This window comes from Schistocerca americana, chromosome 3 (assembly GCF_021461395.2).
Source record: "Schistocerca americana isolate TAMUIC-IGC-003095 chromosome 3, iqSchAmer2.1, whole genome shotgun sequence".
Taxonomy (NCBI): Eukaryota; Metazoa; Arthropoda; class Insecta; order Orthoptera; family Acrididae; genus Schistocerca; species Schistocerca americana.
In genome coordinates, this window is record NC_060121.1 from 535,799,479 (window position 1) to 536,087,836 (window position 288,358).

The 288,358-nt window shown below is 40.2% G+C and overlaps 3 protein-coding genes across 6 annotated transcripts; 2 read left to right on the top strand and 1 right to left on the bottom strand.

The window, feature by feature from the left end:
* The first annotated feature begins 73,478 nt into the window (after positions 1-73,478).
* On the top strand, positions 73,479-188,951 carry LOC124607265 (sodium channel protein Nach-like). Of its 2 annotated transcripts, none has more exons than XM_047139541.1 (9): positions 73,479-73,726; positions 80,557-80,716; positions 80,849-80,997; positions 99,112-99,256; positions 123,756-124,032; positions 139,526-139,579; positions 177,882-178,053; positions 178,177-178,283; positions 188,731-188,951. In XM_047139541.1, the coding sequence occupies exons 1-9, from the start codon at positions 73,560-73,562 to the stop codon at positions 188,937-188,939; spliced, it is 1,440 nt and encodes a 479-aa protein (XP_046995497.1). In that variant the 5' UTR covers positions 73,479-73,559; the 3' UTR covers positions 188,940-188,951. The 2 variants fall into 2 exon arrangements, with proteins under 2 accessions (XP_046995497.1, XP_046995498.1); XM_047139542.1 differs by lacking the exon at positions 73,479-73,726 and adding an exon at positions 76,779-76,945.
* Positions 188,952-218,799: 29,848 nt separating this feature from the next.
* Positions 218,800-227,323, top strand: LOC124606204 (piggyBac transposable element-derived protein 4-like). The gene is made up of 2 exons (XM_047138174.1): positions 218,800-219,755; positions 227,308-227,323. The coding sequence occupies exons 1-2, from the start codon at positions 218,800-218,802 to the stop codon at positions 227,321-227,323; spliced, it is 972 nt and encodes a 323-aa protein (XP_046994130.1).
* A 12,503-nt stretch (positions 227,324-239,826) lies between these two features.
* Positions 239,827-283,009, bottom strand: LOC124606896 (RNA exonuclease 5). 3 transcript variants are annotated; one of them, XM_047138993.1, is made up of 12 exons: positions 282,842-283,009; positions 267,044-267,175; positions 255,456-255,587; positions 253,988-254,176; positions 252,653-252,801; positions 251,683-251,909; positions 251,375-251,585; positions 249,380-249,521; positions 247,097-247,291; positions 245,716-245,905; positions 243,734-243,910; positions 239,827-240,349 (listed from the first exon to the last, which is right to left on the bottom strand). In XM_047138993.1, exons 2-12 carry the CDS (start codon positions 267,173-267,175, stop codon positions 239,967-239,969), a joined length of 2,127 nt encoding a protein of 708 aa, XP_046994949.1. In that variant the 5' UTR covers positions 282,842-283,009; the 3' UTR covers positions 239,827-239,966. The 3 variants fall into 3 exon arrangements, with proteins under 3 accessions (XP_046994949.1, XP_046994952.1, XP_046994951.1); XM_047138996.1 differs by having other exon boundaries at positions 255,452-255,587; XM_047138995.1 differs by lacking the exons at positions 267,044-267,175; positions 282,842-283,009 and adding an exon at positions 265,812-265,866.
* Between the last annotated feature and the right edge of the window lie 5,349 nt (positions 283,010-288,358).

Here is a 288,358-nt window from a genome sequence, read left to right on the forward strand (position 1 = left end):
TCCCACGCTCTATACGTGAATGGAGCAGGAAGAAACCCTAAAAACTTGTACAACGCGACATACCCTCTGCCATGCATCTCACGATGGTTTGCAAAGTATAGATGTAGATGTAAATGTTCAATTGGAGTTCACAATTGTGTTCCTCGAACCACGCCATTACACTCCTGGCAGTGTGACATGGCGCATGATCTTGTTGAAAACTGCCACTGCCACTGGGAAGCATGATTGTCATGAACGGGTGGGCAAGGTCTGCAAGCAGTGTACGGTGCTCCTTGACCATATGGTGCCTTGCACGAGCTCCACTGGATCCACATATGCCCATGTGAATGTTCCCCACAGTCATGGACCTACAGTCCAAGTGTCAAGGAGCTGTTCCCTTGAAGATGACGTATTTGCGCCCTCCCATCAGCATGATGCAGCAGGTATCGGTATTCATTAGACCGTGCAGTGCTCTGCCACTGCACCAATGTCCAGTGCTGATGGTCACATGCCCATTTCGTTCGGAGTTGCAGATGTCGTGGTGTGAATTTTGGCACGTGCATGTGTCATTGGCTGTGGAGGTCTTTTTTTAGGAGAACGCAGTGCACTGTGTGTTCAGGCAACCTGTGTACTTTACCAAGCATTAAATTCTGAACTTAGTTCTGCCACAGTTCACTGTCCATCTCGTTTTACCAGTCTGCCCAACCTCCGACATTCAAAATCTGTGGTGAGGGGTGGCTGCCATCCCCACGGCATCTGGATGTGGTTTCACCTTGGTTTTTCCCTGTTCTGAGGACACTCATCACGACACTCCTCAGACACTCGACAAGTTGTGGAGTTTTCGAAATGCTCGTGCTGAGCCTCTGGGCCATCAAAATCTGTCCTAGGTAAATTGCTGATATATTGTACATCCATTCTACACACATTGATATTACATGAACTCTGTGTATGTCTGACTAGTGTCATTTCTCGTCAGGTGATGCTGTTATCGATTGAACGTATTTCTATCGATAATAGGTCGGTGGTCATAATGTTGTGGCTGATAGTGTATGTTGTGACCTCTATGTGAAAAAATTTAAAAACTGTGGAATACATAGTGGAGTGAATAATGACCTTTATCTTATGTACCGAATTACATGTAATTTTTATTTTAGGTTCACTGTACTTCCATACTAATCAAAATAAAAGGTCAAAACAAATTTCATTCCTTTAATGATTACATTGTTGAAACAGTAAACCAGGAATATTTACCAATTTGTTTCATTTTGTATATTTTTCTTATAATAATTTAAGAATATATGACTGCTCCAGCTTAAAATATTTAATACATTGTTGAATAATGCAATTCGCTGTGTAGACAAATACTACATTATTATTCATGCAAAATTTCTTTTTTGTAACTTTAATATTGAAGGAGATAATTCTACCTAAAATGTAAAAGCAGTGATTACGGGAAACTGAAACTTAAGTTTTGCATATCATTTTCTTCTCAATGACAACATATCAAAACATTCCAGCTCCATAATCTTGTTGATTCTGAGTGTCCTTTCATCTTCTTTGCTTTCCTTTCTTTCCTTTGTCATTCTGGCCTCCTTTGTCATGTTTCTACAGCTTTTTCACCTTCAGCAACACGTTGCGTTTCCGCTCATAGTAACCCAATTTTCGTGTTGTCCCCAGTTTTTATGGCTAAGTCGCTCATTAAAACATATTACAGCATCCATCACACCAATCTGAAAAGCCGACATGCCACCAAATCAATCTTTGGCAAGTGTTCTCAAAAGCAGCTATTGAAGCTTTCATTCAGGTTCTCTGTTTTGGCACATACACATTTTTCCAAGAGTATAGAATCTGAAAGATCTTTATACGGGGTGAGTCACTAACTATTGCCACTTAGAATAACTCCGAAAGTATGATCCTAGCTGAAAAGTTTGTGGGACAAATGTTGCATAGGACAACGGGGACCATAATATGACGTTGGTTTTTTTGTTATAAGGAGGGGCACGTCAGAGATATGAGGGTCAACTTTTTATTTTTTTGATGGAATGCTATAGTTTGGTACTTATTTTCTGATAGCAGCTATCGAGACGAATCCATTGATGTGTAACAGTTAGGTCTTTGAAGGTCAACGAAGATAACAAAGGTGCCATCAACGACCATTTACAGAAGGTGTTCGAAGTGATGACCAATGGTATCAATGCAGTGCTGCAATCTTCTTATCATGGACTGAGTGGTATTCCTTATCACATCGGCAGTTATAGAAGCACATGCTCTGACAATTCTCTCTCGTATATCTTGCAAATAGTAAATATTCGCCGAATACAGCGCATCCATCTAACGTGACATTGACATGTAAACACCATTCGACGGTTTTGCAATACAGCACCAATAGGAGCGGTAAGACTAGTATCGTCAAATCAGGCGAATGTGAACGATGTATTCCTCTGAAGAACAAGTCGATATGCTTATGGAGAATGCCAACGAAATTCAGTGAGAGCTAGAGACTTATACCCTGAAATATATCGTCAGTGTACTCACCCTACACATCCTACATTTAAATATGTGTATGATAAATTGAGAACAACTGAATCTTTAACACATCGGAAACATATCCAGCAAAGGAAAATTACTAACGAGGAAACGGAAATGGGTACTCCTGCCACTGTGGTTCGAGATCCTTGTGCTAGTTCGCGTCAAACTGCAAGGGAATCTGGCATCAGCCAGAGTAGTGTTGTTCATGTTCTGCCTCGCCATAAATATCATCCTTACCATATCTGTCTTTGCCAAAAATTAACTGGTACAGATTGTATGCATCGCATTGAATTCTGCTGACGGGCTCAACTTCAGATTCAGAGGGATGACACATTTATTAATTTGATTTTATTTACTGAAGAGACTGCATTCACGAACCATAGAAATGTTAATTTGCGTAACATGCATTACTGGGCAACTGAAAATCCATCTTGGCTGCGGCAAGTAGCACACCAAAAACCGTGGTCGGCGAATGAATGGTGTGGGATTCTGGAGGACAGAATTATAGGCCCCTATTTCATCGAAGGAAATCTTAATGGTAGGAAGTACATCACATTCCTGCAAGAAATATTAGGTCTGTTATTGGAAGAAATACCTTTAGGAACAAGGAACAGAATGCGGTATGAACATGATGGATATCTCGTACATTTTTCGCTGATGGCTAGAAATGAGTTTCAGAGACAATTCCCAAATCTTTGGACTCGACGCGAAGGAGATGTGTCGTGGCCAGTTCGTTCAGCAGACTTGACGCCTCTGGATTTTTTCTTGTGGAGATTCGTAAAAGACATTGTTTATAAAGATGTTCCAACTACTCCTGAAGAAATGCGAGAGAGAGTTGTCAGAGCATGTGCTTCGATAAGTGCCCAAGCGATAAGGAATACCACTCAATCCATGATAAAAAGATTGCAGCACTGTGTTGATACCAATGGTCATCACTTCGAACAGCGTCTGTAAATGGACGTTCAAGCCACCTTTGTGACCTTCATTGACCTTCAAAGACTTTACTGTTACACATCATTGAATCTGTCTCGATAGCCACTAACAGAAAATGAGTACCAAACGATAGCATTCCATTTAAAAAAATGACCTTCATATCTCTGAAGCTATTCCACTTAGCAACGAAAAACCAACGTTATATTATGGTCCTCGTTGCCCCATGCAACTTTTGTCCAACAAACTTTTCAGCTTCTATCATACTTTCGGAGTTATTCTTGGTGGCAACAGTTAGTGACTCACCCTGTATATTGGCTTTAGTTCTGCCATAACAATTTGTGGCATGGGATGAACATTTGCATGTTTCTGTTCATTTGCTTCACGCCTGTTATACTTGCGCCAAGTGTTTCGTTTTGGACAGAGGCCATACTGCAGATGCTCATCACTGGATATTCTGTCAGAACGAGTTGCCAAAATTGCTTTTCTTATCTCACTGACATTTTCGCTGTTTCTCTTGATAGCTAGACCATAATATTCTGTGCAGTTTTCTGCTTCTAATTTGGTGAGTCTGCCTTATCTTGCCCACTAGATGCTTTGTCATCAGAAAGCTTTTTCCTGTCTTGTTCTTGCAGAGTTTTCCAGGTCGCGCCCCCATTTTCTGTTGGACATGTCCATTTTTTTAAATCTCAGTTTCACTGTATGATTTAGCAGCCACAACACTACTGAAGCTTTTAGATCATCATCACCAAGGTAGTGAGTGTATGGCACACAACGTTGTGGGATGGAGGTAAATATCCCAATGGTTGGTGTTTTTCGTTGTGTCGTACTGAAAAGTCACTCAAATTGTCTGTGTGTGCTTTACATCTACCTTCGCCATTTGCAAGAGACCTAAAGCTATTTTAGCTGTCAGCCAGAAAGCAATGAAGAACATGCTCACCGCAATTTCCAGTCTTCACATTACCCTTTGAGATCACTAAAAGAAAATGATAATATTTCGATTGGAAACAGCACTATTAGCAGTTCAGATGCGACCTCTATGGGAATTTTCAAGTAATATGGTATCTCCCTGCCTTCGAATCACCAAAAGTTAATTGTTTGTCTTAAAAGTGGAAAATAATCGCACCACTTGCCGCACGGTTTTGTCAACATCACGGACGGCACACAAACATCTACTCCCGTGATATCTAAACAATCAAGGATGGTGTACAGTGCTCGCGAGTTCACTTCCTACTTTTACCGAAAATGCCTTCAAGCCCGTTCAGCTCTGATGTCATCTGAGGCATTACACACATCGGCATTCGACTGACTCAGACAGATTGATGCTTGGTGCAAAGTGCCTCTGTGGCCGTATTTAGGTATGGGCACAGCACATCGCCAAACGAAACATCTGCTATTAGCCGCCTTAGGCACAGGTATTAGTATCTAAATGATCCCTTTCTTGGACATGTATTAATTAATAGCTCCATCGTTTAATAGTTTACAATGTTGTTAATCTTTATATAAATAGAGTTAAGTTTGCTTTAGTTACGGAAAAAGTTTTATCTCGAGTTAATTTAAACTTTCCCAGCTAGAATTTTTAGAATCAAACTGAGAGTAGAACTTGAACTCTGAACTGCCTCTTTAAGATTCCATATAATTATTATTATTTACTGTTCAGGCTTAAATTTGGTGCAGCTGTAACGTTATCTGAATGTAATCGAGTGCTATAATTAGAAATTTCTATTAAAATACGAATGATACCTAATTTATCATGACTAAGAACTTTTTCGTTCCAAATCCAGTTTTTAGTAAATAAATTGAAAACTAAGCGTGGCAGCTTATATATGACACATATATAAGGTTTTTTTATACCGAACTGAGTTTATGTACTAATTTTCATCTTTCTGAGTCTAATATTTAGCGCCTTCAATTTTTCGTAAAAACGCCGATTTTGGCAAAAATTTTGCTCTGATCGAGTTGAGATTTGCAAATTTTAATTGTGACGTACTTTTGCATATTCTGACCAGTTTTTAACTTTCTAGTTTTATTATTTAGCACCACTTGCTTTTTTCTGAAGTTCGATATTTGTGTGACATATTCATTTGATTGTTCTAAGATCTTACAGTGTTAACATTAATATACTGAAGCATACACTGACGGACTTTGGAAAAGTTATTTTAATTTTTAATTCCCCTCTTACATTATGGTGCACTCTGTTGTGTCTAGACAAGACAGCCTAGACACAATGAGAGGGAGCCGAAAGGCACGCGCTAAGTTAAAGCAGGGTGCATGAGGTCTGAAACAGGATACGTTATGAATGCTATAAAGAAAAGTACGTAGCTTCTGGAATGCTTAACTTCAATCCATCCTTTTGGTACATCTGGAGATTGTGGCGATACAAGTGAGACTCTTTAGATACATGCAATGTTACTAATGGCGCCTTGCTAGGTCGTAGCCATTGACTTAGCTGAAGGCTATTCTAACTATCTGCTCTGCAAATGAGCGAGGCTTCGTCAGTGTGAATCGCTAGCTACGTCGTCCGTACAACTGGGGCGAGTGCTAGTCCGTATCTCTAGACCTGCCTTGTGGTGGCGCTCGGTCTGCGATCACACAGTGGCGACACGCGGGTCAGACATGTACTAATGGACCGCGGCCGATTTAAAGCTACCACCTAGCAAGTGTGGTGTCTGACGGTGGCACCACACACTCCTTTGTATGTTAAGCACAGGCGCGTTACGATAACATGACACTGGCAGTAGTGAACTGGAGTAAGTCCTGGCACATTCGCCCGCCTCTGAACCACTTACAATGATACAGCACATGTTCCGCCTCAACGTCTAGCAGTCGACCTGCTAAAAATAGAGACTGCCTCCTTGCTTACCATACCATCACTGAAACTTTCAAAGTTTTTGTCACATTTGTTTTCATTTACCTTATTGCCACAAACTTGGCAGTGTTTTGTCAGACATTCATAGTCCAGCATCTTGCCTGTTGCTGCAGAGATAACCGTGAGAACTTCATTCAGCGATTTATGTCCTCTCTTCTGTCAGGAACCGTACAGTGCAGCAGCAATATCAGTAAGTTAACAAATATCTATAGTTTCTTTCGCAGCCCTCGGCATAGATGCTTCACTTACTTATGTTAGGGCATTATGTAAACGTTCACACCAGGGGGAGATACACCAAGCATAGAATATATAGGCTGTTTTTCTTCCCTTCCCAACACACCTCTTAACATAAGCAGGGCGAATAATCACTTCACTATATTTTGTACATATTAAAGAAGATGTAATTGTATATTTTGTTACTTTACACACTTGACATTCCACTACTACTTTACTGGATAGAGCTCCATTACTTATGTCCTCACTAAACTTTTCTTCACTATTACAGTATTTACATTTACCCACAGACAAAAGAAATTCTGACAGCTTGCACTAACTAATTAAAATGTAACCCTCATTGTCACTAACTTCAACACCATCATTTTGTCCATTTTCAGTAAGACGTTCCAAACTGTGTGCTGAAGCACTTCCTGACTAAGTTTTCGGCCTAACCTCACTTCACTACGGCATAACAATTTCTTCATTTATGCAATTTTCAACATCAGGCTAGTGTTGATTACCGTAAGATTCACTTCGATTAAGCTTCTTCGTTTTTGGCGTGTTGGAATGTAAAATGGTTGAAATAGGCAGTCACAACAAACAGGTTACAATAGGAACTAATGTGAAAAACGTAAGTAAACTCACGTAATCTACTTGTGTCGACAGAAATATCGACTGCGAAAAATCCCTATCACAGTACAGTTGATATTTTATTTAAAAGGGCTCTCACATGTTCAATAATATTGTCAAATTGTTAATTTATTGATCTCTGTGGACGTGTTGCCAATACCAAAAATATGGATGAGCAGCTTTGATGGACCTCAAAATATTCTCAGTATTGTCAATACACACTGAACATGTGAGGTCAAATATTGACAGTTTGACAACACTGTCCCATCAGATGTTGACAGATCTTCAGCAACCAGCCACATGGGGTTAGTGCACATTATTTGCTTTTTCTATTCACCATTGTGTGCAATGTAACTCAGATCCAGTTTTAAGGAGTCTTTTATCACAAAAGAATTTTAATTGGCATATGCAAGAGTAATCATTATAAAGGGTGGATAAAAACTGTGTCATGAGATTTTAACCCTGGATAGCTGATGCCAGTAGGAACCAAAATTACTAATGTTGTGTAGGCCGACAATGCACCATTTTTAAAATATGGAAACTTGGCACCACGCTCTCCGATTGGCCATGGGGTTGCCCTGTTGCCATTTGTCAGTTGATGGGCAGCACTATGGTTGTCGTTTCACACATACAAGCGTCCCTCGCCCCAATCTCTGGCAGGCAAAGCATTAGTTCCTACTGGCATTAGCTATCCAGGGTTAAAATTTCGTGTCACAATTTTTCCCCACCCTGTATATGCCATTTTAGGATGGTTAATGGAGGATTCTCTATGACATTTCTTACTTCATCAGTTTGAAAATGTAATACAGATCGTGTTACAAAGCAGTTTTGAAAAACGCTCCCGTTTCGAAAAGTACGTCAAACATCTGCAGTGACAAGTAAGAGTTCTGCTAAATGCATGTCAGTTTCACCAAATTATCACAAAGCGTAAAAAAATGTTTTACAGTAATTGCCTGAACAGGTCCTTGCAGGCAGATACTATTGTTTCATAGGTTTCCATAGAATTTTACTAACTGTGCTAGCTGATATCACAGAACTAAACCTCGGCAGACATCTTGAAGTTACCCCTAATCTCTTGTTGAATGTGACTGACTCTCTCATTAACGTACTTTGCTTGTCTATTTTATCTTCTGTCAACGCTAATAGGCAAATAATTTATGAAATTTTTGGGTTTGTGGTCCTGATTTCAGTTAGTAAATTAACATGTGACCAGTCGTTCCTTTTTCAACCAATCCTCTTTTTCGTTATTTTCTGTTGCTTGAAAACTGTAGCTAGTATTATTGCAGCACACACTTTCCCTCGGGTTGTTTGACATCCTAACCTTTTACAATTGCGTTGTCAACTGACAATTTTTGTAAATGTTATTGATAGTGTGAGGTCGCTTCAGTATATTATAGGTTTGACGAACTAGTATTATCATCAAATATTGAATATGTGCAGGTCCCTTAATGGTATTACACAAATGAGTTTCTTTGGAAACAGTGGCGCAAAAATTAAAAGCAAGACAGTGTAGGCAAGGTTTTGTGTTTGATAGCAGCATTACAGCTATGCATTCAGGTGCCGCATCTGCATTAGAAAGGCATTTAAACACCAAAATGATGAAGTACTATACGTAAAGTGTATATTTTTAGACTCAAGAAGAATCAGAGAATTTTATTAAATAAAAAATTTCCATTTATTGGGCACTCCACGCCCCCTTAACTATAGTCATGACATGGTTCTCTGTGCGGTGTATTTGGTGCAGTATGATATTGTCATGATCATTGTTTGTCCTGCATGTCAGTAGTTATACTGTGTCATATAGAAGGCTGGTGTCTTAAGTTTCATTTGCAGAGAAAACAATTCCTGGATTTTTCCAGATTTTACTATTAAAAATAGACATTTTCCCAAGTGAAAACGCGCTTTTTTGGTGAAAATACAATTTTTCCTGGGTGAAAATGCGTATTTTCCATGTTAAGTGACAGCAAATTTTTCTTCTGAGCTGTGAAACTTACAAGTCCTTTGAATCATAAAGGGTTCACATATAGGCACAGTGCTTCATGGCACCTCTAGGCGGAAAAAAAGGTTGATCCTTTCCCAGAGACTCCTCTCCAAGGGATCCATGGATAACGATAAATGTAATGTAATGTAATGACAATGTGTCTTGGGAAGACCTTAGATACATTTCACCATGTACACTGCATATTTTCCTGTTACAATATAATAAATGCGAATTTCACCAAATACAGCACAGTAGCTCCTGAAGCACTTAAATCGAGTTTACACTGTGTCATCTCACTTTTGTCATCTTACCAGCCACTGACAGTAGATATTCAGCCCATAGGACATGTAGGGTAGTCACCAAATAACAACCTCACTGTTAAGTAGTGTGAATACACAAATAGACAAAAATGAATGGTTCATATATATATATATATATATATATATATATATATATATATATATATATATATATATATATATATATAGTATAGCTACAAGAAAAGCTAAGATTTCATATGTAATACTGATTCTTTTTAGCAGTGTGTTAACCTTTAAGGTATATCAAACACAAGTATTCCAGTAAAATTTTAAATAATTCCATAAATGGCTGGTCTTTGGGGCTGGTCGTAAAAATTCAATTTTGAATGAGTGTTAAATACTCCATGATTTAAGAAATTCTCACATGTAATATAATTCACCTTGCATAAAAGGAAATTTACTTAAAAAAATTTCCTATGACCTGTTAGAAATAGAAATTTGATCAGTTGCCAGAGTAAGTGTTACTGGCCACGTGCAGCTATGATGACATAGAACGTCCATGCTTGGTGTTTGCTCTCCTCTTACATCTTTCTAATTGGAATTTCGTGAATTGAGGCATCATGTTACCAAGTGTAACACTGTGGAGAGGGCACACATAGTTATTGTACTTAGGGCAAGTGTTTTATCATATCCTATCCAGATAAGGGAAGTAAAATAAGGAAGCAGTCCTTGGTATAATATTCATTTCAAAACTTTACTCTACAGCTAAAATTACCCTAATGTTTTGCTATGTGGTGACTTTAACATAGACTTTTTTATTCATACTATGCATGACTGTTATCTAGCATTTCCAGTCAGAATTACATCCACACAGCATTGCAAGAACCTAGTAAGAGGTAATACAAATTTCTTACAGAAATAAAAAAAACAATTGTATATATATGACAGAACTAAGGACATTAAATTTTTCAAGACTTTTTCGAATGTATGAAAAATTAACAAGATTATCTGTGTAGCCAAGAAACTGTACAACTGACAGTTTATATTCTACTCTGGGAGCAAACGTAAAGCCTTTGGGGGAGTGACAATGATAAAACAAATGTGGTGCCCAGTCTATAATTTAGCAAAGACTGGCGTTCTGTAAAATTAAGACATAAACAACACAAATTAAGGAATAATGTCAATTCTAGTGGAGGTACCAGACTAGTGACAGAACATGTCTTGTGATAAAAAAAACCTTTGTGTTTCAAGGAAGGCAGATTTGTAAAATTTTGCTAAAGCTGTCAGTATATTTGAAACAAAACATTTTATTCTATACTACTGACTTTATTTGCCTGCTTAGTCATCTTCAGGTGAACTCTTATGTATGTTCATATGTATATAGCGTTAACAGGTCTTACATAATGTAAAAATAGGACATCAGAATACTCCAAGAGCTTCAGAATTTCGTAAACCATACTAAAATAGAAAAATCGCCTTAAAGTGCACATTTGTATGTCCAGAGTCACACTTAAGTAGTCCCCTACTCGGTATTAAATTTTTCAGTGTGGTTTTCACGATGCCAATTTTCGTGGAGTACCAGTTTTATTACCTCATTTTTGGCATTATGCCATACATGCCAAAGATAAAAATGTGTGCTTGAAATTCACCAAACAATTGAAACTAGCCACTGTGTGGAATGAAACATTTTGTTTCAAACAAATTGGCTGGTTCTGCGGAAAAGATTAATAAAAGACAAATTTCTTTAGCCAACCAACAAAAATAACTTCTTTGTTCAGCAAGATGATTAATGCTTGATTGCCAATAATGTGGAAATAAAATAAAATCAGAAAACTGAAACTAATAATATATTTTAGTCTTCCATAAATATGTGAATGCGAATCTGGCAGAATCTGCCAGAAAAAACTTATGTGTAGGATCTGGTTCATAGCTCCTATTGCTCGTACAGCTAACAGCCACACTTCAAGTAGCCAGAAGTGAGAGAAGGCACTGCTCATATGCGACTTTAGCTTTGCACATGCACGTGAGCCCCTTGGGAAGTGCTCGAACGAATCGCAGTGTAAACAACTGCGATGCCACACTCATCGAAACGATGCCCACAAGAAAGATAGGCCATGGAGTGTACGTCACAGCATGTGACATTGTAGATCTTACAAGTGGCAGGAGCCGTCTCCAGTGGGGAGCAAGTTATGGTCTTATTTCTCGTGGGCCCCGCATCGGAACGATGCCGATGACAGTTGTGGGCTCCACATCGAAAGCAATTTGTTTTTATAACGTATTGTATGGTCTTCATCCTAAAGCCTTTGACATATTTTGCTGTCAGCAGACATTTGTGTGTGTACATTGTAATTTGTTGTAAATCGTGCATTTTCTTTACATCTCAAGATTTTTTTGGTGTTATTCTCTCATTTATGTTATGTTGCTACAGTACTGCCCTGCAGGAGCCGGCTGAAGTAAATTTCTTTATTAGAGTATCAGTCCTTAAGAGTCAAAATTACAAAAATTTAACTCAAAACTAAAACAATGAAAAATGGTCTGAATTCCTAAAAATTTCCAGTTTCTCTTTTTTGGATGAAAAAACTTTCGTGTTTTTCCTGGATCTCTGAGGAGTCCCAGGGTGTATACACCCTGATGTGTGATTGGGTGCAGACAGCACATCCTGTGGGCAGAGCGTGAATGTCCGCCAATATTTCCGTCTGGAAGGGTGGAAACGCAGGTGGAACGAACATAGACATGGAGTATAATTGTCCACCATACGATGCCCTTCTGTGTCGGCGAACTGTCACTGTGGAGAAGTGGTGGCCCCTAGTCGGCGACGTTTAGGTAGTGGTTGGACGGAGGCCCGACGTCACGGACGACTGGCACAGTAGAGAGGGGTTACCGGTTTCTTCACGAACTGTCCAAAGGAAGTGTGATACTTCGACCTCAGTAACGCCTCTCCATGACGTCACTATGACATGTACATTCACAGTTTCAGCCATCGGGGGACGTCTATCGACTTTCGTTATCGCATCGAGTCTGAACGCGGCGAGTCTCCCAAGGAACAGTCGTTCATTTTGTGTTTACAGAGAGATATCAACATGGTGAGCTTACTGCATGCCACAGCCTAGGGAACGTTTTTGTAATAGCAGTTTTCCGATCAGAAACAACGTTCGTGGTTGCTGTTTTCAAAACCTAACTGTTTCGAAGCATGAAAGTAATGTGTTACGTTCATTTTAGAAATGGTCTGCAAATAACCACTCATTGTGTCTGCCTCATTTGTATTGAAAACTTCAAACGAATTTATTGGTTGCATACCGGAGCATCAGTCACATTTCACTCATCTTATTCGATTTCACCTATTCATTGACTTAGTTTTAAATGATTTGTTTCCTCAATTGAGTACCATATATGTAAAGTCATTTTCTCTAGTTACATACACAAATTATAAGTGCTTTGAACACCTGAATAATAAACGTAGTATTACCGTAACACTTAAAAAAACAGCAAAATGATTGAAAATATGGAATATCTTTGTGACTGTGGTGGACATTCTTTCTTGCGAATTAAAGCAAGAACTCATATCTTCAATGGGTGCATTCACTGAAATTATGGAAACAGTTTCTGTCGTTTTTTCTTTGAAAGTGAGAAACTGATAACTTCATTCTTGTTATTTACAGACCATAATTATGTACTGTGAAAAGTACTTAACAATACGGTTACTTAGGGGTAAAAGTGTAGTGATTGTGTGAAATATGCTCTAACTTTGTTAAGAATTAAAATTCACTGTGAGAAAAATGAACTTCTTCCTTGTGCTCTTGAAGGTAACTGAATCAACGAGAAAAAACAGCTGCAGGTACATTTCTGTACCAGTACCAGAATAAATGACATCTGCATGCAAAATGAATTTGTTTGGAAAAGAACTCCCTTAAAATAACCAGCTTGTAAATTTTCCTTTAAATTTTATAGATGGGTGAGACTAAGCTTGGTTTTGATTCTGCTTCAAATGTATCAGTCTTTTCTATGCTTTTGTATTTTGAGTGAACTTTGTTTTACCAGATCATTAACATATTTCAAACATTTACTTGCGTTTGCGTGTTTCATGCTCACTCTGGGGAGAGAGTGCTTTTACAAGTACATAACATCAAATCCTCCCATGAACCATGGACCTTGCCATTGGTGGCGAGGCTTGAGTCCCTCTGCGATACAGATAGCCATGTCGTAGGTGCAACCACAACGTAGGGGTATCTGTTGAGAGGCCAGACAAACATGTGGTTCCTGAAGAGGGGCAGCAGCCTTTTCAGTAGTTGCAAGGGCAACAGCCTGGATGATTGACTGATCTGGCCTTGTAACATCAACCAAAACGGCCTTCCTGTGCTGGTACTGCGAACGGCTGAAAGCAAGGGGAAACTACAGCCGTAATTTTTCCCAAGGGCATGCAGCTTTACTGTATGGTTAAATGATGATGCCGTCCTCTTGGGTAAAATATTCCACAGGTAAAACAGTCCCCCATTTGGATCTCCAAGTGGGGACTACTCAAGAGGACATCATTATCAGGAGAAATAAAAGTGAAGTTCTACGGATCGGAGCGTGGAATGTCAGATCCCTTAATCGGGCAGGTAGATTGTAAAATTTAAAAAGGGAAATGGATAGGTTAAAATTAGATATAATGGGAATTAGTGAAGTTCGGTGGCAGAGGAACAAGACCTTAGGTAAAGCGAATACAGGGTTATAAACACAAAATCAAATAGCGGTAATGCAGGAGTAGGTTTAATAATGAATAAAGAAATAGGAGTGAGGGTAAGACACTACAAACAGCTAGTGAACGCATTATTGTGGCCAAGATAGACACGAAGCCCACGCCTACTAAGTAGTACAAGTTTATATGCCAACTAGCACTGCAGATGACGAAGATATTGAAGAAATGTATGATGAAATAAAAGAAATTATTCAGATAGTGAAGGTGGGCGAAAATTTTATAGTCATGGGTGCCTGGAATTCGGTAGTAGGAAAAGGGAGAGAAGGAAACGTAGTAGGTGAATATGGAATGGGGTTAAGGAATGAAAGAGGAAGCTGCCTGGTAGAATTTTGCACAGAGCCCAACTTAATCATAGCTAACACTTGGTTCAAGAATAATAAAGGAAGGCTGTATACATGGAAGAACCCTGGAGATACGACAGGTTTCAGATATTTCCAGAATGAGATTTTCACTCTGCAGCGGAGTGTGCGCTGATATGAAACTTCCTGGCAGATTAAAACTGTGAGCCCGACCGAGACTCGAACTCGGGACCTTTGCCTTTCGCGGGCAAGTGCTCTACCAACTGAGCTACCGAAGCATGACTCACACCCGGTACTCACAGCTTTACTTCTGCCAGTACCTCGTCTCCTACCTTCCAAACTTTACAGAAGCTCTCCTGCGAACCTTGCAGAACTAGCACTCCTGAAAGAAAGGATATTGCGGAGACATGGCTTAGTCACAGCCTGGGGGATGTTTCCAGAATGAGATTTTCACTCTGCAGCGGAGTGTGCGCTGATATGAAACTTCCTGGCAGATTAAAACTGTGTGCCCGACCGAGACTCGAACTCGGGACCTTTGCCTTTCGCAGGCAAGTACTCTACCAACTGAGCTACCGAAGCTGCCAGGAAGTTTCATATCAGCGCACACTCCGCTGCAGAGTGAAAATCTCATTCTGGAAACATCCCCCAGGCTGTGCCTAAGCCATGTCTCCGCAATATCCTTTCTTTCAGGAGTGCTAGTTCTGCAAGGTTCGCAGGAGAGCTTCTGTAAAGTTTGGAAGGTAGGAGACGAGGTACTGGCAGAAGTAAAGCTGTGAGTACCGGGCGTGAGTCGTGCTTCGGTAGCTCAGTTGGTAGAGCACTTGCCCGCGAAAGGCAAAGGTCCCGAGTTCGAGTCTCGGTCGGGCACACAGTTTTAATCTGCCAGGACGTTTCAGGTTTCAGATAGATTATGTAATGGTAAGACAGAGATTTAGGAACCAGGTTTTAAATTGTAAGACATTTCCAGGGACAGATGTGGACTCTGACCACAATCTATTGGTTATGAGCTGTGGATTAAAACTGAAGAAACTGCAAAAAGGTGGGAATTTAAGGAGATGGGACCTGGATAAACTGACTAAACCAGGGTTTGTACAGAGTTTCAGGACGGGCATAAGGGAACAATTGACAGGAATGGGGGAAAGAAATACAGTAGAAGAAGAAGGGGTAGCTTTGAGGGATGAAGTAGTGAAGGCAGCAGAGGATCAAGTAGGTAAAAAGACGAGGGCTAGTAGAAATCCTTGGGTAACAGAAGAAATATTGAATTTAACTGATGAAAGGAGAAAACATAAAAATGCAGTAAATTAAGCACGCAAAAAGGAATGCAAATGTCTCAAAAATGAGATCGATAGGAAGTGCAAAGTGGCTAAGCAGGGATGGCTAGAGGACAAATGTAAGGGTGTAGAGGCTTATCTCACTAGGGGTAAGATAGATACAGCCTACAGGACAATTAAGGAGACCTTTGGAGAAAAGAGGACCACTTGTATGAATGTCAAGAGCTCAGATGGAAATCCAGTTCTAAGCAAAGAAGGAAAAGCAGAAAGGTGGAAGGAGTATATAGAGGGTCTATAAAAGGGCGAGAACAATATTATGGAAATGGAAGAGGATGTAGATGAAGATGAAATGGGAGATATGATACTGCGTGAATAGTTTGACAGAGCACTGAAAGACCTGAGTCGAACCAAGGCCCCGGGAGTAGACAACATTCCATTAGAACTACTGACAGCCTTGGGAGAGCCAGTCCTGACAAATCTCTACCATCTGGTGAGCAAGATGTATGAGACAGGCGAAATGCCCTCAGGCTTCAAGAAGAATATAATAATTCCAATCCCAAAGAAATCAGAGGTTGACAGATGTGAAAATTACCGAACTATCAGTTTAATTAGTCACGGCTGCAAAATACTAACGTGAATCCTTTACAGACGAATGGAAAAACTAGTAGAAGCCGACCTCGAGGAACATCAGTATGGATTCCGTAGAAATATTGGAACACATGAGGCAATACTGACCCTACGACTTATCTTAGAAACTAGATTAAGGAAAAGCAAACCTACGTTTCTAGCATTTGTAGACTTAGAGAAAGCTTTTTACAATGTTGACTTGAATACGCTATTTGAAATTCTGATGGTGGCAGGGGTAAATTACAGGGAGCAAAAGGCTATTTACAATTTGTACATAAACCAGATGGCAGTTATAAGAGTCAAGAGACATGAAAGGGAAGCAGTGGTTGGGAAGGGAGTGAGACAGGGTTGTAGCCTTTCCCTTGTGTTATTTAATCTGTATATTGAGCAAGCAGTGAAGGAAACAAAAGAAAAATTCGGAGTAGGTATTAAAACCCATGGAGAAGAAGTAAAAACTTTGAGGTATGCCGATGATATTGTAATTCTGTCAGAGACAGCAAAGGACCTGGAAGAGCAGTTGAACGGAATGGATAATGTCTTGTAAGAAGGATATGAGATGAACATCAACAAACGCAAAACGAGGATATTGGAATGTAGTCGAATTAAGTCGGGTGATGCTGAGGGACTTAGATTAGGATATGAGACACTTAAAGTAGTAAAGTAGTTTTGATATTTGGGCAGCAAAATAACTGATGATGGTCAGAGTAGAGAGGATATAAAATGTAGACTGGCAATGGCAAGGAAAGCGTTTCTGAAGAAGAGAAATTTGTTAACATCGAGTATAGATTTAAGTGCAATGAAGTCGTTACTGAAAGTATTTGTATGGAGTGTAGCCATGTATGGAAGTGAAACATGGACGATAAATAGTCTGGGAATGAAGAGAGTAGAAGCTCTTGAAATGTGGTGCTACAGAAGAATGCTGAAGATTAGATGGGTATATCACATAACTAATTAGGAGTTATTTAATAGGATTGGGGAAAAGAGAAGTTTGTGGCACAACTTGACTAGAAGGTGGGATCGGTTGGTAGGACACATTCTTAGGCATCAAAGGATCACCAATTTAGTATTGGAGGGCAGCGTGGAGGGTAAAAATCGTAGAGGGAGACCAAGAGCTGAATACACTAAGCAGATTCATAAGAATGTAGGTTGCAGTAGGTACTGGGAGATGAAGAATCTTGCACAAGATAGAGTAGCATAGAGAGCTGCATCAAACCAGTCTCAGGACTGAAAACCACAACAACAACATCAAATGTTACAGAACATAGACTGAAGTCATGAAATAGCGATATGCACATATATAAATGACTGTAATATCATGTACGCCAGGTATAAAAGGGCAGCGATTCGTGGAGCTGTCATTTGCACTCAGGTGGTGCATGTGAAATGATTTCCGACGTGATTATGGCCGGATGTCGGGAATTAACAGACTATGAATGTGGAACTGTAGCTATAGTGAGGTACATCATTAGAGAATTCAATATTTCGAGATCCATAGTGTCAACAGTGTCCCAAGAATACCACATTTCTCACATTACCTCTCTCCACATCCAACTCAGTGGCTGACAGACTTCCCTCAATGACCGAAAGCAGCAGCCTTTACGGATAGTTGTCAGTGCTAACAGACAAGCAACACTGCATGAAATAACCACAGAAATCAGTTGGGATGTACGACTAACCTATCTATTAGGACAGTTCAGGGAAATTTGGCGTTAATGGGCTATGGTAGCAGGCAACCAACATAAACATCTTTGCTAACAGCATGACATTACCTGCAATGCCTCTCCCTGGCACATGACCATATCAGTTAGACCATAATAACTGGGAAACTATGGCATGATCGGATGAGTCCTGATTTCCCATGAAGCCATGGACCCATGTTGTCAATAAGGCACTTTGCAAGCTGGTGATGGTTCCACAATGGTGAGGGCTGTGTTTACATGGTATGGACTACGCTCTCTGCTCTGCCTGAATCAACCAGTTTCTGGAAATAGTTATGTTCGGCTACTTGGAGACCATTTGCAGCAATTCATGGACTTCACATTCTAAACAAAGATGGAACTGTTTTGATGAAAGTGCATCATGTCACGTGACCACAGTTGTTCACAGTCGGTCTGAAGAACATTCTAGAGAATTTGTGTGAATGATTTGCCCACCCAGATCACCTGATATGAATCCCACTGAACATTTACTGGACTTAATAGAGAGGTCAATTCATGCACATAATCCAGCACCAGCAACATTTTCACAATTATTGAACAGTTATAGAAACGTCATGACTCAATATTTCTGCTGGGGACTTCCAACGACTTGTTGAGTGCATGCCAGGTCGAGCTGCTGGACTATGCTCGGCAAAAGGAGGTGCGACACGATATTAGGAGGTATCCCATGACTTTTGGCATCTCAGTGTGCTTTCCTTAAATTAATAAGACCCCAGAATCTTTTAAAAAATGGAAGAAAGAAAATTTTGGATGTAGTAGGATGCAAAACAACACCCTAGCTAGGTTCCTTTGCATTACCCAACACTTTACCCCTGTGCCACTCTAGAGTCTTTCAGCTTGCAACTTTAAGGGGAACTGGAAAGGAAAAAATATTTTTTTCACATTTTCGGATTTTTATCTCATTTAAAATTTGCAATTTACCGAATAAAATGATATAGATATCACTTATAAACTCACATGGGAAGTATTTTACTTTAATTTTTGAATATAATCTACACTTGTTGAAAATGTTAAAATTTACACGTTCGCTACTTCAAGATCTAATAAAATCGGTAATGTTTTATATGGAAGAGTGTGGATTTTGGCAATCAATGTATTTGTCATCCAGAAGTAATACTTGCGTGTATTTGATGTTTTTTTATGAAAATTTATCTGATCCCGACGTAGCACGCACAATTAGATAAATAAGGATAAGTGAACTAGAAAAAAATGGACAGTTCACGAAAAGGAATGATCACCAATGAACTAGTTCCAAAACATGAATGAGTTTGCCCATCACTACTAAAGACTCACACTCTGAGTACGCTTTGTACATAATTTTAGTGGAGTTTAGAAATTTCTTTTCTTTTTCTTCGTCTTTCGTTGCTTCACCTTTTCAGTACGTTTTATTTAATTCTATGCGAAAAACTAAGCATAAAATTAGTTTTCAGATAAGGAGTGATGTGAGAATACTGTAGTCATTTCAGTGCATAAAACAATACAGCGAACTTTGTAAGTGCAGCTTGAATTTGTAGAGCCTCACAATTAACATACTACAGTTATGCTAAACAACGTAAACAGCTAGCACTGAGTATTGTCGGCGAGTGCAACCATTAATTAACTGTGTGATGGCAACAGAGGAGAACAGAAACACGTCGTTTGCATAGTGTATTTTGTTGGTAGAAAGACACTAAATTTTGCTGATGTGTGTTGTTTCATTTTCGTAATAATTAAACAGTAGAAGTGACCTATAATTCGAATTCTGTCAATTTTTCCGATGATGTGATAAAACCAAGTACTATGAAGGAAAAATAGTGGCTACACATGGTGATTCCGTATTTTGATGATTCACAATATTATCGTATCGCTAACGCCTGCGGGAGTTTCGCTGCTTTCGAGACGGCAATCACCTCACAGGCTGATTCACTCAGGACTGTAGCAAAACCATGGCGAGATTGGCCCCCGCCAAAGGCGCAAGCACAGAGAGGACGCAAAAACTGAGCCCCTCCCCCAAAAAAAGAAGCTTTAAGAATTTACTGGGAGCAGAACTTGAGTTCGCCTGCCGTGTCTGCGAGAAGAAGTCTTTCACTCGGCCAGAGATTGTAAACACATCTCTTGTCACAGCGGCTATTCGTCCAAGTAGCATCATAACGAAATTACTATCGAACTAGCGTGACATGGCTTACATTGCAACAGCGCACTTAGTTCATACCGCTGCTGACTATGCAGTTTATTCCTGTTCCACAATGGAGTTTTTGCAACATATTCGCTGTGGTACTGTAGTGCAACATCTCAAATGTAGGGTATTCTGTGCCGAAGCAAATGTCCTATAAAACTCCATTTTGCTGTTTTCCGCCGACTTGGGATTGGAGTGAAACTATTTAAGCTAGAGAGCTTAAAATTGTTTGATGGAATAATGAGATGGGGATGTTTTATTCCACCATTGAGCATATTTATATACAATGGTGTCGTCAGTGTTAACACAATAATAATAACAATATAAAGTCCGATATGACAAATGTTATTAACTACAGTATAATAATCCAAGATGGATACAAATGTCAATAACAACAAGAAGTTTCCTAATAGATCAATTACAAGGTAAATGAACCACATAGTTCAGTGAATGACAGATAAATATTCAAACAGATAATTAACAATAAGTACTTGAAACAGCAATAAAATAGTTGCACAGATCTGTCAGCAACGTCTTAAATGACAACTCTGTATCGTATTTCGAAAAACACACAGTATATTTTGGTGTCAAATAAAGCAGAAACATCAATGCATCTGGGCTAGTTAACGAAATAGCGGTTTTCAAATTCCACTGAAAGAGCTGACGAAGAGCGTTGATACAATTTCACATTTCGATATTTTGTATGGGTTAACAGATGCTAATCCAATTATCGAAATAACTTCGAGACTAATTAGGACAACTCCAGTGACTGAAGTATCTTTTCAATGCAGTTTCAGTAAATTAAAGATGATTAAACGAACCATGTAAGGTCGAGTATAGATGAAGTAGAGTGTCAGATTCAGCTGCCTTGTCGATAGAATACGACAAGCTGCTAAATTTGGCTTTAGTGGCACCAATGAGTTTATTTCGCTGAAAGCAAGGAAATGGAAACTATAATTATAATAAAAACGTAATTTCTGGAAAGGAATATGATCTCAGCACTTAACATATAATCTTTATTCGTTTTATTACAATTGATAATTTATGCCCTATTAATAATTTAAGAGGATCGAATAAAATATGCCATATAATACACATCACACTAAAATCATTGTGCAGTAGCTGATATAAAAAATACGACAGATTTTTTTCAGCTTCTTTTGGTAATTTATTTTCAACAACGATGCATTTAATTTATCATGTTTTTCATCTTTGCTGTGAGTCATGAGTCTGAAGACCGGTTTAATGCAGCTCCCCATGAAGCACTTGTCTCTGCATAACTACTGCAACCTAGATGCATCTGAACCTGCTTACTTTGTGAAGCCTTCATCTTCCTCTACAGTCTTACGCCCCTCCCCCCACTTGTTTCCATTAAAAAACGTTTCTTGGCGCCTCAGACTGTGTACTAACAACTGATCCCTTCGTTTAGTATATTTGCACTTAAATTTTTTCCCTTCATTTCGATTTATCTGTTATCCAACCTACCCATCTAATCTTCAGCATTCTTCTATTGCACAACATTTGGAGACATTATTCTTGTCTGAATTGCCTTTCGCCTACATGTCACTTCAACACAAGGCTACACTCCTGACAAATACTGCCGGGAAAGACTTCCTAATACTTAGGTTTGCATTGGATATTAGCGGTTCCACTTTCTGAAAAGCCTTTTGTGCCATTACTAGTCTGCATTTTATTTCTTCTGTAAGTTGGGTGTAATCAGTTATTTTGCTGCGCAAATGACGAACCTCATACACTACTTGTAGTGTCTCATCTAATTCTGTCAGCATTGGGAGATTTACTTAAACTACATTCCATTACCCTTGTTTTACTTTTACTGATGTTCATTTTTTTAATTTGCTAGCAACACGTAATTTTTGCATGCATGTGCCTTTTTTAACAAAGTATATAAAGAATAAAAGTGAAATTTTTACAATTAGAGTTTTCATTTTACATTATTTCTTATTACATTATAAATGTATATAAAGTATATAAAACAATAAAAATTAATTTCTTATTATGTCATAAGTGTGTATAAAGTATATAAAAAATAAAAATTAATTTTTCTCAATTAGAATTTGCTTTTTAAATTATTTCTTATTACATCTGCATTCTTATTACATCATAATTCATTTAGGCTCAGATTATAGGGATATTTTTAATAAGACAATGTTCGATGCACTTTTTGAAAGTATAGCCCATCATTGTTTTGATTTCATCTGGTAACGAATTGTGGAAGACATCTCTGTGGATATAAGGACTTTTAGCTGTTAGAGTTAATCTTCTGGTAACCATATGAAAGTCTTTTTTATGTCTCGTTTCATAGTCGTGGATGTCCATATTTCTTTTTGTGATCTTAGGTTTATAGTATATACATGGCATAAACTGTAAGAATATTGTGACTAGTGACCAATGTTTTACAAGAGGTTCTTTGTTTTACATTTGCTCCACCCTTAAGGATCGCTTTTGCAGTATGAAGACTCTTTTCATATTTTTTTGGCATGTGCTGCCCCACAGCACTATCATATATGACAAGAAAGGGTATACTAACCCATAATATACAGTCCTTAGAGTTTCTGAATTGAGATACGGTGATAATCTTCTTAGTACATATAGACTGGACATTATTTTTTTGCAGATATGGTCAGCTTGCTGCTTCCATGAGAGTCTGTCGTCTATGTATAGTCCCAAGCATTTACAATCTGAACAGCTACTTGACAGAGTTTCCTTAGTCTCAATGTTGTGCTTGTTCATACCTCTGGGTTTAAAATGAATGATATTTCCAGAATGAGATTTTCACTCTGCAGTGGAGTGTGCACTGATATGAAACTTCCTGCTGCAGAGTGAAAATCTCATTCTGGAAACATCCCCCAGGCTGTGCCTAAGCCATGTCTCCGCAATATCCTTTCTTTCAGGAGTGCTAGTTCTGCAAGGTTCGCAGGAGAGCTTCTGTAAAGTTTGGAAGGTAGGAGACGAGGTACTGGCAGAAGTAAAGCTGTGAGTACCGGGCGTGAGTCGTGCTTCGGTAGCTCAGTTGGTAGAGCACTGGCCCGCGAAAGGCATAGGTCCCGAGTTCGAGTCTCGGTCGGGCACACAGTTTTAATCTGGCAGGAAGTTTGAATGATATTTGCTTTTTTCCATGTTTATTTTCATATTGTCTTTTTCGAAGTGTGCTCTTGCCTTTTCAATAATGCCCCGAATTCCGTCAATTAGGCCAGTCTCACTGTCTGCACAACAGACACCAGATGTGTCATCGGCATACATAGTGACCAATTGCTTACTGTCTAGAGAACTTGTGAAATCATTTATGTAACATATGAATAGAACTGGACCTAAAATCGATCCCTGGGGAACCCCAAAATATATTTTTCTTATACTTGACCTTTTCCGCTCTAGTATTTCTCCATTGTAATATATGGTTTCTGTGCACTGTTGCCTGCCTTTTAAATATGTTTCAAGCAATTGCATGAGTTTTCCAGTGACACCACTCTTCACAATTTTTGACAAGAGTACATCATGGTGTACCCTGTCAAAAGCTTTTGAGTGGTCCAAGAATACTCCTGCCGTTTGAAACTTTTCATTTATGTTTTCAAGTACATGCTGAACAAATTGTAAAGCTGCTGACATGGTACTTCGACCCTTCCTGAAACCATCTTGGACATCCCCTAGTACATCAGCGTTATTGTACTGTTGCTGGATTCTTTTTAATATTATTTTTTCTATCAGTTTGCTGAATGTTGAGATAAGGGCTATGGGCCTGTAGTTCTGTACGTGCTTTCTTTCCCCTTTTTTCTGTAATGCTTTAATTACAGCCAGTTTCAACCTGTCAGGGAATGCACCTTCTTCGAGTGTACAGTTTATAAGATGAAGTAGTGGTTTCAACAGTTCATGTTTGCATTTCTTCATTAGATATGGAGAAATTTCATCCATTCCTGCTGATTTTTTGTTTTTGAGGCTATCAATGTGGTGCAAAATATCATAAGCACTTACTGTGGGTAGTGCACTACTGCAGTTCTGTTTGTCACTACTCGTGAATATGTGCCGTTTACCCTGTTTCATACATATGTCACTTTCGACATTGTCTATTAAATAATTATTGATAATATTGCTGACCAGAAAGGGATCAGAAATGACATTATTGTTTGCCATTAATTCTACATTATTAATTTTGGTGTGTGTGTCCTTATTTCTTATTTTATTTACAAGTGACCAGCAAGACTTTGAGACATTATCTGAGTTTCGTATCTCTTGGCTGATTCTTTCTGCTTTTAATTTTCTGACTTCTTTGCGGTACTTGTATTTGTACTGCTTGTAGGTTTCTTTGTGTACCTCTTAGTCAGTTAATCTGTGTAAGCGATACATGTTTTTCATTTTTTCTTTTATATCGTTTGTTTTACAGTCTAATGGTATAGGTTTTGATGTTAAAGGTTGGTTTTTCTGAATATTTACTTTTGTTATCGGCATGGCCCTATTTAGGTGCCCAGTCAGGATTTCTACAAATTCGTTCCATTAATTGTTTACCCCATTGGGTAACTGATTCCCATGATTCCTGAGTTAAACTAAGTCTTAGCTTGGCAATGTTGTTTGCAGATAGTATTCGCTTGTGCTCACACATTTTTCTTGGTTTGAACTTGGTATTACATTTTAGTACTAGTGTTTGGCCTAAATGATCTGAAAGGTGACCATTTATGATGTCTACTGAGATGATATGGTCATAATTTGTAATGATATGATCAGTTGATGTGGGTGTGTTAGACATTCTAGTGGGTACTAGTCCAAGAATGTCTTTAGCCCCATAGGAGAGGATGCAATCTGCTAAACACTTCCTTTATCCGGCTGTCAAGTAAGGTGTTAATGTTCAGATCTCCAAGTACGATAACATTTACATTTCTGCAACCTGACATTGATTTACTTAGAACTCGATCAAGTGATTCCATGAAAGCGTCGAAGTTTCCACTCAGGGATCTATATATACATATAACAGTGAACGAAACGGTACAAAATGTGAGTTTAAGAGCTGCAATTTCGGAATCTTTGTCAGCATTGAATTTTTTTGTCCATAACACTTTTTCTGTGGCTGTTATTAACTTAAATTTTCTCACGTAAATGGCGACACCACCGCCTGTATTTTGTGTTCTACAGTAGAATGTTGTTAGGTTATAGTCTTCCAATTTGAAATGATGAATATTGTCTACTATATTTTGGTGTTCTGTGACTATTACTACATGTGGAGCTAGCTCTGTAATGAATGCTTCAGATGCATCTATTTTGTTTCCTAAACCCTGTCCATTATAACGCAGAAACGATAAATTGCAGGGGGACTGATGACCTTCGCTGTTTAGTCCCCCTTAAACATCCCAACAACCACCACCACCACCGATAAATTGCACTCGTTTGAACTGAGGTCTGCTTGAGGCATATGTGGATCGCATACACTCGCATCTGCAGTTGCAGTGGTGGAAAGTTTTATTGTCCTAAAAAAACGACACTTCTGTCCTGCTGATGTATTGTATCACTGACCTGGTATTTTGTGGTTGGTTCATCCGTGAATTCGTGATTTTTGTCCTTGAGAGGGATGGGCACTGTAGCATAACAGTCCGCATTCAGTTTGTTGTTTACTATTTCTTCGATCCATGTTATAACCAAGTCTTTTCCTAGTTTGTTGAGGTGTAGACCATGGGTTGTGTGGAATCTTCTTCCTATGCTGCTTATGTCCATAAATGTTACGTTTTCGAATCTCGAGCATACATTTTGTATGTCCTTATTTGCTCGTCGCCTTTCTTCATTTACAGTTGACCAATTTGGTAAGTCGTGTCGATGCAGAACCGAGAAAATGATAACATTTGAGTTTCTAAGTTCATGTAGCTTCCTTTCGAGTGAGATCATTAGGCTTTTCGTTTCATTTCTTGCTACATCGTCCGTTCCCGCTAAGAACACAAAAAGTCTTTGTTTGTTGATGCTGTTTTCCCAACATGAATTGTAGAAGTCACTGCTTGAAATGTTGCGCCAGGTTTCACTGTACTAGTAATACTGTGAATGTTTCTACACTGAAATTCAGCTGCTATATTACTCCCCTGACTGTCCGCAAACAGGTTTATTTTCCCAGAATTTGAGGGTGGTGATTTGGGGTACCTGAATTTTTGTGTTGCCTTTTGACACAGTGTGTTTCTAGTCTTTTGTCCACAGTAGTCGAGAATCCATCTTGAGAAGTTCTTGATTTTTAAACTCTGTCGGCGACCACACTCACGGTGGAATTGTATTTTCCTTGAGGTTTAAAGCTTTTTTGTTGTGCTTTGTTTCCGCCGTCTTTTTTCCCATGCGGCTCGACACATTTCGTTGTATTATCACTGTCTGTAATTGAGAGCACTTCGAAGGCGTTTTCATGCACAGTGCTTGCGTTATCGTTACATTTACTATTCACACGAGTTTGCAGTTCTGGAGTACGTATCTTATATGTGATTTTAGTCCACTTTTCACTGGCAGCAGCCATTTTTTCGGAACTTTTAGAGATTTCGGCTCACCTTTTCTGAGCTGAAATTTCGAAATATCTTCTTTCAAAGCAGTGATTATAAACTCTAGGCTCGATACACGTTCCTTTAACTTTGTTCCTTGCAATTTGTACACGCTTTATTTTTATCGATAGAATTAGCTTTTTTCCCCGGAGAAACATGAACTTCCAAGTTGGCGGCCATCTTACAATGTAATAATCTCTTTTAAAGACACTATCCAATCTGTTCAACTGCTCCTCTAAATCCTTAGCCATCTCTGACAGAATTATATTTTCATCGGCAAACCACAAAATTCTTGTTTTCTTCCTGAACTTTAATTCCTTTTCAAAATTTCTCTTTGGTTTCACTCACAGTATGTATGCTACACCCTTGTTTCACTTCCTGCTCGATTGCTATTTACCTTTCATTTCCTTCGTATCTTATGCTTGTAGTTTGGTTTCTGTATAAATTGTAAATAACCTCTAGGTCCCTGTATTTTTTCTGTGCTACATTTAAAACTTCAAAGAAGTATACATAACTAGATGTGTGGTAGATCTGCACTGTCAACAGCTTTTTCTAAATCCACAAATGCTGTAACAGTAGATTACACTTCCTTTGACCAATCTTCTAGGATTATTCACTGCTTCTACTCAGTGGCAGAATTATTTAACCATATGAAGTACAACAGACCTGAAGCAAGAATATGCCAAAACTGCTACCGCTGCCAAAGCAAGATCAAATAGAAAGAAAACATTCCACTATCGGTAGAGATATAGTGGATGTATAAATAAATAAGTATATCTTTTGGGAAGCCAAACTGTTCTTCCCCAAGGTCAATGTCTACTAGGTCTTCCGTTCTCCTGTGAATAATTTGTGTCAATATTTGGCAACCATTACTTATTGTTTGGTAGTATTTACACCTGGCAAACCTGCCTCCTTTGGAATTGGAATTGTTATGATCTTTCTGAAGTCTGAGTGTATGTAACCTGTGTCATGTGTCCTGCACATCAGGTAGAACAGGGTCATGGCTGGCTCTTCCAAGTGTCTCAACAATTCTAAGGGAATGTCATCTGCTCTGGGGTCCTTGTTTCCATGTTTCCACTCATGTTTTTCAGTGCTCTGCTAAATTCTTCTTGCATTATCATACCTCCCAACTCATCTTCACTTACTTCCTCATCCATCTTTAAAACATTATCTTAAGTTCATTTCTCTTATATATATATATATATATATATATATATATATATATATATATATATATATATATATATATATATATATATAAGAGAAATGAGCTTAAGATTATATATATATATATATATATATATATATATATATATATATATATATATATAAAACACACGCAGTCGTCTCACTTTTCAGCTTTCATTTCTTTGCATAGCATTGGCTTGTGGTCTGAGCTCATGGTATTCATACATTTGCTTTCCTTCTATCCAGAGGTCTCTTTAATTTTACTAAAGGCAGCATCTACCACTCGTCTAGTTATGTATGCGTCTACAGCCTTGCATTTGTCTTCTGCCCCTTACTACTTAATGTTTTTGCATTTGTCAGTCTCACTTTTTAGAGGTCTGTATTTCCTTTCCCCTTCTTCATTTGCTCCATTTTTATATTTGATGAAAAATATTATTTTAAAGGCAAGAAAACATTTTATTAGCTTTGTAATTACACCCTGGATACGAAAAAAAACACATTTACTGTAAGAAAATACACAGAAGTTACACACAAGCCAAGAATAAAGATATTGACAGCAGAGTCATGGAGCAGCACATAAATATAGACGTCAAGGAATTTTTTCTTTTCTTTTAACACTTCCTCCAAAAGAAAAAATCATGAAATTATTGCTTTGTCTCTTGCATGCCAATTTCTGAACATAGAAAATTAAATGGAACTCGTTCAAGAGGTTTCGTCAAAATATCTGCCAACTGGTTGTGTCCATCAATGTGTTCCAAGAAAATCTCACCGTTCAGATATCTTTCACGAACATAGAAATGTCGGACCTCTATATGTTTAGAACGTCGATGATATTCTGGATTTTTTGCCAACTTCAATGCACTAGCATTGTCAATGTAAAGAACTGGAGGCTGCCCCGAAATTTCCACTAATTCTGATAGCAGACGACGTAACCAAACTAACTCTTTTGCTCCTTCACTAGCTGCAATTATATCCGCCTCGGTTGTGGATGTGGCCACTACTTTCTGCAACTGACTTGTCCATGACACTGTACCACCTGAGTACTTTGCAAGAATTCCAGTTGTTGAGCGCCTTGTCCGGTTATCACCTGCGAAATCTGCATCAGCGTAAATCTTTAACTCTTCTTTTTTATTATATACAATTCCAAAATTTAAGGTCCCTTTCAAATACCGGAAAATGAGCTTTACTCTGTTCCAGTCTTCAGTGGTTGGTTTCTCCATAGCTCGAGCAGCTTTATTGACTGGAAAAGTGATGTCTGGACGAGTTACTGTTGAAAGGTACATGAGACAACCAATTGCTTCACGGTAGGGTACAGATGACGAAACTTCTTCGTTTTTATTATTGTCCTCACGTCCAATAGGAGTTGAGATTGTATTGCATTCTGCCATTCGAAATCTTTGCAGAATTTCTTCTGTATATTTCTCTTGACTTATCATTATTGCTCCATCTTCATATTGCTTTATTTTTAAGCCAAGAAAATTGTCATGATTGCCAGTTGTTATTTCGAATTCATGTTGTACAACATCCATAAAAACAGCAATTTCTTTCTTGTTACTGCCGACAATCAGGCCATCATCAACGTAGATTGCCACATAAAGGCTATTTCCATTTTGTCTACGATAAAATAGGCATGGATCTGCATCACTGTTTGAAAAACCAGCTTTCTTCATGAACTCAACAAAACGTTTGTTCCAGCAACGTGGCGCTTGCTTCAACCCATAAAGACCTTTTTTTAAGAAACAGACTCGGCCTGTACCATCTTCGAAACCTTCTGGTTGTTCCATATATACTTCATCTTCAAGTATTCCATTCAAAAAAGCTGTCTTTACATCGAATTGTTCTAGCAGCATTTTCTTTGAAGCAGCTACAGCCAACAGAGTTCGTATGGTGTCATAACGTGCCACAGGGCTAAAGGCGTCGTCATAATCAATTCCTGCTTTCTGAATACAGCCTTTTGCAACCAATCTGGCTTTAAAGCGAGTACCTCCATTGACTGCGACCTTTCGCCGTAGAACCCAGCGGTTTTGCAATACTTTGGCATTCTTCGGACGGTCAACCAGCACCCAGGTATTGTTTTCCTTAAGTGATTGAAGTTCTTCACTAATAGCTTGCATCCATTCTTCCTTCTCGTTTGACTGCAATATTTCTGAAAAACAGTTTGGATCTTTGTATCCAAGTGCATCAACTTTTGTTGCCATACAAAATTCACCACTTTCCATCCAGGTTGGTTTTCTTCGTTGTCTTTTATTCTTCTGTTTCTCTTCATTAGAAGATTCAGCAGCTTCTGCTTTTAGAAATTCTGTTAATTCTTTATTTTCTTCAGATTCACTCGACTCTTGACTTTCTCTAGAATCGAGAGTGCCAATTTTTTTCTTGAGTTTGGCTTCCTCCAGAAGTGTACAGCCTAGGAGATTTACATTGGTCATCTTTAGATGAATTCGGATCATTAAATTCTTCCCGAGGGACTTCAAATTCAACATGATCACTATGTAAATCACAAACAATTTCTGGCTTAAGTTTTACATCGTGACTCAACACCACTTTTCATTTAGATGAAATCCAAACTCTGAACCCATCTTTGTCATTAACATATCCAACAAGTCGTCCAAACACTGCCTTATCATCAAACTTGGAACGGAATTGTTTGTTAATGTGAACATAGCAGCCTGTACCAAAAATTATGAGATGATCAAGTCGTCCTACTGGTCGATTAAACCATAATTCATAAGGGGTTTTATTTTCAACTGAAGATTTTCCAGTACGATTTATTAGGTAGACTGCTGTGTTACATGCCTCTGCCCACAACCCTTTAGGTAATTTACTCGGATTTAGCATTGACCGGGCAGCTTCAACAATGGTCCTATTTTCCCGTTCAGCCACACCATTTTGTTCAGGAGTGTAAGGAGGAGGAATCAGTAGCTCTATTCCCCTGTCTGCCAGCAGTTCACTGACATTCTTATTGTTAAATTCTTTGCCACCATCACATCTAAATTGTTTGACAACATGTCCATTAGTTCGTGCTTCATTTAAAAACTTCTTAAGCACAGTACACACTTCACTTTTGTGTCTTAAAAAGAAAATTCGACGAAATTTACTAAAATCGTCTTTGAAACATACATAATAATGCTTGCCTCCAAAAGATTTCGTGCTCATTGGTCCATTTACATCCGCGTGGATTAATTCACCAGTACTGGTAGCGCGTATTGTTCGTGTTTTGAATGGCATCCTATGCATCTTTCCAACCACACAGCCGTCACAAAATTCACTCTTGGCATCTTCCACATTAATGTTCATTCCTTTTAAAATATTCTTCACATGTTGTTTATTCTGATGACCAAACCTTTCATGGTACACTTGCACTGTTTCGGATGAAGTCATCAAGCTCATACGATTCATTTTTGCATTTCTAACAACACGCATGTTCAACACATAAAGTCCATTTTTCACATAACCTGTCATAACAATATTGCCACTGACTTGTTTCCGAACACAGACATTATTATAACTAAAATTAGTACTGTAGCCTCTGCAGGCAACGGCTCTCACAGAGAACAGATTAGCACTTGCATCAGGGACGTATAAAACATTGTCCATTCTAGCATTGTACCATTTATTGTTTCGTCGGATTTGGATGTAAACTGTTCCTTGACCGTACGCACACATTTTCACATTTTGTTTTCCCAATGAAATTACTTGAGGAACATCAAATTCACTATACGAAACAAAATACTGTTTGTTGGGAGTGATATGATTTGTAGCGCCACTGTCGCAATACCATTTATTTGGGTCACTGTGATTACTGGTACACACACCCATAGCGTATGAAGTAAATGCAGCGTGTTCACTGTCTCGCTTCTTCTCTTCTTTTTGTTCACTTGTCGCATCTTGCGGCAACTCTACACGTTCCCGTGTACCGTTAATAATATCTTCTAGTCCATATGAACGTAGCACCATAGAAATATGCCATTTCCATTTGGCCCAGTCGTCAGGTCCTTCAAGCTTATCAATGCTGACCTTATAATCGCCGCTAGCAATCATGTTTCTTTACAGACATAGGCTCATTTCAAATATTGTTTTAATTAAACTGTGTTGTTTGCCTTTACACGTGTACTGGGCCCATAACCTGATGAAAAATATTATTTTAAAGGCAAGAAAACATTTTATTAGCTTTGTAATTACACCCTGGATACGAAAAAAAAAACACATTTACTGTAAGAAAATACACAGAAGTTACACACAAGCCAAGAATAAAGATATTGACAGCAGATTCATGGAGCAGCACATAAATATAGACGTCAAGGAATTTTTTCTTTTCTTTTAACAATATTTTCTCCTTTCATAAACTAAAGGGAATTCCACTGTTAAATGCAGAGGAGAGAGCAGATATGTGGAAAGAATACATTGAAAGCCTCTATGAGGGTGAAGATTTGTCTGATGTGATAGAAGAAGAAACAGTAGTCGATTTAGAAGAGATAGGGGATCCAGTATTAGAATCGGAATTTAAAAGAGCTTTGGAGGACTTACGGTCAAATAAGGCAGAAGGGATAGATAACATTCCATCAGAATTTCTAAAATCATTGGGGGAAGTGGCAACAAAACGACTATTCACGTTGGTGTGTGGAATATATGAGTCTGGCGACATACCATCTGACTTTCGGAAAGCATCATCCACACAATTCCGAAGACGGCAAGAGCTGACAAGTGCGAGAATTATCGCACAATCAGCTTAACAGCTCATGCATCGAAGCTGCTTACAAGAATAATATACAGAAGAATGGAAAAGAAAGTTGAGAATGCGCTAGGTGCCGATCAGTTTGGCTTTAGGAAAAGTAAAGGGACGAGAGAGGCAATTCTGACGTTACGGCTAATAATGGAAGCAAGGCTAAAGAAAAATCAAGACACTTTCATGGGATTTGTCGACCTGGAAAAAGCGTTCGACAATATAAAATGGTGCAAGCTGTTCGACATTCTGAACAAAGTAGGGGTAAGCTATAGGGAGAGACGGGTCATATACAACATGTACAACAACCAAGAGGGAAAAATAAGAGTGGACAATCAAGAACGAAGTGCTCGTATTAAGAAGGGTGTAAGACAAGGCTGTAGCCTTTCGCCCCTACTCTTCAATATGCACATCGAGGAAGCAATGATGGAAATAAAAGAAAGGTTCAGGAGTGGAATTAAAATACAAGGTGAAAGGATATCAATGATACGATTCGCTGATGACATTGCTATCCTGAGTGAAAGTGAAGAAGAATTAAATGATCTGCTGAACGGAATGAACAGTCTAATGAGTACACAGTATGGTTTGAGAGTAAATCGGAGAAATACGAAGGTAATGAGAAGCAGTAGAAACGAGAACAGCGAGAAACTTAACATCAGGATTGATGGTCACGAAGTCAATGAAGTTAAGGAATTCTGCTACCTAGGCAGTAAAATAACCAATGATGGACGGAGCAAGGAGGACATCAAAAGCAGACTCGCTATGGCAAAAAAGGTATTTCTGACCATGAGAAGTCTACTAATATCAAATACCGGCCTTAATTTGAGGAAGAAATTTCTGAGGATGTACGTTTGGAGCACAGCATTGTATGGTAGTGAAACATGGACTGTGGGAAAACCGGAACGGAAGAGAATCGAAGCATTTGAGATGTGGTGCTATAGACGAATGTTGAAAATTAGGTGGACTGATAAGGTAAGGAATGAGGAGGTTCTACGCAGAATCGGAGAGGAAAGGAATATGTGGAAAACACTGATAAGGAGAAGGGACAGGATGATAGGACATCTGCTAAGACATTAGGGAATGACTTCCGTGGTACTAGAGGGAGCTGTAGAGGGCAAAAACTGTAGAGGAAGATAGACATTGGAATACGTCAAGCAAATAATTGCGGACATAGGTTGCAAGTGCTACTCTGAGATGAAGAGGTTAGCACAGGAAAGGAATTCGTGGCGGGACACAGCAAACCAGTCAGTAGACTGATGACCAAAAAAAAACTAGAGTAGTCAGTAGGAGAAAGTGCTAATTCCCAACTTAATAAGGGTTAATCTGATGATGTTATCTGTTACATTTTCAAATGGACCACTTTCTGGGAGGAAGATTCTTATGTTCATTTAGGTACTAACAAAATGTCAATTTGGTTTTCAGAAAGGCTTTTCAACAGAAAATGCTTTATATGCTTTCACTCATCAAATATCAAATGCTCTGAATAACTGAACATCACCTGCTGGGATTTTTTTGTGATCTCTCAAAGGCTTTTGACTGTGTGAATCACTAAGTTCTTCTAGATAAGCACAAGTTTACAAGTTTGTGGTGTGAGTTGCGCAGTGTACAAATGTTTTGATTCATATTTAACTGGAAGAATGCAGAAGATTGAAAGTAACAGTGCAGATTGTCTGCAGAAATCAGCAGAGTCCTCCAACTGGGGAGGTATAAAAAACTTCCCACAGGGTTTAGCCTTGGGCCCGTTATTGTTCTTAATATATATTAATTACTTGCCAATCAATATTCATGAAGATGCAAAGTTAGTTCTTTTTGCTGATGATACAAATGTGGTTGTCACATCCAACAGACAAGAATTAACTGAGGAAATTGTAAATAATATCTCCCAGAAAATTATTAAGTAATTCTCTGCAAATGGGCTGTCACAAAATTTTGAGAAAACACAGCGTATACAGTTCTGTACAGTAAATGGCATATCACCATTGATAAATACAGACTTCGAATGAAAGTCTGTTGTTAAGGCAGACTATTCAAAATTTCTGGGTGTGTGCACTGATGAGAAATTGAATTGGAAGAAACACATTGATGTCTGCTGAAATGTTTGGGTTCAGGCAATTATGTTATTAGGATTATTGCAAATTTTGGTGATAAGCATATCAGTAAATTAGCCTACAATGCCTGTTTTCATTCATTGCTTTCATATGGTATCATATTTTAGGGTAATTCATCATCAAGAGAAAAAGTATTCATTGTACAAAAGCATGTAATCAGAATTATAGCTGGAGCCCACCCAAGATCATATTGCAAACATTTACTTATAGTCCAGTGAAACTGTCAAAAAAAATGTCTGTACCTTGCAAAAGGTGTGGTAGAAGATTATATTTTTTTAACTCGTTCACATTGTTGGAAAGGTTAGAAAACCAAGTTTTCCCAACAAAATTTCTCTTGGCAAAACTTTCTGCAGTCAAAAAACTTCGAAAATTTCGGACTTTTTTCCTGTTTTTCAAAATATCTCAGTTTCATTTGCTCCTATCGCTTTGACGTCCTTTTTTCTTTTTTAAAGAGCGCAAAATTCTCTACAAATTTGATTCTAACAATTTTTTTCTACTCCCAGTATCAAAGGCACTACAGCGTGTCAAAAAATACCAATTTTTCAAATTTCGAGCAAAGTGGCAAATTACCTAATTCTTGAACACTGTTATTTCAGTTTCTATTTGTGTAGTATAAACATATTACTCATCATGTTATTCATTGGAATTTGCCATCTCACTCTGCTGCATGGCCAGGACAAACAGCATCATATTCAGTAGCTACAAACACATTCACAATGGATTGCGTGAAGTTTATTTGTGTGACAATATGTAATACGATTGCATGCAGGTGCTGTACATTTTCTGCAGTTGATTGACATTAATGATCAGTTATAAAAAAAAAAGCATGTAGGACTTGTTGTTTAGCGGACAAAAACGTATCTTCTCTTTGGCGGCCGGAAGGCGATTATCTCTGGTGATTGTTCACAGCGCACTGACAGCTATTAGCACACAACAATAAGGGTCCTACAGTTTGGAGTCTCTTCCATTCAGTATATGTTGTGGTGCTGAAAATGCTTGCTCCTTACCCAACGTCCCTATTCTCAGAAAAAGGCATGCAAAAGGAACAAAATCTTCATTCTACAATGCCTTCGTTCCAGTAGAAGATGTGAAATCAGGTGGACCGAGTAAATTTTTTGTCATTGATGGAGGGTACCTTATCCACAAAGTGACTTGGACTCGAAATGTTTGGTTCAAGTCAATAGCCCAAAGCGATGTTTCTTACCTTAAACGTCAATTTGGATCTCAATTTGCTATTGTATTTTATGGGTATCCATGTGAGGGAGACAAATGTAGCACAAAGAGTGCTGAGAGGATTCGTAGGTCCAAAAAACATTCTTCGCTTGACGTTGTGGTTGAATCAGAGATGGTGAACCAAGTCCCTCAGGACAAGTTCTTGTCCAATGAACGAAACAAGATGCGTTTGATCACACTTCTTAAAAAGAAATTTCTGGAGTGTAGCATTGAAGTGCACCAGGCACAAGAAGATGCTGACGTTATGATTGTAACATCTGCCATTTCAAGGACCAAAGATTTTGGAAGTGTTGTCATTGTAGGAGATAGATATGGGCAAACTGAAACACCTAACTGTTTCGAAACAAATGAAACAGTACAATGTAATGTTTCGAAACAGTGAAACAGTTTGTGTCTTGTAATAGTGTAGGCCTTCACATTATATAATCTTGAGTGTCTACTGTATAAATATTGTCATAAAAAACAAATGAGGTGCGAGACCGCCAATCATATCGCAGAAAGTGTGAAACTTTCACTTAGGCGTCTTTGCAGTTCCATATTTCGTGTAGCAGCATATGCACTGCTTTCGTGTCATGTGACTTTCATACTTTCCAATTGGTCGAGGTCAGACTTAATATGTATGACATAACAGATTTTGCCAAATTCGTTTCCCTGTACTCTAGTGCGTAATTTTGATAGGTTTTATGAGTGATAATCTGTATGTGCTGTTGAAAAGGCATATCATGAGATACAATTTATTGAGATAACATCCTGGAAGCGAGGCACTGAATTAACATTTATGAGTGTGCCACTCACACTTTTACTACTCATAGTTAAATTTTCCATTGTTTGTCACACAGAGCAGGATGCAAAGTGACTGATGCACACAGATCAAAAAATTACCACAACAGACTGGAGGATATAGCACAATGGTCAAGTATGGCAGTTTCTCATCAAACATTCACAAGTTAGCTGGATACATCTCATAGTAAGTACACTTGATAGAATAGGAAAACATTTCAAGGTAACTGAAATGCAGAGATACGTATGTTTCTTTGAGGTATAAAATCCAGACGAAAATTTAAAACAATTCCTACAGTGTAGTGCCTTTGTGATACCTGTATCATGGGAGATCTGCCTCTACACCACTTATAGTTCTTGCTAAAGAAGTTTGTTTGAGGTACAGGTACATGGAGTTCCCTCAAGTACTCACAGCAAGCAGATGTATTACCATTTTATTATAAACTTCCCCAGAAAATCTGAGATGAAATTACGTTGTTGTAGAAATGCAATTTTTATCACAGTATCTGAACGCCAAAAACAAAAATATCGAAGTACCATTGTTGATTTGCCTGAGAATTTTTTATCATACACAAGTATCAAGATGCCTATAGTGTAATAACCAAACACAGCATATTTACAAAAATAAACACACAAACATATACATACACAAATCAGATAATTATTCTCAAACACATAAATGAATACTAAAAAAATTAAACTCACTGAATTGTGAGCAAAAACGTGTCTTCTGAGTGCAACAAATTTGAGAAAAATGTTCTTGTAAGGTAGCTACATGAACAGTTTAGTGGACTAAACAAAATACAATCAAATATAAATTCAGTGCACTCTGTCCAGAGAAGAACAAAATCAATTGAAATATTACTGTTCCATTTCTGACTAGATCTGCTATATCTATTCTAAGTTGTAGTTTAGCAATATCATTTTTGATACTTTTTTGCTTGAAAGACGGGATCGTCTGTCTGTTATTGTTTGCCCCTGCTTTGAAAATATGCACTAAAATGGAACAGAGGTGGCCATAATACAAAGACATCGTTTCATTACTTCAAACAGTGTAGGAAACAACATGATTTCCTTTCCACCACAGCAATGGATCTTGTGATCTGTGTATCAATGGCATCTTCATATATTTATCAAGCTCGACTATACCTGCAGCACGCGGATTGTCTACACTTTGGATCAAGCCACGAACAGCTTGGTCAAAATCTTGCCAGATGTTGCCACTGCTAGAGGTGAATGTGCTCACCTTAACTGGTTTGGCTGGTGGTGGATTTTCTGTTGAAGATCCGAGTGGGTTTCTGTCATACTGCACAGCACTTGTTAATTATGGCATCTTTTGTTTCTTTTAATCAATGCCCAGTTTTTGGAAAACCATGCTCCCTGAAGCGAGGATACAATAATCTTGCTTCACAAGCAATTGATTTATCTACAAACTTTTGAACGAGGCGGGTACAGATTCCGTCCTCAAGTTTAGCAATTACTGTATTAGTGGCTTCATTGCTGTGATCTGAGTTTTTCAGTTTCAGACAATGACTTTGTAGACCTTTGCTTAATAAGACAACTTTTGACAAGGTTACATTTCTTTCATTGCTAATTTCTGTTGTGACTTGTTCAAAAGGAGATAGTATTCCACAAGATTTTTCAATAACTAACCAGTCTTCAATGGACAGTTTTGTTTGTGAATCCACACTGAGGATGGCGAGGGTGCTTTGCAAAGGCTCTTTGATTTTCAAAAGCCTGTCAAACATTTCATATGTGGAATTCCATCTCGTAGGGCAATCTTGTTTCGGTGTTAAAATAGGCAAGCTCATTTGCTTCTGAATATTGTGTAATTTCTCAAGTGCTTGAGGACTTCATTTGAAAAATTCCACTATTGACTTCACTTTTGCCCTTGTGTCTGTAATTGGTTCAAGGCTTGCTTGCACAATTAAATTCAGTGTATGTGCAAAACAAGGTACATGCCACCATTTGCACATCATCATTGCCTTCACCATATTAGGCGCATTATCTGTAGTGCAAGCTACAATTTTATTGGTAATACCCCAAGTTGAAGTCACATTTTGTAATTCACTGGAAATATTTTCTGCTGTATGTTTGTCATGGAATTTAAAACTAGATAACAAATATGACTTCAGATTGCAGTTTTCATCAATGAAGTGAGCAGTCACTGCCATATAATTCTCATTTTTCACAGATGTCCATCTATCAGTTGTAATGCATATGTACGATGCAGCTTGCACTGCAGATCTTACTCGCACTAGTGTGCTGTCGAACACTTGAGAGAGTAAACTGTTGGGGAGTGTTTTTCTACTTGGTGGTACATAGTTTTCATTTAATAAATAAGTCATTTTTCTAAACTCTACACTCTCAACTACATTAAATGGAAGGTATTCTCTAACAACAAGTCTTAAAATCTGTTCGTCTATTTTGACTCGTTTGGATGATGCAAATCCAGTAATCTATGTTTGTTTACCACTCCTACCCAGAACTGAACTGGTGGAAGTGCTGGGTATTTCTTGCACAGATTGTTCATCTTGACGCACAGGCACTGAAATGGCAGATTCCTGAACAGTTGCTGTGGAAACTCAACTGGTTTCCTCACTGCCCAGATTCATAAAAACTGATTTCGAACGAGTTTCACTTAAATTAACTGTTGGACGCCTATGTCGCAAGTGTCTGTTTAAGCAAGAAGTTGAACTACTTTTAAACGACAACACTGCCGAGCACAAGTTACATTTAATTTTCTCACGATTTATCTTCATAAAATAATCCCACACCGGGCTTCGTAACGCCACAGCTGAAGACAGAAGAACCAACACTAACTGTACTGAAGGCGGGAACAAACTGCAGAAACAACGGATACGATACTGGGATTCCCACATTTCGTTAGAATGGATAATATATACCCGGCCTGCTAATATATCCATGCACATAAAAGAAATCATTGTGGAGAATAGGCACATTGACTATAGACTCACAAATAAAGCCACATAATTCGAATAAATAACAAAATATGAGAGAAAAAAATTTTTGCCCCTTAAGGTGTTTCGAATCATTACTATAAATCCACCATGCTTCCCAGTCTTTCCCGTTCACCATTACATAATCAGTGATCCGTCAATCACATTGCTTGAAAGTACATCCAATTTACGTATATGTCTAAAAACTGCCACTCCACGCCTTTTCTAATGCAAAATGTTGTAGGTTTACTTGTGTTTTTTAATATGATTACTGTACATCAACAGAGAAGCACATGTTATAGGAGATGTGTAATTTAACTGAATGTGTCTCACACTTTTATTATTTTGAATGCGAATAGTGTGCTTTATTTTATTTTTTGTTAGTGTTTATGAAGTATATATTACGCCATTTCGGAATAGAGCAGTCAATTAGAAACGAAGCATTATTTTCGGAAATCTTAAGCTTCATGCTGTTGTGTGTCAAAAGGATTTCGACACTTGAAAGAGTTCGATGAAGTAGTATATTAAACGTGTTTCTTTATCTGTGCCGTGCCCGAATCTCGTCCGAGACAAAGCGAAATGAAACATCACTGTTTCGATGCAGTTAGTCCGTTCCAAGCACAAGTGGACTGAAGCAGCGTTATTTTGAAACAACGATACAGTTTCTGTGGCTGGCTCGAGATCGAATCTGGTCCCGTTATCCGACACAGAGCGGAATGAAACACCACTGTTTCGAAACAGTGAAACATAGCCGTTTCGAAACACTGAAACAGTTCCATGTATCGATACACTGTACCGAAACATATAAACAGTGGTGTATTGGTTAATAAAAAAAATGGGAGAAGAGAGACCGTGAAAAAGGGAAAGAATGAAAGAAATGCAGATCGGACTTTGTATTACGGAAAAGCTATCGGACTTCGTTATTCGGAAAAGCTATTGTTGGGGTGGTCCTTGTGGCGTTTTTGAGCAAAAGTTAAACCAATTTTCACTACAAAAGTTATTGAAAAGAAACAGAGAATAACAGAATGTAACTGACAGGGGGAAATGGTGTAGCTTAGAGTTCATTCTTTACCAGGTTAACATGTCTTCTTTCGGGCGGCGTCCACGTCTTCAAAAATCTCCTTCATTTCAGCATGAAAAAATCTGCTCCGAAATCTTGTAATAGTCCAGGGATCACTAATTTATACCAATTAAAATCATCTTGATACTGTATGCAATTTAATTCACTTTGCTACTTCCATCCACCGAATTTCTTAATAACTTCCACAATGTCTACACATTACAATCAGATCAAGATTAGCCATTAAGTTTTTACGTCAGCATCCGATCACGCCTGCCTTAAGCTACCGCTAACAATAGACAATTGAAACGGAATAAAAAAACAAAAAAGAGTTAACAATTTTAGTATTTTCTCTCTGCCGTCGAGCGCTCATACCGCTGCGACGGGATATTTTTATCTGAGGGAGCGAGTGTAGCGCGGCGAAATTCAAAGTCCCGCTACAGTGGTCAAGTCTAGTAGGAGAAGACCTGCTTGTGCTCATGGCCAGTTTGGGGCAAGGCATTGAAAACTTATTTTTCTTAAAGCCAGGCAGAGGAAATGCAGAAGACAAGTGGTTTTCCACTGCATCTTACAAGTTTGACAGTGAATATATTCTGTTCACTCACGCCTTTAGCGGATGTGATAGAACATCCGCTTTTTTTTTTGGTCAAGGAAAAATTAAGTGCTGCAATATTGTTGCGAAAAATGAACACCTAACCTCAGCGCTTTGCACGTTCAATAAACCACATGCTACCCGTGAAGAAATAATAACAGCAGGAGAACAGGTTACTATCGCATTGTATAGTGAAGGTGTCAGCAGTTCCCCCCCCCCTCCCCCCCCCCCCCCCCCCCACACACACACACTAGACCATCTGCGGTACCAGCTATTCGCCAAGCCCGTCACAAATAGCAAACTGAATCCTGCACAGTTGCCACCTACACAAGATGCTGCACATCATTCGCTGCGGACTTACCAACAAGTCCAAAGTTGGATGGGAAACTGGAAACCTGAGAAATGGGGCTAGAATCACAGTGACCACGGTCCAATACCCGTTATAATGAGCCAAGATCCAGCACCTGAAGCTCTTCTTCACATTGTTTCATGCTCATGCCAGCTGAACTTTGGCGGAGCGTGCTCCTGCAGAAACGCGGTTTTGAAATGTTCTTCAATTTGCAAGAAATGTATTGGGGTCAACTGTGAAAGCGTGCCAAAATTTTTATATGAAGACAGTGAAGAAGATGTTATGGAGGATGTTGAGGAAACCGCTGACGAAATCAACGAACTTGCTGAGGCTGACTCGCTGTTTAAAGAAGAGGTCAATCTGGGATCAACTCTATGTACAGACCCTGAATCCATAACTCAAGGTATTTCTGGTGACACTGAGGAACCTGGCCCATCAAAACGTTGGAAGTGGTGCTCATATCCGCCTCAAGTGCGCTAAAGTGCGATATCACAAGTATTACACACCCAGAACTGTCAACATTTTTTAGTAACTGACAATGCATTTTAATTGTAATAAAGCTACTTATTTTTAATGTCAACTGTGTGGCTTTTATACACAAGAATAATTACCTACCTAATTAGGTTGCCTATTGCAGCTAATAATAGTTCAGTTTCCTGAGACAATTTATTTTGTGTGTGTGTCTCTTAATGATGTATTTTTATATTTATAGTTTTACAAATACCAGGGCTGAGGTGGCCCATAGTGAACTTTAGGTAGTGATGTAAGAATGACAATAGTTGGGTGCCCAGCAATCCTCATGTTGCATACAGAGAAATTTAATACCTGAAAGTGAGGTGGTAAATTCCAACATATAACATGATGTATAATGTATTTATACTACACAAACAGAAACTGAAAAAATAGTGTTAAAAATAAGGTACCTTGCCACTATGCTCAAAATTTGAAAAATTGGTATTCTTTGAGGCGCTGTAGTGCCTTAGATATTTGGAGTAGAAAAAAATGCAAGAATCAAACTTGTAGAGAATTTTGTGCTCTTTAAAAAAGAAACTAGACGTTAAAGCAGTAGGAGCAAAAAAACTGAGATATTTTGAAAAAACTGATAAAGGTCGAAATTTTCCAAGTTTTTTGACTGCAGAAAGTTTTCCCAATAGAAATTTTGTTGGCAAAACTCGGTTTTCTAATCTTTCCAACCATATGAACGAGTTGAAAAAATAAACTCCTCCGCCCCAACTTTTGCAAGGTATATCTGCTATTTGACTGGGCTATTAAGGAACTAGGAATATTTACAGTGCTTTCATAATGTGCGTATTCACTTATAAAACTTGTTATTAATAACCCACACAAATTCAAAAATAATAGCAAAGTGCATAGTTACAACCCCAAAAGAATGGATAATCTTCACTTCTCTGGCTTATATATGACCTGGACACGGAAAGGAGTGAATTATACTGCCACAAAAGCCTTTGGTCATTTACCAAATAGCGTTAAAAGTCTGACAGATAACCGATCAGCATTTAAAAACAAACTAAAGAATTTCTGAATGACAAGTCCTTCTACTCATAAGGTGAATTATTAGACATAAAGTAGTAATTGTAAAATAAATAAATAGACAAATAAATAAATAAATAAGTATATATATAGAAACTTATGTTAAATTGACATGTTCCACACCATTATGAAATGTCATATTCTTGATCTACTGAACAAGTATTAATGTAATGTAAGGAAATGTTGTCTGCTACACAAATTGCTCTGTGTTATTGTATTTATGACCTTCCCTTTAAATTCAAACAAACATACAGCAAGTACTACTGCAAAATACACACTTGTGGGTTAGCACTTTCTTCTGCTGATCTCCTCAATTGAATTCAATATCTCCTTAGTTATCCAAGGACTTCTACAAGATCTTACATTTTACCTTTGTGATCTTCAGCTGCCTTCACTATCTCTTGCCTCAAAGCTACCATTCGTTTTCTGTTGTATTCATTTCCCCTATATGAATAAAACATTGTCTAATGCTTCCTATGAAACCTGCAAAAACTTATGGCAGCTGCAATTTTTATCCAGGTCCCAATCTCCTACCTTTTTTAATTTATTCAGTTTTAGTCTGCAATTCAAAACTTAGCAATTCTGCACAGGATCACCTCGGTATGGCTCTGGAAGCACTATGTAGGTTTTCTTATAGTATCATCAGCCTGCAATTGCTGCCAAAGTTTCAGTTGTGGAAACCAGTATTTCTAACACATTTTGTGATTGCTGCCTTCTTCAATATAGGAACCATGATGAATTCCTGGATGTCTGTTGATATCTCTTCTCTGTTATAGATGGACCTGATCAGTTCCAGCAACATCATTTTCATGTGGTACTTGAGAAAATGAAAGTAGATGAAGAAATAAGTAATGTGATAAAATCTCTTAAGGGAGAAGAAACCTGATTGTCATGAGGGACTCGAATTCAAGTGTGGATGAAGAATCAGAAGAGGAAGAAAGAAACTATGCAGAGAATTAAAGTATGCAATAACAACCAAAAGGCAGACCATAGGTATGGGAAAAATAGTAGTAACCATCATTTCAGAAGTAGAAAAACTTCTGTAGAATAAAAAAACCAGTAACATGGAAATACAGGACCACCACAGACGAGTAATAAGACAGACCACACAGAATCAACAAAAGTAGAAGCAGATTCAACATTAACAGCAGTATTGGATCAAACACACTTTAAAAAACAGGAAGATCATGATGTGTCAACAGAAACAACTGATAAAGGACCATCACACACAGCACCACAAAAACTTCTAAAGTTGAACAAATAGATAGGAAACCAACAGGGACTTCATAGAGAGTATGAACAGTTTCCCACTATTTAGCAACAGATTTTTTATTCCACAGCAAATGAAAGAGAAGAGGGGCAAGATAAATAATAATGAATAAAACATAGTGACATATCAAGCTCCAACTACATCAGATATTCAACAACCCAGGACACATAAACAGAAAAAAAACATTAAAATCTTGTACCAAAGTATTCAGTATTTAGGCAACAAATAACTTAAAGCGAAAGTGGTTCTGAATGAAGCACTACTGGATATATTATGCATCAGTGAGCATGGGCTAAATGAAGCTGAACTTAGCAGCCTAGTAATAAGAGACTATGATCTGATTAATTATTTTTGTAGATCAAAACATAAAGGTGGAGGTGTTGCTTTATACAAGAAGAAAATTGGAAGTCTACAAGGTACTGAATACTCTAAATATGTAAACATTCCAGCTTGCATTGAAAAAGATTTTGAAATTACTGGCGTAATGAGTGATGAGCACAGAATTATCTGTGTATACATATCCCCAAGTGGTAATATTACAACATTTTTGGAAAAAAACCCTAGAAAAATTATTACTGAAGATTAAAATGAAAGATGTTGAAATATATGGCGACTATAACACAAATATGGGTAAAGAATCAAATCCAAAACAAAAATTGAAAGAGACATTATTACAATGTAACATGAAAACAATAATAGATGTACCTACAAGAGTGACTGGTCATGGTCAGACCATCATTAACAACATAATCACAAATACTGAGAATAGTAAATGGGAAGCAAAAGTTCTACAGACAGCAATCTCATGGATTAAAAATTCACATCCACAGAAATATTACTTTATTACTAGCTCAAAAACAGAAGAAATGCAAGATAAGAAAGAAGTCAGGATTATTAATATACAAAACATGAACATTTTCAAAACAACACTGAGGAAACAAGACTGAGCTGAAACCATGCAAGCACAAGGTATGAATGAGAAGTACGATGCATTTCTCAACACACTAATGCATCACTGTCATGTAGTCTTCCCCAAAGTAGCCTATCAGAAAAAGCAGGGTCACAGTAAGAAATGGATTATGAAAGAAATAAATGAAATCAGGACTAGAGTGAAGCAACTCAGATGAGCAGGGAATATGGAGGCATATAAACAGTATCAGGGATATAATCAACAGTGAAAGTTATAGCCAAAAAATGTAAAAAAACAGCACTTTTATTAAGTCAATGAGAATTGATAACAACATAGTTACAGATGGAACAAAAATTGCTAATATACTAAACAACAACTTTATAGATGCTGTACAAAAGTTAAAAAGGGAAACAAATCATCAGTAGTTGAAGCATGCTAAAACACTTGGCCAACCATCCCATTCGATGTTCCTCGAACCAATGACAAAAACAGAACTCGTAAAAATAATCCAGAAATTAAAACCCAAAAAGTCCACAGGATATGATGAAGTATCAAACTGTTTAATAAAATATGTGAATGAATAAAAATCAAACCTCTTTTGGATATTGAAAACTGTTCATTTAGTGAAGGAATATTCCCAGAAAAATTAAAACTAAGCAAAGTAGTACCAATATTTAAGAAAGGAGACAAAAATGATCCAGATAACTACAGACCAGTGTCTTTAATCCAGTGTCTTTAATCTCAAAAATACTAGAGATGCTCATGCGAAGTGGGTTGACCACATTCCTGGAGAAACATAATATTCTGATTCCTGCACAACATGGTTTCCAAAAAGGGCAATCTACAGAAACCTCCATCTCAAGTCTCACAGAATCATTATAGATGCATTAGACAAAAGAAACTCTGTGTCTGCTATGTTTCTGGATTTGTCTAAAGCATTTTGGAAACCATGTTGTGCAGGAATCAGAATATTATGTTTCTCCAGGAATGTGGTCAACCCACTTCGCATGAGCATCTCTAGTATTTTTGAGATTAAAGACACTGGATTAAAGACACTGGTCTGTAGTTATCTGGATCATTTTTGTCTCCTTTCTTAAATATTGGTACTACTTTGCTTAGTTTTAATTTTTCTGGGAATATTCCTTATTGAAAAACTTGAAAGATATGGTATTCATGGATTTGCAACCAAGTTGATAAAATCATACATCAGCAACAGAAAGCAGTATGTGGAAACAGAAACTGGATGCAGACCTGAAAACAGAAATAAGTACGGAGTGCCTCATGGATCTGTACTTGGCTCATTTCTGTTCAACCTATTTGTAAACTATATTGATGTCAGTGAGAAAGATAAAAAAAAATACTATATGCAGATGACATAACACTAATGAATGTAGAAAAAAGTCTGGAAACAGTGGAAAGAAGAGCATTTACGTCAAGAAATAATACAGTACAGTTTCTTATAAAAAATAACTTAATTTTAAATACAAAAAAAGACAATGGTCATGGTGTTTACAAATAGAGAAAAGAAGAACACATAGGTCTATTCATATATGAAACAAGACTGGAAGAAGTTACCAATATAAAATTTTGCGAGATTACAGTTGACAATAAGCTCCAATGGGGCCAACATACACATAATGTTTGCTGTAAAGTAAACACTGCAATATTTGTTATGAAACAGTTTGCACATAATGCCAACAAGGAGCTTCTATGTACAGTGTACCATGCTCTATTTGAACCATACCTACAATATGGAATTACTGTTTGGGGAAATTCCAGCAGCAAAAATACAAAAAGAATATTTACATTGGAAAAAAAGAGCTGTTGGAACCATCTTGAACAAGAAATAAAGAAACTCTTGCAGTCAGAAATACTTACATTTCCATCTGTATACATTTGCAAAACAATAATATCATTAATAAAAGGAATTGCAGTACTAGAAAGAAATGCAGATGTTCCTACATATGAAATGAGAAATAAAGGCCAACTGAGTAGTATACAACAGCTGCTGAAAAAGGTCCTCGTTACTAGGGTGTCAAACTCATAAAGTGCCTTCCAAAGAGTTTACAGAGCAATGTGAGCAAAAATACATTCTAAAAACTTTTAAAGGACTATTTAATGGAAAAAGAATTGTATAGTGTAGAAGAGTATATGTATCAATGAATGAAATGCTACTATTACTGTTGTACAGGTACTGTAACTAACTGAACATATTATGATATGTAAATAACTTGAGAAGATGAATACTGGAGAAAAATGTAAATATGAGTATAATGTAGTGTGTAAATAATTTTCAGGACCTAATAAAATGGATGAGAAATATATGCAACATTATTATAAGTATTATCACTTCAATGCATTAAATTGTAATAAATAAGTTAAATATTGCAAGAAAATAGGTTTAAGTTGACTTGCCCTCTATTACAAGTACACACTTTGTACAAAATGTAATCAAATGGGACCAAATAAAAATCAACCAATCAATCGGGATTGTCAGCAACTATGGGCTTGGGAGAAGGAATGAAAGAGGAACCTGACTGATTGAGTTTGGCTTGAGGCATCAATTAGTTGCCACAAACACAGTTTTCGAACATCACAAGCGAAGAAGATACATCTGGAGGGCCCCAGAAGACTTAAGGAGACAACAGGTTGATTACATTGCAGTGAAATTATGTGTTAGTTCTAAGTAAAACATCGCAGTAGCTATTCATCTTCAAAGAAACACAGTGATCACAACCAAACCCTGATGAAGTGTTCATTCAGAGGTTACTAGATATTTGAAAGAAAATAGAGACTTTTCAAAAATAAAGGACAGTTTGTGGACCTCAGTACTTCATTGATAACAAATTGCTGCTATTGAATAGCAGTAAATTATATTGTCTTGAATAACTGTGGAGGTTACAGTCAAAAGTGTGTGGGTATAAAGTTGTTCCTACTTAATCCTCCCAAATCAAAACAAAATAATGAGTATTATATTACTGCAGATGGTACAGAGACACAGATTTAGCAAAGCTTGATAAAAAATATTCCTGTTTGTTTAGATATTCATCTAAAGTATATACACAATTTTTTATAGTAACTGCTTAAGAATCTGTTTAAGTTTTGACAGATCATTGACAGCAGATTTAATTTGAGGAAGTACTTCATTGAACAGTTTTGTGGTCGTATTTTTGCATAATGCTATGGTGCTTCAGTGTTTTTACTATATTGCTGTGGCCATCATTTCTACTTTGCTAAATCTTTGCTGATGCTCAGATCTTAAAGAGAATTTTGCAACACAGCTCACCTGTCTATTTTGTAAAACAATTTTTGAAGTATTTTGAAAATTTCCTGAGTTGGCATACTGGCCTGTTTGTTATTATCCATGCAAGCCAAGTTGACACTCAAAACACTGGCTAAATGGGGAGCCATAAAGCCATTTCCCATTTACCCTCACTCCCTTCAGTCAATGTGATGAGTGTGAGTTTGGTTTGCATTGGCAATACATTTTCCAGCTTCTTTTTGTGGACTTGGGTACTGTTAATTCTAGCAACTTGTGAAAGGTTATAAAAAATTGCAAATGCAAAAGGATGTATTATCTACTTGAGTTAGGGGTCCTGGAAAGTTTTCCAGTTTTTCGAACCGTTAAGTCTACATTGTTGCCATTTCAACTAAAGTATGTATTCTATTTGTAGTTTTATTGCAGTGTTTAGGCTTTATGGTGAAACATTGACACATTTACAATTTCTAAATAGTTACTAGGGATGACACATACAAACACTATGTGAGTTATTTTTATTATGTTGTCTCCTATTTTACTGAAATATACAAAAAGAATGAAGTTGCATCTAAATGACCAATGTATTTTTGGGGCAAGAGCCTGTATATTAAGTCTGAAATTGATAAATCTGAGAACAAAATAAAAGCAGTTTGGAATGTTATAAAGAGAGAGTGTGGCAAGAGTAACAAGAATGTTAATACCACAGAGATAAGCTATAAGGATGAGGTTATTCATAATCCTGTAACAGTTTCCAACATATTCAACAATCACTTCATAACTGCAGCAGAACAAGTAGGTTGTAACGGTTCCTTAAATGCTGCTACGCATTTATTACACAGAGCTAACCCTAACACGTATGACCCAATTTGTACTGCCCCAGTTACTATTACTGAAGTTAAAAATACCATCAAGGCCTTAAAAAATAAAAATTCCACTGGTATTGACAACATTTCACCAAAAATACTGAAGCATTGTAGTGACCACATATGTCAAGTCCTGTGTCACATTTTTAATGAGTCTATCCAGCAAGGTGTTGTCCCAGAGAGATTAAAGCTTGCCGTTGTGAAACCACTTTTCAAGAAGGGTGACAAAACTAATTTATCTAACTACCGTCCAATATCACTACTAAGTAGTTTCTCAAAAGTATTAGAGAAACTAATGTATACAAGAATTGTAGAACATCTTAACAGCCACAACATACTCAACAGAAACCAGTTTGGTTTCCAAAAAGGTAGATCAACTGAGCAGGCTATTTTTTCTCTCACAAATGAAATTTTAGAGTCAATAAATAATAAAATGTCACCTATTGGAATTTTTTGTGACTTGTCTAAGGCTTTTGACTGTGTGGACCACAACATTCTCTTACATAAGGCTAATTTTTATGGCTTGCGAGGTAGCATTGGTAGATGGATAGAATCATATCTGCAAAACAGAAAACAGAAGGTGATAATTAATGGTGCCAATGATAGTCCCATTTCTTCTGATTGGGGCACATTAAAGTGTGGTGTGCCTCAGGGGTCCATCCTAGGACCTTTGCTTTTCCTTATCTTCATCAATGATCTCCCACTTTGCACAGACACCGAGTGTAAATTTACTCTTTTTGCCGATGACACCACTATTCTGCTTGAAAGTCGAACTAACAGTGACCTAGAAAATAAATGTAATGCTGTACTCGTTGACATCCTACACTGGTTTAAGTGCAACGGACTAACTCTAAACATTCAGAAAACTCAGTATATGCAATTTCACACATCTCAACAAGAAAATGAAGTATGCCACTTAAACTGTGGTAACCAAAATATACTACACTGTGAATCATCTAAGTTCTTGGGCATTCTAATTGATGGCAAGCTGAACTGGTCTGAGCATATCTTAGACCTACATAGAAGGCTCAGTGTGGCAACTTATGCTCTGTGTGTAATCACCCCCATTGGTGATGAGGACGCTACTAAAGCTGCCTACTTCGGTTATTTTCATTCTATCATGTCGTATGGCATAATATTTTGGGGCAACAAGCTTTAGCCAAAAAAATATTTACTGCACAGAAGAGAGCTGTTAGAATCATGAGTGGTGTTCATCCAAGATATTCTTGCAGAAGTCTGTTTCATAAGTTACAAATATTAACACTTACCTCTCAATTCATATTTTCTTTGATGATTTTTGTTTCTAACAACCTATCTCTTTTTAAAACTAATAGTGAATGTCATGATCATAATACTAGGTCTAAAAATGATCTACACAGGGATCTGAAACATTTAAGTCTTGTTCAGAAAGGTGTTCATTATTCAGCCACAAAAATTTTCAACTCCCTTCCATCAGGTATTAAAGATCACATTAATGTCTTACCTACTTTTAAATGTAAATTGAGAGAATACCTAATGGTAAATTCCTTCTATTCTCTTGATGAGTATCTACAGATAAAGCAATGATTTTTTATACTGATAAAAATTTGTTTGCTATAGATCACATTAACTGTTTAATTTGGAAAATGTACTATATTTCCTTTTTAGGTATTGTTTTATATTACTTGAGCTATACCTTTGATTTGATTTTAACCTACAAACTTATTCATAATCTTATGGTACATTTTTGTCATTTTATATATGTGTATTATTTGTTTAATTTGGAAAATGTACTATATTTCCTTTTTAGGTATTGTTTTATATTACTTGAGCTATACCTTTGATTTGATTTTAACCTACAAACTTATTCATAATCTTATGGTACATTTTTGTCATTTTATATATGTGTATTATATCTGTTGTATGTAATCATGACTCATTCCACATCCTTGTGATTTATCACAATACGGATTAATGGAATACGAAATAAATAAATAAATAAAAAAAAAAAAATATGAAACTATTTCATTCAACAGGTACTATCTCCTAAAAATTGATAAATTAATTCACAAGAATATACACATTTACCTTATTGTATTTTTGTTTATGAAATTAGGCCTATTTCATTCAACAAGGACTATCTCCTAAAAATTGATAAATTAATGCACAACAAGTATATACACATTTACACTACCTTGAAAAGTGTAATTTAATTTAATATTACATTATACAATATATACTTAGCAGAAATGCAAATTTCTTCAGGGCCAGAATTTGAGCCCAGCTAAAGATATTTTTAATAAAACACTTTTTCTCATCCATACAAAAATTTCTAAAGATGTAAAAGTGTGTTTGTATTGGATTTAATGGTCCTATGATTAATTTCACTCATTACCTTAAGGCATGTTCCTCTAGCTTCTCCAATATTGTTTGGACAGTTTGAAGTACATGGTAGAACTAGCCCAATAAATATACAATACAATAGGATAGTACTCCAGGGAGAAGGAATGTGGTGTATGAGTTATGTGTTAGTGGCCTAACAATTGTTTCCAAAATGTAGTGGAATGAATGCAGTTATGAACTGCCTGACAGATTAAAACTAAGATTATTGTTTAAGGTCTGCAGATACATACAAGTGTGCTTATGGAAGCAAACAGAACTCATCACAATTGGCTTGATGGAAATTAGGACATTACGTGGTGGCAGTCACATCGACTCTGTCACAACAATGTTGTGGAGCATACAAACTCAAGTTAACAGCTGTAGGTGTGGTGTAGCTGCAAGTGCTGGCCCCTATAACTTTGACACTCCTTAGTGGTGTTAGGTGAAATTTCAGGATATGAGATCCTATTCTCAATTTGTTTCCCAAGACATCTTCCACAATTCCCCCTTGATATTATTTTATTAGTTCTACACTTATGGCTCTTACAACACCTATGACAAGCACCAGAAAGTAAGGCAAGTAAATACGTTAAAAAAGAGAGCAAATTAATTGAAAACTAATTTACTACTGAAGCAGGCAAAGTCAGATTCATTATGAATTGCTGACATGAGGTCATTGAGGCTGCACTGAATGGAGCAATCAGCATAGGAATACACATGTTGGGTTGTCTGGAATTTAGAAGATTTTCTTTGGATTTTGTAGATCTTGTCTGCAGTCTGTTCAGCAGTTTTGTGACTCAGTTTTCATTATGGTCAAGATGCTAGTTCTCCTGATGGTCCCTCTCAGTGCTAGTCTTTCAAAGTTGACTACATCTCTACTTTTGCCAGGGTTTCACCCAGAATACTGAAGGGAGAATGTTCGTGGACACATTCACAGACAAGACAGTTGGTGTGGAGATGGCTGGAGCACGGGTTCAGTGGCATGGATGCACATGACTGACCATGTTGTGGCTGGCATGGGTGCAAGGCATGGTTGGACTTTCTTGGGGATAGTTGGCCGAAATGCGCATGACCGACTGTCATGAGTGGCACTAGTGCAAGGCATAGTTTGACCATTTCTTGATGGTAAGTGTTGTGGAGTTGGGTGCAATGCTTATGCTAAACCGATGGTATGGTTTCAGATGTGGAGGGAGTCATAGGGAGTGTCCATACCTAGATGCTGGAGGATGCAGGAGAGTCAAAGGAGGTGTTAGGGGGGTAATCATTCCTGCTGATGTATCTGGTGCATTTTGTGTAGTGGGTGAATGGATTGATTGTTGATGTGTGGTCCTATTGCATGTAACAGTAAGGATGCCCTCCCTGGAAACTTTGGATGATATGGTTGTGAAATCAATGTCATCTGGAAGGAAATAAGAGTCTTCCAGTCATTGAATACATGCAGCATTGTTCAGAGGTGAATCATTGTTAAGGTAGGCTATAGTTATGTAGTTGTGCAAGTGTTCAGTGGAAACATCATTTGGGTCAAAGGCAGCAACATTGAGCTGGATGGTGATAGATGTTATTGCATTGGGTGTGGCTATCTGCATGGTAGTTAGAGGTGGGTAACCCTTGAAGCTGTTCCAATTATCTGGAGCATTGCTTTCTTGAAGTAGGAATGCTAGTTTTAGTTGACTGATGGTTACAATAGTGACATTATAGTTGACAGCGATGTCAAAAGTGTGTATATTTCATTTGATGACTTTGTATGGGCCTGAATAAGGTGGTTGGAGCACAAGCCACTTGTACCACGATGCAGCGTAACATATTCATAATGTGGAAGGACATTGTGCGCAAATAATGTAGGTGTGGTGTGAGAAGCGGGTGGTGGTACAGGGAAGGATCAGATGTGTTTTTGATGTGTTTTGCCAATGCTAATAGGACTGAATACTCATTGTTTTGTGTTGGCAGTACTAAGTAGCCGGAAGGACCAGAGATTCCCCGTATAAGATTTTGGGCAACAATGCTTGCAGGACCTCTTTATAGGCTGTAGGCACTCCAAGAAGGACCCAAACAGAGGTCTCAAATCTACCGTGGCACATGATAGCAGCCTTATAAGTCCTGTACCACTTGTTGACCAAGCCATTGCTCTGCGGGTGGTAGTCGGTGATGCGGATACATTTAATACCACACATATTGGGAAGTACTGTGAAGAGCACTGATTCAAGTTGCTGGCCCTCATCTGTAGTGATGGTTTTGGTGTGCCAAAGCTTGACATAAAGGCACCGACAAAAGCACATGCTGTCATTTTGCATGTAATGTGTTTGACGGGTGATGCTTCGACCCAACGTGAAGCCCTGTCTATGATGGAGAGATGGAACTTGTAATCTTCTGACTCGGGAAGGGGTCCTACAAGATCAATGTGGAGGTGGCTGAAGTGAGCTTTAGGTGCCTCAAATGGACTGAGTGTGTCATCCTAGCTTGCTATGTTGAAAATATCCACATGTCTGTGCCCAGGTGCAGCAGTCTCTCTTAATGTTGTGCTACACAAAATGTTCAGTGATTAGGCAGACCATGGGCCAGATGCTGGGGTGTCATAGGTCATGCAGTTGGTTAAAGATTTTATGCACAGTGTTAGTGGTACAAGCCATTGAATGTTGTTGAGAGAGAGGTCACAAAGAATTGATGGAATAGTGTGCTTTCAATTTTGAGGTTGGTGTCATTGTAGTTTGGCGGTGCTGGTACCACTGTGTTGGGTGGCAGTAGCTGTTTCAAGCAGAGGTGGAGGGAGATGGTATTAACCCCTGATATGAAATCAGCAATTTGTATTTGAATTTTATGTGATCCTGTAGGATTACATGGTATATATACATTTAATATAGGACATGTCAAAAATAGGAAACACTATCATCACACACTTCCTAACCATTTTTCTTACATTCTAACACCACTAATTATAAGTAACAATATATACAACTTTTATGTGATGCTCAAGAATTATGATGTTCTTGGAGAAGGAAAATCTCCTCTCTAAAAATCAACATGGATTCCACAAACAGAGATCCACCTAAACTCAGCTTGCTCTGTTCATCCATGAGACCCGCAGTGCTGTAGACAATGGCGCTCTGTTGATGCCATGTTTCTTGACTTCAAGAAGGCATTTTACATTGTCCTGCACTGCCATTTAATGAAAAAAATATGAACTTATCGAGTATTGGAGAAGATTTGCGACTGGATTCAAGACTTCCTTGCAGCAGAACTCAACATGTCTCTCATAACAAAACAAAATTGACAGATGTAAAGATAATTTCCTATGTACCCCAAGGAAGTGTTGTAGAACCATTACTGTTTACAATGTATACACATGATCTGGGAGAAAGTGTCAGATGCTTTCTAAGACTGCTCACAGATGGTGCAGTTGTCTATAACAAAGTAGGAACGCCAGAAGATAGTAACAGTTTACAGAATGACCTCCAGAGAATTGATGAATGGTGCAGGCTCTGGCAGTTGACCCCAAACATCAATAAATGTAACATATTCTGCATACATAGGAAAACAACTCCACTACTGTATAGCTACACTATTGATGACAAGCCTCTGGTAATAGTATCTGCCATAAAATATCTAGGAGTAGCTATCTGGAGTGCCTTAAGTGGAATGACCATAGAAAACAAATAGTGCGAAAAGCAGATGCTAGACTCAAATTCATAGGAAGACTCTTAAGGAATTTGTGGAAAGTTCCTATGGGACCAAACTGCTGAAGTCATTGGTCCCTAGGCTCACACACTAGTTAATCTAACTGAAACTAACTTATGGTAAGGACAAGACACAGACCCCTGCCCAAGGGAGGACCTGAACCTCCAATGGGGGGAGCCACACAAACCGTAGCAAGGTGCCTCAACGCATGGCTACCCTACGCGGCCTTCCATGAAGGAAGTGGCTTATAAGATGCTTGTCTGACCCATTCTTGAGTATTGTTCATCTATCTGGGTTCCCTACCATATATGACTGATAGAAGAGATAGAGAAGATCTGTTAGGGCTGATAGATGAGATAGAGAAGACCCAACGAAGAGAGGCATGTTTCATCACAGGATTGTTTAGTCGGGACAAGAACATTACGGAGATGCTCAACACCCTCCATTGGCAGATGTTACAAGAGAGGCTTTGCGCATCATGGAGAGACTTACTATTGAAATTTCAAGAGAGCACTTTCCAGGAAGAGTCGGACAACATATTATTTCCCCCTAGATACATCTTGCACAATGGCCATGGGGAGAAAATTTGAGAAATTAGAGCCAATATAGAGGCTTAACAACAATCATTCTTCCCATGAACTAGTCATGATTGGAATAGAGATGGAGGGCTCCGTTTGTGACACAAAGAGTACTCTCTGGCATGCACCATTAGGTGGCTTGCCAAGTATGAGATAGATGCAGATGTAGGTGAAGTACTGTAAACTTCCTTTTCCACCAGATATTCTTTGAGGTGTTTTGAAAACTTCATGTCATGTACACTGCTACACAGTTTTTTTAGGCAAATTGATACCTGAGAACTGGGTCCTTTTTCAGGCATTATCAGTCAGTGGGGTATGCTTCATATGCCGTTATTCCTCTGTGTGTTGGGGGTATGGATACTAGCACCTGTAGTTCACTCTGCACTATCTTTTGTGACATGTATTATAGGTTTATATATTAAAAATGATGTAAAAGTTAAAATACCTAGTCTTATGAATCAGTCTCTGCATGTTTCAGAAGTCTTTCTTCTTAATATGATCATGATTGCTTTTTTTGTAATGTGAACACCCTTTTTATTTGTGGAATGTTTGAGTTTCCCCACACGGTCACTCCTTACTGCAGGTATGGTTTGAAGCCTCCATGCTATACTGTATACAGAAGCTGTCTGTCTGCATACTGTGATAGCTGCCTCATTATGAATAGGACAGAGGTGAGTTTTTTACAGGCAAAATTAGTATGTTGTTTCAATTTCAGCTCATTATCTGTAGAAATACCTAAGAATGTAATGGCTTATGCTTCTTCCAGTCTCATTTCATTCGCCTCTAAATGCATCTGCACAGCCTTTTCTTTATTTCTGAACATTCCATACATAGCCTTTTTAGGTTTATAGTAAGTCAGTTTTCCAGGAGTCACTGAGCTGTGGTATTTTTGCAGATGTGTATGCTCTTCTCTCAAGCTGTACCACAGATTGCTCATTGGTTAGTATTGTCATGTCATCTGTATACAAAATTTTCTTCTCGTCCTCTTCAGCACCTATATAATTAACAAACAGATTTAACAGCAATGGCCCCATTATGGATCCTTGCAGCACTCCATATTTGATGGATTTGGTTTCTAACTGATATGCATTCCCTATTCATGCACATTTTTTCCTGTTGCATAAGTGTGATTCTACCCACTCACCTGCTTTCCCTAAAATAGGCCTACCATAATTTTCCAATTTTTGTACCAATATTTCATGGCCAATAGTGTCAAATGCTTTGGAGAGATCCAGAAACATCGCATATACAACCTGTTTTTCATCTAAGGGCTGTATAATATATTTTTGCTGATTCCATAGATTTACTCTTTCTGGCCTGCAGTTGTTGGGGTCATCATTATCCTCTTTCTTGTGCACTGGTACCACCTGCTTATTTTCAATTTTCCTGGAAAAATTCTGTCTCTGAAAGAGCTGTTTTCCATGTCCAGCAATGTTGAGATTATTTGCTCAATTATTTGCTTTATAATATGATTTGACACTTTGTCATCTCCAGCAGATTTCTTGGACTTCAATTTGTGTATAGTTTTCCACAATTTATCTTCTGTGACTGGTTTCAAGAACATGATTCTGGTTGATTTTTTTGATAACTTAGTAATGTTCTTTTGTGGACTATTTCTTTCCAATTTTAAGTTTCTAACACATTTATACAGTTATCACTGAGTATGTTAGAGTTTCTGTACCATCTGCAATCTCTGTATTTTCTATTTTCATTGATCTGATGTCTGTTTCTGTGTTTGATCCAGCTTTTTCCTTTCTTTCACCATACATTGTATTCCAAGCTGCCTTTACTTCGTTTTTTGAGTTCATTATGGTGACATTCTCAGTTCAAGTCCATATTGTATACCAATCAATGTTACATTCTAGAGCTAGAAATTGTAATAATGGCATCAACATCATCAGTAACAATCACTGTCAGTCTCTGCATATTTCTTTATTCTTTATTTGCCCATGGATCGTTTCTTACAACAATATTGGACACTTCATGCTTATATAATTCTTGCATATACATAGTAGAAAAATATAGTGATGTATATCAATTTATGTATGATTGCATTTATAGTCTATCTGTTACATATATTTGCTAGTTACAAAAAGACAGTACATATACATATATTTTGTCATTAAAAGTACATTATAAAAAATGTATACTGACACACTATTTAATTTTTTATTTCAAGATATTCTTTAAAACTGTAAGGGTAAATATTGATAGGTTGTATTTTTAATTTTCTTTTAAAAAGAGACATACTTTCTATCATCTTTATACATTGTGGTAAACTGTTGTACAGTATGCAGCCAGCATTTACAGGTTCTTTGTCTGTTAATTTTAGCCTGCTTCCTTCTACATGATAGTCATTTTTTATTCTTGTATTATGTTCCTGATATTCTCCATTTAGCAATGCAGTGCAGTTAGTTTTTAAGTAGATAACTGTTTTATATATTTATAGTGATGCTGCTGTTAAAAATTTTAGCTCCCTGAATGTATTTCTGCAGTATTCTCTAGGTGATACTTTTGCGATGCATCATATGGCTCTCTTTTGTAATCTTAATACCCTTTGTGTGCACATTTTCAGCATTTCTCCAAACCAGGATGCGATGTGAGAGGTATGAATGGACAAGTCCATAGTGCATTGTTTGTAGAGTGTGTCTTTTTACTTACTTTGACATTTTTCTGCTCAGAAATATGCTTGAACCTATTTTGCTGCACATGTTATTTATGACTCTCCCATGTCATGTACCTATCCACTGTTATGCCTAGAAATTTATAGCTGTCTCCTTTAGTTCTAGGTCTCCAAGCCTGACTGTGATGTTGTCCAAAATGTGATTTTTGTTTGCACGTATTTGCATATATGTTGTTTTGTTTCCATTTATAAACAGATTGTTGTCCCTGAAATGATTGTTTCTACTTTTCATATTTAGCAAAGTCTTCTCTTGCCGGTCATCTGTCATAGAACTGGTAACAACAAATGAAGTGTCATCTGCATATATGACTACACTATCAGATGCTGTTTTGGTCATATCACTGACATACAGAATGAAAAGTAGTTCCTTGAGGAACCCCATATTTCACAATTTCACAATTTGAGAAGACACTTGTAGTATTATTTTTAACTTCTTGCTTTATTTCTACATACTGCTTTCTATTTTCCAAAAACAATTTAATTATATCTGCTGCTTTCCCCCCTTATACCATAACAGTGGAGCTTTTCTAATAGGATATCATGGCATACACAATCAAATGCTTTAGATAGGTCCAGGAACATGCCACAGAGTTTCTTCTGTTCATCAAGTGCTTTAGTTACAAGTGTTACAAATTCAGCTATTGCTGGTTTGGTAAATTTGCCCTTTCTGAATCCATGTTGTTCATTGTTGAGAAAATTGCATGTTTGTATAAAATTTAATATTCTGTCTTTTATTATGGTTTCTACTGTTTTAGAGAGTACAGATGTAATAGTTATAGGTCTGTAATTTCCTGGGTCTCTTTTGTAGCCTCCTTTATGTATAGGGATTACTTTACTCTGTTTCAGGCACATTGGAAATATTCCTTTTTCTATAGATAAGTTTATCAGAGAGGCTAATGGCTTTACCACCCATTGTAAACAGCATTTAATTCGTTTGGTGGATATACAATCTAGTCCCTGAGCGTTTTTTGTTTTTACATTATGTATTACTTTTACAATTTCTGATTCATTAGTTGGGGTCAGGAATAAGCATTTGTCTCATATGGGATGTTTATTGTGTTTATTTTGGAAATATTATTTTGAGTTATTAATTTGTCCACAACTTCAATATAATGTTTGTTTAAAGTATTGCTGACATTTTGTGCATCTCTGAGTTTCCTCCCATTTACCTCAAGTGTTATGTTATCAGTGTTTTCCACACCTACACCTTTCCTCTTTTCATTTATGAGAGACCACATTGTTTTAGTGATATTTGTTGAGGTTGCTATCTTGTTTTCATAATATGTCGATTTAGTCTCTTTTATTGGTTTGGTGTATGTTTTCTTCTTTTCCCTATATGCATCCCTATTTCCTTGGGTTGGCCTCAACCAACAATTTTCATACATACCTCTTCCCTCTTCCTTTTTACCTCTACTGTGACACACTTTTTCTTATTTATTTCTCTACATACTAATGGATGTGTAATGGCCTAATGTATTGCAGAATGATTATCATCCTTTATCCAGGTTTTCTGTTAAGTATACTTCATTAAAGTCTTCGGTTTCCAGTAACCTTTGTAGCCTATCTATGTTTGTTTGCTTAGTTTGTCTAAACTCTTCAAATATTTTTTCTGGCTTTCCTATGTTGCCTGCTAATTCAGCTACTACCCCATAGTGGTCTTCAGTGGTTGTGTGTATGACCTGTACTGTCTGTCTGCTCTGTTGTATGTTAGTGATCGCATGATCTATTAATGTTTCTGTATTTTTACAGTATCTCATGGGAATGTCTACTTCTAAATAAAGTCCATAAGTTTTAACCAGATCTTGGAACAGTTGTCTTTTAGTGTGTTAATATTTAGGCCATCAGCTACAATATTATATAAGGGAATTCCCTGCTAGTCTTATCTAATAGTACTTCTAACTCTTTTAGAAATCCATTTATCTGACTGTTTGGTGATCTGTAGATACCTGTTATCACACATTCCCCCCCCCCCCCCCCCCCCAAATATGTTGTCTGTACTGCTGCAGCTTCAAATAGCATTTCTGTACAGTTGTCTATTGACCACGGAATGATACACTCTATTTTACTGTGTACATAGACTGCCACCCCTCTGCCATTATGTTCAGAGCTGCAGAAATAAGCAACTTTTTTATATTCCTGTATTTTGTAAACATTAATTTCACTTCCTTTCAGTCCATGTTCTGACATAATAAATATATGTGTCCATGTTCTGACATAATAAATATATGTGGTAACTCTTCAGCTACTAGTACTTCTATCTGTTCTAATTTACTGGATGTGTACTGTACATTCTGCTGCAAGATTCTTATATTGGAAATATTTGTGTTGATGTTTTGGTTTTCTGTGGCACCTTTCTTTTTATCTGATGGTACAAAAAATCCTGCTCCTTGAGATCTTTTTGCTTCTTTGTTCTGTATTGTATTGTATTGTATTGTATTTTTATTGATCCAGGCAATCATAGTATTGTACAGCTGTACATATGATATTGGATAGGTCAAGAGAGCTATTTACAGTAATTTTTACAAATTGATGTTTACATTATTTTGTAGCAAGGAAATTATCTTTCTTCAACAAAACAGTTAATACAAATCAAAGAGATGTAAGGTTTTACATACGATATTGGATAGGGCAAGGGAACATATTTGCAGGTAATATTTAATAAATTGTTTTTACATTATTTTGCAATGAGGAAGTTAGCTATCTTTAACAAAACAGTAAATGCAAATGTTGTATGGTAAAATACAAACAGCCAATACAAATGTAATAGTAAAGTAGTCCAGTGTATTTCATAGACATGCACAGTATATAATTTTCAGACCTAATTGAACATTTATCATATTTTTTACATTTTTAACCCCTTTCAAAAAAATGATCAACTGCATAAAAGCAATGGTCCAAGAGATATTTTTTTAACTTATGTGTGAAGGCTCTTGGGTTCTTTGTTGCTTTGATTTCATTGGGTAAATTATTATACATTTTTATCCCAACATTTAAAACACTTTTTTGGTAGCAGGTAGTTCTGGACTGAATCATATGTAGGTCAGATTGCTGCCTTGTTGCATAGTTATGAATATCTCCATTGAATTTTAGGGTGCAGTCATTGTTTAACAGGTATGACTTGACAAATGAGACGATATTATAAATGTAAGCAGAGGGCAGTGTCATAATGCCATTTGTTTTGAAATGTTGTCTGCATGATTCATTATGTCTTAGATTACATATTATGCGTATTGCCATTTTTTGCATTTTGAAAATATATCTACCTCCAGGTGAGTTCCCCCAAAATATGATTCCATACTGTAATGTAGAATGGAAGTAAGCATAATATACATGTATGAGAACAGATTTTGTGACTGATTTTTTGAGTATCCTTAAAATGTAACACACAGTTGAGAGCTTTTTTGAGATATAATTTGTGTGTCTCTCCCACTTAAGATTTTCTGCAAGCCATATGCCAAGAAACTTGACAGAGTCCACACACATAAGCTCTTGGTTATTTAGAATCACATCAGGCATTTCTTGTTTTTGGGATGAGAGTCTGAAGTTGATGTAGGTTGTTTTCTGTATGTTTATAATCAATTTGTTCTCATTGAACCATTTGCTGAGTGACGACATAAGCGGTTTAATTTTTTGGTTGTGGTCCTCTGTATCAGTACCCATTATTAGAATACTTGTGTCATCGGCAAATAGTGTGGTATGTCCTGTAGCAAGCTTTGTGCTTATATCATCAATGTATAGCAGAAACAGTATGGGTCCCAGGATTGAGCCTTGTGGCACACCATATCTAATAGGCATTGTGTCAGAGGAGTGGACAGTAGATTGATGGGTAGTTGTATTCTTTTTTTCAAAATTAATTTCAACTTTTTGAAATCTGTTTGACAGGTAAGATTCTAACCATTTGTTTGCAATTCCTCTTATACCTTTATTTGCTAACTTCTTAAGGAGTATGGTATGGTCAATTACATCAAACGCTTTGGATAAATCTAAAAAGATACCAGTAGTGATTTCCTTATTATCCAGTGCTTTTAAGGTTTCGTTGAGATATTCATAAATAGCTGTGGTAGTTGTCTTTTGCTTTCTAAAACCATGCTGGTGTTTTGTCAATAAGGATAGTTTATTAGTAAAGTCTTCCAATCTGGTGTAAAATAATTTTTCAAATATTTTTGAGAATGAGCTGAGTTGTGCTATGGGCCGGTAATTGGCTACATCATTTTTAGAGCCCTTTTTGTGAAGTGGGGTAATTTTAGAAGTCTTTAGTAGGTCAGGGAAAACTCCGTTTGTAAAGGATGCATTTATTATGTGGGTTAGGGGTTCTACAATGGATTCTCCACATTTCTTAACAATTAAATCAGGAATATTGTCACTACCACTGGAGTACTTATTCTTTAGTCCTTTTATAACTGTAAGTACTTCAGGATTGGAGACTTTGTGAAGAAACATTGATGCCTGTACCGGTGCGGTTTCTATTAGTGTTTGGTGTTGAGCATTTGGTCTGTGGCAGTTGTTCTTTATCAGGTTTTCTGCTATTTTGCTAAAATAGTCATTAAAACCATTTACTATTTTTTGGGGATCTGATGTGACTTCATCATTTAGGTTTAGTTTTAATGTTTTGTTTATAACATGCTGCTTACTGTTTGTTTCATTTTTTACAACCGTCCACAAGCCTTTCATTTTATTGTTAGATTCCTTTATAAATTTATCATTGTATAATTTTTTTGCATGTTGGATAACTTTCCTATAGATTGCAAAATAGGTCTTACAATATGACCTAAACTGATCATCGACGTCATGGTGTTTCGTGTGATTTTTTAAGTCACGCTTTTTTTGGCTGGAAATCCTTATCCCTTTTGTTACCCATGAGTTTGTGTGTTTGTTTCCGATTTTCCTGGATTTCAGTGGAAATCCAGTATTGAAGTGTTGGAGAAATGTTTCATGGAAGGAATTAAATATGTAGTTTACATCATTTTCTTTATAGACCTCTGCCCAGTTTTCAGCCCTTAACAGATAGTTAAAAAGCCTTATATTATCATCATTAAATTGCCTTTGCATTTTAGTTATTGTGGGATATTGTCCTATGTAATTTAAATTCGCTGTTAGTATTTGGGCTTCATGGTCACTGTAACCTGTGCTGATGACTTCGATTGAGTGGTGCAGTTTGTCTGTGTTTATGAAAATCTGATCTAGAGCTGTTCTTGAATTTTTTGTGATCCTGGTTGGTGTGTTTACAGTTGGGGATAGGTTGAATGAATTTGTAATATTCAACAATTCGTCTTTGTTTTTTCCAGGTGTGAGGAAGTCAATATTAAAGTCTCCACTTATTAATAGATTTTTGTTTAGTGAGTGAATTTTTGTGAGTAGTGCTTCGAGGGAGTGTTTGAAGGTTTGGATGTTTCCATCAGGGGCTCTATATATATTCAGTATCAATAGGTTATAGTCTGTTAAGATAATTAAGGAGACTTCAAAGTCTGTTTCTATTTGCATATTATTGTACTTTGTGAGGCTTTTGTATCTTAAATATTTTTTGACATAGATTGGTGTACCACCTCCCTTACTTTTGTTCCGACAAGAATAACCAGCTAGAGTAAACTCGCCAAGTGGGGTTTTTTTAATTTTGTCTTCTGTTAACCAGTGTTCAGTAATACAGAGAACATCTAAGTGTGGCTTTGTTTTTAGGAAGAGATCTATTTCTAGTAACTTATTAAACATTGACTGCACATTATGGTGTAATATTTTAAAGGATAATAGTGACTGTTTTCCAATGGAATGATTTTTGACACCACTCACCGGGTTTTCTTGTAGTTTAGGTTCATGAAAATTTTGCTCTGCACCTGTTTTCCTTTGGTTTGCTGCTAGCAGGGAGCTACTGGTGTTCTTGCCCATAAAAAATCCTGGCTGTGGACTGGAGGTCTGCGTTTTCGTGTTGAAGATCTTGTCACAGTTTCCAGTGGTGCTGATTTGGAGTGTGGCTGCACATTTTTTGCTGTTTCCACTTGGATGTCGTGGGCTGACTGATTTGTGGCACTTGACGAGATATTTGCATAGGATGTTGTTGGTGACTTAGTGCTGACTGTGGATACCTTCTTCTTTTCTAAAACTGTTTCTGGTGTTTTTCTTGATGACCCTGACTGCATATTCACTTTTGTTGTTGTTACTGATGGCTCTTCAGCTCCTGGTGTTGCTGTTGGTTCAGCTGTAGTATTGCTCATTCTTCTGAGATTGTCCACCAAACTAGCTTCATTGGACCACGAATATGTTTGATGTCCTGGTGTAACACGTTTCATGGCACTTCTTGTTACCAGTGGACTTTTGATGGCATTCAGCAGATTAACACACAGTTTCTTTTTCCCATTTTTATGTAAGTGAAGCCCATGCCTGGTGAAGTCTTTTCGTTGGAGGAAGCTATTTACATCTAAAACTCTGATGTGTTCACTGTAAGATGCCTTCTGCATCAAGTAACTGTTCATTTGGTAGATTTTGCAGTTTTCATTTGGCATGTCATATCTGTACGGTATTGTGCATAGAATTAGTTGTGTGTGCCTAGTTTTTGCGATCGTTTCATCTAGTGATGTCATAAAACCACGTTTTGATCCATTAATATCGTTTGTACCAGCTAAGACGACAACATAATCATTTTGTCCTAGACTAGACGTTTTGTTTTGTATATTGCATGTTGTTTCTTTGAATATAGCATTTGGCTTTATCAAGGATGTAAATTTATAGCTGGTTGTTGAAATTTCGTTCAGTACTTCTGCACAGTTCCTACCGTGACTATCTGAAAGTAACAGTACCTGCTTTTTGTTATTTGTAAGCTGACTCATGTTCGTGTTTGTTTTCAACTTACTGCAGTCATTTTTCTTAACCATTTTTAAATTACACGAGAAGTGTTCAGAAGCACTTTGTAGGTTACCTTTATTTACTGTTTCACATTTTATATGTTCACTCTTACCTTTGTTTACTGTTTCACATTTTTCATGTTCACTCTTCTTCAATGGAGCGTCATTTCTTTCGTTAGTACAAGTATTTAAAACAACATCACTGTACAAATTTCGAACTTTTTCCTTATGTGGCGGTTCAGAAAGGTTTTTGATCATGCTTTCCAGTAGCTGAGCATGTTGTCTTGCGGTTTGAAGTTCTTTCTGCAGTGTTTCTAATACATTGGTTTCGCGATTTTCACGATACATTCCAGTCGCATCTAGATAACCGTTGCACTTTGTTCCACAAGCACACGATATGTTTTCGAGATTTACTTTCGCAAAGCAGTGTGGATGATACCACACATGCATCACTGGGCAAGTTCTAATACCGCTTTTTACTATTTTATCACACGATATGCACTTTGTAGACGCTAAATACTCATAGTTTACCGAGCGATTTATTACTACATCATTTCTCCTTCCCATATCTCACCTATGTGATCTCCGTCACAGCTTCTTCTTTTGCAGGTGATGACACAGCTTCTTCTGCTGGTGATGACACTACTTCCTCTTCTTGATCTAAAAGAATAATCCAACAAGGAATCCCTTGAGAGTGAGATCACATGTTCAATCTTTAATAAGAGTCATTTGAAAACATTGTGGTAACAATTATGACAGGAAAAATATTAGCTGCTAATGACTCACCATGTGCATCAGGAAAAAAAAAAAAAAAAAAAAAAAAAAAAAAAAAAAAAAAAAAAAAAAAAAAAAAAAAAAGAATGCCTAGGAGGTGCACAGATCAACTTTCTATGGGAAGTTCATATTACACTTCAAAAATGGATATTGTCAATACACAAGTAACATTCAAAGCAAACCATTAACTTGCACCATGACATCAAGTGAAAAATGGTGCTCCACAGTGATCACAAAGGTTTGCACCATCAAGATTGAAGGTGAACTCCTTGGGAGCTACAAACTATACAGGACATTCAGTTAGGTATCCACTCTTAAAGAATGCATATGGAGGAACTGATGGAGTGTGATGACATGCAACCAAATGTGAAACAGTCTGTCATGGAGCTTATAATGAAACTGACTATCCGTTAAGGCACAGCTGCACATAGTGTGATAATATATTTTATAGGCACAGAAAAATAAAAACTCCAGAGACCAAATTTGTCCAGTGGTTCCAGGTGGTGTAAACTGACAGACCAGAAATCACACAAGACCAAGTTATTTTGACAAGGTATCAGCTAAAAGCATTGCTCATATCATAGTTGTAGTTCTCTTGTGCCCATTTTCCCACTCTTGCTTGCTGTGATGTAAATATTCCCTACTTCCCTTGCAAGACAATGAACATAAGAAGGAATCATAGAAGCAGAGCACCTCCAACTTCTCACAGTACAATAAATAACTTTCCAGCCAACGTAAGATGCAGATTAACAGTCATCATAATTGTACATGAATGCATTAAGGTATTGATGTTAGTTGATCTTGATATGACACTCTTGGTACCTCTAATTTTCAGGGTTCCTTTCATATACGAGGGTCAGTCAAAAAGTAATGCCTCCTATTTTTTTTTCTACGTTTAATTGTCAGGAAATTTAAATGCAATTACATAGGTTGAAAACCACAACATTGAGGATCATTTTGTCATTTTTCAATGTAATCACCGCCCATCTCTACAGTTTTGGTCCATCTTTGAACAAGGGCATGTATCCCAGCACGGTAAAAATCACAGCTCTGCTTCCTAAGCCATTGACGCACGGATGTTTTGACGACCTCCTCATCTTCAAAATGAATCCCACGATGAGCTTCTTTTAGTGGCCCGAACAGATGGAAGTCTGATGGTGCCAGGTCAGGGCTGTATGGGGGATGAGGCAAAACTTCCCATCCAATTTTGACAATCTCGTCAGAGGTGTGACGACTGGTGTGTGGTCTTGCATTGTCATGCAAAAGAAGAACATCTGCCATTGATTTTGTTGGGCGAACTCGCTGAAGACGTGCTTTAAGTTTGTTGAGGGTTGTGACGTATTGAACAGAATTTATTGTGCATCCCTGCTCCAAAAAATCAACCAGAATCACACCCTCTGTATCCCAGAAAACTGTTGCCATAACTTTCCCTGCCGATCGCACAGTTTTGAATTTTTTCTTCCTCGGCGAGCTTGTGTGACGCTACTCCATTGACTGCCTCTTTGATTCGGGTTCAAAAAAATGCACCCGTGTTTCGTCCCTGGTCACAATTTTTTTCAGAAACTCATCTCACTCCAAACGGAAGCGCTGCAAGTGTTGGGAGGCTATTGTTTTCCTTGCCTCTTTATTCTGATCGGTTAACATTCTTGGAACCCACCGTGCACAAACTTTTGAGTACCCCAATTGTTTAATAATCGTGATCACACTGCCTTTACTAAGAGAAATAATGCGACACACTTCATCTGCAGTCACCCGACGGTCACCACGAATGATGTCACCAACTTGCTGAATGTTGTGTGGAGTCACTGCACTCACCGGCCTGCCGCTCCGCTTTTCGTCAGTCAACGGCGTTTGCCCTTCAGCTTCCTTACAACGACGAACCCATCGTCTAACAGTGCTGACATCCACTGTCACAACACCATACACCTTCTTCAGTCTTTCATGAATGCGTATGGGCGTTTCACCTTCTGCATTCAAGAATTCAATCACACAACGCTGTCTCAAACGAACATCGATGTCGGCCATCTTACAAACTTCTGCTGTGCTGCCACCTGTTGACACAGAAAGTTACTACTGCAGTGGATTGCAGAAGAAGGTTTGAGGAATGGCGCCAAATTCAAATTTTTCACTTAACTTAATTTCTTTAAGTAGAAAAAAAATGGGAGGCATTACTTTTTGACCGACCCTCGTACATTTCCTCTTCAAATCCCAAATGGTTGGAGTTGAAAATAAATTCCTTACTGAAGAATTGGGTAAGTTTGTTTATCTCATCTACAAAATTTTGAGCCACATCATCAAATTGATGCATTGTTCAAAATTTCATTATATTATGTCTTCCAGTTCTGTAGTACTGTCTCAAGTTAAGCAACCAACCACTGCTTCCCTCAGAATCACTGTAACCTATGTTGCATGTGGTTTGATGTGGATAACATTATATGCACATCTAGTTAATTGTTCTGAGCATAACTGAAATGTGCAAACACCAGTTCTTGTAACAAGTATGCCTTGTTCTCCTTCGAATATCTGTAGTTTCTCTTAAGCACTACACAGTCATGTTGCTGCAGACTTATTCAAATATGTTCATAATTGTTCCTTACTGTGCTATGGATGATCTTTGATGTATGTAATTATGTTTAGTATCCACTCCTTGGACTATGATTGTCCTTTACTATGTTTCACTGGGGATGGGATTTGTGGCTCCCTGTCTGACAAGGAAGATGAACTACATGGCTTGACACCTGTTTCAATTCATTTGTAAGCATGTATCATTACCATTGTATTTCTCATGTACATTGTCAGCACAGTCAGCCATATACAACATCACTCACTCCACTGACTAATCTTGCAGAAACATTAATATTTCATCTACTACTTCTTTCTCACTCTGTGGAATTCCTTGGATTCCTGTGTGACAAAACGTCAAGTTGCAACTCTTGCTGCAGGTATAATATGATGTTTGCTTTGTTTATCACTGCCATTGCTCTGCTTTGTATCAATACCAACACCACTAGCACTGTAGCACCATTGTGAGTTACCTGTTGACTACGCATTTCAACTACACGCCACTGCCTTATGCTGTGCTCGCCATTGGATACCTTCAGTTCTGCCCTTGTTGCAATTAGCAGCCAATGTTGTGGTTGCATGGTGGACAATATGTGGGGCATCAAATGCTGTAAAACATCATAACATCATTGATTCATTCACTCATTCATTTAGCATGTTCAATAGATCCTGCCATTTAGGATATACAACAATACAAGAAATACAGGGTGGGCCTAAAGTGTTTGTACAATTATCCGTATTAATTTTATAAAAACTGCAGAACTTTCAAATTGTGTTCTTTGTGACAAATGAAAACTAAATCATCAAGTTTGTTTGCATATCTTTGTTGCATATAGAAGCTTAGTAGAGAGCACTGTAATTGCTTTTGTTGTAAAATGGTGCCACATGGGAGTGTTCTATGGCATCACAATACAAAATTTCTAATCACTGTGCAGCAAAATTTTAAATACAATATGGTACCAAAGCACCGGATAGAAAGAGCGTTGTTGCATGCTACATGAAGCTTAAACAGACTTACAGTGTGTTGGGTCTTCCATGAATAGGGTGGCCTTCAGTCAGTGAACAAAGTGTTGGAGATGTGCAGCAAGTGTTATTATTGAGCCCTTCCAAATCTACTCAATGAATGACTGGTTACTTAGGGATTCCTAGGACCACAATTCAAAGAATTCTATGCAGTTCATTGCATCTGTATGCATGTAAGTTCCAGATGAGACACACTTACAACCATATGACGGGGCATGTTGATCAGCTTTTGTGACTGAGATATTGGCTTCAATTGATACCAGCAATGAGTACCTTCAATGAATTCTGTAGTACCACTTGAATGTGGCCCAAAGGCCAAAATTGCAATAGTGAAATAAATAATTTCTGCAGTCGACAGTGAATACGATATCCTTTAAAAAATTCTACAGGATTGTAAACTCTGATGATGGGAAAGTAATTCAATGAATTTGTTTTTCAGATGAGTCTACTTTCGACATATTAGTAAAGTTAACAAGCACAATGTGAGGATATGTGGTCTGGAATATCCATATGTTGCCTTAGATCACTTTAGGAATTTCCCTAAAATAAATGTCTGGTACAATTTAATGCACAACAAACTGGCTCTTTCTTTTTGTTGAAAAATCTTTGACAGGTAACATCTGTCTGAATATGCTAGAGCAGTTTGTAAAACTGCAACTGACTGATTTTCCAACAAGATTGTGCACCGTCACTTTGGGGTTAAAAATTTTGTTGATGAAACATTTCCTTACAGGTGGATTGGGTATGATAGTCCCACTGCCTGGCCTGTAAGATCGATTGATATAATGTCTTTAGATTTCTTTTTGTGGGGCTACGTAAATGACTCATTTTATGCTACATGAATACCTGATCTGGATACATTAAGAAGAAGAATAATGGATGCTGTTGATGGTGTTACATCAGGAATGTTGTTAGACATATGGCATGAAACTGAATATTGATTAGGCTTCTTTGAGCAACAAATGGTGCACATATTGAAGTTTAGTGACATCATAACAAAACCATGGTGATTTATTTTTTTATTTGTTACAAACCACAAATTTTCAAAACCCATAGTTTTTGTAAAATAAATGTTAATAATTGTACAGAGACTTCAGACCGATCCAGTACAACAATAAAATGGAGCAGCTGTTAGATACTACACTGATAATTACCTGCTCTCTAACAGTACTTACTCAAGGTAATTTTAACATAGTAAAATTTACTGTCAAAATATTACTTCAGAACACATTGCTGCTCCCTCAGTTACACTAAATACTGTCTGTGATTCATGCTGTTTAATTGTAGTGCTGTACTATTAGTTTAACAGCTACTTGAACACATTGGTATCTTCCATAAAATAATACAAATCAGTATGATTTAAGAGTGGAACACTTTGGAAATGAACATTCCTATAATCCTCCTTCCCAAACACCTGACAAGAATCTGAAGTTATAGACTTTAGATAATCATAATGCATAGGAGTGGCATGTTTGTAGTTATATTTTGAATGTAGATGGATTCTCAATTTCTTGCTCTATATCAGACATACTCTGTTGAAGCCCTTTGCACTAGAATACTAAATGTGAAAATCAAACAATGGAAAATCCAGGATGGAATGCAACAATATTATGAAAAGGGAAGTTCCCACTCACCATATAGTGGAGACACTGAGCCGTTATTTGTGACAGCCTTTTTGTTGTGCCTATTGTGAGCGCACAAGCTGTGGCAGGAGTTTAGAGCAGCAGTTTTCCGCCACGGAGCATGTGGCTGGCAGTTGCTATGGGTCCATGGTGAGCGGCTAGTGTTTATGCGGTCTTGGAAAAACCCTAGTGGACACTTGGCAGGGGCACATATGCCCGTGTTTGCACACTTGGAGAAATTTATATGCCAGAGAAAAATTAATAAAAACAGAACTAAGCATGACACAGAGATGCGAGTTGGCACTCTGCGGCAGGAAACTGCCACTCTAAACTCCTGCCACAGCTTGTACACTCACACTATCTGTGACTCAGCATCTCCGCTATATGGTGAGTGGCACCTTAGCTTTTCATAATATTGTTAATACTGAAAGTAAACCATAGTCAAGAAGAAAAAGTCCATATGAAAACATTTTGCCATCTTATGTTGTAGTTGTGTACCTAAATTACAGTTAGCTACAAAATCATTGAAGACTAAATTTACAGTTAAGTGAGTATAAGACTTCCAAGAGTTTTGAAGCAGTCTGTGCCAAATGTTTGGTTTATTCCTTTGCTTGGTAATCATATGGTAACTTTTGCTAAATCCATACTTTTTTTACTTTAGCTGCAGTTCCCCAGAAGATAAATCCATACTTAAAGGGGTGAAAGCATGTAAAATAAGCCAACTTCCTTACCTTCAAGTCAACAGAATGGAAGAGGTTCATGTAAGTTCAAAATATATGAAACGAGTCTGAGATTCATGTATAGTTTTTCTTTGTATTTCCTACATATTAGATTATTTTGCAAGAAACTCCAAAAAATTTTGTACATATTGTTTCATGTACTATATGACCCCTAATATTTCTTTCTTTCAGTAATGGATCATTTGTGTTTCGTTGAAAATGAGTAAATTATGTCTTTTTAGATTATCTTTCATAGAAAAGCTGTGATTTATGCAAGAGTTAATGACATGCTTAGTATGATGCAGAATTTTTTTCAGTTTTTTGTGGTTTACATAAACATAATTTTTGACAAAGTCACAAAATATTTCTATCATTTATTAATTTCCTCTACAGTAAAAAGTCATTGAACAATGTGGGCCACAACTAATGTTGCATTCCTCCCATGTGCCTATTTTGTATCTCCAGATCTGAGGTTTCACTTATTTGCTGCAGGGCCATGTATTTATTTATTTTTCTAACATTCAGAGAAGAGAGCCTATGATTGGGGACTTCAACAGTCAGCATTGATTTTTAAGTGCTCTTAAGGATCTGTTGCTCTTTTTTTTGTACTTTACATAATTTTGCATCATGACTGTAGTTCAGTTACTCGGCAATCTGAATAACGCCAATTGTGTTGAAATGCTATGCCAGACTTTTTCATGTGTTATGAAGTAATGGAAGATTACATTGCTACATGTTAACAACAGGTTTTAGCTTTTACCTTGAAGACTTCTTACAGTTAGTTACCTATGTATTGATCATAGAGCATATTTAATGACAGTTCAAGATCATCAGTGTTAAAACAGTGTTAATATTAAGAATATGACAGTATATTATTTACAGGATTCTCATTTCTGGTTTCATGTCTCTGTTAGGTAATCTATAAAGGCCATCAGCATTTGAGCATGTGTAATGAATTCATAATTAAACACTTGACTATTGATTACTGCAGCAGACTGTTGTGTGCTGTACTTAGCATTGGATTTTAACCAGTTTACCTTCCTCCATTTTGTGGCATATTCATAACAGATAATATCATAATGGGACTGTATTTCCCATTGTTATGGTAAATTAATAAACAGCACAAATTATGTGAATCATTGAAATAATTTTCATGTTTCACAGTGCTGGTGTATAACATGAAAAAAGATATAATTTTAAAAATGCAGAGAGATGGTGAACAGAATACTAATGTTGTAATGGATTTTAAAAAGTGGATTATACTATGGGTCAAGGATTTTTGCAATTGTACTGCACAGCATGGTTATAAATACCTCGTTTTGCAACATCAACACTGGCTGGAAAAGCAAGTATAAACCATTCACATCTATGTGTTTTATTTATTTGTTGGCATTGGCATTAGAAACAAGCAACTGTATCATGCTGATTACATAATACCTGTTAATGGAATTTTTCCATACCAGCACTATTTTTATACACTATGGCATTATGTATTACTTAGTATTCCAAGAAAATTTTTTGAGAATTAAATCAGTTTTAATGTTAGTGTCCATCAGTGGATTATTTTTAAAGTATTGATCTTATTAACTCTGTTACTTACTAACTTGTTTTCTTCAGATATGAATTCAAATGAACATAATGTAATAAAATATTGCACAGTAGCTTAAACTATGTGTGAGACAATTGGAGGCTTGAAGTGCAAATTGGTTTACATTAAAATGTATAAAAGTACACATTAAAATATTCACAGATATTCTATAGAATGTCATTCATGCTCATGAAAAGTTTTTTAGAAGCAAGTGGTTTATAAAACGGCGTGTTCATTTTAACTGAAGACATTGAAATACCGTATTTTGAAAACTACACATCGGATCAAAAAAGTCATAATTCCAATTTGTTTGTCTCAAAAGGGGACATCCGATGACACTGCAATTGACCCCCTCCCTCCCCCCACTACCCTGAGCATGGGTAAAGGGGGTGACTTTGAAATCTTCAATGAGAATCCCCATTTTTTATTGCAAATGATTCTATGGCAAAATCTACATACATTTTGTCTGATGGGTTTTCTTCATTTCACCACAGATGGCACTGTAATCAGAGGAATAGGAAAGGGTACACAATCGTAATTTAGACATGCTACTCATGGCCCTTGAATATTCAATGGGATGTGAAGTCCCACCTCCATGCTGTGAGGGTAGGACAGGCTGCAATGTCGTATTCCTCCAACATATTGAACAGGGGGCTACGTGACATGCCACTGTGGCTGTGGCTTGATGTGAACACTACTCTGTTTTTCCACTTAGAGTAAGTGTTGAAATGTAGTACCACCAACTTCAATACACTTAGTGATCCACTCTTCAAATGACCATATACAGGACAGAAGCATATCTGTGGGAATGTCATCACAGGTGTTTCTAATGTGGTCAATCATATCTTAATGGCCTACTGTCACTTGCTGGTACATCTTATCTTTTAAGTACTCCCACAGAAAGAGATCCAGTGGCATCAAATCCAGTGACTGTGTGGGCTAATTAATAGGGTCACCTTTGCTGATCCACCGACCAGTGTAAACACAGTCTAATACTTCCTGTGCTTCAATTGAATAATGCACTGGGCAACCATCATGCTGAAACCATATATGTTGTTGAACATCCAGGGCAACAGCCTGCAGTAGTACTGGTAGCCCCTGTTCCAAAAACGTTTGATATTTGTGTCCATTCAATGTGTCATTGATAAAATACAGACCAATGAGTTTGTTCCCCCTGATGCTACACCATATGTTAACCAACCAAGGACATTGTTGGTCAACTTGCTGTACCCTGTGAAAATTCTCTACATTCCAGTAATGCATGTTATGTCAGTTAATGCTACCATGGTTTGTGAATTTAGACTCATGGGAAAATAGTACCCTGGAAAAGAAAGTGAGGGTCATTTGAATTTGTTGATATACCCATTCACAAGACACTGCATGTATATGGAAATTGGTGCTGTGAAGTTCTTGATGCAGTGACATACGGTATGGATGATACTTGTGTCAGTATTACCTATGGAAATATCAGGACCACAGTGTAGCTGTCGTGTGCCTATCTATGGGTTGTGGCACACTGCTGCTTGTACAGCTATTTCATTATCTTCTCCTGTAACATGTTTGCTTCATTTCCTTTTGCCAATCTGGATGCTATCATTAGACATAAAGGTGTTCACAAGTGTGTAAGGAAAAAATGAGAGTGAGCATTCAATTGAAAATACAACAGCAGCCACAACATTTCTGCTACATTCTCCATAAATCAAGACCATTTCAGTTTCTTCCTCCATGTTTGTAACATTCATTGTCCACTTGCTCATCTGTTCTCCAAATGATAGGTTGTTTGCAGGCAATGAACACTGTTCAAGTATTGTTCTATCTGTTCTACCTCTGCATGATACGTGAGATCCAGTTGCGGTGTATTGCCTATTATGATATGTTGTAGTTTACTACACGGCCATGGTCATGTGTCAAATGTTCCCCTGTTCAATATATCAGAGGAAAAAAATACTGAAAATGGGGTTTCCAATTAGAAGTTATAAAATTCTAGCCTGACCTACTCTCGCAGAATGAAGGTGGAGTCCCACATGCCATTGAATATTCAATGGCCATTGAGTGGCATCTCATAAATTAGGGTTGTGTTCCCATTTCTACTCCTCTGATTGCAGCACCATCCATGGCAAAACAAAGAAAATGCATTGGGAAAAACTTATGTAGAGTTCGCTGTCAAATTGTGATCTGCATTTAACAAATGGGGGTTTCCACTGAAGATTTCGAAGTTGCCCACCTGCCACCCACATACAGGTTGGGGTGATGGATTGAGTGTGGCATTGTTGGATGTCAGCTTCCGAGACAAACAAATTGGAACTACAACTTTTTTCAATCTGATGTGTAATTTTTGAGATATTTCAATGTTTTCAGTTAAAATGAACACCCTGTATAATATGATGAACATGTTGGCATTCACATGGATTTTGGAAGTGATTACAAACAAAATTACCAACTAAAAAAAGCTATACTTTATGTTCAAGTTTGTAAAAATCCATTGTCATGTTAATGTATCTTTTGTGGACAATTTTCAATACCCAAAGTATCTAGATATAAGAAAAAATATTTGAAAGTATGTAAATACTTACTATTATTGAACAATTTTGATTTGTGAAAAAATTAGGCAAATGTTATTGTCATGTAATGCCAATTATAATATAGAATCTCACACATTGCTGATTTAATTAAGTTGGCAGTTAAACATTGGATGCTGAATCAGCCATTGATTTAATTAATAAGCAGTTAATTGAAAGAAATGTAATTATGCTTTCATTTATTTTTCAGATTTATGTGGCTAACTGTCATTGGCCTATCCATTATAACAGCTGCATATATGGTCAATGTAGCATGGTATTTAAGTGAACGGCATCCTACTTTAACAACACTAGAAACTGATCACTATCCAATATGGAATATACCTTTCCCTGCGATTACCATCTGCAACACCAATCAAGTGCTTCGTTCCAGGGCTCTGGAACTGTCAAAAAAAATGTAATCATAATATCAAATCTTCTGAAAACTTTTCCTGTCAGTTATAATTTCAGTAGCACTACTGACCAGGTGGTCACTTCTATGCTATTGAATTCACAAATGAAATGTGGAAGTGGAAGTAAGAGAGTTAATTTATATGACGTTTGTGTGATACTGTTTGAGAGATACATGCTTCAAGCAGGCAGCAGATGATATCCCTTCCCTATCAGTAGCAACACAAACATGATGCTGCACAGTACATGTACCCTTTGCAATCACTTGCATGACACAATTACGCTTAAGGTACCTGACATGAAAGTGGCATCAAGTAGGGGGAGAGAGAGAGGGAGAGGAAAAGCATGTTATGAAATGGAATGGGCGGACCATGAAAGTCTGAAAACTAGGAGACTTATGTAAACAGATTAGAGCTAGGCATAACTTAGATGAGGATTAAACATTAGTTAGAATTTGTTGCATAAAATTCATGAAAGCAGGATGAAATGAAATGAAGGGCAATGATGATGTGTAATCTATCCTACATGTTCCATGGATACCATTAGGAAGTGGAACCTTCAGGGATATGAATGAGTCAGTCACACTTATGTCACCTAAGTTTAGCTGAATAAATTAGCACATAAGCTGTGACTTTGAGAAAAGCTGCTGAATTCTAAGCTTTTTTTGTATAGCTTTTGTTTATCTGCTATTAGTAGCTTTTCTTCCTTTCGCTTCACCTTGTCCTCCTCAAACCAACAAGCCAGCTTCCTTGGTGTTAACCTCAACCTCAGAGAAGGCTACATCACTACCTCCATCCACATCAAACCTGCCAACCACCAGCAATACCTCCACTTCGACAGCTGCCACCCATTCCTTCCCAGAATGACCTTTACATACAGCCTAGCCACCTACGGCCATCGCATCTGCAGTGACTAGCAGTCCTTCTCAAAATATACCAAGGGTCTCACTGAGGCCTTCACAGATCATAATTAGCCTCTCGACCTTGTACAAAAACAGGTCTCCTGTGCCTTATCTCTCCAGTCACCCACCACCTCCCTAAGTCCCACTGTTCGGCCACAGCGGAGCATTCCCTTCATGACTCAGTAACACGGAGGACTGGAGCAATGGACTCACATTCTCTGCCAGGGTTTTGACTACCTCTTGTCGTTTCCTGAAATGAAAAACGTCCTACCAACTGTCCTTCTCACCCATCCCATGCTATTCTGACATCCACTGAACATACACAATATCCTCATTCATCCCTACACAGTCCCTGCTCCCAACCCCTAGCCTCATGGCTCATATCCCTATAATAGACCTAGATGTAATACCTGTCCCGTACATCCTCCACTACCTACTTCAGTCCAGTCATAAGCATCACATAAAGGGAGAAGAAGTCGAGAAAGAGTGAGAAACGGATGAGTATTGCAGCAGGAAAATGCCTAATGCTTTAAGCGTGGAAGATCAAGAATCTGTTAACACCATCATTTTGTTATTTTCAGTATCATAACTAATTAGCAAGACTTGAAATTGAATCATAGTGTGACAGTTACTGAATGAACTTACTCAGGAAACAAAATAATATGAAAGCTGTTGAAATATTATGTGAAAATGTGTATAACTTATATATCTTGGAACCATTAAAAACTGAACAGCTAATTGTAGGAGAAACAACATCTCAACTTTGAAAGCTGACATAACAACAATAATTCTTCTCTCCACTGACAAGCAGTTTCTTCCAACCTTACTAAGGATGGTAAACATGTATTTCATCCATTTACTGTTAGCTATAGTAATAAAAAACAGAAGATGGGACTGCCAAAATGAAAGAAAGAGTAATCAATACAGGTGATAGGGAGAAGGAAGAATTGCTCACACAGGGGATGGGGAGAAAAGAGGATTGCTCCAAGCCACATGAACATGAGAAATGTGCTTGAACATCCTAGCCATTCCTAGTTTCTCTTGTTCTGTGTCCTCCCCCTAACTCTCCATGAAGAAACTTATTAAAAATGTGAAAGATGGGGGTATAACTATTTCAACCATGTTTCAGTTTCAGTGACTTCTAAGTAAATATTCCTTTCCAATCTCAAAGTTCATTAATACATGAGTTTTTTATGTTAATTTTGAACTAAGAAACAAAAATGAAAATAGTCCACTATATTTCAAGCCTTAGCTATTTTTCTCTTAGACAACACTCACAAACATGCTGTGATGTTGTGTGCATGCGTGTGTGTGTGTGTGTGTGTGTGTGTGTGTGTGTGTGTGTATTTGTACTTAGGGTATGAAAACAGTGAAAGACCAATATGTGATTTGTTTCATGTATTTATGTTTTGCTCAGCAATCGTCTGCAAGTGAGTAATTGTCTTACCTCATTTTTATTAGGTTATTTACATCTTAGAATCTCTATTTTTATTAAAATTTCTGAATTTATGAACTTCCGGTAATGAGGAAATGACATTACTTCTCTACTGTTGCAGAATATTCTGGGGCTTAAGACTTCTAAGAAAGATAATGTAATGGCACTGGGATGTGAATTGTGGGCTTTTATAGGTACACTCATAGCCACTCTCCTCAGCCTTGTCTTGCATATATAATGAGTATGCAAGTAGCTAAATGGTGTTCAACTCATATTTTACTTTTAACAACATTAGGAAATGTTTATGTATGCTCCATATTCATTTATTGTGTGAAATTTAGTAAGTAAGTTAAGAATTGGTGAAAGAAGGTACAACAATCATACACAACTTGTGTTTATTGTAGCAATCTAGATTTTGGTCACTGAGTCAGCATCTTCAATGCAACCGATAAAGTTAACACATTTCAGCCGTTATTTGGCATAGACCCATTTGGACTATACAAGCCAAGAGTTCAAATTACTTTGAGTAAATGCAAAATAATGGTTCAAATGTATTAACTTTACCTGCTGCATTTAAGATGGTCACTCATTGACCAAAATCTAGATCTGCTACAATAAACATAAGTTATGACTGAGTGTGGTACCATCTTTCATAAAATGAAATATGTACTTAAGCTATATGTAATACTATAGTGTGAGTAAGTACATTTTTTACTGTGTCAGATTTCTGTATAAAATCCTCTTGTACATTACCCCAGTGGCAGATATATATGGGATGCATGCAGGGTGCGTGTTTCCCCCCCCCTTGCAGGGCCGCCCGCATTGCCACACGCACTGCCCCTGCCAGTCATCCTGCACGTTATTCATTTGTTTCTTTCAAGATATCTTTACCACACCTTCCTTGAGGTTTTTCTGTATCCACCACTGCATTACCCATGATGACATTGATCAATGCAAACACCAGAATTACAGAAATGTCATTTCTGTCTCCTTACATACTTGATTGAAAATTTATGTTCTCCCTTTTAATAAGAATGCTATTATTATGTAGATACGTGATGTTGTTTATGTTTATTATGTGATACTTGCAGTTTGCAGCATATGTGGTGTTTCACTCACCCTTTTTGCTGCTAAATATTGAAATAAATGTTAATTTTGATTGTTTTACATTTAACTCTTTCTAGTTTAAGTATATTTATGAGATTTAGTATGACCATTTGTTTCTTTTAGATCTGTTGTTATCAAATTGGCACCTGTTCTTAATTGTCCATTTTTCTTTCAGGGTATTACCGAAAAACGTGACACATCAACAGATTTTCAAAAACTTGCAGATAGTAACACAACTGTTAAACCCAAATATTTATGAGCAGAGAGATGATTTGATTAACTTACAGGAGACAATTGATGCAAATAATATTTCAGTCAGAATGTTAACCAAATACGTAAGTAATGATATATATCTCAATTAAAAAGCAAAAACTTTAATTATGCAGATGTTCTTTTATTTATACACTTTTGTTATAAAAACTTACATAATATTTATAATCTAAACTCATACACAATTAAAATTACAGCTAGCTCCACAGTGCAAGCAACTCATTGCTAACTGCACATGGAAGGGACGCTTTGTACATAATTGCTATAAGATGTTCCAAGATATAACAACTACTGAAGGGCGTTGCTGTGCATTCAACTACAATGGATATCTGGAAGAAGTTATGAAGTAAACTCACTCTTTTTTTCTTTAAGAGACTTGTTTCATTGTGCAGTATTCAGTCTTAAAAGAGTTTTTATGTAAATGACATTTACTGATATGCAGAACAGGACTGTGATAATTTGATATGAGAATCACTGTTACTGCTTTCTTATGGACTATTACGGCTACATCTACATCCATTCTCTGCAAACCACTGTGAAGTATATGGCAATATGGCAGAGGTTACTTTCCATTGTATCATTTATTGAGTGTAGGGCAAAGGATTGTATAAATGCCCCATGCACACAGCTTAATTAGACTAATCTTGTCCTCATTATACAAAAGTTTTTAAAAATTTGATGGCATGAATGCATTAATAACTTACATTATATGTCCAAAAATTATGGCATTTCATATTCTAAATAAATGCTACAATGGAAAATACTCTTATAACTATTCTCTGATTACTTATAATAATGGGGTTGATCATAGTTACTCTTTATCTGCTGCAGTCGTGGTCCTGAGTACATTTACAGTCACTGTAACATTTAACTTTGGAAAAGTTAAATTTAAAAATAATCTTGTCTTATGTTTTAAATACATTTATTATACTTTCAAAACAAAATTAAAATATTAATACAAAGGCAGACAATACTTACAATGAAAAAGGAGCAGCTACATGCTCACTGCTCAAAAACTAAAACCAGACTGACTCCCTATGCCAACATGGCAGTTAGTATTTATACTTTCTTTACAATCCCGAACAGTCCTCGGCATTGTTTAAAATTATTATTTCATTAATTAACAATTAAAACTCTCATCCTAAAACAAATTATACATTTCAATGATTACCCAGATTCTTATATATTAAACACATGAGTGAATTCTAGTCTATATACTAATTGTATAGTGTATAAATGCTTAGGTGTTAAATGTTAACAATACACTTGTTATATTTACTAGTTACAGAAGATTCGTATCACATAAAATGCTCCTACCAATTAATGGGCTACTATACATTAGTTTCATCAAGATTCCGTAATTATTTTCTTCGTAACTTTTTCACAAGTACTTATTTTCATACACCTCTACGTCAGAAATTACTGTTCTTGGCTAAATTTATGTGTTTAAGTTAATTTCAATTAGCCTGTTACGTTTCACACTCTGCCAAGTACTTCACAGTGGTTTACAGAGTATGGATGTAGATGTAGCTGTAATATGTCATAAGAAAGCAACAACAATGATTCACATATCAAACATTGCCTAAATTATCACAGACAATTTAGATGTTTTAAGTAGAATATTCGTGAATTTAGAAGAAGTTAATAATTTTATTTATTTATTTATTTTTACTCCATGGTGTCAACCTTCAGGAACATGAATGAATTTAATTAGCTTATCAGACAATGGAAAATTCAGGATGAAAGGTAACAATATTATGAAAAGGAAAGTTGCCACTCACCATATAGGGGAGATGCTAAGTCGCAGATACGCACAACAAAAAGACTGTCACAGAATAAGCTTTCGGCCAAGAAGGCCTTTATCAAAAATAGATGACACACACACACACACACACACACACACACACACACACACAGTGTCCAGGGATGAGGTGGAGAGAGGTTATGGCAGCTAGGTGCAGTTGGGAGGCCAGACAGAGGGAAGGGGAGAGGTGAGGGGGGAGGGGGGTAGTGAAAAAGGAGAGAAGTAAAAAGCCTGGGTTGGTAGAATGAGGATTGTGTAGTGCTGGAACAGGAGCAGCAAAGGGGGTGGTTGGGTGAGGACAAAGTCTAACAAAGGTTGAGGCCAGGAGGATTATGGGAACCATGGACCTTGCCGTTGGTGGGGAGGCTTGCGTACCTCAGCGATACAGATGGCCATACCGTAGGTGCAACCACAACGGAGGGGTATCTGTTGAGAGGCCAGACAAACATGTGGTTCCTGAAGAGGGGCAGCAGCCTTTTCAGTAGTTGCAGGGGCAACAGTCTGGATGATTGGCTGATCTGGCCTTGCAACACTAACCGAAATGGCCTTGCTGTGCTGGTACTGCGAACAGCTGAAAGCAAGGGGAAACTACAGCCATAATTTTTCCCAAAGGCATGCAGCTTTACTGTATAGTTAAATGATGATGGTGTCCTCTTGGGTAAAATATTCCGGAGGTAAAATAGTCCCCCATTCGGATCTCCAGGCGGGAACTGCTCAGGAGGACGTCGTTATCAGGAGAAAGAAAACTGGCGTTCTACGGATTGGAGTGTGGAATGTCAGATCCCTTAATCCGGCAGGTAGGTTAGAAAATTTAAAAAGGGAAATGGATAGGTTGAAGTTAGATATAGTGGGAATTAGCGAAGTTCGGTGGCAGGAGGAACAACTCTTTTGGTCAGGTGAATACAGGGTTATAAATACAAAATCAAATAGGGATAATGCAGGAGTAGGTTTAATAATGAATAAAAGAATAGGAGTGCAGGTAAGCTACTACAAACAGCATAGTGAATGCGTTATTGTGACCAAGATAGACACGAAGCCCACACCTACTACAGTAGTACAAGTTTATCTGCCAACTAGCTCTGCAGATGAATTTAATTTGATGAAATGTATGATGAGATAAAAGAAATGATTCAGGTAGTGAAGGGAGACGAAAATTTAATAGTCATGGGTGACTGGAATTCGAGAGTAGGAAAAGGGGGAGAAGGAAACATAGTGGGTGAATATGGATTGGGGGAGAGAAATGAAAAAGGAAGCCGTCTGGTGGAATTTTGCACAGAGCACAACTTAATCATAGCTAACACTTGGTTCAAGAATCATAAAAGAAGGTTGTATACATGGAAGAATCCTGGAGATACTAGAAGGTATCAGATAGATTATATAATGGTAAGACAGAGATTTAGGAACCAGGTTTTAAATTGTAAGACATTTCCAGGGACAGATGTGGACTCTGACCACAATCTATTGGTTATGAACTGTAGATTAAAACTGAAGAAACTGCAAAAAGGTGGGAATTTAAGGAGATGGGACCTGGATAAACTGAAAGAACCAGAGGTTGTACAGAGTTTCAGGGAGAGCATAAGGGAACAATTGACAGGAATGGGGGAAAGAAATACAGTAGAAGAACAATTGGTAGCTCTGAGGGATGAAGTAGTGAAGGCAGCAGAGGACCAAGTAGGTAAAAAGATGAGGGCTAGTAGAAATCCTTGGGTAACAGAAGAAATATTGAATTTAATTGATGGAAGCAGAAAATATAAAAATGCAGTAAATGAAGCAGGCAAAAAGGAATACAAACGTCTCAAAAATGAGATCGACAGGAAGTGCAAAATGGCTAAGCAAGTATGGCTAGAGGAGAAATGTAAGGATGTAGAGGCTTATCTCACTAAGGGTAAGATAGATACTGCCTACACGAAAATTAAAGAGACCTTTGGCGAAAAGAGAGCCACTTGTATGAATATCAAGAGCTCAGATGGAAACCCAGTTCTGAGCAAAGAAGGGAAAGCAGAAAGGTGAAAGGAGTATATAGAGGGTCTATACAAGGGCGATGTACTAGAGGACAATATTATAGAAATGGAAGAGGATGTAGATGAAGATGAAATGGGAGATACGATACTGCGTGAAAAGTTTGACAGAGCACTGAAAGACCTGAGTTGAAACAAGGCCCTGGGAGTAGACAACATTCCATTGGAACTACTGACGGCCTTGGGAGAGCCAGTCCTGACAAAACTCTACCATCTGGTGAGCAAGATGTATGAGACAGGTGAAATACCCTCAGACTTCAAGAAGAATATAATAATTCCAATCCCAAAGAAAGGAGGTGTTGACAGATGTGAAAATTACCAAACTATCAGTTTAATAAGTCACAGCTGCAAAATACTAACATGAATTCTTACAGATGAATGGAAAAACTGGTATAAGCCGACCTCGGGGAAGTTTAGTTTGGATTCCATAGAAATATTGGAACACGTGAGGCAATACTGACCTTACGACTTACCTTAGAAGAAAGATTAAGGAAAGGCAAACCTACGTTCCTACCATTTGTAGACTTAGAGAAAGCTTTTGACAATGTTGACTGGAATACTCTCTTTCAAATTCTGAAGGTGGCAGGGGTAAAATACAGGGAGCAAAAAGCTATTTACAATTTGTACAGAAACCAGATGGCAGTTATAAGAGTCGAGGGGCGTGAAAGGGAAGCAGTGGTTGGGAAGGGAGTGAGACAAGGTTGTAGCCTCTCCCCCATGTTGTTCAATCTGTATATTGAGCAAGCAGTAAAGGAAACAAAAGAAAAATTCAGAGTAGGTATTAAAATCCATGGAAAAGAAATAAAAACTTTAAGGTTCGCCGATGACATTGTAATTCTGTCAGAGACAGCAAAGGACTTGGAAGAGCAGTTGAACGGAATGGATAGTGTCTTGAAAGGAGGTAATAAGATGAACATCAACAAAAGCAAAAGGAGGATAATGGAATGTAGTCGAATTAAGTCGGGTGATGCTGAGGGAATTAGATTAGGAAATGAGACACTTAAAGTAGTAAAGGAGTTTTGCTATTTGGGGAACAAAATAACTGAAGATGGTCGAAGTAGAGAGGATATAAAATGTAGACTGGCAATCGCAAGGGAAGTGTTTCTGAAGAAGAGAAATTTGTCAACATCGCGTATAGATTTAAGTGTCAGGAAGTCATTTCTGAAAGTATTTGTATGGAGTGTAGCCATGTACGGAAGTGAAACATGGACGATAAATAGTTTGGACAAGAAGAGAATAGAAGCTTTTGAAATGTGGTGCTACAGATGAATGCTGATGATTAGATGGGTAGATCACATAACTAATGAGGGGGAATCGAATAGAATTGGGGAGAAGAGGAGTTTGTGGCACAACTTGACAAGAAGAAGGGACCGGTTGGTAGCACATGTTCTGAGGCATCAAGGAATCACAAATTTAGCGTTGGAAGGCAGCGTGGAGGGTAAAAATCGTAGAGGGAGACCAAGAGATGAATACACTAAGCAGATTCAGTAGGCCGTGGGTTGCAGTAAATACTGGAAGATGAAGAAGCTTGCACAGGTTAGAGTAGCATGGAGAGCTGCATCAAACCAGTCTCTGGACTGAAGACAACAAGAACAAATGGTTCAAATGGCTCTGAGCACTATAGGACTGAACTGCTGTGGTCATCAGTCCCCTAGAACTTAGAACTACTTAAACCTAACTAACCTAAGGACATCACACACATCCATGCCTGAGGCAGGATTCGAACCTGCGACCGTAGCGGTCGCGCGGTTCCAGACTGTAGCATCTAGAAACGCTCGGCCACTCCAGCCGGCAACAACAACAACAACAGGATATATTGCAGGGAGAGTTCCATATGACAAAAGCTGTGGAGAAGTCATTGAAATGAAGGATGTTGTGTTATGCAGCGTGCTCAGCAACAGGATGGTCCACTTGTTTCTTGGCCATAGTTTGTCAGTGGCCATTCATGTGGACAGACAGCTTGTTCATTGTCATGCCCTGATAGAGTGTACCACAGAGGTTGCAGCTTAGCTCATAGATCACATGACTAGTTTCACAGGTAGCCCTGCCTTTGACGTGATAGCTGATGTTTGTGACCAGAATGGAGTAGCTAGTGGTGGGAGGATGTATGGGACAGGTTTTACATCTAGGTCTATTACAGGAATATGAGGCTTGAAGTAAGGGGTTGGGCATGGGTGGTTCAGGGATGGGCGAGTATATTGTGTAGGTTTGGTGGACAATGGAGTACCACAGTGTGAGGAGGGGGGGGGGGGGGGAAGTATAGTGGGCAGGACACTTCTCATTTCATGGCACAATGAGATGTAGTGAAAACATTGTCGGAGAATGTAATTCAGTTGCTCCAGTCCTGGATAGCACTGAGTTATGATGTTAATGCTCCTCTGTGGCCAGTCAGTGAGACTTTGTGATGTGGTGGGAGATAGGAAAGACAAGGCCCAGGAGATTTGTTTGAGTACAAGGTTGGGATGATACTCACAGTCTGTGAAGGCCTCAGTGAGACCTTCAGTATATTTTGAGAGGGACCATTTGTCACTGCAGATGCAACAACCACAGGTGGCTAGGTTGTATGGAAGGAACTTCTTGGTATGGAATGGGTGACAGCTGTCACAGTGGAGGCATTGCCTTTGGTTAGTAGGTTTGATATGGACAGAGTTACTGATGTAGCCAACTTTGAGGTCAACATCTAAGAAGGTGACTTGTTGGGTTGAGTAGGACAGATGAAGCAAATGGGAGAGAAGCTGTTGAGGTACTGGAGGAATGTGGATAAAATATCCTCCCCTTTGATCCAGATCGCAAATATGTCATCAATGAATCTGAACTCGTTTAGAACTATGGGTGCTTAGGAAGGATTTCTCTAGATGGCCCACGAATAGGTTGGTGCCATGTGGGTGCCCTAGGTTGATGCCATGTGGGTGCCCACAGCTGTAGCACGAATTTGTTTGAAGATAATGCCTTCAAAGGGGAAGTAATTGTGGGATAGGCTGTACTTGATCATGGTGACTAGGAAGGAGGTTGTTGGTTTGGAATCCAACAGGCATTGGGAAAGGCAGTGTTCAACCGGTAAGGCCATGGGCTTTAGGAATGTTAGTGTAAAGGGAAGTGTCATCAATAGCAATGAGCAGGGCATCACGTGGTAAAGGGACAGGAAATGTCTAATAAAGTATGTGAGTGAAGAAATAACTGTGAGGAGGAAGTTTGGGTCGGTTACACCAAACAACACTCCCATTTTGCAGTAGTTCGTTTATTCACCTAAACACATCAAAGGTTTACAAAGAACTGGACATGACGGAAGAGAGCAAAGATAATCTTAGCTTAGCATCCAAAGATGATGCTCGGAGTCTAGAGACAAACGTATATCGATGCTGGTGTTGACCTCATCGGCGCCACATAGCCCCCCCCTCCCCCCCCCCTGCAGTACGGAGTACTCTTGAGAGGCCTGGGGGGGGGGGGGGAGGGGACAAAGTGTCGGTAGGGGTGTTCCGCGGGAGCCGGACCATGGTCAGCTCGACAGCATCATCGGGGAGCTGCGTGGGTAGATGGCGTGAAGGAAGGTTCAGCCACCGAACCTGGAAGTCATTGAAGCGCGCCAGGCATTGTACTTGGTGTGCTGGTCGTGTGGCAACAGGGAGGCCGGCAGTTTGCGGGTGGAATGGAGTGACAACGATGATGTCTCCGGTGGGCGTGGCGAACACACGAAGTATGCCCAGGTTGATGTTGGGTGAGAGGGGAACACATTTCACCAGGTGGCAGGGAATGGCGGAGGTTGTGTCATGAGCACCGGATGAAGGGAAACACACAATGAACAGTGTATCATCGCATAGTATTATAGAGATGTCGTGGATTATGTCCGGGGGGGACGGGCACAAACACCTCAAGCGAGGGCACGTTCAAGATGGGGAGGGGGGGGCATGGGAAAGCTCAGCAGGGCAAGGCAGGCGACGGGGGAGAGGTCACAGGGACCGGCGAATGGCCCATCGACAAGGGCGTGATCGTAGGTAAGCTCGACATGGGGAGCATGTGATCACTCGATGGAGTTCTTGAGACCGGAGTAGAGGGCAAGTTCGCAGAAGAGCCAGATGATTGGAGCTGGAATTCACTCAACCGAGTGTGTGAGCCCGATGTGGAGGGAGTGGTCAGAGCGTCGTGAGCCGTTACAGTGAAGGGGGGTGGAAGCGGGCTCAACATGAGCAGGCTTTCGTCTGTTGAGAGAGACTGTAACAGCTGAATCTTTTATCTGGATGTCATAGGTGTTGGCTGAGTGCTGGAGAACTCGGTACGGGCTGGTATATGGAGGTTGGAGGGAAGCACAGACAGTGTCATCTCAGAGCATGACGTATTCACAATTGTCCAGAGATTTTGGGACGTGAACCTTAGGGTGGGAGTGGCTGGCAGGCAGAGGGATATGGAGGTTGATGAAGTGGCATCTGACGCGGTCCACGAAGGAAGGTAAGTCAGACTGAGAGAGAGAAGCGGAAGGGATCACACATTCGCCAGGGAGAACAATGTTCTGGCCATATACGAATTTGGCGATTGTGCCTTTGAGGTCTTCCTTATAGATCGCACAAATGCTGAGTAGTGCAAGGGGAAGGGCCTCCATCCATAGAGAGTCGTGCCATCGAAGAGCCACCTTGAAAGTGCGGTGCCAGTGGTCAACTAGCGGGTGAGATGCTGTGGTATGGATGCGCCGGATGCCGCAGATGTTACAAATCTCGTTGAACAGGGCTGACTCAAATTGTCTGCCCTGGTCAGTCGTGATGATAGCTGGACATCTGAAATGCGATACCCACAACTCGCCGAAAGCTCGAGCAACAGTTTTTGTCGTAATATTGGGGAGGGGGACAACCTCGACCCAGCGAGTTGTTCAGTTGGTATACAAGAGAACATAACGAAAGCCGTTAGAAGGGGGGGGGAGGCCGACAATATGCTGGAAACGCCCAGGAGGGGTGAAGGGGGGTTAAGTGTGCTTGTGTACTTTGGAGCATTGGCACGCGAGGCAGGAGTATGCCCATTGCCGGCAGTCCTTGTTGACATTTCTCCACACAAAGCGCTCTGCAATGAGGCACGTGGACGCACAAACACCGGGGTGGGCTAAATTATGCAGTGTGTTGAAGACAGCTCGACGGAGCGTGGTTGGGATGAGGGGGCGTAACGTGCCCGTACCATCATCACACCAGATCTCACCAAAAATGCCAGGGAAGGTGGTACGGATGAAGTGTAGTGAAGAGGTAGAGTCTGAAATTAGGTTTTTTGTGTCCTCGTCGGTGGGTTGGAGGTTAGGCAGTTCAGAGAGGTCTAACAGCAAATGAACGGCGTTGACTCATGAAAGGAAATCAGCAACTATATTGTCAGTGCCCTTTATGTGTCTGACATTGGTGGTGAACTGAGATATGAATTCCATGTATATGAAGCAGCGAGGAGGCGGGTCAGCTGGCGGGTTTGTAATGGCTGCAGCCAGGGGTTTGTGGTCTATTAAAACATAGAAAGGGCATCCTTCAATGTCAGTCTTAAAATGCTTGATTGCTTCATAGACCGCGAGCAACTCCCTGTCAAACGTGGAATATTTCCGTTGTGCATTGGTGAGCTTGCACGAGAAGAACTGCAGAGGCAAAGTCTGGCCGTTGATTGTCTGGCTAAGGACAGCGCCGATGGCAGTATCGCTCACGTCTGTGGTGATGAAAAGCTGTGCATTGGGATAAGGATGTGCGATGGTGCAGGCCTCGGCAAGAAGATTTTTGAGGGCAGTGAAAGAGTGAGTCATAGCAGGGGTCCATGGAATGTGAGAGTGAGACAACATGTGAAGTTGAACCCAAGCATTGTAGTTTAGTTGAATTCACGGCTTGCAGTGAAGTATGATGAGGGCGGATGTTTGACGACGCTAAGGACTTGGGCAGCAGTGAAACATTGGTGACTGTGTCCTCTAGGAAAAGGTATCCTGACGAAATATCTTTAATTTAAAGTTGTCCACAATTATCTGGTCGTTCCCAGACAGAATGGAGCACTGGGGGGTGCCTGTCATGTTGTGCGCAGGAGGCGGCACCCAAAGTAGCAGTGTGGTCTGCAGTTCCATGCCGCCTCACCAAAATGCGTGTGAAAGTAACAGTACAGGTAGTGCGGTTGCATTTCCTGCGGAAAGTTTATTGCCAGTTGCAGTGACTGAGGTACGGTGGCTGCAGAAGGTTCAGTTGCAGGAGGGGGCGTGACCGCGGGAAGAGCCGGTGATGTCTCAGTTGCTTGTTTACTGCTTCCCGGAGTGAGTGGAACGGATGGCACAGTGCGGCCCCGACCACGTCTGGCTGCAGGGCGATGAGCCTGAACCTGAGACGTGTCAGGCAGGCAGTGGCTGGCGAAGTGGAGCAGTGATGCATTGTGTAGCTTGTCAGCAATTGTCATTCTTTGCTCAACAGGTTCAGGAGGCCTTTGAGCCAGAGCAAATCGGATGTGAGGAGATAGTTTATCTGACCAGATGGCGAGGAGAGCTGTGTCAGGGAATAGATCGGCGCTGACCGGGGCACGTAGCCGTCTCCAGAGCTGGGAAGGTTTGTCATTGCCTAGTTGCTCGACGTATAGCACTTGCCGTATTGCTGCCTCAGTGGAGCGTGCAAGCCAATGTAGAACTGTCTCTCTGGCTAGAGTGTACCGGGTAGATGAGTCCGAGGCATCGACCAGGTCAGCAATCAAGTCATCCTGGTTGTGCAGGTGGGTGATGAGGCACAGAAATTTGGTTGACTCATCAAGTTTGTAATGGTCGAACACTTTGTCCGCAATTTTGAACGAAGTTGTAGCTCTGTCGAGATTAAACGGCGGCAGTGTAGGTAAGCGTTGTAGAATGTTCGGAAGAACAGGTTGAGTTGAGATCGTTGGGGCACTTCCTGAGACAAGCTGCTGTTGTTGTAGTATTCCAGGAGAGTGTGCCTCCAAGGAATGTGGCAGCGACGACTGTTCGGGAGGCAGTGTGAAGGTGACACGTTGTGGTTGAGTGCGATCCGTCGCAACGCGGAAGGCCGACACGGGTGAGACACCATAATGTGTCGATTGCGGTTGCAGAAGCTCAACATGTTGTGGCTGTGTTTGAATTAACATGTCGCGGAAGGCTGACGCGAATGAGGTACTGAGATGTGCCGAGAACAGTAGCGGAAGCTCGACTGGAGCCGGCGCGTGGGCGACAGGTGAGAAAAAGTTCAAAGTTTGCGAACGCGTGTTAGTCCGCAGAAAGCTCGACGTATGATCAGAGCTGGGGCCACCTGTGTTGCAGGAAGGCTGTGGAGGTGCGGGCTGTCCAGAAGCACAGTGTGAGAAATGATGTCGAACGTGGGATGGAATGTGTGAAAGTTCACTGTTCATAGTCACTCCACTCAAAACAGTGTGCAGATAAGGTGAATGTCATGGCACAAAACACTGACGGAGGTGGAGGTCAGGCACAGATAACAAGTTATTGTTCCTGTTGCAGGCCGAGGTATCGAAGTAGGAAGGCAAGTGCTAATGTTGAACCGAGGCAGGTGCAGGCATGGTCGGATGCTGAGTCGGTTGACCTGTGAACGAAGCAGTTCCGGCCACATGGCAGGTATCCGTGTGGTACTGCATGGATTGCAGCATGGCAAATCATTGTCCTGGCGGTGGTACGTTGTCCAACGAAGCATCTGCAGAAATCGGCATTGGTCCCGCACTGCACGGAGATCCGTAAGAGGTAACTACACAGTCGATGAGGGAGGGCACATGTGGTGGGAACAAAGGCGTTTGATAGCCTGAGTCATGCACACTCCTAACTTCATTTAGTGTTGCAGGCTCGTAAACGTCCGTTGAAATCGGCAAGTGAGAGGCATCATGTTGCAGTCCTGGCGGGTGTACATCTCCTGCAACACGATGCATGTCGATCACAAAATCCGGCATTAGGAGTTTGGCCGAAGTTATTGTTCGAATGCTGTGTTGCTGTAATACACACAAAATTAACTGGCACGGAGGTCGTGGACACAGTAAAACGGCGAAAACGGAAGACATTACAACTCGAGGTCACGAGTGAGGAGGAAGTTCTGGTCAGTTACACCAAACAACACTCCGATTTTGCAGTAGTTCGTTTATTCACCTAAACACATCAAAGGCTTACAAAGAACTGGACATGGTGGAAGAGAGCAAAGATAATCTTAGCTTAGCGTCCAAAGACGATGCTCAGAGTCTAGAGACAAGCGTATATCGATGCTGGTGTCGACCTCATCGGCGGCACAACTGTATCACTTTTAAGTATAGAAAACTGCTCTTGACAGAAGGAGAATGTCCAGAAAAATTAAAAATAGGCAAAATAGTGTCAACACACAAGAAACCCAAATAATTGCAGACTAGTGTCTTTTAACATCTGGTTTCTCAAAAATACTTGAGATGCTTACACACGGTACATTGATAACATTTCTAGAGAAATATAGTATTCTGATTTCAGCACAACACAGCTTCCAAAAAGGGAAATATACAGAAATGTCTATCACAAGCCTAACAGAATCTCTAGCAAAAACGTTAGACTAGCAAAACTCAGTATCTGCTACAGTTTTGGATTTGTCTAAATCTTTTGACACAATCACCCATTCAGCACTAATTGAAAAACTTATGTGGATATTCAGAACATTGGATAAAATCATAGCCTGGCAACAGAAAGCAGCATGAGATTACAAAGTCTGGATGCATTAAGTGTGGCATATCTTAAGAATCCGTTCATTTTTGACTCTCCTTCAACCTCTTTATAAGTAATATTGAAGTCAATGAGAAGGATGACATGACATTAGAAAACAAGGGGAGGGGGAGCGGAGGGGGGGGGGGGGGGAGCCACTGGAAAGAAGTGCACTTATTTCAACAAATAACACCGTACTGTGGCCGATACAGAATGACTTTATAAATATATAAAAAAGACAATGTTCATGGTGTTCACAAATATAGAAAAGGATGATTATATATATATATATATATATAGAGGGTCATTCAGTAATTAAAGAGACAAATTGGTCTGGAGAAAAAAGTGTTTATTTTTACAAAACAATACTTTTTCTACATTTCAACATAATCCCCTTGAAAATTTGTGCACTTGTTCCAATGTGCTACAAGCTTTTTTATTCTGGCTGCAAAGAACGTTTTATCTTGAAGTTTGAACCAATTTCCCACAAACTTTTTCACATCCTCATTGTCCTGGAACCTCTTCCCACTTACTGCCTCATTCAGTGCACCAAACAAATGGAAGGCACTAGGTGCTAAATCAGGACTGCAAGGGGGATGAGGCAGTACTTCCCAGCCCATTCTGTCAATGGTTTCATGGGTTAGTTGAGCAATATGAGGATGTGCATTGTCTTGCTGGAGAATCACACCTCTCCTCTGAGATCCATGATCTCTCTCCCTCATAGCTGGCTTCACTTAGTTTAAAAGCAAGCCTAAGTAGTATTGGCTGTTCATTGTATGCTGCTCTTTGAGATAATCACAAAAAACTGGACCTTCAGCATCCTAAATCACCGTCAACATGACTTTCCCTGCTGATGCTTGTTGTTGTTGTTGTTGTGGTCTTCAGTCCTGAGACTGGTTTGATGCAGCTCTCCATGCTACTCTATCCTGTACAAGCTTCTTCATCTCCCAGTACCTACCACAACCTACATCCTTCTGAATCTGCTTAGTGTATTCATCTCTTGGTCTCCCTCCACAATTTTTACCCTCCACGCTGCCCTCTGATACTAAATTGGTGATCCCTTGATGCCTTAGAACATGTCCTACCAACCGATCCCTTCTTCTAGTCAAGTTGTGCCACAAACTTCTCTTCTCCCCAATCCTATTCAATACTTCCTCATTAGTTATGTGATCTACCCATCTAATCTTCAGGATTCTTCTGTAGCACCACATTTCAAAAGCTTCTATTCTCTTCTTGTCTAAACTATTTATCGTCCATGTTTCACTTCCATACATGGCTATACTCCATACAAGTACTTTCAGAAATGACTTCCTCACACTTAAATCTATACTTGATGTTAACAAATTTCTCTTCTTCAGAAACACTTTCCTTGCCATTGCAAGTCTACATTTTATATCCTCTCTACTTCGACCATCATCAGTTATTTTGTTCCCCAAATAGCAAAACTCCTTTATTACTTTAAGCGTCTCATTTCCTAATCTAATTCCCTCAGCATCACCCAACTTAATTCGACTATATTCCATTATCCTCCTTTTGCTTTTTTTGATGTTCATCTTATATCCTCCTTTCAAAACAATATCCATTCTGTTCAACTGCTCTTCCAAGTCCTTTGCTATCTCTGATACAATTACAATGTCATCGGCGAACCTCAAAGTTTTTATTTGTTCTCCATGGATTTTAATACCTACTCCGAATTTTTCTTTTGTTTCCTTCACTGCTTGCTCAATATACAGGTTGAATAACATCGGGGATAGGCTACAGCACTGTCTCACTCCCTTCCCAACCACTGCTTCCCTTTCATGCCCCTCGACTCTTATAACTGCCATCTGGTTTCTGTACAAATTGTAAATAGCCTTTTGCTCCCTGTATTTTACCCCTGCCACCTTCAGAATTTGAAAGAGAGTATTCCAGTCAACATTGTTAAAAGCTTTCTCTAAGTCTACAAATGCTAGAAACGTAGGTTTGCCCTTCCTTAATCTAGCTTCTAAGATGAGTTGTAGGGTCAGTATTGCCTCACATGTTCCAATATTTCTATGGAATCCAAACTGATCTTCCCCAAGGTCGGCTTCTACTAGTTTTTCCATTCTTCTGTAAAGAATTCGCCTTAGTATTTTGCAGCTGTGACTTATTAAACTGATAGTTTGGTAATTTTCACATCTGTCAACACCTGCTTTCTTTGGGATTAGAATTATTATATTCTTCTTGAAGTCTGAGGGTATTTCGCCTGTTTCATACATCTTGCTCACCAGATGGTAGAGTTTTGTCAGGACTGGCTATCCCAAGGCAATCAGTAGTTCCAATGGAATGTTGTCTACTCCAGGGGCCTTGTTTCGACTCAGGTCTTTCAGTGCTCTATCAGAATCTTCACGCAGTATCGTATCTCCCATTTCATCTTCATCTACATCCTCTTCCATTTCCATAATATTGTCCTCAAGTATATCACCCTTGTATAGACCCTATATATACTCCTTCCACCTTTCTGCTTTCCCTTCTTTGCTTAGAACTGGGTTTCCATCTGAGCTCTTGATGTTCATGCAAGTGGTTCTCGTATCTCCAAAGGTCTCTTTAATTTTCCTGTAGGCAGTATCTATCTTAACCCTAGTGAGATAAGCCTCTACATCCTTACATTTGTCCTCTAGCCATCCCTGCTTAGCCATTTTGCTCTTCCTGTCGATCTCATTTTTGAGACGTTTGTATTCCTTTTTGCCTGCTTCATTTACTGGATTTTTATATTTTCTCCTTTCATCAATTAAATTCAATATATCTTCTGTTACCCAAGGATTTCTACTAGCCCTCGTCTTTTTACCTACTTGATCCTCTGCTGCCTTCACTACTTCATCCCTCAAAGCTACCAATTCTTCTTCTACTGTATTTCTTTCCCCCATTCCTGTCAATTGTTCCCTTATGCTCTCCCTGAAACTCTGTACAACCTCTGGTACTTTCAGTTTATCCAGGTCCCATCTCCTTAAATTCCCACTTTTTTGCAGTTTCTTCAGTTTTAATCTACAGGTCATAACCAACAGATTGTGGTCAGAGTCCACATCTGCCCCTGGAAATGTCTTACAATTTAAAACCTGGTTCCTAAATCTCTGTCTTACCATTAGATAATCTATCTGAAACCTGTCAGTATCTCCAGGCTTCTTCTATGTATACAGCATTCTTTTATGATTCTTGAACCAAGTGTTAGCTATGATTAAGTTGTGCTCTGTGCAAAATTCTACCAGGCGGCTTCCTCTTTCATTTCTTAGCCCCAATCCATATTCACCTACTACGTTTCATTCTCTCCCTTTTCCTACTACTGAATATCCAGTCACCCATGACTATTAAATTTTCGTCACCCTTCACTATCTGAATAATTTCTCTCATTTCATCATACATTTCTTCAATTTCTTCGTCATCTGCAGAGCTAGTTGGCATATAAACTTGTACTACTGTAGTAGGCATGGGCTTCATATCTATCTTGGCCACAATAATGCGTTCACTATGCTGTTTGTAGTAGCTTACCTGCACTCCTATTCTTTTATTCATTATTAAACCTACTCCTGCATTATCCCTATTTGATTTTGTATTTATAACCCTGTATTCACCTGACCAAAAGAGTTGTTCCTCCTGCCACCGAACTTCGCTAATTCCCACTATATCTAACTTCAACCCATCCATTTCCCTTTTTAAATTTTCTAACCTACCTGCCCGATTAAGGGATCTGACTTTCCACGCTCCAATCCGTAGAACGCCAGTTTTCTTTGTCCTGATAACGACATCCTCTTGAGTAGTCCCCGCCCAGAGATCCGAATGGCGGACTATTTTACCTCCGGAATATTTTACCCAAGAGGACGCCATCATCATTTAACCATACAGTAAAGCTGCATGCCCTCGGGAAAAATTACGGCCGTAGTTTCCCCTTGCTTTCAGCCGTTCATAGTACCAGCACAGCAAGGCCGTTTTGGTTAGTGTTACAAGGCCAGATCAGTCAATCATCCAGACTGTTGCCCCTGCAACTACTGAAAAGGCTGCTGCCCCTCTTCAGGAGCCACATGTTTGTCTGGCCTCTCAACAGATACCCCTCCGTTGTGGTTGCACCTTTGGTACGGCCACCTGTATCACTGAGGCACGCAAGCCTCCCAACCAACGGCAAGGTCCATGGTTCATGGGGGGTGCTGATGCTTGGGTTTTGAATTTTTTCTTGACAGGTGAGTTTGTGTGCTTCCACTCCATACTTTGTCTTTTTGATTCTGGCTCATAATAGTAAACCCAAGTTTCATCAAAAGTTAAAATTTTGTTGAGGAAGCATTCGCCTTCCCTTTCATAACATTTCTTTAGTACTCTCAACCTTGTCTCCTTGTGTAGCCGCATCAACTCCTTTGGGACCCATCTTGCACATGTTTTATGGTTACGAACAGTGACAGTTCTAACTTGAACCTTAAAAACTATCATATCCATAGTCACATGGCAGTCAGCATGAATAATCTCATCAATTCGACTTTCAAGTGAGGGAGTTAAACTGCAACTGGTTGGCCAGAACAGTGTTTGTATCAGCTGATCAGGGCTCATCTCAGTCATGCCAACTTAAAGCCATAAAAGTGCCAAACTTGCCCTACTAAAAGTTTTTTTCCCAGACCAAATTGCCTCTTTAATTATTTGAATGACCCTCATACAATGTCTTCTATAACTTAGGTATGGTAAAATATTTATTATGAAACAGCTTCACATTTTGTAACAGACATCTTCTGTGCACAGTGTACCATGGTCTTTTTGAAGTATGCTTACAGTATGGACTTACTGTTTGGGGAAACTCCAGCAGCAATAAAACAAAAAGAATTTTTGTACTTAAAGAAGAGGCCATTAGGACCACCCTGAATAGAAACAGACTCATGCAAAAGTGCCTTCCATAATCTAAAAATATTGATATTTCCATCCATGTACAAATACATAACAAGAATTTCATTAGTCAAATGCAATAATTTACCAGAAAAAATGCAGATGTTCAATCAAATGACACAAGACATAAAGGCCATTTGAGAAGTATGCCACACAGACCGAGAGCTGTTGAAAAAGGTCCTCAATATTCAGGCATGTGACTAGTAAAGTATGTTTCTAAAAGTCTACAAGACAGTAAGAGTGAAATGCCATTCCAGGAACTTCTTAAGAACTATTTAATGGAAAGCAAATTTTATGACGTAGTGAGGTTTATGTGTAAATAATGAGGAATGTTTTTATTGCCTGTAAGTGTGTAATGTAATCACCTGAATTTATTTTGTATGTTGTACATTTTTGTACGTCTGTTTTGTTTTCATCAGAGTTAAAGAACATGTAAAAAACTTTAAGACATAAATATAAATCAAGAGAAAAATGTAATATTACTATTACATTTATCAATTTATTCTTTATATTCTAATATGCAGGCTAAATATTTCAAGACTTTAGATTAACTTGAATTGTCCTGTATTGTAAGTACACACTCTGTACATAATTTAATCAAATGGGACAAAATAAAGATCAATCAATCAGTGCTGCTTTCACGTTTTTGTCACACTAGTGTGTGTTATGGATGTGAAGTCAGTGTGGGATGCCACAGCAAACATGCTTGGTCACTCCTTGAAACATAGATTATTTTTGAGTTTTGTTGTCACAATCAATAATATTGGTAAGAGAATGTTATATCAGACTGATTTTTGGTTACTCTGTCAATCAGACACATAAAATTACAGTTAAGAACACACTTTTTCCATAATGAAATCAAGATATTTTCTGTTCACATTGGACATTAAATGTTGTTCCTGATGAGCAATCTTTATTTGAGCTGACTTCACTTAAACACTACAAGAACAAAACTGAAATTATTTTGAGAAATAGCAAAGAAAAAGTATGTGATGTCCCTTAAGAGAAGCAGATGATATATTTTGTGTGTGAATTAATAATCCTGATAAATTTTCACAGAAAATTTATTATATAACTACTGTAGATGTTAGAGAGTGTTCAATCTTGCAGCCAACAACAAAGTGTACCTGTAACTGGAAACATAGATGAAGTCCAAAGGACAAGTACTTGTGGCTTTCAAATGGGACTATCTCTTCTTCTGGACAACCAGCCACATGAATACCATTCAACAGTTCTTGCTTCAAAAGGAGTGAAGGTAACGGTACAAATATTTTGTGCGCTACAAAACTGTGTTATTAATGTTGCAGCAATTGACGGGGCAGAAGAAAATGTTAAGTCTCAATATAGTAATGATCAGCCCCCATCACTGTATCTTTTTTGTGTTTTTTTATACACCACATGCTGATAACAAGTAGTACCATAAGTACCACTGTCTGTTTGTGGGCTTCATATGGGGGCTGCCTATCTGTGAAGTCCTTTGTGAGACCTTCAGCATACTGGGCAAGGAACTTCTCATCTCTGTGGATATACCACCTTCAGGTGACCAGGCTTAACAGAAATATTTTTTGGTGCAGAAGGGTGTAATGAATCTTACCGCCTCTGAATTTTTGTACCTCAATTGAAATGATCAATTCCTTATAAATTTCTCCCTGACTTGAGTTAATTTTTATACTTAATCCATATCTAAAGATAATTTTGCATATATTTGACCACCAAAACACAATTTTTCTGGTAATATAATTTTATTTTTTATATAAATACATTTAGCAACATCGATCTTGAACCATGAAAATTAGTTATCACAGTTGTTAGCTTAAATGAGTTGAAAACCATTTTACAGTGAAACTAACAAAAGTTTCTATTTTCATTTTCAATATTACTAATTTTATTACCAATAATTCAGTCAATAATTATATGAAGACAGGAAACTGATAGTTTTTATATTGTCAAAATCTGCAGCTTTCATTATTAATTATTAGAAGTGTAAATATTTATGTAAATAATTATTTCCAGAAAACATTATGTAAATTACACCTGAAAAGTAATTTCAATTAAGACAGTCATAATAAAAGTCATTTTAATTACTTCCTGTTCTGGAAGGATCCGGAAGGTCGGTTTGTAGTACTTATAGCAATTTTAGGCACCAGATGCACCATGTTAGTTTTAGTTATTGTTGAGATTGGTACTCTAACTATGAAGTGCTTTGTGTTGTGTTGAAATGTTGCACAATGTGTTTACTTGACAAATGGCATTGTAGAAAGTGTCAAGAATTTATGAATAAATACCAAAGATGTAAAAAGCAACAATGTTCCAGAAACTTTTATTGAAACAAAAAAACCTTGGACATATTAATTGGAAAGGTTAAAAAGGAACTGACACCCTAGACAATGAGACAGCCATAGCAAGATAAGGAAAATTTATCTGCTAATACAATGTTTCTGCCCTTATGAAATTATATAAATGTTGACAACACTAGAATAGTTAGTTCAACATAGGATATTTACTTTCCGTATATCTACCAACATTTTGATAGTAAGGGATACGTAACATTATAAGGAATGACAGTGGCCAAAATGCAGGTATTGTTGGTTGCTAGTGGGCTTGATATGGACGGAGGTATAAATGAAGCCATCAGAGGAGTGGAGGTTGATGTCCAGGGAGGTGGCATGTTGGGTTGAGGTGGACAGCCTGAAAATGATGGAGAAGAACTTGTTGAGATTGTGGAGAAATGAGGATTGAGTATCTTGGACATAGGTCCAGATCATGAAGATATCATCAATGAATTTGAACAAGACGAGGGGTTTGTGGTCTTGGGACCCTAGCTAGGTTCCCTATAGATGGCCCATAAACAGGTTAGCATAGGAGAATGCCATGTGGGTGCCCATGGTTGTGACAAGGATTTGTTTCTATATACTCCTCCTCAAAGGAGAAGTAGTTGTGTGTAAGTATATAATTGGATGCCCATGGTTGTGACAAGTATTTGTTTACATATGTTTTCACTCAAAGGAATAGTTGTGTGTAATCATATAACTGGTAAGGTGTGTAAGGAAAGTGGTAGTGAGTTTTGAGTCAGCTGATGTTAGGTGTTTGAAAACAGCAAGGCTGTGGGCAAGAGGGATGTTGGTGTATAAAGAAGTGGCATCAACAGTGATGAGTAGGCGTGCAGGTGGTAATGGGATGGGGCTGGTCCACAGTCAGTGAAGGAAATGGTTTGCAACTTTGGTGTGGGGGGCTAGGCTACAGGAAATTGCTTGGAGGTGTTGGCTAACAAGAGTGGAAATTCTTTCAGTGGGAGCACAGAAACCAGCTGCAATGGGTCGTCTGGAATTGTTGGGTTTATGCATTTTGGGAAGCATGTAGAAGGGGTGTATGGGAGGGTGTTGGGATGATGAGGTAGATGGGTCCAGGGGAGAGGTTCTGGGATAAGCCTAAGGATATGAACAGTGATTACAGGTTATGTTAGGCTTCTGGGATGGGATCACTATAGCAGAGATTTCTCGTGGAGGAGTCAAACTGTGATTTGTTGGTTGATTGGTTGGTTTGTGGTATAAAGGGATCAAACTACAAGGTCATCAGTCCCTTTTTCCTGCCACAAACAAGGCTCAAGATAAAACAGCACCAAAAGTATGTTTGGGACAGCAGAAGGGCAAAAAGGAATGGGGGACCATGCCGAAAGAGAAAATGGAAGGAACAATCAAAAAACAGGGAAAACAGACACAACATGGAAAACTAGAGGAAGGTATTAAAACCATGGAGCAGATGGTCTGGGCTGGCAGATCACATGAATAAAAGAATATGGGACAGCCACTCTGCAACAGATTAAAATGTCCAGCCCAAAAAGACGAGGTGAGATGAACACAGGAAGGGAAAAAATGAACACCAAGATAAACAAATGCGAAGAAAGGGAGACAGAGAGTTAAAATGGAGGGAGTGTGGAGGCCTTGGAGAGAAGGCCAAACACCCATCTTTAGTTGGTACAATAAACCCCCCCCCCCTCACCCCTCATGAATAAAACGTAAAACTAAAACTGCTGTTGAGGCACTGTCACCCAACATTGAAGGTAGGGTGCTGGGAACGTTAAAAGTCTGCCACAGAGTGGCTAAAATTGGGCACTCCAGCAAGATGTGGACAACAGTCATATGTGAGCCACAGCGACACTGAGATGAGTCCTCGTGACAGAGGAGGTAACCATGTGTTAGCCACATATGGCCAATGTGGAGCCAGTAAAGGACAACAGATTCCCTGCAAGAGGCCTGCATGGAAGACTTCCACACATTTGTAGTGTCATTAATGACATGCAGTTTGTTGTGCATAGTGTTATGCCATTCTGTCTACCAAAGCCATAAAATCTTGTGGCATAATATTGAATGCAGGTCAGGTACAGGAATGCCAATCTCCAGAAGTGGTTTCCATGTAGCCTGTTCCACCGTATCAGCAAGTTCATTGCCTGGGATGCCATCGTGTCCTAGGGTCCAGACAAACACCAGTAATGACTGGACTGTTTCCTGGTAGAGATGGACTCTTGGATGGCGAGGGCAGCACTGGTTGTTACCTTGGAGGCTGCTCAAGGAGTCACTACAGAGAAGAAATGACTCACGAGGGCATGAGCAGATGTGCTCAAGAGCACAAGATATGGCCACCAGCTCTACAGTGATAACACTGCAGCCACCTGGCAAGGAGTCCTGTTCAATATATCCTCTGTGAACATAGGCAAAGCCAACGTGACCATCAGCCATTGAGCTGTCCATGTAAACCACTTCAGAGCCATGGCAAGAATTGAGAGGAACTGGCAGCAGAGAGCCATGGGAGTAACTGAGTCCTTAGGGCCATGCAAAAGGTCAAAACGAAGCTGCGGCCTAAGTATACACCATGGAGGTGTATGTGGATGGACCCGGGAAAAGGGGGGGGGGAGGGGGGTGGTGGTGGTAAAGGAAAGTACTCAAGTTCACGCAGGAGGGATTGGGTATGAATGGTGATCATAAGGCCTGACCTGGGCTGCTGATGCAGGAGATGAACTGCTGTGGTTGGGGGAAGGAGACAGTAATTGGGATGCTTAGGAGAAGCACGAATGTGTGCAATGTAACTGGTGAGCCGCTGTGCACACCTAACCTTCAATGGAGGGATTCCAGCCTCCACCAGGACGCTGATCACTAGACTCGTCTTAAAAGCTCCCGTCACTAGTCGAATGCCACAGTGATGCACTGGGTTGAATAAACACAATGCTGAGGCTGCCACCAAACCATAAACCAGGCTCCCATAGTCAAGGCGGGATTGAACAAGGGCTCTGTAGAGCTGCAGCAGCATAGAGTGATCTGCACCACAGTTGGTGTTGCTCAGGCAGTGGACATTGAGTTGCTGCCAGCACTTCCACTTTAGCTGATGGAAGTGAGGAAGCCAAGTGAATCGGGTGTCAAAAACCAGTGCAAACAATCGATATGTCTCCACTACAGTGAGAGGATTGTCATTAAGGTAAAGTTCTGATTCTGGATGAATGGCACAACGCCAACAGTAGTGTATAATACATGACTTCGTTGCTAAAAACTGGAAGCTGTAGCTAGAGCCCATGCCTGCACCTTGTGGATGGCTCCCTGCAGGCATCACTCAGCAACACCAGTACAAAATGCAGAAGTTGTCTGCACACAGAGAAGGTAAGATGGGTGTCCCTATACTTGCTGCTAGACCGTTAATGGTGAATAAAAATAGAGTACAGAGCCCTGCAGGACCCCATTCTCCTGGATATGGGGGAACTATGGGAGACACCAACTTGGGCACACAAAGTATGGAACGACAGGAAATTTTGGATAAAAATCGGGAGTGGGCCTCGAAGACCCCACTCACGTAATTTAGCGAGGATATGATGTCACCAGGTCATTTCATAAGCTTTTCGTAAATCAAAAAAAGATGGGAACCAGATGTTGGCTCTGGAAAAGGCTGTTCAGATTCCAGAGACAAGGGACACAAGATTGTCAGTGGCAGAGCAACCCGGACATAAACCGCCCTAGCATGGAGTCAGTAGGCCACGTGAATCCAGGACCCAACACAACCGCCGACTCGCCATACATTGTAGCAGCTTACAAAGAATGTTGGTGAGGCTGATGGGCCGAGAGCTATCCACATCAAACAAGTTTTTACCAGGTTTGGGCATGAGAATGATGGTGCTCTCCCGCCATTGCAATTGAAAGACACCATCGCACCAGATCTGGTTGAAGATGATGAGGAGATGTCGGTTGTAGTTGGGCGAGAGATATTTAATCATCTGACTGTGGAGCCAATCTGGCCCAGGAGCTGTGTTCGGGCAATGTGCAAGGGTGCTGAGGAGCTCCCACTCTGTAAATGGAGCATTATAGAGTTCACTGTGGTGTGAAGTGAATGAGAGGACCTTGCCTTTCATCCGCCATTTGTGGGTGCGAAAGGCTCGGGGGTAGTTCTCCAATGCAGAGGCTCGAGCATAGTGCTCTGCACAGTGTTTGGCAATCATATTTGTGTTGGTAAATCACACACCATTGATGTTAATGCCAGGGAGACCTGTTTGGGTCTGGTACCCAAAAACACTTCTGATCTTCGACCAGACTTGGGTAGGTGATGTATGGTACCCAATAGTCGAGGCACTCCTGTTTCCGTCTTTGTATAAGCTGGTGAATGTGGGCACAGAACTGTTTAAAAGCTATTAGGTGCTCTAGGGAAGGGTGCCACTTCTGTCACCGTACAGCCCGCCTATGTTCTTTACTGGCCTCAGCAATTTCCAGTGACCCCCAAGGTACTGTGTTTCACTGGGGGCACCTTAAAGAGCAATGGCTTGCATTTTCCGCCACAGAAGTGATCGTTGCTCAACCATCACATTGATATTATCATGTGGGAGAGATTCAACGGTATTAGAAGAGTTGAAAGCTTCCCAGTCTGCCTTGTTTAAAGCCCACCTGGGGAGGCATCCACGGGCGTGATGCTGGGGAAGTGAAGGAAGATGGGGAAGTTGTCACTACCACACAAGTCATCATGGGCTCTCCAGTGGACAGATGGGAGAAGTCCTGTGCTGCAAAGTGATAAATCAATGGCCGAGTAAGTACCATGAGCCACACAGAAATGTGTGGTGTCTCCAGTATTTAGGAGGCAGAGGTCAAGCTGAGACAGTAAATTTTCGACATCTCTACCTCAGCCAGTAAGCATGGTGCCACACCACAAGGGATTATGGGCGTTAAAATCTCCCAGAAGTAGGAAAGGTTTAGGGAGTTGATGAATTAGTACAGCCAATTCGTTCAGGGGTACTGCACCATCTGGAGGAAGATAGACATTGCAGATGGTTATTTCTTGTGTCGTCCTTATCCTGACAGCCACAGCTTCAAGAGGACTTTGAAGGGTCACAGGGACACTATATACTGAGTTCAGGACACAGATGCAAACGCCACCTGGCACTCTATTATATTCACTATGGTTCTTGTAATAACCACTATAGCCACTATCGGCAGGGGTAAACATTGCCAGAAACCAGGTTTCTTGGAGGGCAATGCAGAAAGCAGTTGTCAAGCGTAACTGTTGTCATAGTCAGCCAGTTGGTGGAAAATACAGCAGCAGTTCCACTGGGGGATGACGTTATCATGAGGCCAGGACAGCCTGAAATGCTCAGGGAGGCAGTTTACTCCTCAGAGTCACCTGCTGCCACTGACTGAGTACCCATTTGATCAACATCGATTGTGTCTGAGGGTCCAGTGAGATCTAGGTTCTTAGGGGATGCCAGAATCTCCACCTCATCCTCAAATGCAGAGCTTGTAGGTAGCAGTGGTGTGGGTGCCACTGAAATGTTTGGGTTCTTGGGGGTCTTCTTTTTTTTGGGTTTCTCTTGGCGCTCCTTTGGTTTTTCTGGCTGGGAGGGCTTCACTGATTCAGTGTCATGGACTGAGGAGGACTGTGAAGCACTACAAACAGGTACCTATGGTTGCTTCAGACACTGGCGGGTGTCTGCTTTGCCACTGGGAAGGGAGTGACCCAAGGACCCAAGGGACCCCTTCCTAGCAAGAGGAGCCGAAGAAGATTTATGCTTCTCCAGCTTAGAAGTAGGGACTGATGTCTCCAATGGTTGTGGAGAGGGGGGGCGGGGGGAGGTGGAGGTGTTGCTCCTGAGGCAGGTGGTGCAGGAGCAACAGGGATAAAAGTGCCCCCCTCCATCAAGGGGGCAGATGGAGTCTTACGGTACTGAGAGCCAACTGTAAATGGCGGAATTGATGGGCTAGAGCCATTGTAATAGCAGCGGTGTAAGAGGTTGTCATACACACAAGATGTAGGCATTCAAATTTCCTCTTAACCTCAGTGTAGGTCAGTCAGTCCAGGGTCTTGTATTCCATTATTTTCCTTTCTTTATGTAGAATCCTGCAGTCTGGCGAGCAAGGGGAATGGTGCTCTCAGCAGTTGACACAGATGGGAGGCAGGGCACATGGAGTACTAATGTGAAGGCTGTACACAACCTTGACAGATGATGCTGGAAGTACAGTGGGAAGACATATGCCCGAGCTTCCAGCACTTAAAGCACCACATTGGGAGTGGAATATATGGCTTTACATCACAGCGGTAGACCATCTGGTCAGGTGATGGTCTATCGCTGTGATGTAAAGCCAAATATACTTCCCCCAATGTGGTGCTTTAAGTGCTGGAAGCTCGGGCATATGTCTTCCCACTGTATTTCCAGCGTCATCTGTCGAGGTTGTGTACAGGTCAAGGTGAAGACACCAGTGGCAACCTGATTATCACTGAGACCCCGATGGACGCGTCAGACAAAATTAACATCTTGTCACTCTAAGTTAGTGTGCAGCTCATCATCAGACTGCAAAAGAAGGTCCCTGTGGAATATAATACCCTGGGCCATATTTAAGCTCTTAAGGGGCATGACGGAAACAGAAACATCCATAGATTGTCACAGGTGAGTAATGCCCATGACTCGGCAGATGATGCTGTTTTTATCAAGACCAACCCAGATTGCATTTTAGACAATCCCTCCACCTCCCCAAACTTGCCCTCTAAATGCTCTACAAAAAACTGAGGCTTCATCAACACAAAGGATTCTGCCAACTCTCATACATATGAGGTAGCAGGGTAAATAAGCTTTGCTGCCATCCGTAGCCTTGCATTCCTTCCATGGTGTGGGTAGGGAGGGAAATGATTTGGGGTCATACTGCCGTGCATTAAACTGAGACCTGGAGCGCTTAGAGACTTCTCGTGTTTGATCACCAGCAAGTGATGATGTAGTATGTTTCATGGCACATCATCCATCCTGATGCCACCCTCTCTGACCAGGGGCCCTCCCCATGGGTGCCACCCAGCCGCAGCAAAGGCCACATGGTAGAATGGCCATTGCTGGGAGTCCCAATGCCCCAGGGTGATGGGCATCTACTCCCTGGCATACGTGGGGAGTTAACAGTGCAGGCATCTGAAGAGTGATCCCTGTGTAGTCAGGGAGCTACAACAAACATGGTACATGGCAGCCCCACCACAATGAACTGACTACTGTGCTGGATGTTAGGTGCAAAGAAGTCCATGATCATTGCCAGCACAGAAAAAGACACTGCACAGTGGATGGAGGAAAAGGCACCTGGGAAGGTGTCCTCACCCAAGAGTTGGAGAAACTGCAAATCCACGACATTAAAGTGGGCTAAAGATCTCAGTGCACAATGGACATGATGCACCATTTAAGGTGCCCTTCCCCAATTGGCTCGGACTTTGGGGAAAATTTGGAAAAATAGAGGTCAAACCCTACAGGGACCATCAAATAAAGGCTGAAACATGTGAGACTCCTTTTAGTCATCTCTCACGACAGGCAGGAATACCTCATCAGGCCTATTCTTAGCCCTGGACCCACGAGAGGGGGGGGGGGGGTTAGGTTGATTAGTGATGATAGTGATGGAGTCTTTGTCTGCAGGGAGGATGATTAAAGAAGGGGCTGTCTGGTATTATGAATGACTTTTTTCCTTCTGTTGTGACGTTTTTGTTATTGAGAAGAGACCTGAGGAAGGATGAAAGATCCAAGTTGGAGGTAAAAAATTTCTGGAATGTGGCCAGGGGATAGTTAGGTGGGAGGAGTGGATGGTCACAACTGGATGGGGGTATGAACAGGGACAGCCAGGATTCAATGTTGGGATTAGATTGCCTTTGGTTGTACAATGTTATCTGCTACTGCTGAGTGCTTACTGATGAGATCAACCTATGGTGAAGTCTCTGGTACAACTACCAGCAGGTAGGCACACAACTAACTATTTAACACATTTAATGGCTCAACTTTTGAACTAGGGGCTGGTTGTGCACCATTGCATTGTGCCCTATTAAATTCAATAACAATAACCCAGCCTAACAAACAGTCAATGAGCAATTTAGAGTAAAAATATGGAACATCAAATAAACTTAGAATGGTCCATTTGAGTAGTCATGTATCCTCAAACAATTTTTGACTTAACTTCAGTTTCATTACAGTCAAGAAACATTTCCTTCAGTTGGTAGTTGCACAGAAACTAATATTCAAAATAATTAAACATGATTTTAGCAAAGCAGTGCAACCAAACAACTAGTTCCTATACAGATAATGTTTTGCTTAACCAATGGCATGGTCTAGTACTCTAAACTCACTAATGTAGGTTAAGGGTATACGGAACGCCCTATGCTTACAATGTTAAATTGAACTAAAAGTTAGGAACATTTTCTCATTTGTTATTTGGACGACACTCTTGATTTTTTCACAGAACGCAGAGATATGTTCTGCTTTTATGCTGAATTATTAATTTTGAAAAAATAATGTATAGTTTTTCAGATATTTTATTTTTTGTAAATGTTAAAAAAGTTATACATTTTAACAAGAATTTTAAAATTTACATCCATTAATACAAAATAATTCCACATATCTTTTAATTCAGATATATTAGAAGGTCTTAAGGAAAAACTACAGAAAATTTCATCTTTCTACTATAAATAGGCCCTGAGAAAATGTACCTTATACACAAAAAAACTAAAGTTATGGGAAATTAGCTTCAAAGTTTTTACTTCAGTACAAGCCTGCTCCATAGCTTGTATCATCAGAATCGTCCAACAGCTTCCTCTTGATGGCTCTGCTATGCTGTCTAGCCATCTTTGAATATACTTTTATGGCATTATCTGAAGACCTGAGCCGTTCCTTGTCCAAACAAGTTCGTAGTCCTACACAGAGCCCCAACTTCTGCAGAACTTTGCACTTTGTTATATTGCCCTGATTGAATGATGAAACAGCATCATAAACGCCAAAGTGAAGTGTGTTTGTACCCACAAACACAGTTTTAGGTAGTCTATTCCATATCACATGGTTCACACACTCATTTGGATTTTGAGTCCGGCCATGAAGACATTTCTTTAGTAGACTAATATCTGCGAGGTCTCGGAATATTGGTTTTATTTCATCCATTATGGCAGGTGGCAGGTGATGACGGTGATTGTATTGTTTCTTAGTTACCTTGCCTCTGTTGTACTTGCACCAACTATCGTCTCCTTTTGGACATAGCCCATGTTGGGGATTCTCATTGTTTGAAGCTGTATGAAAAAACAGAGCCCAGACTGCTCTTCTCATTAATTCTGCATCTGCTGTACTCTGTCTTATTGCTAGACCATAGCACTTCTGAATATGATCTATTGTAGCATCTGTCAGTCTATTTTTCCCATCTAAAGTTTTTCCATCGCTCAATTTCTTGCCTTTCATGCTAACCTTGAGCCGTCGAAGTCTTGATCCCATCCTTTTCTGAACATGGCCAACACACTCCAGTTTGGAAATTTTCACATTGTTACCATAGGGTCTCAGTTCCTCAATTTCTTTGAAAGCCTTTGAGTCATCATCTCCGAGATAATTTATGTATCTAACGATGTACCATTTTACTGAGCGTTGATAAATACTTCTTACACCAGCAACTTCCATACCACCACTTGACCCATAGTAATTTGCCATGCACTCCTCTTCATGTTTATTTTTCATTTTCTCCTTGCATCTGCAATGCTAGGAAAGTATTGCCACATCAACTACATTACCAGTGTCCACACTTGTAGCTGTTACTATGCCATTCAGAGATGTGTGGCCTCTCTTCTGCCAGCTTCCATCAAAAGCTATGGACAAGTCTCTGCTATTATGATTTTCAACAACTTCTTCCTCAACAGCATCTTTCATGTTTTCCTGTGCCACATCTCCTACAGCAGAGCCTATTGCAATTATGTGTTTGTTAAATTTTGAAGGTGGAGGAGGGACTTTCATCACACCACACAACATGGCACCTGCAGCCCTGCCCTTTCCTATAGACCATAATCCATAAACCAGTCTAATGTTTATATCGTATAGTTTACCTGTATCTGCAGTAACGTGAGGAATTGAAGAAAGTAACACTGTGTTTGAAATAACTGCACATCAACTCTAATTCACAAGCAAGTCCTACATGTAAGTTTGTTTTCAATGAAACACCACATTTTCCACATTGTTTGCAGCACACATTGTTCTCCAAAATGTCTGATAATAAAGAGACGTTAATTACCTCATATTTTGTAGTCCCAGCATTTAGTTTCTTGTATTCTTCTTCAATTCCAGCTAGTTTTCTTCTTGAAGCACTTTCCGGTGTAGTGGCAGCAGCATCACTCAATGTATCACTACCAGTGTTGAGGTTAGTCGCTACTGGGACATCAGATAATAATGAAGATGAATCAGACGAATTTTTAGTACACTTTACTTTCTTGCGACAACGTACACGCTTTCTAAATACCTTCAGACTAGGTCTTGGCATGTTGAAGGAAAGAAAACTCAATGACTTCTCCTCATACGACTTTCACAACAATGACATGGATGTACTCACAAAGGAAACAATACAAATGGTGCAGAATCTATTGTCAACTGTCTAGCAGTGTAGCCAACAGAAAAGTTAACTCTCTTGTGCTCAATTATATCTCTGGCAAGGCTGTCTATATCAGGTATACTTCGCGTCTCATATACAAGGTACGGAACATTGTGTGTCGAAATTATTTTAAAAAATTATTTAAAATAGTTCTATTCACGTCATCCAAATATTTTATACATGGTATTAAATGGGAGAGTCTAAATTTTTTGAAAATGCATTTACCCAAAAATCGATTTTTTCATCGAAGAACTCATTCCGTATACCCTTAATTCCCCACATTTATCTAGTTTACACAGTCTATTGAGTAACAGAGTCTCATATAAAGATCAACACAGTTGTTAATTCTAAATCACAACAAATAAAACATGTCTCCACAACTGCAAAGTATTTTTACAGTAAACGAATAAATTTAAACTGCCTACCATGTTATCACAAGCTCACCAGCAGCTATTTGCTACTCATTTCTTACACCAGCCAAGGATACTGGTAAAAGACCACTAGACCATCTCTGCTCTCTTATTTCTCAGCTTGGTCATATGATCACTACTTGTGTCATATTAGCTCTTAACTTCTATATCTCAATTCCAAATTATTCACATTTTTTGAACACACTTCATATTAAACACTTGGGATAAATTTTTTACATTATGTTTGAATTCCAATATTACATGGATTAATTTCCTATATACCTGAAATTGTATCTTTTGGATAAGTATTTGATACTATGAATTGGAACTGCTGGAATCTAATCAAGTTCACAATTTAACTTACATGTTCTACATTACTGCTTTAGTCAAATGATAAATTCACTACAGTACTAGGATTTCCTGTTAATACATAAATAAATGACAGTGATATAAACTACTTATGCAAAGGCTAATTTGTTGCATAATTGTGTCAGACTTCCTTTTTTGGCATACAACCAGTGTAGTGTAACAATGAAAATAATCAATTTTTGACAATATAAGATGAAAAGGAAAGGCTGATTCAGTCTTTCCTTCTCATCTCATCCGGTAAGTCTCCCCTGACCTGCAGTTCTGGGTGACTTTTCCAAAATCTACCTCTTTTCCTGAACCTCCTTAGTCCTTCCCCTTCATCCTTCCCCATCAACCCTTCTGCCAGGAGGAGCCGCCACTGGCTCCAAAAGCTTGTATAGGTATAACATTCTTTCCTGCGTGTGTTCTCCTGCTGCCACTTGGTGGGTAAATTTTTTTGTCTATCCAGTTAAATTATATAACCAGTGTACTGTGGTGTTTATGTTTATGCTAAGTCCTCTTTTGATGTCACAGTAGGTCATATAAGCTCTTTTATTGCTGTCTTCATTCTCCTTTATATAGCATATGTTTGTGACCCAATACCATGATGCATAATTAAAGGGCAACTGCCTCCACAGGCAGCCTAAAGAGGCAACTGTGCATTGCAAAACATCCTTATATGAGCCAGTGCACCAGGAATTTGGGCAGACTCATGTTGATTTGACTAATGTAAGCTTCACTGTTAGATTGTGACTTAATGTACTTCTGGGTTAAGTGTATTTGTGCTGATCACTATTTTATTCAGTGTCTCAGTATACACTTCATGCGAAAGTGGAATAAAAGTTGATTGATGGAAACTCTGATATTGTGTTGTGCAATGTTACAATATTTTTGGTGATGAGTGCAGTATTCTACTCAGTATGTTTCATGTCATGGTTCACTACAGCCAATATGTCAGTGTAAGAAATTCGTCAAACTCTTGTTGAACAGCAGCAAGCTTTCAAAGAACAAGCAGTAGGCTCTCTCCTTGGCACTAAATAATTTGGCAGAATCCTTGATGTATTAGGGTTCATAACATTGATGCAAAACCCACTGATTCCTCCATATGATGATGCTATGGAAGATTGGGGCGTATATGAAAAACACCTTTAGCAACATTTCCAAGCATTTGGTGTCTCTGAGCCCAACATGTGTAAGGCTTTCTTTCTATCACGAATTTGTCCTCATGTTTATCACCTTTTGTGTCAGTTAGCTCCTCTTTAAGAAGCTGCCATCTCTCATTTGATGAAATGTGTCAGTTGCTCTCCACTGCAAATGTACTCATGTTTATTGCTGCTGCATAGAGTTATACTGTTGTCAAAAGCAGCTACAACAGTCACACAAAGCTTAGATGGTGGAACTTCAGGGACTTAGCCACAATTGCCAATTTGTTACTGAAGCTTACTAGGATTCACACGCTGATTTGATGGTTAATGAAGCTATAATAAGCTTGGCTCCTGATAGAGAAGTTCATGAACACACTTTAAAATGGGAAAATTCCTCTCTCACAGAGGTTTCGAACATTGCCCAGTCTTTTGAAGTATCTAGGGTAGCAGGAAATCAGATAGAAGCTTGATGTGAAGTAGCCGCTGTTGCTTCTCCTCCTCAGCTTATTGTTTTACTCAACATGAGCACGCCGCATGCCCAAATGGGCAATGTGCAACCGTTGTAAAAAATGGGACATACTGCATCTGTGTGCAACTCGCATTCTCATTCACTGGACATAAACAGTGTTTCCCAAGTGATGGTATCACCAAACAAACTCTTTATGGAATTATGGACAAGATGTTAAAAATGCAAGTAAATACAGGTGCAACAGCGACTTTCTTAAATTCTTAAACCTATGTGGGTCTTGGAGCACCAGCATTGTCCCCTGTCTCTCACTTGCTGCTGAATTACAACAAACAACAAATACTCATAACGGGACAGTTTTCCACTCCTGTAGTATATAAAGCTGTTGTTTGGCCTTTGACCTTTCTAGTGGTGGATGATGCCAACATTGAAAATTTATCTGGGTCAGACACCTTCAAAATTTTTGGATTCTCTGTTTCTGATGAAGTGCATCTGCTATTGGATCAAATTCCATACCAACAACTGGGTGTGCTCTACTTGGCATTTTCTTCACTGTTTTTGTAAGGATTAAGATGAGCTACCAATTTGAAGGCTTATATCACAATGAAACCAATGGCATTCCCCCATTTTTTTCATGCCTGCCTGATCCCAGCACCTTCATGGGAACAAGTCAAATCAGAACTTGATCAATTTACACCCCTGAATGTTGTCACACCTGCCTTTTCTGGCCATTGTTGCAGAACCTACTGGCAACCTTTGGCTCTGTGGTGATTTGAAGAAGTCTGTATATTCACAGTCTATTATCAGTATCTGTCCCTTACCTGTCTTGATGGATTCTTAGCTCAGCATTCCAGGGGCCAATATTTTTCCAAAATATACTTGTCAGACACCTACTTCCAACTGCCTCTGAATGACGATTCCAAACATATCTTTGTGGTGAAACCACTTTCAGGTTATACCAATGCCATTTCCTGCCACTCAGCATAACTATTGCCCTTTTTATTTTCTAACAACTTTTGCACCAACTCATGTCCTCCTTGCTGAGGTGCATTAACTACCTGGATAATATTATTGTCTCCAGTTCCTCAACGGGTGAACACCTGTGCACCTACATTGTACCGGCTAAACAGACATTGCCAGGATTGCAATACAGCAAAAAACTGAGATGAGAGATTGTGCTGGGTGCAGTCGATAGAGGTGGAAAGAGATTGGACTCCTCCACCTAGAAGTTCTGCCACAGTTATCCCATCCCGGTAATTCAACAAACCCTCCAACCCTTTGTCAAATCTTTAGGCTCATCCTAGAATTTATACTCTGAATCCATCTCCCTCCTCTCCACAAGGACCCTGAACACCCAAGCAACAAAAAACACCTAAACTAAAAAATCCTGAAAGCCCCATTGTAGCTGATTTCTGTGGTTCCAATGAAAGAATCTCCACTCTTGTTGACCAGCACCTCCAAATATTTCCTCGCAGCCCACCTTCTTGCATCAAAGGTACAAACCACTTCCCTCAGCAACTTTTTATGATGCTGATAATCACCTGGATCCCTACTTGTCAATGTTGATGCTACCTCCCTATACACCAACACTCCTCATGCCCATGGCCTTGCTACTATCAACACTACCTGTCCCAACACCCTTCTGACATGAAACTCACAACCTGATTCCTTATACACCTTTCCAGTTATAATCTCAAATACAACTATTTCTCCTTTGAGGGGGGAAAAATCCACAGTACAGCCATGAGAACATGTATGTTACTTTCCTGTGCAATTAGTTTATGGTCTGTCTAGAGGAAACCTGCCTAGGTTCCCAAGACCCCAAAACCCTTGTCTGGTTCTCATTCATGATGGTATTTTCATGATCTGAACATAGGGTCAGGACACCCTAATCTCATTTCTCCACAGCCTCAACACCTTCTCCTGCAGCATCTTCAACTGGTCCTCCTCGACCAAATGAGAAATCCCTTGCCCAGCACGCTGAGGTCTTACAAAAACCTCCACACATGAACACCTCCCACACCTAGTTTGCAAACACATCTTCTGTGCCTTATCCTCACATACCACTTCCTCCCACCCAGAAACCAGCTGCAAAGGAGCACCCCCACCCCAATCACACAAGACCATCACAGACTGGAACAACTGATGCATGTCCTTTGCCAGGGCTTTGACTATCTATCATAATGCCGGGAAATGATGGAGATCCTACCTCTGATTCTTACCGCCCTTCCTAAAGTGGTGTGCTGGTGCAAACCCAACCTACTCATCATCGTACATCCCTATGCCACACCCACTCCCACTCCCACTCCCACTCCCACTCCCACTCCCAACCCCTTGCTACAGATGTCATATCCCAGTGGAAGGCCTAGGTGTAAGACCTTCCTGATTCACCCACCTAGCAAATTCTACTCCAATCCTGTCACAGGTTTATCCTATCCATAAGAGGCAGGGCTACTTCGAAGTGTAAGACCTTCCTGATTCACCCACCTAGCAAATTCCACTCCAATCCTGTCACAGGTTTATCCTATCCATAAGAGGCAGGGCTACTTCGAAAGCAGCCATGTCATACACCAACTCATTTGCAGTTTCTGCAGAGCGTTTTATTTGTGCATTGACTGCCAACCAGCTGCCCACCAGAATGAAAGGCCACTGCCAAACTGTGGCCAAAAACAGTGTTGATCACCTAGTGACACAACACACAGTGTGGCACAACATGCTCAAGTTCAGTGGCTGCTTCAGAACTCATGCCATCTGGATCATTTCCTGCCAGCACTAGCTTTTCTGAACCATACAGGCGGTTGTTATCCTTGCAACACATACTTTGCTCTCACAAAACCTTCTGGCCTTAGTCTCCTCTAACCTATGCCAACAGCCCGCTTCCTCTTTTGCTGTGTCACCCACTCCCATTCCATGCCTTCATGTCCTCATCATTATGCTCCACATGAACTCACTGGCCCTGGTGCCTGTACTTTGCATTTCTTTCCCATAAGCTTGTTACCTCCCTTTCCAGCATTTCTGTCCTGCACACAAACTGCCTCCGTCTGAGCCACTCCCTAACAATTCCCAACCCCTCCTTCTGTTTCCTGTGTCTGCTTCTTGCTTCTTTACCCCTCTATCCAGCCCACTTGATACACCTCTGGCATTGTGTGTTGAGCTGGTGTGTGTAAGGGGGGGGGCTCTAGCTTCTTAAAGGATGTTTCCAAAAGGTAGCACATTTTCGTTCTTTTTTGTATACCTTTTGACGACCCAGTACTTTTGTTATTCAAGGAATGGTTTCCCGTGGTCCTAAATTCATCTACATCTGTATCTGCATGGATACTTCACAAATCACACTTAAATGTCTGGTAGAGGGTTCATCGAACTATCTTCACAATAATTCTCTATTATTCCAATCTTGAACAGCATGTGGAAAACACAAACACCCATATCTTTCCATGTGAGCTGTGATTTCCCTTATTTCATTCTCCCTATGTAGGCCAGTGTCAACAAAATATTTTCACATTTGGTAATGGGGATTTCATGAGAAGATTCCGTCCTAACAAAAAATGCCTTTGTTTTAATGATGCCCACCCCAAATCCTGTACCATGTCAGTTGACACTCTCTCCCCTGTTTTGTGATAATACAAAAAGTGCTGCTCTTCTTTGAGCTTTCACAATGTACGCCATTAATCCTATCTGGTAAGGATCCCAGACTGCACAGCTGTTCTCCAAAAGAGGACAGACAAGCATAGTGTAGGCAGACTTTAGTAGAGATTTTACATTTTCTAAGTGTTCTGCCAGTAAAGCACAGTCTTTGGTTTGCCCTCTTCACAACATATTCTATGTGCTCTTTCCAATTTTAGTTGTTTGTAATTGTAATTCCTAGTTATTTACTTGAATTTACAGCCTTTAGATTTGCCTGATTTATCAGGTAACCAAAGTTTTATGGATTTCTTTTAGCATTCATGTAGATGACCTCACACTTTTTATTATTTACAATGTCTAGAAATTTATGTCTATAAAAGTCTCAGCTTTAGACAGTGATTTTATATTTATGTTCAGTTGACATTGGTTGTAATTTTACAAGAGCTTCATCACAGGTGTCTTATTGCTTTGCATAATTAGATATTCCGTGATCAGACTAAAGTTCTCTTTATTGTTTTGCACTGCTAGCAGTTCAGTACAACATTAGATAATCATTGATGTGTCATCACTCATCAGCATAGTTCACAAACATAAAGTTTTGTGGTTATGTTATGCCATTAATATATACACAAAAATGATTTTTTCCCTGATTAATCCATTTGCTTTGTTCATTCACACATTGTTTTCCGTAAATCCATCATGAAGGAGAGTAGACTTCATGGATGTGGAATGAGTCAAGTTACACATTAACAGGCAGAAGCAGCCTCTGGTATCTACCTCTTTAATCTACACTAACAAAAAATTTTGACTAGTGCTAACCTACTCAAACTGTTCTCAGAAGAACACTATAACTGACATACATTATTAAGAAGCAATTTCTCCTCTAGCACTGTACAACAATGTTTAGGGATTTATGTAGGTTCCGTCCATATGAATTACTAGCATTAGTGTTGTTAGTAACTTATAAATACATTCCATGTGGCTTTAATGCATTGTACAAAATAAATACTCCCCGCTCATGTCAATGCACTATGTCGTCAGTGATTCATAAAGCACACTGCAGAAATCCAGTATAACTTTATGAAACACCCTGTAGTTGCTTCTTGTCATGTAGAGGGTAGGCAGAGTTGGGAATCACCAGCCTGGCCTTCACTTGCAGACCTATGCAGAAGAGAAGTGCACATACACAATACGGTGACCTGCCTTCTGTCACACTTCGACCACACATCTGCCTCCTCCATCCTGTTACAGTCACAGAACACAATTTATCCCTTAATATGGTTCTACTGCTCTTAGATGTAGTACACACATTGTTTTTAACCTACTTCATTTAAAAATAAATTTTAATTTTATTCTATTTACAGGAATATTTGTAATAATCTGTGATTTTTCCATCCCTTGAGCAGGGAAACTGTTAGTTCCAGGTTTAAAAAATGAATTGGACCTTTTCTGCAGGAAATTTAATGTAGTTTGATTTTGTACTGGAAACATTTTTGCTAGGAACCATTGTTTTTTAATTATTTGAGAAAAACATAAAAAAAGATATCTTTAAATCCACCTGCCCCACAATGCTTTTACCTCACTGATAAGATTTTTAATTTGTTGTTCATGACATTCCCTTCCAGCACCATGGAAAAATTTGTCTTGACTGACTGGACAAATCAGGACACAGTAAAGTAAAACAAGGATAACAGAATAGAATAGTTACCTCAATGTCAGATGATGTTTAAGTAATTGCATTAGGAAATGAGTCACTAAAAGTAATAGATGTGAATTCCTATTTGGGTATCAAAATAACTAAAGATGGCTGAGGCACAGATAATATAAAATGCAGACTGGCAAGCAATAGAAAGAAAATGTAATTTGTTAACACTGGATGGAAATTGAAGTGCTAGGAAGGGTTTTCTATGTGTATTTGTCTGGAGTGTAATCACATATGGAAGTGAATCAGGGATAGTAAATGATTCAGAGAAGATGTGAATACATACTTTTGAAGTATGTGTTACACAAGGATCCTGAAGATTAGATAGACATATTGGGTAAGTGATGAAGAGATGGTGACTCAAATTATGCAGAAAAGAAATTTATGGTGGAATTGACTAGAAGAAGGGATTCATTAACTGGACACATCCTGAGCCATTAAGGAATCACCAGTTTGCTAAGGGAGGGAGATGTAACTGGTAAAAATTGTAGAAGAGGACCAAGGTGTGACTAAGTAAGCAGATTTAAATGGACATAGGTTGCAGTAGTTATGCACAGGTGACATGGACTAGACTAATGCAGATAGCTGTATTTAACCACATTTTGATCATGACATTTCATGTGAATGTGTAATGTACCTGCCTGCTTACTAACACCTGTAAATCTTTGGCTCCTTGTAACTGGTTTTGCACCAGTGAATAGCTGGAAGAGATGCAATATTAATTCTACTGCACGTCAACTCTGGTCCTAGTGCACTCTTCTTTATTTAGCAGGCACCAGCTGACTTTGGTAGCAGTAGTCACATCTCCTACTAATTAAGGATAGCTAAAGGAGATCAAACAATGAGTTGGGAAATGTTATAGAAATGGATTTACTGTTTGAACATTCATTATCTGGCACAAAGGTAACTGAAGAGTGAGCTTATGCCACTAAGGTTAGGAAAATGAGTATCCTTATGCCTTCTTCAAGAGTTTTCTCTCATTAAGTTACTGACTGTAGTTTAGTTGAAAATTCTACCATGAAAATACACAGAAAATTCCAGCCTTGTCTAGAATACACCAACTTACATACACAATTCAGGGCCATTGCTCTTAAACACTTGGCCATTAAGCAATTGTGGAAAGCATGGCCTATATAAAAAACTGAGCACAATAGCAGTTTCTCACCAGTTACTAGTGAAGTCATCATCTGCAACAGGCTACCAGGCTACAGATATATTCAGTTCTCACCCTGTCTGAATACTGAGGCCTGCTGCAATGACAGTGGAGGAAGGAGTCATGATGCGAATGACTCCTCTTCAGTTTAATTTTCTCTCTGAGATGTGTGTGCGTACAGGGAAGTTGGTTACATAGTCTTCCTAACCTTTTTTTGTGCTTACACTCCTTTCTCCTCTGTAATTTTTAATGTTCAATGGTGTTTGAAATCTGCTCCTATAATGGTGTGCTAATAACCAGGTAGCTGTGTGATGCATTCTGCAGAGAGAAGAATGGAGCACACTTTGTGGTGTTGCCTGTGTGCTCTCTGGCTGTCCCACTCCTCATACTCTAGCTGTTGCCTACAGTGGTATCTGGCATTGCTGGGGTGAATGCCAAATCATGCCACTGTTTGTATTTCTGACTCTCCCTAAAAAAACTTTCTTGGAAAGCAACACACTCATCTTTTAATGCAATACTTGTCATGTTTGCTTTATGTCAGCCATAATGAACACTAGGTGGCTAAGCACCCTCACCACGCCTAAACTAACATGAATATTAACACTAAATGTCCTACACACACTCCAAATCACATGCTATGTATTATCAGGACAAGCACCAATCAGCCTAACAACACAAGAAACTGTGTGTTTAACACTAATATTCTTTGTTTCTGATTATTTTTACATGCCACCACCTTCACACCTACAGCCCTCTGCCAAACATTAAAGCAGTTATATTCAGTGGATCCCACAGAGAATGGTCCCTGGTATGTGGACAAAAGTCCAAGATGTACATTTAATTTAACTGAAATATAGTGAAATTGCTTTATATTACTCTTTTAAAGCGCTAATTCTAACTGTAAAATAACCTAAAACACTGAATTCCAGAGTTTCTCTGAAGGTGCTCTTCAATGGAGTAAAACAGAGCCGGCCAAGTTTTCGGTCTGCGGGTTGTGCCCGGATGCAAGCGTCAAACCTCTCAGCCTTGCTTCTCATGTTCCCCACTGCCAAGTCACACTGTCTGAGCATAAGGAGGGGGAAGAGAGGAAAACTATGAATGTCTCACATTTAAATGGCAGTACAGTCGCATTACATACTACTTGGTTTTATATTTCATATTTCTCAACAACATACATCACACACAAATGAAATTTTCAATATTATTTAATTATTTTTGGTGCACTGAAGACATAATATAATTTTTGTCTGGTACAAATGATTGGCATAAGAACAGATGCAGCCAACTTCACAGGGTTTCACACTCAAGTTGTCACATAATCATGACTTATTTAGTTTCATATTCGAAAAAAAAGTCTTTCGCACAAATATGTTGACTGAAAAATTGAAGCAATTTTGCAGTCTCATTATGGAGACTTAGAAACTCTACCTGAGAAAAGCAATGTAGATGTTCTGGACAGTATTAATATAAAAATATTTCTCATCAGAACTGGAATTTTCTTGCAGGACAATCAGTTACATTTGCACATGCACAGTGGCACTTTCAACTGAAACAGCAAATGGTCTTGAAAACAACTCAGAAACAGATGTAAGACTGACAGTGTCCTCAAAATCTTAATAAAACTATCTTTGTAATTCCTTCAAGGCCACAATGGATTCTTCAAACATTGTGTTTTCTTTAATGCCAGTGAGTTTATGGGTCTCTTCTCCAAAATGATTTTCTTTTTAAATGCATCCTCATCAAATCAGAAAGAAGTTACTATGGAATGTCTTACTGTGGGCAGTTTGCTGTCAAGTCCACTTAAAATTCGAAGTCTACACTCCATTCCAGATATTCTAATTTTTCTTCTTGCACTCCTTTGTCCATAAATTCAACAATAGCAACTTTTAAATAAATAAAAAAAATGCTCCAGGCAAGCCCCTTAACTTAACCAACATACACTATGTGATCAAAAGTATCTGAACACCTGGCTGAAAATGGCACCCTCCATTGGTAATGCTGGAATTCAATATGGTGTTGGCCCACCCATAACCTTGATGACAGCTTCCACTCTATTAGGCATACGTTCAATCAGGTGCTGGAAGGTTTCTTGGGGAATGGCAGCCCATTCCTCACACAGTGTGGCACTGAGGAGAGGTATAGATGTTGGTTAGTGATGCCTGGCTCAAAGTCAGCTTTCCATAACATCCCAAAGGTGTTCAATGGGATGCAGGTCAGGACTCTGTTCAGGCCAGTCCATTATAGGGATGTTATTGTCATGTGGCCACTCCACCACAGGCTGTGCATTATGAACAGGTGCTCGATCATGTTGAAACATGCAGTCACCATCCCCAAATTGCTCTTCAACAGTGGGAAGCAAGAAGGTGTTTAAAACATCAATGTAGGCCTGTACTGTGATAGTGCTACACAAAACAACAAGTGGTGCAACCCCCTTCATGAAAAAAATGACCACACCATAACACCACCACCTCTGAATTTTACATTTTACTGTTGGAAACACACACGCTGGCAGATGATGTTCACAGGGCATTCAGCGTACCCACACCCTGCCATTGGATCAGCACATTGTGTACCATGATTCGTCACTCCACACAACATTTTTCCAATGTTTATGTTCCTTACACCAAGTGAGGCATTGTTTGGCATTTACCGGCATGATGTGTGGCTTATGAACAGCCGCTCGACCATGAAATCCAAGTCATGGTAGTTGCAGTCAATCCTGATGCAGTTTGGAATTCCTGTGTGACGGTCTGGATAAGTCTACCTATTACACATTATGACTCTCTTCAACTGTCAGCAGTCTCTGTCAGTCAGTAGATGAGGTCAGTCTGTACACTTTTGTCCTGTATGTGTCCTTCACATTTCCACTTGTTTTTGGGGGTGTCCAGATATTTTTGATCACATACTATACTTTGCAGTAATAGGTGAAGTATCCATACTTTTCATTCAATTTCATTGGCAAGTGTTGCAACTGCTTGTGGAACAATCCATGTGACTTCAGAAGCTTTACTACTTGTACCACCAATTTCTTCACATGCTCTGGGCCTGCAAACTTAGCACAAAGTGCTTTTTGATGGCCAGAACAATGAATCCCGTCTGTCAATCATTGTAGTTTTTTGCTGTTTCATTGTCAACCAAGTGTTTAAATTCTTTCTCCATTGTATTGTAATGTCATTTCACAGCAAATATGTAGCACCTTTCACTTATTCAAACTGAGAATTCTCATCCCTCTCTTCTGTCATTTCCATTCGTTTTAAAGAATTGCAAAGATAAATTGCTAGATTGCCTCCTTTTTTGCAAACAACCACAGTACCTGTGAATGTCTTTCACACTATGGACAAATAGCAAAGGTTACACAAGGCTGACAGTATGATTGTGCCATAAAAAAATGTCACACTACAATGCTAAATGAAATGTTGCACTGTTCCATTGACTTCTGAGAAGGACCAAGCAAAGCCAAGTCACAGGCTGGGCCTCAGCTTGCCCGCAGCCCACATATGCTGCGTATGTGAAGTTCAGCACACCATGGCCAGCCCTGGAGTAGAAGGAAATGCCCTTCAGAAAATTCTTTAAATCAGTCTCAAACTCCACCATGTTACCTACATAAAATTTAATAGGTTGTTCAAGATGCTGTGCTTATCTTACCCCAACAGTGTAATTTTTTCCAGATAGTAAGGCACATACATACCAAGACTGGTTGAGATTTCCCCAGTTTCAGAGTTACATTTACATGCCAGAGTGTGAGTTCGAGATGTTTTACCCTAATAGTAACTGTCTCCTGGTACTAAGTCATTTGTGTACCAAGTTTGACTGAAATTTCTCCAGACTTCCAGAGCTAGGACACACACACACACACACACACACACACACACACACACACACACACACAAAACACACACACACACACACACACACACAATATTTGATCTGTATGGATTGAAACCACAAATTTTTTATAATTTTGTTTTCCAAAATTTAATATAGATATCTATCTTATCATCTCTTATAGTCATCTGTTGTCTTTTTTTTGCAAGATTTTCATCGACAATCCTGCTGCATATCCCAGTGGAGCAGCTGCGGAAGTTGTAATATCAGTTGGAATGCAAGTATTTGCTGGTATTTCAGCAATTCAGACATATGCTACAGATTCCGTGAGAGATATGCCAAGCAAAGTTCGCAGCTGTCAATTTGAAGATGAAGGATTTTCAAAGGTGATGAAAATGTACACCTACCACAATTGTTTCACAGAATGTCAAAAGAATAAGTCAGTTGCATTGTGTGGATGCCATTCATATCATTATCCAACTACAGGTAAGACATATTTAATATGTCCTTCAGATGCACATTGCTATCCTTTTTCACTTTAATTTAGTATTTTTATAAATGAATATGTGTTATGATTAAGTATGATTATGAAGGAAAGGTTGGATATTAATGAATGAATCTGTTTTTTTTCCCAAAATTTTTGACAATGCTGAAAGTATTTGATCATATGTCCTGTAGTGGACTGGTGGGGCCTCACATTGGACACCAAAATGTAGTGGGTCAGAATGCAATGACTGACACAGAGAGCTGAAAGAGATGATGTTCTGATGGTAAGGATGGCAATGGGACTCCCACCTCAGAATTGTGGTTCAATGTGTTATTAAGGGCTATGAGATTCCTTTGGAGGAGAAGATGGCTGCAGAAAGATAGGCAGTGTGTGTGTAAGTAAACTCTTTACCACTACAACAAGCTACAGCAGTTACAGGTGTTGCCCTAATCTTTTAGTGTGGCCTGATATTGACCCATAGCACCTATGTTCCATGGGCAGTCATGCAGCCCATGATGGTGAAAAACAGTGTGGCTAAGATGCATAGTCGGCATACCTCAGCAGTGCTGTTTCAGATGCAGAGGCCTTATGTTGTTATTATGCTGCTGGTGGGGAAGCTATGTTCCACCCATCTAAAATTAGTGTTGGATGCTTGCAGGCACTCTGCCGCCCTTCAACTAGGAGGACATAGGTCTTACCCTCACCCCACCCAGCAGCAGCAGCAGCTGCCAGTAGGAAGAACATTGGGGGTCTTCTGGCAGTAGTCAGCACACAGTGGATGCCAATTCAAAATCTGGCTGTTTTGACATACCGGCCTGGACAGGTGGACAAGTCTTGTTATGGTTAAAGTCTTGTACATGGTTCACCAAACGCCATTGAAATGTCTCAAAATGTCAGTTATTGCCACAGTGCCTGGACCATTATGAAACTTGCCACACATTCATGTTATGCGTAGTGATTTGGCAAGTATGCTGTGTTGTCAGCTGTGTGCATTTGGGACAACAGCTGGAACACTGTGTCCTGAATTTCCCAGATATCATGGTGGTGCCGCACCACAACTCCCTTCCTTGGAGAAATTCAGTCCTCAAATTTAGCTTGGTGCTGCTACGATGAAGTATAGGTAGTACCATACTCGGACACTATTAGGAACATCAAGTCTCTATAGTTTGTATTTTCTAGTCACTGGCTGCTCCTGAAAACTATGCATGAATCCTGAGAATAGATGGTTCAAATGGCTCTGCACTATGATAACTGATATACACCACTACACTTTAACTCCAATGGTTACTTTTGTCTACACTATTTACGTTTCAGTTCACCTTTCATAGTCCACTCATGCTTAATGAAACATATTCTGTGCTTCCCCACTGAGTCTCTAGGTGAAGCTAGCCCATAAAAAACTTCATTTGTCCATTCAGAACAGTGTTAAGCAAACTCATAAGGAGAAGAGATTTTGTGATTCCAAGAGACATCCTACGATGTTATGGAACAATATACCTTTTCTTTCTCAGGTGCTACCCTCTTTGACTCTCATACTTAGGTTAAAATGTATCACGTATCCTAAACTAGTTACACCACTTTGAAAAACAGTCAACTTGTTGCAGTATACAACATTAGTGCTTCCATATCTGCAACACGTATCACAACAATGTGTATTCTTCAGAATCTCATATAGAAGCTGGATGTCATTTCCTTGAGCATAATGACCACAACTTAATCTTTCATTTGTTCAAGTCAATTGGTAATGAGGTTCAACCCCAAATCTGTCAAGGCCAGTCACATGAAAGAACACTTGCACAGGCTGCATTTTAGTCCTTTTGCTATTTCATGAATCATAAATCCAAAAAGTCTGTCCCAAAAACATTGTCCACTTTTTGGAATGTGACTTGGTTGTGAGTGAGTGAAATTGGAAACCTTCCTGGCAAGGGCACATTATGACATACATATGGCCAAAGATTTGTTCTGGCTGCGTGCGATGTAAGTAGATTTGTTTAACAGGACGCAGATGTATTGACAGGTGTTTGCCTATAAACACCTCTGAGTATGTTTGGTGGGTTGCATCCTGACAAATCTACGCTTCTGTCACTTCCATAGATTGGGACATTTCTGTGTCAGAATTATTACCACACCTCCTGTGAGTGTCCCTCTTCCCCGCATTTGTGGCATGTCAGACACTGCATGGATGATGAAAGAAGCAACATTTAGAGCTGGGCAGCAGTGCTGCCTCTGACATGGCCCATCGCCCAGGTATGGTTGTTTGTGAGGTCATACAGGCAGTCGTTTCTCACTTCTAAGTCAGGACTAAAATGCATTATGATTTCCCTGATCAAAACATTTGGCATTTCAGTTCCAGTTTAATCCATGTAGGTCAATAGCTGAGTCTGAATACAATTGATTAGGGCCCTTTTCCATTGCCAAAATTCTGTTCTGTCTGTAATAATATGTTTCTTTGCTGAAAGACATTCTTGCAATACAGAAAATATTCTAGACAATTCAAGTTTTGTTGGGTTCATTAATGGTTACATTTTTGTATTTGATGATACACTTTCCTGAAAATAACATGGTCTTCTGTCTCTCCTGATTAAAAATATGACAAACTGAAAGCGGTTAAGTGTCCTACTCCTCGCATTGTTCATTAAATACTGGAAAAGCTATAAACACAGGCAGCCCAGGACATGCACCTACTACATTTGCTCATGCTTGCAATGCCTGTAATATATACATCATTAGCTCTTGGCAACTGCACGTTTTTCGTTAGTAGTTGTAGGTACAAATATGTTATGAAGGTTCCATTTGGGTCCATCATGCATCCTAAGTCATCTCCAATTTGTAGCGGTTCCACCAGCTTTTATTTCTTCATATGTTGTCCTCAGTGTTGACGTACTAGCTGACATATAGGGTTGTAAGTTGTACGCTGACTACTGTAAATAATGTAGCCGACAGGTGCACAGTTGCATTTCACTGTCTTTTACTTTCACTTTTCACAACCCCCAAATACACATTTATATGGCCAGGGCACTATTGTTTAACTTTCCATAAGCCTCATTAATAGCTTGCAGGTGAACATCCACATACTGCTACAATAGTTCCCTGGTGAACATCTACAACCAGTAAAACCTAACCACAAAGTTCACAGTTGATGAAGAATAATCAAGTACATTTGGAGCAGACACCGTTACTGTTTTTACACATGGCCTAATTGTTTAACACATATTCCACAGTTAATTTGAAACATTTTTGTTGTTCTAACCAGCACAGGTTACTTGTCTGAAACTCAGCGGTGCACTAACTGTCTCATGAGCAAAATTCGGGCTCTTATGTATCATCGCAATAATAGATACTGAAACTATATATTGTTTAAAGTTACATTTATAGAAATTACAGTTAAAACTTAACTCATTAAATACATTGGAAAATTGGTTCTTTTTAACAATTTCTTCTACTACAAGGGTTAAGCTGAATTATTTGTTTAAATCACAAAATTAACAATTATAGTTACGTAAATAATACTTCTGACAAAACTGTTAATTACTTTGGAATTAATTAAGGGCTGACTTTACTAACATGTTTTTGAATATAGCCAAACAGATACTTTAAGATTACTAGTATTTAGTCTTCCAAACATTTATATTTAGTACAGAATTTATATTTGTTTATATGTCAACAATAGAATTTAAGTTATGAAACACTTACTGATTTCACCCTATAACAAATGATACTAACAAGGAATAGTCAAAATAAATTAGAAAATCAGTTCCATACATAAAACTAAGCACAGAACTAGATCTGGTGTTATATTCTTTAAAACGAAGGGTCAATCTATCTCTTTTATGAAAAAGTGGTTTATACTCATGTATGTATGTTAATGGTAATTAGTTCATAGAGAAAAAACGAATTTAAGGAGGCAGATGGCAAAACAAGAGGGGAATTAAAAATCTTCCACCTTGCTTCATCACAAATTTCATAAAAAAGGTAGTTACATGCAAAGTTAGTGGGTAATTGCCACAGTTTACTAACAACAAGAGACTTACACTGAATGCTCCTAAGAAACCACGCAAACTGTTTTAAGTCCATATTACAAAAGCCAGTCTACACCATGTTAGAGCTCTGGCTAGGAGAAAATAGAATCCACAACATAAAACCATAGCCAAACTAAAGACACACTTGATGCACACTCCACAGATCATATTACATTTGCTCAAGCAAGCTCTGAGCTGATTGTATTCTGCATTCTGCTTGCTAATGATAACAAGATCCAACCAAGTGGTGACACTATGGTGGTCTGGAGTTGGTTGGTTGGTTTGGGGAAGGAGACCAGACAGCGTGGTCATCGGTCTCATCGGATTAGGGAAGGATTGGGAAGGAAGTCGGCCGTGCCCTTTCAGAGGAACCATCCCGGCATTTGCCTGGAGTGATTTAGGGAAATCACGGAAAACCTAAATCAGGATGGCCGGACGCGGGATTGAACCGTCGTCCTCCCGAATGCGAGTCCAGTGTCTAACCACTGCGCCACCCCGCTCGGTCTGGTCTGGAGTAATCTTATGCCAATGTAGGGGGGAGAGGATGACTCAAGCATTCATTGACTAGTTCCAGCTCATGAAGGTGATGGACGATGGTTGCCAGGGTAGCAAATTTGTAGAACCAGACGTTCTGTTGTCATGGGATCACAGAGGGCAGTGATAAATAAAACAATTTTATTGACCATAATTTGAAGGCATTGTCTTGCTGGGTTAGTGCCCAGCAATTCTGACTGGCCCTGGATGGTAACACTTGCTTAGCTCAGCATGCAGCAGCAGGAGTGGCCTGTGCACACAGTTACAAGGATGTATAGCCACACTGTGGTGCAGGAGCCAAGTCAGCTCATCAGTGGGTGCACAGAGCTGCACCAGGCTGGGCAGATAACAATGATGGCGTGGCAGCAAACTTTGAACTAAGACAGTCACACCATTTGGTGCAAATGCAGTACCAACAAGCAGTGGGCCCAGTGCAGAAAGTACTCAAGCACGGCTGAAAACCAAGGACTGGTGGTGTAGGATGCAGTACCAGCAGCCCACAGATGCAAACCTGTGTTAGCAGAGTGCTTAGACATAGGGTAGGGTAGGTGACAGCTCAGAAGCAAATCAGATGCAGATGATGCCTGGTGCTGGAAACTATGGAGCCCAAGTAGGCCTCTTAAGCTGTACAAAGGCATACAGCAGATGGCTCCCAGCTGGTAGGCACCATTTCAGCTCCGCTCAGCATCAGGACTAGGCGCAGGCCACAGACCCACATCTAGCAGAGCCAGTGCCTAGTAGAAGTAATGCAGAATGATCCAGATCAGGCCAACAACAGGCGAGGCTGCAGATGATGAGAAACACTGCATGGATGGAGTGTGTGTTATTTATGGCTGCTTGACCACCCTGTTATGGCAAGAACTCATTTTTGACAGTGTAGACCACAGAAGCAGTGCAGTGCCATGCTCACATGTGGCATAATCCAGGTCTCCACTGTTATAATTTGCATTAATATTCTCTGGTGAGTTGATAGTGTTCCAGCCCCAGCAGCATTTAGTGAGGCTAGATGCATGGCAAACAGACTTGCTTTTCTGCAAGGCTGGAGATGTTTGTTATGTAATATTGGCCTCTTTTTAGGTTCTGGTAGAGAAATATGCTGACAGCTTTCTGCTCATTTGGCCACAGGTGTCAGATGTCAATCTGAAAGGCAGTGGTGCAACACTTCTTCCCTCATTGGAAGATCTGGTCCACCAGATCATAGACTGGTATTATTTCTGAAAATAGCTAACAATATATATCTTATGTTTCTACAGTTGTGTACATTTTCATTCAGGTTTCTATTTGACTATTCCAGCCTGAATAACAGTGTTTAATAGCTGGTATAATAAATCAGTAATTGTTTGCTAATGGTGACCCACTTGGTTGGGTTATAGTGTACAGGAGGTTGGTTATTTTTTGCCATAGATAGTGAAAGGCCACACAGATGAGAGTCACAATCAAGATGGCACCTGAGATTTAAATGCTTTTGCCATGACTTTATGATTGTAATTATTGCAATATTGTAGCAGATGCTGAAGCATTCACTGAGCCCTGATATGCCCCTTCATACACTGCTATTAGCCTGTCTCAATAATTTAGAAGGTAGGCCAAGTATTAGGCAGGTACTACATCTACTATAGTACTGGAAGTTGGAAAACTGGCCCTGAAATGTCACAAATCATACCATCTGCCAATGTGCCATTACCTTGCAGCTCTAACCATTCCATATCCTTAGGTTGTCCCTGCTCATAACAATTCATGATAAATACTACTATATTGAATACGGAACATTTTAAGTGTGGACCTACTCTCTGAAAATAGAGTCTCAGTGCCAGGATGTACCAATGATATACTTCTGCTCCTGTCCATCCTAAGAATAAATATATGCCACATGCTTCTGTAGCAGTCTGAATGAAATGGGATGGGCATACGGTGACTTGCTCTCAATGGCAGTGATGAACATCATCTGCTGATATTAGGGCCTAGTTTTATCCCCTGACAAAATATGTAGTACCTCATTTGTTCTGACTTGCATGAATTTTCCCACTCTTCTCTCACATTGAGTATGGGTGAATTTATAGCACTTGTATCAGACATTGGTGCTTGCTATTGCAAACTGGGCTAGCACGTGTAGGTGTCAGTGTTGACTGTTACTGTTGTAAGGTGCTAGAAGAGTGATAGTTTTTTTGTCCTGAGGAGTAATAAGCTCTGATGTGGCTGGTAGATCATCTTGTACCTTACAAAGGCCATCCAAAAACTATGTTGATGGTAACATGGTAAGTGTTAGTTGCCCATGCACTGTGTGGTGTATGGCTTAGCACAATTTCACTATCTCAGCCCAGGTATCCCTTACACTGGTGACCAGTGTTTGCAGAAGTCTTGCTACAGCTAACTTGGCATCTGTAGGTCTAATTGGATCTGTGTAATACCTAAATCCCAATTGAACACTGTTGTGACTACATTTACATAGCTTGTTAGTTCTGTTGTTGTGGTATTCTGATATTGTTCAGAACTCCTTGCTCTAGCATTGTTAGTTGTGTTGTGTGTAATTTCATCAGATTTTTAGTTCCTTCTGTCTCCCTCTGTACATGCATAAGTGTGTTGTCAAATTTCCATATATCATTGGTGTTTGTGGCCCCAAATTCTATTTTCTGTAATCTGCATCACATGTCTAATGATCTCTTCTGTTGCCTCAATTTGTGTGGCATCAAGTCCACAGCTTGCTGTAATTGGTCCCAGACACATTCATCGGAGAGTTGCAATAATCAATGTTCTACCTGTATCTCTCCTAATGCTTCTTCTCTAATGCTTCTTCTTCCCAGCTTCAAGGTGTAGTTTCAAGAAAGCTTCTTTGAGCCTTTGTACCATATTTCCCAATTGTCATACATTATAAGTAAGTTTTAACATCTTCTGGTGGCTGGTTAGGATTATGTCTTCCTGCCTGGAGAAAAATGCTCCTCACTCCAGTGGTCACTGCTACAAGTCACTCAGCCCCTTGCAGCTGTAGAGGTGCATCACTGCCAGAATTATGATGCACCCCCAAAGTCATACTCATTGATGATATTACCTGGAGGAAGGAAGCCATAATAATTCTGCCCTTCCTCAGTCCAAATCCTTTATCTGCAAATAACACCCTTGTCTTTATTCCCCACAAAATAAATATAAAAAAACTCTACTGACATCATCTGATGTTCCTTTATAACACAATAACTCCTGAATTACCCAGTCAATACAGTAAGTTAATCTAAGAGAACTATAGACATGACATCCCCAAAAATATTCTTACTCTACCACACAATGACACTTAACCACTAACTTTTCATTGGTCAGTCCCCCCCTCCTCACAACACAACACATACATTTTTATTCATAATTAATATCTAGGATATCACATTTTCCCTTACCAGTTGATCAAGAGCCCATACGCTTTGGTTTCTGTGGTACATGACACATATTGCTACTTATTCCGTGATCTAAATGCATATGAAATTATGCATGCAGATTGCTTGGATGTGTCAGGTTTGTCCTTGTACTTCGTACCTCCTCCTTCTCATTTTTGGGAGGACTGCTGTTACCAGTGGCAATGAATTTGTTGCACCTCTGAAAGGATGAATAAGTCTGACATGCACATTGGTCACATGCATTGGCAACTACAGACTAGCATTCACTGGTGAGGTCATCTCAGCAACCCAAGACGGACCATTGTACTGGGTGACAAATTTTTTTGTTTAATATTTTGAGGTATATGGATCTGTCAGCATCATCCACTGACTCTCATGATATTCCTGTAGTTTAGCATTGCATTGTCCCACTCTTTCTTGACACTCAAGGGCTCTGGCAGTTATTTAGTTAGTTAGTTTCATGTTTCAAGGATCATTTCCATGATAAATCATAATAAAGTGGAATGTGTCATTTTACATTCAAATTGCCTTTTAAAAAGTCTGCAGATATGAGTTAATAATTCCTATTCACCACCTTTTACTCATTACAATGATAAAAATTCTTCTATAGACTAGAAGGTGATGTCGAGGAGAAATTTTCTCAGTTTGTTGTCAAAGTGTGAGCTCTTTCTACCTGTTTCCAAACATCTCTCAATTTTCTCAAGAAATTTTGTACTGGTTTATAATTTTTTCCTACCTGTGGTTTGATTACTTCAAATGGTGTTGGCATTTTCCATCCATACACCATCTCATATGGCATTAGGTCTGTACTTTCATGGGTTTTAGAGTGGTACAAAAGAAGAAGAAAGGGAGACTGGGGTAACTTCCCATCTCTACTATGTAAAACAAAATCATTTTGATGGCTACTCACATAATGGCTTAGGGTCTTCCTTATTTTTGATGTAGAGATTCAGCTCTTCTTTTAGCTACTGGCTACACTTAAGTGCATGTCAGTGTTTTTGTCTGAAAAACAGCAGAAAATATACAAAACTGAAGGTTCTGACCTTGATGTAATACATGTGTCTCAGGCAGTTAGAAATGCTATATAAAAAGGGTAAACAAGTACATATAAAGGCACAGTGCATTTAATTCTAGACAATGAGCAGATGAACAGAAATAAAAGTACTGGCTTAAATACAAAATGTCTGAAGATGGCCATTTAACTGGTCAAAACTATTAATCATTGCATCCTTCTTCATGACCCTGGAAAGAAAAGGTTTTCCAGAAGAGCACTACAACAACATATTTGAAAATCGTTTTGCTGGTTGGCCCTGGACAATGGTGCTTGCTTAGCTCAGCATGTTGAAAATAACTCCACTACATAACATCAGCTCAAGATATTTTATCTACTTACGTAACAGAACTGGACAGGAAATGATGGGGAAATATAGTCTGTCTGTAAACTGAAAAGCAAGCAGCACTCATGATGGAAGTTGTCTTTCTCAAAAGAATGCTACAACTGGCACACAGAATGACTAGGACTAAGAATTCTACAGCAGTGTAGAACAGTGCGCAAAGATTTATATAGATCTGCCCATACCCTTTTCATTCATTTGTATTACTAGCAACTCATATCTGTATTCACCCCCCACCCCATGAGCCATGGACCTTGCTGTTGGCGGGGAGGCTTGCGTGCCTCAGCAATACAGATAGCTGTATGGTAGGTGCAACCACAAAGGAAGGGTATCTGTTGAGAGGCCAGTGGTTGCTGAAGGGGGCAGCGGCTTCTTCACTACTTACAGGGGCAACAGTCTGGATGATTGATTGATCTGGCCTTGTAACATCAATCAAAATAGCCTTACTCTGTTAGTGCTTTGGAAATTTGTGGTAAGTTCTATGGGAACAAACTGCTGAGGCCATCAGTCCTAGGCTTACACACTACTTAATCTAACTTAAACTAACTTACGCTAAGAACAACACACACCCATGCCCAAGGGAGGACTCGAACCTCCAACGGGGGCAGCCGCGCAAACCGTGGGCGCCTTAAACCACATGTGTGCTACTACTGTGATCAGCTGAAAGCAAGGGGAAACTACAGTCATAATTTTTCCTGAGGGCATGCAGCTCTACTGTATGGTTAAATGATGATGGCATCCTCTTGGGTAAAATATTCCTTAGGTAAAATAGTACCCCATTCAGATCTCCAGGCAGGGAATACTCAGGAGGACATCGTCATCGGGAGAAACAACACTGGTGTTCTACAATTAGAGCATGGAATGTCAAATCCCTTAATCAGATAGATAGGTTAGAAAATTTAAAATGGGAAATGGAGAGGTTAAAGTTCGATATAGTGGGTATTAGTGAAGTTACGTGGCAGAAGGGACAGGACGTCTGGTCAGGTAAATACAGGGTTATATATATGAAACCAAATAGGTTTAATGCAGGAGTAGGTTTAATAATGAGTAAAAAATAGGAACATGGATAAGCTATTATGAACAGCATAGTGAATGACTTATTGTAGCCAAGATACACACAAAGCCCACATCCACCACAATAGTGCATGTTTAACTAGCTCCGCAGATGAGGAGGAGATTGAGAAAATGTATGATGAGAAAAAAGAAATTATTCAGATTGTTAAGAGAGCTGAAAATGTAATAAACTTGGAGGACTGGAATTCAATACTAGGAAAAGGAAGACATGGAAAAGTAGTAGGTGAATATGGACTGGGGGAAAGGAATAAAAGAGGAAGCTGCCTGGTAGAATTTTGCACAGAGCATAATTTAATCACAGTTGACACTTGGTTTCAGAATAATGAGAGAAGGTTGTATCCATGGAAGAGACCTGGAGACACCAGAAGGTTTCTGATTGATTACATAATGGTTAGACAGAAATTTAGGAACCAGATTTTAAATTGTAAAACATTTCCAGGGGCCGACGTGTACTCTGACCACAATTTATTGGTTATGAACTACAGACTAAAACTGAAGAAACTGCGAAATGGCAGGATTTTAAGGCAATGGGGAATGGATAAACTGAAAGAACCAGAGGTTGTAGAGGGTTTCAGAGGGAGCATTAGGGTCGACTGACAAGAACAGGGGAAAGGAATACTATAGAAGAAGAATGGGTAGCTTTGAGAGATGAAATAGTGAAGGCAGCAGAGGATCAAGTAGGTAGAAAGACTAGGGCCAGTAGAAATCCTTGAGTAGCACAAGAGATATTGAATTTAATCAATGCAAGGAGAAAATATATAAAGCCAATAAACAAAGCAGATGAAAGGGAATACAAACGTCTAAAAAGTGAGACCAATAGGAAGTGCAAAATGGCTAAGCAGGAATGGCTACAGGACAAATGTGCAGATGTAGAAGCATATATCATTAGGCATTGGATAAAAACTGCCTACAGGAAAATCAAAGAGACCTTTGGGGATAAGAGAACCACCTCTATGAATATCAAGAGCTCATGTGGAAAATCAGTTCTAACCAAAGAAGGGAAAGCTGAAAGGAGGAAGGAGTATATAAAGGGTGTATACAAGACAGATACACTTGAGGGATATGTTATGGAAATGGAAGAGGACATAGAGGAAGATGAGAAGGGAGATATGATACTGCCTGAAGAATCTGACAAAGCACTGAAAGACTTTAGTCAAAACAAGGCCCCAGGAGTAGACAACATTCCGTTTGAGCTACTTATAGCCTTGGGAGAGCCAGCCATGACAAAAATCTTCCACTTGGAGAGCAAGATGTATGAGACAGGTGAAATACCCTCAGACTTCAAGAAGAAAGTGACCGATCAATCAGTTTAATAAGTCATAGCTGCAAAATACTAACACAAATCCTTTACAGAAGAATGCAAAAAATTGTATAACCCGACCTCAGGGAAGATCAGTTTCGATTTTAGAGAAATGAAGGAACATGCAAGGCAATATTGACCCTATGACTTCTCATAGAAGATAGGTTAAGGAAAGGCAAACTTATGTTTATAGCATTTGTAGATTTAGTGAAAGCTTTTGACAATGTTGGCTGGAATACTCTCTTTCAAATTCTAAAGATGGCAAGGGGTAACATACAGGGAGCAAACGGCTATTTACAATTTTTACAGAAACCAGATGGCAGTTATAAGAGTTGAGGGGCACAAAAGGGAAGTTGTAGCCTATCCCAGATGTTATCCAACCTGTATATTGAGCAAGCAGTAAAGGAAACAAAAGAAAAATTAAGAGTAGGGATTAAAGTCCAGGGAAAAGAAATAAAAACTTTGAGGTTTGATGATGACATTGCAATTTTGTCAGAGATAGCAAAGGACTTGGAAGAGCAATTGAATGGAATGGACAGTATCTTGAAAGGAGGATATAAGAAGAACTTCAACAAAAGCAAAATGAGGATAATGGAATGTTGTTGAATTAAATCAGTTTATGCTGAAGGAGTTAGATTAGGAAATGAGACAGTTAAAGTAGTAAATGAGTTTTGCTATTTGGGAAGCAATTTAGCGATGATGGTCAAAGTAGGGAGAATATAAAATGTAGATTGGCAATGGCCAGAAAAGCATTTCTGAAGAAGAGAATTTTGTTAACGTCAAGTATAGATTTAAATGTCAGGAAGTCCTTCATGAAAGTATTTGTATGGAGTGTAGCCATGTATGGAAGAGAAACATGGACAATAAACAGTTTGGACAAGAAGAGAATAGAAGCTTTTGAAATGTGGTGCTACAGAAGAACATTATAGATTAGATAGATAGATCACGTAACTAATGAGGAGATACTAAATAGAATTGGGGAGAAGAGAAGTTTGTGGTACAACCTGACCAAAAGAAGGGATCAGTTGGTAGGAAACATTCTGAGGCATCAACGGATCACCAATTTAGTACTGGAGGGAAGCATGTGGAGTAAAAATTGTAGAAGGAGACCAAGAGATAAATACAGTAAACAGATTCAGAGTGATGTAGGTTGCAGTAGTTATTCAGAGATGAAAATACTTGCACAGGCTAGAGTAGCATGAAGAACTGCATCAAATCAGTCTTTGGACTGAAGACCACAACAACAACATCATCTGTATTCAATGTAGTGTTAAGACAATTTGTGGAAAATAAATACCCTTCCCTTTGGGAGTGTCTGTGCACTTGATCACCAGTGATTCCTAAGGTGAGCTGTGGTAGGGTCATTATAACTTTGTGAAATAGCCTGTAGTTGCTTTTGTGACAAATGCAGTACAGAGAACGAGGAACTGCCTGCTCGTCTTCGTTTTGCAAGCCAGTAAAGGAGGGCAGTGCATGACCACAATCTGGTGACCTCCTTTCCCTCATGCTTGTAACCTCCAGCCCCGCCTTTCCATCCTGTTTCACCCCCAGAACGCAATTTATCCTTTAACATTATTCTGCTGCTTTCATGTGTGGTACATGCATTTTATATTCATTCTTAACCCACTTCTTTTAACAATAGACATCAATTTCACACCAATAAATTAATATTTTTAATGATCTGCAATTTTTCCATCCCCTGCAATTAGTCCTAAAGTAAAAATGAATAAGACCTTTTCTGTAGGCAATTTAATATAGTTTAAACAATTTTACTAGACGCTGCAGTTTCTGAGATAGTCAAGAAAAACTTAAAAAGGCCACCCTCAGATCCTCCATCCACCCGCCATGCTCACACCGACTGATAAGGATTTGTAATATTTTATTCATTATACTCCATCTTCTCATTGAACAAAAAATTGTGTTTACAAAAATATTTGTCCCTAATTTTCCTTTGTTTAATAGACTATAGAGGCAGACTGTAACGTGACAGCTTTTGCTGCCTACCTGCAGACTATTAAAATTTGTCATTGCTTTTTATTATTGTTGACTGACAGATATACAATTTTCTGATATTGCTGGTAGACTAAGGAAAGTATGGAAAGCACATGGTCTGAGAGATTAATCTGGAGGAGTTGTCGCAATCAGGCAGATGATATGGCATCCACAGAGAAGAGAGAGGGAGGGAGGGAGGGAGGGAGAAAGGGAGGGAGAGAGGGAAGGGGGAGAGAGAGAGAGAGAGAGAGAGAGAGAGAGAGAGAGAGAGAGAGAGAGAGAGAGAGAGAGAGAGATCATGGTAACCATGGTAATCTTTTATAGGAAACTGGTCACAGACAATGACATGGAGAGAAGTAGTCTTGGTATGATGTAAGAGAATAGTGAGAGAGTTGGAAACAGGCAAAGAATAACAGAGAGTAATTACAATTAGAGACTTGTAATAACATTGCTGGTTTAAGGTTAGCGGGACTAATGCTACTGAAACAAATTAGCAGCAAATAGGTGTAGGTATTTCATTTGCTTCTCATTACTGAAGTGTGTTTTCTTGATATCAGTTGTAAACTCTCCAGCTGATGGTGCATATCTTGAACCTGAGATATGCACCCCAGTGTAAGTAAATGGGTGAGATTGATATATCTCTTCAGAACTTGCCCTGTCTGTTGGCAGTATAAAGTTTTGTGTCAGAGAGAAATTAACTGGCCACAATTCAGGGTTGTAGCTAGGAGCTAGGATAATCTGGCTGCAACAGCACAAAATGGGAGTTAGCCAGTATCTGTCACAATTTTGGTTGCAGTATTGGGGTAGCAAGAGGCAGCTGCTGAGAGGCACCTGGAGGTAGAGATGGAGTGAAGAATGTCACAGATAAATTAGCTCAATTTTCTTTTCTTTTTTTTTTTTTTTTAATTTAATTGCAAGAAATTTGATGTATAAGTACAGCATTGTAATTGAACAAAATGGAAATAATATTCTTGACTAATTGAAAGGTAAGGTGGCTCACATAAATATGAAATCTGTTAAGACAAAAACATAACACTATGAAGAAGATACTAATATGGAAAATAATCAGAGAAAGACATATAGAGTTTAGATTAAAATATGGAAATAAAGAAACATGGTTAGATAGCATCATTTTCTAGATTATTAAATTAAATAATTTCTAAATAATATTGAAATTAAATGAATTAAAGTTGCCATTCACTTGTAAATGAGACTAATTACAAAGCAACTTACACTAACTGTTCAGATAAATCACAGTACAGTCCTGAAGTTTGTAGTATTCACTAATATTTCTATGTCCTTCTCTTCACTCTGATTTTTGTCAAACTACCTGAAAGTAAATATTAACATTTGGGTTCTAAGGTATTTAATTTGCTTAATACTTTTACAAAAATTTTCTGAACAAACCTGATTGGCAGACAGTTGCAGAAACACATTGTTCCTTTCTTTGATTTTATAAATTAAATTAGATCTGACTGCCAGTATCTAGTTACCTCAAAAGCATCTATACAAAAATATTCAGTGGCTGCCAATATCTTATTCATTCAGATTAGATTAATTTTTATTATTGAGGTACTACAAGTATTATTTCTTCAGCATTGGTGCATGCTTCATTTGCTGCAGGAATCTGACTGTGCAGTCACAAATGTACATGTCATAGTGTGTGGTTATTACACTGAAAAGCAAACACATTTTAAAAATGAATACACATTTGTCCCTATGCAGTAGAAACATATTTTAATCTATTACCAAACAGAAGTAATTTCTAATTGACTGTCTTATGTACTTGTTTGTTACAGGTACTAGAAGAACATGCAATTTCTTGGATATTCCATGCTTGTCAAAAAACAGAAGTAAGTTGTTGTAAGTCTGCTGCTTCAACAGCTCTGGTTTTCTTAAGCACAACTTATTTACAATTAAATTACAGAAGATAATAAATAGTTCTTGACTCCTGCACAAATGCACAAAATGACAGACTTCTGGAGCTGGATACCTGATGGCCAGTACAGTGCTCTGAATGTGTGTTGTTGAATAAGTCACATGTCAGTGCTGGAAATCACTGTTTGTAAGTTCGGCTGTGAAGCTTTCAGATATGAACCATACTTCCATGCAGCCATGTGCCTTCAGTGTGTTAATGGCAAACACAATGGTCAGATGAACAGTGAGTAAAGACAGTCATACATTAGGCAGACAGGCAAATCCATGTGATAGTCACACATTGTCAATAGGAAAAAAAAACAAAATTCTAATCACTGTCCAGGAGAAAGTAGTGCAGGGTCATTGTCAATAGATACACCAAAAAACTTGCTGTAAACTGAGGCTGGTTGACAAGTGACTGCATGATGGTCTGTGGTAGCCATTAAATATCTGTGGGCATTTGCCTCGTGACCAGGTGCTGGCAGATGTATCCTTCCATGCCATGCCTAGTGAACTTGCCAAATGTGTATAGAATTATATCAAGTGATTTGTCATGTGCCTGCCTTCCGCCCTTGAACTGGACCATAAGTCTGGAACCATCATGGCTGGTGTCGGGGGAGGCCAAGTGCTGTGACAACTGGAGTGCATGTTTAAGTGCTGTTAGTAATAGAGGAGCTCCTCACGGCCCCAACACCAAACAGGCTGTTCGCGATGGAGGTTCGGACTTGTGGCTTGCTGCCAGTTCCAGAGCAGGCTGTGATCTGACAACAGACCTGGTGCAGACTGGGGGCCTCCTGTATATCATCCAGATCCATAGGGGTGATGACCAATGGCTAGAGAACTGGGAATGTCAGCTGCCCACTGCATGGGAAGTGATCCTGGAACTGGACCACTACACTATGCGTGCATTCATGTGCTGGACTGATATACGATAATGAATGGAATATTGGGGAATATTGGTGTTTTGATAAGAAAAGAGCCTGCATTGTAAACTCACACCCCCCCCCCCCTCAACACACACACACACACACACACACACACACACACACACACACACAAAAAGCAAGCACACCTCATATGACCACTATCTCCAGCTGCTCCAGCCAGAGACAGTGGTCATGTTTGTTTGAAATGTTCTTGATTTGTGTGTGTGTGTGTGTGTGTGTGTGTGTGTGTGTGTGTGTGTGTGTGTGTGTGTGTGTGTGGGCGGGTGGGTGGGTTGGTGTTTCCTTTCTGAAAAAGGTTCAGCTGAAAGCTCAGTGCAGAACAGTATTTTCATTGTGCTTGTCTGCAACCCAGTGTGTCATCTTTATGGTGAGTAGCACTCTCTTGTTTTCATAATACTGTTGAATTTGAGAATAAAAAGTGCAGCAGATTCAAATATGCATAACAAAGAATCCAATAAAGCATACATTAAAGGAGTGTTTTGTATAGTGCACCAGGCTTCAGTTTGCAAAAAAGTGTATAGCAAAAGAGCATATAGAAGAAATAATTAAAAATGTTAATAAGAACACAAATAAGGAACACTAAGCTCCCTAACCAAGAAATATTTGAAAACCTTAGTCAAAGATAGTTATCCCATATGTTGTAAAAACGGAGTTTTATTAGCAATTACCTTATATTGCAAGTAAAGTCCTTTAAGTCCTGAATATTGGCCATTATTGCAGGAACATTGTTATCCTAGATGTCTTTCCTAAAAGTGTTAGTTGCAATTCCTATGGGGTTTTGGCAGTTATTTGCTATTTAGATTTTGCACTGTGTAATCCAAACAAATATTCTTTTTGTTCATGCTATGCCCATTATCAATGGCAGACATCAATTTTGTTTTATGTCACACAAAAAAAAAAAAAAAAAAAAAAAAAAAAAAAAAAATTATAGCAGATTTTTGTGTGCGCATTCAACAGAGCAGTGAAAAGTAGTCTAGTGCTTTGTTACTATCTCTTCTATTGCAGCAGGTATTTATTACACTTGTATAATTGCACTGCAACATGAAAAAGTAAATATGTTCACAATATATAAAACAGTTGTTCTGAGACGTAAGTAAATTAAAAGAATTCTCAAAAATAATTCACCATTCATGCTGAATAAATTGAATACAGATAAGTTTTTGGATAGAAAGACAGGTGTGGCGATACTGATAGACAGTGGTGGAAACCACAGCAATGGCTAGTTAGTTCACTACACTGTCTAAGTATACAGTACATATATGTTGAAGCGTAACTTCACTCTTAGCAATCTCACAAAGAGGCATAGTTGACTTGCACAACAGTAAGAGCATTCCAGTTCATTATCCAGAAAAATCCATAAATATTGTCTCTTTGTCTAGGCAATTGTCAGTTTAAATCAGAACATGGGGTTGGCTGATTTGCAGACAATGAGAGTGAGCATGCATGCAAATGATTGATCTTCAGAGAGTTGTGTGTAATTCTCTAGCTGTTTTTGGAGTTTGCTTTGTATGTATTTTTTTTCTCCTATTCTTTGTCGATTTTTTTTAAATGTCAGGTGTGATAGTCTTTTTGTTTAGCCAATTTTCCTCAGACCAGTAGCAACTGCCTATGCAGTTAGCTATTGCAGATATTTTGAATGGATAGCACAATGAATTTCTCAGTCTAGCACATGAATTTTTCGCATTGTGTGATCATTGTTTTTTCTCATAGAAGATAGTCCCTTCGGCATGAGGTGTCAACCATTTCATACAGCTGAACTGTTCATTGGTTGGTTTAAAATTGTGGGGAAGGGACCAAACCATGAGGTCATCGGTCTCTCATTCCTAATAAAACAATGCCACAAGTGTGAGAATAAAATGGACAAGACATGTAACACAAAACGGAGAGAAAGGAAAAACCACAAGAATGAAGGAAAGGCAATGAACCCTAAAAGAAACAAAAGAGGACAAGAAAACAACAGAGATGCTAGAAACAGAAGAGAGTAAAACAAGAAAGCAGATTACAGTGGCTAGCCTACCACAAGAATAAAGAGGAGAAGCAAGCCACTCTGCAGCACATTAAAACTTCGATGCTAAAAGCACTAGGGTGGAGGACACAGAGGGACAAAGGACATGTGCTAAAACCGACATAAAAGTATAAAACCCACTCTTAGAGATAAAACTTAAAACTAAAGCTGCTGCTGAGGCATCATCGCCCAACACCAAAGGTGGACGACTGTCATTTGGCAGTCACAGCGGCACTGAGGTGGGTCCTCGCGATGGTGTAGGTAACCATGTGTTACCCATGTATGGCCAATGCGCAGCTGGCAGAGGGCAACTGATTCCCTGCCAGAGGACAGCTGAACTGTCACAAATGTCCTAGATAGGTGCAGAGCCAATTTTGGTGTGTAATTCTGTACTCTTTTTATTGTCTGTATGTGAATTTCAGCAGCTTGATCCCACACAACAGCAATATATTCCAGTACAGGATAGAGCAGCATCTTGTACATTGTGACACCAAGGTGTGACAGTAGGGTGGAAGTAGATTCAGTAATGGGTGCACCTTGCAGAGCCAACTGCTGACTTCATTCCTGACATATCCCAGTTGTGCTGGTGCCACATTAGATGGCAGGCTAGTGTGACACCAAGAAATCCCACAATGTCACTCTGTGGAACAGGGCTGCCTGTGTTGTTCATGGTTGGCAGCACTGTAGCGATGGCATAGTGAGTAACTACCAAGAATTGTGTTTTGGTAGCAATGAATTTGTGGCACCACTTGAAGGCTTAGGTGTGCAGGTTGTTTGAGGCGAATGCAGTTGAAGTTGGAGAGTGCTGGAATTCGTGATGGAGCAGAAGATTGCTGCAGCATCAGCATACAAGACAAGCTGGATATGCTGTGTTTTTCCTGCTGGCAACACCTTTGCTGGAAACAGATGTAATGACACTTTTTGGTAGTACCGCATCTTCCATCAGTATGTCTGCCAGTGGTCCAAGAAGTGGTTGGTTGGTTGGTTGGTTGGAGAACGGACCAAACTACATGGTCATCAGTCCCTCCAACCTGAGATTAACAAAAACCGATAAAATCTCATATTAAAAGAGGGAACTACAACATCCATAAAATGATAAACTATTGACAAGGAAGGAAGGAAAAGGACAGAAGACGAGGTGAGGGAAAGAAAGTGACTAATGACAGGGGCATGAAGGAAGAAGCACAGGAGACAAGAGAGATGCTCAGGACATAACAGACCTCATGAGGAAAGGAGAGGGAAGGCAGAGGGCTGGGGTGAACCACCAAGCCCAGTTGAAGCCAATCCAGTCAGGGAGAAGGGGGGAGCACGAAAGCCTGCCATCCCTCCACTCACCGATAAGGTGGAAGGCCCCTCCCTTAAATAAAGCAATAAAAACCCCCATCACGAATAAAACTTAAAATGAGATCCACTGCTGAGGCATCGTCAGCCAACACCAGGAGTAGCAATTCTGGAAAGCTAAAAGTCCATTGTAGGGCGGCTAAGTTGGGGCAGTCCAGTAAGATGTGAGCCACAGTCAACATTGATCCACAATGACAGAGAGAGGGGTCCTCATGACGGAGGAGATAACGGTGAGTCAAAAAAGTATGGCTGATGCGGAGCCGGCAGAGGATGACAGAGGCCTTATGAGAGGCCTGTAAGGAGGACCGCCGTGGAGTTGTAGAGTCCTTCATTGCCCTGAGCTTGTTCAGCCTGGTAGTAGCTAATTTAGCCAGTTGATCGGCAAGTTCATTGCCAGAAATCCCAACATGGCCTGGGGTCCAAACGAAAACCACCAAGCACTCACGTTGAGTGAGGAGAGGAAGGGAGTCCTGGATAGCGATGACCAATGGGTGGCGAGGGAAGCACTGGCCATCAGCGTGCAAACCGCTCAATGAGCCACTACAGATAGTGAAGGATAGACCCGAGCAGGAGCGGATATAGTCCAGTGCACGCAAGATGGCTACCAATTCTGCAGTAAAAACACTACAGCCATCTGGCAAGGAGTGAAGTTCTGTGTGTCATGCATAGGTGTAAGCAAAACCAGTGCAGCCAGCAACCATGGAGCCATCAGTGCAGATCACTTCTGAACCCTGAAAGAAACTGAGGAGACAAGAGAACTGGTGGGAAAGAGCCATCAGAGGGACAGAGTCCTTTGAATTGATTGAGAGAGACACACCATGGAGGGGTATGCGTGAGTGGAGAAGAGAGGTGGTAAAGGCAATTGCTGGAGCTCAGAAAAGAGTGACTGAATGCGGACAGCCACAGTAAGCCCACAATGTGGATGCCACTGTGGCAGGGTGATCTCCATGTCTGGATAGAGGAGACCATAATTAGGGTGCTTTGGGGTGCAGTGAATGCACAGCGCATAAGATATCAGCTGTTTCTTTCTTTCTCACTGGTCATACCAGACTTGAGAGTCCATTATCGCAGCAACGTATTTTCGCCATCTGTCCCTGTCTTGGGCTATTTCCTTCCATTCACCTTCAATACCTAGTCTCCTCAAATCACATTGTCCTCCCATCTATGCCTCAGTCTCTCCACAGGACGTTTTCCCTCTAAGTGCCCTAGCATTACTCTGCGCACTGCCCTGACCCCATCCATTCAAGCTATGTGACCCGCCCATTGCAGCCTATGTGATTTAATAATACTGATTATGTCAGGGCTTGAATTGAGTTCGTGAACCTCTTCGTTATGCAGCTTTCACCACTCTCCGCTAATGTCATCCCTTTTTGCTCTGAAAATTTTCCTCAAAATTTTGTTTTCAAATACTCGAAACAGCTTTTCATTTTGCACAGTGAGAGACCAAGTCTCACACCCATTCAGCATAACTGGTAGAATAATAGTTTTATATATTCTAATCCTTAAATTTCTAGACAATATCCGTGATGAAAGTAATCTATTCAGTGAGAAGTAGCATGCATTTCCTGCCTGTAATCTCTTCTTCAGTTCGGATTCAATCTCATTTCTCGAAGTGATGTCCACACCTAGATACTTAAATGTGTTCACTTTTTCAAACTGCATGTCTCCAACTCTTAAAATTTCCTGATCTACTGTTGTTGGCATTCTAGTAGTAACCAGGTATTTAGTTTTGTCTTCACTTATCCTTAGACCAACATCTTCACTAGCCTTGATTAACACATTTGCATTTGCTGTTACAGATTCTTTCCTATCACTAATGATGTTTAGATCATATGCATACCCTAATATCTTAATATTTCCATTTAACTCCACACCCTCTGAATTATCTGCTGCTATTCGTACAATATATTCTAGGACTAAATTAAAAAGTAGCAGAGACAGGGCATCTCCATGCTTAAGTCCATTCTTTATTACAGATTCTTCTGAGTCCAATTTCCCCACACGTACTCTACCTTTTGTATTTTAAAACTTGCTTCTGTAAGTCTAACACACTTCTTTGGTATTCCAGGTTCCAAAAGATTTCTGTACAATTTTGATTGCAATACTGAATCATGTGCTTTTGTAAAATCTATGAAAAGATTATGAACTGGTTTATTGTATTCCCATTTCTTTTCCAAAATTTGATGCAGGGTGATTATTTGGTCTATAGTTGATCTGTTCCTCCAAAAGCCAGCTTGGTAATCCCCCACAATTTCATCTGCATATGGTGTAAGCCTGCTTAGCAGAATATTCGAGAAAATTTTGGAACATACTAGTAATAGCGATATCTCTCTATAATTACTACAATCCATTTTGTCACCCTTTTTAAAAATTGGGACCAGAATCGACTCCTGCCACTCTGAGTTCCATACTTTAGTCATCACTTTGTGAACTACTTCCACCAATTTCTGTCCTGCATTTTCAACTAATTCTGCAGTTATGCAATCTGATCCTGGTGCTTTATGGTTTTTCAATGTTGATTGCATCTCTTACTTCCTTTAACATTGGCTCAGGTATCTGGGGTTCTGCTGTGTGTATTTCGTATGCCTGCTCATTTCCTGCTTCCTGGTGTACATTTAATAGATGCTCAAAATACGCCCTCCATTTACTTCATATAGCACTGGGGTCTGTCAGTATTCTCCCGGCATTCCCTCGAAGTGCATTTGTCCGAGCCTTGAACCCCTTCCTATACCCATTTATGTCTAGGTTAAGTTCCCTAATGTTTTTTTGTTTTACTGTTTGTTTCCATTTTTTTTAATTTGATTGTTCAAATAATCCCTCGGCTTTGCCCGTAGCCTATGACCAACTTCCCTTCTCATGTTCAAGAACTCCTCTTGTTTTCTGTCTCCCATTCTATCCCAATCTAATTGCACTTTTCTCCTTTACTCTACCAATTTCTTGCATTCCTCATCAAACCACAGTTTCCTCCTGTTCTTCTTAATTGTACCTATTGTGACCTTCAATGCCTCTTTGATATTATTCCTCACAGTGGTCCATTGTTTATTTGCATCCTTGTCTTGATCTTCGTTTATCCTGAGAGCATCAGACCTATTTGAAATTTCTATCATGTACCTTCTTCTAAAGTTTTCATCATTTAGCTTGTCAGTGTCGAACCTAACAAGTTCTGCATTGTGACACCTTGATGTTGCGCTGTAGATAGCCATTGGTGAACTTTGGCAACTACAGGAAAATGATCAGAATCACAGTCTGCTCCCCTGAAAGTCCTAGCATTTTCTATACTAGTGTGCCACCTCTGATCTACAAGAACATGATCAATTCAGTTTCAGGTGTGTCCATCCGGAGAGACCCAAGTTGCTTTATGAATGTCCTTCCTTTTGAAATATGTGCTCCCAACAATCATGTCTTTTGAAACAGAAAAATTAACCACCCTTGTGCCATTATCATTTGAAATGTTATGCAAACTTTCTTTCCCAATTGTAGGCCGGAATGCTTCCTCCTTCCCTATCTTTGCATTAAAATCATCTATGATTAATTTTGTATCATACAAGGAGAACTCATCCCACAGTTGATCTAGTTCTTCATAAAAGCCATCTTTAACAACTTCTTCAGCGTCTTCAGTTGGTGCATGTACATTAATTACTACTAGTCTATTCAACCTGCCGGACAACACTACAGCTGATAGTCGGTCACTAATGAATCATGTATCTCTGATTGCATGAAGCACTTTTCTCTGTACTGCCAAACCTGTTCTGAAACTGTGAGCTTCCACACCTCCATAGAAAAATGTATAGTTGCCCCTCTTTATGCTACCCTCCCTCTGCCACCAAGTTTCTTGAATAGCTGTAATGTCTACATTGTATCTATCTAATTCATCTAATAATGTCTGGAACGTTCCTGGCCTGTTCAAACTTTTAACGTTCCATGTTCCCAACCTGAAAGTTCCTTTTGGCCTGAATCTCTTCGAAGTAGGTTCCGCCTGGAGATCCAAGTGGGAACCTAGTTTACCTCCAGAATATTTTATTTCAAAGTGACCCATGCCCATTAATGGTGCTGATTCTTGATGAATAGATTTGATAGTAAGAGAAGAAGAACAGGGATGGTTCATCATGCCATCACCTGCTCCCCACTGGCTGTCCGCAACTGCTTATTTTTTGTATTTGCAGCTACCCTTCATATCTGAAGGCCATATCCCCTATCCGCAACCTGGGGACATGCTGTGCCATGGTGGTAGGGGCCCACAAGACAGAAGATATCAGCTGTTGCTGGCACAAAACTTGCAGTGGTGGAATCCCTGCCTCTGCAAGAAGGATAAGTACGGGCTAGTCTGGAAGGCACCAGTCACAAGTCGGACCCCACAGTGGTGGTTGGGGTCTAGTATCTGCAGTGTTGAAGGTGATGCAGAACCATAGACAGGACTTCCACAGTCTAAACGAGACTGGACCAACGCTTGATACAATCGCAGGAGAACAGAGCGGTCTGCACCCCAGATGGTATTGCACAGACATCTAAAGACATTGAGATGGGACCAGCACGTCCTCTTCAGCTGGCAAAGGTGAGGGAGCCATGTCAACCGGGCATCAAAGACCAGACCCAAGAAGTGATGGGTGTCCACCACCTTGAAGGGCTTGCCATCGAGGAACAATTCCAGATGGGGATGGACTGTATGGTGACAGCAGAAATGCATGACACAAGTCTTGGCCGCTGAAAACTGAAAGTTGGGAGAGAGACCCCATGAGTGGGCCCAACAGATTGCCACTTGTAGATGGCATTCTGCAGCAATCATTGCAGAGGAGGCGAGGTAGATACAAAAATCATCAGCATACAAAGAGAGGGACACTGCAGCCTAACAGCTGTCACCAGACCATTAATGGCTATGAGAAAGAGAGGGATGCTCAGCACGGAACCTTGTGGAACCCCATTTTCTTGCCGATGGGGATAGCTGTAGAAGGAGTCAACGTGGACCCAAAAAGAGTCACAAGAAAGAAAGTTATGGACAAAAACAGACAGAGCGCCACGAAGACCCCATTCGTGAAGGGTGGTGAGGATTTGGTAGTGCCAGGTGGTGTCATAGGCTTTATGCAGATCAAAGAAGACTGCAAGGAGGTGTTGCCGATGAGCAAAAGCTGACTGGATAGCAGACTCCAGGTGGACCAAGTTATCCACCGTAGGGCGGCCATAGCAAAAACCACTTGAAATAAGTAGTTCTCGTAACATGCAAAGATCAGCACATTCCTCAAACTGGGGAACTATCAAGAATGGGGTTCCACAAGGGTCAGTCTTGGGTCCTTTGTTGTTCTTATTATATATTAATGACTTGCCATTCTATATTCATGAAGAGGCAAAGTTAGTTCTCTTTGCTGATGATACAAGTATAGTAATCACACCTGAGAAACAAGAATTAACTGATGAAATTGTCAATACTGTCTTTCAGAAAATTACTAAGTGGTTCCTTGTAAACGGACTCTCACTGAATTTTGATAAGACACAGTACATACAGTTCCGTACAGTGAATGGTATGACGCCATTAATAAATATAGACCTTAATCAGAAACATATAGCTAAGGTAGAATATTCCAAATTTTTAGGTATGTCCATTGATGAGAGATTAAATTGGAAGAAACACATTGATGATCTGCTGAAACGTTTGAGTTCAGCTACTTATGCAATAAGGGTCATTGCAAATTTTGGTGATAAACATCTTAGTAAATTAGCTTACTATGCCTATTTTCACTCATTGCTTTCATATGACATCATATTTTGGGGTAATTCATCACTGAGGAATAAAGTATTTATTGCACAAAAGCGTGTAATCAGAATAATAGCTGGAGTCCACCCAAGATCATCCTGCAGACATTTATTTAAGGATCTAGGGATATTCACAGTAGCTTCTCAGTATATATACTCTCTTATGAAATTTGTTATTAACAACCAAACCCAATTCAAAAGTAATAGCAGTGTGCATGACTACAATACTAGGAGAAAGGACGACCTTCACTATTCAAGATTAAATCTAACTTTGGCACAGAAAGGGGTGAATTATACTGGCACTAAAGTCTTTGGTCACTTACCAAATAGTATCAAAAGTCTGACAGATAACCAACAAGTATTTAAGAAGAAATTAAAAGAATTTCTGAATGACAACTCCTTCTACTCCATAGAGGAATTTTTAGACATAAATTAAGAAAAAAAAGAAAAAAAAAACAAAAATATTAAAAAAAAAAAAATAAAGAAAAACAAAAAAACACAAAAAATAAAGTTGTTATATTAACTTAAGTATGTTGTTAAATTAACCTAATTATGTCATGTATTGGAAAATTCGACTCGTTCCACATCATTACGAAATATCGTATTCATGATCCATGGAACTAGTATTAATCTAATCTAAATCTAATCTAATCTGAGTTGATGACAAAAGGTCGCGGGATTCAAGGATCCAAAACAGCCGTCGATTCACCATGTGTTCAAGGAGCTTGCAGAGGGTGTTAGTAAGGCTAAATGGATGGTAGCTGTCCAACTGAAGTGGTGGCTTCCCTGGAACAACAATGCTTACTTGCCACTGGGTAGGAAATAATCCCTCACCCCACAGACAGTTAAAGAGGGCCAATATATGACGGTGGCCAGCCACTGATAAATGTTGGAGCATTTGGTTATGCATCCAATCCGGTCCAGGAGCCATGTCAGGACAAAGGGTGATGGCGCTGGAAAATTCCCACTCGCTAAAAGGGGGATTATATGGTTCTGAGCAGTGAGAAACAAAAGACAAAGGCAGTTGTTCTGAATGCTCTTTCAGGAGAAGGAACGTGGGTGGATACTGAGCCGATGCTGAAGCTTGAGCAAAGTGTTGAGCGAAATTTTCTGCCACAAAGTCCGGATTGGTAAGGACAACACCATGCACAGAAATTCCCGCAACCCCGGCGGGAGGACAGTGACCAAAAATTCGCCGGAGTTTCGTCCAGACTTGTGAAGAGGGGGCATGGGGTCCTATGGCAGCTACATGTCGTTACCAGCAAATCTGTTTCTGAAATTTGATTAGGTAGCGAACCCAGGCACGTAGCCATTTAAAGACCAGAAGAATAGCAGTAGAAGCGTGCCGCTTGAAGTGTTGAAGAGCACGGCAGCAGTCATTTATGGCTGCAGCAATTTCTGGAGTCCATCAAGGGCCATCTTCAGGCGGGGGGAACCTGAAGAAGAATGGATTGCTGAAACAGCTGCTGAAAGGACGGAGGCAGTCAAGGTCTGAGTAGATTCATCTACACTGTCGTGTGGCAATATAGGGGGGATGGGAACAGAGGAGAAGGCACCCCAATCAGCCTTAGATATGGCCCACCTGGGAGGGTGATGGAGCAAGAGACACTGAAGGAAGGTAAAAACAATCGAATAATGGTCACTGTCACATAATTCATTGTGGACGCCCCACTGAATGGAGGGAAGAAGGCCGGGATTGCAGATGGAGAGATCAATGGTTGAGAAAGTGCCGTGCGCCACACTAAAGGGTGTGGGAGCGCCTGTGTTTAGTAAACAGAGGTCAAGCCCTGCCAGAACAACTTCAACTGTCCTGCCCAGGGCAGTAGTCGTATGACTACCCCAAAGAGGGTTGTGGGCATTAAAGACCCCTAATAACAGGAAGGGAGAAGGGAGTTGTTGAAGAATGGTGGTGAGGGCATGGGATGTGGGTGGCCTGTCAGGTGGGAGGTAAAGATTACAGATTGTGATTGGAGTGGCCAGATGGATCCTGACAGCAATGGCTTCCAGAGTGGTATGGAGGGGAACCCATTTACTAACAAGCTACAAGCTCCTTGCAGACCAAGGTGCAAACACCACCAAAAGCCTGCAAGGGGCCAATTCAGTTCTGACAGAAAGCGTGGAACCCATGAAGGGCGGGTGAGTAAGAATTGACAAAATGGGTCTCCTGGAGCGCAATACGAGTGGCAGAGTAGAAGGAAAGAAGGGGCTGCAACTCTAGAAGGTGACGCAAATATCCATTACAATTCCACTGGAGGATTCTCAAGCCAGAGTCCAAAGTGGAAGTGAATGGACCGGAGTCGGTCACGCCACCGAGTCGCTATCCATCACCAATAAGGGTGGGGTAATATCCGTATAGGTGGGGTCAGACTCCGTTGGTTCATTGACCGTAGAGGGGAGGCTGCATCTCAGGGAGCACCAGACGGACCTTGCCCTTGTTCCTGCTTCTTCTATTGGGAAGGAAGAGAAGGGCAGATTTCAGCGAGGGCAGGCGTGGTATTACACAGGAGAACCTTGGCGCCCACCGGCTGTGGATCACGCTGCCAATGTGGAGCAGTAGATCGCCTTTTGAGGGGGGGGGGGGGGGTTACCGGGAAGAGGAGTCCCGGGAGGGAGTGCCGCCGAAGGAGGGGAGCACTTCTCTGGTGCGGGAGGGTGAGCAGTACCAAAAGGGGTGGGTATGGCTACTGAGGGGGATGGGGAGGGGGAGGGGGAGGGGGAGGGGGAGTGGGAGTGGGAGTGGGAGTGGGAGAGGGGGGAGGAGGAGGAGGAGGAGGCTGAAGGCATGGGGCGAATGGGGTGGGGCTTGAAAGAGGAGGGGGTAGGAGGGGGAATGGATGTAATTGAAGCAAAGGTACAGGTCATAGACACGGGATGGAGCCGGTTATATTTTTAATGAGCCTCAGTGTAGGTGATCCGATCAAAGGTTTTGTACTCTTGAATTCTCCTTTCTTTCACAAACACCGGGCATGCAGATGAGCATGGAGAATACTGTCCGTTACAATTTACACACATTGGCATGGGAGCACAGGCACATTTATAATTCCAATAATTGGTCTCTATGGTCATCAGTCAAATAAATTTGAATGGAACTGCCTATCTTTGGTTCTCTGTGTTGTTATGCATCACTTCACTGGTTATGCACCCACTGCAGTCCTCCAGTTGCTGCCGCAGCAAGGATCCCCATCCCCAGCCCCTTGAATTCCAGCTCCATCTGTGCATTAGCACACCATCTCTCTCACATTAAAGCACAACCACCAGTGATTTGTCCTCCATGTCAGGCAAGCCATATACAGACAAATGTCAAATGACCAAAATCAAAAGTTGCCTGTAACTGTGACACCATGGCTTCCCAGCAATTTAGGCTATTGAAACCCTCCCTGGTTTACTACGTGTTCACTTTAGCAGTTCACAAGTGAAAGATCTTGAAGCACAGAACAAAGTGCATGGATAAATTACAAACAAATGCAAATTCCTTGTGAATCAATCTCATAACCTAATCACACCTACAGACTTGGTAATTCATAAATAATCTACTTAAACAGGTAAATTATGTGCTAATTCACCCAGCAAACACTAAATTCCATTTCATTGAATATATTTTCTAATTATAGCAATATTTTTTCAAATTACTGATTTTTGCCTTGCTGTGACATTTTATTTATTTATTTTGGCCAGGTCACTACTGGCACCACCCCCATGCACCTGCCACAAGCTGTGTGTACAATTTTCCTCACCATACAACCTATTTCCCCACAAGCTTTCTGCCTGCAATTACTGAACAAACCTCTAAAATAACAATTACATTTACCCAACACAGACCATAATTTCTCCAAAATTTCTTACAAGTATACACCTAACAATAAGTCAATATACATAATAATCTCCCAATATGCTTAACCTATTACACACAAACAACTAATATACTGGAACATAAATGTCTTCATTTATCACTACCATATTACTTGTCAACTTACAGCATCAACTCGATCACATTCCAGACACCAAATGGTTTCTTTCTTCTCTCTCCTGCCTGTTTCTCCAGTCCCTGTCATTGTCACTCTGCTCAAATGACCAAAATAAAAAGTTGCCTGTGACCACCCATTCATACATTTTAATGCTGATATTTCTGTTAGTACCCCTAAGGGTCTATCTAAATGTATTAGTTGGTTGAGTTACCTCATGCAGAATTCTTCATAGTTTCTTTACCACTTGTGTAATTTTGCCCATTTAAGAAGTCATCTTGCGACCTTAATTGCTTAGCCTGAACCCACTATTTATTCAAGAACATTGCTTCAGATTTCTTATAGTTCACAAATTCCTCTGTGTATTGGTTAACTCAAGTCTGAGAGGGTCTCTCCAGCTCTCTCTTTTCAAAATTAACTTTTGCCTCCTCACTCATCCCTGTTATAAAGCTATCTTCACACACAGCCAAGAAATCTACTGCATGGTACACATTTTCACCACTGAATGGCTTTATATTACTACCAATTGCCATGGGCCACCCTCTCATACCTGCCCACCCAGCTGCTATGTTACTTATGGCTTTCTTCAGATTGCCTGTCTTTCCTTGAATAATTGCTACTTCTCTTTTAACTTTTCATTACCAGTTATTATTATTAATTCTAGTTCAGCACTTCCTACACTACTTCTCCTGTGCTTCAGCTCATCTGCGAAGTTCAGATTCTACAGTGTCTACTTTGATTCACAGCTCCTTTTCTATTTTGTCTGTTTGTTTGCTGACGCCTTCAACAGTTTCTTCATGAATTTTAGTTCATTTACAAGTTTTTATAATCTGCTCTCCACCATCTCAAACCTGTGATTTACTGCGTTTATTTTATCTCCAAGTTCAGTTTTTAAACCAGCAATTTCGGATTTTATACTTGCCTCTAGTCCAGATTCTACATTTTCCAATTTTGAATCTAAGCTTTCAACTAATTTCTCACTCAATACGTTCAATAATTGAATGAATTCACTTCTTGGCACCCAACTATGCTTCTTTGGGATACTAGGGGTACTACGATTGCTCCCAATATCCTCTGATTTGCATTCACTTGAAAGTTTCTGCATCTCATCGGCCATGGCTGATGACTAGCAACATAAGATATATAATGCAATAAACTTATATAATGCAAGAAACTTATAAACTGAAGACTAGCTTCTGAAAACTCCTATAGGCCTGGTCCTGCCTCAGAATCAACACACATTTGGCCCCATGCCACTCTAGCCCACCTTACCTGGATGGCTCTAAGAAGCACACAAAAGACTCTGTCTTGTGTCTCTGTCCTGCATTTTTTCATGTGACACACTGCTCTAGCCATATTAACACCCATATACCAGACCATCATTCGTTTACAAACACTTTTCACAATGTACCAAAATGGCCTTGCTGTGCTGGTACTGCGAATGGCTGAAACCAAGGAGAAACTACAGCCGTAATTTTTCATGAGGGCATGCAGCTTTCCTGTATGGTTAAATGATGATGGCATCCTCTTAGGTAAAATATTCAGAGGTAAAATAGTCCCCCATTGGAATCTCCGGGCGGGGGAGGGGGGGGGGGGGGGGACTACTCAAGAGGACGCCGTTATCGGGAGAAAGAAAACTGGCATTCTACGGATCGGAGTGTGGAATGTCAGATCCCTTAATCGGGCAGGTAGGTTAGAAAATTTAAAAAGGGAAATGGATAGGTTGAAGTTAGATATAGTGGGAATTAGTGAAGTTCGGTGGCAGGAGGAACAAGACTTCTGGTCAGGTGACTACAGGGTTATAAACACAAAATCAAATAGGGGTAATGCAGGAGTAGGTTTAATAATGAATAGGAAAATAGGAATGCGGGTAAGCTACTACAAACAGCATAGTGAATGCATTATTGTGGCCAAGTTAGATACGAAGCCCACACCTACTACAGTAGTACAAGTTTATATGCCAACTAGCTCTGCAGATGACGAAGAAATTGAAGAAATGTATGATGAAATAAAAGAAATTATTCAGATAGTGAAGGGAGATGAAAATTTAATAGTCATGGATGACTGGAATTCGAGTGTAGGAAAAGGGAGAGAAGGAAACATAGTAGGTGGATATGGATTGGGGCTAAGAAATGAAAGAGGAAGCCGCCTGGTAGAATTTTGCACAGATCACAACTTAATCATAGCTAACACTTGGTTTAAGAATCATGAAAGAAGGTTGTATACATAGAAGAACCCTGGAGATACTAAATGGTATCAGATAGATTATATAATGGTAAGACAGAGATTTAGGAACCAGGTTTTAAATTGTAAGACATTTCCAGGGGCAGATGTGGACTCTGACCGCAATCTATTGGTTATGAGCTGTAGATTAAAACTGAAGAAACTGCAAAAAGGTGGGAATTTAAGGAGATGGGACCTGGATCAACTGATTAAACCAGAGGTTGTACAGAGTTTCAGGGAGAGCATAAGGGAACAATTGTCACAAATAGGGGAAAGAAATACAGTAGAAGAAGAATGGGTAGCTTTGAGGGATGAAGTAGTGAAGGCAGCAGAGGATCAAGTAGGTAAAAAGACGAGGGCTAGTAGAAATCCTTGGTTAACAGAAGCAATATTGAATTTAATTGATGAAAGGAGAAAATATAAAAATGCAATAAATGAAGCAGGCAAAAAGGAATACAAACGTCTCAAAAATGAGATCGACAGGAAGAGCAAAATGGCTAAGCAGGGATGGCTAGAGGACAAATGTAAGGATGTAGAGGCTTATCTCACTACGGGTCAGATAGATACTGCCTACAGGAAAATTAAAGAGACCTTTGGAGATAGGAGAACCACTTGTATGAACATCAAGAGCTCAGATGGAAATCCAGTTCTAAGCAAAGAAGGGAAAGTAGAAAGATGGAAGGAGTATATAGAGGGTCTATACAAGGGTGATATACTTGAGGACAATATTATGGAAATGGAAGAGGATGTAGATGAAGATGAAATGGGAGATACGACACTGCGTGAAGAGTTTGACAGAGCTCTGAAAGACCTGAGTCGAAACAAGGCCCCCAGAGTAGACAACATTCCATTGGAACTACTGACGGCCTTGGGAGAGCCAGTCCTGACAAAACACTACCATCTGGTGGGCAAGATGTATGAAACAGGTGAAATACCCTCAGACTTCAAGAAGAATATAATAATTCCATTCCCAAAGAAAGCAGGTGTTGACAGATGTGAAAATTACCGAACAATCAGTTTAATAAGCCACAGCTGCAAAGTACTAACACGAATTCTTTATAGACGAATGGAAAAACTAGTAGAAGCTGACCTTGGGGAAGATCAGTTTGGATTCCGTAGAAATACTGGAACACGTGAGGCAATACTGACCGTACAACTTATCTTAGAAGAAAGATTAAGGAAAGGCAAACATACGTTTCTAGCATTTGCAGACTTAGAGAAAGCTTTTGACAATGTTGACTGGAATACTCTCTTTCAAATTCTAAAGGTGGCAGGGGTAAAATACAGGGAGCGAAAGGCTATTTACAATTTGTACAGGAACCAGATGGCAGTTATAAGAGTCGAGGGACATGAAAGGGAAGCAGTGGTTGGGAAGGGAGTAAGACAGGGTTGTAGCCTCTCCCCGATGTTATTCAATCTGTATATTGAGCAAGCAGTAAAGGAAACAAAAAAATTTGGAGTAGGTATTAAAATCCATGGAGAAGAAATAAAAACTTTGAGGTTCGCCGATGACATTGTAATTCTGTCAGAGAAAGCAAAGGACTTGGAAGAGCAGTTGAATGGAATGGACAGTGTCTTCAGAGGAGTATATAAGATGAACATCAACAAAAGCAAAACGAGGATAATGGAGTGTAGTCGAATTAAGTCGGGTGATGCTGAGGGAATTAGATGAGGAAATGAGACACTTAAAGTAGTAAAGGAGTTTTGCTATTTGGGGAGCAAAATAACTGATGATTGTCGAAGTAGAGAGGATATAAAATGTAGACTGGCAATGGCAAGGAAAGCGTTTCTGAAGAAGAGAAATTTGTTAACATTGAGTCTAGAGTTAAGTGCCAGGAAGTCATTTCTGAAAGTATTTGTATGGAGTGTAGCCATGTATGGAAGTGAAACATGGACAATAAATAGTTTAGACAAGAAGAGAATAGAAGCTTTCAAAATGTGGTGCTACAGAAGAATGCTGAAGATTAGATGGGTAGATCACATAACTAATGAGGAAGTATTGAATAGGATTGGGGAGAAGAGAAGTTTGTGGCACAACTTGACCAGAAGAAGGGATCGGTTGGTAGGGCATGTTCTGAGGCATCAAGGGATCACCAATTTAGTATTGTAGGGCAGCGTGGAGGGTCAAAATCATAGAGGGAGACCAAGAGATGAATACACTAAGCAGATTCAGAAGGATGTAGGTTGCAGTAGGTACTGGGAGATGAAGAAGCTTGCACAGGATAGAGTAGCATGGAGAGCTGCATCAAAACAGTCTCAGGAATGAAGACCACAACAACAACAACAACCATGCTGCTCCCTTTTGACACTGCCATAGTCACGACCACTCACAACAACCTCGGAAAGACTACACTGGTGCAAATCTGCAACACACCAGATTACTTTAAACTAAAAAATTTAACAACTCACACAAGCACATAAACTATGCACCCCGTAGGAGGGATGGAAATGGTACAAAACACTAACATTAGAAAAATTAACTTGCCACCGAAGGTGCAACATGATTTAAAAAAAAAAAAGAACTCTTACGGTGGAAGGGTGGCAACTTTATATACTAAAATGACCATTCAAATAAAAACCGATGAAATGCAGTCTTACATAAAATATACAAATATGCTCTACATTACACGTATACCACCTCTCAAGATGATTGGCAAGATAAAAACATATTTCGGGAATTCGGCCGTTACACTTCAAGGAATAAATTCATTAACACCAAATCCGACAAACATGACAGAGGCAGCTATTAACATATGGCAGACCAACAGACAGACAGACAGACAGACACAAACTGTCTAACAAATGCGGACAAGAGACATACGAGCAAGCTGGGGATGAGAGACTGACAAAGAAACAAGTAGAATTTAACAAGTAAATGAAACAACATATCATGAATCACTTAACTTCTTATAAACTGCGATGTCTGGTGAAGACCTGACGCAACACCCGCAATGCTCTCCTGAATCATCCGCTGCTTGCCACTCCAACAGACGCAGGAACGCGCGCCGATCTCCCGTCTCACGGCATCGCAACTCGCACTGGGCACCCCGATGTCAAGGGTTGTCTCCTGTTGCTCTCGTGTCGACCGTGAAGCCACTACCCCTTGCTATATGGTGCAGCCCACTGGACTCACGTGGCAACCCCACATGTGTCGACGCTCAAGGTGGACAATTCATCTTGTGTCTCAGTGCACAACTGGCCAACCGATCGATCCAACTGCCAATGACCATTGCCCAAGCAACTCGAGCAGGATGGCGGCCTAATGTGCAGATTCAGATGCAGGAACTCAGCCCTGACCAGGCGACCACTAGCTGCGTTCTGTAACTGGCGGAGTGGCAAGACTCTCATTTGCCGGCTTTAAAGTTTGATCCAAACAACAGACATACTAGCACTCCAACAACAGACAGACACTAACTGCCACACAAACGCGAACTAGAGACACACCAGCAACTGGTGACGTGAGACTGACCCAGACTCACTCTGACTGAACAACCACCGAGCTCATAGCACCCCTTAAATGCACATGAACAGGCAACCTTTCCCCTTTCCCACCTGAGGGAGACACCAAGGCTGCGATTGTCACAGCGGCGCCACCGCCAGAAACGGAGGGCGACTGCTTCACACAATGCACTGTGATGCACTCTTCAAAACAGCAATTTTTACCACAGCTCAACCTTCTCCCCTCAAACTAAAACAGGTGCCCAACCCCTGAGACTTCACCTGGCTCAAGTGGACTCAATATTCCCTACCGGTCTGATCATGTCTGACTAACAGGTTAACTGGCCCCAACACACAGAGCACTGTGCATGGATCTATAAAGCGGGGTTTGAACTTCCCTACTCAGCCCCTCATCCTTCCTCGACCCTGAACATTCTTAATATAGACATGATCGCCTGGTTTTCTCTGATAAGGATGCCTACTGTGGTTGTACCACACGGCTTGACGACCACAGACAGCCGCTATATTGCGACAAGCCCGATTCCAGTTCTTTCTAATTAACCCTGGGGATACCCACTCAGGAAGTAAGTCTTGGATGTGCCATAAGTTAGACAAAGGTGAATTGGTAGGATAGGCCAATAAGAGAGAGGCCGGAGTAATCTTCAATGCCTCATGAACCGCAGTGTTAAATGCAAAATTAATCCAGGGCAATTTAGTATCCCACTTACTTGGTTTAACTTGATGGTAAATTATTAAAGGTGAATTTAGGTTGCGATTCACACATTCAGCAAAGGACCCCTGAGGGTAATACCGTGTTGTGTTTATGTGCTTGATGCCATTCCCAAAACAAAAGGCCTTAAACTTATCTGACACAAAAGCAGGGGCATTATCACTAACCAAGCTCTTAGGAGGCCCAAAGATCGAAAAGATGTTAGTAAGGTGAGAAATAGTTATGTTGGTAGTACTACTTCTACTGGGAATAAGCCAAGTAAAGCGAGAAAAGGCATCAATTACCACCAAAATATACAAATTCCCTCTACTTGTATGTGGCAACGGACCCGCATAATCGATATAAAGGTGATTCATCGGATAATTTTCACATTCCAAAGACAATAGACCTTGGTGTAGGGCATTGCTAGGTTTCGCGGCCCAGCACAAATGACAACCGGCCACTAATTTCTTACAAAACATTTTTTTTTTTTTACTAATTTCTTAATGTTACGCTCAAGATGAGACCAGGTCACATACTGCTTAATTTTCTGAATAGTTTTATATGTGTCTAAGTGACCTCCCACCGAAGAACAATGATAATACTGGAATATTGTCTGGATTAATATTTGTGGCAGACAAATTTGGATGTGGTGCTATCGACCCACTGCCTTACACAGAATACCTTTCCTCAAGCTGTAACCTTCAACTACCTCACCTGACCTAATCTGCTGTTTGATGGAACCCAATTCAACATCCTGTACCTGGTTTTCTTCGAGATTACTAAACAGTTGGAGTACTTCCGCCAAAACCAAAAGCTGACCCTGAAGTGGGCCCTGGTGGTGCTCCTCCGAACAATCGGATGATGGGTCAAACATCCGGCTGAGGGCATCAACGACCACATTCTCAGAACCCTTGATATGCCTAACCTTTAATTTAAAGGCTGAGATTCTCAAGGCCCAATGTGTGATCCGACTGGTCTTATGTGGCCCAGCCAAGACCCAACTCAAGGCTTGGTTATCAGTCTCCAGCAAAAAAGGTTGGTGCTCAAGGTAAAACCGACATTTTTATAATGCAAATAGGACCGCCAAGTCCTCACATTCATAGACTGAGTAGTTTGCCTCCCTCAGCATCATTCAAGCGGCATGAGGCATAGGCCAAAGGTTGCCGCTGACCTTGCCATTCTTGTAATAAGACAGCTGACACACCCGCACTTGACGCGTCCGTCTGAACTATAAAAGGCTTATCAAAATCAGGCACCCCAAGCACTGGTGGTTTAGCAATGGCAGTTTTGATCTGTTCGATGGCCACCTGCTGGGTGGGACCCCAAGTAAATTTAACTCCTTTTTTACTAAGATGATTCAAAGGGGCAGCTAAGGCCGCAAAATTCGGAACGAACCTCCTGAAATAATTTGCCATACCAATGAACTTGGCGACTCCCCGCTTATCAGTCGGGGGTGGGAGAACGTGCAAGGCTTTAGTACAATCTTGATCGATCCGAACCACATCGCCTCAAACAATATGGCCTAAGCAGGAAATCTGGGGCCTTGCAAGTGTGACCTGGGAGAGTTTAATGGTTAGACCAGCCTGCTGAAGTTTAGTAAATACTTGGTGCAAATGACTCAAATGCTCTTCAAATGATTTACTGTATACCACAAGGTCATCCAGGTAATTACAGACAAAGTGTAGTTTAAGTTCACCCAGTATACTATCTAATAAACAAGTCAAAACAGCAACTCTGGTGGCCAGGCCGAAGGGCACCTGGTTGAATTCAAATAGATTCCAATCGGTGCAAAACGCTGTTTGCACTCTTCTGTCAACAGGATCTGGTAATAAGCCTGATTTAAGTCAAGAACCGTGAACCAAGGTGCACCTGAAAACAAAGTAAAGGAATTGTGTAGACCAGGCAATGGGGCTGATTCCAAAATCACCTTTTCATTTAAATGACGGTAATGTACCACCGCCTTGAAATCACTACCATGATCCTTCGGTACCAAGAATATCAGAGAGGCATATGGAGAAGTTGAGGGCTGGATAACCCCTTGATCTAACATCTTCTGTACCTTCTCCCACAATATTTTCATCTTAGGAGGTGAGAGATGATATGGGGACTGTCTAACTGGAATATTGTCAGTGAAACGAATATCATATTCTAATTTATTCATTACCCCAAGTTTATCACTAAATAAGCCAGGAAACACATCCAACAACTCATGGACCTGTTGGCCCTGCCGCGGAGAAAGATGACAGAGATCAATATCACTAATAGGAGCGACTGACACGGAAGGAGGCGTGGATGTTAATGCCGCTTGACATTCACAAAATCCAAACTTCTGATTTGGCACAAACTTAAAAGAAAACTTTCCCCTAGAGTAATCCAAATCTAGTTGAGTTTTAGAAATGAAATCACAACCCAGCGCCATATTTGCCATCAAGCTAGCAACGAGAGCAAAGGTCATTGGCCACCAAAACTGTCCTATGGTAACACTACCCTTAAACCACCCCGCCAGAGGCAACACCTGACCACTGGCCATACGACATCTCCAATCTCTGGCGAAGACCTGGCACAGCACCCGCAACGCTCTCCCGAACCATCCGTTGCTAGCCATTTCAACAGACGCAGGAATGCACGCCAATCTCCCATTTCATGGCATCGCAGCTCGCACTGGCCAACCCGATGTCAAGGGTTGACTCCTGTTGCTCTCGTGTCGACCGCACTGCGGCCCACTGGACTCACGTGGCGACCACACATGCGTCGACGCTCAAGGCAGACAAGTCATCTTGTGTCTCGGTGCGCAACCGACCAACCAATCGATCCAACCGCCAATGACCGTTGCCCGAGCAACTCGAGCAGACTGGTGGCCTAACGTGCAGACTCAGATGCAGGAACTCAGCCCTGACCGAGCGACCACTAGCTGTGTTCTGTAACTGGCAGAGTGGCAAGACCCTCATTTGCTGGGGTTAAAGTTTGATCCAAACGACAGACATACTAGCACTCCAACGACAGACAGACACTAACTGCCGCTCAAATGCGAACGAGAGGCAGACCAGCAACTGGTGACGCAAGACTGACCCCAGACTCACTCCGAGTGGCCAACCGCCGAGCTCATAGCACCCCTTAAATGCACATGAACAGGCAACCTTTCCCCTTTCCCACCAGAGGGAGACACCAAGGCTGCGACTGCCACAGCGGCGCCACTGCCGGAAACAGAGGGTGACTGCTTCACACAACGCGCTGCGGCACACTCTTCAAAACAGCAATTTTTACCACAGCTCAGGCACTGAGGACGAATCTACCTTTTTCATTACACGACAGATGGCAATGACACCCTGATCAGAGAGGTAAGATTGAATTTTGGCCTCAGTTAGACCATTGAGAGGCCAAGTGTAAATAAGACCATGGGAAGAATTCGAAGTTCTATGGTCCTCGACACGAACAGGGTAGCCATGGAAAAGTGAGGGGGGGCAAGCAGTTGTTGTGCTTCAGAATCAAAAGTATTCTCCAAAGGCAAAGTGCCATTCGGTAAATGAGAGCAGGATGAACTGCATTAACACCTTTCTGAATAATAAACAGATTTACCAAGGTGAAGGGCTGACCGTCTCCAGTACGTGAAACCAGGACGAACCGTGGTGCAGTGGGAAGGGTCTTTAAATCATTAGCCTCATTGTGTTTATGTTTTGTAGACATTGATTGTGAAAATGATTGATTCATTGTAAGAAAATCCTCTATGATTGCCAGTGTCTCGGATGGAACACTCCTTCCAACTGGGTGCCCCTTTCACAAGGGGGCACACCTGACTTAGGTGATTGTTCACATCTCCTGAACACCTGACAGAGTAACCACTCAGCAATTTTGGAAGGTTGCAGCTCAGGCAATCACCCTTCCCTGGGCCTGGCCTGTACCAGGGGGTATGTGCAAACCCTACCTGTCGACCCAGGGCTGGGAATTATGCGCTACCCAGTCACCATGCGTTAGATGCATGGGCCGACCTTCAGGAGCGCACAGGGAGGAAGAAGAAAAAGAGGAACCTCAAACGCCAAAGCAGGGGAACGAGAGGAGAAGGGAAACAAAAAAAAGGAAAAGGGAGCAAAAAACAATGGAGAGACTGTTCTTATGTCAGCAACAGATAATGCAGAACATTCCCAACAACACCCCAGACATGTTCCCCAAGGGAGGGGAGAAAGAATAACAATAGGATAGACATGCAGCATGGAAGGGAAAAAATGCTGCAATGGCTGGGGCCCTGTGGTAGCCAATCACAATCCCGCCAAAAAGTGGTGACCTGGGGAGGGGGGGGGGGGGGGGGAATGTTATGTGATTAATGATGAAACAGAGGAGGATTTTAGACAACACTTGAAAATACCGACTTTAGTGTCATTTACAATAAGCCTAAAGTCACATATTGTTGGGAAGGGACAGACAGTAAAATAACTTCTGACAAAGCCAAGTATAGTTATGTTGTTGCTGTTCTAAACAAGGACATGTCACTGAAGTCCAAGATACCTGAGCCTAATACATACACGTTGCCATTAAATATGCGCTAATGAAACACTTGTCCAGTCTGAAGCCAAATGACTAGAAAAGATAGTCCACATAGATGAGTTAGATAATTACAACCCTTTCCAACTGCTGTATTGCCTTTAGACCCTGATGGACAATACTGTTGATAAAGCCATTCTCTTAAACAGGTGGCTGTTGCACTTATAACCTAATACACAAAAATATTCACCACAGACATTGGGAATCCTGATGCCATTGCACAAATGGTGGAGAATATCACCAAGCTGCCTCAGTCTCCACGTGCTGCAGTTGTCTTTTCCCAATCAGACAGTGTCCTGGGCACATTAAAAGCATAAACTGATGAGCATCTCAAATCAAATAGGTCGCTGCTTTTCAAGCATGACTTTGCAGCTGTCCACCACAGTGCTGATGCTCACTGACAATACACCAGTATTCGTCTTCAACTGAAACAATGTATGGGTACCATAGGCAATTTGTCTTAGAGGCTTGATGATTTCTGCCACAATGTGAGATGGGAATCATGTCTGGTAACTGATAATAATAGCAACTAGCTTCTCAGACAGCAGCTGTCAACTGTTTGTCACTGAACATCATACAAAATTGCAGTTTCTAGCGAACACAGGTGCCAGTGTATTGATGTATCCATCTTCTCAACTGTTTTTATGCTGCCAAGGTGTTCACAATCAAGACAAATGGCTGTGTCACATCCTCACTGAACCACTGCAATGAGCTTGTGTGGCAGCTCATAGTGGCAGATGTCGAATACCCCATTCTTGAAGCAGATTTTCTATGTTTTTACAAACTGCTTTAGACCTTACCCACCATCACTTTCTTGATAAAACCAGAAGTGAGTAGCTATGGCTATTTATGCACTCTAGAAATACAGCTGTGTGTGTAATCACTGGTGATTCTCTATATCTGGAATTCCTTTGACACTTCCAGGAGACCTCTCAGCAGCTGCCCACTCTAGAGCCTGCACAGAATTTGACAATGTACTACATTTTAACAATCCTAGGTCTGCCACTTCATGCCCAACCACATTTTATGCTCACTCATCAACTCTCACTGCAGCTGGGCCTTGCCCTTCCATGTCATTCCAAAAAAGACCAATAGATGGCAACCTGTTTATGACAACTGTCAGTTTAGTTCAAGTACAAGAACAATTACTGGTCAGTACTAAGTTCTACTTGTTGAAGAATTCTCATTAACTTTCCTTAGCAAACGTGTCATCTCAACAACAGAACACGTACTTGCTTTCCACCAGATTCCCTTTGCCCAAGAAGAGATACCTATGACCACTGTCTGTAATCTATTCAGCTTATTTGAATTCACTAGGGGGCTTTCTGGATTATACAATGTTACGTAGACATTCCAGTGCTTTAGGGATGAAATCAAGCATGATTTTGCCTTCTGCTACATCTTTATTGATATTTATTATGATGTCCAGCTCTGACACTGAGCACCTGTATCAGTTGCAACAAGTCTTGAAACACCTTCATTCACACTGATAAGTCTTCAACTGATTAAATTGCATATTTGTGGCACAAGAAATTAAATTCCTGTGTTACATCATCAACGTATACGGAATTTTGCTGCCAAAAGACAGAGCGGAAGCCATTACCAGCTACCCGCAGCCTACAACAGTTCATGAGTTGTGATTATTTTTCAGCCTTGCTACTTGCTAACTACTACTTCATGTGCGAACACTCACTTTGTGTGTCACTCCACTGAATAACTTCTTACAGGTTTCATTGGAACCAGGAAATAAGTTGTAATGACCTAGTGAAGCACGAAAACATCTTTAACAAGTGCTATCACAGAGGTTGTAGTTTTAGCATACGCCGTTCTGCAAGTGCCATTTGCTTTGATGGTTGACACACCTACAACTGCAACAAGTGGTGCACCCCAGCAACAGGCAAAGCAACAATGTCATCCCTTGGCTTTCTTCCACCAAAAACTGTCTCCTTCATTGCAGAGATGGTCAAAATATGACTGCAAGTCATATGTGGCTTTTGCTTTCATAAAGAAATTCTTATATAAGCTTGAAGGCCAACAATTTACATTGATCACAAGCTGCTAATCTACTCACATCTACATCTATACTCTCCAAATCACTATGATGTGCATGGCACAGGGTATGTCCCATTGTAGCAGTTGTTATGGTTTCTTCCTGTTCCATTCACGTATGGAACACAGGAAGAATGACTGTTTAAATGCCTCCATGCATGCTGTAATTAATCTAATCTTGTATTCATGATCCCCATTGAAACAATATATAAAGGGCTACAGTATATTCCTAGAGTCATTATTTAAAGCCGGTTCTTGAAACATTATAAGTAGACTTTATCTGTGCTTTGTGTCAGAGGATATTCGAGACGTTGGCACAACAAGTGTTACACATCAATTGTATAGCATCATTTGTGACTCATATTATCAATTTTGACAGAGGACTGGGATGTTGGCAGACACACTTTTCTGAATAAACACAATTCCAAACATATATGACTGGACTTGCTCACTTTGCTTCAGCAACATAACAACAAGACTTCCTTGCAAACTCATCCATTTTGCAGCTTTATTGTGTCCAACAATCCCATTTAACATAAAATTGTTTTGCAATGTTTCCGCATCAAGTGCATCACCTTTGTGATAGTGAATTTTTGTCAACAAGTAATCTCGTTGGTCCTTGATTCATCGTATCTCAGAGTCCTGACTGTACCAATGCTTGTTAAGCAAGATTTTGTGTTACCAAATATGGATGGAGAATATAATGATTTTGTGCAGCTGTGCATGATCTCTCAAGATAGTAAGATCACCTGCCATGATGTTGAACCTCTTGGCATATATGTCCCACACACCAAGGATTTTAACATGTCTTTGTATTACCAAATAAGTCATTCAGTCTAAGTCACTTTTATTGATATCACTTTATTTTGTTAGACATGTAGCATATTCTGACTGAAGCTTGTCACCTAGCAACAAACAGCTTGGTTGAGCATTTATACAGCCAATTAAAAATGTCTTTAAGATGTCTCAAATCACAGAGCTGGACAGAAACACAATCTATTGTCCTACTGGGTCTTTGCACTACCACCAAGAAGATTTATAACACTACAACAGCAGAACTGGGCTATTGCCAACCAATTCAGGTTCCTGATTAATTCTTCAACATTATGTCTGTTCACTTTATTAAGTTGTAAAACTTTGTTCAATACTTACATTCATACCTTGCACAAAGGGAGCATGATATTCACCACCCATTCATTTTTTCTGTTGTTTGGACATGCAAACTGGTCTCTGTTAGGCATGAGCCCCTACAGTCATGATATGATGGACTCCAAACAGTTTTTAGTGGAAAGATGAGGCATTTAAGGTTTATATCAATGCTACCCACACCTGACTAGAAGAAGGGATCGGTTGGTAGGACATGTTTTGAGGCATCAAGGGATCACAAATTTAGCATTGGAGGGCAGCGTGGAGGGTAAAAATCGTAGAGGGAGACCAAGAGATCAATACACTAAGCAGATTCAGAAGGATGTAGGTTGCAGTAGGTACTGGGAGATGAAGAAGCTTGCACAGGATAGAGTAGCATGGAGAGCTGCATCAAACCAGTCTCAGGACTGAAGACCACAACAACAACAACAACAACAACAACAACAACCCACACCAGATTTCCATTGCCACATTAAACCAGTTTTCTGCACCACTGACATTGCAACAACTAACTGGACAAGATGCCTGATGGTTTCACAACAGACTTTGCAGACTTACCTACTCCTCCATCAACCATCATATGAACTGGATTCTGTGGCCATTTCACGAGAAAGTACCATTAGTATTAGGCAGCGGATGGGAATATGGTAAAGAGCAAAAAAGCCAATATTTTATTATGTGCTGCAAGTCAATGTATATCCCTAGATGCTCTTTACTCTTAGATGTCATTAAGTTGTTGATTATCTATGTTCCTTGGCAGCTCTTGTTCATGCCCTTGCAGATGTTTTGTAAAAAGTATTTATATGAAAATGCCACTAAGTTATTAATTTTTTTTACAGGTTGAATAGATTTGAACATTGAAAAATATAGCTCATTCAGTTTTGTTCTTCTAGAAATATTGTACCTATCATTTTAGAGTACCAACAAAAAATAATAAGCAGAGTAGAAAAGTTTAAGTTCCTAAGTGTACATAATAATGAAAACTTGAACTGGTACAGCATGTAATAGCCCAACTAAAGTGTGTAGATTCAGCTATATTTGCCATAAGAAAAATTGCCAGCTTTGGTAATACAGAACTGATTACATTAATAAATTTTGCCAATTTTTATTCACTGATATCTGTACATAGCTGTTTCTCCCATGTAAGAAAGTTCCAGACACCTGATTACTTTACTAATGAGTTGATGTATTAAATATTTGACATTAAGCATGTATGTGAGAGAAAAGTTCATTAAGATTTGAAATTATGTTTAAAGTCTGTGGGAAGACACTAAATGCTTCCCTTCTCAAATAGGATGAATTTAGTCAGAGTAATTTGCACGTAATGAGCTACACTGCCTCAAGACTTTTACACAGTTTCTAAATGTAATACTTGTCTTACTGTGTTAAATCTTTATTAAAACTATACATCTTGATGAGTATATTATGATAGCATTTTAAATTTGGTCAAAAATTATATGAAATATTGAAAATGCAATTTTTGTTGCCTCTGGAAAACATTGGATAGGCAACCTACAACTGGGACCATGAACCATTAGTCAATTAGTAATATAGATTACAGGGTGACTCCAAATTTAAGCAGAAAGTATTCACTGCACAAAATAAGGTAATTAGAATTAAGTGCAACATTTACACATGTACTTCATGCAGAAATCTGTATAAACAATTGGGAATATTAACCACAGATTCACTGTACATTTATTCACTGGTGACATTTGTTGTCTCTAAGCCATTGCAACTCCAGATTAATAGAGATATTCCCTAAATCAATCACAGAACTGAAAAGCATCTGCACTTCCTTCTAATGAATCTAACTTCAACACAGGAAGCAGTGAAATACACTGCCATAAAGTTCATTGATAATCTGTCCATGAAAATAAAAGGTCTGACAGACAGCAGAAGTGTTTTCACTTAATGTAGAATAAAGTTGTACTTCCTTAGCAACTCTTTCTGTCCATTGAGGAGTTTTTGAAGAGGAATAAGTAGTCAATTACAGACATTCAAATGACCAGTACATAAAAATACAAACAGATGAAAAGAGAAGACACACTTGATGAGAAGCTGCGAAGTGACTATTTATTCAAAAACTAGTTTATCATCATCAATATCATCATCATAGATGACACGTTAACTCAAAATCCTGATTCAAAAGCAGTACAAATATTTCGTAAGTATCTATATTTGTAGATAACCTGAAACTTTAAAAAAAATTGTTTTTAGATATTGCCACTTATGGAATGTGTGTAACCTTTTTGAATTTAGATGTTTTAGTAATAGGATGACAATGTTATCAAAACTAGTAATTGAATAAATAAAATAATAAGGCATCTTCATGGTGATGATTTTCTTCTTTTCCAAGTGCTTAAGAGGCATGGAGCACCTCATGCACAAAATATATAAGAATTATAGTGATGCTTTACATAGCAGACAGTAATTCCCTAACTTTATCCTGGAGTGCAGCAATGAGGAACTGATGGACATGTGTCTCACATAAGGTGTGGTGTGGAATGAATCAGCTCTGAATTACTGACACTCAAAAATGTGGAAAGGAGCAATCACTTGCCACATGTGTTACAAGCCAGGGAAAGATCCAGATACAGAATCTGCTCTATGAGCCACACCATAATCCAGTATCATTAAAAGCATATTCTATCCTAGGAGAGAGGGTGTCACCTATGGAAGCAGTCGCATATCAATTCTGCTGTTTCTTCTGCACCATCTTATATGTGGACATGACTATCAACCATCTGTCCACCTGAATGAATGGCCATTGCCAAACTGTGGCCAGCATCAAGGTTGACAACCTGGTAGCAGAGCAGGATTCCAGCACACAGCTAGAATGGATACTTTGCAGCCTCTGCCATTTGTAGTCTCCCATACTATATCACTTTATAAAACGTATGTAGATGGGTGTGGCGTAGAGTGCCATAAATATCGATATTTGTTCAGTGCGTAAGTGTGCTATCTTTGAGGAGAGGGCTTTGGGCAGGATGTTGGACGCTAACGGCAGTTAGCTTCTGCACAGATACAAGTCCGGAGGCTAAGTGTGGATAAATCTGTATCTGAGAGAATTCTAGTTGTTTACCTACAACTATTCCTTATTCCCTCACTGGTGACCCCGTTTTTTGTGTAATACGCGTCCGAGTTACCGCCTGAAGGTTATTTACACACCTACTGCGTCGGGTTTCTCCGCGATCGCGAGGGCCTTTGTTCAGTTCCAGACAATGGCCTTTCAGCACTCACTGCCACCCGGATTTCAGCAACATCTCTCCAGCACTCCTGCCGTCATAGTGGACATGTCGTAAGAATCTTCGGAATCCTTCAGGCAGAACATGCAGTGGAATTCATCGAGTGCCGCCAGTTTCTTCCAACCGCCAACGGTCGTGGACTCTGGCTTTGTTAGCCTAGACCTTCCCACATGTTCTCCACAGAGTGTTGGTCGGAACATTCCTACTCCTGTGTCGAATGCACAATTCAATACAGTTCGTGGTGTCGAGCGAGGTTTTGCTACTTTGGAAAATCCAGTAGTAAATTCAAACTCGAATCAGTTCCTGCCACATGTGTATCCTTCCGCGCCGGCTAGTCAACAGGTGTTCAATGCTCACCAAACAGCAAATATCACATCGAGTGTGCATCCTAGTGGACGTGTGTAGGATCCTTGTGTTGCTTCTAATCAAGTCAACAATTCTGTGCTGGACAGTAATTACTCCGACATCTACAACCAGCCCCACCACTCACGGTCGAGTGAATACTGTGTGCATAATGGACATTCACCGGCGTACTTAAGTACTTGTGGCTTCTCTCCGAGCTACCATGTCAATGAGAATGCACATTTTGACTACGATCCTCACACCGTTCGAGCGACCGTCGCATCTCAGCCCCCCCCCCCCCCCCCCGGCGTCAAGTGAATTTCACGATTCCCGCATTACAGGATGCCAATAATTCGGACTCGCTATCTTCTGCATGCTCTACTTCCATCCGAAGTAACAGGTGCACCTCCACAGTGGCTGCAGTGCCGAATCTGCCGAAACTACCAGACTTCAAACCACTCACCCGGAGTTCTGGTTTAACCTGGTTGAGCAAACATTCAATGTCTGTGCTTTGGATGACGACGCACCCTTCGCCTGCCTCATGAACCATCTTCACGACCACGTCGATTTAATTTACGATCTGGTCAAAGCTCCCCCCTAGCAGAGAAGTATGCTGTGGTGAAACAGACGATACTGGAGCGCGTCTCTAAAACCAGGAGAGAAAATGTGCGACAGCTTATCTACGAAGAGCGTCTCGGTGACAGGTCTCCGTCCCAGCTGTGGCGGTGCATCCATCTTCTCGTCGATGAGCAAGTTATGCCTGATGACATGCTCGCAGAAATCTAGACTGAAAAGCTGCCTTTGCCTGTCCAGACTGAAATCTCTGCATACGAAGATAGGCCAGTAAATGAACATTTACGCGCTGCCGACAGAGCATACTCCGCCAGGCAACGTGAGCTCCGTGCACTGCATTCTGGACGTGACCGCACTAAGACGCTTTCTGACGCCACGCCCTTGTCTGGTGCTGCTAATAACAAGTTTGTTAAACTAGCCGCCCTGCCTGCACCTTCAACTCCCCGCAACGACAGTGCATCGGCCTCAGTGGAAGACTCTGGGGCACATACTCCATCACCTAGCAACTACCCACAGGAGCACAGGCCCGCCCAACCTTACTGTTTCTTCCACACGAGATTCGGGGAGCAAGCTCGCAAATGCCAGTCACCGTGTTCTTACCCAAACTCCAACCGCAGGTAGGCTACTGTGCCACCTCCTGCGATGTAAACAACGGGCACCATCCCACGTTGCACTCCGTTTCGGACAACAAAAGTAAGTGTGGTCGAGTCTATGTTCGCGATTTACGATCAGGTGTATGTTTTCTGGTAGACACTGGTGCAGATGTCTCTTTGCTGCCGGTTCGCCTAGCAACCAATAAAGTGCAACCACACAAAATGGTACTTCGTGCAGTGAACTTGTCTACCCTACAGTGTTCGGGTTCCACTTTGTATACAGTGAAACTTTCGCCTGAGTGCAAGCTGTAGTGGACGTTTCTAGTGTCAACAATTGAAGAACCTATTCTCGGAATTGACTTCCTCAAGCACTATCAGTTGTCACTAGATTTTGTGCAAAATACTGTGTTCCCCCCCCCCCCCTCCCCTCACCCCTTAACAAACTTATTCCTTTCACTCCGCCGAGTGACAGTTCGGCTAACACCAAACATGTGTGCTGTGCTAAGAAGTGTGTAAACCTATCCTTGGAGCTGCAATCTTGGACAAACAAGTGGCTAGTGGAGTGCGCCAAGTCTTCGAAGTTGCGGATGGAACGTACGGAAATGCTGCTGCATCTCCGCAACATACACCACGAGTTGGCCTCCACACAACAACGCCTCGTGGCACTACAAGGAGACGACTCGTCAGCTACAGACAAGGTCAGTCCGTGCCAATCTGGTATTCCCATGCCCGCACACATTAACGACAATGTTGTGAACTATGTAAACTGTGTCAGCACCCGCTTTTGTAATGATAGTGTATGCCCGAGTGCTCATGCTCCTTGCGTTCCGAATGGACAATTAAATTCCCAAGCTCGTGGCAATGAACTACGGCCAGCTGCTGTTTGGCCACGCCCACTCGTGCCTACAGCGCTCATAGCGGCATGGCCCGCTACCAAGACCCAGTGTACCAACCTCGCCCATGTTAACATGTGTGCGGCCTTTACGCAGCCTACGAGCAGTTGGCACACCTGTACTTCCATGCCCTCAGCGCCACAGCTTTGCCCGTCCGCCACTGCCTGCTCCGCTTCACGGACATCTCACTGTCATGCCACGCCACGTATTGCAGTAGTCACTAATGGCACAGTTCATCGGTTACGTCTAACCGATGGGAGGCCCATATCGCAACGCCCACGCCGCCTCAAGCCCGGAATTTATGGAAATTGCAAAAGAACAATTAGATGATCTATTACAAAAGGGAATAATTGAACCTTCTTCTGGTTGCTGGGCTAGTCCTATCCTGTTTGACCAAAAGAAAGACGGTACATGGCATATGGTCGGAGACTATAGGCGTTTAAATGCCCGCACCATCATTGATAAATATCCAGTCCCACACATTGCAGACTTCAATCATGCGCTCGCAGGTGCAAAGTACTTCTCTGTTTTGGACTGTAAGCACGCATTTCATCAGATTCCTATGGCTCCGGAGGATATTGAAAAGACTGCCATAACCACTCCCTTCGGGCTACTCCAATACAAATTTATGCCGTTTGGGTTGAAAAACACCCCCAAACGTGGCAGCGTTTCATCAATCAAACTTTATTCCATCTAGACTTTTGTTTCGTATACATGGACGACATATTGGTTTTTGCTTCTACTTTGGAACAGAGTGAGGAGCGTGTTCAAGTCGTGACAGATATTTTAGCAGCCGCTGGTATTGCACCAGTCATCTGTCACATTCGTAAGTTATGTTGTGTCATCGGACGGTCTGACACCACCGCAGGACAAGATCAAGCCTGTTCTCGAGATGCTACGCCCTCAGACCTATAGGGAATTACGCAGGTTCATCGGAAGAGTTAATTATTACCAAAAACATCTGCCAGCCGCTTCTGCGGTGCAGGCTCCTCTCATAGATGCTCTCGCTGGTCCACAAACTTCTGGCACCTGCCGGGTCCCATGGACACCAGACATGGACAAGGCAATTAACTAACTCAAACAGCTGTTGGCCTCCGCTGTCACTATTGCTCACCCATGTGCACACGCCACAATGTTTATCACTACTGATGCTAGTGACAATGCTATCGGCACAGTACTGGGTCAGACATACAACAATGTTACGACCCCCCCTGCAGTTTTTCTCAAAAAAGCTAAACAACGCGCAGAAGAAATACTCAGCATTCGACAGAGAATTACTTGCAGTTTACGAGGCCCTAAGACACTTCAGAACTGATGTTGAGGGACGAGATTTCTATGTGCTCACCGATCACAAGCCGTTGGTTCCTGCCATAAAAAATCCTGTGGCTGATCCGCCCCCATGACGCTTTCGTCACATCGATTACATCTTGCTATTTACAAATGACATTCACTACATCCGAGGAGCGGACAATGTGGTTGCTGATTTTCTCTCGTGTGTTGGTGCTGTCACAACCTTAATTGACTTAACGGACCTACCTCGGTTGCAATCGGCAAACCTCGATACCATGCAGTTAATTTCGGACCACAGCTCCTCTCTCCAACCAGTACGCTCTACTTTCCCTGGCATATCTGACTTAGCGTGGTGTGATGAATCGACTGGTACATTGCGGCCATTCATTCCTAAGCCCCTTCAACGCCAGGTCTTTGACAAAGTACACATTAGCACACCCCGGTGTCAAAGCTTCCACTCGTCTGGTAGCTGAACGGTTTGTCTGGAGAGACATGCGCCGCGACTGTCAGTCTTGGGCCAGGGCATGCATGTTGTGTCAACAGAACAAAGTTTCCAGGCACACTTCCCCACCCCTTGGCTGTTTTGCCCGATCGCCAGGCCGGTTTCACCATGTTCATGTCGACCTCGTAGGCCCTTTGCCCCCCTCCGAGGGTTTCCGTTACTTGTTTACAGCTATTAACAGGATGACTCGGTGGGCTGAGGCTGTGCCTATTCCGAACATTACCTCTGAGACAGTAAGTCGAGCATTCTTAGATTCGTGGATCTCTAGATTTGGCTCACCTGTTTACCTCACCACTGACCAGGGGCAACAATTCGAGTCTTCAGTTTTCTCTGACTTATTTAAAATGTGTGGTATTGTCAAAATTCATACTTCTGCATACCACCCCCAAAGCAATGGGCTTGTCGAGCGATGGCATCGCACCTTAAAGTCTGCCCTGCGTTGCCATGACTCACTATGGACAGAGGCACTGCCCTTCGTGCTTCTTGGCCTTCGTGCGACTTTCAAGGAAGACCTCAAGGGTTCCGTAGCCGAGTTTGTGTATGGACAACCTCAGGTTTTGCCTGGAGAATTAGTCACTCCCACCCCACTTCCACGGCCCTCTGAACTCCCTTCACGTCTTGAGCGGGTGCACTTGCACTGCAGCAAAATTCAGCCGCCACCTCCGGCTGCTCATACACCTCTGCGCGTGTACGTACCGCGCACGCTAGACTCTTGTGAGTACGTGTTTCTCAGAGACGACTCAATCAAAGCCCCGCTTCAGTCGTCCTACACAGGTCCTTACAAGGTCATCAAATGCTCTGAGAATAACATGGATCTCCTCATAAAAGACACTGTAACCACGGTCTCACTCAACCGAGTGAAACCAGCTTTCATTGAGCCTCAGGCGAACCTCCCTGGTTCTGCCCCTATTTCTCCCACTCCTGCTTCGAGCGGCCATCCATCTTCCCATACCATGCATTCAGGTATAGGTTCTCCACAGCGTGCTTCTCTGCCGAGCACTGCTCCTTCTCCGCGTTCATCTAATTCGAGTGGCCAATCTTTTCGGGGCTTCACTCCTCACAGCCCTTGCAGTTGAATTGCCAACCACTCGGACTCTACCATTGTGTTACCATCTTCGTGTGACAACTCTTTGTCACGCCGTTCAATCCACTCTGGCTCCTCATTGCCTTCGGTCATGCTACCTTGTCTGTCAGCTGATCGCCCGAGGTCATCTCCTGCGCAGTCCAGTGCACCTGCCACCCCCCTCTTAGCAAATGCTTCCCCCTGCCATGGCTTTCCCACACCTCCCTGCCTCCCTACCATTGCTCGTACAGGTGCCACCCAAGAATTCACAATACATGTACACCCTGATGGCATACATAAATTATGTGTTGTCGTAGATGGCGATACGGTGTGTGTGGTACTCGCGTGTGACAATGTTGAGGGAGGAAGTGCAGAATCTCATGTGGTGCGCTGCTTTAAATTGAGCAGAAGTGCTGTGTGTGGCAATTTGTGTGCCTTTGTTAGGCCTTCTGGCAAGGTGATTCTCCGCCTGCCTGCTGACGAAGTGCTACACCTCCACTCCAGGACGGGACGTCGTCTTCAGCCGCTGGCGTCGCTTGCTGACTTCGCTGCCAACGTACCGGGTTTCACCCCCCAGTCTCCTACCAGTCGACCGCTTCTGCCTGACGCAGAAGAATTGTACGTTACCTTCCTAACTTCTCACCCACCCCATTCACAGGGACGTACTCCATACTGTGGGGGGAGGGGGGGGGGGGCTATGTGGCGTAGAGTGCCATAAATATCGATATTTGTTCAGTGGGTAAGTGTGCTATCTTTGAGGAGAGGGCTTTGGGCAGGATGTTGGACGCTAACGGCAGTTAGCTTCCGGACTTGTATCTGTGTAGAAGCTAAGTGTGGATAAATCTGTATCCAAGAGAATTCTAGTCGTTTACCTACAACTATTCCTTATTCCCTCATGGGCATTGTCTTTGCAACACATTTTTTGGTGTGCAAATAACTCGCTGATGTAACATTTTTCACAAAAATCAGAGAGATTCTCAGTACTGGTGTAGCACCCTCTTTTAATCCTGCATGTAACTAGATTTTATTGTAGTATTCTAAATTACCTGGCAGTCTTAATACTTTTTCATGCACAGCAGAAGTGGTGACAAACAATCTCAAATTCCTGCTCACTTAACAAGTGTGTTTTTATGTATTGACAACGTGAGCAGTCAAGTCATGTTTCCCTGTGGTGCACCAAATATTACATCCTTATATATACTGCTGACACTGATGCATTTGTTACACATGTTCTATTCTATGGCACTATGTGATTTGGACTTTAAGAATTATGTTGTTACATTGCATCTCAACAGATTCTGTATTTTATCTGAGTAAACTTTAGTATGCTTTTAATGTTTTCAAATATTACTGAAACATTGTGCATGAACCACAATAATACATTTGACTGTAGAGACATTCTCAACTTCCACAAAAGAAGAAGAAGAACTGCTACAGACTGACCATAAACTAACTTAGCAAACTTGAATTGCTAAGTGAGTAGCATTTTGTCCTTTCTATACTTATGGTCATTCTGCCTTGTACTTTCAATTACTATTTTTAGTGCTATCTTCATTTCTGCTACAATAAAATTATGTTTTCACTTGCTTCCACATTTATAATGATTTTCATTGTATTGTATTTGTTTCAGAGGTACTTCAAGCCATTCACAGGGGAAAATATGACAAAACAATAAAATATGACATTGAATATAATGATAAACCATGTAACTGTTTGCCAGATTGCTCAAGTCTCATTTATACTGTTGAGACCACAGCCAATACTATTTCAACAAACAGTTTACTTTCTTCAAATTTACTCCTGTAAGCTCTTTCAGAGAAGTACAGCTCTTTTTATACTGTTTTGATGTTTCTAGTATTTAATTTTTTACATTATTTCATATATCACGACTCACTGTAGTGTTTACCAGCATTTTTACTTTACAGTGGAAATTTGAGTCCTGAAAGGCACAGTGTCATCCACATATTCTTCATAGATCTTACAATTAATGAATATCGAACAGATATCTTCCTTGAATGGCAGGCTTTTGTGGGTAAGTTGGCAAATCTGTCACTTAATTAAATGAAGAGTGAAAAACATTACTGTGTGGCACAAAAAAGTAGATATACTGAAATAAATACTAAAAAGGTTAAAGACTGTACAAATGTAGACTTGGAAAAGCAAAATTAATAGGAATTAGATGTAGCCCACTGGAAACAAGCATTTTGAGTCTGAATTGGTTGAGCCTATGTAAAAGAAGAAAATAAAATGAAGCTGACATCACAATCAGCCACAAATCTAAGTATGCGTTGAATGTAGTCCGATTAATGTGTGTCAGGTTTAATTTACAGATGATAAACATTGCTATAGCATCACAATAATGTCACCCAGGTGGATAGCAACTCATCATGTCAGAAACTAAAAGAACTTTTAAGATGAGAAATTAAACCTTGATAAATGCCAATCAATGTGAATAAAATTTGACTGCTTAATAATATGTCACTGGTTGTAGATTTCAGTTTATTTTTATGTGTGAAATTAAAAATAAAGAGGAAAAATTTCAAGAAAGAAAGTGAAGTTAGTTAGTTACACATTTCATTTTTATCAAAGTGGTGTGGAAACACACACACACACACATACACACACACACACGTGCACCTGTGATTCTTACCACTCCCCCCCGTCCCCCCCCCCCCCCCCCCCCACTTTCCTCCAGTACTAAATTGGTGATCCCTTGACGTCTCAGAATGAGTCCTACCAACTCATCTCTTCTAGTTACGCTGTGCCAAAATCGTTTTTTGCTCCCCAGTTCTCTTCAGTACCTCCTCATTAGTTACATAATGTACCCAGCTGATCTTCAGCATTCTTCTGTAGCACCACATTTCAAAAGCTTATATTTTCTTCTGATGTAAAGTGTTAATCATCCATGTTTCACTTCCATATATGACTAACTCCACACAAATGCTTTCAGGAAGGACTTCCTAACACTTAAATCTGTACTCAGAATTAACAAACTTCACTTCTTTAGAAATGTTTTTCTTTCCATTGCCAGTCTAAATTTTATATCCTCTCTATTTTGCCCATCATCAGTTATTTTGCTGACTAAATAGTGGAACTCATCTTCTAATCTGCTACTTTAAGTGTCTCATTTATTATTCTAATTTCTACAGCATTGCCTGATTTAATTTTACTACATTCCATTATCCTCATTTTTCTTTTCTCAATGTTCATCTTACATCCTTCTTTCTAGACACTGCCAATTCTGTTCAACTGCTCTTCTGAATTCTTTGCTGTCTCTGACAGAATTACAATGTCATCTGTCTCTGACAGAATTACAATGTCATCAACAAACCTCAAAGTTTTTATTTTGTCTCCATGAACTTTAATTCCTAATCCAAATTTTTCTTTTGTTTCCTTTATTGCTTGCAAAATGTGTCGGTTGAATAACACTAGGGATAAGCTACAACTTGTCCCAATCCATTTTCACCCACTGCATCCCCACCATACACTTTGACACATATAACTGCCATCTGGTTTCTGTCCATTCCATTCAACTGCTCTTCCAAGTCCTTTGCTGTCTCTGACAGAATTACAATGTCATCGGCGAACCTCAAAGTTTTTATTTCTTCTCCATGGATTTTAATACCTACTCCGAATTTTTCTTTTGTTTCCTTTACTGCTTGCTCAATTTACAGATTGAATAACATCGGGGAGAGGCTACAACCCTGTCTTACTCCCTTCCCAACCAATGCTTCCCTTTCATGTCCCTCGACTCTTATAACTGCCATCTGGTTCCTGTACAAATTGTAGATAGCCTTTTGCTCCCTGTATTTTACTCCCGCCGTCTTTAGACTTTGAAAGAGTGTATTCCATTCAACATTGTCAAAAGCTGTAAACATAGGTTTGCCTTTTCTTAACCTATCTTCTAAGGGAAGTCATAGGGTCAGTATTGCCTCACGCATTGCTACATTTCTCACAATCCAAACTGGTCTTCCCCAAGGTCGGCTTCTGTCAGTTTCTCCGTTCTTGCACAAAGAATTTGTATTAGTATGTTGCACCCATGACTTGTTAAACTGATAGTTCAATAATATTCACCACTGTTGCCACCTGCTTTTTTTGGTGTTGGAATTATTATATTCTTCTTGAAGTCTGATGGTATTTCACCTGTCTCATACATCTTACACACCAGATGGAAGAGTTTTGTCATGGCTGGCTCTCTCAAATCTATCAGTAGTTCTAACGGGGCCTAACTCCTGGGGCCTTAATTCAATTTAGGTCTTTCAGTGCTCTGTCAAATTCTTCTTGCAATATTGTATCCCCCATCTCATCTTCATCTACATCTACATCCTCTTCTATTTCTATAACATTGTCTCCAAGTACATGTTCCTTGTATAGACCCTCTACATACTCCAACCCCATTCAGTTTTCTATTATTTGCTTAAGACTCGTTTTCCATCTTGATATTCATACAGATGCTTCTCTTTCCTTCTAAGACCTCTTTAATTTTCCTGTAGGCGGTATCTGTCCTTCGCCTAGTGAAATATGCTGCTAAATCTTTACATTTGCCCTCTAGTCATTCCTGCTTAGCCATTTTGCACTTCCTGCCAACCTCATTTATACTCCCTTTCACCTGTTTCATTTACTACATTTTTATATTTTCTCCTTTCATCAGTTAAATTCAATATCTCTTGTGTTATCCAGGGATTTCCGCTAGTCCTTTCTATGTATTTGATCCTCTGTTCTTCTCAATGGTTCCCTAATCCTCTTTCTGAAACTGTCTACAACCTCTGGTTCTTTCAGTTTATCCAGGTCCCATCTCTTTAGTTTCCTACATTTTTGAAATTTCTTCAGTTTTAATCCACAGGTCATAGCCAATAAGTTGGTCAGAGTCCACATCTGCTCCTGGAAATATCTGGTTCCAAGATCTCTTGCACACATAAATCCTTCTTTCATAATTGTTAAATCAAGTATTAGTGATGATTAAATTATGCTCTGTGCAAAATTCTACCAGGTGGCTTCCTCTTACATTAATTTCCGCACTCCATACTCATCTACAATTTTTCCTTCTCTTTCTTTTCCTATAATGCAATTCCAGTCCCCTATGACTATTAAATTTTCATCTCCATTAACTATCTGAATAATTTCTTTTATCTAATCATACATTTCTTCAATCTTTTCATTATCTGCAGAGCTAGTTGGCATATAAACTGTACTACTGCTGTGGGTGTGGGCTTCATGTCTATCTTCTCTACAATAATGCATTCACTATGCTGTTCATAGCAGCTTACCTGTTTTCCTATTTTCTTATTCATTATTAAACCTCATGCTGCATTGCCCCTATTTGATTTCGTATTTATAATCCTGTATTCACCTGACCAGAGCTGGCCGTTGTGGCCGAGTGGTTCTAGGCGCTTCAGTCTGGAACCCGACCGCTACGGTCGCAGGTTTGACTCCTGTCTTGGGCTTGGATGTGTGTGATGTCCTTAGGTTTAAGTAGTTCTGAGTTCTAAGGGACTGATGACCTCAGATGTTAAGTCCCATAGTGCTCAGAGCCATTTTCACCTGACCAGAAGTCCTGCTCCTCCTGCCACCAAACTTCACTAATTCCCAGTATATCTAATTTTAAGCTATCCATCTCCTTTTTAAATGTCCCCACATTAGCTGAATGGTCTGCGCATTGGATTACCACCCGCAGGGGCCCGGGTTTGATTCCTGGCTGGGGTGGGAGATTTTCTCCCCTCAGGGACTGGGTGTTGTGCTGTCCTCATCATCATTTCACCCCCAGTGTCGATGCGCAAGTCGCCCAATGTGGCGTCACACTCAATAAGACTTGCCCTTGGCGGCGAACTTCCCACCTGGGATCTCCTGGCCACTAACACCATATGCTCATTTCCTTTTTCCTTTTTAAATTTTCTGACCTACACTACGTGATCAAAAGTATCCGGGCACCGAGCTGACAATGACTTACAAGTTCGTGGCAATCTCCATCGGCAACGCTGGAATTCAATATGGTGTTGGCCCACCCTTAGCCTTGATGACAGCTTCCACTCTCTCAGGCATACTGTCTATCAGGTGCTGGAAGGTGTCTTGGGTAATGGCAGCCCATTCTTCAGAGTGCTGCACTGAGGAGAGATATTGATATTGGTCAGTGAGGCCTGGCATGAAGTCGGTATTCCAAAACATCCCAGGACTCTGTGCAGGCCAGTCCATTACAGGGATGTTATTGTTGTGTAACCACTCCGCCATAGGCCATGTAGTATGAACAGGTACTCAATATGTTGAAAGATGCAATCACCATCCCCGAAATGCTCTCCAACAGTGGGAAGCAAGAAGGTGCTTAAAACATCAATGCAGGCCTGTGCTCTGATAGTGCCACGCAAAACGACAATGGGTGCAAGTCCCTTCCGTGAGAAACATGACCACACCATGACACCACTGCCTCTGAATTTCACTGTTGCCACTAAACACACCAGCAGATGACGTTCACCGGGCATTTTCCAGACCCACATCCTGCCGTCAGATTGCCACATTGTGTATCGTATTCTTCACCCCGTACAACGTTTTTCCATTGTTCAATTGTCCAATGTTTATACTCCTTACAGCAAGCAAGGCATCGTTTGGCATTTACCGGCTTGATGTGTGGTTTATGAACAGCCACTCGACCATGAAATCCAAGTTTTCTCACCTCCTGCCTAACTGTCATAGTACTTGCAGTAGATCCGGATGCAGTTTGTAATTCCTGTGTGATGATCTGAACAGATGTCTGCCTATTACACATTACAACCCTCTTCAACTGCCGGCAGTCTCTGTCAGTCAACAAACTAGGTCAGCCTGTATGCTTTTGTGCTGTATATGTCCCATCATGTTTCCACTTCACTATCACATTGGGAACAGTGGACCTAGGGATGTTTAGGAGTGTGGAAATCTCACATACAGACGTATGACACCCACTCACCTGACCATGTTTGAAGTCCATGAGTTCTGCGGAGCACCCCATTCTGCTCTCTCACAATGTCTAATGACTACTGAGATTGCTGATATGGAGTACCTGGCAATAGATGGCAGCACAATGCACCTAATACAGAAAACGTGTGTGTTTGGGGGTGTCTGTATACTTTTGATCGCATGGTATACCTGCCCAATTAAGGCATCTGACATCCACACACTGATCCATAGAATGCCAGTTTTGTTTCTCCTCATAATGACATCCTGCTGACTGGCCCCTGCCCCGTGATCTGAATAGGGGACTATTATACCTCCGGAATGTTTTACCCAAGAGGATGCCATCATCATTTAACCAGGTAGTAGACCTGTATACTCTTGGGAAAAGTTATGTCTGTAGTTTCCTCTTGCTTTCAGCCATATATATATAATTTTACTGGCTACCAGTTTTTAAGTAGAAATTCTTTAGTAGAATAGAAGGAGCTATCCAAGAGAAATGATTTTAAATTGGATTCAAAACTTTCTTTGCTACCAGTCAGACATTTTATGTTATTGGGCAAATATAAAACATTTTTAGTGCTGTGTATTGAACTCCTCACTGAGCCACTGATAGCTTTAACAATGGGTAACAAAGGTCATTTTACAGTTTACATGTTTGACTTACTCATTGGGGTCCACATATTTTATTTATGTGATGTAAAATTAAAGTAACTGCTCAAAAACATATTGCATCAGCTTTATATCTGCAAAAATACATTGGCTTGATTCAGTGGGAGCAGAGAATGAAGCAATATCACCTGTGAAACTAAAACAATATTATGAGAAGGGAAGTTGCTACTCACGATACAGCGGAGATATTGAGTTGCAGACACACACACACACACACACACACACACACACACACACACACACACACACAGAGAGAGAGTTTGGCTGCGTGTTCAGCAACAGGGTGGTCCACTTGTTTCATGGCCACAGTTTGTTGGTGGCCGTTCAAGTGAGCAGACAGATTGTTGGTTGTCATGCCTACATAGAATGCAGCACAGTGTTTGCAGCTTAGCTTGTAGACCACATCACTGGTATCACAGGTAGCCCCAGCTTTGATAGGGTAGGTGACATTGTGACCAGACTGGAGTATTAGGTGGTGGAGGGAGGATGTATAGGACAGGTCATGCATCTAGATCTATTACAGTGGTATGACCATGAGGTAAGGGATTCGGAGCAGGGGTTGTGTAAGTATATTGTGTAGGTTTGGTGGACGGTGCAATACCACTGAGGGAGGGGTAGGAAGGATAGTGGGCAGGACATTTTTCATTTCAGGGCATGACGAGAGGTAATCGAAACCCTGATGGAGAATGTAATTCAGTTGCTCCAGTCCTGGGTGGTACTGAGTTATGAGGGGAATGCTCCTCTGTGGCTGCAGCAGTGGGAGATTGGAAAGATAGGGCATGGGAGATTTGTTTTTGTAAAAGGTTGGGAGCATAATTACGATCAGTGAGACCCTCAGTAGATTTCGAGAGAGACTGCTTGTCACTGCTAATGTGATGACCATGGGTGGCAGCTATCAAAGAGGAGGTATTTCTGGTGGTTAGTATCCCTTCAAAGGCAGGGCTACCTGTGAACCCAGTCATGTGATCTACAAGCTAAGCTGCAACTGCTGTGCTGCATCCTATGTAGGCATGAGAAGCAAAAAGCTGTCTGTCCTCATGAATGGCCACCAACTAACTGTGGCCAAGAAACAAGAGGACCACCTTGTCACTGAACACGCTGCCAAACATGATATCCTTCATTTCATTGACTGCTTCACAGCCTGTGCCAGATGGATCCTTCCCACCAACACCTGCTTCTCTGAACTGCGCAGGTGGGAACTTTCCCTGCAATACATCCTACATTCCCGTAACCCTCCTGGCCTCAATCTTCAGTAGTCACTGTCCTCACCCACCCAGCCCATTTCCTGTTCCCATTCCAGCACTAAACAGCTGTCATTCTATTACCATACCCAGTCTTTTCATGTCTGTCCTTTTCTGCTACTACCCCCGCCCCCTCCCCACCTCTCGCCTGTCTTCAGTGTAACCTGTAGCACTTCACTGTCCGCCATCCCCCCCCCCCCCCTCCCATACTATACCATCCCCTCCTCACTCCAGCCTCCTCCTTACTCCCATCTAGTCACCACTCCCATCATGCACTGGTGCTGCTGCTCACAGTGTGGTTTCAGTTGCCTGAGACTGCAATCATGAGTGTGAGTTACATTTGTGCGCACGCCATCGCTCGCTTGTGCATATGTGTGTGTGTGTGTGTGTGTGTGTGTGTGTGTGTGTGCGTGTGTGCGTGCACATGCATGTATGTCTGTCTATTGTTGACAAAGATCTTAACGGCCGAAACCTGTAATTGTGAGAGTCTCTTTGTTGTGCCTATCTACAACTCAGGATCTCTGCTATATGGTGAGTAGCCACTTTCCTTCTCAGAATATAGTTACTTTCCATCCTGGATTTTTCTATGAAACTATAAAGTAACTTTATATGAAATAAAAGCAAAATCAAATCCAAAATGAAGGCAGTTTGTTTGAAAATAGATATCGTTGTCCATCTGTAAGATAAAAATTTGCTGCTGTGTAACATTCATAATGTGTAGCTCTACCTCGTGCACAGTAACATTCTTGAATCCTTTTTGGCATGCCATCTAGAAGGTGCTTGAGACACTGATACTCAAGGCTACCCCTTCCTTTGATGTCAGCTCTCCCTTATCATCCCGTAGGTAAGGAAGGTTTCTGGAATGACACACTACAAGCTTCAACTAATCCCAAGCACACTCAACTGGGTTCATTTCAAACACAGCACAGGCTATTCCATTTGGTTGATTTCTGCCTCCTGGAATACGATATTCATACATGATGCCAGGCTAAAACATGATTGGGGCACCTCCCTGTTTAACTCTTGGGACTTAATGCCTGAGATGTTGTGAGGGTACCTAGCTAGTTCCCCTCATTTCCATGATGATTTCAGGTATCATACAAATCACTCAATCATTTGTGAAGAGAACCTGATGTCAATGATCTGGGTTCCATTTCAGGTGTTCCCTTGCTCAATATCTTCAAGCACCATGGCACTGGATGTTTTTTCTGGTGTTCATAATGGCCACCTAGAAGTCAATTTGATCATATAGAGATGACTGGATGCCATTAATTTTGACACAGAAACCAAGCACAAAATTTGTTGCCTTCTACTCAGAGTAGTTAAGAGCACTAATTTGTTGAGAGTAGTCATCAGCTGGTGTTGTTGAGCATGAGTGACCAATGCAATACAGGTTTTAAATCTTTTGAGTCCTATTATGATGACACCAATGTGGTGTAAGCTAATTCAGTTGGAAATTCCCCTGATGAAAAATATAGTTACCATAAAGTGACACAGCATATATTGTCCATGCCTGATATAGTGCTTTGAAGCATGTTGATATAGAGAGCAGTGTACTTCAGTTGCATTGTTCTGTTCACAATTTGAGAGGCACTGCACTCTATTCAACTAACAACAAGACAACCTGATAATAAGGTCAATACAGGGAAGAAGACATCAAATTAAGCAAAATTTGCCATATAACCATAGGCTGGAAATGCACCATAGCCAATCAATGACAAATGCGCAGAGGTGTGTGCTTTTAAACTAACTTGCTCAAGCTTGTATTTAAGGACTGCAGTTACTAATTAAATTATCCAAAGATAATTATTTTAACTGAAGAGTCAAAACTAGGCAAACTGCATCCAAACACTTAATTCAACTGATGACCAATTGTCGGAGTGGAATGCGGGATTGCGGCAGCCTACTGGAATTACATCCTTGGATGCATGTGGAGAGGAATGATTCCCAACAACTTGGACAATTTCATTTGCAGAAATTGTAAATTATTGTGTCCTATTTCACTGGAGAGGTCCAAGCAAGTTGTCACTGATAGTTTCTGTCCATACATTCGATGGAAACCGATCAAGGTCACCATGTTCTAAAATGTAACGGAAACTTTCATACCCCACCCTCCTCCCCCTTCCCCAGTGATGGTTGTTGACATTAAATACTGATTCACTAGTAAAAATAGCTTCATACATAAACAAGATGAAGTAGGAAAAATTCACATTGTTGGGACACTGGTGCTGTCAGTGCCTTAATGTCCAGACACAAAAATTTGCTTGTCTAGGATGACATTCTACTTCCAAAGGTATGATCCTTTGTGCACAGTAAGGATGTAAAGCATTTTCCTTTGTTTGATTCCAAACAAGCCAAAGAGTAACACAGACTTTGTGAGCTGTTACTCTGATTCTGGATGAATGGTGGGATACATCTTCATCCAGTTCTAGAGTCCTCACTGTTCTTTGCTATCCTGTATTGACTTTCTTGGGTCAAACACATCTCTTTCCCTCAAGCAGTCATCCACAGGCCTAGAGGTATTGGCTGCTGATAGTTTTATGTTTGAGAAATGTTCAGCTTGCCATCTTCTTACACCCACAGCTCTGTTAAAAAAAATGTGGTTATCAAATAGCTAGTTTGTGTACATTTTCATGATGATGACAACCCAGTACAGCACATGGCAACAAGTGCAGTGAAGCAAATCCATCAAAGCACAACAAAGTAGCAGCTTAATTGGGCAAAATCACACTACTAGATATGCTCAATAGTTATTTTCAAGCCGTCACTCCAGGACTGTGTATTTCTGACCCATGGTTAACTTGAGAATTTTGTTCGATTCAACATCTTCTACCCTGCTCTGACCTAATTACGTGGATGTTCAGTAGAAGGACAGTATAATTGTAACAAGAGAGAAAGTCTAAATGTACTGAAAATATTATTGAAATGCAAATACAACTGAAAAGAAATGGGAGATTGTTGCTAAATGCAGAAAAAGTGTGCCAAAAAAGGAAAATTCGTTGATAAATGAGGAAAAAATTATTGGAGAATAAAGAGAGAAGACTAACCATGACATGGATTGCTGTCTAAAGAAAGTGGATTGCAAAGCAATAAGAGAGATAACCAAAGAAAAATAGATCACTAAATGCTGAGAAAAGCATAATGAATAAACAAAAAGGATGACTGGGGACAGGTAAAAGGTTACCAACAAAAAAATATGATAACTAAATAAAATAAAAAGTTCACTAAACATGGAAAAAAAAAACGTCTTTGGACGTGAAGGAAAGGTTATGGAAGTTGTACAAAACATGCATAGCACAAGCAAGTGAGGGTTAAGCAAAAATCTTCTTGAGAAGTATGTAGTTGGAGCCTTATTTGTCATAATGAGTAATTTTGTAATGACAAGTGGAAATTTGCAGTAGACAGAGGCCCAAAACCAGATTTCTTACTTGTCATGAACATAACTGCCACTGTGTACCATATTCATTATATTGCAGATTTTGCAAGTCTCAACAGTTTGTAAGGAAATTTCATCGCTGCATCTTTAATGATATTATTTGCAACAATTCTCTCATTTAATTTATCATCTTGTATTTTAAAGTGTGCTTATATTAAACAAAGAAGAATTACCACTGATCTCATGTTCCTGTATTATCTTTTTCCCAACAGCTACTGTGGGTGGAATACTTGGCCTTATGCTGGGATTTAGCCTGATTAATGGTTTTGAGATAGTTTACTTTTTCACACTGCGCATTTTCTTTCATTTAACTTCGCAACGCAAATCTAACAAGAAGCCAACACAAGCAGCTGAAAAGTGCCTTACATATAAACATCATAAACAGAACCAGCGTACCACGCAGATTACATCACTTTCTTGAGTGCTGCCTACTACTGACCAAATTTTTAGAAATATCTTAGTTTTAAGTACAAGAATGTGAATTAATATTGATAAAGTATGTAAAAATAAACAGTTTTAGAGTTTAATCTTTTCATTGATTTAAACATCTAGATCATGACAGACATATAATAATATGCATTCCAGATGTTAAAAGAAATGCAATGTTTTACTGGATGCAAGATACAGTAGTGATATTTGAAGCACTTTGCCATACTTGTTTTTCTTCTGTCTTCTCACCACCACATTATTCCAAGAAATGAGTGTACCTCTCATATTTTGTAACCCAATAATTATTTCTCAGCAACCCTTCCTCCCATACTCCTTCAATCATTTGACAACTTAAAAGAGTCCAACAACAGAAACAAATGAGGGTCAGAAATACTGTATTTTCCCTATTTATATATACACCTACAAAATGAGAACACCCAGGAGTTATTCTACATGACTTTTCAAATTAATCTCAATGAAAGGTATCATGTGCATTTTAAAGAAACAAAGAATCTGAATGACCTGTCACTGGATGACAAACAACATTCTGTCTGAAAATATTTAGTCTCTCAGTAGCAAATGCCATGGTAATTGAGGAACACACAGCTAGACATCCTCAACCAAAAGTTCATACAATTTATTTTATATTTATTTACATGTCAAGTTCCGTAGGACCAAATTGAGAAGCAAATCTCCAAGGTCACGGAATGTGTCATTACATGAAATTACAACATAAAAGTAATAACAGATAAAAATAAAATGTTTATGAACCCAAAAATAGTCAAGCCATAAGTTTAAGTAAACACAATCAACAGTGGCCCGTTGGCCTTGAGTCAGTTCACTTTGATAGGTTGGTGAGTACAGATATGTTCTGATGAGCAATGTGTGAGTTAAAAATACAGTGTTTAAAATTTTTTGGGCAGCGAGTCTAGGGAATTGTAAAATTTCAGCATGAGTTTAGGAAATCAGTGAAGTTTCAGCAGTTGCACTCATGGACTGAGACACTGAGCAACAGACTGGTTGAAGCCTTGTGAAATTTCCACATAGTTTTGAGGACTAACTGTGAACTGCAGTATCATATTTGGAGATTTGTGAAACTTCACCACAGGCTTGTGAAATTTGAAAATTATCCACAACCTATTTGTGAATGATAACTTTGAACAGCAGCATGGTTTATAAGACTTAGTACATTCTCGATCAAGCTAGTGATTCAGTCTGTAGCTGCTCTCCTGGTATTAAGCAAGTTTTGAATGAAAATTTCATTATGCTATTATATTAAATTAATGATATTTATTTATTTCAGCATCCATAATACCGCCTACAATTTTATCAAGTTAACAGAACAATAAAACACTTATGTCACAGGTGTGTGGCTATAACCTAGACATTAGAAATCTATCAGACATTGTTAACCTCTCACACAGAGAGAGAATTTCAGGAATAAGAACTAGTTAAAAATTGAACATTCTAGAAGAAAAAAAAATACTAATTGTGAATAACTTTTGAAATAGGTGATTTTTGGGAAAAGCTGAACTATATTGAAAGGTTTTCAGATGAGGTACATTATTAAATTAAGAGTAACATATTAATTCATTCTAAATTTCACTTCCACAAGTTCGTACCAATCCTCAAATTAAGAATATTTACTCATAAAAATCATTTTTAGGTAAATCAGATAGGTTGTCAGCATCAGCTATCTGGAAATTATATTTTGAACAATACTTTATAAATATCAGCTTGAATAAGAAAGTAAATGTTTTATATAACCATCATATATGTCTCATTCAGAAAATGGGATAAAATGAGGAAAAAACTATTATAAGGAATAGCAACAAATGGATGGTTCCAGCTTTCTCTGTTACACGTGTAAGAACTATATTACATAGTATGGCTACTTTGCCATACTGAACTTTGGTCGTATCATTGACAGAGGCAACACCACTGCAGATAGCTCTGCCAGAGGTGCAGAATATCATAGAGGCTGGGGTGATGGTTGATCTACTGGCAGTGGTGGGAGTGGACACTCAACCGCTGGTGCATGGGGTGGGCAGTGGGCAGTGGGCACCGGGTCAAATTCCATGGGCTCCATATCAACTGACGTGGGTGCGAGACCCTCAGGAGCCCCAGTCTGTGGTCGAAGACAGGACAACGGAAAGCACGGAGGGGGCGGCAGCAGGTGTACATGCTACCACAATTGGGAGCATTCAACTGGACCAGTGCTGTGAACGAGCCTGTTACTTGGTCGGCTTAGAGACAGTAGCAATGGGGGCCCCACATGCCAGGGGTGCAGCAGACTGGAATGATGAAGCAGCTGTTTCTGACTGATGTCCCCTACAAACAAATGCCGATCTTTATCTTTATGGTCCCTGCTGCTGGTTGAAAGATTGGGAAAAACAGCAGCCCCACGGAGAAAATGGGGCAAGCCACAATGGTCTAGGGCATGTGACTCTTCGTGTAACAAATCCAAATGACCCCACAACTAGTGGCCTTGCAAATACTCTGCTGCACTGTGATGTTAATCTGTGTCATCTAGTACTTGGCAAGAAAACTAGATAGCATGTCCTCATGAGGGGAGGCAGTCCAGGACTTCCGTTTGAGATTTAAATGTTCTCACAAATTGTGCTATCTCTGAGTTAGAAGCTGGTTGAAATGAAGCAGTAGTGAGATGCTAGGTACCATTGAGTGCACAACTATCTGCAAATTCTGCAACACAAATTGCTGACTGTTATTGGAGATGAGGGTGTGAGGAGAGCCACAGTTACCAAAATTGACTGACAACACATGAATAAAGGCTGTCAGTGATGTAGAGGACAGTTTGGCAGCATAGGGAAAATTTAACAATGCCTTGATCACCAACAACTACATGCTATCCAAAGCAGCCCAAAAAAATCGACATGTGCTCTGTCCCAAAGGTACAAGGTGTTCAATATTATGATTAACCATTGGCCAGTAGACATGAGGCTGCACCAAAGTCTTCATGAGAGGCATACCCCTGTGTGGTGCACGCAGAAACTGGAATATGCAAGGACACAATGCCAGAGGGATGACAATCTACAGTTTTACTCCTCTATGGCAAGCATGAGGACCCCCTAGACAATGCTGAGCTGATCCAGCAGCTGAAAAAAATGTGTGCCACACTGAATCTACTCCTGAAGGAGTGTGCTTGGGCTAGCCCATTTGAACAGCTAAACTGATTTTCTGGAAGAGCAGGTCAGCAGCCATGCCATCCGCAACCTCCCTCTCCATCAAAGGAAAATTCAGCAATGCCTGCTGCAAGGTACCATACAAAGCAAAAACTAGAGTCTCCTGTTGATTGAGTTCTGGACTAGGATTGGCTGACAGCTGCAGTAGTGCAGCTGCATTAGCATGCTGGGTGGTGAGCAGATGACAAATGTCGTAACTATAATTACTGAGAAAGAGAGCTCACCTGTGCAACTGGTGGGCAATCTGATCTGGTAGCTTAGAGTGAGGGCTGATTACGGAAACCAGGGGCTTGTGGTTGGTGATGAGTAAGAACTTCTCTAAAAACAATAAAATGTGAAACTTTTGAGTGCCATAAATGATAGACAGCACCTCCTTTTCAACTTGTGCGTAGTTACATTGTACTGTGGAAAATGCCTTCAATGCATAAGTAACAGGCAGATCAGTCCCATCTGGGTTACAATGGTGTAGAATCACACCACTACCATACTGGAAGGGCATCGGCAAAAAGGGTTAGTGGTTTACCTGGTGTAAAGAAGTCCAAACAGAAGGTGGACAGAAACAATGCTGGAGACACTGAAAACCTTTTAATACGTAGACCACACAAACTTGAACTATTTTGGCACAGCCAGTTAAGGTGATGGCAAATCTGTGTAGCCTGGGAACTGAATGTATCATAATAAGAGATCTTTTTTTAAAAAAAAAAAAAAAAAAAAAAAAAAAAAAGAAAAAAAAAAAAAAAACTGGAGCTTCTTCAGGTTCTTGGTGCCAGCAGGTTGTTGGTGGCTTTGGTGTGCTCTTCAGTGTAGATGAGGCCATCTTTACTAAGCAGATGCCCCAAAAAATTGGACCTCTGGGGAGAAGATAAACTGCATTTTTCCAGCTTGCAACAGAAGTAATTTTCCAGAAGGCACTGAAAGACTCACGTACAGTCAATTGCCCAGATGTCACTGAGATAGTTTATGCAACAGGGAATGTTGTGAATCAACAGTACCAAATATTGTTGATAAATTCTTGGCACAGACTATATTCCAAAAGGCAAGCAATTAAACTGGTAAAGCCCAAAGAGACTTTTGACCACCAAGAAATTCTGAGAAGCTGTGTCCAATGGCAACTGCAGGATTGTGTCACAGAAGTCCATGCACGAAAAAAATACTGGCCACCTGACAATTTCATTAACAGCTCCTCTGACCATGGAACTGGACATGAATTTGCAACACATTGCACATTGACTTTCTCTCTAAAACTATTGCAAAGGCACATGGTTCTGTTGGTTTATGAGTTACCGCCAAAGGAGTGGTCCACTGACTTGATGAAACAGTGGAAATGATGCTGAGGTACTGCCAATGTTGCAACTTCCCCTGACCTTGTCACAGATGGTGAAGGGATTGGGGTGGGGGCAACAAAATTTAACTATCACTCAAAGTTTTCTGCACAATCCAAGATTTTCTCAAACAGGTCGCCACAGTGAGTCAAAATCTTAAAAGGAGACTGACAGACATTAAATATACTTTATTTTGTCAACAGTCTGGAAGCAAAAAAACAAAAAAGGTATCTAATCCAGAAATATTTTTCACCAACAGTGAATTTACCAGTAACAAAGCAATGTATGATTCCACAGTCTTATAGTGTGCTGGGATGCAGAATTGTGCCTTCAAAGGAATGCACTGTTTACTATATGACATAACTTGATGTAGTGACTGTTGCAATGTAGAGCAACACAACAGACTGTACATATCAAAGTTAATTAGGCTGGCTGTTGCTTCCATGCGTCTGTCAGAAACTCAATTGGTTGCCCATCCACTATCAATGGCAGCAGAATATGCTGGGGCAGTAATTGCAAGGCATCACAGTCAGTCTCTGAGTCCAGGGAAAATACTGAGGCTTCTGACAATCGTCCCACAGCTTGCTGAATGTTACAAACTGTTACCAAGTGACCTATTTTGCAGCAGAAGACCACACACATGGCCTCTACATGTGGACAGTGCTGTCAGACATACACCAAATGACAACTGGGACATGACAGCTGGCAAGCCCATTGGGGGAAGCAATTGCAGAAAAAGTGACACAAATAACCCACAAACTGTCATGAGCAGGGATTATGACATGTTGACTGATGTGTATCTGCTGAGCCCAACATTGGCTTACTCACAGGTCGCAATGCATGCTACATAAGACTGCCTGTGGCACTTATGATGCTTATTAAACTAATCATGCTGCCACCCCCTAGGTTTAATGAGCAAAATACTGTGTCAGCAATTGACGGAGTTTATCAAACTTAAATTTCTCAGAGTCTGTAAAGGAACTCAAATTCTTCATGATTTTGTATAATCCTGCACTGCTGGACAATACTGAGGCAGCCTTATCAGCTGGATCAAAGATATGTGTTACCTGCCAGTGCAGCAAAAACCGGTGCGCAGGTAATTCTCCCCCCTTTCTGTAGCTGCATCAAAACCAGTGAACAGTGATGGGGTGGGGGGTAGTAGGGTGGGAGGAGGACGGTCACGGGAAAAAGCATCTCTCTGATGCCTGGCTTGCTGTCAGTGTGGTGCGAGTGCCGAGCAATTCTGCATTCTGTTTGAGCAATTCCTGCATCTGTTCCTGTTGCAGCTTTTGTTGCTGCTTCTGGAAGTACAGCTGCTTGTTCCAGCATTACAAAAATGCCAGGTCCATGGTGGCCACAATTTAACACTATGAAACAAAAAAGAACTTCACACATGTAAAAACTTTCAGCATCACCACTTTAGTACCCATACAAGGTGTGACAACATCGTGAATCATCACTGTTGGCAAGAATGTAAACTGTATGAGCTAGTAGTGGCTCAATTTCAAGCCAGGAGCTAAACCCTGGAAGAGGAATTAAACTATATCTGAGTGAATCTACAGGGAGCAGAGTGTCTGAACACAGTAAATAGATGAAACACAGTCTCTGACCATGCCATTCTGCACAGGTGCCACCTATGACAGCTCATCCACAGCCACTTGAGTGTTCACTGACAGGAGTAATAAAACTGCCAATATGGATGGAGCAGAAAATGACATACTGAATCACATATGGCTATGACATAGCACTCTATGATAGTGTTACAAACATGAATTCTCCTCTGTGAGTAAAAATTATGTTCTCAGGATGATGAAAACACTATTAACATGAAAAATTACACTCTACATTTCTTAAAATATCAGCATTTAGCACCTATGAAAAGTGGAAACTGAACATACTTCTTAGGTGGCCTAGATTCTGCTTTGAAGAAAAGCAAATTATACATAAAAAGAACAGTTCATGAAATAAGCCAAATTTTTTTGAAAAATGGAGATGAGTATGTTATATAGTCACATCTTCAGTAGCAAATTTGTCTTTTAGTATATTTTGACATTTTATACATTGGTTTACATCTGCATCTACATACATACTGCGCAATCCACCATATGATGCGTGGCAGAGAGTACCTTGTACCACAACTAGTGTCTTCTCTTCCTGTTCCACTCCCAAACAGAACGAGGGAAAAATGATTGCCTATATGCCTCTGTACGAGCCCTACTCTCTTATCTTATCTTTGTGGTCTTTCTGTGAAATATAAGTTGTCAGCAATAAAATTGTACTGCAGTCAGCCTCAAATGCTAGTTCTCTAAATTTCTTCAGTAGTGATTCACGAAAAGAATGCCTCCTTTCCTCCAGAGACTCCCACCCGAGTTCCTGAAGCATTTCAGTAACACTCACATGATGATCAAACCTACCAGTAACAAATTGAGCAGCCCACCTCTGAATTGCTTCTATGTCCTCCCTCAATCTGACCTGATAGGGATCCCAAAAGCTTGAGCAGTACTCAAGAATAGGTCAGGTCGTATTAGTGTTTTATAAGCGGTTTCCTTTACAGATGAACCACATCTTCCCAAAATTCTACCAATGAACCAAAGATGACTATCTGCCTTCCCCGCAACTGCCATTACATGCTTGTCCCACTTCATATCGCTCTGCAATATTACGCCCAAATATTTAATCGACGTGACTGTGTCAAGCCCTACACTACTAATGGAGGATTCACACATTATAGGATTCTTTTTCCTATTCATCTGCATTAATTTACATTTATCTATATTTAGAGTTAGCTGTCATTCTTTACACCAATCACAAATCCTGTCCAAGTCATCTTGTATCCTCCTACAGTCACTCAACGATGACACCTTCGCGTACACCACAGCATCATCAGCAAACAGCCGCACATTGCTATCCACCCTATCCAAAAGATCATTTATGTAAATAGAAAACAACAGCGGACCTACCACATTTCCCTGGGGCACTCCAGATGATACCCTCACCTCCGATGAACACTCACCATCGAGGACAACGTACTGGGTTCTATTACTTAAGAAGTCTTCGAGCCACTCATATTTGGGAACCAATCCCATATGCTCGTACCTTAGTTAGGAGTCTGCAGTGGGGCACCGAGTCAAATGCTTTCTGGAAGTCAAGGAGTATGGCATCTGTCTGATACCCTTCATCCATGGTTCGCAAGATATCATGTGAAAAAAGGGCGAGTTGCGTTTCGCAGGAGCGATGCTTTCTAAAGCCGTGCTGATGCATGGACAGAAACTTCTCTGTCTCAAGGAAATTCATTATATTGGAACTGAGAATATGTTCAAGAATCCTGCTCGCCCTATTTGCCCAAGAAATTCACAGTGCCGTAGACACTGGCGAGCAGATTGATGCCGTATTCCTGGACTTCAGGAAGGCATTTGATACGGTTCCGCACTTACGTTTAGTGAAAAAAATACGAGCTTACGGAATATCGGACCAGGTTTGTGATTGGATTCAGGATTTCCTAGAAGAAAGAACACAACATGTCATTCTTAACGGTTCAAAATCTGCAGATGTAGAGGTAATTTCGGGAGTACCGCAGGGAAGCGTGATAGGACCTTTATTGTTTACAATATACATAAATGACTTAGTTGACAACATCGGTAGCTCCGTGAGGCTATTTGCAGATGACACGGTTGTCTACAAGAAAGTAGCAACATCAGAAGACTCGTACGTACTCCAGGAGGACCTGCAGAGGATTAATGCATGGTGCGACAGCTGGCAGCTTTCCCTAAACGTAGATAAATGTAATATAATGCGCATACATAGGGGCAGAAATCCATTCCAGTACGATTATGCCATAGGTGGTAAATCATTGGAAGCGGTAACGACCGTAAAATACTTAGGAGTTACTATCCGGAGCGATCTGAAGTGGAATGATCACATAAAACAAATAGTGGGAAAAGCAGGCGCCAGGTTGAGATTCATAGGAAGAATTCTAAGAAAATGTGACTCATCGACGAAAGAAGTAGCTTACAAAACGCTTGTTCGTCCGATTCTTGAGTATTGCTCATCAGTATGGGACCCTTACCAGGTTGGATTAATAGAAGAGATAGACATGATCCAGCGAAAAGCAGCGCGATTCGTCATGGGGACATTTAGTCAGCGCGAGAGCGTTACGGAGATGCTGAACAAGCTCCAGTGGCGGACACTTCAAGAAAGGCGTTACGCAATACGGAGAGGTTTATTATCGAAATTACGAGAGAGCACATTCCGGGAAGAGATGGGCAACATATTACTACCGCCCACATATATCTCGCGTAATGATCACAACGAAAAGATCCGAGAAATTAGAGCAAATACGGAGACTTACAAGCAGTCGTTCTTCCCACGCACAATTCGTGAATGGAACAGGGAAGGGGGGATCAGATAGTGGTACAATAAGTACCCTCCGCCACACACCGTAAGGTGGCTCGCGGAGTATAGATGTAGATGTAGAAACCGATGTTAAGGATATTGGTCTGTAATTTTGAGGATCCGTCCTTCTACCCTTCTTATATACAGGCATCACCTGCGCTTTTTTCCAGTTGCTCGGGACTTTACATTGGGCTAGAGATTCGTGATAAATGCAAGCTAAGTCAGGAGCAAATGCAGTAGAGTACTCTCTCTAAAACCGAATTGGAATCCCATCAGGACCTGGCGATTTATTTATTTTCAACCCATTCAGCTGCTTCACAACCCCAAGGATGTCTATCACTATGTCTTCCATACGGGAATCTGTATGAGACTCAAACGGCAGTATGTTTGTACGATCCTCCTGCATGAAAGATTTCTCAAATGCTAAATTTAAAATGTCAGCTTCTGTTGCCAGGCCAAACTGATCAGTGAGTGACTGGAAGGAAGCCTTCGACCCGCTTACTGATTTTACGTAAGACCAGAATTTCCTTGGCTTTTCAGCAAGATCTTTTGCTAAGGTATGATAGTGGTAGTGGTTGTATGCTTCGTGCATTGCTCTTTTTACAGCAGCACGAATCTCTACTAACTTTTGCCTGTCCTCATTCTCCCGATCTTTCTTGTACCGCGAGTGCAACTGTCTTTGCTTCCTGAGCATTCTCTGAATTGCGCTGTTAAACCACAGTGGGTCTTTTCCGTCTGTAACCCACTTTTTCGGCACATACTTCTCCGTTGCGTGATTTACAATGTATTTAAAATTTGCCCATAATTCTTGCATGTCCATCGTACCGGAAGTAAATGAAGTTGATTCATTTACTAAGTGGGATGCTAACAACTGCTTATGTGCTCTTTCTAGTAAGAATACTCTCCTAGCCTTCTTGACCGAATTTTTAACTTTCATAACCATAGTTGTAATGACAACATCATGATCACTAATTCCTGTCTGAACACTGACACTGTCGATGAGGTCTGGTCTGTTCGTGGCTACCAGATCTAAAATATTTCCATTACGCATTGGCTGTCGATTTAGCAGCTCAAGACAGTTTTTGGATAATGTGTTCAAAAGTAATTCACACAACGGCTTGTCTGTACCACCTGTTATGAATCCATAGACATCCCAGGCTATACTAGGTAGGTTGAAGTCGCCTCTGACTAATATAGCATGATCCAGGCACTTCTGCGATACGGAGTGTTGGCTCCCGTTGAATGATTTTATAACTGTCACGGTGGAACCTGGTGGCCGGTAATAACACTCAGCAATTAGCCCTGTTAAACGTGTCCAGATAACTTCACATCACACTCTACTTCGACCTCAATAGACACAATATTTTTGTCAACTGCAATGAAGACACCACCTCCTATGGTTTATCATTATATGTGAACAATTTTCTTAAACAATGGATCTTCCAGGTTGGAATATCAACAGTATAAGGAAAAGGATACATTGCTACCCATTATAAAGATGACATGCTGAGTTGCAGACAGGCACATTCAGCTTTTGGTCAAAGTCTTCTTTGAAAAAGGAAAGAGACACACATTCATTCACACAAATAAGCATGTCTCAAGCACAAATAACCGCTATCTGCCACCTCTGGCAGATCAGACCAGAATGCAACTGTGTGCTACTGGCTGATCAACTACTCCTGTGGGGAACTGGAGTTTTTTTGTGCTTTAGGGCACAAAGACGGCTGAGGTCAAAGCTCCTCATGCCATAGCATTAGAGCATGAACAAGAAAAAGAAGTTAAAAGCAACTATATGCTAAGCCCAATGAACAGAAGGAAAGAGCTAAAAACAAGGATGCCCCCTGTGGGAAAAGTTCACAAAATGCACCATAGATACAGTGCAGGTCCCTAACAAAGATCCACAAAATGCACCATACATACAGCGCAGGTCCCGAACAAAGATTAAATGTTCTTTGCCATATTGCTATGATGGATAAAAGGTAAAATGCAATCGACAGCCCACATGTCTTTTGGTAAAACGGCCAATAACTCAGCTGGCAAACATACACTGAAATGTAAGCAGTTAAGAAAAGGGCATTGTTACATGAAATGACGAAGTGTCAAAGGTGAATGACAATGAGCACAGAGTGGCAGGGGATCACAACTTAACAACTGGGGATGGCTAAAAAGACAGTGCCCAATGCACAACCAAGCTAAAATGATATTGTCATGATGAGAGGAGGTTGGCAAAGACAATGGAAAAGGTTTAATTTAGCAGAGCTTGCTCCTGTAAAGAGAAGACCAGTGGTGACCCCAAAGTGATAGCATCTGCCAACAGATGGCAACATGGAGATCATCTGAAGGAATGAATGAGCTAGCAGGCTGAGGTAGGACTGCAGACTTGGCAGCAGCATCAGTAGCCTCATTTATCATTTGACCGACATGACCAGGAATCCACATAAACATCATGGTGACTCCCTCAACAGAGAGCAACTGGAAGCTTTCTTGGACTCGTTGCACTAAGAGATGGACTATGTGTGCAGCACACAGAGGCTTTGAAGGGCATGAGAGAATCTGAGCACATGACACAATTAAAAAGCCTGTTGTAACATTATGAGTCAAGATAGCTGTAACGGAACTTGAATAGCGTAAAGTTATCGTTAAAATGCACGCCGCGCAGTTTGTTACGATTTGGTCAGTCATAATAGTAGTAACATGCTTTTGAATACAATTAAAATATAACGGCGATACCTGTTTAGTGTTATTGGAAATAATATGTAGTAAATTAATGAGTAAGGTAGCCGATCCTATAAGAAGAGGTAAAATTGGGCATATTAAGGTGTTTTGCTTTATATCGACTAAGCCGATGATACAGCATCTTTTTTTCTGTTTACTCTTAGAAATAAACAAGTAAAGAAGTGCTAATTGTGCATTGTGAAAAATATAGGGGCGAGTTTTCAATAGCTACGGTGTACAATCAGACTAACAAATGGACATTTAGTTACACGAAATCGCGGATAGCGAAGTGTGGTCATTAAATTGAGTACACCTACAGGGCGGTCAAGTCCGGGATAAGTCTATTCGCATCTCACGAGAGATGTGGTATTGAGACCGGTTTCCTTTTAATTATATCGCGGAGAGCGGGCTTCCATTTATAAAAAAGAGATAAGCTGTATCATTATCATTGACTGTTGGTGTCAAGCAACCAAAACTGTTCATCAAAGGGTTTCGGTGAATGAGTGGTGAATGGGAAATGAAACTGTGAACGAAGTTATGTTAAATAAAACAGAAGAGACAAGACAGTTTGGTCGTATCTGTTATTATTCCATAAACTGTAACATTTCTTCTCATTGTATGAAGCCTTTATAGACGATCGTTATGACAATTTGTTTTGAAGGGATCTCGTTATGAGTTAAGTATTGGGGATGTGGTCAAGAGAGGACAGTTCATAGATCCTAACTACTGCAGCTATTCTGGAATCAGGTGCTACCGTGACCGTTGTGTGTTGTCAATGGCTTAAGGACATCATATCTCATGCTCTAAGATCGACGCGCCTTTCCTCTTGGTATAACGGTGCCTCACGGTAACAACGACAACGATGAAGGAAGATACAGTAGAAGTGGCGCCACAGCATGCGGCTTGATCGAGGAGGATTGCTGCATCGAGTTGAGTGTCATCCGGATTCATGAACCCTAGAGTTGGAAAATATTGTAGCGGCTAGTGAATCTGTCCAATGAGAGAGGTATTCTTCAATAATCGCTAAAAGTGAGCGATACTACCAGGTATGATTAAAATAACATTATAATTATAAAAAAAGGAAGTTGAGACTTGTGATTTTGGAAGATAAATATATAAATACATAGTGAAAATATGTGTGTGTCTTGGTAGTGAATAATCATGTCAAAACGAACGAAAAGAATACATGATAATGTGCAGTTGAGTAGAGTAATGAGTAGAGAGAGAGAGAGGAAAGTGTAGAGGATATGGATGATGCATCCCATGAGCTCAATGTGGGACAGGAAACATGTACACATAATAATACAGTTATTGATTTAGAGCCGTTAGGAGATTCAAATACAATGATAAGTAAGGTAAGCAGCGTGGGAGAACATAAAGATCTTGAGGTTTCGGAAGTAGATCAGCAAGTTGATCCTCAAAATGGAAATATTAATCAAAAAATGTTTGATATGCTGGTATCAATAAATACTCAAATGGGTGTAATGAATGGAAGGCTTGGTTCACTAGAAAAAGATAATAAGCAATTAAAAGAGGACAATCAAAAGTTAAATGAAAAATTTGAGGCCAAATTTGGTTCATTAGAAGTTAAAATGGATTCTTTGGAAAGCAAACTGAACACCTTTGATTATAAACTGGAAAATACTAAGAAAGAATTAAAGGCGGACTGGGAGACTCAATTAAATGCAAAATTTGGAGAACTATATGTAGAGTTTTCTTACACCTTAGAAAGGCAATATAATAATTTAATGGGAAAACTTCATGACGTAGAAAAGAAATATGAGGTAGTTTCGAAGAGTTATGATCGCCTGTCCAATAGGATGGTTAAGTGTGAAAGCAGCTGTTTCAATGCTATCGCACAGATAGAAGAGCTTTCGAAACAAATAGTCGAGTTTGAGTCCGATGCTCATAAGGGGATTGACAAGTATTTAGTAGATCTAACTAAAAGACTTGACGAAGATCTATCTGAATGGATAGAAATAAAAGGAAATGAAATTGTAGACAAGGTTAAGACTACTATTGGATCCCACCCAAATGAAAATATCAATGAGCACCTAAGTAGAAATGATGAATTAATTAAGCTCTTCACTAGTGAAATTCAGAAAATAAAAAACAAAATAGTTGATGAGTTACCTAAATGGCAAAAGGAAACCAATCATAAATTGGCAGAGTTAGAATGAAAGTCATCACAAAATTTGTTGACAGAGGACGAACGTTCGGAGAATAGGTCGAAAAACAACCGAACATGTGATAATACGAAGTACAATTGTGGTGAAAATTTGCATTGGGAAGTTGATGATTCGGTTGGTAAAGATGATGATTCTTGTGGTCAGCGAGGATATTTGTCTTCTTTAAAGGCGCAGAAAAGCAGTTTTAAAAGTAGACAGTTCTCAACATTCTCCACTGAAAACAACAACCTGCATCCGAAAATCTTTATCAATAATTTCAAAAGAATATTTCCACGTAGCTGGTCCGAACACGGCCGACTTCAATTTATAGTATCCAAAATTGCCGGAGAAGCCGCATTATGGGCCGCCGAAGTAAGTGAAAGTTGCCATACTTGCGCTGAGTTTGAACAACTTTTTTTGGCTAAATACTGGTCGTCGAGTAAACAAGAGAAATTAACAAAAGAGGTTTATCAACCTGCGTATTTTAACAGTAACAGGAGTACTTTAAGGCAATATTTTGAAAAGTACATAAATAAGACACGTTATTGGAGTGATCCGATTTCTCACAAGCAAGTGATTAGAATTTTGAAGGGAAGGTTGCCCATAAATATACGTGAAAAGTTAATAAATATTCCTGACCACGATGTAGATCAATTCTTGTTGGTGATTGACTCTATAGATATGATTATGGAAGACGCAAGACATATGAGTAATAATCAAATGTCGACTCACACTCATAGTAATACGAATAATTATAATAATAATTTAACTTATGATAATAATAATACCAAAAACCAGGTAAAACCTGCATCACAGGAGATAAGCCGAGGGGTAAAAATGACCACTTTTCCTGTCACATGATGTACCGTGTCTGGCGCGTTCAGCGCAAAACTGCAAAAAGTTGTGAAACAGGTACGTGTCAACGTTACAATATGGGGGGCTCAAATAGAAAGTACATTCCTGGTTGTTCCTAAAATGACAGCACCATGTATCTGGGGTTTGGATTTTTTATGTGAGACCAGTGCAATCATTAATTTAGAGAAAGGTGAATGTATATTTAATTCCAATGGTAATGTTTTGACAGCCACCCTGAGAAAGGGCCGAGTAATTCCAAATCAATTGTGTATGAATCTAATGGTAAAATATGTCAGTATTGATGATGAAAATGTGTATGATATCTGCCTTATTGAATGTTCTGAAGAAATGATGGATAAAATGTCATTGCAGGAAAAGGTGTTAGAACCAGAATATTTATCTGTTATCCAAAGGGACGAATTGTACTACTTGTTGGAAGCATATCAGTCGATTTTTAGTAAACGTCCGGGTATAATATAAGACCATATAAAGACATATGCACATAAACCCTTTTGTAGTACTTCCTATTCTATCCCATGGACAAAGAAGGAAGTAGTCAGAAATGAAATCAATAAAATGTTAGAATGGGGTATTATTGAGCCCTCAGATTCCGAATATTGTAACCCTCTTGTGGCGGTAATTAAACCCAATGGTGACATACGATTGGTGTTGGATGCCAGAGAGATCAATAAGATCATTATACCTGTACAAATGCGACCGGAGAACCTAGAAGAGTTAGTACAAAAGTTTTATGGTGCCCGATTCTTAACTTCTTTGGATATGCGTAGTTCATATTGGCAAACTAGAATATCAAAAGAATCTCGAAAATATACTGCATTCGTTTTTCTGGGCCGAAGTTACCAGTTTACCGTCATGCCATTTGGGTTGAAAATAAGCGGTGGTGTTTTCATATCGGTATTAGATACTGTACTGGGCAGAGACCTTTTGAATGAAGTTACTTTACATGTGGATGATTTGCTAATTGCTTCTGAAACTTGGGAGGAACATTTGGACTTATTAAGAAGAGTTTTTGCGAAATTTTTTGAATACGAAGTTACTGTAAATTTGAGCAAATCCAAGTTTGCTTATAACCAATTGAAATTTCTTGGACATATAATTACTCCTGAAGGGATGAAACCAAATCCTAAAAAGATGGATGCAATTAACAGATGTGCTTATCCAAAGAATAGAACAGAATTAAAGTCATTTATCGGCTTAGTTTCATTTTTTCGACGATTTTTACCCAATCAGTTAGGAAGCCAAGACTGTTTGTTATGGCTGTTAAAAAAAAAAATGTCATGTGGGAGTGGAATTCCGAATGCACGCAAGCTTTTGATAACATCCGCAATGCTTTGACTAATGCTCCACTGTTACATCATCCGAGACTTGATCAAGATTTTTATATTGCTGCGGATGCTTCTGAAACAGGATTGGGTGCCACTCTTTTCCAGGTGGACAATCCAGAAGATATCAGTACCATCAAAATAATTGGGTTTGCCAGCAGAACACTCTCTAGCTGTGAACGTGTGTATTGTACTACTGAATTGGAAGTACTGGCCGTGGTCTGGTCCCTTAGAAAGTTTCGCTGTTTTGTATATGGAAAGAAGATCATTGTATTCTGCGACCACAAAGCTTTATCTTTTATTTTAACAGGAAGGATGTTCCATTCACGTTTAACCCAGTGGGCCTTGCTACTGCAAGAATATGATATTACGCTCAAATACATCAGAGGGAAAGACAACATCATAGCCGATGCTCTTTCAAGACTACCAAAAAGAAAGAATGACGACGAGTGTGAAGAACGGACTATTGACTTTAAAGTCATGAATTTATCAAGGCAATATTGTGAGAGGCAGATTTCACAGCTATGTCGAAGTCTTCCACAACTGCAAGAAGATGATAAGTTGTGGAAAACCATTAGACATGCTGTTGAAAGCAAAACGCTAAGTCACTCTCAAGAACAGTATCAATTAAAATCCGGAATATTGTGTCGGAGGAAGGATGAAGAAGATATTTGGAAAGTTTGTGTTCCAAATAAATATTTAGAATCACTAGTGTGGTACACTCACTTGAATTGGGGTCATTTTGGTGCCTCTAAATGTACAGCCAAAATAGAACAATACTGCTATCATCCAAATTTGGGACGTCTAGCTACAAATATTCTTAAGAAGTGCAAAATATGTCAGAAGGCAAAACCCATAAACTATTGTTGGAAGATAGAATTACATCCGATCATCCCACAACAACCTTTAATGCTGATGTCATGTGACGTCTGTGGGCCATGTCCCACGACATGTGGACGGTTCAAATATGTTTTGGCTTTCTATGATCTCTTTTTAAAATATGTGAAATTATATCCTTTGAAAAATCTCCACGTTCGACCCATGTTACGCAAATTTATCAACAACTATATAACTGAGCTCGGAAAACCTATAATGATCTTGACGGACAACGCTGCTTATTATACAAGCAAAGTATGGAGAGACACTATGAAAGAACAAGGAATCTAGCACATTTACATCTCAAGATTTTACCCTTGTGGAAATCCGGTTGAGAGAATCTTCCGAGAGTTGAACCAATTTTTACGGACGTACATACCCAAACAACATTATAAATGGATCGATTGGATTTATGAATTTGAGAACGTGTATAATGACTTACCACACTTATCGACAGGTTATTCACCTAACCAAATAGTATTTGGTGAAAGTATTGTGCCAGAATGGATGAAGAAATTACCTGCGATAGAACAAAAGATTACCAAGAAAGAAGATATGGTGAAGAAGGTCTACGAAAACCTGAAGCATCAAGCACAATTGAGAAAAACCTGTTTCGATAAAAATGTGGAGAAAGTAGTCACATATGATGTAGGGGAAGAAATTTTATTGAGAAATCACCCAAAAGCATCAACCAGGAAAAGACTGAATAAGAAATGGCAATATTTATACACAGGTCCATATAAAATAATGAAAATACCCCCTCACATAGACCTGAAGAAGTATTATCAATAATGAGCGAAATATACATTCAAGAAACACTGAATGATACCAAGACTACACTCAGAATGGACTAAATAAAAGCACCAGTGGATAAATAAATACTTATACTAACTTACAAAGGAAATTAAAGCAAGTCCCGAAGATTTCCATGAGATACCTTCTTGTTATCAGCAACAATGACGACGCTGAAATACGATTTATCCTCTCACCGAACAGTGAGGATGGATGATTTAAAAGTGGAATTAAGAGGAAAAGAAGAGGACCAAATCCTCTCTGGTTAAACAAGTGGCCTGATAAGTGTTTTGACCTAGGATGCCAATCGTCAAACCCGGCTGTGATCCCTGCCTTGCACAGTCGGTTGAAGAACTGAGGGCTTCATCCAAGAAAAAAAAATGTGGTGTGAATATGAAGTGATTAGTGCGAAGTGTTTCTAAGACAACCTATAAACAAATGTGGAATTTAGTTAAGGGCATTTTGTCTAGGCCCATTAACTCAACTTAAATATTGTAGAATGTATGTACTGACTAGTTGAGTGAATCTGAGAGTGAGTGTATTCGCCAAAACAAATACCCTCTCCTGTCACAGTACACAAAAAAAATAAGCCTGTTCTTTCTGGAACCCTCTTCAAGACATCACAGTATGGGGGGCCGTGTAACATTATGAGTCAAGATAGCTGTAACGGAACTTGAATAGCGTAAAGTTATCGTTAAAAACGCACGCTGCGCAGTTTGTTACGATTTGGTTGGTCATAATAGTAGTAACATGCTTTTGAATACAATTAAAATATAACGGCGATACCTGTTTAGTGTTATTGGAAATAATATGTAGTAAATTAATGAGTAAGGTAGCCAATCCTATAAAAAGAGGTAAAATTGGGCATATTAAGGTGTTTTGCTTTATATCAACTAAGCCGATGATACAGCGTCTTTTTTTTCCATTTACTCTTAGAAATAAACAAGTAAAGAAGTGCTAATCGTGCGTTGTGAAAAAAATAGGAGCGAGTTTTCAATAGCTACGGTGTACAATCAGACTAACAAATGGACATTTAGTTACACAAAATCGCGGATAGCGAAGTGTGGTCATTAAACTGAGTACACCTACAGAGCGGTCAAGTCCGGGATAAGTCTATTCGCATCTCATGAGGGATGCGGTATTGAGACCGTTTTTTTTTAATTATATCGTGGAGAGCGGGCTTCCATTTATAAAAAGGAGAAAAGCTGTATCATTATCATTGACTGTTAGTGTCAAGCAACCAAAACTGTTCATCAAAGGGTTTCAGTGAAAGAGTGGTGAATGCGAAATGAAACTGTGAACGAAGTTACGTTAAATAAAACAGAAGAGACAAGACAGTTTGGTCGTATCTGTTATTATTCCATAAACTGTAACATTTCTTCTCGTTGTATGAAGCCTTTATAGACGATCGTTATGACAATTTGTTTTGAAGGGATCTCGTTACGAGTTAAGTTTTGGGGACGTGGTCAAGAGGGGATAGTTTGTAGATCCTAACTACTGCAGCTATTCTGGAATCAGGTGCTACCGTGACCGTTGTGTGTTGTCAATGGCTTAAGGATGTCATATCTCATGTTCTAAGATCGACGTGCCTTTCCTGTTGGTATAACGGTGCCTCACGGTAACAACGACAACGCCGCCGACGAAGGAAGATACGGTAGACTGTGTCGCGGGATGAACTGGGTAGCCTGACAGAGGGCAAAGGGCTCTGCTGAAAAATCAAGCAGAGTTCTGGAAGTCAATACCAAAAGTGGTTGGTGCCAATGATGAAGGCACACCTGACACCACAGTCAGACTTAGAACCATCAGTGTACACAAAGGTGCTATCACTAAGTTACTGTGATAGATTGAATCTCGAACAGCATTCTTGGAAAGTGAATGAAGTCCAAGATGAACATTGACCATCATACTACATGGCAGATATCATGAAGTTGAGCTGCCGGAGCAGTAGCCAAAAGCAAACTCCAGGAAGTTACAGAGAAGGGCATGTCCCATACTGGCAGTTGAGGGAGTCATCGAAAAATGGGGTACAGGGTGGGTGGCCAGGCATGGAAGGTAAACGGCATGTGTATCCACTAATGAGGACATCACACCAGTGTGACAACAGTGGTTCGGCAGTTTCTGCATTAGTAAGCAGTCTAGAGTAAAAGGCACCAGTGGCCAAACATATTCCATGATGGTGGATTGTGTTGAGATCACATAAAATGCACAGACATGCAGATGAATAAACGAAACACCCATAGTCCAGTTTCAAATGGACAAGGGACTGATATAAATGGAAGAGGGTGGTCCTATTAACTCCCCAGGAAATACCACTTAGGACAAGTAGGTCACAAAGGGACAGGGTACAGTGTGTGGCCAGGAGGATCAAGAAAGTTTCCTGTCAAGAATGAGTCCCAGAAATTTTGTAGTTTCAGCAAAAGGAACAACAACAGGCCCAAGATGTAAAGACAGTGGAGTAAACCCAATGCACCGCCAAGAATTCATACAAATGGTTTTGTCAGAGGAAAAGTGAAAGCCGTTGTCGATACTCTATGAGTAAAGACAACATCGCTCAAGATGCCACTCCAGGAGACAAGTCCTGGAGAATTGCTATAGATCGCCAAGTCATTCATGCCAGGTGGGAGACAGTCCACAACAGGATTAATGGCTGTAACAAAGAGGATGATGCTCAGATCACAGGCCTTGAGGCACCCCTTTCTCGTGGTTGAAGTTGTCTAACACGGCCAAACCCATATGTACCTTTAAAACTTGATCTTTTTAAAAATTCCTGAAGGAAATGGGATAGGTGGCCTTGGAAGCCCCATGTGTATAGAGTACAGAGGGTACCAGTCCTCCATGAGTGTCATAGCCTTTCTCCAAATCAAAAAAACATGAATACAGTCTGAAATTTCTGCAGAAAACTGTTCATGATATTGGTTGACAAAGTGATCAGATGTCAGCTGCAGAACAGTGTGTACAAAATCCACACTGTACAGTGGGTAGCAGGTTGTGAGCCTCAAGTTACCATACCACCTGGCCATGAGTCATACATTCCGTTACCTGGCAAACACAGATGCTGAGAAAAATGTGGCAGTAGCTAGAAGAAAGGTGTTTGTCCTTACCAGGCATAGTGTTAGTGTGTGAATTACAAAACATATGGATATGACAGCCTTACACCAGCTTCTGGGAGATGTGCCATTTACTCAAATGTGATTGTACATACAAAGGAGAAAGTACTTGGCTGCAAGAGAGAGGTGCTGCAACATCCGAATTTGAACATCATCCAGTTCTGCAGCGGAAGATTGGTATGAAATGAGAGCATGGTCAAGCTCCCTCATAGTAAAGGAGACATTGTAGCATTCATAATAGTGAGAGGAGAAGGATATCACCTGAGCCGGTTAGGCCAGAAATTGGGGAATAAACCTTGGTACCAGAAGCAGTAAATATAGTTTGCCATTGTAGGATGATGGTTAAAAATGCAGAGAGCAAGTCTCTGTGCCCGAATCTCATCATGGCATGCCTCAGTCCACCAGAGGATCAGGACATGGTGTGGTAAAGAAGTGCAAGGTATGGCACATTCTGCAGTGGTAAGGAAAATGTTCGCAAGTTATTCTACCTGGTCATCACTACTGAGGAAATGTTTGTCAAAGTTTGCCAGGGAGGAGTAAAGCCGCCTGTCAGTTTTTATAATGGACCCTTCAGACGAAGGGCAAGCTGGGCAGTGCAGAACGTGAGCTCAAAATGTGAACAGGTGTGTGTGGATTCTGAAACAATGTGGGTGCTCCAGTGTTAAGGTTGAGAAGGCCAGCCAAGAGGGAACCTCTTGGACAGGTTCTCAAAGAGGCCACAAAGAGGATAGTGGGCATTAAAGTTGCCGGCAGTGAAAAGGGATGAGGGAGCTGACTAATAAGCTAAACCTGCCCTGGTGACAGCACATAAGGAAGGGATGTAAATGTTACAAAGTGAAAAGGTGAAACAAGGAAGGAAAATGCAGATTGCAAAAAAGGAAAATGCAGACTGACTGCAAAAAAGGAAAATGCAGACTGACTGCAAAAGGAAAATGCAGACTGCAACAGCTTGGATGTTCAATGATATGGTTTGGCTAAGGACATCATTTCGAATGAGCAGCATGATTTCCCCATGAGATCGAATGCTGTCCTCGGAGGGAAGGTCAAACCGGACCGGAAGGAAAAGTGAAAGGTCAAAGTGGTCACAAGAAGGAAACAACCAGACACTACGATTCAAAGAGCAGCCATAATTCCTCCTTGTCAAATCTAATGCCACAAACTTTCAGTTGGAGAAGAGTCATAACAGGGAATAGGAAGAAGGGTCAAACAAAGGGCAGTCACTTCGATGGCTGCCGAATGTCAGCTTTTGAAGATTCACTGCTACAGGATGCAGAGGCTGGAAGATTCTGTTCCATGAAATCTACACAGGCATTGGCATTCTCCCTGGGTCAACCTGGGGACTCCAGGGCAGAAAAATGGTTGGCAGTGTGCACCAGCAAAATGGAGGTTGGTCACCTGAGGGTATCATGCAGCGACACCACTGAAGTGAATCTCAGAGTCAGAAAAGGAGAAAACCATTTGCCTTTGTTCTATTTTTTAGGCCTTTAACAGATAGCAGACAAAGACCCAGGCATTTGTTGGCTGGAGGGGCATTAAAATTCTTTGTGTGAGTGTACTTTTTGTCCTTTCCAGCCTGCTGGTTGTGTAGCATGTGATTTTGCCACAGGGGTGAAGATTTGATGGCTTGTAGCGCAGTTGTAGGAGGGGGAAATGGCGATGCTACCATGACAGTGGGCGATTTCACAACTGCATTACAGAATGGGAGGTTACAAATTTGTATGGCCACATCCATCATGGAGCGAGGTGCAACAAGAACAGTTCTACAAGTTCCAGATGGTAGAATGCAGAGCTTTCGAGTAGCCAACAACTTGCGAATGACAGGGTAAAGTTTTTTTTCCTTCACCCTGATCTCCTAAATGGCCCACTCGTCAAGATACACAGGATACTCATGGGATGAGACAGCATGGGCATCATTACAATTGATACAGTAGGGAGAAGAAAGCACGAAATCATCCTCATGAGCATCTCTACCATAACTAACACATTTCACTGTGTTTTGATGGGACACATGAGGGTGGTTATGATGTTGACACTGGCAACAATGCATCAGGCTTGGAGTGTATTGTCAGATCATGACAACTTCATAGTCTGCCTTAATCTTCGATGGAAGCACTAGTCAATTAAATGTGAGAAAAAGAGAGCGTGTTTGCATCAATGTTTTTCATTACCCAATGGGCCACATTGACACTGATCAGAAAGATGATGTTGGATTTCCCCCTAGGTCAGACCATCAAGCTGGTGAGTGTAAATAACACTACACAAAGAATTCAGCATATGATGGGCCTTGACATGAAAAGGACATCTTTGGAGGAGCAAAGCTGTAAGCAGTTTACGAACTTCCAGAATGCTGGAATAATGTAAGGCAGCAATTTCTGTTCATCAGTACAACAAAAAACAAGCCAAAGATGCAAATTAAACATGTTTAATTCACTCTACGACTAGTTTCAGGCCAGGACCCATGCTCAGATCATTATAACACAGTCAAAAACGGTATTTCCAAAATGTAAGAGCCACGCGTGGCTCATGTTCCCACCATCATGTATTTTACACCCTGTTTTTTTTTAACGTACTTCCACCTCACTACGTTAATTTAAATTACTACTGCCACCGAGTTGCTGCTTTGCCTGACAGTGAACGGTGTTAGCAGCGTGTATCGATATATCCCCTCTTGTAGTATCTTTGCTCGACTGCTTTTACTTCCTGGTCATTGTATGTATAATATTTATATTATTTGAAAATTTAACTGTGTGTCATGTCTCTTCAAAATTGAACTTATTCTAAAGCAAGTTTGGAGGCATTCAGCTGTGAAGCAAATTCAATTCTTTCAAAAATTTATTTGTGAACTAAATGATAATAAATTACAATTGTGAAATGAATCCGACCGCAACTCTCTTGGCCTTTTCCACAATCCTAATTAACTGTTAGCCCTGTGTGATTTCTTGGGCGTTTCACAAAAATGTGCAAACAAACAGTTAGAGCACAGACAGATCTGCTAATATACAAGCTGGAAATAAAGTGTTAATTTTGACAGTCTCACCCTCAGCCACCCAACCTCCTGACAATGTAGATGCCCCATGCCATCCCTGGAGTTGACTATAAAGCAGTGTCAGAAGTACAGACATTGCCTCCAGTGGGCAGCAGAGAGTGTGTCATCCGAGCAGCGTGTCATATGGACCAAGTCTGCAACTTCAACACTGTGGGGTGAGTGAAGAAACTGTATGTTGCTTTTTACGTGTGTGACATGCAAGGGATATAAGAGGGAGTGTCATCGCAACTTGAGGGTTAGTTTGTTAAGATCAGAAGAACCGGCCAATGTGTGTGAATTTCATGGCAGCAGAGCAGTATTTAGAGCCTGTGAGGTGTTTGCAGAGTAATCTGCTTTGGCATTTTGTGCTATGCACTGAATCTGTATCTGGAACTAGTTTTATGTGCCACTGTTTTGGCCATGTTGTGAAGCAGTGTGGAGAATCGAGGTGGCAATTGATAAGGCACAAGGTGTAAATATTTTCTTTTTGTCGGTTGGTAAGTATAGCGTGTTAGTATTAGGTATGAATGAAGGATAAAAGTATTGCAGTGGTGGTATTGGAGACGTAGGGCATCACTGGGCTGGAGGCAGTTCTGGCATTAGTTAACAAGGTAGCACAATGCAGCGTAGAATATACAGCATTACTTAAATGAGCTGTCAGCTACAGGTGAGGAGTTAGTGTCGCTCAGGCCACTAAACCTTGTTATAGATTCATCTGCCATCAACCTAAGCCCCTTTTCTGTAAGGTCCTCCTGAGAATGTGATATCATTTGTGGAGGGCCTGAAAACGTCAGCAAGTATCGACGGGTGGTCTTATAACCAGCTGTAGCAGGTAGTGAAGTTACATTTAACAGGATAGGCAAATACTTTTGTGAGATGCACAAAGGTGTTGGATAAGGCACAGATGTTTGAGCAGCTGAAATGGGCTTCTGTAGAGGTATCAGAAGCAGAATAGTGCAAGATTCTTTCAGGTGCAGTTCAGTGCTATTACAAAGAGAATCTGTGGAAGCTTTTCCTGATAGAACAAGAAAAGCAAATGTAGTAGCTGACTCAAAATGGTGAAGCAAATAAAATTTTGGTGCAGGAGGCCAAGCACAGGGTGCCCAATACTTTCGTAAGAGGTTTGCCACCATATATGTTGGGTAGGATGCACAGGGGTGTCTAAGGGCTTCCATTCAGCTGTGTGAGTAGGAAAGGAGTGTGAGAAGATTGATGTGTTGATGAGTGTGAGGGACAGGCAAATGTGAAGTGTCAAAATTGTGGGTGCACAGGGCACGTGCAGAAGCAGTGCTGCCAGCCTCTGTAGAATAGGGATGGTGTGAGTTATTAACAGCATTATGGTAATGGTAGTAGAAGTGAACAGAGAGGAAGCAAGCAGCCATTAAACACAAGAGGGAACCCAAAGACTGCCAAGAGGTGTTCCATTACAATTTGATACAACAAATATGTATGCAAATGCAGAATGTGCAATAGTGGACGTGGTGAAGGAGAGGAAGCATAAGTTTTTATTAGACACAGAGGTGCATATGTTAGCAGCCGTTGGGGTCATTGGAAATAGATTTTCAGGTGAAGGAGTCACATTTAAGCAGTGTGTGGAAGTAGAGCCTCATGTGAGGGTACAGCATGATCCTGGGGATAGGCTTTTTGCATCAACATCATGCCATAATTGACCTTTGGCAACATGTCGTGGAACTTGGTGAAATGACATTCCAGCTAGGGGAAGTCATCACCACTGTAGATCTGTTGCAAAGTGCTTCTGTCATAGTGGACAATCTGTTTAAAATGATTACAAATACATTATGGTTTCATTCACATGACTGTATGCCAAATGACACTGGGCATTTGCTTTGGATGAGAATGGAGCCTAACTTACCAGTCAATATGTTATGCATAGTAGAACCCGGCAAGGAAACGATGTATTAGATTCACTGAGTTGTTTGGTTAAAAAGAGTATTGTATGCAGATAGGAAAAGGACTGCATGAAGGTAGTACCCATCAATATTGACCGATTTCGTGCCAGAAAGGTAAAGTTGACAGAGGGGATGTTGACAGTGGAACAGGACATTCTGGAAGAAGGAGGAGGAGGAGGAGCAATAGCAGCAGAATTGCTGCACAGAAGGTGTAAGCCATAAACAGCCACAGGATACTGGTGAGACCAAATTACGCAAGAAGGTGGAGCATCTAAAGGGAATGGAGACAACACAGATGGAGGAGCTATAGTGGAATTTGAGGATTTGTTTTTCCTCGGGGTGTGTTACGTAATAGAAGTCACAGACAACATAGAATTCTGACAGGGAATGAAGACTGATGTGCCGCAAACCATATAGGATATCTCGGCATTTGCATCTGATTTTGGAGATTATCAACCAGCAACTAGGATAATGGAAGAGAGTAAGAGTCTTTGGGGAATTGTGAGTGCGCAAAAAATTCTATGGACAATTCCTAGAAATACAGATTTTGCTGTGATGTCCGCCATCTCAATGGTAAGACAGTAACAGGTGCATAACCCATACCAACATCACAGAGACCAGTGGTAACTTCAGGCAGTACAGGCATTTTTCTACCATGGATTTAAGAAGTGGATAGTCTAAGTTGGAAGTAGTTCCCGAGGATCAACAGAAGACAGCTTTTTCGTTACCCTGAGACCATGACCAGTATTGGAGAATGCTGTTCAGGATGAAGAATGCTGCTGTAACATTTCATCGTTGGTTGAAGTGGTTAAAGCCTCGCCAGTGTCTACTTCATTTGGGCAGTATAATTGTGTTCTCAAGGGACATGGAAGACTATAGACAACATTTGAGAGAAGTATTTAAGAGGTTGCACATCTGACGAGTACGAGGTGTCCTTCTTTATTAGAGGAATCAATTTACTTAAGACGTGTTTAGCAAAGATGAGGGTAAGGACAGACCCAAAACTGGTACAGTACAGGCAGAGTAGGATGCTCAAGTGCTGAAGATGAGTAAAGAACTACAGTCATTCTTGGGACTAACTATTATAAGAAGTTCAAAGGGGATTTGCTGATTTATAGTGCAACCACTTGTAATGGTACTTGAATTATGTAACCATTACGGCACCTCAACTCAACCTCTTGATACCAGCAATATTCTACTGTGTTTCTGTAAAGTAGTTGACATATTTCTGAGACAACATTCAGATTTGACTTCATTAATGTAGAGATACTTTGATGCATCGATATATTTATGTTGCAATGATATTATTCTTATGTGTATTCTTTCTTTTGTCACTATGATCTTTGACGTACTTCTAACTCTTGATTTTTGGGCGTGTAAGCAGTAGTGAGAGTCGTACCTTGAAGAAAGTAAAGTCTTGGACGTCATGTTGGAAAGACGCATATTGTAGTCAGCTTATAAAATGTGAACTTTAACAGTGATTGTGAGGAAGATGTTTTGAAGGATGTTTTCAAGTATGTTTTGTATTGTGAAGTGATGTTTTGTGTGCTACACGATATTGCAATAAAAGTAATTAAAAGGAAGTGTAACTTAAATTCGGAGTGCTGATTACTTTTTTTACATCACCATTGTCCTACAAAAGTGTAATCTTTAAGAATGGTTTGTGAAGCGCATCTACAAAACTTTTGAATATAGCAGAATAAAACCTAGGCCACTTAGCATCCGAGCTTGGAATCATCACCACCTAGATTTTCGACGATTGGGCCATGATTTTACGAGACCAGCGTGAGAAACACGAAAAGATGAGTGCCTAGTTTATTCATTATTACATGAAATGACTTTATTAGCTGTGCTCTAATGACAACTGCCACATAATAACTTTGTTGTTGCCCGAAAATGCAGTATTTAGCAGCGTGAGCAACACCACAATCATTATTAAATTTTGACCTTTGTTGTGATAGGGTTGTTAAGACACTCACGCACCTATTGAAAAAGGGTGGAAAATCTGCTTGGAAGGAGGAATGTTGGGGTGTTTGAAGAATTGAAAAGTTCTGACACTGAGTCCAGTGTTTGCGTTCCTGGATTTCCAGATGGAGATTTTATTGTCCTAAAATACATCTAATCATTCTCTCTGGTGTGTTCAGAGTCAAGATATCAGTGGTGAGGAACACACTATTGCTCCTGCTTTGAGACAACTTAATAGGGCCAAGAGAAACTATTCCGACATGGAGAGAAAAATGCTTACCCTCATACTGGGTGATGTATTTTCCACGTTACCTTCATGGGAAGAAGTGGTGACCAATTATGCTGCTCTGAAAGGGTTATCAGGATGAAAGACCCATCCAGCAGACTAACAAGATGGGTGTTAAGAGTCAGTGAGTTTGACTACGAAGTAGTTGATAAGCAAGGAAAGAAACATGGAAATGCAAATGCATTAGGCAGGAAGGTAATGGTAGTACAAGTACTGCGCCAGGGCCTTGAGGAATGGGAAGTGGTGCACAAGAGCAATAAACCAAAGGGTAGTGGTTAAATAATACTGCTGGAAAGGAAGAAAAGGGGATGTGGATCAGTATGTGAAGCAGTGCGTGCAGTATGCAGACTTGAGTCTTAAGCGACCACCATTGCAGAGACTGCCAGAAGCTTCAAAAATCATTTGAGATGATTGGAGTGAATGTGTTAAGACTGTTTAATCAGACTCCAGTGAGGAAACATATTATGCTGACGATGGTTGATCATTTCTCACCATACGTCGAGATGGTACCTATGCTGAACCAGCAAGTGGTTGCAGTCACATAGGCAATGGTCAGTATGGGGAAACTAAAGTTTGGAGTACTGGAAATTACTATTGCAGATCAGGGGATGAACTTAATGCCAGACTTGAAGAAGGAATTATGCCATTTGTTACACATGAAGAAATTAATAATTGGTCCACTTTATCCTCAGTCGAACGGAAGGATGCTCAGTAACTATGTGAACTCTAGCCACAATGATTGGAACATGGATCTTTCCTACGTGATGTGTCTGTACAATTCGTAGGTCCACATCAGAACATGGCTGTCAATATATGAGGTAGTGTATGGGAGAAAAATGCCACCACCATTTAATATGATTAACACTTAGCGTGCAGCCGACGTAATATTACGTCTTCAGAAGGAAATAGAATTTTGCGGCAGTTACAATGTTTCCCTGTGGCATCAAACGTACATTTATGACTCCTGCGAAGTTTGAGTTGTCTGCAGGCTTCGTAGTTTCAACCGCGAGCGCTAGATTGCAGCAGCGAACCCAGTGGAATACTTTGTGTTTATGAAAGACTTTGTTATTGTAGCGTACTTCATAGACATCGTCTGGTGTTGGCATCCTCTCAGTTTCATTCGTTTTTAGTATTTTCATGTTAATTTTCTTTTCAATGTGTGCAGTGAACAGGATAAGCATTTGGAGCAAATGATTTATGAAGTCCTTGACAAGTTTTCAGATGGTGAAATAGGGCTGTCTGATGACGATTCGGATTATACGTCATCTGAAAATAGTAGTAAGTCAAGATTTGTTTCAGATTTTCTTGCTGCAAATGTTTTTTTTTTTTTGTTTGTTAGCTTCCCAAAATTTTATATTATGCATTATGCGCCTGCAGGTACTTCAGAAAGTGAATCAGATCATGTTTCGCCTTCTACATCTACGAATACTCAAAGTACAAAAAGAAGTAGAAGTGACTTTGATGGTGACTGGACAGATGTTGACGAAATTCCTGATGTAGCTGTATATACAGGACCTCACGGATTGGTACAGAATGTATCTATTCATGAATCAAGTGATCCTTTAGATATGTTCTCCTATTTCTTCGACATTAATCTCATAACAACAATGAAAGAACAGGCAAATTGTTACGCCAGGCAAAAACTTGCTAAGCTGCAGTCTGACAACAATCTTCTGCCTAATTCTAGGTTCAAACAGTGGAAAACTGTAACAATAGCAGATATGAAAAAAAATCCTCCCTATTTTGCTGCATATGGCAATAAGTGAGTGGCCAAACATGAAGAGCCACTGGAATACTGATCCTGTTGTCAGCTTTTATTTTTTTCCCAGTGTTTTGTCAAGAGATAGATTTTTTTAGTTACGTTTAGTTACGTTTCACCACAATGATAACACAATGGCAAAAGAGAAAGGTGAACCAGGTTTTGATGCACTTTATAAAGTTAGACCTCTCCTCAATTCATTGAGAGAGAGATTCCAAAATATTTATTATCCAGAGAAAACAGTAACAGTCAATGAAGGAATTTGTCCCTACAGAGTAAGAGTAGGCTTCAAGGTTTATATGGCCAATAAACCAAACAAATATGGTATGAAGCTGTACATTTTGGCTGAATCCAGAACAGGATATATCTGGAATTTTGAGGTATACCATGGAAGAGATGAGACAATAGACAACAGCGCTTCTAGTGTCATGAAGCGTTTGGCCAATAAATTTCTGGGTAAAGGGCACATTGTGTATGTTGATCGTTTCTACACGAGTGTTCAATTAGCTGAAGAATTAACTGATGATAATACTGGTCTTGTTGGGACAATGATGAAAAACAGGAAAGGACTTCCAAAACTGCTAAAAGATGCAAAGCTGAAAAAAGGAGAACAGATGTTCCGTCACAAAGGGAATGTGCTCCCCCTGCGCTGGAAAGGTAAAAGAGATTTCTGGATGATCAGCACAAGGCACACAGTTACAATGCAGAGTGCCAGAACAGGAAGAGCAATGGAAAAACTGAAACCTGCAGCAGTTGTTGACTACAATAAAAACAAAGCTGGGGTGGACCTATTTGACCAACGGCTATTGTATTGGGCTCTGGATCACAAGACTGTGAAGTGGTGGAGGAAACTAGCTGTACATTGCATAATAATGGCAGCATCAAAAGGCTGCATACTGCATAACATAATCAAAAAGAAAAAACTTGCCACCTCTCAGTTTATTCAAGAAGTATGTGCAGCATTGGTGTTGTCTGCTGGGGATTCAACAGAGAGCTTTCCACATGGATCATCAAAATTAGCACGACTCTCAGAAAAACACTTCCCTAATCATGTCAACATTTCAGAAGGGAAGAAAAAAGGACAAAGGAGGTGTGTGGTGTGTAGTGAAAAGGAGAAATATTCAACAGGAAAGGCTGGAAGAAAGGACACCTTATATGAGTGCACCGAATGTAATGTTGGGTTGTGTACGTACCCCTGCTTCAAAGTTTATCACCCTGTTGTCCACTATGAAAGCTAAATTGTGTACTGAACTTATGCTTATTGTTATTTTTCTTTATTTCAAGTGTTTCGTAAATATTTTTAGAGGAAAATATCAGTTCATTGTATATAACAGTACTGTAATTCTTGTTCAATTTTTTTTCTGGCAGTAAATATCACTGGCTTGAAATTTCATTGGTGCCTTCAAATTTTAAATTTTGACCCCAAAATCTGAGTACTTAACATAAAAATGCTTTGGAATTCCAATAACACTTAGCTGTATAGCAGTAAGATTTATCCAGTCCGCAGGTGACTGCAAGTACAAACTACATCAGCACTGTAAGTGTTAAGCCAAAAAGAAGCAAGGACAGGCAGTTGATCTGTGAGAATAGCGAGAGAGGTATGGGATTGAGTACAGAGCACGAACATCAAGGCATTGGAGAGACAGGAGGAAGATGTCATGAACAGGAAGTATATTGCAGTAAAGACTGGATGATTTTGTCCAGTCCTTACACATCGAAAGGCAGGGCAACGAAATGTGTGACGAGGTACTAAGATCCTCATCAGGTAATAGAAACCACACTCACCAGTCAACATTAGGCTACAGTTACGAACAAGGTCAACTATTGTGCACAGTGCACACCTACGGGGAGCAGTACACGGGAAAGCGTAAATAAACCTGTGCAAGAAGTATCATATGCATTGAGATTATGGAAATATCAGAGATATTTTTATTGTGTTTATTGATGATTATTTAGGATATTATGTGCTGGCTAACAGTATAGTATGTTAAGTGTCAATACATGAATTTTGAGTTACAATAGGAATTCTTTCATTTTACTTCTATTAAAAATGCTGACCCGTGAAAGCAGACTTCTTAGGGGGGAGGGAGGTTGATAGTAGTCACTATTCTCAGGTTGCTGTACGTCAAGAACGAGGATGGGAAGGATGCTAGTTGTGGTGGTGCTGTATCTCTTTGAATGCAATGGAGTGGCACTGCAGAATCAACATCTGCAGGGAGGAGTACTGTTTGCCAGACAAGAGGATGTGGCGAGTACTCATCACCAAAGGATGCAGAGTTTAGTTTTTAAGGCATAGGAATTCCACAATGAAATAAAGATGCTGAAGGCGATGTTCTCTGTTTTGCAATGGTACAGTGGATGTTGGTGACAAAGGAACTGAACAGCATAATGGAGGCAGTAAAGCAGTTGGCCAAGGATAAAAAGCCAGAGGTGAAGTGGCATACCACACAGAAAGTGAGCTTCGAGAGCAGAGTGTTAAACAACATGGGTATACTCTGAAAGCTGACAAGCATGATGACTGACAACATAAAGGTATCAGAGGACACTATGAACCGGGAAATGGGAACCGGCAAGTGAGAGTAGAAGTCCAGAATGGGATTTTTCACTCGGCAGAGCGGAGTGTGGGCCGATATGAAAGTTCCTGGCAGATTAAAACTGTGTGCCGGACAAACTTGAACTCAGGACCTTTGCCTTTTGCGGGCAAATGCTCTACCATACGAGTAGAAGTACTGGATGCGAGGATCACTAGAACGAGGCTATTGCTATCACTAGTGGCTGGCATCTGGGATGCAAGAGTGGTGGTGATCAGCTTGCAAGAGACTACTCATCATGCCTCACATGGGCAGTTGTCTCATCTTATTGTCACCAGTATCTGCCAAGGTTGAGAAAAGAGCAGAGAGAGCTTCAGTCAGAGCTAGGATTAATAGTAGAGCCTAGTGGGCAGAATCTGCCTTTCGACTGTCACAACTTTGGTATCAGTGGAAGTGACGGCAGACCAAGGACAACTATACATGTTGGTCAGGATCCTGTTGTTAGGTAGACATGTACATTTTAAGTGCTACACCATATACTACTATTCCAGTGAAATTGGGAACCATAGAGAAATCTGTGTAGGTTAGGACAGGTGGGATGTTGCTGATGTCTGAAGAGGTAGACAGTTGTGCAGTGATGACAAAAGAAAAGTTGCGACATTGCCGGATGGAGAAAGTGACACTATGTCCAGCTTGTGTGATTCAGATACGTGCGAATGGATATGCAGTGCAGTTATTCGTGGGCAGAGCAGAGGGTCACAGCATTGTCTGAGGGATATCGTGGAACATAGGTCATATTTCAAGCAATCAAGTCAGCATCGGATTTATTCTGCGTTATGACAGTGTGGTAGTTGTAGGTAGTTACTATGAGCAAAGAAGGCTCACTGGGGTGTGACAGATGGCACAGAAAGATAGTGAGTTGTTGGTTAATGAGACAGCATGCAAAATAACAAGGATAACTTTCATCTACCAGCCATGATGACTGTAGTTACTCACTTGTACATAAAAAAGCCACAGCTGTACTGTCCCCTGGAGATACTCCCTAAGCAGAACCTAATCAAGCAATATATGAGAACCAGATTGAGTCTGTTCTCTGAACCAATTAATAGCTGCTCAAGAGGGGCGAACCTCTGTGGAGTAGTTAATGCAGCATGTTAAACAACATCAGGAAGGGCAACAAGAAGTCACTGTGACCTTGAGAGAAAAAAAAAAAAAAAGAAAAATGTGTCCAATATAATATAAGAGACTGTAAGTCCAACGAGTAAGCAGCGAATGTTTGCAAATCGTCAAATGCCAACTCTTAACTTAAAAAATTGTGCTGCCAGATGTTTTGCGAAGGGAACTTGTATGTGTGACACACTGCGGAACTGCCACGACCAGGTGAGGAGTAAAATTTGTTAGATTGTGGTGAAACTTTGCATAAGGCTCCAATGGCCAGTGAGCACAATGTGCTTACATTTGGCTTAAGACAAAAAGCATGTGAAATTATTGTGGGACATGCTAGCCTCACTCGGCGTAAGTTGCCAGTGCAGCGGTAATGCACTGTACAGGCAAAGCAATGCCAACATCATCAGGATTTCAGTGATGCTGCCATGTAGATAACCAGAAGTGGCATGGAGGCATAACAAATGCACTGCTCTCTGGTACAAAAACAGTTCATTTTTTAGCAGATTCATTCACAGTCCAGCAGGACCATCAGAACGCAGAGGCCACACCAGACAGGAAGTAGATGGAGCCACCAGCCACCACAGTCATGGGTTTGAGTCCCTGCTGGGGTATTGCTTCCTGCACTTACGTACTCCACCAACTGGACTTGGTGCCACAGTGCTGCGGGTCACACCATGGGCACAGCAGCTGCCTTCCGACATGTAGGAGATGCACCTTTTGCCACTCACCTTGGCCACTTGTGTTTGGCCATTCATCATAGAGGGGCTACCTCTGCAAGATTCCAATATGCACTATTGACGGTGCGCAGGTCTGGCATCAAGTGCAACCACCAGCAAAGTAGGATGCCAACATGTGTTGCAGCCAGCTGGATGAGCACTACCCACTGGCTGACTGACTACAGGCCCATTCCTGTGGCACAGGGACGTGAATGCCTCCCCATCATGCCACAGAACCAATGCATCAGTTGGAAACAAAAATGTTAGTTTGGACAGCCTCTTTCTCCTGGTTTCATTGGCCTGCCATCCAGTCTCACCTCTCAACCATCCAGTCTCCTGACGATGCATCTATCCCACGCCACCCTCAGCTTTGGCTATAGAAGAGAGGACTAAAATGTACATCAGTACAGTGGAACTAACTGCACCAGGTGCTCGTATTTCTCCAAAGAAAAGAATAATGCTGTTAAGTGACACTTCAGCAAATTTTTTAGTTGTGTTTTCAATGAAATGGTGTTTAGAATTAACTGTAAAATACAAATCTTATGTTTTTATAAATAATATACTAGACAAGATCACAATAGAAGCTCTGGGAATATGTTAAAAATGGTATTTCAGAAGCAAGGAATAGAATAAATTTTTATGATATTGAAGCAGGACAACAGTCTACTGCCAGAACATACTGAACACTGATGAAAACCACATGTGTATTCTGTTCAGCTATTGTTATTTGTGTACGCGAATTTTACCAAGATCTGTGAATTATGTCCTCGAAAGTCTCTAGAGTGTAATGCCGCCTCAGAATTGTAGTTTCGAACCCCTGTTCACTACCATACCCCACTATATCTACCACTGCAGTTGCATCAAAGTCTGGTTCCCTTCTTTATGTCACTAATAATCATTATAACTAAGTGAAACAGATTATAAACAGAAATAACACCAATTTTTGTCTGCAAAATTCTACAAGGCATGCCATCACTCCTCAGTCCTTAAGCACAAGCTGTTAATCCCCTGGGCAATGTGGAGGACACTGTGGTGGAATCCTTATCTTCTGTTGTCTTCTGGCTCCCTTGTTCTCAGGGAGCATTATTGTTGGCAGTGAGGGGTGCAACCAATATGCCAGGCCATGGAAGTCAATGAGGCATGGAAGTCAATGAGGCATGGGCCCATGGCGCACTTAACACTGATCAGCCAGAACATTATGACCACCTACCAAATAGCCAGTCTGTCCACCTCCGGTACGGATAACAGAGGTGATGTGTCACGGCATGAAAGCAATGAGTCCTTGGTAGATCGCTGGAGGGAGTTGGCACCACATCTGCACACACAAGTCACATAATTCCCACAAATTCTGGTGAAGGGACAATGAGCTCTAATGTCATATTCAATCACATTCCAGATGTGTTTGATTGGCTTCAGATCTGCATGTTGAGTGGCCAGTACACCAATTGGAACATGCCACTGTGTTTCTTGAACCATTCCATCACACTACTGGCCTTCTGACATGGTGCATTATCTTGTTGAAAATTGCCACTACTATCGAGAAACATGATTGACAAGAAGGGATGCGTGTGGTCTGCAACGATACTCCTTGGCCATCACGGTGCCTTGCAGGAGCTCCACTGGACCTGTGGATGCCTACGTGAATGTTCCCAGAGCATAAAGGAGGCACAGCCAACTTGTCTCCATGCCACAGTACAGGTGGCAATGCGCTGTTACCCTGAACGCAACAGATTTGTGCCCTCCCATCGGCATCTTGAGAGAGGTATCGGGATTCGTCAGACCATGCAGTGCTCTGCCACTGTGCTGAGATCCAATGCCAATGGTCACATGCCCATTTAAGTTGTAGCTGCTGATGTCATGGTGTTCACATTGGTACATGCATGGGTCAAAGGCTGCAGAAGCCCATTGTTAGGAGTGTTTTCAGACACACTTGTATTCTGCCCAGCATTAAAGTCTGATGTTAGTTATGCCACAGTTCGCTACCTGTTCTGTTTTACAAGTCTGCTCATCCTGCGACGTCAGACATCTGTGATGAGGGATAGCCACCCAACCTCATGATGTCTGGGCATGGTTTCACCTTAGTTTCACCACGTGTTGAAGACATTCACCATAGCACTCCTCAAAGACTTGACAAGTCGTGCAGTTTTTGAAACACTCATGCCAAGCCTCTGGACCATCACAATCTGCCCTCAGTCAAACTCAGATAGGTCGTGCTCCTTCCCCATTCTACACACGGACAAAATGCTCTCTTATACTACATGAGCTATGTGTTTTTCTGTCTGGAAGGTCTCTACATGAACCTCTTCAGGTTAACTTAACATTTAAGTCAATGTCTGCAACTATGGCACCTCTGTTCTGGGCACAAACTGTCAAAGTGTGTGTGTGTGTGTGTGTGTGTGTGTGTGTGAGAGAGAGAGAGAGAGAGAGAGAGAGAGAGAGAGAGAGAGAGAACTGAGTGCATCTATAGTGGCACAGTGTACAGAGCCCGCCCGAAAAATGTATACACACTTTAAGGAATGAAAAGTATTACTTAATGTTTATTTTACATTTAATAATTGATCACAATCTTCAGTTTAGCACATGGTTACCCAAAATGTTCACTGTTGGTGGATATACACAACAGAACGATGAATAGGCACCACAACTATGTCAGTCAATGTTACACAGGAGATTGCTGCACATGTCGCTGTAATCTCCTGGCGAAGTTCCTCCAGCGTGCGTGGCTTACGTCTATAGACACTATATTTCACAGTTCTCCCACAAGTGAACGTCCATAGGTGTCAGACTAGCGACCATGTAGGGAATTCAATGGGCCCTCTTAGTTCAAACCAATTCCCCGGAAAACTGGCGTCCAGGAAAGCTCATACAGGTAGGTGGTAGTGTGATGGTGTCCCATCCTGTTGGTAGAAGATCTCTTCATCAGCTTCATAAAGTGCAAGTATACCTAGCAAAATTGATGTGTGTAACATTTCCAGGTACACTTCTCCAGTGACAGCAGCATCAAAGAAAAAGGGTCCTACTAAGCTGCTAGACGATAGTCCACACCACACATGAACCCCTGGTAGATTTACCACTTTATCCACATAAACATGCAGACTTTCCAGTGCCCAGTACACACTGTTATACAGATTCACGAGTTTCATTAAGTTTAAATTGTGCCTCGTCACTCCAACTACCTTCGTCAGAAACTGTTCGTCATCAGTTACCATTTGCTGATACCATTCGCAAAACTGCATTCAGCAATCAGGAACATCAGCATTAATCGGTGCCATAATCATGGAATGTAAACTTTCCACCTTGCAGCTTTCAGAATTCTTCTTACACTTGTACTTCTAACCCCCACTTCACGCGCACATTGCGTAGCAGACTTCTGTGGAGAATTAACAAACGTTTCCAAGATGAGAGCCGACGAAGCAGGACTTGTAGCTGTATGCTGTCTTCCTAATCTTCCTTTGTGAATATCACAGATCATTCCATGCAATTCAAACTTGTCAATGATGCGTTTAATTGTTAGGTACGTTGGTGGTTCTGTTTCAAACTCCCGCCTCCACTGATGTTCCACTTCAATGGCATTATCAAACTTGATAAACCACTTCACAATACATTTTCATTGCTCAAATGTCAAGTGTGCTCCAGCCATCTTGTTTCCTCAATACCGAGATGAAAGTACTAACACCTGTTGAGCCAAAGACCACACTCATAACTCAAATCAAACGACAATATCAATATTTCGATAGAGCCTGACAAAGTGTGCATACATTTTTCTGGTGGACTCTGTATTTATCTCCATTTCACTTTATATTTCACTAAGATTTCTGGTAATTATCGGAGCCCCACACACACATATTCAACACATTCATGTGCAATATGTCAGTATATACATCCTTTCATCATCTCATCTGATGAATGAAAATCATGAATGAGAGTATACAAGATAAATTTCAATATGTACATCTGTAGGAGGAAAAGTAGTCTGCTCCTGTGGTAGAACATCCAAACCTACAAAGCACACACCAGGTAGCAGAGAGGTTTCTGTTCGCCTTGGACAAAGTTCTTGTGTAGGTTAGCACCACACAATAGGGAGCTCTCTGGGTACTTCCAGAGAAACTGGGAGCATTGGTTCCAAAAGAGCTCGCTTGGCTGTGTTCTGGGAGATGTGAGACGGACGATACTACGTGTGAGTGTGCCTATTCATAGTTAATTCAATACCTTATTTTTGTAATTTCAGCTCCAACCAAAATTAATGTCATGCTCTCATAGTTCACTGCTTGTTGAGTGGTATACGGAATTTTTCTTGCTAATTTCGGAACATTGAAAGCAGTTGCACTTAGCCACGCATGCAAGCTATTTTTCTGCTCTATCTATGTTCAAGCACGTGGATTTGTGATTTATCTTCTCAGTTGAGTCTGATTTAGTTCGTTGGTGATCTCATAAATGTAGTATAACTGAACATATTTCTGAAACTTTGCTAATTTCAGTTTCAGTAATGTAATCTAGGTTCCATACTTCATTGTTGTCTCAGCACATGTGTACGGACCTAAGACCCTCAAGCTTGCAGATCGTGTCTCATAATAATGTATCTTGCCCAATTTGCATAGCTTTCTACATTTAACCACTTATTTTATGCACAATTTTTGTTTGTGACAACCATGTATTCATGGACTGTGAGAATCATTACATATCACAGTTACTGATCTCAGGGTAAAACTTCTAAATTAGTTTCAGAATTTTGTCTATGGTGCAGTTATTAACAGTTTACTTTTATTGATGAATTCTTGTTCACTTGCTTCGGCAGTCAAGCCAAGGGGTCGATCATTTGCTGACAACTTTCATACTGCTGAAGTTTTTTTTTATTCTTAAATTTGTCCTGAATCTCTATGGCACGTGAATGAATGCGTGGATGTCACTACTGAATGATTCCTCGACCCTCCATAATGAATGATAGATCCTGCTGGAGCCTCCAGGACCCAGCCATAAATGTAAATTTTGTAACTCAGCCGAGAGTGTTATGAAGAACAGCAGCCATCAGACATTTATTAGTCTTTTAGTTTATTAGTTTGTTCACTAATGTCTTGAATAAATGTGGTATTTTACCAGAACACATGCTTACATATTCCCCTGCAAACTTCCATTTTTACATCCTATTGGTATCTGTTGTGCAACAGATGATTATGGCCAGGTTATTTATTCGATGATCATAAAAATATCTGAATGGTGCGAAAAGTGGCAGTTGACCCTAATTAACGAAAAGTGTGAGGTTGTCCACACGAGTGCTAAAAGGAACTCGTTAAACTTCGGTTACATGAGAAATCAGTCTAATCTAAAAGCCGTAAATTCAACTAAATACCTAGGTATTACAATTACGAACAAATTAAATTAGAAAGAACACACAGAAAATGTTGTGGGGAAGGCTAACCAAAGGCTGCGTTTTATTGACAGGACACTTAGAAAATGTAACAGACCTACTAAGGAGACTGCCTACACTACGCTTGTCCGTCCTATTTTAGAATACTGCTGTGCTGTGTGGAATCCTTACCAGATAGGACTGACGGGGCACATCAAAAAAGTTCAAAGAAAGGCAGCATGTTTTGTATTATCATGAAATATGGGAGAGAGTGTCACAGAAGTGATACAGGATTTGGGCTGGAAATCATTAAAAGAAAGGCGTTTTTTCATTGCGACGGAATCTCCTCATGAAATTCCAGTCACCAACATTTATTCATTGACATATAGTCAGCACGGATTCAGAAAATATCGTTCTTGTGAAACACAACTAGCTCTTTATATTCATGAAGTAATAAGTGCTATCAACAGGGGATGTCAAATTGATTCCATATTTTTAGATTTCCAGAAGGCTTTCAACACCGTTCCTCACAAGTGTCTTCTAATTTAACTGTGTGCCTACGGAGTATCGCCTCAGTTGTGCGACTGGATTCATGATTTCCTGTCAGAAAGGTTAGTTTGTAATAATAGACGGGAAGTCATACAGTAAAACAGAAGTAATATCTGGCGTTCCCCAAGGAAGTGTTATAGGCCCTCTATTGTTCCTGATCTATATTAATGACATAGGAGACAATCTGAGTAGCCGTCTTAGAATGTTTGCAGATGATGCTGTCATTTTCCGTCTTGCAAGGCCATCAGATGATCAAAACGACTTGCAAAATGATTTAGATAAGATATCTGTATGGTGTGAAAAGTGGTAATTGATCCTGAATAAAGAAAAGTGCGAAGTTACACTCCTGGAAATTGAAATAAGAACACCGTGAATTCATTGTCCCAGGAAGGGGAAACTTTATTGACACATTCCTGGGATCAGATACATCACATGATCACACTGACAGAACCACAGGCACATAGACACAGGCAACAGAGCATGCACAATGTCGGCACTAGTACAGTGTATATCCACCTTTCGCAGCAATGCAGGCTGCTATTCTCCCATGGAGACGATCGTAGAGATGCTGGATGTAGTCCTGTGGAACGGCTTGCCATGCCATTTCCACCTGGCGTCTCAGTTGGACCAGCGTTCGTGCTGGACGTGCAGACCGCGTGAGACGACGCTTCATCCAGTCCCAAACATGCTCAATGGGGGACAGATCCGGAGATCTTGCTGGCCAGGGTAGTTGACTTACACCTTCTAGAGCACGTTGGGTGGCACGGGATACATGCGGACAAGCATTGTCCTGTTGGAACAGCAAGTTCCCTTGCCGGTCTAGGAATGGTAGAACGATGACAGTTTGAATGTACCGTGCACTATTCAGTGTCCCCTCGACGATCACCAGTGGTGTACGGCCAGTGTAGGAGATCGCTCCCCACACCATGATGCCGGGTGTTGGCCCTGTGTGCCTCGGTCGTATGCAGTCCTGATTGTGGCGCTCACCTGCACGGCGCCAAACACGCATACGACCATCATTGGCGCCAAGGCAGAAGCGACTCTCATCGCTGAAGACGACACGTCTCCATTCGTCCCTCCATTCACGCCTGTCGCGACACCACTGGAGGCGGGCTGCACGATGTTGGGGCGTGAGCGGAAGACGGCCTAACGGTGTGCGGGACCGTAGCCCAGCTTCATGGAGACGGTTGCGAATGGTCCTCGCCGATACCCCAGGAGCAACAGTGTCCCTAATTTGCTGGGAAGTGACGGTGCGGCCCCCTACAGCACTGCGTAGGATCCTACGGTCTTGGCGTGCATCCGTGCGTCGCTGTGGTCCGGTCCCAGGTCGACGGGCACGTGCACCTTCCGCCGACCACTGGAGACAACATCGATGTACTGTGGAGACCTCACGCCCCACGTGTTGAGTAATTCGGCGGTACGTCCACCCGGCCTCCCGCATGCCCACTATACGCCCTCGCTCAAAGTCCGTCAACTGCACATACGGTTCACGTCCACGCTGTCGCGGCATGCTACCAGTGTTAAAGACTGCGATGGAGCTCCGTATGCCACGGCAAACTGGCTGACACTGACGGCGGCGGTGCACAAATGCTGCGCAGCTAGCGCCATTCGACGGCCAACACTGCGGTTCCTGGTGTGTCCGCTGTGCCGTGCGTGTGATCATTGCTTGTACAGCCCTCTCGCAGTGTCCGGAGCAAGTATGGTTGGTCTGACACACCGGTGTCAATGTGTTCTTTTTTCCATTTCCAGGAGTGTATTCACATGAGTACTAAAAGAAATCAGCTAAATTTCAATTATGCGATAAGTCACACAAATCTGAGGGCTGTAAATTCAACTATTACTTAAGGATTACAATTACAAATAACCTAAATTGGAACGATCAAATAGATAATACTGTGGGTAGAGCAAACCAAAGACTGCGATTGATTGGCAGAACACTTAGAAAGTGCAACAGGTATACCAAAGAGACTGCTTGCACTACGCTTGTCCCCCTATTCTGGAATACTGCTGTGCGGTGTGGGATCTGCATCAGGTGGGACTGATGGATGACATCGAAAAAGTACAAAGAAGGGCAGCTCATTTTGTATTATCGTGAAATAGGGGAGATAGTGTCACAGACATGATATGTGAATTGGAGTGGCAATCATTAAAACAAAGGCGTTTTTCGTTGCAACAGGAACTTTTCATGAAATTTCAATCACCAATTTTCTCCTCTGATTGCGAAAGCATTATGTTGGCACTCACTCACATAGGGAGAAATGATCATCACAATAAAATAAGAGAAATCAGGGCTCGCATGGAAAAATTTTAGTGCTCGTTTTTCCTGTGTGCGGTTCGAGAGCAGAACGGTAGAGAGACAGCATGAAGGTGGTTCACTGAACCCTCTGCCAAGCACTTTATTGTGAATAGCAGTGTAATCACGTAGATGTAGATGAACTTTCTCCTCCGAATGCGAAAATATTTTGTTGACGCCGACCTACATAGGGAGGAACGATCACCACGATAAAATAAGGGAAATCAGAGCTCGTACGGAAAGATATAGGTGTTCATTCTTTCCGCCCACTCTACAAGATTGGAATAATAGGGAATTGTGAAGGTGGTTTGATGAACCGTCTGCCAGGCACTTAAATGTGATTTGCAGAGTATCCATGTAGATGTAGAATGTGCTGATCTGGCAACTCAATTTATTTATATGAGGATCACTCCAAAAGAAGTGCACACTATTTTTTTTTTAAATCCATCTTTTATTCTACATGTTTGAAAGTTTTACAGTGTGTAGATACATCCTTTAGGAACAATATTTTCATTTCTCCACATAATTTCCATCCCTCTCCACTGCCTTACACCATCTTGGAACCAGCGCTTGTATACCCGCATGGTAAAATTCTGGACCAACCTGTTGGAGCCACTGTTTGGCAGCGTCCACAAGGGACTCATCTTCAAACCTTGTTCCATGAAGTGGAGTCGTTCAGTTTCCCAAAGAGATTATAGTCACATGGAGCCAGGTCAGGACTGTAAGGCGGGTGTTTCAGTGTTGTCCATCCGAGTTTTGTGACTGCTTCTTTGGTTTTTTGACTGACATGTGGCCATGCATTGTCGTGCAACAGCAAAACATCCTACTTTTGCCGATGTGGTCGAACATGACTCAGTCGAGCTTGAAGTTTTTTCAGTGTCATCACATATGCATCAGAATTTATGGTGGTTCCACTTGGCTTGATGTCCACAAGCATGAGTCCTTTGGAATAGAAAAACACCATTGCCATAACTTTTCCAGCAGAAGGTGTCGTTTTGATTTTTTTTTTCTTGGGTGAATTTGCATGATGCCATTCAACCGACTGCCTCTTCATCTCTGGTGAAAAATGATTGAGCTATGTTTCATCACCTGTCACAATTCTTCCAAGAAATTTATCTCCACCATTCTCGTACTGTTCCAAAAGTTCACTGCAAACCGTTTTTCTGTTTCTTTGTGAGCCACTGTCAACATCCTGGGAACCCACCTGGCACAAACCTTTTTTGACGCCAACACTTTCAGTATTCTGCAAACACTTCCTTCCCCTATCCCAACGTAGTGTGACAATTCGTTCACTGTGATGCGTCTGTCAGCAGTCACCAATTCGTTAACTCTCTGCACACTATATGGAGTGTGTGCAGTATGAGGCCTGCTGGTGCGAGGACAATCCTCAATATTGCCGTGCCCTCTTTCATCACGTAACCTGCTTGCCCACCGACTAGCTGTACCGCGATCGACAGCAGCATCTCCATATGCCTTTTTCAACCTCTTGTGGATGTTTCCCACTGTCTCGTTTTCACAGCACAGGAATTCTATGACAGCACATTGCTTCTGACGAACGTCAAGTGTAGCAGCCATCTTGAAGACATGCTGTGACGGCGCCATTCACGGGAACAGGTTGAACTAAGTTTGAAAACAAGCGGGAAGGATGTATCTACAAACTAAAACTTTCACACATGCAGAATGAAAACTGTATTTTTACAAAAATAGTATGCATTTCTTTTGGAGTGACCCTCGTACATCAAAGGTTTTTCTTCCGTGTATACCCTGATACTGTCTCCCTACTTTCCATATTAACACATACCTCATTTTTCACCTTCATCACAAGCACCGATCCCCAACCATATACATATTGATGCCCTTCATGACTAACAGTTATTCCTCACCAGGTGATGCTGCTATTGCCTGGATGGGTATATATGAATAGCAGATTAGTAGTCATAATGTTCTGGTTGATCAGTGTACGCTTTGAAGTTGCATTTATGAGTTACATTCATGGAAAGGAGTGGGTGATTCTGTTGGCAATTATCTGCTGCAGATGGTTCTCATAGCTGTTTTTACTGCATTGCTTCTTGATCTTCTGTCACCACCCAAAAGGCAGCAGGTCGAGGCTGGCTGATAAGATGTTGCGCTATGAAAGAATTTCTTCAAATGGCATCAGCGATGTTGTCCAGGATCTGCCATGTTGTCTCACACTTAAGTATCTTCCTAATACCCAGTTACTGATTCACAGCATGCAAGAAATTACACCAGGAACCAGTTTGAACACAGACAACAGTGCACAGCTCACAACACTCTTCTATAATGAGGCTACATGTAGTAAGTCCACCTAGGAATGGTTCAAGAAAGCTGCAAATCTTGCATAAAGGAACACTCTGAAGTCCCGAAATTAAACATTAGGCCAGCCATAAGTGCTGACAGGCTCAGACAACAGGAGCACATGTGGTGTCACAATCAGAAGTGAAGCGAGTCTAACTGTTACAAAAACTTCACCTTCCTTCCACTTACTCTCAGAGTTAGGCCATTCCATCTGCATCATGGATACTGATGAAAGGTCAGCTCTGCTAGCTGCAAGAGACCTTGGGGAATACACCAACCGACTACATCCACCACCACCACCTTGGAGTCCATTACTACAAAACCGTAACTGTCTGGCTGAAGAGAACTTTGACTGTGATTGACTGACCCAATCTAGCATAAATGAAGAACCCATCTGCCCATCTGTGAGGTGTTCAGCTTGAGAGCACGGCACATGTGCTGACACTTATGGGCAGTGCAAGTATCACCTTACTGGCTGTAGGCTGGGACATCCTCTTCAGCTGTCCTGTGTGTCACTGTTGGGTCTTCTACCTTCATGCCATCTCAACAACAGGGGCATGTAGATTTCTGGGGCTGAGCCTGAGTACAGCTCTGAGAGGCATCCACAGCCATGCTGAGTGGTAGTGATGTGATCAGCCACTGGATCATCCTATGACAAAGCCGCAGCACTGACTCCTGACAATACCAGAGTCAGTGCCTGCAAATTCCTCGCTGTTTGCCAATGTGCTACCCTGTGCCATCAGCAACCAAAGCCCAACATGTTCGCTGCTTGGCAGCACCAGGAAAAAGGCAGAGTGAAGGTAAACCTCTTGCTAATAAATTATCATTGATTGAATGATGTGTCATTAGTGCCCGGCACTCCGCAGGACTCCCACCAGTATATCTGCACTCATCTAGCCTACACTAATGTAGGAGGCGGCATCTGGGGAGGAGGGGATTCCTACACAGTCTGATGTGTCAATTCATTTGCTGCCAATTGCTATTGGAAACATCAGCATACATCCTCGGATAGAATGTCTCCAAAACAGGCACAACTTGAGCTTTTTTTAGATGTTAATAGGTGGCATTAGGTCCATGACCCATGAAGAAGTTTGTCAGATCTCTTTAAGGATACTTGTGCCTCACTCCTAGTCTCTTGTTTTATGTTTGGGAGATAAACCAAGAGTATGCCTTACTGTTTGGGTGCCATCATGTTGTTTTTGTCGACGAGGAGGATCTGATTATGAATTTGATCCTTGCTGTATTCCTTTTAAATACTGCACATTGTGATGCTGACAGTGTCACTTTACAGACAGAGGCAGGTGATCACAATGCCATCATTGCCATGATGGTTACTGAAAGTTTAATAAATTAATCAAGAAAGCTAGGAAAGCTTTTATACTGGAATGAGCAGATCATCATTTCCGGAACCCATGCTGAGTCTTACAGAGGAGATTTTTGGTCATGTTATAATATGCAAGCATAATTATCTTTCCTTCAAGTGGCAACATTTCTTTTGCAGTACTCTAAAATTTTCAAACGTTTTGCTTCCAACTCTTTCACTTCCATGTCTTTTCTCTAGAACACTCCATTCCTTTGCATGCTGTTCTTTGAGTTGATTACAATAGTCTACATACAGTGCATTCCTGGACTGGAATATCCAAACTGTCAATGCCTCCAGTATCAGACACATCACCCTAAATCTGCCTACATGTAACAAATTTCTCCCTCGTGTTTTCAAAAAGGCATTCACCATTAACAGGAATGCACCTTTCAATGTTAGCATTCCTATGGGAAACACTGCAAACTAATTTCACAATAATCATCAAATTTTGGTATTTATCAATAAGAGATGACCAACTTTTTCCCCAGAATAATTGTACTCTTTAAAAGAGCTGACAAAATGTTGTAGAGAAGTCAGGTTTTTTAATTCACATATTAAATTATCTGTTGCAGTTTCGCTTAAGTGATTACTTTCTGTGAGAGTACAAAGCAGCTTATCAAGACATTATTTTGCCAAACTAATGTTTGACATAACCAAACGTGGATCAAGATAATAATGGCGAGCATCAGCATGTAGATTAAGGGTGATCTGTTATTAAGTTTGATGAAAAATGTCTGAAGAATGTTCTACATTCTTGTCAAAATGCAAGAATATCAATGGCTTTCACATCTGAACTGGTTTTCTTTAATTCTTTACAGGGTGTCAAACCTAGTTTTCTGCAATTATCGGATATTTCTTATTCCTTGGCTTCAGGCAACATGGCTGATTGCTTTTCTTTAATATCTCTGGCTTCATAAAAAATTTTAATTTGTACATACCATAGCTGCATGGAGAAATGGAATTAACAGAGCATCTGTCTGGAACTTTGTTTGGAAAGGCATAGACTGCCAACTTGAAACAAGCAAGTTTGGGATATGGCAATGGTTCATTAATAAACTTACTCATCAACATGAAACGTTCACTCTTCAGTTCATTCGTACCTTTCTTCTTACCCTTGACAAATTTATTCATGTTTGGTATCACATCAATTGCACTTTGAGCATTTGAGGAATTCAGCAGCCACTGAATACAACCAAATTTTTTTGGAAACATGGAGTCTGAATACCAAGGATATAATGCTCTCCTGGCTGGAACATTCTTGTATAAATTATGCAAGGTTTTCAAAAATAATGCAGTGTTCCAATGTGTTGCCTTGACTGCACCTTTGAAGGCATTACACATAATACTGTTCACTACATTACCAATATCTAGCAGAAATAGGTAATTCACATTTGGGCTATCCATCAAAATGTTTATAATCTTACCTTTGGTACATCTTGTCACATCAATGAACAAAGATGAAAGGTTGGTAGCTCTGGAGTGACCAAGAAAAAGATGTGAAATACAAATCGTTACTTCTTTTTTTCGTGTATTTTCATCCATTGGTGTGTGTCCCAAAACTTTATTAGTGATTCATCACAACCAATAACAATATAACTGGCTTTCATCAAGCAATCCAAACAACAGTTGATTGCAATTGCGAACATAAGAACACTCTTTAAGCTGCATCTGTCTATACACATTCTTGAGATTACAGTAACATGCGTTATTTCTGTGTCATTGTTTCAATGCATCAGAATTTCTGAAGTCATATCATCATCTTTTAACACAAATTCTGCAAGTCATTGTGGGTAATTTGCTGTTGAATGTAATATAGATACTTTTGATTTGAAAGCAATTTATATGGAAGTGTGTGGAAGTGGTAGGTGACTGGGTTGCAGGTGACTTTTGGCTGAAAAACACATCAAGTTAAGAGTGAGTTCTCTTACTTAAAGCTTGCTGAGCACACTTTTCCCCCTTCACATGGCAGAAAAGCACATGCTGTCCCATATTACTTAAAAATATTTGGGCAGAGCTGTAACTGCTATATTCTGTGTGCGCGCACGCACACACGCACACACGCACACACACACACACACACACACACACACACACACAGACAGACAGACACGTGCGTACATCCTTGATGAAATACAGTGTTCCTATTCATCATTGTGTTAACAACTAATGGCCTTGACCCCTAGCTACATCCATTTCACAAACGTAACAATAACAATCTTTTAATATCAACAATATAAACAAACTTTCCCAAAAGTGTAAACATTTAATTACAAGAATTACAAGAAGACCACATCCTTGGGGATACGATACTGCAGATTGCCAAAAAAGTTTGTAAAATAAGTTCAAATTGGCAAGAATGGATTGACATAGACATGTCACAATATGTGAGTGCAGATCTAGTTGTTTTTGTATTTGGATGTAGTACCCTGCTACATTAATTTCAGTTTACATTAGATGTGCAACCCATTTTCATGGTAACTACAGGTCTGATATTGAAAACACACAGTGCAAAAGTTGTCTGTGAAAATGCCTCATAAGCACATAGTAAAAGTTACAATAAAACTAATGTTTTAGCTTACCCTTCTTATAACAATCCAAATGTGAAAACAATGTTTAATCACTGGAGCATACTAACTTTAAGAAACACCACTATTTAACAATAGACTTGTTATACTTCAAATAATATTGCAATGCAAGTCTCCATTACACATGGCACAATGGTCATGAATGCTAACGAAGGTGAACTACTCTGCTCTGACAAGAAAACACACAGATAGATCCTTTCTCTCACGTGTACAGGTGGTTTATGCAATTTTCTGTCAAAGGTAAATCGTTCAATGAGAAATCAGTAAGGGGAGGAAGATGTCATAAGAAGCTCCTGATAAAATGACAGGAAAGTGGGAGAGGACAACTCCCACCACTGTAATGACTTTTCTTTCCTCATTGCTAAGACATACCATGTTTACATGAATAATCTGCACATACTTTTCCTCGAATTTAAGGATAAAAAACTGGGTTTCACAGATTAATTCTAGTAAGGTTGGTACTGCTCAACCTACAACAATAGATCATGCTATAGTGTTTCTGCAACATAAGTACGCGACTTGTCAGTAGCATGTCATTAAGTATTAACCACATGTTAACTTTTAATTATGGCTACAAGTTCTCATTACCACTTACCTGCAGCTAAAGAAAAACTTAAAGAATTCGAAGAAGCTGAGAACATTGGAAACTGTGCAGCAGGAAGAAAGCCGAATGTGAGCAAGGGTTGTATTCGCGACTGGCAAATAAACAAAACGTGACTTCAAGAAACAAATGATAATCGCTGGGGATTTCATGGCCAAAAAGTGTAGCATCTGGACTTCAAAAACTGCTCTGTGACACAGTAGGTGAGAAGCGACAATACAGAAGTGTGGCGACAAGTTAAATGTGCCTTCCCAAACCATTGGCTTTAGCCAAAGAACTAGCCATCACTTTTTTCAAAGCTAGCTGGGACTGGCTACCAAGACTTTTCAGTTGACATGGATTATGCTTCTGGAGGGAAACTACCATTGCTTAATGGCTTACGGGCACTTACGGGGAAAAAGTAGTGAATTTTAATTGCTATAGAATTTGGAGCGTGAACCTTCCTATACATTATCGTAAACTGGTAATGGATCAAATGCCAGTCTACTTTGAGATGCCACTCAATAACACCGTGAAAAGAAAAGGGGACTCTAGAGTCATGATATGAACCGGCGGCAATGAGGAGGTACAGTGATGATGGAACTGAATATAGATGAAAGCTACCCCCTTATGTGATATTTAAATGGAAAATAAATCCAAAAATATCAGTTCAATCCATATTGGCAACAGCGAATCTAAAAGGGTGGATGGACCATGATGTTGGGGTTGAGTGGGTGACGCATGTTTGGCAATGTTGCCCTGATGTGTTGTTGTATTTATGTAACATGGTTGTCCTGGACAGCTTCCAGGAACTGAGGAAGTCTGAGACAAGTTGCACAGAGAGGAAACACCGACTTGGTCACTACCCCTAACATCCGTCATGCAACCACTAATGTGTGCGTAAATTAGCCAGTCAAAGCTGCACTTAAACAGTGATATACATAATGGATGGCCGAAGAGAACCACAAGTTCACACTGAGTGGAAAAATCAAGCGGCCAGATTTGTCCTACATTTGTGAGTGGCACTCCATTCTGTTCCCACTGTCAGAAAAGTCCTTTAGAAAATGTGGTATCACAAATTCACTGGACGAAATAAAGGCTGACACTCTACGGGAAGATGGTAACAAAATGATTCCTCCACTAGTGATGAAGTGGTTATGAACAGAGTCATTACGTTAGAATAATTTTTTGTAAATAACACACAAATTCAATTTTTTTTCCTCACTTAAAATTACGGTGCCTGGATTATTTGATGGTGCAGATTATTCAGGTATAAACACCATTAGCCAATATGCAGTTATATGGCCATGGCTGTTAAACATTGGGATAATTTACATGGAATAATAGTCATATAGTTGACACTCTTTGAAATATTAAGTATTTTGAAATCTAAGATTCATAAAGCTCAATAAAATTAAATTATGATTCTAGATTAAACACACAGAATTCCTTTTTTAAGATAAAAATGCTTTACCCTGAGAATGTTAGATTTTCCAGAAGAGACTGCCATCTTTATTGTGTCTAAATAGACTTTCACATAGCCATACATGTTTTATAGCAACCCTTGCTATCTTGACAATATCCTCTGTTGTAGGAATGTCATGTTCATTTCAAAGCTGCTTATCCTTAGACCGACATCAGGATTCATATTAGACTGCACTGAATCAAAAACAATGAATGAAGGACAGAATTCTATGTAATAAAACCACACAACAGGTTAACAGAGAAACTTGTGTATTTGTGGACTTATACACCAAGAACAATAACAGGCTGGTCGGTCGATTGATCTTACATAGGTTTCTCACTTAACAGACTTTTTTTCCTCCTTTACAGTTTCTACACAATGAGCAAGAAGGTTTAACATGTTTTAATTCTTGTGAAAGGGTTCTTTAGCGAGATAAAGCATGCACCATTTGGACCACTGCTTTTGCCACTGAACAACACAACTGATAATCCATTAACTGCAACATGTTCAAACAAACGTCTACACCATTTATTGAGACGTTTACACGAGCTATCAATCTCATCATCTGTATTCGCAATTTCTACATGTGCAAGAGTAAAGAAGTTCTCCAGCATAATTTCACAAGTTCGTCGAACAACATCCTTCGCCGAGCTCTGTACCTCACATTTGAGCTGTTGAGTACAAGTATCTTCAGTGCCTATATTTGATTTCAAAAGTGAGTCAGATATATAATTCGAGTACTTCTGAATTATTTCACCACAGCCGATAATTGATGCTGAAAAGAGAAGAGGAATACCTTTTATCTGACTATCAGTAAATAAGAATAGGTGATTATTATTATTAAAAATAGTAACGCTGCTACTACTACTACTACTACTACTACTACTACTACTACATACAAATTCTTTCAAAATACTTTATAATTGCATTTTATGAAGGAACATCTATTTTAAATTCAAATACACACTTCATTTCCTATAGCATGTCTTTCTCACAGCATCACAAATTTTTGTTTAATTCAAATAAGAACTAGTTTTGAAGTACTTGTAAAACATTATCAATACTGCCACAATAAACAAATGTGAATTATGGTTAACTGGTCATCCACAAAAAAGAATGCAGAAACCAGCTACCTTAAAAATATATGAAAAAGTACTTAACACTGTAACACAAGAGTCTCCAAGCGAATGCCATATTTGTCTTCCTGCAAGGTAAAATTCAAAATGATCAGCCCTCCAATCACAATTCCAGACACATTCTGTCAAATTATTGTGTCCAGATTTCCACACATGTTGATAGATCAACTGGTCAAATGGCAAAGCCCTGTATGGGAAAACTTCAGAATGATGTTGCACTTCCATTGTTTGGAAGAGGAACTCCACAGCAAAGTTGCTCTATGAATATAACCTCTCTATCTCCCCCCCCCCCCCCCCCTTCCTCCCCTAGTGGGGAGGGATACATGTTATGCCGTGGTGTCTTCCACACAGGAAGCTTAAGTTGCTGCTTCATCAATGATCTCATTTTCATGAATTTCCACTACCGTATTTACTCGAGTCTAAGCCGCACTCGAATCTAAGCCGCACCTGAAAAATGAGACTCAAAATCAAGGAAAAAAAATTTCCCAAATCTAAGCCGCACGTGAAATTTGAGACTCAAAATTCAAAGGGAGAGAAAAGTTTTAGGCAGCATCTCCAAATCGAAACAAAGTTGGTCCATTGTAATATGAGACACAATTTAGGTCGAATGAATGACTATACAGCTACAGTAGTTTGGTTCGAGTCGTAAGCTTAGCAGTTAAGCACTACCAGGTAGCCATTGCTATGCGTCAGGCGCTCCATCCGTATTTATACAGATACCCTTCCTTTTTCACATGCTTTGTCTGGTTTGAATTGATTGCTTATTTTTCTTTGATCTGATAAGTGCAGTTTTCTTTGTTATAGGTGTTTACGTCACTCTAAGCTGAAAATGCATTACTGTACTGTGTCATGCATTGTTTGTCGCAATTCTGATAGTGCGTGTTTACGGCCTGTCGCCGCTCGCAGCATGGCTTGCTTTAGCGCGCGCGACCGCCGCTTAAAAAAAAAAAATTTTTTTTAGAGGAATCGTCTCATTAGCGAAACAATGGCAAGAGACTGCTATTCGTTGTTACTTACACTGCTGCTTTCTTTGATAATGATCAACAAGAACCAAATAATAGACTGCGTATGATAGAAGATGTTCTGAATGAGAGTTTAGCGAAAAGTTTTCTCCGTTTGAAAATCTTCGCAGGCGCCTCTTTAGTACATTACATTATGCACAGAAATTAGAGTCATCTTAGATTTAAAATTCTAGTCAATTGCCGTGCTTCATTTCTGACTGTATCACTGTTAAGCATAAGAATAATACGAATATAAACATGACACGATATGCATATTCTTCCGCGTTTGCTGTTGTCTCACTCTAGTTTTGTGGTTTATTAGGCAGACAGGATTTAAATGAGATACCAGCAAACACGAAACAATACATGGCAAAATGTTTATATTCATATTATTCTTATGGTGACGAGAATACTGCATGTGATTCACAATTTATAAAAGTTCCTATTAGCAACCATCTCCTCTCACAGGTAGGAAAAAATCCATAACGTAGAGTTGGCCATATTGACAAACATCCCAAACAGTCTTGCCAGTCGGGTTTTCGTAGTACATTGAAATGCTGCTACATTCGAAGATGAACAATACGGAATTTGTATTTACTTCGTTGGATAATGAATGAAAATGCAGTGGTCGAAACTCGAGGCGGAGAAAAAAGCTTGTCTTCCACCTTTTTTTTTCTTTTTAAATTTATTTACTGACACAGAGGTTTTGGCGCCAGTATTTATCTTTGTGCCTACATAGCATGCCTGTGTAGCGCTACATATATTCGACAGCAGAAGTAAGTTGTGGCGGCACCCACCAACTTTTTTCAGAATTTCCACTTACTTTGCACTCGATTCTAAGCCGCAGGCGGTTTTTTGGAACTTTTGAACATGTATCACATATGCTCTGATGACTTCAGTATAATAATGAAAATTTATTTTGGAAGCAATCTTGAGGGAATATTCAGGAAGTCTGACAAATTTTTTAGCCTATTTAAAAACATCAATCTACACTGCAGCACAACTGTTGTACACAGTAAAAGCAACAAAACGTGTAGGTTGGGATACAGTTCTGTTTACACTTCAACAGATTCAACATAATTCTGAACTTTTAATCTCATCTTGCTTTCAGCTGTTCAAGGTTTTATTTTATGATTGCAGTTTGGGCACTAAGCCATTCCCAAGCATAATATTTTGAAATGTACATTTACATTAGGCAGAAATCTATAATAATTCTGAATTTAACATTTTTTCTTTCACTCTATGAATCACCAAACCCAGAACTTGATTCATAAATGGGCAACAATGAGCTAGGACCAGCACAGAAGTTACGAAGCTCTCAGTTTTTGAAAGATAAAGAAAAATATCCACCAGAATTGTTCTGAAATGTACCCAGCAAGTATTTCACAGATGTTTTTTATTTATGATTGACGTTGAAATCTATTATTCAATTACAGAATGTTGACACAGACCACAACGAGCCACTAATAATTATTTGTGACAGATTGAAATGTCCCTCATCAATCTTTATTTTAAAACTCAAGAGAGTTGTGCAATATGTTGACTAACAACAGAAAATAATTACCCCATGAAAATGGATTCTGAAGACCTGATTAGTGGTTTGGTTGGTGTACTCCACAAGCTGGAGTTTGATGTGCAATAAAAGGTATAAAGTGCACCAGTATTCTTTTCCCATTCTTATTCAATTTTCCACTGGAATGTCAGGAAGAAATATTTTTGGCATGCCACCGCATAAGTTTAAATTTATAATTTTGCAGCCATTGTTGTTTAAGCTGTAAGCAGAACACTGTAATTCTTGAAATACATGCTACTAGAATTGAAGAGAGCAAGGCTCTCAATTAAGCACTATGTCTTTCCTGCAGCATCTCCCAGCAGAATTAGTTGAGCATACTTTGTGAAACTCGTGCACTGATTGTGAATGGATCACTATTCCTCATCTGATTTCAGATTTTGCTTTGAAAGTGAAAGTATCTTCTTCACAAAATGTGTAATTACAATGAAGCAACAACAATAATATTTTACCTGTTTTGTCTACACGAGTTACGTGGCTGAACAGACTGGCAGCATATTGATTGGATGCACGATGACTAATATTAACGCCTAATTCTTGTGCCTGTGAGTTTGTGGAAGCGCTATTTTTTTGTCGCTGGCTCTCAGCTCTTAAGCATCCAGCATGTATGACGTCACCAAATTCTATACCTAACAACAGATACCACATTAATAACTTTTATCAAAGGGAGATAGAATTTTTTAAAAAATATTAAGGTACATTGACCTCACTAATAATAACACTGCTGTTTCAAAGGTGATAGCAAGCTTTCTTAATTTGAGGCAAAATGCACTAAAAATTTCAGTCACAATGTACACCGATCAGCCGCAACATTATGACCACTGACCTACTATCAATATAAAACCACTCAGGTGATACCATCGTCACCTGGTGAGCGATGACTGCTTGTCCGATGCATGCACAGAGCATGTAGAGTGTGTGTGTGTGTGTGTGTGTGTGTGTGTGTGTGTGTGTGTGTGTCGGTGAGCGCGCGCGCGTGTGGTGGCGTGCGCGTTGTCCTTAGTGTAAGTTAGTTTAAGTAATGTCCAAATCTAGGGGCCGATGACCTCGGCAGTTTAGTCCCTTAGGAATTCACACACATTTGAAGGCCCCCCCCCCCCCCCCCTGCCCCCCTTGTTTTATTGGCCCACTCTCGGCATAAGCATTTCGGAAACAGCACGACTTGTCAGGTATTTGAGGAGTGCTGTGGTGAGTGTCTTGAACATGTGGTGACACCAAGGTGAAACCACGCCCAGACGTTGTGGGATCAGTTGGCCACACCTCATTACATCGTAGGCCGGGAATATTGGTAAAACAGGAAGGTGGCGAACTGTGGCGGAACTAACATCCAACTTTAATTCTGAGCAGAATACAAATGTGTGTGAAAACACAGTGCATTGAACACACCTAATGATGGGCCTACACAGCCGACGACCCATACGCATGCCAACATTGGCATCTATGACTGAAATGGCCAGCTGGTCACTGGCACTGAACGTTGGTGCAGTGGCAGAGCACTGCAGGGTCTTACGAATCTCAATACCTTCTTCACCATGCTGATGGGAGGGTGCAAATCCGTAATCTTCAGGGGAACAGCTCCTTGGCATCTGTACTGTGGGACGAAGACAAGCTGGCAGCACCTCCATTCTGCTCTGGGGAACATTCAAGAGGGCATCCATGGGTCCAGTGGAGTTTATGCAATGCCTAATGATGACCAAAGTGTATCATACACTGGTTGCAGACCACAAACATCCCTTCACGATGATCATGTTTCCAGACAGCAGAAGCATTTTCCAACAAGATAATGTGCCATGTCAGAAGGCCAGGAGAGTGAGAGACTGGTTCCATGAACACAGTGGCGAGTTACAATTGATGTGGTGGCCACCTCAACTCACCAAATCTGAACCCAATTAAACACATCTGGGATGTGATTGAACATGGCGCTGGCTCATGGCCCTCCTTCCCGGAATTTATGGGAATTAGGCGGTGTGTGTGTGTGTGTGTGTGTGTGTGTGTGTGTGTGTGTGTGTGTGTGTGTGTGATGCTAACTCCCTCCAGCGACCTACGAAGGCCTCATTGTTTTCATTCCATGATGCGCTGCCACTTTTATCCATGCCAAAGATGGACATACTGGCTATGGGTAGATGGTCATAATGTTCTGGCTGCTCAGTGTATCAATGTGGTTAACTAAATACATGTATACCAATTATTGTTATTTCTATGCATGAAATAAACAGTTGAATGATTGAGGAGTATACATTAGATGGGTCCATAATAATGTAGGCTTCTTAATATTCATACACTGAACAGAATATTATGATGCCTGTGTGTGAGTGGCTGAGTGTACAAAAGGGGGGGAATGAAAAAACAAAGAGTAATGTCTATAAACTGTTAAAAGTAGCAATTAAATTCATACAACACTGTATTTCAACACTGAATTGAAATATAAACAAACCTTGTGCCAATTTTAGTTGTGTAAGTTTCATACATGCTTGGCTGTCTTCTATAGAAGAATGTCCTTGATTGCTAATCTGTATTTCCTCTCCCAGAAACCTCTCAGATAGATGTTGGAGTTTGCTTTTTCGGTATCTAGTACCCGTGAGGTTAAAAATTACACTGGTATCAATTACATATGGATGAAGCATCTGAAATGATAGATGTTGAATTAATGTACAACCTTTTTCCCTTACAAGGAATATAAAATTAATTGACCTTTTCCAAATTTGCCTGATAAGTGCTTTCCAGGTTCTCAATAGCCCAATGAGAATGGGCACCTATTCCTTGGCATGCATAGAGTGTTTACTGTGCAGATACTAGAATCCAACCCATGAATGATGGTAGTTTGCACCAATCAAGACAAGGACAAGGATTGCATTGTTCTGTTTCCAAGTGACAGTGGTGGTATGTGCACAAACAACCTTAGTGCCTGATGAAAGTGTGTGTGTGTGTGTGTGTGTGTGTGTGTGTGTGTGTGTGTGTCCCGCAAATTATGTCTCTTTCTTGCCTGTGCAGAAATTGTCATTCACCACCACCATCAGCCATAACAATTGCAGCCAGAGGAGTAAAAATTCACTAAATAACTCGCTATGATTACATATAATGCACACATTGCATATAAAATCCACAGCAGAGCACTCAGATACTACTGAATGATCAATGACTGTTGTAGAAAGTGTCATATGGTACGCAGAACAAGCCTAAACTCTACCATCATTATTCACAACTCCAACTATAGCAGAGCAAACCATGCACTGTCAAAGGGCTATGACTGTGCAGGTACCCTCCTCCAATGGACTGGCTACCACATGGCAGATTGACCAGAACTGGGTGTCAGGATAATATAACCTTCAGGAACCCAAGTACCACACAGAGTCCTTCCCTGCGTAATCCACACTTTTGAGAATTTGAGGAAGAATGAGGTAAAACCTGGGGAGTCTCCAAAATAAAAAGGTAGGAAGTAATGTAAGGGGATCACGAGAATAAGTCAAGTTAAAAACCTATGTGAAAACCAGGACAATGAGCAAAAATCAAGTGATAGTGGGAAGGAGGCGGGGAAGTAAACATGATGAAGAAGAAGAAGAAGAAGAAGAAGAAGGACAGGAATTGCCATACAGCAAAGGAGTACTGCAATTGCTTAGTACCCATGCATGCCATGTGCACACTCATTAAAGTGTTGTGGGCCTGCGGTCGATTAAATTTTCCTTTCAACACAAATAACTCCCCAAATATTCTATACTATTTTTGTAAACAGACTGGTTTTTCTGATGACAATGTAATAAGAGATTATTTCAGCAGCAGTGACTGAATGAACTTATTATAAACTAACATTTACTTACCTTAAGAGCATGGAGGTCATTGTTAAGAGACTGTCCGACCAAAATGGCATCTGGAGGAAGCAGTTGCCTCAGTTTTTCCTGAACATCTGCTAGACGTACAGTCACGTTTGAAAGCGTCTTTTTTGATACACCAGAATATCTTGTTAAATAATTTGTTATGTGATTATAAGGCTTCACATAAGTATCATACAACACCTGTTCATAAAGGTTCAGTGTTATATATTATAGACAGCTTCAACAGTACTATTATGTACACAAAATGAGAAATGGTTGATTTACATTTGTTGAAAAACAAATTCAAATTACTGGAGATGTTCACTAATGAAGACAAATCTTTGTCACAAAATGTGAATCAAAAAATTAGATTGACATTTCCATAACAACTGCAGATAGCTGCATGTAAAACAGGGCAATTTGTGGTCACAGCTGTGAAAAACAACACTGTCACATAGTACATGCAAAAATAGTACTATTAACTGTCGTTAACATGATATGGATTCTAATGTGCTAGTACAGCTAGATATGAAGATGGAAAAGATGCAAAAGCACGTCTGGACAGACAGTATGTAAGAATTGCCCACAAAGGGAAAGGTCTGGGTTTTACCTCCAGTCTGGAGATAGTTTTAATCTGTATGACTTATCTCATAATAAATAAAAGATTAATTTTGAAAATTTATGATCAACACAGGGCACTGAAAAGCAGAGAGGCTGCCTATATAACTTATTCACATTTTTACCATACAGTAGTCTTAAAACATTTAATAATGAACATTTACGATATTTTTCTGAATAATGAACATATACCATATTTTTCTCAGAATGATTTTAAAAGTTGTTGATTGTGAACTCTAACATGTCTGGCTCCTCAAATTACTTCATCAGCACATCCTGGCACCTGTGATAGATGCCTGCTGGCCACTGTGCAGTTTATTTGCAACATCCATTTCTCCATTATCGAACTACTACACACAACACTGTACATTGCTAATGCCTGTTAGAGTGTCCTCATATACTTTCTTAATTCACGAGGTTCAAACAGCTTTAAAATCATGGGTCTTCTGAAGCAAAAACCTGACTTTTTCCAAACTGGTTTTGATGCCTAGTTCCAGAACAGCGCAAATGTGTACAAATGCATGGTGATTATGATGAATAATGAGTGTTGTGTAGAGGACAGTTCAGGCTACGATCTGTACGAGTTCTGCAGTGTTATGTTCATTATTAAATTTTTTATGACACAGGAGGCATTACTTTTTGATCCATTTACATTATAAGAAAATTTGATTAGCTGTATTTCAGCTATCAGCTATGCAAATGAAATCTGTGTTGACTGTTCCCGATTGTAAAACATTGATGATTTAACGAACAAAAGCCTATTACCAAAAATTTTGAATTCTAGGCATGTGATGGCCATGCTCTTTTGAACAACATAAAACATAGTGTCTGGAAACTATCTTATACTAGCTCTAACTTTTTATGCATTATTAGCAATATAAGTTGTTGACAGAAAAACTCAGCAAGCTGTATACTATTCATACAATCTGCACTGTAACAAATTATGTTAATACCAGCAATACTGCATTGTAAATATTAAAAAATAAACTTTACTAATAATAGACATTTGATCATATTCATAAATGTTTTAATCAAACGAACTTGAAAAGTGCTATATCAATATAAATAAAAAATTTGGCATAAAGAAACAGAAAAATAGATGCTGCATGCATCATGTGTGCATTTTCACTTTCAACACTGCTGACTGCTCACATCCCAAAAAAATCCTATTTTTTTAAATAATAATATGGTAAGAAATGAAGCAAAACACAAAGGTCTCAAAGAGTTAAAATGGATGCACTATATACACTTTTTGATGCCTTTGGAATGTTCCTGATAATGTCAGTTCCAGTTATGTGCTTGCTGACCTTTTTTTATCAACAATTTACACTGCGAACAGTGTATAAAAAAAGGTTTAGCTAGTATAAGGTAGGTTCTGAACATTTCATTTCATGACACATTTGAAAGAGTGAGTTTTGCATGCTGCGAATCCTAACTTCTGGACAATAAGCTTTTGTTTGTTAAGGCATCAACAACAACACATTGAAACATCACATAGTAAAAATGCACTTTTGTCTCTTGCTCCCAGACTAAATAATGAACTACAGGAACTCCTTAACAGAATGTTTTATAAATATTTTGTAGTCTCATAAATATAAATACTGGACCGTATTACACTGAAAAGTGTAGAGATATATGTTTGAAAATCTTATCCATCGCAATAATACTCACCTTTAACTCTTCGTCCACAAGTGATATCCTTGTTAGTTCCATCCCTTCATTTGTTTGGCACATTTCACAGTCTAATGCATACATTGGTGATAAAGGGGTTACTTCCTGGTACACGTCTTTCGTATACACATAGTCTAAATATCTGCACAACACAGAAACATGACTGAGTAGGCAAAAATTATAGTATGAAGCAAATTGGTTTAAGTCACATGTTTTGTTAAAACATTCTTATTTAATATGGACAAGTAAGAAGAAAATGTCTCGTGCATTCCATCTACATATACTTCCTCCTCCTGAAAAACACAAACTTGTGTGCGTGGATTGTGCTTGCTTGTTTGAATGAATGGTTTGTGTTTCTCTTTCTTTTTCTGAGGAAGGCTGTGGCCAACGTTTATGTTTAAGTGTCTTCATTGTGCCTGTCTCCAACTTAGTATGTCCTCTTTACAGTAAGTAGCAATCTGTTTTTTCCTACATTGTTGATATTCCAAACTACTAACAGTTCATCATGTTTCATTTTAAATTAATCTTTTGATTTGGTCACTCATAGGTAACTGGTCAGTACATCACATTTATGAGACAAGTAACATCTAAATATATGACATAAAATAAAAGAGTTGTGTGTGTGTGTGTGTGTGTGTGTGTGTGTGTGTGTGTGAGAGAGAGAGAGAGAGAGAGAGAGAGAGAGAGAGAGAGAGAGAGAGAGAGAGAGAGAGAGAGAGAGAGGGGGGGGGGGGGGGGGGAGGAAAGTGTCTCAGGTGTGAACAAGACCAGGACAGGCTTAGGGTGCAAAGCAACTGTTCACTAGGTTCAATAGAAGAGCACTTGTTACTAATGTGTGTGATTGTTAGCCACACAATTTAAAATGGATGTATGTAAATATCAAATCTTAGAATCCATTTAAAGTAATCTTAAGACTATGATCGATCGGTTTGACACTGGTTCTCTTACCATTTACTGGACCCGTAACAGGTTGAACAAAAGAGAAAGAGAAGATCCAAGAAAGGGTGGTGCATTTCACCACCAATTCATTTGATCAGCACGAGTGTGTTGTGGAAATGTTCATGAAACTCCAGTGGCATATGCTACAAGAAAGGCATTGTACATCAAGGAGAGTTTATTGTTTCAGAAGTTCCAAGAGTGTACATTCCTAGAAGAGTCAATTATCAAATTGCTCCTACATATATCTCTCAAAAATTCCAAGAAAGACTGGAGCACATAAAGAAGTATATTAACAGTCATTTTGCCCACACAGCTCTGGTACCTCTATCACACAAAAATATGACTTCTGGAGTATAGGTGAAGATATACAGTGGAGAGTTTGCATGGCACACACCTAAAGTGAGACATGAAGCAGACTGAATAGCTCTGCAATGCATTCAGAGGCAAGTGGTGATAATTTTGACTAGTTTTATAAGGTGGCATTGCAGATGCAATTTGTTCTATAGAAGGGCGTAGCTCCACATTATGGCAACAGACTGCAGTATGGCTGGGATGGGGGCGGGGATTTTCTAACAAATGTATGGCCATTAGTGGCAAGAACATGAATTTCTCAATCAATGTTGATTACGAAATATGTTGTATGTCATGGACTAATCTATTGGTAAATGTCTTGCTGTTCATAGCTAGTGCAAGCTTTCCATTCCACATCATACTGGCTAGAATACAGGAAGAGACTAATGTCTCACTGAAATAAAGATCAATATTGATGAAATAACTCAGATGGCCAAGAATGAGGGGCGGAAACTGTTATTCTTCAGTGAAGGAACCATTATGACATTTGATGACAGTGGTTTAAAGATACTACGAAAATCCAAATAAATACAACTTGAGGATCTGATGCATTGTAGCATCAATCAGGTTAATATTTTTATACTTTCTCAAATATTTAATATCCAGCTATCTCTATAGAATACTTTTAAATTCTATCTATCTTTCGTCTTATGATGAAGTTGTTTGGCCCTTAAGCCAGTTTTCTTCCTGCCATTTGATTCTCACCTGTTGCCATTCTCCCCCTTTATACACAAAGGGTATCCATTTTCAAGAAGTTGTGAAACAGATAGCAGAAGATGTGTACGTGGAAATCTGTCAGCTGGATGGAGGTGTTCCTCAGATTCTTTACTTACTTCAGGAACAACAATAGGAAAGAAAGCTCTCATTACTTTATACACTTTACCACTACTAACAGCAGATTCCATGCTACCATATTCTGAAATATAAAAAGCAATTTTCCATTAGTCATAATAACTAAAGCTGCCATAAACAACTCTAATATCATTACAAAAGAATTAGAATTTTTTACATACTTGCAGCAAGGGAGCTTTTCTGGACACCTGTAAGTGGTACAGCTGCAATATCCTGTACAAGACAGCTTTTGTAGGCAGCAGGTGTAACAACTTCCACCTTTATTGGATACAAACTGGCCAAATCAGAGAGCTTGTCTTCATTTTTAATGAAATCATTCACTGAAAAGCCATCCACTACCAGCAATACTACATGACTCAAACGGTTGTATTTTTCCAGATGACACCACCTGTACTTGTGAGAATTAAGTTCTTTTCACTTAATCTTGCTACAGCAGCAAAAGTAGTAGTAGCAGTAGTGTTAGTACAAATGGAGGACAAAACACTATTTATAGAACTTCAATGAAAGATACCTAAGTATGGAGGGACATTTGAATTTAGGGAAGATGCCAAGAAACATATTACGAAATAATTTTTCTTTTATGAACATCATCTCACATTACTCAGAAGCAGTTTCAATAAGTCATCCTACATCCACTATTGCTGTAGAACTTATCATATTGGAAAGTGGAGAAAATGGTATGTACAAAAATGTGGAATCTTCTTTCTAGTAAGACACAAACCCTCACTATCACAACAATTTAACCATAATTATCTTTATCATCCTTAAAATCTTTTAATATTACATGAAACAGTGACAGGAAATACATTTGGGAAGTTTCAACTAAGAGGTTTCAGAGTCAATGAAAGCAAAGAATTATGCAAAATATTATGAATAACCACATTGAAGTTACTTTCACATATTTTTGGAAAACATAATAAGCTTATACCATCTTATCAGAGCATTATAAATGTTACGAGTAGATTGCCTGTTTATATCCACTGATCCCCATATCAAGCAGGGTCTAAACAAGTTCATTATATTACACAGAAAATGTAAGAGTTGGAGATTATAGCAAAGACAATGAATTACGTAATAGAGAAATGTGTAAGTTGATTTTTATGCTTATAGCAATATCAAGTTAACTTTTACCTTGATGGCCAATATGGAGAGTGATGTCCAAGTGCTGAATACAAAAGTAAATGCTGTACATCACTTAGAAATATGGGAGTACGATCCTGCTCTGAGGTTTTAAGAGAAGATTTTTCACCAGCATCTTTCAATCTGAACCTTGGAGTGCGCTATAAAAAAAAAAAATAAAAAAAAAATCAATGAACAATCTCCTTCATTGATAAAGAAAGTAAAAATATTAATTGTGTTTTGAATCTGATACCCCTTCACCATGCTACACAGAATTACAAGATTTCATTTGGAACTGGATGGTTTAAACTAAAATAGAAATTTGTTTACATCCAGGTTTAAGAGCAGACTACCAGTTTCCATCAACCAGAATTCAACTTATTCCATTGGAAAACTTAAGAGCACACAAAAAAGTAACATTTTGGCTGTAACCTTGGTACAATAAGTGTACTTTGACCACATATTTCTCACAAAATAGGTGGTTCACTAAAATGTTGACTTTGTCAATTCATTTTATTTTGAATAATTTTTGAAGATATTACATTTGTGAGCAACTGTGTATATTTTGTAACAGTGACACAAAAGTTGACAGTGGAACTGCTAACTCTAAGATCATTAATAATTTCTTATGACCTGTTAACAGTTGACACTATTTGTTTAATAAATGAGGATTGTTATACATCCTAAACTTAGGATAAGAATGACATTTGTTGGTAAAAATTACAGTAAGACCATAACACTGAAACTATGTCTTTCAAGAGTGAAATATGCAGTAATGGATTCTATTTTACAAAAATGAATATCAGCAAATGAACAGCAACTGTAAAGACTGGTCAACAAAAACAATTTCATACTTATAGGTTGTGATCTTGCAACATTTTGAATTTTGTGGATATTATAATTTTAGTGTGACAATTGAGATGAAATAATTTATGGGGCACCCTGTTCCACAGTTGGTGAATGTCATTAATAAACTAAAAAAAAATTAATACAAAACTAGTATGGGAGAACATTAAATATGGCAATGCCTCAGGGTATGGTACTTCATCCATTTTTCTTAGTAATGAAAGTAACCGACCAAAGGAAAGAGTTTGCTAATGACAGAAGATTGAGCAAGAATCTGAAACCAAACAGTCTTTGCAGAAACACTTATGCTCAATCAGGCAGGGAGGGAGACTTCATACGTGCATATGAAAATAACATTGAATAACCTGTTATGTACATTTCATGGAGGAAGATTATATTTTTATTTGTTGTTAAAGTAAATGGAAGTCTCTCCAAAAGGTCAATATAATTATTACTGTAATGTAAAGGGATTAAATTTTCAATGCTTCACAATAAACTTACATTTAGTAGTCTTTTTCTCTCTTTAAGCTCCTCCTTGAGTTTTTTGAATTCTTCACCAGTCAGAAATTTCTCTCCTGTCCTTGATAGTCTGTGAGAACTATCAGACATGCTATCATTACTCCCTTCTTTCCTCTGATTGGAGGGTTTTGAATTACTGGCTTCTGCAGCTAAATTCTCAATGTCTTTTACCTGCAAAAAGTAAACTCTGTTTCATTGTATCCTAGTGCTCTGAAAATGATAATGACAATGAGATGAAAACAACTCAAATTGGAATATTTATTAGACTATAAACTTGCCAGCTATCAAGACAAAACATGTAATATACCCAAATTTAATAGCTTAACCTACATACTGCTAATGATCTACATGCTAACAGCACAAATATGTAACATGTTATGTCTAGAATCAATTCCTATGCGATTTAATCTTACAATTTCCTTTTACAGTTATTTACATAAATTATGAAGACTCGTGTAATCTGAAAACAGTAGCGAAATAACTGGTTGACCACTATGATTTTGTGGAAAATTGAAATTACAATCTTACACTAGGAACTAGTAATAACATGCAATCAGCTTATATGAATAAGTTATATCTACTAACCAAACAACTGCTACAAAAAGGATTAGTGTTTCCTCAATCCCCATGCAGATTTAAACCAGTGATAAATGTACTGTCAAGTTTTACTGGTTTCCAGGTTGCTGTTCAATTACATACCCCAGTTTCAAAAGGATTTAATAAATGAAGCAATTTTTACCATGAAGAAATTAAACTATACCTAAAATATATAAGGCCTGGTTAATAGTGATTTAATTTTGTAGTATCCTCTGAAACCAGCTACAACTTTTTAGCCACAACCTTCCCAGCAGGGAGGCACTGCTCAATGTCAATAATGTGACAAGCCCCCATCTCCCCCCCCCCCCCTTCCTCCTCTCTTGCACACACACACAAATGCACACATGCATTGGCACGCACACACACACACACACACACACACACACACACACACACACACACACAACATAGATACCAAACACAAGAAGTCTCACAGTTAGCACATGTGACTACCAGGTCTTGCTTTAGTGCAGCTGCTTGTCTTCTGAAAACCCATGCTACAGTGGACTGAGTCATTATTGTGAATTTTGAAATTGCTAAACTGAGTCCACTTGGTTGAAAACTGTATTTGGGTTGATGCACTTTTAATTAATGAAAATTATCAACATAATGAGCACTACACCATCCAATCACTTTCCAAATAAATTTCAACAAGTCTCTGATGGCAAGCTGTAATATATGTATATATACACATATAGACAAACAAAGTCAAAGTCATGAATTAAAAGATCAAACTTTCTGTAATGTAGATATTACAGCCTTAAGCTACAGCAAAGCAGACCTAACACACGAAACTTTTTCAGCAACTAAAAAATTTTGAGACTAAAATAGTCACAAAAATAAACTCACTCACTGTTTTGGACTGTTCCTCTGTAACTTCCGCTTTTAACCTTTTGCTGCTTTTTATTTGGCCTGTTTCCCGCCATTCTGAAAAAGAATCCTCTATAGCATCAGCTTCCCTTTTCCGTTGTTTTAAAGCTCCTGCCTGAAAATAAGATATCTCCAGTTACAAAGAAAACTTATAACTGAGATACTTAACAAAATCAAGAAAATTAAAATATGAAAACTGGGAACCAATTTCTGGTGTGATGCATGGAGGGAGAATGAGCATGATGTTCGGTGGATTGGGAGTTATTTAAAAGAATTTTGATGAATTCTTAACTAAAGTTCCAGTCAACTGATTATTAGTTTCTATTTGAGAAATTAAACATAGGTAAAAGTCTTTGTAATTGTAAAATTTACTTTTATGTACGACTTCATAGAACATTGTCGAAAGAGGGGGAACAGGATTCTCGATACATGGTATATTATGAGTTAATGCAGTTTCCAAGACGAATTTTCACTCTGCAGTGGGGTTTGTGCTGATAAGAAACTCTAGCAAAATCAAAACTGTGCCACACCAGGACTTGAACCCAAGACATTTACCTTTAAAGGGAAAGTGCCCTATCACCTACCATCCAAACTGCTCAGAAGTTCTCCCACATACTTCGTGGGACTAACACTATTGCAAAAATGGAAGTTACAAATCAGCATACACACTGCCGCAGAGTGATAATTCATTCTCACAACCACCCCTCGAACTGTGGCTAAACCATATCCCCTCATTATCCTTTTTCCTTTACAAATACAATAATACGACATTGTTACTGGGAGGCATCAAGATTCAATTACATATACACTTAAATGAGTTTTCTTTTGCATGGAAGCTCAACTGTGTGGATGCTCAATAGAAGTAACAGGGCATGGTACTTTGCTTTTATTGGGAACACTAAATAAGATGTGTGAGCTCACACCCTTTGATGTCATGAGCACTGCTGTTTTTTTAATGGTTTTGGGGTGCAAAACTGCTACGGTCATTAGTGCCCGGTCTGTCACTTAGAAAAAAAAAAACTGGAAACCAGCAGCAATGGGAGTGAAACTCAAAGTGGGGAAACTAAAAACAGAAGGAAAGCTTAAAAAACCATTATAGAAAGAGGGTTTTTTGTCCCCAAAAAGAGCTTCAAATGACCGATGTCATCTCACTGGCACTAATAAACTCAAGAACGCGATCGGCTGAGCGCGTGTCATCAGCTAAAATGGAAGATATATCAGGCAACAGCTGTAGACGGGCGCGTAACAGCGTAAAATAGGGGCACTCAAGTAAAAGGTGTCTCACCATCCACAGTTGAGAGCAGTAGGGACAAAGTGGGGGAGGATCGCCACTTAAAAGATGTCAATGGCTAAAAAGACAGTGCCCTATCCGGAGTCTAGTTAAAATTATCTCCTCCCGACGACGAGTTCGGGAGGAAGAGGTCCAAGCACAGGAAAGAGCTTTCACGTCCCGCAATTTATTATTGGGAAGTGTCGACCAATGTGCGTGCCATAAAAAAGCAACACGACGACATAAAACACTCTGTAGATTGGCAAAGGGAATCATGCGAATAGCAGGCTGAAGAAGAGAGACTGCAGCTTTGGCCACTATATCGGCCGCCTCATTTCCATGGATACCAACATGTCCTGGGATCCAGAGGAACGCCACAGGGATGCCCCCCCAAGTGGAGCAAGCGGAGGTGGTCCTGAATCCAGTGGACCAGAGGTAGGACAGTGTAGAGAGCTTGAAGACTGAGGAGAGAGCTGAGCGAAACTGAGCATACAATATACTATATCCGCTTATGGCGACGGATGTATTGGACAGCCTGGAGAACATCGTAAAGCTCCGCAGTAAAAACCGAACACTGGTTGGGAAGCCGAAATCGATTAGGGGTATCGTCAACAATATAGGCACTCCCAACAACAAACAATGTTTTTGAGCCATCAGTGTAAATAAATGTGGCATCCTTCATTTGTGTGCATAGAGCAGCAAATGCCTGACGATAAACAACAGAAGGGGTACCATTCTTGGGAAACTGACATAGGTCACGGAGCAGGCAGGTCCGGGGCCAGAGCCAAGGCGGTGCTGTGCCCCAAGTTGTCAAGAAAGTTTTAGGTAAGTGGAAGGAAAGAGAATGTAGCAGTTGACGGAAGTGGACTCCCGGTGGTAGAAGAAAGGAAGGGCGGCCTGCATACCCTAAATCCAAGGAGGCGTTGAAAAAAATATCAAGGGCCGGATTAGCAGGCATGGAAGACAGATGGCTAGCATAACAACTCAGGACAGCTCGCTGATTGGACAGCAGAGGTTCAGCAGTCTCAGCATGAAGGCTTTCCACAGGACTGGTGTAAAAAGGTCCAGACACTAAACGTAATCCACGGTGGTGGACAGAGTCGAGACGCCGAACAATAGACGGCTGAGCAGAGGAGTAAACTATGTTTCCATAGTCAAATTTTGAGCGCACTAAGGTGTGATAGAGGCAGAGAAGGACCACCCAGTCCGCTCCCCAGAAGGTACCATTCAGGACACGGAGGGTGTTGAGGGATTGCAGAAAGTGAGATAGGAAACGTGGGAGGACCAGCACAGTTTTCTGTCAAACAATAAGACCCAAGAATTAAGCGATGTCCGTGACTGGAAGGTTGACAGGGCCTAGATGTAAGGAAGGCAGAAGAAACTCTGTACGATGCCAAAAACTGACACAAACGGTCTTACTGGGAGAAAAGTGGAAGCTGGTTTCGATGCTCCAAGGGTGGAGGCGATCGAGACATCCTTGAAGACGTCGTTCAAGAAGGCTAGTCCATTGAGAGCTGCAGTAGATCGCAAAATCGTCCACAAAGAGGGAGCCCGAGACATCAGGAAGGAGACAATCCATAATTGGATTTATGGCAATGGCAAACAGTGCAACACTTAGCACGGAGTCCTGGGGTACCCTGATTTCTTGGGTGAAAGTACGGGAGAAAGCAGTGTCCACCCGCACTTTAAATGTGCGCTCTGCCATAAATTCACGAAGAAAAAGGGGCAGCCGATCTTGAAAGCCCCAAGAGAACAGTGTGCGGAGGATGCCTATCCTCCAACAGGTTTCATATGCTCTCTCCAGATCAAAAAATATTGCTACTGTTTGGTGTTTCCTGAGAAAACAACTGCAGAACGATGCTTTCAGAAACCGCATTGGGCAGGTGTTGAAAGACTTCGGGACTCCAGCCACCAAGCTAAACGGCAATTCACCATACGCTCCAAAACCTTACATACACTACTCGTGAGAGAAATGGGGCGATAGCTAGAGGGGAGATGTTTGTCCTTTCCAGGTTTCGGAACAGGAACAACGATAGCTTCCAGCCATCTTCTGGGAAAAGTACTGTAGGACCAAATTCGATTATAAAGGCGAAGGAGGTAACGCAGACTATGGTATGATAAATGCAGCAACATGTATATGTGGATACCATCCGGTCCTGGGGCGGAAGAGCGAGAAGAAGAGAGTGCCTGTTGGAGTTCCTGCATGGAGAAAACAGTATTATAGCTTTAGCGATTTTGAGAGGAGAAAGCAAGAGGTTGCACTTCCGCGGCACGTTTCTTCGGGGGAAAGCTGGTGGGTAATTTGAAGAGCTCGATATCTCAGTAAAGTGTTGACCAAATGAGTTATAAATTGCGATGGGATCCACTAATGTATCACGCGACAGTGAGCCCAGAGACTGGGGAGAAACTAGGCGCGCCAGATAATCGGTTAATCTGACTCCAAACTTCCGAGGAGGGAGTGAAGGTGTTAAATGAGCTAGTAAAGAAGTCCCAGCTTGCCTTCTTGCTATCGCAGATGACGCAACGGCACCGCGCACAGAACTGATTATAGCGGATACAGTTGGCCAAAGTAGGATGGTGCCGGAAAACGCGAACAGCACGTCACCGCTCACGTACTGTGTCGCGGCATGCCTCATTCCACCAAGGAAATGGGGGGCACTGGCGCAAATTGGAGGTGCGAGGTATTGAATGTTCCGCAGCTGTAAGAATAACTTCTGTAATAAGAGTGACCTCATCGTCAACGCAAGGAAAGTGACGGTCATTGAATGTCGCTAGAGACGAAAAAAGTGTCCTATCGGCTTGGGCAAACTTCCAGCATCTCGGGTGGATATATGGCAGTTGTGGCTGCAATCTAAGGACACATGGAAAGTGGACACTCGAGTGTGTATCAGCAAGAGCAAACCATTCGAAGCGCCGAGCTAGCGGAACAGTACCGACCGAAAGGTCCAAATGAGAGAAATTTGTCGTAGAGGCAGACAAAAATGTAGGGTCCACAGTGTTGAGGCAAACAAGATCCGCTTGGTGGAAGACGTCTATCAATAGTGAGCCGCGCGGACAAGGACGCGGAGATCCCCAAAGGGGGTGGTGGGCATTGAAGTCCCCAACCAGCAAATAGGGGGGGCGGAAGCTGACCAAGAAGATGAAGCAGATCAGCTCTTGCCATTGCTGTGGACGATGGAATGTATACAGTACAAAGAGAGAAGGTGTATCCAGAAAAGGAAAGACGGACAGCGACAGTTTGGAAGGAACTGTTTAAGGGGATTGGGTGATGAGAGTATTATGGAGAAGAATCATGAGTTCACCATGTGCTGGAGTGCCTTCAACAGAGGGGAGATCAAATTGGACTGACTGAAAATGGGGGAAAACAAAGCGATCGTGGGGACACAGCTTTGCTTCCTGAAGACAGAAGATGACCGGTGAATAGGATCGTAAGAGGATCGACAATTCATCCCAATTGGCTCGAATGCCGGGGATATTCCAATGGATAATGGACATTAGGGTGGACAGAAAAGGGAAGAATGTGAGCAAAGTTGCCCTCAAATCAATGACTGCTCAGAGCTGGCGGCTGACAGCATGGTATGGCATTCAGCCGAAGACAAAAGATCCTGATCCATAGATTGTTCGGTAGCAGCTCCTGCCACCAGCGATCGGCCGGTTGATCAGCCGCCTGCAGTGCACCTCGGTGTCACAGAAGACGACCGAGGGCAGTTACCGCCAGGTGGTGCTGTAGATGAGACATGCCGTGGCAAAGAAGGAGAGGAACTGGGTTTCTTATTAGACTTCTTGGAAACAGGACGTTGAGATGAAGGAGGAACAATGGTTGTGAAGTCAGGGTACGCAAAAAATCTTCACGAGTAGGCTCTTTTTTGGAAGCCTGATTTTGGGGCTTGGGATTTAGCAGAACCTGATGAAGGGTGAGCCATAGAGTGAGCAGGTGAGTGGGGAGGTTGAACAGGTGATCTTTGCGCTGGCCGATCTGACGATCGTGGCACTAAAGGTGTGATCACAAGTCTGTATGGCTACCTCCTTTGTAGGCCGAGGAGAGGCAAGGACAGTGATGTATTTACCTGCGTGAGGCACAGTGGACTTTCGACTGGCGAATAACTTTCAAGCAGCAAAGGTCGACACCATTTAATTCACTCTGATTTCCTGAATGAGCCGTTCGTCTTTAAAAATGGGGCAATCTTTAGAGGAAGCAGCGTGGTCATCCATACAGTTGATGCAACGAAGGGATGGAGGTGGACGGGCACCCTCATGGGCATCCTTGCCCCTCATGGGCATCCTTGCCGCACGTAACGCATTTGGCCGGATTGGAACATGACTGGCTGGTATGATTGAACTGCTGACACCGATAGCAACGCGTAGGGTTTGGGATGTAAGGGCGAACGGAAATTAACTCGTAGCCCGCTTTTATGTTCGACGGAAGTTGAACTCTGTCAAATGTCAAGAAGACAGTACGGGTTGGAACCAAATTCTTGTAAACCCTTTTCATGACTCGATTAACAGCCGTTATGCCCTGATCAGACAGGTAGTTTTGAATTTCCTCATTGGACAATCCGTCGAGGGAGTGTGTATAAACGACTCCATGTGATGAATTTAAAGTGTGGTGCGCTTCCACACGGACAGGGAAGCTGTGTAGCAGTGAAGTATGCAGCAATTTTTGTGCCTGGAGGGCACTGACTGTTTCTAACAACAAGGTGCCATTTTGTAATCGGGAGCAAGACTTTACAGGACCTGCTATTGTGTCGACACCTTTCTGAATAATGAAAGGGTTGACTGTGGAAAAGTCTTGACCTTTGTCTGACCGAGAAACAACAAGGAACTGTAGCACTGATGGAAGAATTGTCCGTGGCTGAGACTCATTTAACTTTCGCTTGTGAGCAGACACAGTAGATGATGATAAAACCATTGCCGAAGTATCCCCCATGATTACCGGCGTCTCTGATGGCGTGCTTCTTCCTTGTGGGGGGGCCCTCTCTGAGGGCACTCCCGCCTTCGGTGATTGTTCACACCTCAGGTTACACCTCCTGAGGAACGGACGGAGGGACCAATCGGCACTTTCTGAAGGTATCAGCTCGGGTAATCACACCTCCCTGGGTCTGGCCGTTACCGGGGGTAAGTATGTGTCCTCCTTGTCTAACCGGGGCGGGGAATTAAGCATTACCCCATCACCGGCTACTCATGGGATTGCCTGGGTCGGCCTTCAGACACGCACAGGGGGGAAAAAAGAGAAAGGGGGAACAAAGAAATGGAAAGGAAAGAGGAGAAGAGAGGTCTCAAACACCGCAGCGGAGAAAATTGTAAAGAGAAGAGGTAAGGAAAAGAGAAGGACACAGAGAAAGCGAAGAAGAGAGATTGTTTTACAGTTTTGAGCATCCGTCTCCGGACGTAGGCGCTAAACATACTCCCAGAGGGGGAGAAAGGGAAGGGAAGAGGCAGAGGCGGTGGTGAAGGGGGGGGGGGGGGGGGGGGGAGATGGGGAAGGATGTGGAAAAGGAAGGTATGCAGCCCGGAAAGGAAGGAGGGCCACACTAGCTCGGGGTCCCGTGCTCGCTACGCATGTATCCACAAAAGAGTTGTGGACCCCCTGGGGGAGGGGGGGGGGGGGGTGCGGGGGGTCACTGCACTGGTGTGTGTGGTGGAAGTTACAATGTCAGAGAACTGGTTAAAGCTGTTTCACATTTTATGGCTGCACTAAAAGTCCAGGGCAACTATGCAGACAAACTAAAGACTGCCCTTGTGTGTAACAGGTGCACTCTTCCAAGTAAGATATACATATTGGTGCATTCCTCAAGCACCTCACAGTGATGAATCCTTTCAGTGGACAAGAAATCTATGCATCAGAGGGAATTCCCAATCCTGTGGCACGTGAAAAGGACTGTTTCACCTTTCTAACAGAAAGGAACTACACAACACTTAGATGGTCTGTTTCACAACACATGGCAGCCCTTTGCATTGTGCCAATGTAGGTATTGAGTGGGTATCATTTGCTGACACATCCACCACTTTGTTGCTCCTAATTTCCGTGTGGACTGCTATGCATAAACTTCGTAAAGAGAAGGTATTTCTAGAAACAAGATAGCGGATGTCGAAAAGCACACAATTAGACCTGTATTCCTGTGGATTTATTTAAGGGTTCCTCAGTATTTTGTGTGAACACTGAGCAAACAGCTGAACACAGTCACGTGTTCACCTAAAGGCTAAGAACCAGCTATGGCAATCCTGAAATTGTCAACACATTTGGCAGAGAACGGCCTCTTGGATTGTAGGTCCTGCATGACAACAGTGTGCTGTAATTAGCATATTTTTGTTGAATGTTTATACTGACATTTAATAAAATGTCACATGCTGAATTAGTAATCAATTTCAAAATGACAGTACACCTACGAACTTAATATTAGCAATGTTCCTCCAAATTATCAGCTCATTCAGTTCAGTTGTGTATCTGGCTGTACACTAGCAACACTGTCCCTCATCTGTAGCATCTGTCAACCACAAAGTTAATTTATTCATGTTACAACACCCCATCAAGTTCAAAGCCATTAGAGATGTAGTATTAAAACAGATTGTCCAAGATGGGGGAGCTCAGTAATGTCTCAGAGAAACAATTCACATTTGCCTGCTGTAACTACAGAAAAACTACAGGAAACTCAAGTGAGAATGATGAGTCAATTTGAAAGCTGCTGCTGTTCCTGCATGGACTCTTGTAACTGTGCGGTGTTCTGCATTGCATGTTGGGTGATGGTGACCAGTTAGGTTTATTCCTCTTCACTCTTCTTCACAGCTGAACCTAATTAGAGGGAACAGATGAGAAACTGATACCAAGTTAGTTTAGCAAGATTCATACTTCTGCACCTAAATCACCTGACTTGACTATTCAGTGTATCTGTGACACACACACACAGCTTTTGATCGGCGTACTTGTTACTGAGCCTTGTATTCTCTTTTAACACTTCCCTGATGTACAGGCATAAGTGCAGAGTGATATTGGGACCTCGTCTGCAGGGTTTGGGCTACTGTACTCACTTAGTTGCAGAAAACACATCTTGCTATTAGATACGTTTCAGTGTCCCATACTTTCATGAAGAGGTATTTAGGTATGCTACTTGCTCAAATGAGGTGGGAAAAATTGCGGTAAACTGCTGCAATACACAATGAGGGAGATATCTTACTGGCTTCAGCCTTCACAGATAATTTTTAGTTGTAAAAATAATTTATACGTGTGAAATAATCAAGATACACTTTATTCAGTTTTACACTAGACTGCATCTTTCATAACAAAGATTAATCACTTCTCAGGTCAATAGAACACAGGTATTTACTGGGATAATCCTTTCGGTGATTTTTGTATACATGTGGGGCCTTGCATTAATGCATTTGCAGAAGGTAGTCCAATCTGCTTCAAATGCTTGCTGAAATGACATTATGTTAAGGCATCTGAAACTTACCGTAAGACCAAAATGCTGAGAACTTCTCTCACTAGAAATACTACTGCTTCACTAATACACATTCCTCCACACAGCTATGCATAAGATGAAATAATATTTGATCAGAAATTACAGGTGCTTAAAAAATCAGTACACAGCTCAGATAAAGTATGATCCATTTTTGCATTTGTTTTGACACTCCAAATAGTATTTGCTGTATCAGAAGTTAGCAGATGCCAAGTAATCCCTCCCCCACCTAGAGTTGGTGTGGGAGGGGGGGTGGGAGCATCTGCAAACTTATGGACAGATAGAACAAGTATAATGCATGCAATAGCCAACTGACAATTCATATGAGCATTTATGAAATTACTTTTGCAAAAAGAGTACAAAAATACTCTTATTAATGACTTATTCTCATATTATAAAGTTTGTTTAGAAAGTAACCTCACTTTTTTTACGTGTCAATGGAGCATCCACACAGGTGCTATTGACAGCATTGTTTTCATCAAACAATCCTACATAACATTGTTGATATCTCGTATAGTTTCTGAGCTATTGTTACTGGATTCAACATTGGAATAGTTTAATTTTGTGTAAATATGGAAAAATGTTGAGAGATACATCTTAAGTTTTCAGGTAAGATTACAGAAGTGATACCTTAAGTTGAACCTATTATTATGAATGGCCTTCCCCATTCCAACTGAAAGTGATCCTTGAACAGGAAGGTCTCTTACCTCAATTGTTTGTGTTCAAATTCAGAGAAATCATGGATATTGTGCACAGAAAGTACCAGCTGTCAGAAAAGATGCAGAAGAAGTTGGAATATTAACTGGTATAAATGTGTGGTTTCGAGTGACAGTTGAACATATGAGTACATCGAGTTGCTAGGAAGTTTGCTCCTCATTTGAAAACTTAAGGCGTTAAGCATACAGAAGCACTGAATGTTTACAAAGAACTACTTCAGAAAGCTGAGGATTATATTCATGCAAAAATAATGTTTCTAAAGACAGAACATCAAGAGAAAGTCAAGTCATGAGTGTGCCGGCAAACATCCCTACATCTTAAAAAAATGTGACTAATTTCAATGAGATAGCAATGGAACTTAAACTCCAAGGACATCAAAGAGCAAACTATTACACAATTACCACACAAGTGACTTGCAAGAGAAAGTTTACAGAACTATCAGAATTGTTACAACATAACTCTTTGCCCCCTCACCTTGTGAATAGGCCTGACTTATCCATTTTGTCAGTTTCTGTGTTTTGTGTCTGTGACTTAACCAGTGGCCACCCAACTCACCCCCAATCTCATTTCATATGGTATCCTAGGCCAGAATTAAAATCTGTGCTCAAAGGGCACAATTTAGATACTACTGATGACAGCAAGAAGAATTTTTAATGGGCAAAGAAGGAGCTTTTCAGGACTGCATGGCACATGGAAATACTTCTGGAGCAGAATAGTGAATGTACAAGAGCACTTTGAAGGATACAGTGACTTACAAGGGAACCTACCCATCGCACCCCCTCAGATTTAGTTATAAGTTGGCACAGTGGACAGGCCTTGAAAAACTGAACACAGATCAATCGAGAAAATAGGAAGAAGTTGTGTGGAACTATAGAAAAAATAAGCAAAATATACAAACTGAGTAGTCCATGCACAGGATATGCAACATCAAGGCTGATACGAGCTCAGGAGCGCAGTGGTCCTGTGGTTAGTGTGAGCAGCTGCGGAGCAAGAGGTCACTGGTTCAAGTCTTCCCTCGAGTGTGTCGGCACAGTAACTCAGCGTGTTCGGTCAGAGGGTTAGCTGCCCTCTGTAATAAAAAAATAAAAAAACTGAGTTAATGGAACAACGACGAACTGAAATGGGTGTCTTGCGACATCCGCCCCGAGCAGATATAACGAATGAAAACGAACAAAATGAGAAAAAACAGTGAAAAGTTTAATTTTTTATTTTCAGACAATTATTATCTGTCCGTCCGTCTGCTATATTTGCCGGATTCATATTGCCCACAGAATACATCTCTCATATTTAATGCACTCTCGTCCAAAGTAACGAACAGTCAACTGCCAGCCAGGGAGCCTCGTTAGCAGGAATACTCTCTCTTCCGTGCGTTGTAGTCAACTGACATCGTGCGTTTCGATGTTTGTTTAGGTGTAGCGTCCCCATACTACGGCACAGTTACCTCGCATCGGATGGACAGATAATAATTCTCTGAAAATAAAAAATTAACATTTTCACTCGAGGGAGACTTGAACCAAAGACCTTTCATTCCGCAGCTGCTCATGCTAACTATGGGACCCCAGCGCTCCTGAGCTCAGACTATCCTTGATGTTGCCTATCTTGCGCATAAACTACTCAGTTCGTATATTTTGCTTATTTTTTTCATAGTTCCACACAACTTCTTCCTGTTTTCTCAATTGATCTGTGTTCAGTTTTTCAAGGCCTATCCACTGTGCCAACTTATAACTACATCTGAGGGGGGTGCGATGGGGAGGTTCCCTTGTTAGAATCTAAGTTGGATAAAATTAGTATTTTACACTACTTTAGTCATCTTTCAAACACACTTTGTATGCCTACATTATTACAAAATTTTGAATGTAATGTTTTGAAGATTTTCTCAGAATGTTTCAGTCCATTATCTTCACATTAGAATTAAAATCAAAATGGAACAATGTTACTGCCACAATTTAAGATTACAAGTCAGTAGCAGGCTCTCTGAAGTTGACACTTCCACAGAAGAATATCTAGTTTAATAATTCCATGTCTTTCAATACAGCAAACAATCAATAGAAAACAGCCAAAAAATTTCAGTTTTTATTTTACTTTTGACTTAACACATCTAATATTTTAAGGATTGAATACAATTCTCACCTCTCTGTCTTTGTCATTCAATCTTGTTATTTCCAATAGTGCAGACATTTTTCTCAGTTTATTTTGCTTTCTTTTAATTTTTTTGTCAATATATTTCAGTTCACTGTTAGGAACTGCACCGTCTGTTTTCATCTGCAACAATGTTTTTCCTCCAGTGAATTATGATAGTTTATATTGTTTTAAATTATTTAGTGGTAACGGAATAGATATGAAATATCCAACATTCTCAATAGTAACAACATGTATGTATCCAAAAATTATACCAGTAAACAGGAAACCTACAAACATTCTGGTAGGCACAGTATGTTGCATTTTTTGTGATGTTCTGTATCACCAATAATCTACCAAAGGTTTCAGTAACTGTAATTATGATATAATCATGCACTGCCCCTGTAAAACTACTCAACAAAGACTTATGTCAAAATTAACGAAAAATAAATGAATTCATTTGGGAAAATAAGAATAAAACTGCAAAAAATCAACTTGGAACGACTGTCTCAATTATTCTATTGTTGTTTACTATCTTTCTGTACTGAATACATTTCATTTTTTTTTTTTCAATATTAAATTTTTTTGAACCATTCCTCAACAAAACCATCACAGTTTTGTTAATATCCAACATTAATAATGAATTTTGGACACTCATTGGTTAAATTCCAAGAACTGCAAATAAAATCACAATGTAGAAAACATTAATATTACATTCTAGAACTTATTTGTAGCTTACTGAGATTCATGACAAACTAGCCAATACATTGCAGGATGGTCAACTGGGGTTTGACTTCAATCTTGGGGTTTGACTTCAATCTATGATGTCATAATATTGTGATATGTGATGTCACATACGGGCACTGTATTAAAATTGGCATTTATGAGAAGAGAGAACTTTGTAACAGGTGTTCTGCTTTGTGTGGGACATTTGTGGCAAGTATCACTGTCAAAAAGTTTTTGGAAGTGTTACTTGAGAAATGTCATAAGTGTCGGTTTTGTGATGTATTCGACAGTGAAAAAGAACAGCCACATGCTGATGGAGGAGAACTGTAACACGAGAAGCACAATAATTTTCCTTCAGAAACACTATGTATTGGCAGACTATATAAGCTGTAACAAATACAAAAACTCTTTCCTGTAGCAGTGATGATGCTAACCTGTGCTGCCAGGAGAACAATTTGATTCAGCATTTAATTCAGGCTAAAAATCTAAGCAGGTAATTTTATTTGACTTACATTTATTGTCACTCATCTGTTTAGTTTTGAGCCCATGAGATGTGTGTCCATGATAATTCAGATACTGATTAGTTTCGAAGGGCAGTGCTAGAAGTTTTAAATTTTATGTATTTTCTGATGATCATGGTTTTATTTTGACACTAGTGTTTTTTTAACTTGTTTTAGTTTTGGTGGTGTTTGGTGCAAGAAAATGGATACTGGTTGGTGGAAGGTGGAAAGACATCAGTTCTTATGAGGATGAGGGTGGGGGTAAGTAACAGTTCCTGTTAGGAGGGGAGAATGGAGATCAGGTGGTTATTTTGTTTGATTGCATTAGTTATTTGTGTATGGTTTGTCCACTGAATGGGAATTTTTTTTCATTAGTCTAAATTTTGTTGTACTTTTTGTAGCCAAGTATATGGTTCAGGTCTGTTTTTTCAGCTTTTGGATCATGTGAGATGCTTGAGTTAGATACAGAGTACTGACGTGGACCAGGAAAATGCCCAGTGGGCACGACACGTATAAATGTTCGTTTGCCTGTGGGTTTGCCCAAAGCTTATTTTAAATACCTGAAATTTGGGCAGTTATAAACAAAGTACTTTTTAAAATTTTGGCTTCTAGAATGTATAACTTAGTCTGAAGCTCATGGTCTCGCAGCAGCGTTCTCACTTCCCGAGCATGGGGTCACGGGTTCGATTCCTGGCGGGGTCAGGGATTTTTCACCTGCTTCGAGATGACTGGGTGGTGATGTGTCGTCATCATCATCATCATTCATCCCCATTATGGTTGGAGGAAGGCAATGGCAAACCACCTCCTCTAGGACCTTGCCTAGTACTGCGGTGCGGGTCTCCCGCATCATTCCCCTATGCTCCGTCAAGGAGTATGGGACTTCATCAGCATCACGTATAACTTACCAATTAAAATACGGAATGAGATGATACTCTGGATGTTAAAAGTTAGTAATGTTTTCACTTAAACCTATGTATATCATTCATTGCCTTTATTACTAAGAATAAACAACTGGAATGTGTTTCTTGATGATAAATTTATTCTTAATTGTAAAACTATTGTCAGAAAAAAAAAGCTTGATTGTCAGATGTAACAACATACGAACAGATTATAGTTTCCTGTTCTGCTCCTTTCTTTATCTGCTTTTGTAAGACTGCACTGCTGTGAAGACAAAATGAGAACACTAATATGGATTTAATAACAAAGAATCAATGCCCACCTTGCAGCTAATCATCTTGATAGTGCAGTATATGGTAGTAACCTGAAGCCTATTGAGATGCTTGATGCAATAAGCTTTGTTTGTGGCACACCAAAGAACACTGGACTCAATGTCATTCAGGTTAGAGAGAACTGGGCTGATTATAGGAACAAACAAGGAATTTGACCCAGACAAATTTGTGTGTGGAAAAAGCACATACTCGTTCTCAGGAAGATAAAAATCAGTATGCAAAACCTTTATTGTGATGGCAAGATTTAAGAGGAACTTGTGAATTGGCAGAAGTTGCCATAAAAATTCAGGGCACACCAGTTACACCTGCTGCTACTGCTTCTGTGTGCTCGTTCAGCAATTCTGGGTGGATCCAAAGAGAGGGAAAAAAATAGACTATATCAGAGAGGGCTGCAAAACTAAAACCAACCTAGCTCTCCTACAACTGGAAGTTGATGGCTGGAGCAGGAACATGACATCAGCTTGTTAATTCCACAGAATAAAAGCCATTCTGAACAGTCCAAGCAAAGACAAAATGGAAAGGAATCTAGTGATAAGTGAGGAATCAGATTCAGGAGAATCTGAAGCAGAGTCAGAACTTCTTGCAGTAATAGAGTACAAGTAAAAATACTACCTACAGGCTAGCTTCTTAATATAAACTACACTTTATTTCAAAAATAACTTTTAAATCTGAGTTCTGTTTTCTTTTAATTATGCACTACTCCAACAACTGACCGCATAGACGTAAAAAGTTATGTTTACAGTCCAATTTATTTTTCCTTATAACTTTTCCCTAATTCTCAAGCAGCTTTCTCAACTTGGTTACGCAACCACTAAAGAATCAGTATTGCAAAACACCTTTTCCAATACAAAATATTACCTTAAAGTTTTTTTTTATATGTGCCACTTCTCAATGTTTAAAATGCATAAATGCCTGGACATTACCCACACATTTGCCCCTACTTATAAATGCCCAGGCATTTTACACCACTTGTGCTTGTGGCCAGATCATCCTACGATTGGAAAACAACAGACAATGGATGTTGTAGGAATTAGTGTGTTGTACTTGTATTGAGAAGACAACAATCTACAGGATTTTATGTGATGAGCTACACATACGTAAAGTTGCTGCACAGTGGGTGCTTCACGCACTAAGTGAAGTGGTAAAGTGGACACATTACGAAACTTGTTATGTGCACCTAGTGTGATACGAGGAGGAGGACGACAATATGCCAGTGAGAATTGTCGCCACAGATGAATTTTACACCAGGGCCTATGAGCCAGAACAAAAAGTGCCATCCGGTTTCACCTTCCAGGAAGAAATTTCATTGCACTCTGTCTCGTGTCAAGTTATGGTCGTCATAGCCTATGACATTAGAGAAGTGATTTTGTGCCATTTCATACCACATGGACAAACTGTTAATGCGATGTACTACTGTCGTACTTTTCTACGACGACACCTATTACGGGCTATTTAGGAGAAACATTCTAAACATCTACATGAAATTAATTCTTCAGGACAAAGCGAAAGCTCACACTGCAGCATGTGTGCGGAATCAGTTTGCACAATGGATATGGGAAGTACTAGAGCATTCACCATATTTTCCAGACCTAACGATTATGACCGTATACAAAAACTTAAACACCCATTGCATGGAACACATTTTCCAACATGTGAAGACATTACCACAGCAGTGACACGTGAGATCCAAAATTTCACTCGTGGTGAGGGCACGGAAATTTCGTGTCTTCCACAGTGATATCAGTGTGTGAGGGATTTGTTGGGAGACTATTTGAGGGCCTCTCTAAGATGTCACACGACCATGTTCCTGTATTGTACTACTGTGTATGGTTGCAATTACAGCAAAATATGTTTGAAGCAACAAAATTTGTTTTATCTTTTTCCTCATGCTATATCTTCGTGGCGGTACATGTAATGTTTACAAATGAACTAACCTTCCATTTGCACATTTCAGAATTTTTTAATTTGTTACCATTTTCGAGACAAAAAATAATTGTCATGACTTTTGCAATGACCCTTGAATGTCAATCGAAATTAATGATATCAGACTGATGTTCTTGCTCTTAAGGGTGTGTGGTTCTTTGTGGAATTTTTTTTTGTGGTTGGTGTTTTCTTTTTAGTTCAGTTTGTAACCTGAAGATGATATCTATTAGTGTTATTTTTGGAGGATTGACAGCATGGGAGACCACTAATTTATTGTTTAATTTCATGACATTTATGGTTATTGTGGAAGAGAAGTGCAGGGCTATGTGCCTAATTTGTCTCTCATTAAAAACTCCAAGTTCCCAAGAGTGTGCAATTAGTTAGTTACTATTATTCTTAATGTATTGTTATAACAAAAGTGGTGAGTGTTTATTACAGTTGAATGAGTGACACAAATGTTACAATATTGTATTTAGAAGAGTTACTTTTTTCATTTTTCTAATGAAATCATGGGTCAAAGTGGACAGACAGTATCGATGATGATGATGGTGGTGATGATTATTTGGGTTGAGGAGGCACTCGACATCATATTCATCAGTGCCACGACAAAAAGTCAGCATGCAGATCTCAAGGATGGGGACAAAGGCCGTCCCCACATGAGGAGCAGTTTATAATGTATTAAAGTTTGCCGCTCTTCCTCACCAATTTAGGGATGAGGCCTGACAGTTCAAAAAATTTCACCACTCTTGTAACACTAGTATGAGTATCTGCAACGATAGTGGGCAGATCTCCAGCAAGGCTGAGGGCTGCCCTAATATCAGTATATAGGACACACATAGCCACAATATGCTGAACTGAAAGCAGCATGCCACTAACTTCACAGAGTGGTGCATCCTCACGTCGGAGGAGGAAGCCATGTGTGAAAGGGCTATGCCCGATGTGCAGTCTGGTAAGCAAAACCACCTTTTAGCGGCGAAGCTGACATTAAGTCCACCAAGCCTTTGTGGTTGATTTGAACAACCACAGTTTGTTGTCTGTCACCTGCAACCATTCAGTCTCCCCCTACCGCATCTGTCAGAAAATGAGATGATGGTGTGCAACGGGATGGGACACTGATGGACAGCACTATCCCAACAATCTTCCTTGGCAGCTTTGTCGGCCATATCATTCCCCTGTATCCCAATGTGGCCAGGTACCCAGCAAAAGATCACCTCCTTGCCATGGTGTTGGAGAAGCTGTAAGGGATCATGGATGAGCTGAATCAGTGGGTCTATCGGGTACATTTGCTGGAGTGCTTGCAGTGCACTAAGAGAGTCAGAACAGGCAAGAAAACTCATACAGTGATGTCTGTGAACCCTTTCCAGTGCCATCAGAATACCATATAACTTTGCATCATAATCCGTGAATTGTTCTGGAAGATGCACTTTACAAACGCTATCAGGAAAAACAGTAGTACAACAAGGACATTCTCCTGCTGGGATCCATCTGTATAAATAACGATAAAAAACTATGGTAAGTACTTAAAATAGACAAAAACATAGTTGTAAAAACAAATTCTGGAGTACAAGTTTCCTTGTATTGTGTCAAGCTTAAAAGCATTTTGGGCCTCTGAAGATGCCAAGGTATGTTCCATCCCTGGGTGAGTATTTTCATGTCCGAGAGATCCAGATCCTTGAGACAGTCTGCAGCACGTATACCAAACGGCTTGGTTGCTTAGGGCTGATTACTAAACAGTCATTCAAAGGTGGGTTGAACCACTGAACTAGATGCCAATGACTGAGGTGACATCTACATCTACATTTATACTCCACAAGCCACCCAACGGTGTGTGGCAGAGGGCACTTTACACGCCACTGTCATTACCTCCCTTTCCTGTTCTAGTCGCGTATGGTTCGCAGGAAGAACGACTGTCGGAAAGCCACCGTGTGCGCTCGAATCTCCCCAATTTTACATTCGTGATCTCCTCGGGAGGTATAAGTATGGGGAAGCAATACATTTGATACCTCATCCAGAAACGCACCCTCTCGAAACCTGGACAGCAAGCTACACCGCGATGCAGAGCGTCTCTCTTGCAGAGTCTGCCATCTCTGTAACGCTATCACGCTTACCAAATAACCCTGTGACGAAACGCGTCGCTCTTCTTTGGATCTTCTCTATCTCCTCTGTCAACCCAACCTGGTATGGATACCACACTGATGAGCAATACTCAAGTATAGGTTGAACAAATGTTTTGTAAGCCACCTCCTTTGTTGATGGACTACATTTTTAATTTTATATGATCATTCCACTTCAAATCGTTCCGCACGCATACTCCCAGATATTTTACAGAAGTAACTGCTACCAGTGTTTGTTCCGCTTCCATATAATCATACAATAAAGGATCCTTATTTCTATGTATTCGCAATACATTACATTTGTCTATGTTAAGGGAGTTGCCACTCCCTGCACCAAGTGCCTATCCGCTGCAGATCTTCCTGCATTTTGCTGCAATTTTCTAATGCTGCAACTTCTCTGTACACTACAGCATCATCTGCGAAAAGCCGCATGGAACTTCCGACACTATCTACTAGGTCATTTATATATATTGTGAAAAGCAATGGTCCCATAACACTCCCCTGTGGCACGCCAGAGGTTACTTTAACGTCTGTAGACGTCTCTCCATTGAGAACAACATGCTGTGTTCTGTTTGCTAAAAACTCTTCAATCCAGCCACACAGCTGGTCTGATATTCCATAGGCTCTTACTTTGTTTATCAGGCAACAGTGCGGAACTGTATCAAACGCCTTCCGGAAGTCAAGGAAAATAGCATCTACCTGGGAGCCTGTATCTAATATTTTCTGGGTCTCATGAACAGATAAAGAGAGTTGGGTCTCACACAATCGCTGTTTCCAGAATCCATGTTGATTCCTACAGAGTAGATTCTGGGTTTCCAGAAATGACATGATACGTGAACAAAAAACATGTTCTAAAATTCTACAACAGATCTATGTCAGAGATATAGGCCTTTAGTTTTGCACATCTGCTCGACGACCCTTCTTGAAAACTGGGACTACCCGTGCTCTTTTCCAATCATTTGGAACCTTCCGTTCCTCTAGAGACTTGCGGTACATGGCTGTTAGAAGGGGGGCAAGTTCTTTCGCGTACTCTGTGTAGAATCGAATTGGTACCCCATCAGGTCCAGTAGACTTTCCTCTGTTGAGTGATTTCAGTTGCTTTTCTATTCCTTGGACACTTATTTCGATGTCAGCCATTTTTCCATATGTGCAAGGATTTAGAGAAGGAACTGCAGTGTGGTCTTCCTCTGTGAAACAGCTTTGGAAAAAGGTGTTCAGTATTTCAGCTTTATGTGCGTCATCCTCTGTGACGCTGAGATTTTCAGTGCCTATCAAGAAAAAAGGACACACACCAAATCCAGAGTGGTTGTTCCCCAGCCTCTGCACACAGACTCTGAACTGGGCTGGTCAGAAAGGCTCCAGATGATATCTGAATGCCCTCATGGTGGAGAGCATCTAACATCCAGAGGTAGGAAGGACAGACCGATCCGTAGACCATGCCGCCACAATTTAAGTGAGATCGAACAAATCCCCTATAAAACTGCAGGAGGCAGAACTTGTCAGCTTCTCATGGTTTTCTGCCATGGCATTTCAAAATACTCAATGACTGGAAGCCCTTTGTTCCTAGGTCTTTCAGGTGTGCGAGCCATGTTAATTTTGAGTAAAATAATAAACCCAAAAAATGCACAGCATCTGGAAAAGGTAAAATATTGTCCCCCATTGTGAGCACTGGCTGGTTAAAACCCCGACAAGCACGGTTAAAACTGACAACTGTAGTCTTCTCTGGTGACAACCGAAAACCAGATGTCTGGGCCCAGGTTTCCAGCCTCTTAATGGTCAGCTGTAGCTGCCTCGTCGTCATTGTAAGATCAGAAGAGAGTAGAAGATTGCAAAGTCAACCACAAACAGAGCATTTAACAGGGCCCTGACTGCGCGGGAAATGCCACTGATAGCGATGGCAAACAATGTAACACTGAGGACACTGCCCTGGAGCACACCATTCTCCTGAACATAGCAATCAGACATGGCATTGCCAATATGATAACGAAAATGCTGGTCCTCAAGAAATGATTGATTCAGAAGCAGGAGACTTCCATCTAGTCCCCATTCATGAAGTTGGCGAAGGATGTTGTACCCCCAAATAGTGTCATATGCTTTACGAGGTCAAAAAACACACAAACTAAATGGTTTCGGTGTAAGAAGCACTCCTGTATCGCCGTCTCCAGTAGAATTAAGTTGTCAAAGGAGGAACAGTAGCACCCGTAATGGCATTGGGAGCAATGCAGGTGACCTCGGGACTCGAGCAGCCAGACGAGACGGCGGTTGACCATGTGTTCAAGAGTCTTACCCATACAACTGGTAAGGGCGGCACTCCAAAAACTGTTAGGGGCGCTACAGTCTTTGCCAGGTTTCCAGAATGGAATTAATATTGCCTCCTTTCAAGTCATGGGGTATTGTACTTCAAACCAGATCTGACAAACAAGAGACGAACTGTCCTTTCGCTTCAGGGCACAGATGATGAAGCATGGCATAATGGATCTCATCAGGTCCTGGAGCAGTATCTCTGGCTGCAGACAGAGCTGATTCCAGTTCTCACATGGAGAATGGAAGGTTGTAGACATCCTCATAATGCGAGAAGAAATTGAGCTACCTCTTCTCTGCAGTCCTGTGGAATACCTGGATGTGGGAGCTTGTCTGGATGATGTAGTAGTAACAATAAAGAAATATTCTGCTAAAATGTGACCCCATTATTTGACAAGGCCGTAAGGGAACACATACTACCCTTGCCTGAAATCAGTCTTACTGATTCCCAAACTTGCACGGTGTAAATGGACCAATTAATGGAAGTCGTGAATTCCCTTCAGGAAGCCCTCTTCCGTTCTTTGGTCACATGCCCTGCATGTGCTCTCACAGACCTGAAGGCAGGAAGATTGTCTGTAGTTGGAGAGTGAGCTCCACAAAGCTGTCTGTCTGGCCCATATTGCCAATCAACAGTCATCATTCCGCCAAGGTAAAGACTGGATGTAGTTACTAGACCTGGGGATGGACTCTGCGGCAGCCCTTTGGATCTTGCGGGTGATATGGGCTGCCGCCTCCTGTGCACAATCTTTTCATTCCAAAATAGCCTATCAACTGTACTGTAACCAATTTGCCCTTTGTACCATTCACCTGTGTAGTCTCCTGTTAGTCACTGTCCTAATGGGCAGATGGACTCACACTGGGAAGATGTCAGTAGAATGTAAATCTGGAACCACTTCCCACTGAACTAGATGTGCAATAGCTGGGGGGGGGGGGGGGGGGGGGGGGGGGGGGGGAGAAAATAATAAAAAAGGTCAATGGCCGAAAAAGACCCTGTAACTGTGGAAAAGTGAGTTATCTGACCTGTGTTCAGAAGGCAGATATTCTCAGAGCGGACGAGTTGCTCGATCATTAAACCCCTGGAGCAACAGACAGTATCAAATACTTGGTTTTCCCCTGTGAGAAATAACATACAAAGGCTTTGGGAACTTTCATAGCCGGTCGACATGGCCGAGCGGTTCTAGGTGCTTCAGTCCGGAACAATGCTGCTGCTAAGGTCGCAGGTCCAAATACTGCTTCGGGTATGGATGTGTGTTATGTCCTTAGGTTCATTAGGTTTAAGTAGTTCTAAGTCTAGGGGACTGATGACCTCAGTCCCATAGTGCTTGGAGGCATCTGATTTGAACTTTTATATTTTTAGTTTGCACCTCTATGAGTTACGCCACTACACTAACAAAAACACAGACTGTACAATTCTGATGCGTAGCATTCATGTCTACTCCCACCAAGTACCACACAGCTTACCATCGGTGAGGTGGCTTGTGTGGCTCAGCGATTCAGATAGCCGTACCAGAGTTGCAACCACAACAGAAGAGTATCTGTTGAGAGACCAGACAAACATGTGGCTCTGGAACAGAGGCAGCGGTCTTTTCAGTAGCTGCATCGACAACAGTCTGGATCATTGACAGATCTCTAACATTAACAACAACAGCTTTGTTGTGCTGGTACTCCAGACTGCTGAAACAAGGGGAAACTAAAGCCGTAATTTTCCCCAAGAGCATGCAGCTCTCCTGCACAGTTAAATGATGGAATCCTCTTGGGTAAAATATTCTTGTGGTAAAATAGTCCCTCATTTGGATCTCTGGGCGGGGTCCAGTCAGGGGGATGTTGGCATCAGGAGAAACGAAACTAGTTTTCTATGGATCGGCGTGTGGAATGTTACATATCTTAATCGAGTAGGTAGGTTAGAAAATTTAAAGATGGAAATTGCTAGGTTGAAGTTAGATATAGCAGGAATTAGTGAAGTTCTGTGGCAGCAGGAACAGGATTTCTGGTCAGCTGAATACAAGATTACAAATACAAAATCAAATAGGTGTAATGTAAGAGTAAATTTAATAATGTATAAGAAAATAGGAATGCAGGTAAGCTTCTATGAAGGCATACTGAATGTGTTATCAAAGACAGACAAAGCCCACTTCCACCACAGCATTACAAATTTATCTGCCAACTAGCTATGCAGATGAACAGATTAGAGAAATTTTTGATGGAATAGCAGACACTATTCAGATAGTTAAGGAAGATAAAAATTTAATTGTGAGTTGGGATTGAAATTTGATAGTAGCAAAGGATGAGAACGGATAGTAGTACTGAATATGGACTGGGGGGGAAAGGAACGAAACAGGAAGCCATCTCCTAGAATTTTGCAAAGATTGATTATATAATGGTAAGGCAGACATCAAGCAGTAAAGGAAACAAAAGAAAAATCCGGAGTAGGTATTAAAATCCATGGAGAAGAAATAAGAACTTTGAAGTTTGCCGATGACATTGTAATTCTGTCAGAGACAGCAAAGGACTTGGAAGAGCAGTTGAACGGAATGGACAGTGTTTTGAAAGGAGGATATAAGATGAACATCAACAAAAGCATAACGAGGATAATGGAATGTAGTGTAATTAAGTTGGGTGATGCTGAGGGTATTAGATTAGGAAATGAGACACAAAGTAGTAAAGGAGTTTTGCTATTTGGGAAGCAAAATAACTGATGATGGTTGAAGTAGAGAAGATATAAAATGTAGACGGGCAATGGCAAGCAAAGCGTTTCTGAAGAAGAGAAATTTGTTAACATCAAGTATAGATTTAAGTGTCAGGAAGTCGTTTCTGAAAGTATTTGTATGGAGTGTAGCAATGTATGGAAGTGAAACACTGACGATAAATAGTTTGGACAAGAAGAGAATAGAAGCTTTTGAAATGTGGTGCTACAGAAGAATGCTGAAGATTAGATGGGTAGATCACATAACTAATGAGGAGGTATTGAATAGAATTGGGGAGAAGAGGAGTTTGTGGCACAACTTGACAAGAAGAAGTGACCGGTTGGTAGGACGTGTTCTGAGGCAACAAGGGATCACAAATTTAGCATTGGCGGGCAGTGTGGAGGGTAAAAATCGTAGAGGGAGACCAAGACATGAATACAGTAAGCAGATTCAGAAGGATGTAGGTTGCAGTAAGTACTGGCAGATGATGAAGCTTGCACAGGATAGGGTAGCATGGAGAGCTGCATCAAACCAGTCTCAGGACTGAAGACTACTACAACAACAACAACAACAACAACAACAACAACAAGACAGATTTCAGAACCAGGTTTTAAATCTTAAGATATTTCCATGGGCAGATGTGAACAGACCAGAATTTCTTGGTTAGGCCTATGCACTGCAGATTAAAATTAAAGAAATTGTAAAAACGTAGGAAGAAATGGGATCTAAATATGTGGAAAGAGCAAGAGGTTGTTTAGAATTTCAAAGGGTGCATTAGGCAATGACTGACTAGAAGAGGGGAAAGGAATACAGTAGATGACAACCATGTAGTTTTCAATGATGACACAGTGAAGGCAGGAAAGGATCAAATTAGATAAAAAGGTAAGACCCAGTACAAATCCTCCGATAACACGAGAAATATTGAGCTGAACTGATGAAAGAAAATATAAAATGCAGCTAAAAAAGCAGGCAGAAGAGAATACAAATAGTTAGAATGGCTAGAGGAAAAAAATGTAAGTTTTACGAGGGTGAGTCAAATGAAAACCTTAAATACTTTTTTAAATATTATTTATTGTGCAGAAGTGGTACAAAGCTGTATCACTTTTCAACATAATCTCCCCCATGCTCAGTGCAAGTCCTCCAGCACATACAAAGTGCATAAATTCCTTTGAAAAAAATTCTTTTGGTAGTCCGCGCAACCACTCATGCAACGTGTGGCGTACCTCTTCATCGGAACAGAACTTCTCTCCTCCCACTGTCTCTTTGAGTGGTCCAAACATATGGAAATAACTTGGGGCAAGGTCTGGTGAGTATGGTGGATGAGGAAGACACTCAAAATGAAGGTCTGTGATTGTTGCAACTATTGTACGGGCAATGTGGGGCCTTGCATTGTCATGTTGCAAAAGGACACCTGCTGACAGCAATCCACATAAATCTGATTTGATTGCAGGCTGCAGATGATTTTTTTAGGAGATCTGTGTATGCTGCATTGGTGACAGTGGTCCCTCTAGGCATGTAATGCTCCAAAATGACTCCTTTTTCATCCCAAATGAGAGTCAGAATAACATTCCCTGCTGATGGTTCTGTTTGAAACTTCTTTGGTTTTGGTGATGAAGAATGGCGCCATTCCTTGCTCAATCTCTTTGTTTCCACTTGGTGGAAGTGAACCCAGGTTTAGTCCCCAGTAACAATTCTTGCAAGGAAGCCATCACCTTCTCGTTCAAAGTGCCGAAGAAGTTTTTCACAAGCATCAACAAGTCGTTCTTTCAGTTCAGGAGTCAGCTGCCATCGCACCCATCTTGCAGACACTTTGTGAAACTGGAGCATATGATGCACAGTGTGGTGTGCTGACCCATGACTAATCTGTAAACATGCTGCAATTTCATTCAGTGTCACTCGCGGTTTTCCTTCATTATGGCTTCAACTGCTGCAATGTCCTGTGGAGTCACAACACATTGTGCCTGACCTGGACAAGGAGCATCTTCCACCGAAGTCACACCATTTGCGAATTTCCTACTCCATTCGTAGACTTGCTGCTGTGACAAACATGCATCACCATACTGAACCTTCATTCGTTGATGAATTTCAATAGGTTTTACACCTTCACTATGCAAAAACCGAATAACAGAACACTGTTCTTCCCTGGTGCAAGTTGCAATTGGGGCGGCCATTTTTATAATGATACTGCGACGGTATGTGTGCATCTGGTCTATGCTGCCACCTACAGGTCATTCTGCACGCTGTTTGTAGCATGCTTACCAACTTACACGATAATGGCACGAAATTTTGATTTGTTATTACAAATTTAAGGTTTTCATTTGACTCACCCTCGTAAAAGCAGATTTCACTATGGGGAAAGATACCGTCTGCACGAGGTGATTTATACAGAGGTTCTATACAAGGGAGATGAATTTGAATGCAACATTACAGAACTGGAAGAGCATGTAAATGATGATGATGATGATGATGATGATTTGGGAGACACGATACTGTGAGGAAAATTTGATAGAGCAGTGAAAGATCTAAGCTGAAACATGGCACCGGGAGTACACAACATTCTGTCAGAACTACTGATACTTTGGGAGACCCAGCCATGATAAATTCTTCCATATGGTGTGCAATGTGTATCAGACAGGAGAAGCAAAGCTTCTGACGACGTTCAAAAATTCTGAGCAAAGCAGGAGTAAAATATGGGGAGCAAAAGGTTATTTATAACTTGCACAAAAACCAGGTAGCAATTATAAGAATCAAGGGGCACGAAAGGGAAGGGGTCTAGTGTAGCAGGGGATACAACCCGTCGGCATTGGACAATGACGTCACAAGTCGCCAGAGAGCAGTTTACCATTTTCGCTTTTGCTGTTATGTTTCAGTTTCGTTTTTTTACTGATTGCTTAATAAAGTGGATCTGTTTATTCTATCTCGTGAGATTTTTCTTTTTTTAAAGCCAAAAAACACTTATCAGCTACTGAAGGGAGCTACAACACTAAGAAGAATCGCTTCTCATTTGGCTACTTGTGACGTCATTGTCCAAAGCCGACGGGTTGTATCCCCTGCTACACTAGTCCCAAGGGAAGCACCAGTGGAGGAGACAGGGTTGTAGCCTATTCCTGATGTTATTCAATCTGTACATTTAACAAGCAGTAAAGGAAGCCACAGAAAAATCTGAGCAGGAACTGAAAAAAAAAAAAAAAAAAAAAAAACCTCTGACATTCGCCGATGATCTTGCAATTCTGTGGGGAGTAGCAAAGGACTTGGAAGAGCAGTTGAACAGAATAGACAGTGCCTTGAGAGGGGGATATAACATGACTGCAACAAAAACAAAACAAGGTTATGGCATGTTGTTGAACTAAATCAGATGATACTGAGATAGTTAGATTATTAAATGAGACACTTAAAGTAGTAGATGTGTGTGGTTACCTGAGCATCAAAACAACTGATGAGGGCTGAAGTAGGGAGCATAAAGAAGGTAGAATGTCAATGGCAAAAACAAGAATTTCTGAAAATAAGAATATCGATCTAGGTGTTAGGAAGTCTTTTCTGAAAATATTTGTATGGAGTGTAGCCATGCATGGAAATGAAACATTGACGACAAAAATAGAATCGAAGCTTTTGAAATGTGGTGCTATGTAAGAATGCTGAAGATTAGATGGATAGATTATGTGACAACTGATGAGGTACTGAAGATAATTGGGGAGAAGAATAACTTGTGCTAAAACCTGACTAAAAGAAGGGACTGGTTGGCACGACACTTTCTGAGCCATCCAGGGAGCACAAACTTTGTATTGGAGGGAAGAGTAAGGGTGTGTGGAGGGTGGGACAAGGGTTATCATAGGGGGGAGGGAGGGAGAGGGGAGGAGGGAGGGGTGTGTGTGTGTGTGTGTGTGTGTGTGTGTGTGTTTTATCACTTTCGCCATTACGCCCACTCATTATACAGATACAAATACAAATTGTTCCTCTGTCACGTGCAACTATGCTCAGTAAACTACATAGCAGAGTACTCTTCACAGTGTGTGACATTTTTAGGTTTCCTACACCATGGGCAATTTGCATCACGCGACCTGAAATTTGTTGTGTGCCTTCCTGTTGACAAACCGTACACACTACAGAGACAAAAGACAGGGGTCCGAATATTGTTTATATTTACTAGTAAACGTTTTTCGCTGCCCAACACAACGATATATGGCGACCAGGATGATGATAATAATTAACGTTGAAAGACCTCATTAAGCACTGTATTGCATGATGACTGCTGTCGTTTAACATTTCGAACAGACTGCACATCATAAAAATGCCTGATTACCTTATAAACTAATAATGATATTTACATACTTACAACTCAGTTGTTTTGCGTCAAAACACGTAAGAAACCCTGCCAAAACCTTGTAAAAGACGATATCCACAACCAGCATGTTATAATTTCCTATAAACTCAGCTGCACACAAGTCGTAAAGTAAACTGGCCTCAGTCCTGAATGAATGCAAAGTAGTTACACATAAGACACTCTTCTTACACCAGAGATATTATGAATCAAACAATGTGACTGCACACGGCCGTGGACTGCAACAAAGTATCGCCAGATCGTGGACTTGTCCACCGATCCCGTATATGTTCACAAACAGGATCGTAGATCATTCTATTATTCATTCATTGTAGCAGAAGACGAGGAACTCAAATCCACGAACACAGAAACTTAGACTGCATGTGAGATTGTTTGGAAAAGGCTCAGTATCAATGGCGGACAAAAACTTGTAGTTGGATTTTTTTTTTTTTTTATCAACCATCAAACTCATCCATATATCTATGCTCCCGATCACATAGCCACCATTGAAGGATCTATTCTTCATTAATTCTATTTCACCAAAATACTGTGGAAATTAGAGGTAAATAACTGCACTGCTAATATAAATCGACTCAAATATTAATTGAATCTCAGAGCATAATTTGATTATTGGAGAAATATTAAGGATTCCTTTGGAATGATAAACTTAATTTCATTTCTGTGTTAAGAATTCGCTGCAGATCGGAACAGTAGCTATTTGCGCTAAATGTAATTTTCCATTCAAAAGAAGTGACACATGAAAACCTGCAAAGATTAAATATTCGAAAATTGTGTGAGAGACTTTGAATTTTCAAGGAAAAAAACCCTGAGCATCCAGATAAGACTACAGAGCTTTCCTCTCCAGGCTTGACTCTGTGTTAAGTCCATAAAAAAGAGATGCAGTTAATTATGTGTAGAGATTTCAATATAAAGTTTCTGACAGATGAAATGTTAATGGAATAACATGAATCTTACAGCCTGGTATAGTAAGTACACTTTTTAACAAGAGTTCAGAGAAACAGCAGTACAATTATAGACAATCATCATCATCATCATCATTGTCTTCTAGGATTAGAACTTTTGAACCACTCCACCTCATAACAGTTTATGCTGTTTCTTGAGGGGGCTTGGCCCCTTACTTAGCTTGCATTTATCAGAAATCTCTAGCCCAGCATAGTCCTAGGCGACTGGAAAAAGCACAGGTGACTCTTGTGAGGGGCAAGAGGTGGGAATGGTATCCATGTTTGTGGTTTATTTCCTATATTTCTTTGGTTCTAACATTCCTCATCTTCCCTTTTCTTTCTTCCTTCCCCTCCTGGGACGTCAGTCTGTCCTCCATCTGACCATAGTCAGTAGTTTTACCTTGTGAAATCATCGCTTGGCGCACTCTCAAAGCTGTTTTTACAGGTCTGCCCAAAAAGTAGTGACCTACAAGTCACTTCCATCTAAAACTCATATTCGGTAGTTCAGTCTTATGAAGCGTTCTTTTATATGCACTCTAAAGCCTGTTTTCACAGGATAACCTGAATGTAACAACATGCAGGTGACTACGGCATAATGTTTACATTAATGATGCCCAGATGTCATGTGGATCTGCACAATACGTTAAATGACTATATAATCGTGAAAAGTAAAAAACTATATAATGCTGATCAAATAAGTACCTCAAAGAAGGAGCAATAGTATTTTGTAAAATGTTATGATAAAACCGGAGTTACAGGCAATGAATAAAAATGTACGTATGCAATGCATTATAACAGACGATTTCTATGTATAGGTATTGTTCCATTAATAAGACTGAGTCAGTTTACGAAATTATTTATTGAAAGCTATGTGATTTTGTGGCTATGCAAGAAAAAAGGAAAGTAATATTTAAAATAATATTTCTCTATATCCAAGTGTATTGGTAATTGGTGAATAGTAATTACATTTACTCCGCCATAGTGGTGGCATGGGTGAAGGTCAGAAATTTTAAAATTTTGTTTTGAGAAGACTGCACTGATTGTCTTCTTTCGTTTAAATATTCTGTACTCTCAGCACTAATTGTGAATGAGTAAATTTTATATATTGTAAGTTTGACATAATATGAGTAACAAATAAATAAACTTTCGATTTTGAAGACCAATGATTTATTTAGTAACATAAGGAGGTTAAGTTTCTGCTCGTGACTTGTAATTTCTTATAATGTTACTTATAATCTGTCTTGATTTTATGTTTTATGTGGCACAGTATGTGAAAGTTGCTGGTTTTGGACGGCTTACTCCTGTAACTGAAATATCAGATCTGAAGATGGTTCTGAATGAACCAAAACCGGTCATATGAATAAAAAATTTTGCAATCAAGACGGATTATAAGTAACATTATACAATCACTGATTGCTGCTATCCCAACAGACATTATGTCTGTTTTTCCAAACCTTGTAATTTCCTTGTGTGGTATTCGTCAGATTTTCGTGCAGTGTTGGGGATGCTGTGCTCGATGATCTGATGTCAGCAAGATGGCAACAGAAAGACCGTAAGCCATATGTCTTGCTACAAAATACTTCAGTAGGTGATATGTACCATTAGTGAAACAAAGGGGCCCATTATTCTCTTTTGTAAGCAAACTGCCCAGTTACCCTCATCTGATTGAATGATCATTGTGTAAACAAACTGCTTACTTGAGCGCATGTTTTGTTTATTTATGACATAATTAATGGACAATAACTGACATGACATTGGTAATTAATGGCCAATAGCTGTCAAGTTAATTACTGTAATTCATGGGAAAGATGGTGACTAGTAAGGGATTTGCGTTCATTTTTACCCAGATGTCCACATGCTTTTACTAAAAGTGACGGCATTTTAATTATAGTAATTTACAACCCAAAAAATAGGATGTCCCCTCCCCCACCATTACTGTGCTGCTATTGCCCCCCAACCCTCCTTAGTGTCCTCAGCACCGTAATACTGGCATTCTTAACCTGGACCTCACTCGAGCAACAGCAGCATCAGTAAATTCAGGTGATATTGCAAATATCCTGCTTAGTACAGCATCTAGCAGTACTGACCCGATTTTTACAAATGTTTAACAGAGTATTGCAGTTCGTTAGTATGTCGATCCTAACTGATTTATTACCAAGTTGTAATCAAATGGTTCAAATGGCTCTGAGCACCATGGAACTTAAACTGCTGAGGTCATCAGTCCCCTAGAACTTAGAACTACTTAAACCTAACTAACCTCAGGACATCGCACACATCCATGGCCGAAGCAGGATTTGAACCTGCGACTGTAGCGGTCGCGCAGTTCCAGGCTATAGCGCCTAGAACTGCTCAGCCACTATGGCCAGCAAATTGTAATCCCAAGAATTTTATGCTCTCAACTTCTCCTATTTCCATGTCATCATATTTTATACACATATTAGAAGGAAATCTCTTGGAAGATCTGCACTGCTTATAGCGGACCGCCGGCTGCGGTGTCTGTGCGGCTCTGGCGGTGCAGTCTGGAACCGTGAGGCTACTATGGTCGCAGGTTCGAATACTGCCTTGGGCATGGGTGTGTGTGATGTCCTTAGGTTAGTTAGGTTTAAGTAGTTCTAAGTTCTAGGGGACTTATGACCTAAGATGTTGAGTCCCATAGTGCTCAGAGCCATTTGAACCATTTTTATAGTGGGCCTTTTCAAAGTTTAATGACAGTGAATTGCCTATGAAACACTTATTAATGTCAGCAAAAATTTGATTAGCTGCCCTTTCTAAATTTATATTTGATTTACTATTTATTGCAATGTTTGTATCATCTGCAAATAAGACAAACTTGGCATCTGGTAATGACACAGATGGCAGGTCATTAATATACACTAGAAAAAGTGGTGGACCTAATATGGAACCTTGGGGAACACCACATGTAATTTCTTCCCAGTCAGACGATGTCTGATTGCCTACTGCTGAAGTGTTACGTAATGACACCCTTTGTTTTCTATTAGTAAGATATGACTGAAACCACTTTGCAGCACTACCAGTGATGCCATAAGATTTTAATTTACTTAAAAGAATGCTGTGATTCACATAGTCAAAAGTTTTTGACAGGTCACAGAATATGTCAGTAGCCTCTCATTTGTTGTCTAATGAATTAAGGACATTTTCACTGTAAATGTAAATAGCCTTCTCAGTATCAGAACACTTAAGAAACCCAAACTGTGACTTTGACAGTATGTTATTTTCACTAAGGTGCTTAAGTAGACATTTGAACATAACCTTTACAAAGATTTTTGAAAAAAACTGGAATGAGTGAGAAGGTCGGTAATTTGACAGCATTTCTTTGTCCCCTTTCTTGTGGAGAGGTATAACTTCAGCATATTTAAGCCAGTCCAGGAATGTTCCTGTGATAAGTGACTGATTACACAAATAACTTAAGATATGACTAAGCTCACATGAACACTCCTTTGTTAACTTTGTTGCCATGTCTTCATAACCCTAGAATGCTTTGATTTCAAGGATTTTATGATGGATTCCATTTCTTTGGGTGAAGTAAGTGTCAGTTCCATTTTACTGAGATTGCTTGTGTACACTGGTCTCGGATATTCCATTGCATTATTTACTGAACCTGACAACCCCTGCTATCGGTAACAGAGGCAAAATACTTGTTTAAATGTTTTGCAACACAACATGCGTTTGTTCCCAGGGTTTCATTTATTTTTAGAGCTGTTTGTTCCTCCTTGTTTCTGGTCCTACCTGTCTCTGTCTTAACTGTATCAGATATTGTTTTTATTTTATTGCTGGATGTATTTATCTTCTTCTCATAATGCAGGTGTTTAGATTTCTGCATAACCTTTTTCAGTATTTTGCAGTAATTTTTGTAATGAGCTATAATGCTAGTATCAAAGGTGTCCCTACATATTAGATAGAGTTTCCTTTTTGTCTCACATGATATCTTCATCCCTTGTGTGATCCACGGTTTCTTATTAGACTTCTGCTTAATTTGAGTTACCTTCAGGGAAAACAATTTTCTAATAAGTTGCTCACTTTATTAATGAATGTTTTATATTTTCCATTTGTGTCTTGGATGCTGTAAACATCCATACAATTAATTTCTTTGAACACTCTCCCAAATTTCTCAGTTTTTGACTGTTTTATTGGCCTTCTGTACTCAGTTCTTATAGATGTTTTACCCTGACAATTTTCAAAATTTAATGTTAGGTGTTGTATGTCATGGTCAGATTGCCCATTTACTACTTGTTTTGTAATGTGGCATAGTCGCCTAGAATTGTCTATAAAGATATTATCAATGGCAGTCTTAGAACATTTGTATACCCTAAATGGGAAATTTTCAGTTTAAATTAAATTGAATGACAATGTAACAGATTTCAATAACTGTTCACTGGCAGTGTTTTTCAGGACATCTATATTAAAATCTCCAGCACCCACTAGTTATTGGTTTTTTAATTTTAGATACGATAATATATCTTTGAGACCGTTTATGAAAATTCCAAAGAAGTGAAGAAATGGAGGAAAATCAAGCAAACCAGAAATAGAAAAACTGAACAGAGATAAATTT

Coding starts and splice junctions, on each gene's coding strand:
- LOC124606204 (XM_047138174.1), top strand. CDS start 218,800: ATGGCAAAAGAGAAAGGTGAACCAGGTTTTGATGCACTTTATAAAGTT.
- LOC124607265 (XM_047139541.1), top strand. CDS start 73,560: ATGAAAAAAGATATAATTTTAAAAATGCAGAGAGATGGTGAACAGAAT. Junction 80,717..80,848: donor TCAGAATGTTAACCAAATAC/GTAAGTAATGAT, acceptor TTAAAATTACAG/CTAGCTCCACAGTGCAAGCA. Junction 178,284..188,730: donor TGAATGGCAGGCTTTTGTGG/GTAAGTTGGCAA, acceptor TTTTCCCAACAG/CTACTGTGGGTGGAATACTT.
- LOC124606896 (XM_047138993.1), bottom strand. CDS start 267,175: ATGAAAACAGACGGTGCAGTTCCTAACAGTGAACTGAAATATATTGAC. Junction 254,177..255,455: donor CAGAGGAACAGTCCAAAACA/GTGAGTGAGTTT, acceptor TACTTTTTGCAG/GTAAAAGACATTGAGAATTT. Junction 251,586..251,682: donor GAAAAGCTCCCTTGCTGCAA/GTATGTAAAAAA, acceptor TTTATATTTCAG/AATATGGTAGCATGGAATCT.